Source organism: Mirounga angustirostris, unplaced genomic scaffold, assembly GCF_029215605.1.
Source record: "Mirounga angustirostris isolate CCGP_5_RB_7025 unplaced genomic scaffold, mMirAng1.0.hap1 SCAF_1, whole genome shotgun sequence".
NCBI lineage: Eukaryota > Metazoa > Chordata > Mammalia > Carnivora > Phocidae > Mirounga > Mirounga angustirostris.
Genome location: NW_026991709.1, coordinates 1459661 through 1740778, shown reverse-complemented (window position 1 = coordinate 1740778; position 281118 = coordinate 1459661). Strand labels below are relative to the sequence as shown.

General features: G+C 54.5%; 3 protein-coding genes across 16 annotated transcripts; all 3 read left to right on the top strand.

The window, feature by feature from the left end:
• The first annotated feature begins 6778 nt into the window (after positions 1-6778).
• On the top strand, positions 6779-42840 carry SLX9 (SLX9 ribosome biogenesis factor). Of its 2 annotated transcripts, none has more exons than XM_045902349.3 (6): positions 6779-6969; positions 9198-9306; positions 26087-26155; positions 33035-33185; positions 37467-37532; positions 38918-42840. In XM_045902349.3, exons 1-6 carry the CDS (start codon positions 6832-6834, stop codon positions 39039-39041), a joined length of 657 nt encoding a protein of 218 aa, XP_045758305.1. In that variant the 5' UTR covers positions 6779-6831; the 3' UTR covers positions 39042-42840. The 2 variants fall into 2 exon arrangements, with proteins under 2 accessions (XP_045758305.1, XP_045758306.1); XM_045902350.3 differs by lacking the exon at positions 6779-6969 and adding an exon at positions 7865-8288.
• Positions 42841-42980: 140 nt separating this feature from the next.
• On the top strand, positions 42981-74172 carry LOC123863134 (uncharacterized). The gene is made up of 2 exons (XM_045902348.3): positions 42981-70942; positions 71226-74172. Exons 1-2 carry the CDS (start codon positions 70230-70232, stop codon positions 71443-71445), a joined length of 933 nt encoding a protein of 310 aa, XP_045758304.1. The 5' UTR covers positions 42981-70229; the 3' UTR covers positions 71446-74172.
• A 55931-nt stretch (positions 74173-130103) lies between these two features.
• On the top strand, positions 130104-274984 carry ADARB1 (adenosine deaminase RNA specific B1). 13 transcript variants are annotated; one of them, XR_010407330.1, is made up of 14 exons: positions 132168-132324; positions 162945-163108; positions 188991-189145; positions 192006-192101; positions 225051-225125; positions 228497-229431; positions 232933-233047; positions 235025-235193; positions 235812-235960; positions 236943-237111; positions 248392-248573; positions 270325-270503; positions 271337-273120; positions 273296-274984. XR_010407330.1 is itself a non-coding variant. In XM_064577930.1 (13 exons), the coding sequence occupies exons 4-13, from the start codon at positions 192053-192055 to the stop codon at positions 271514-271516; spliced, it is 2202 nt and encodes a 733-aa protein (XP_064434000.1). In that variant the 5' UTR covers positions 131622-131809; positions 162945-163108; positions 188991-189145; positions 192006-192052; the 3' UTR covers positions 271517-274984. The 13 variants fall into 13 exon arrangements, 11 of the variants coding, with proteins under 11 accessions (XP_064434025.1, XP_064434000.1, XP_064434051.1 ...); XR_010407331.1 differs by having other exon boundaries at positions 271337-273510; positions 274771-274984; XM_064577930.1 differs by lacking the exon at positions 132168-132324 and adding an exon at positions 131622-131809 and having other exon boundaries at positions 271337-274984.
• The last annotated feature ends 6134 nt before the right edge of the window (positions 274985-281118 follow it).

Here is a 281118-nt window from a genome sequence, read left to right as displayed (position 1 = left end):
GGTAAGGAGCCGTCCCTTCTTTTGGCCTCCGGGTGACACCTTATACCCCAATGTGTCAGGAGGTAGAGGTGAGGGACAAAGACCTGGGCTGCTCCCTCGCCTCGTGGCGGAGGTGACATGCACACAGCCACTTCTGGCCTCGCTGGTCTGATCACTGGCCCGACATCTGTGGGGGTGAGGTTATGGGCCAATGGGGAACCCAGAACAGTGCCTGGCACAGGGAAAGTGCATGACCCACAGGCAGTGCGTATTTTCGGCTTTGCTGGTCACAGGCCAGCTGCAGAAGCTACAGAGCTCTGGGGCTCTGGCTGCAGGGGCCATCTGTGTGTAAATGTATGTAAACGTATGCAAATGAGCTGAGCTGTGCTCAAAACAAGGCAGAGCCCTGCTGTAGACCAGTGATTCTCTGGGGACAGAGGACGGTGGGTGGGAGAGAAGGAAGTATACCCAGGAACCTGGAAATCCCGGCCTAAGTGCTGGTCAGGGTGTGTGTGAGGAATGCAGGTCCACTGGCCCACGCCCAGCCCAGAGCCTGATCAGGGTAGGGCCTGAGCGGCTGGTCAACACACTCCAGGTGGTCTGACGGGCAGCAGGGGACGTAGCCCCAGAGCAGAGTCTTAACCCCAGGCCCCACTGGGCCTGCACCTAGAAGGCACTTGGCGCTGGGGAGGAAGGGGAGGACCTCAGAGCCCGGGACAGAACGGGAATCACCTGGAGCTGAAGTCGACCCTAGGGGCCTTTTCTCTCTCTTGGCCTCCTGCACCAGTTTCAAGACTCCTTCTCCCCTGCAGAGGAGAAAGAGGCATCTCATTTGGCTCCCCAGTCGTCCCCCCTCCACCCCAAGCCCCAGAGGTGGGTGTTCCTGTGCCTGTCCCACCTGGGTCCACATCACCCTTGCGGGCATCCAGCTGGGGCCAGGGGCCTCTTTTCCCAGTCTCCCATGAAATGCTCCAGCTCTGCCCACCTGCTTCCCGTCCCCTGCCTTGGTTCTGGGCCCTAGTCCAGAGCTGGCCTCTCAGCCCAGAGGGATCTATCCAGAAAGATCTCACCCTCCTTCACCTGGGAAGCCCTTGCAGGCTGGGGGGCAGTCTTCTCTGTCTTCTTCTTCCTGTTTTCTCTCTCAAGGGAAAAGCAGCACCTTTCCAGCACGGGGCCCCATGGTCAGTCTGGCTTCTGGGCCGCAGAGGAGTAGGGCAGGTGAGCAGTGGTGGGCCACGTGCCTGGGCCCTGGGAACCCTGGACTGCAGTCCCAGACACCTGCAAGGCCTTAGCCCAGTTCCTGAAAGGTGGGGGTGATGGGTCCACCTCTCAGGACGCTGAGATGAAAAACCTGAAGCTCTCAACAGAGCCTGGAAAGGTGGAGGTGGCAGGGGTCAGGGCCAAGTGCCCAGCCCACTAGGGCTGGTGAATAAGACACAGAGGAGCGGTAGGAGAGGAAAACCCCATTCTGATGGCAAAGCACCCAGGAGCTAGCTAAGCGGGGGTGAGGCTGAGGTTGAGCAGGGGGTTGGAACATTTGCCCTAATCTGGGTGTGACCCCGTCCACGCAGGGAATTGCCTGCTTAAGGTTACACGGGTAGGAGGCGGGGCTGGTCTGAGATCCAGGGCTGTGTGCTGGGTGGGCGCCAGGGAGACCTAACCCTTCTCACACCTGAGCAACATGAAAATTCCAAGTTTTTAAAAAGTCTGCAAGACCCAGACAGAGGGGGGAAAAGATGCTGGGAGGAACTGGCTGTTCACTGCAGACGCCTCTGAGCAAGGGGATCAAAGGGATTTTAGCTGTTTAAAGTAGTTTTCTGTATTTTCCAAATTGTTTATGATAGCCATGTATTAATTTTATAATCAGAAAAGGATGTTAACTATGAACTAAGTTAATCTGACAGTCAAATGTCAGAAGCGGCTCTCTAGCTAGCTCTGGGGAGGGAGGGCTGGAAGGAATGGCGGGAAACAAAGCTGGAAATTTGGAGCCTGGGGCTCTGGGACCGCCCCCGGAGGGCGACCTCGGGGCCCCACCCGGCACCCCTGCGGGGCAGAGCGCGCTGGCGAAATCTCGACTTCTCTGGGCCTCTTCCTCCCACCCCTACCCTTGCCACTTCCTCCAATCGCCCCCGGCATCACGCAGTGAGTTGGACACATTATTTTTACCCAGAAAGTTTCCAAATTCGGGAACCGCACAGCCCCAAATAGTTTGCATCTGAGCTTCCTGTCGCATTCCTGGGCGCAGACAGGCACGGACTGTCCACCCCGCGGTAGCTGCGCGCGCAGGCTGGGGACCTGTCGCGCTGTCCAGGAGCCACGAGGGAGGCATGCGTGCCCGATTCCCGGAAATTCGTCTGGTTATGGAGCTGTTCGGACGACAAACGGCCTTGCAGAAATTCAAACCGAGCGTTTTTAACTCCAGAAGTCACTGAAGCAAAGCCGAAGTTCACGGGGGTGGAGGCGACCACGACCCCAGCTCGCTGCTGTCGGTCCAGCGTGCCACGTCCCCATCCGCGGGGGGCCGGGGTCGCCTTGGTCGGGCGGTAGGACCGAGAGGCAGCTGCGCCCAGGTGCCAACGCGTCTACGCGGCGCTGCTCACCCCCATCCCCCTGCGGGCAGCCCCTCTCCAGCTGTGCCCTCTGGGTGGCGGTGAAGGTTCTGGGCGTGGCCTCGGCGCCCTCGCCCAGAAACCAGGCCAGGCAGAGGACGGCGGGACTTGGCGTCTGCCTTACTCTCCCAATTTGTAGCCAGTGGATCGAGCCCCCTGCGCGCCGAGTGGGGCAGGTCTCAGCTGCTCGCCCTGCACCGTGGATCTCCTTCCCAGAGTCGCTTGGTCCAGCACGCAAGAGAGGGTCCAGAAGGTGGAGAGGGGGGAGGGAAAACGGCCTCCCATCCCTTCGCCCTTGAGCACCTGGGCGGGGCAGGATGGGCTGGGGTCGCGCTGAGGATTCTTACCCTGCCAACCCCACACCGACCCTGAGCCAGGAACCAGGCCGCATTTGCTGCCTCCCTTTTCGGGGCCCCTGGAATCTACTGAGCGGGCTGCCTGCAGGCGCTCCTGGGCCTCTGTCTCCTCAAGGACCCCGCAGTGGCACCCCCATTGCAGGGATGGGGAAATAGGGCCAGAAATTCCTACTGATGAGGGAACAGAAGGCTAGCTGAGGACAAAGCAGAAGCTGGTACCCTACCCCCCCCCCACCAATGTGGTATGTGTGACATTCCTCAGGCACTCCTGCCTGCCCTAAAGGAAAAACAAATGGTTAACTGATAGAGATCACAATCCTGCAGGACAGGAGTCTCCCTCGGTTTACAAGAGTCCTAGTGATTTACAAGGAAGAAGCTTTCTCATCAATAACCTAACTTCCAAGGGACCCATAACTCAGTTTCCTGAAGCCCTAACATCACCCTCCCCTCCATAAAATGAAGGGAGGCTGAGGCAGAAGGAAATATAAATAAAACTGAATTTCTTTTGAACCTGAAGCCCATTGACAAGGACGTGTGATAGGAAGAATGTAACATTCCTCCAGGAAACTCCCAACTGTCTTCATGTTAGTGCCTCATTAGAGGGGAAAACAACCTTGGCTTGACGATAACCAGGCCTCCAGTACCCTGAGAGTCTTTAGCATATGACAGTCCTTCTGGACACCCCCTTTGTCCTCACCTCAACTCCTGAGTATGTAACAGGCCACTCCTCAAGACCACAGGGTAGCAGCTCTTCCTGCCCACAGATTCTGTCCCCGTGCTTTAATAAGCCACCATTTTGCACCAAAGATGCCTCAAGAATTCTTTCTTGGTCGTGGGCTCCACACTCCACCCCACGGAACCTCACCTATATTCCAAAACTGCATCACTGCCTGGCCCAAGTCAACCCCAAGCCTGGCCGGCCTCGGGCACGGGCCTTCCTTCTCAGAGCGAGGCCTGGGGGTACCCTGAGGCCCAGACTCAGGCCAGGAAGGGGTTGAAAGGAGCAGAGTGCGCAGGGAGAGGGGCGGAGGCGGGCTGAGAGGACACTTTCCCAGGGCTGAGGGAGGAGCGCTGGGGAGAATTTATCTGGAGCCCGGTTCGCCGGGCTGGGCGCTGCACCGGGGAAGCTGGTGCCCCCGCCCCGTGACGACCCCAGGAAGTAAGTCCTGGCACTGAGCACTTGGCGAGTGCAGGGTTGGAGCAGCGGCCCAGGGCCAGGCCGGGTTGGGAGTCCCGATCCCAGGACTGTGACTGGGCGCGGACGGCGTCGGGGCTGCAAGGCGCTGCCCTCCGGGGAGCGGTCGCTGGCCGCTCCCATGCGCAGCTTGGTGGGGTCTGCGCAACAGGGCTCTTCACTAGGAAGTCCCCCACTGAGGGCCCCGGGGACCGTGAAGAGCAGCGGCGGAGCCTGCACCTCCTGGAGGCCATCCTTCCGCGGCTGCGTGGGACCCCAGGCCTCGGCGCGCGGCGGTCTTGAGACGGCCTGTGCGCGGTCCGCGCGGCCAGAGACCGAAGGGGCTCCAGGCCCTCCCCGGGGAAGCGGATTCTCCCGCAGCCCCGCGGCCAGCCCAGCTCCGCCCGGAAACCCAGGAGCCCAGGGTGCGCGCACAGCGGGCCGCGAGCGCCCTCGGGCGACAAAACAATGAATCAGAGAAAAGCCAAGAATCCAGGTCCCGCAGGGAGGGGACGCACCGAGGCGTGGTTTAGCGTTGGGAAGGGCAGAGCGGATGGGGCGGAGCCTCCAGGGCCGGGGTCGCCTTTCCAGGCCTCTCCTCTGGGGACATCGGGTGCTGTAAGCAGAGAGGGACTCCCGGAGGGCCAAGGGTAGAGCTAGAGGGCAGGGAGACCAGTGAGGAGGCCAAGGCAGGAGCCCCCGGGTGGGGGTGGGGGTGGGGGTGGGGGAGTTTGGGGGTGGAGATACGGGGCTCTTGGGTTGAATACGACAGGGAGAGGGGGAGCCAGCGAAGATGACGCCTCGGTGTTTGGCTTGGGCAGCTGCATGGGTAACCGTGCCATTTTGGAAGGCAAATATGCTGCTGGGGCAGTGGGACAGATTGGGATCAGAACCAAGAATTCTGTTTTGAGATTTTCACTAAATTTTCAGGTGGAGCTGGAGAGATCCAGCTGCAGATGGAAATGTCAGGATAGCAGGGTAGGACATGGAAAGCGTGGGTAGGACGAGGTCACCCAGGCGGACCATGGGACAGATGGAGAGAGGAGAGGCCCCAGGACTTTCGAAAACTCCTAGCTGATCCATTTTGTTGGACATTGTTTTCCCTTTACTGAGAAAACTTGCACTGCACAGAAGAGGCAAAAAGCAGACCCTAAAACTGAAGCTGTGACAGGCCTTGAGCTGACCCGGTACTAAGTACAACCAGTGCTGCTCACAGACTTGCAGGAGGTTCTAGCCAGAGGAAGCTGGTCTCTCCTTTTGACCAACCTGGTCTGGCAGATGCTGGTCGGACATCCACGTTGGCAGCTCTTAAAGCGTGGGGATGTCAAGCCTGAGAGGGTCTTCTGGGGTTTCTTCCAGGGACATTTCTCTGTGGCTTCAGCCTAGATCTGTTCTGTGAAGTCACCCCTGTATGTTCTGGCCTGATGTCTCTGAGCTGCCTTCTTCATCTACAAATGGCCTCATTCCCTGTTGGGACATTCTGGAACTGGATAGGTCAGCTCCTGCACAGCCTGGCCAAAGATACCCTGAACAGACCTGCTATCAACCCAAGTAGGATGTGTTGACTAGCCATAGTCTTGCCTTTTCTAGAATATCACATCCTCAGTAAAGCCTTAAATATATAAGTGGACACAAATTCCAGCTGGTTATGTGGCCTTGAGTCAATCACAGATCCTGTCACCTTGGCCTTAAGCGGTTGATGTGGTCATCTGTCCGATCTCCCGCCGGGGAGCACCTCTGTGTCCCTCCTGAGAAGTGGCACCCAGCTCTGCCTGCAGCTGGCTCTTCCTCTCCAAAACTCATCTGTGTAGGTGGGCTTCCACCCGGCTCCTGGACGTGGTTGAGACGTGGGTGCTGGCACCCAGTGTGTGTGGGGGGACACAGTGTGGCTAGTGCCCTGGCTGAGTCTGGACTCCTGCGTGGCCCCAGCCACTGCCCGTTTCATGCTGTACATTGTTCTAGATCCGTCAGCTTTTTGTCCCCAGCAGCACAACGGGCTCCCTGAGGATGGGAATTACACCCACCCCCAGGTTGCTTTCCTGAACGCACCCGTCCGGACTGGATGCACAGAAAGCAAAGCGCGGATGTCCCAAGAGCAGGGCTTCCAGACTGCGACCCTGCACCGCTTTAAGGCTGAAATTCGCGAGTTAACACCAGTTTCCAGGAATCGTTCAGAGGACTAAATGAACAGTGTAAATGTTCGACCAAAGTTAACGAAAGCAAACGGACTAGGTGGATCAAGGGCTGTTGGGGTTGCCCTTAGTGTCAGGGTGTCCCACTGCAGACGGGACTCCACTTCTCAGCCCGCACAGGCCCGCACGCCCCAGCCCTCTGATTCCTGTTCTCCACCCCTCCCCCGGGGGCGTTTCTGAAAGGCACGAGGCCGTGTGGCTAACACACTGGAGTATTTCCAACATGCTTGGTCTCCGTGCAGGCCGTATCCATCCATCATTCCCCGGATCGCAGGAGGGCCGCCCGGACCACAGCGATTACCACCCCCTGCCGGGCCGAAGGCGGCGGGGCGGGGCCAGGGCGGGGCCGCGCGCCCTGGCCCCGCCCCCGTCCGGGCGCCTGCGCGGCGGGCGCGGGAGGAGGGCGGATCCCAGCCGCCCGGCTCCTGTTTCCGCCCGGGCCGCCAGCGCGCAGGAGCAGCTTCCGGCCGGCCGGGCGGCGCGCCCGGGCGGCTTCCGGCGGGCGGCGGGTTGGCGGGAGCATGGGGAAGGTGAGGGGCCTGCGGGCCCGCGTGCACCAGGCGGCGGTGAGGCCCGCGGGGCAGGCCCCGGCCGGCCCCGCGCCCCCGAGCCGGGAGGCGGCCCCTGCGCCTGCCGCGGCCCGCGGGGTCGGCGCGAAGGTGAGCGGCGGTGGGTGGGCGCCCCTGGGCGTGGGGGCCGCGCGGGGTCCGGGCGGCGGGCGGCGGAGCGGACAGAGGCCGGGGTCCGCAGCCGCCGCTCCGTGTGTGCGCGCGCGTTCGTCGGTCTGTCCCTCCCTCCGCGGGGCCGCGCTCCCCGGCTGCTCCCGGGGTCGGGGGGGGTGCGCCCGGGATCCCGGGATCGGCGCCTCGCCGTTTCGCGGGGGCCGACTTCCCCCGGTGCGGGCACAGCGCGTTCCAGCGCTGCGGGCGTGTACCTGTGCCCGTGGGCCGGGGGCCGGCGAGCAGCCGGGGGGAGCGCCGCGCTGCTGCTGGCGGAGCTGCTGTTGTATCGCGGGGTCTGGCACCGGGGCCCGGGCTCTCACAAGCCCTGCTCTTGGGACATCCGCGGTTTGCTTGAAGTGCCGTTTGCGTGTCATAAAATGCGCTCATTGGAGTGTGCGATTCAGCGGGCATTTTTAAGTATATTCACCGAGGAGTGCAGTCGACGCCACACCTTTCAGAAGTTTCCATCGCTCTAAAGAGGAGCCCTGGCCCCGAGGGGGTGGCCCCTCCTCCTGGCTCGTTAGTACCTCCGCCCCACAGAAGCTGGGGGGAGCGGGGAGACTGCTGTCCAGCCTTCCCTGCTCGACAGGTGGGGGCGCGGTGGGGGAAGGGAGCCCCATCGTCTGGCTCCGCTTGGACTAGAGCCCTGGCACGTGGTGGGGGATGGTGGGGGGATCGTTGGCCGCTGGGGCCCAGGAGTGGCGCTCCCGAGGGAGTTTCTGTAAAGGGGGGGTTGGAGAACAGGGCAGAGCGCCGAAGCCATAGGTTCTTGGGGTTCTTTAGCTCCAGCTAAATGGTGCTGGGGGGTGGTGTGCCGCACCCTCTCCTGCCCATCTGACCAGGGCTCCCGTGCAGCCCTGGCTGTCCATCCCTGTGCTGACCAGGCCAGGTGGGAGTCCCACGAGGGAAAAATCCTGCTGATCTCAGGACTGCAGCCAAATTAGAAGGAAAGAGCCCGCCGTGAACGAGCGTCGGCATCACAGTTAGATGCTGTGAGGGCAGAAAGTTGAATTATCGGACGGAGATGTGGAATAAGAATGTCCAGGACGTAGAAGAGAAGGAAGCAGAAGAAAACCTTGAGGAGAGTAGGCAGACTTGGAAGAGAAGAGCAGCAGACGGACCTCGTGGAGACGAAGATTACGGTTGCTGCGCTCTGACACGGAATATAGGCAGTCAGACAGACCGCTGGTTGCTCGTCATATGACACTGCAGACCTCGAAAGACACTCGCAGCAAAATGCGTCAATACCTGTTAGAGTAAGTTCCAGAAATTTGAAGTACTGAGATGTAAAGCACCCTGTGGACAGTGTCCGAGTGGCCATGAAAAGAAGTGAGGATTGGCTGTGTGCACACTGCCCTGGGCAACCTGGGTCTGCACGCTGCCCCTCCTCTCCTGTGGCTCCTCCTTGGCGGGAGGGCTCAGCTGGGTGGCCTTCCCTGCTTGGTCCTCCCAGCTGCCTCCCGTCCAGCACTGTCCCTTGTGAATTTTCTGATGTCTCTTGCTGACTGACTTTTCCTCCAATTCTGCGAGCTCCTGAGGAGCGTGGGCTTCTTGTTCAGGTGCTCTGGGCTGCAGGCACTCAGGCTAGTTTCTGCGCACCGCAGTCCTGTCTTGGTCTGTGACCCCCCTGTGGGTCGATGCTGCGGTCCCTCCGCGGTTGGGCCTAGAATGAGCCAGGTGGGTCTGGGAGGTGGGCTCTGGCTCAGCGCAGTGTGATTGGCACTGTGACTGGGAGGGTTCTGGAGTCTCACTGTCGGAAGCAGGCCTGGGGAGACACTGCTGAGGCGGAACAGTGGTCATGAGACGGCAGAGTGCTGTGGGAAGAAGAAGATGGTGCAGGTTCGGGAGGAAATCTTGTTCCTGTCCCAGTGTTTCTGGTTCATAATCACTACCTATCCTGAGTCTGGTCTAAGATGGTCCCCACAACAGGAGCAAAGCCTGTTTGGTGGTTTGAGGCAGGTGGGAGGGAGTGCTGCCTTAGGTTCCTGGGGCCCTGGGCTGAGCTCTGGGGGGCGAGGGTTACCCCCCCCCCCAGGCTCTCCGCGGAGGAGCTGGTCCGGCCTGGCTCATCCGGAGGGCCCGTCAGGGGCTCTCCCTGCTTCGTGACTGGCCTTGAGTTGTACTCTGCAGTAATGGAAAAATCTTATGTCTTCTTTCCTTTTTAGGAATGGGCTTTCATGAACACTGATGTTTTTGCTGGGACTAAGATAGACCCCAGCGCCTTGGTGCAGAAGCTGGACCCAGACACGAGGAGCGTTGCTTCTGTCAGGAGAGGTGAGAATGTGCGGCTAAGGTCCGGGTGTTTATAGCCCTGGCCCCAGGCCGGGTCTGACATACTCATGTGCGGGCCAGGGCAAGTTTCAGCTAACCTGTACGTGTTTCAGAGGTTTTTTTATCCAGTGGAAAAATTTTAAGGTGTACTAAAGTAGAAAGAATGGTGTAAAGGTACCCCATGTATCCGTCACCCTCTTTTAACACACTGGATTATTTTGAAGCAAAGTGTTTTACTCATAAATTCTTTTAATACATATGTGCGGAGTTCTTAAAACATAAATGTGCAATACCATTGTCACGCCTAAATCATTTAGTAGTCCTTATCATCAGATAAGCACACGGTGCTCATATCTTCGTGATCACCTGAAAATTTCTTTGTAGAAATCAGGGTGCACTTGGGGCCACCTGTTCCGTTGCAGCTCCTGCCCCCCTTTTTCCTTCATGTCTTACGATGTGGGGCAGGTCATTTTCCCCAGTGTACTTCCCCCACTTGGGACTCTGCTGGTTGTTTCTCTGACGGGCTGCTGCCGGTCACCAGCACTCGTGTGCGGTGGGCTCTGGCCTGGGCAGGGCACGCTGCCGCTGCCGTGCCCGCCGCCTGAGGGGAGGCCTCTGCTGCCCCGGGAGCCGTGCTCACAGGTGAGAGGTTGGGGCGATGGCGGCGTGTGGGCCTGTGCGGGGCCGGGCTGTCTGTGCCGGTCCGCAATCCTGCTCTGCTGAGACCTGCCCATCTTTTTACCTTGCTTGAATCCTGCTCTGCCTTTCGGGCTTGAAAGTTGTAAGTAGCGGCCTTCTCGTCGTCGTGCTGCTGTAAGCACTGATCTCTGTGGCCCCACGGTACCCCGTCCAGTTGACCTGTTCTGAACTGTTCTCTTGTTGGGTAATTATGTGGCTTCCAGGTTTTTAATATTGTTCCAGGTTGCATCTCCTGTTTGTAAGCCATCCTTAAGTGTTGTAAGTTGTAAGTACTTCACAGCTGTGATTTGTATCAAGCCCTTTGCTTGGGGTTATGTTGTTTACACTGCGCTTTGGGGTTTTTATTGTTTCATAGGGGAGATGTGCCCATTCCAGTCTCCTTGCACTTCTTAGTACATTGAAACCTGTAGGGGGACCCCCCCCCCCCCCCCCCCCCGGGTTCTTGGCCAGGAGCCTGCTAAGTAAACCAACAAAAGACAGTCAAGAGAAAAACAATGTATCTTCCGGGAGAAACCTCAGTGAGAGGTAACTCCAAGGAGCTGTTGGAACCGAGGCTTCTCTGGAATCTAACATAGAAGGCTAGTTCTGTAGGCTTCCAGGGGCACAGACAAGGTAAATCTGGGGGGAACTTACCGGAGGAAAGTTTGCTGGCGCAGGTGCATCCAGGTGCTGATTTCCCGTCGTCTTCAAGGCCGGAAGATGTCACAGGACAGGGACCCAGGCAGACATTTTCAGAATTTTCTGCTTTTAGTCAGATAAGGGAAGCTCTGGGAGGGCTGCCTTCCGCATCTGTTGATCCCATTTGCCTCCAGCTCCGAGGAATCCTCATGGTGGCCAGAGTGGCATGTTTGGGGGTAGCGTGTTCTCGTCCCTCATGGACCCTCCTGCGACTGTTTCTGCGGATGCACATTGCAGAGCAGATTGCAGCTCGGGCTGTGTCCTGCCCTGGTGTGAGTCCCTGTGCTCCCGCAGGGACCCAGGGGCCGGGGCAGGGCTGTGCCTGGAGGCCACGGGCACTCAGGCTTCTTTGTTGACCAGCAGACGGTTTTCCGCTTCTCTCAGCCTTGGATGAGAGCTTTCTGTGTTGTACAGGTCAGCTCTGCTAGGGTTTTTAAATTGCCACGTAAGTTACTCCTTCAGAGAGCTGTCAGAGGCTGTCTCTGACAGTGTCCCCCTTCTGCGTGCCACCCTGTGGCCTCTCCCCTACTCCTCCTGCCTCCCTGGGGGCTGTGGGGCTGTTTGCCTTCTGCCCATGGGACGGGCTCTGGCATACTGGTCTGGCCCCCACAGGCTGAGCCCTCCGCAGGGCGGGCATCTGCAGGGTTGGCGGGCCGCCAGGCAGGAGATGGGACTGCTTGGCGCGTGCTCTCACCTTCTCGTGTGCTCCTCACGGTTGTCCTGCGTGAGCATCCCGTCTGTGGCTAACAGCTGGAGCGGTGCGGCCCGAGGCAGCAGGGGTGCTCAGCCTGGAGCGACTGAGCCCATCCAAACCCGTTGCCACGGTGATGTGCGCTGGGCACTTGTCCCCTCCATCCAGGGGCGTGGTGGAGGTACTAGAGTGTGGCTTTTGTTCCTGTGGCAGCTGACAAACAGCTCTCAGTAGTAGCCCTGTCCGTGGACGTGCACACAGATTCCCATTTACCTGAGAGGATGAGCCCTGCAGGGGAGAGGTCAGCTGGGCTGTCCATGGGCGCCGGGGCCCCTAGTCCTGCGCCCGCCTTTGGCCTGCCTGTAGTGGGGCCTCTGTGAGGGGCTGGCTTCAGATGAGGACCCAGGGCAAAGAGCGGGAGAAGCCGCCTGTGCTTTGGTGTCCCCGGATAGTCTGGAGGGAGTGGAGGGGACAGAGCCTTCGTGTGCAGTTATAGGACCTGTGTTGGACCACTGGTGATACAGTGTTGGGTCTGCTGGAGTTTGGAGCATCTGTTTAACTTCGGCTGTCAGGTGAGCGTCACATCTGCTGGGTAGGTGTGCCATGTGGCCTGCCTGGGAGTTGTTTGGGACTCCTCTGGCTGTGGTGGCCAGGCAGCGCTCCCATGTCTGTGAGGGGCTGGCGTACTTTGTCCCCCTTCACGGATGGAGGTCAGCTGGCGGTGTAGGGGTTGGACCCTCCCTTTGCTGAGCTCAGTGGGAGTGACAGCGGGGCCTCCCTCTGCCACTGTTCCCTGCAGAGCACGGTCACAGTCGCCTCTCCCCCCACATCTCCCCTCCCCTCTCCTCCCCTCCCCGCGTCTCCTTCGCAGAGAGCCTCTGAGGCTGCACGCCTCCTTTAGGGTGGTCCCCAGCCAGCACCAGCATCACTGGGACCCCACCCAGACCTGCTGAACCTTGTTGCCACCACCGTCCAGTGGTCTCTGATGCTGCCACATCAGGATACGGGCCAGGAGTCTAGCGGGTCCTGTTTGGCAGCTACAGGAGTACAGAAGCCTCTCCCATCTTTTCTCGGGTCCTCTTGAAGATCCTAGACCCCAGCCCGGACCTCTGGGTTCTTAGCTCTGCATGACCACGTCCTTCCTGACCTGATCGGGTCCTAGCAGCCACTGCGGTCCTGTGGGAGCCCCTGGCGTGGCAGCACCTTGGTGCATCAGCCGGTCTGCCAGCAGATCTGGGGCCTCACACTCGTGTCTCTGCTCAGTGGGCAGAACTCAGTTACCTCTTGCCTTCGAATTGAGTCTGAGGCATGTTTTGGTGAAGGTGGGTTAGTAGATGGGAAGTGTTGGACCCGGTGCTTGATTTTCGTCAGCACCCAGCTGGGGCTGCAGAAGCCGTGGCCCCTCTCCTGGTGGCTTGACGTGTCCAGACAGCTCAGGTGTTGGGGCTTCAGCCTTCCTCCCACGCTGTGCCTCCCTCTCGGCCAGCAGCTCTTCCATCTTGGCCCGCATCATCTCCCGACGGGCCAGTGCCCTGGGTCCTACAGGAGACGTCGCACTTTGTGGCTTCCCAGGTTTGAGCGGGGGCTGGTGGCCTGGGGCAGGTCCTGTGGAAGGTGGCATCTGAGGACTCAGCTGCTGCTCAGTCACCCGCTGGGACATGAAGGCGAGGGTGCCTGTCGGCCTGGATTAGCGCGGACATGGCCGTCCCAGAGTCCTTGCCCTGGGCTGAGTCACAGACAGAACCACTGCCTTCCTCTGGCCGCTGTACCGCGCCACACAGCGGGTACGGTTGGGGGGGGCCCTGGCCCGTTGTACGTCCCTGCCACGTGCACGCATGTGGCTACCCTGCCCCAACACGCACACACGTGCTCCTCCCCGTGTCAGCTCGTGCTCACGCCCAAGGGGCCTGTTTTACCTTGTGGGTGCTTTGCTGCTGGCATCTTCCCTGAGTCTGCACAGAGCCTTTGAGAATCCTGCTGGCCGGTGAGCCCAGTCTGCCTCCTTGGGCCCACCTTCTGATTCCAGTGCGTGCGGGCCGCTGGACTCTGTGCGGTGGGTTGTGGGGCTCCTGTGATGCTGTAGCTTCACCTCCCACCCTGGGGGCACGCGGCTGTGGTGTAGGGACAAAGGTCGCCCCCAGTTCCCGCTGCAGACGCCCCCCCACCCCAGCAGCAGAACTCGGCTTTGCCGCGAAGGTCAGGGTCTGTGGGGGGACCTGCATGTGAAGTGGCTTTGAAGCTCCTCTGCATCGGTCTTGGGGGGCACACGGCCGGTCCAGGGTGAGTATGTGGCTTCTGTGTCCTTCCCCTGCAAGGGACACCGCTCTGCCAGTTCTGGGTGTCTAGTTCCGTGCTCGTCCGTGCCGGAAAGTTGCAGATAACAAGCCCCGTCTGTTGTCACGTAAACACGCAGGGCGTTGGGCCAGTACTCATTCCTGTGGCCTGGGCTGCGCAGTGCTGGCCGCCGGACTCAAGCCCAGAGAAGCAGGCACCTGAGGGCAGGCCTGGAAGAGGACAGGCCTGGTTAGGGAGGGAGTCCCTAGGGATGACCAAAGAGCATGGTCAACACACTGGATGGCCAGCACGCTGGGCAGTGTGGAGGCTGCCAGGAGGTGCTCTGGGGGCTGATGAGGCTGTGGCCGAGAGGGTAGGGAGGTGGCGGTGGTGAGCGGCCCAGGCCAGCCTCCAGGCCGCAGGGACTCCAGGAGCAGAGCGTGGGGGCCTGCCCTCCTCGGCCTGGCTCCGGGGCTGGACTCTGACCTTCGCCTTCAGTCTGGAGCAGCTGCAGGTGCGCAGTGTGTTCAGCAGAGGGCGGCAAAGCTGCGTCTCCCGGGAGGCCAAGCCTGGCTTTGGAGAGGCCGGCCCCGCCTTAGGGAGAGGAGCTCGGCAGCACGGATTCTGAGGGCTTTCTGGCGGTTGTCTTCAGGGATTTTGTAAAGCTCCCCCTTCAGAGACATTTCACAGCTTTTCCTCCAGCTGTGAGGTAGGGGTGAGACACAACGCACCCAGAAGGTTTTCAGCACTTATCCGCAAGCCACCCCGAGTGTGAAATGAGCAAGGAGAGGGGATTACTGCTCTCTGGGCCAGGCCAGGGGCCTTGCCGGTAGCTGCCTGGGACTGCGTTGGCTGAGGGAGTGTTTGAGGCCCCCCGTGGCCTTCTGGCCCTCTTGAAGGCTGTTGCAGGGAACTCCCGGAGGTCTGCAGTGGCTGGTGGTGTTTATCAGGCTGGGGAGCCAGAGAGCCTTCCTGCCTCCTCGCTGCGGTGCCTAGTGCCCGCCCGCTGGAGGTGGCCGCGTCTCCTGTGACTGCAGCCTCTGCTGCTGCCTGGGCATTTATTTGGTTCCTTGCTGGGGGGTAGGCCGTGGGCAGGAGCGCCTCTGCCCAGCCCCAGGGAGGGGCACCCAGTGCCTCCAGAGGCAGCCTGGCTCGCAGGGCCCGAAGGTCTGTGCTCCTGACCAGGCGGAGGGTTGGAAGGCGGGGGCTTCTGCTCTGGGCCTGCTGGCAGCCGTAGGGCCGCTGAGCTGGAATGCTGATGGCATCTGGCCTCGCGGTCGCGCGGTGCCAGGGCAGGAAGGGGCCCACTGCCTGGCTGCTCGCGCCTTGGTCTGCCTCCAGCCCGTTCTTTTTAACAACAGGAAGCAGGGAAGGGCAAGGTCAAGGAGGCAGCCTGGAACAGCCCTGCTTGGATGGTTTGGAGAGGGTGTGGGCGTGAGGCTGTGGGGTATGGGGCCTGCATCCCGCTCCCTCTGTCATCAGGGCTTTGGGAGGAGGAATGTGGGAGTACTTGGTCCCATGCTTGAATTCCCCTTCCTCCCCACTTTGGAACAAGCCATGGCCACTTCATTTCCAGGACCTTCTTCCAGCCTCTAGACGGCTCTTTGTGGGAGGTGAAGCATGGGAGGACCTGGCTGATGCCCACGGGCGCTGCAGCCTGGCCGCGGGAGGACTTGGCATATGTAGTCTGTACTGAGAGGGATGAGGTGTGGAGCGGGAGCACCCCGGAGTGGCCGCAGCTTGCCCTCTGCCCACTGAGCTCTTATGCTGGGGGCCTGCCTGTGGTAGGCTGACCAGCCAGAGCCTCTGTGCCCATCCCGGCAGCCCTGAGTGCGGTGTGGGGGCTGAAATCCATGCTGGAGGAGGCCTGGTGGCTTTAGGAGGTGTCTTTGCTGGGCCAAAGAGGGTAGGGTGTGGTGTGGTGAAAGTCTGCTGAACACCCACGCCTGCAGGCCTGGGCTCAGGGTGTGCAGCAGGCAGGGCCTGGCCAGCCCCTAGGTGTACCCTGCAGGTGGCTGGGGCAGCCCTCCGGCCGGGACCTCCCTGCCCAGTTCCAAGCCCTCTCTCTCTCTCTCGGGTGCCCCTCTCTGAGAGCCCCAGCCCAAGCCCTGTACCTGCGCTGTTGCCCAGCCCTGGTGACCCAGATGCCAGCGGGGCTACACAGCCCATGTGGGGGGTGGGGGACAGATGGGACACGCCCAGCACAGCGGGGCTCCCAGAATCAGTGTGAGCCACAACAAGGTGTAGGCCCCATGCTCACCGGGTCCAGGGCCTCCACAGTGGTCACAGCCCCTTTGAGCAAGGGGCCCCTCCTTCCTCCCATCAGTGGTCCCTGGCTTGGCTCAGGGTAGACTTGGGAGTCCGTGTCTACCTGTGTCCACCCTCAGGAGAATGAAGGGGACCATCGGGGTGAGCCAGGCAGCCACCCCGTAGGACTAAGGTCCAAGATCCCGCCTGGCAGTGGGAAAGAGGACCAGAATTGGGACTGGGAGGACCGTACCCCACTCTGCAGCCAGGCCGCTGGGGTGCCACACTGCAGGGCCTCAGTGTGCCTGTTGGCTGAGGCCCCAGGTCTAGGTCTGGATCAGGCTCAAACCCTGGGGGTGCTCATGTTTGTGCTGCTAGATAGCTCTGGGCATCCGTCCCACCCCGACCTGTGCCCGAGCCGCCTCCTGCCGCAGTGGGCATTGGCTGGTGCGGGGATGTGCCTGTAGTCGGATGTTCTGTTCACTTCCTTGGGGACCTGGGAGGCCGAGCTCTTCTGCTCAGGAAGCAGTGAGATGCTGTCCTTTTAGCCTGGCGCTCTCGTGAGTGACATGCCATGGAGACGCTGGAGTGGGGCGGGCGGGCCGGGCTCCCAGGCCGGGCTCTGCTGTCCGTCTTCCTCTCGGCAGCCATCTGTAGTGCTGCTGCGTTTGTCCCAGGCCCTACGCGCTTCAGTGACCCCCTCTGCTGTGCTGGCGGGCAGTCGGGAGCCAGCCTGCTGGGTCATGTGCTGCCCACCGTTTTCTTGCTGGTGGCCTGAGGCTTTCTGTGATTGGCTCCCTCATCTGCAAGAAGGGCTGCTGGGGGGCTCTGTGAGGTCATCCTTGCAGAGCTCTGATGGCAGAGCGTGGCCCAAGCAGGTGACAGGGAGGCTCATGGCGACCCCCTCCTCTGTCCTGGAGCCTGTGACGGCGGCCCCCTTCCTGGCAGCATGGCAGGCTGAGTGTTCCCTGCGATTGAAGTAGCTTGTTGGATGTGACTGTCTTAGGAATGGTTGACACATGCATGGGGGAGAACGTGCAGCCATTCGGGGGGCCAGCGTCTCGCTGCAGCGGACCTTTCCATGCACAGGAGGTGGGGGGCGTGGAGAGCCGGCAGGGGGAGAAAGATCTGGGTTCCCTCTGGAATCTGGGGGGAGCAGGAGGGGCCAGGCTGTGGAAGAAGCCCCTTCGCTCTGTGCTGTTCCAGGTCTTGGCTCCATGAAGCTGAGCTGACGCATGAATGGGTGCCCCAAGTCCTCAACCCTGAACGACCAGGCTCAGCCCTGGCGGAGGCTCGGAAGTCAGGGACTGGCCTCCCTCTAAAACCGCTTTTGTGAAAGGTAACACTTGGCAATTGGAAAAGCATGTGCACAGTAGAGAAAAGACAAAGCCTCCTTCTCTACCCAGAGACTGCAGTCCCTGTGTCCCTGTGTGGGATTTTGCATTTGTGACCCGGCTGTGCCCACAGACTGACCTGGTCAGAGCGGATGCCACCTGCCCCGTTCCTGGAAGCGGCCGGCGGGCTCCTCGGCCCAGCGCGGCTCGCTGCCCTTCGTGCAGACGGGCCCCCAGCCCGTGGCGGGCTGGGTGGAGCCGCTGGCCCTGCCTGGGGGAATGTCCCTCTGGGCAGAGCCCTGGCTGCCTCCTGCAAGGCTCGCGGAGTGCCTCTGTCTGCTTCTGCACACCTGAGCGGGAGGCCTCCCTGGGCACGCAGAGAGGTGGAGGGACGGTGCGCCGCCTCAGCTCCCGGAGCTCCTCCGTCAGCGGAGTTGGGTCTGGTTGCGGGCAGGTCCTCGGGTGCTCCTCCGTCACCAGATACCACCTGAGAGCCTTCTCCCCTCTCCCGCCGCTCCAGAACCTTCCTTCCAAGGGGGGATGCTGTCTTTACAGCGCCATCCACCAGCAGCGGCCTCTGGACCCGAGGGGGCAGGTGGGGTTATAGGGCCGTTTGGGGGTCATTCCCTTTGCGAGGGGTGCTGCTCCTTGGGCACGACTGTGTCACATGCTGGAGAAGACGGGGTGGGGAGGTGCTGTCTGGGCACGCGGCTTGCTATTTCTAAACCTGGCGCTCTGGACTTGGCGGCAAGCAGCTATTTCAGGTTCTCGGCGCGTTTCTGCTGCTTGTGGAGCCTGGCAGCTGCACCCCGCCGAGGCCGTCTGCTGTCACTCATGTCCCCGGTGGCTGAGGGGGGCCGGAGGCCTGTGTGCGGTCTCTGCTCATGCAGGCCGTCCGGCCCTCTCGGCGCTTGGTGCCCGCGGGTCTGGCAGCCGTCCCCCTTTGGGCACCTGCACACTGGTGGGTTTTCCAAAGCCCACCTCAAGATGCTCAGGCAGAATCTGTGAGGTAGGGGCCCTCCTGGCCTCTTGTGGACGAAGGGTCCTCACATCCCTACCGCTCAGAGGGAGGCACTGTCCAGTGAAGGTGCTGTGACCGCTGAACCTGAGCATCACCTGCGCTTTCCTGTCTGCCTGTGACTTTCCCCTCCCTCTGCCGGCTTGCTGCTCACCACGGTCAGGGAGGGGTGTGTGTGGCCTGTCCGGCAAGGAGCCTTGAGCAGGGCCTAGCCTTACCCCCTGTGGGCTCATCCTGGGCGCTCCGTAGGTTGTGGAGAGGAGGTGAGGAGGGGACACCCCCAGAGCATGTTGAGTACATGCTGCTTGGGGGACCCTCGGGGCACCTCGCCCAGTGTCCCCTTTCTCCCTGGCAGATGTAGAGGCCCCTGGAGGGGGGAGGCTGAGCTTGGCTTGAGCGTCTCCGGGTGGAGGCGCCGCCTGCAGGCTTCCTTCCCTGAGAGAAAGGAGCCTGTAAGGATGAACTCTTTGCCTCCATCCTTGGAGTGCAGCCGTGCTGCTCGCTGTCCCTCTGGCGCCTTGTTACCTAGAGGGTTCCCCCACCTGGTCTCTCCTGGCAGTGGCCTGCAGAAGGCGATGGAGATGGGCCAGGTTGGCGGGGGTGGGACGAGGGGTTACAGGAGGAGCAGGCAGGGGTTACTCGTGTCGTGCTGGGGACGGGGGCCCAGGCGCCGGCAGGCCAGTCTGTCCCGAGGGGAGCACCGCAGGTTGGCCCGAGCCCCCCACGAGCCCCTCCCCTCTGCCCATGGGTGCTGCTCCTCGTTCCCTCCCATCAGTCTGTTGGGCCTGTAGGGCCACCTCTGAAAGAGGAGCAGCTCTGCGGCTGCAGAACCAGAACCACCGGTGGCCCTGTCAGCCTTCCGCTCCGAAAGCTGCACCAACAGCCACATCACCATGCGTCTTTATGTTAGAAGTTGGTCCCAAGGGTTTTGAGTCTGTCCTTTTGACATATGCAACAGTTTGGGGCGTCTGGGAGTTCATCATGGGAGAGGTTTTCATCAACAAAAAGGGTGCTTTAGCAGTAGAACTCGGTGGGTGTTTTTGAGAATATGTTGATGTGGCTTCTTTGGTTAATAATCTTGTTATTTTTTTTCCCAGACACGGTCTCTGACTAGGGAAGTTTGTCCCTGTTTTTTTTTATATCTTTGCTTTTATAAAAATTTCTAAATGGCTGTCTGCTTGCAGGGTGCAGCATAAATAATTAAATGGAAAAATGAAGGGAACAAAATCTAGCTGCACCGTCTGTAGGCGACCACCTGTCTCAGGCTTGCCGAGGTAGGGGGCTCGGGCCCTCCTTGTTCTAGCTGCATCTCCGGCCATCGGGCCTGTCCTCTCCGTCCTGGAGAGCCCACAGTGCTCGCCCCCCCGTGGCACACCACTGCCCTCTCGTTAGCGTGGCATACACGAGCGTGGAGACTCTGTGCAGGGACTCTGGTGCAGCTGTCCCCCCTGCAGGCTTCTCCGTTTCCACAGTCTGCATACCTGGCTGGTGCTGGCCCCGTGCTTCCGTGAGTGCTGGGTATGGTTGCCCGTCAGCACAGGGTGACCTCGCTCCTCTGCAAGGCTCTTGGGGTTTGTCATATGATGGGACCTACGCTGCAGGGCTTGTCGTGTCCGCCCATCTTTGTGGATGCTAGTAAACACCTCTGTACACAGAAATGTAGAGGTGGAATTGCTGAGTCAGATGTGCAGACATTTAAAAAATCCATAGATGGTTTTGGGAGCCAGATGGCCCCTTTGGCCCTGGGTTTGCATCACAAGTCCCCACCTGTGGCCCAGGGTATTAGTACATGCCTCTGACTGGGGACCGAACACGAGAAGCCCATAAAACAACGATGAAAGTCAGTAGACAGTGCCTAATTGCCTTCTCAAGATGCTGCCCTGTGGGAGCCCTTGCTGTGCGTGTGAGAGTCCGCCTCTGCCTCTGGTCTGAGCCGGCTGGTGCTGCCTAGGTCTCTGCTGATGTCGGGGGCGGCCAGTGCAGGCCGGCTCGTAAGACGTGCGCTTCCTTAGAAGTTCCATTAGCCATGTTTCTCTGGAGGCAGTCCGTTTTTGCGCCTTTCTTATTCCTTTATGATGTTTGCCTTTTCTATTGATTCAGAAGCGCTTTTTTGTTGCCTGCAGGCGTCCCCATCAGTGATGCCTTTTGAGTTTGTTCACATAACTTTTTTACTACAGTTCTCGTACATAGTCAAATTGCTGTTTTCTTTCTATTTTGCAACTCGTTTGTGTTTTTTGTAGTACTTTTACGGTTTTGTTTACATATTTTATGCATTGGGACCTTATTTTGATGCACAGAGGGATGGGAAGGACTCTCGCTTTATTCCTGCAAATCTCTGTCTTTGGTAGCATTTACTGAGGAGCTGAGGTGTGAGCGTCAGTGTCCCGGGATGCCTTTGTGCGAGGCTTTAATCACGTCAGCCTGCTCCTGAAGCCGCTCTGAAACCTGAGGCTACCTCCTTCTGTTACTTGTGCTTGGTTTTTGCACATCTTTGTTGATGAAAGGAGAGCAGGTTCTTGGTGTCATTTATGGAAAAGCTAATTACGTATTAATTCTTCCAGTTTCGTTAGGATGTACGTCCTGTGATGAGGCATTACTCATGTCCTGTCCTTTGCACGTCCTGCTCAGGCTGTAGACCGCATGGGAGGCGGGCCGCTGGGGTGCCAGTGCGGGGCCCTGGACCTCGCACTGTGCACCGGCATTCCGCTTACATGGCTGGGAAGACTGTTGAGTCTCTACCGCCGAAGGCCCAGAGCTTGCTGTCTTGCCGCAGGAAGCTGCGTCTTAGCGTCAGCTTTTCTGGTTGGAGCAGCCTATACCTGAGCTCGTGCCCATCCGTCCTCCCTGGGATGCCCAGAGCCTGTTGGCCTGCGGCTGAGGTCACTGCCCCGGGGCTGCGGAGGTGCCTCAGACCGGCTGGAGGGTGGGGCTCGGAAGTGGGTGGGTTGGTGGGGTGCAGGCACGGCGAGGGTGGGAGGCCACGTGGCCTCCTGTGCTCAGCGTGGTCACTGGGTTGACTGTTCTTAGGTTCTGGAGAATTTTTCTGATCCTGAAGGTGAGAATACGCTGCTCGCTGGGTCACGTGGACACCCCAGGTTGGCGTTCCTGGCACCTGCCCTGAGTTCTGGCTGGGCACTCGGGTTGGGATGACGCGCCCCGGAGTGCGCAGTTGCTGTCACTTTGTCACTTGTCGGAAATGCTGCTGGACACCTCTCGTTCCGCTCCCCCAGGCGGCAGGGCTGTGGTGTCGACTTGGGGGGTCCTGGAGGTGAGGGCACACCCAGGACAGTGTCCCTGGGAGGGACTAGGACCCAGGTTTGCATGCGGCACTCTTGAGCCTCCTGCCTGGGACCAGAGAGGCCAGTGTCATGGTGCCCGGCCCCGGTTTTCCGAGGCCGGCGTTTCTGCTGTCGTGGGTCACGTGGAGCTTGCTGCCCGGAGGCGGCGACTGGAGATTGGGTGTACTTCTTTGCTGTACATGCGAGAACTGGGACAGCCCGCGCTGACACCGCACGGGGGTCTGTCGGCCTCCGTGCGGGCGGTGTCGCTTGCGCTGAACTGCCTGGCTCTGGGTAGGTTCTGCTCTGGGCCTCCGTGCCTCCTTTGTGGTGTGGCACAGCCACGTGCGGGGCGTCAGGAGGAACAGGGCCTGTGGGACCAGCGGCCACAGGAGGGAAGCCCACAAGGTGGGGTGGGAGTAACTGAGAGCCAGAGCAGGATTCGGGGGGGCGCTCCTGGGTAGGATGTGAGCTGGTGCCGCCCGGTTGCTGGCCCCTGTGGCAGAGCCCCGTCGGCCGTGGTGGAGAAACCGCAGTCGGGCAGTGCTGCTGGGATTCCCGTCCACCTGGGAAGGTGTCCTCACTTGGGGTCCTGAGGGTGGCCTGCCCAGGGCTGAGGCTTGGTGCTACGGCTGGCCAGGCCACCTCCGTGCGCCCCCGAGCATCTCCTGACCCATCTCAGGCCGTGCTCCTGGCGCCAGTGCTGAGGGCGGGGCCCCCTTCACAGGACTTGGCTCAGGACAGCCCGGGCACTCTGGTGAGCAGACACGGGCGCAGCAAGGGGCCTGGGGGCGGAGGTCACGAGAGCGGGCGTCGGACGGGCGCTGTAGAGTGGAGTGGGGGCTCGGAGTGGGTGCAGCTGGAGGCGCTCGAGGGCTCTTGACCGCCTGCCCTCTCCTGCACGTGCGTGAAAATCTCCCATAGAAGGCTGCCATGGAGCCCTCCCCCTGCCGGGATCTGTGCTTCTCTTTCTTCCGAGGCTGCCTCCGCTCCGGGTCTGACGCTGTCCGGGGACAGCGAGGTGCGCCTGGGCAGCTGTCTTGCCTCGCTCAGCCTCAGGCTCTGGCTGCCCAGACCATCCCGGCACTCCCAGAGACCACCTTCTCTGAAGCCTGTGTTTACATGGCTTGTCTGTAGGGCCTGTCCACCTGGCCCACTGGCCACCACGCCCCTCTTGCCCTCTTGTCTGTCTCATTCGAGGCTGTAGCCTCAGTGCAGAGTGAGGGCTTTGCCTGGTCCTTGGGGGTTTGGGCTTTTGGAACCCTCCAGATGTGCTGGGGACCCCCGTCAGGGACACTGAGGTGAGCAGGGCTTATGGTGCCCGGGGTGGGCCGCGTGTTTGCCGCCTGCGGCCTGTGGGGCCCACGCTTCCAGGCAGCTTCTGGGGGACCTCACTCTCCGGGTGCTCGTCTGTCTCACAGGGACGGCATGTTTGGTTCCTGTTTCCCCAGTGCCGTGGGGACAGGCTACTGGGCAGAGGCCCCCAGGGGTGGGGTCTCCCTGAACTTTGTGAGCCGCCTTCACGTCCTCCTGTCGGATGCTTCCCTGGGAGGGCACCCTCCTGCATTCACCTGCTGGACATGTGGGTCAGCTGTGTTCCTGTCACTGGCCTCCATTTCCCAGACTGTCACCTCAGTCAGATGCCCCCTGACCCCATAGCGGGCACTGTCATCACCCAGCTGTGGCTTGACATGGCACCAGGACACGTGGACATTCACCCCCACCCCAACCCCCAGAGGCCTCTCGCGCCTGCACGAGGCTGCAGAGATGCCCTCCCCGCCTGTATCAGGCTGGCACCTGGCGGCCGGATAGCATGGTGGGTGTGGTGCCAGGCGCAGGGGGGCGGGAGCTGGAGCAGCTGGAGGAGCAGGGTTACCCTGGGGGCCCGCACCCTGCAGCCCCTTCTGTCCACCCTCTCACACCCGCCCCCGTTCTGAGCAGCTGAGGGTGACTGGAAAGACACAAGGTCTCCGCTCTCTGGGCGGGTGGGGGGGGGCAGTGAGAGGTCAGGGCCGCGAGGAGGAGAGTAGGTCAGCTCCAGCACATCTGGAAGTTTCAACGCGAGGCCACAGCGTGCAGGGTCTTACTTTTGGATAAGGGATTAATCCTCCTGGGAGTCCCGGATTACAGGGTTTTATGCACGTTCCTGAGCTGAAGAGTTTAACAGGCGCACCCCCTTTCTCTTGATGGAACTTGTTTCCGCTCTGTTGTGTAGACATCATGGATCTCCCGTAGGAGCTGGGAAAATCGGCGTGAAGAAAAGACACGTCGGGAGATGCGAGTGTCTCGTAGCCTGTGCTCGGGTGGGCTATGCCCTGGGCTTAGGCCACTTGATCTCTGGGGAAACCGGTTAAGGCCAAGGAATTGGAGCCAGCCTGGAGACCGCTCTGTTTGTAGAGCAAACTGGAGGCAGAGACACTGTCCGCAGCGTCCAGCGTCTCCTGGCCCAGCGCCCTCCCAGCCTGTGTTCCCACATGCCACAGCCCTGACGTGGGGCAGATAGCAGTCGGTCCACTCCGTCTTTGTGCTCCCCGAGCCTGGCAGCGACGCTATGCTCCCTGCCCCCAGGTCAGGCCGGGCTCCTGTGCACAGAGCCCAGGGGACACCTGCATGTTTCACCCATGGTAGCTCCCCAGCTGGAAGAACTCCGAAGGGGTGACGACGATCTCCCAGGGTTTGTATCGTAAATTTATAGATCATGCCCAAAGTTACCCTGCTCGCTGTCCCACGTGTTTACCCTCGAATGCAGAGGCTCTGAGAGGCTCAGTGACTCGTGAGGGGTCCCTCCTTTTGTGGTTGTCCCACTGCCCAGGGTGTAGTTCAGGCCCCGTGCCAGCATCCTGCTCTTGGAGAAGGAAGGGCCTGGAGAAGGGGAGGCCCAGTGCCATCTGATGCACCAGCAGGCCCTGCCTGAGCATCCTTGGGGCTGTAGATGGCTTCTGCTGACACAGGCTGACCGGCTTTGTCCAGCTGGGAGTCAGCATCTGGTCAGTGACGTCAGGCTTAGTCCTCCCACTCTGTGTGCCTCCTGGGGGCAGGGGCTCCTCTGTCTCGCTCCCATCCCGTCCGCCCGCTGAGGAGAGAAGCCCCGTGTCCTGCGGCCAGGGCCGTGTGTGATTTTTGTGCCTACGTGGTTCAGGCTTTACTTCAAGTCTCGTGTCTCCGTTTCCCCTCCAGCAGTGTGGTCCCAAGGCAGCTCCTTTCCGGTCCCGGTCCCTAGCAGTTCCCATGACTTGGGGGGGTTACGGCCCCCTCTGTTGGGCTAGTTCGTAGGGTCACTGACAGAAAGGTGCCTAGTGCTCCTAAAGGTTAGCAGGTTTCTTCAGGTCATTCGTGAATGAGTGTTAACGGGTGCCCTTTCCTTGGTGGGCGATGGGTGATGCCATGTTGGTGTCTGGTAACCGCAGTCCACGTGGGGGCTGGGCAGGCAGGGCCACACTGGCCTGCTGTCTGGCTGATGGCAGAAGCACAGGGCTTTGCCTTATTCCCGAGAAGATGGATGTGGGGGCCCACTCGGGTGGCCGGCACGAACACCACACCTGTCCTGTATCCCTCACGGTCTGGAGGCCAGGCCTCTGAGGTCAGGATGCTGGCAGGCTTGGTTCCTCCTGAGGCCTCTCTCGTGGGTGTGTAGACGGCTGTCGTCCTCGTATCATCATCCCCGTGAACGTCTGTGTTGTGATTTCTTCTTATGAGGACACCAGTCCCGTTGGATCAGGGCCACCGTTGTGCCCTCATTAAAGACCATGTCTTCAAATACAGTTGCATTCTGAGGGCCTGGTGATTAGGACTTGAGCATGTGCATTTGGGGGACACAGTTTAGTCCGTAAAATGGGGGTGAGGGCAGGCTTATGAGGGAGGGGAGGCCACTCACCCACTGAGCTGGGGGGAGCAGGGAGGGTGGTGGGAGGGTTAGCTGGTGGCCTGCGTTCTGATGACGGAGATGTTCTAGAGACAGAGGAGAGGGCATGTGTTGCACTCTTTGCCCTGACCTTGGGTTAGGGTTAGGCTGGGAACGTTGGAGACACGTTCCGATGCTGGCAGGCGAGGGTGGACAGCGGCCCCTCACGGAAGGCACCATGTGAAGACAAGTAGGTTTTTCTTAGTGCCTTGGTGGAATCAGTGACAAGATCTGGGACCATCTCTTGCTTCGACTGGACTCACCTGAGACCCTCGGCTTTGGGCTGCGCCTGTGCAGAGAAATTGCCAACAGGTGGGGACCGTGAGCCTCAGCTCCAGGGCTCCAGGGCTCCAGGTCCCCAGGTCCCAGGCTTGGGGCATGGGCCTTCCCCCTTGGTGCCACCAGGCTTCTCCCAGTCAGAGAGCGTGCGCTTCCTCCTGGTGAGTTATGTGGCATCTCTGGGCTGCCTGGTCACCCTGCAGCCTGTTCTGGAGGTCGTCCTGGGGTCAGGTGTCCCGGGGCATCCCCGTAGGAAGTGCTCAGGGACCGCTCCTGATGCTGGGCCACCATGCACCTGGCAGCAGCCTGGCCTGGGGCACAGTTCCCGGCTCCTCCCTGTGGGCACGGAGCGCCCCACTCACCCCCATGTGTTCTCTTCCTCAGGTGCGGAGGCCAAGGCTGTTTTGCCCAAGAAGGAGAAACTGAAGCTGCGGCGTGAGAGGTGGCTGCAGAGTAAGTTCGGCCCCCGTGCACCCCCCCCCCCAACACCCGCAGTGGCCTGGGGCAGCGCCCTGACCCTGTCTTCCCCGAGCGCCACGGCTCTGGGCGCCTCGTGTGCAGGGCTGGCTCATCAGCACATAGGCAACCGTGCTGTTGTGAGGGATTTACAGCAGAACGTGCCCCGGGCGCTCTGGGTGCGGCGGGGCCCCTGCTCCTTCCTTCTCAGGGCCTGTCTGAGGGGCGCTTCATCCCGGGCCTCCAGCAGACGCCTCCCCGCGCCCGGTGCCTCGCTCCCTAGAGTTAGTGTTCATGATGCTGAATATGCACTGATGGTTTTCTAAGGATTGTCCTGTGAGGCTTGCTTTGCAATTTTTTTCTTATTCTCATTTTAGTGTGATTCTGCTCACTTTTATTTATTATAATCTTCTGGTTCTCTTGACTTTTTAAAATTAATTTGTGTTATGTGGTATGTTCTGTCATGGTTAAAATTCTTTATTTCCTTTAAGGTTTTAAAGAAAATGTATGTTTTTAATTTCCTAGAGAAATTTGTCAACTTCTTCCACAGTTATTTTATGTTTTGTTCCTCTGTGGGTGTTTCTTACAGAAGTGACTCATTCGTGCATTTTCTTTCACACAGTCCCTGCGTGGGGTTGTGCGGAACGTTCTCTGTAAGCTGGACTTGGGGAAGCAGACAGACTGGCCTCTGGGGCCTTGCGCTTCTCTGCGCTGCTGTGTGCCGAGATACTTAAAACTCGCTCCTCGCTCCGTGCTGGTTGGTCTTTCGTCGTCTCTCCTTGAGCCTGGCGTGGCCACTCCTATTTTCCCATAAAGGCATCTACTCTGATGAGATCTCCACCCTCATTGGCAAAGGGCTCCTGGCCTCTCATCATCGATACCCTGTTTGTTGTCCTTTATTTGCATCCCTTTCTTGAACTTCTCTTTATTTTCTTTTCCATTCCAAGAATTAAGCCTTGTATTTGTCAATTCTACTTTCTTATGCCCTAAATTATTAGTTTCTGGTTTTTTTAATACCCTATTCTTGCTTTCTTTAGGTTTGAGTTACCTGGCTCATAGTTTTTACAGTTTTGTTTAGGAATGGAGGGCCCCGCTCGGGCTTACCTAATATCTTATCATGGAAAGTGTCCCATGGAAAAGCAGGGAGGACCTGACCGTGAACACCTAGATTTGATGTGGACACTGTTGTTTACCACATCTGTTCCTCTGTCCATTCCTGTCCGTCTGTCCACCACCCTGTGTTCCATCCACCCATTGCCGAGTGAGTGGCAGACGTCAGGACGCTTTCTCCCAAACGATTCTGCTGCAGTTCGGCATCTGCAGATGGTTCTCCTTCGTTTTGAGGTAAGGCCGGCCTACGATGTACCAGTCTGGGTGCCGTTGCACACAGGGGCGACCAGAGTCCCTGGGAGGGACGGAGTAGCCCCAGCACCGAGGCGCGGCCACTGTTTCCTCCCCTCAGAGTCACAGTTTAGATTTTACTGCTCTAGACGTCTTATGAGTGGAATCGTGTAGGATGTGTTCTGTTTGTGTCTGGATTTCTTTGCTTCGCAGGAAGTCTGAAAGTCTGCCCTGTGTGTGTCGCTGTGGCCCGGGCCCTTCTCTCGCTGAGAAGGGTTTATGTGGACAGACCGACTGCTACCCCCTTTCCTATTGATGGACACCTGGTCTTTTTTCTCTTTCTAGCTACTATGAGAAAGGCTGCTACAAACATTCTCTTCAGGTCTTTTTGTGGAGAATGTCGTCATTTTGGAGGAATGGTTGGGAGTGGAGCGCTGGGTCATAGGGCAGGTTCATGTTTAGTTTTATAAGCAGCTGCCAGACGTTTCCCTAGAGTGGTCCTGTGTTCACACTACCACCAGCCACGGCTCCCCGCAGGGCAGGGCGTCAGCAGGTCCCCGTGGCGTCGGCTCTCAACCACCGCCGAGCACGGTGTGTGTGCCCCAGTTGGGTGTGGTTTCGCGGGGGCCCTGCCTTTCCGTTAACCTCGCTCCAAGAATGGTTCTGACGTCCCGGAGGCCAGCCCTGTGTCACGTGCGTGCTTGCACATTTTCTTCCAGACCGTGACTTGCCTGTTCATTTTCTGAACAATGTGTTTTTGACGAGCAGAAGTTTGATTTTGAGGCATCCGATTTATCTTTTTTTATATGGTTATTTTGTACACGTTTATGTCTTGTCTAGGAAAACTTTGCCCCATCTCAAGTCCTCAAGGTGCTGTTCTGCTTTTCTAAGAGCTGTGTGGTTAAGTCAGTTAGGTTTCTGGTCCGTCTTGGTTGGTCTTTGTCGGTGGTGTGTGGTCCTGGCTGAGGCTCTTTCCCCCTCAGGGTGGATGTTCGCTTACTCCGGCACTGTTTGTCCTAAAGACTTTTCTCCCCTCGTTTGCTTGTTGCGGTGTCTTGGCGAAACATCGCACGGCCTCCTGAGTGTGGTTCTGTTTGGGGGCGTCTTCTGTTGGCTGCTGTAACTGTCCTCACACGTGCCGGCAGCTCCGGAGGAGGCTGTGGTACACAGCGGGCGCCCTCCCCTCCTCGGTTCTTCTGTGGGAAGGCCACATCCGTGGCGCTTCCGTGTAGGTTTTACCAGAGGCCCGCTCCCACCAACGGAACCTTGGCAGGCTTACGACTGCGGTTGCCTTGAGTGTGTAGATCAGTTTGGGGAAAATTGCCGTGTTAACAGTATTGAATCTTCAAGTCCATGAATACGGTATATTTCTCTATTTTATGTGGATTTTCTTTAATTTCTCTTGTCAGCATTGTATAGTTTTCAGAGTAGAGGTCTTCCATGGGTTTTTTGTTTTTGTTACGCCTATTGCTAATAGTTTCATAGTTTTTGGAGCTGTTATAAGTGAGATTCTCGAAAGCTTCATTTTTCTAGTAGTTTATAAAGGATGGATTTTTAAGAATACTGTATCCTTTGACAGCGCTAAAATCATGTATTCTGATAGTTACTCTGTAGATTCTTTAGAACTTTCTACATAAAAAATCACGCCACCTAAAATGGATACAGTTTCATCTTCCTCTCCAAGCTCATGTTTTCATGTCTTCTTGTCGTTGGGCAGGGCCTCGAGCCTCTGGTGGGCGGTGATGGAAGGGGTGCGAAGGGTTCCCAGCCCGGGGCCAGGGGTTGGGACCCAGCGGCACCAGTGCACATCACCAGGAGCCGTCACGTGCTCTCCGCTTCAGGCCCCGTTTCTGAGGAACTTCCCTTAGGCTTCTCATCAATGGGCAGATGTGGGCACGGAAGTAAGGACAGTGACGGGGGCACATGCCTTGCCCCCTCCTCCTGACTTCTGTCAGCGGGATGTGGACTGGCCTTCAGGGAACCCAGCCCTTAAGACCCTCCCACGGTCAGCATCCCAGGTAGCCGGTGAAGTTGTTGTTGGAGGCCCAATTAGCATGTGGAATGCTTTCTTGGTTACACCTCAAGCTAGTTTTAAATTAAGCCATTTAGAATGAAGGAGTGTCAGTCCCTGGGAAACTTCCAGAGCCAGGGGAGGGGGAGTGGTAGGGGCAGGAGGAGCCTCCCCGCCCCCAAAATGCTCAGAATCTGTTGCTCTAGAACACACAGTTGGTAGAAGGGACCTTTCACTGCCCCTCCCCTTGCTTACAAGTGGGCTGGCCATGAGATTCTCCCCGGGGAGAAACATCGGTGTGTGGTCTGTCTGGTCCTAGCACCCCAAGAAAGGTTTACCTGGAGAGGAGTCGATGAAGGGGGTGATTTCCAGCCCAGGTACAAGGATGTGGAGGGGAGGCCCCCTACCTCTATCTGGCCTGGAGGGTAGAAGGGAGACTTCATTGCCAGAAGACGGTGTAGCAGGGTCCTGGCCTCAGAGGACACTCCAGGTGGGCACCCCCTCCCCCTGAGCCCCTGTCTCTGGCTAGAAGGCTTTGGAGTGGCTCTGGGGCAGAAAGGGGAGAGTGGGTGGGGCCCGTGGTGACGGCGCAGTTGTCCTCTGCGGAGGGTGGCCAGCCTGGAGCCCCCGTGCTGAGCCCAGTGGCACAGAACTACACCACTTTAAATTCACTGTTCGCATGTCCCCCCAACTCTCCAGGCTGGAATGAAAGGCACCCAAATCTGAGGACATGTTAATGTTTCAGTCCCACGTAAAAAAAGTTATAAACCTATTTAGGTAAGACGGACAGAGCTGAAGACCCTGTTCACTAGCAAGCTGGTTGCTTGTGCAGGATTGAACTTGCAGACCTTTCCCCTTTCTCCTGGGGATGTGGAGCTTTAGAAACTCATGGTGTGCGTGTGTGCGTGCATGCACGCCTGCGTTTTGTGGCTTTTGATTGCTATTTGTTGTATTTGTGGTGTTTAATTCTTCGCTTTTAGGGCAGGCAGCAGGGACCCCCCTCTCCCCAGAAGGATGTTGGGAGCCTGCCCTCCACACCTGCCCGGGACGCTGCCCTGTTGGGATTTCTGTCACTTCCTTATTTGCTTCAGCGTCCAGTAGGCCCACTTCCTTGTTGCGTGTTCTCTTAAACATGTTCTGGTGGTTACTCTTACACGTTGAGTCTTTTTTTCAAAGTAGAACTTGGAATTAGCTTCACAGGTTCAGGTGAAAATCCTGTTGAAGTTTGAGGCTGTGTGAGCTTTGCGGGTTCTCAGGGTCACCAGCCCAGCACCGTCTGCCCTCCCTGAGTTGCTGTGGGGTCTTGTGATGTTTTGCTAGAGAACATGATGTTTCTGGTAGATAATCTCTTGTCACATTAAGGAATTGGCCTCCATTCATGGCTGTGTTGTCATTTTTACGGTGAGTGGATAGTGAATTCTGTGGTGTTCCGTTTGGCACTTCTTGTGGCCATGGTGGCCTTTGTGTTTAAACAGACCCCCAGTGGGGTGCCTGGCAGATGTCCCCACGTTGAACTGTCCTCACGTGCCTCGGTTACACTCCCGCTAGGTGGCATGTGTTACTAACTTAAAGCACTTCCAGCTTGGATTTGCGGACATTTGTGTGGCCGTGTTCCTGTGTCCCCCAGGAGCCTGGGCCTGTGCTTTGCTGTGCTTGGTCCCAGTGCCGGTCTGCTGGCCACTGAAGGGGCAGGGGTCTCAGAGCACCTGCCCTGGCCTTTGCCGCCCTCCCAGGATGCTCGGCTCTCAGGGAAGAGGCATCTGGTTTGAGGAGATGCTCAGTAAGTTGTTGATCCTCTTATTGGCAGGAGGGAGAGCACTGAATTGTCCCCTTCTAAGTCCTGATAATCCAGAGCCTTGAAGGCTTGCTCCACGCACAAGGAGCTGACGAGTGGAGCTGTCCTCGTCCCCTTGAGCTCCACTCTTTGGGGCAAGGGGAGCAACCTCACTCCCCAGGGGCCCTCTGGGACTCTCTTAGGGGCTGTGGTTGGGGGCATCATGGGTGTCCCTGACTTTGGGCCACACAGGGTGGGCTTTTCAGAGCTTGCCCTGGGCAGCCGAGGGGTTTGGGTGGGTGGCCCTGGCCTAGCCCTGCAGGCTTGTTGAGCGGCTCTTGCCTCTGGGAAGCCTTCCTCGGTGCTTCTCCCCGGTAGGTGAATAGTTGCAGTTTCTGGAAACTCCCCTCTTGAAAATGCCTGTTGGGGTCACCACGTATGACTCCCCTTTCACGTGTGCTTCCTGGGGCTTGGTGTGGGGTTCCCCTCCTGGCCTGTCCTGTGCCTGTGGTCACTGCCCTTCTGCGGGGTGATGGACGGCCACAGCATTCTGAGGGACCCAGCTCGCGGAGTCAGGGGTCCCGTACCTGCCACGTGCAGGCCGCTGGCTGGTGGCGCCTCTGGCTGTGGACCCACCGGGCGCTGTGTCAGGAAAGCGGCGTGTCGCAGCCTTTGAGGTGTGATTCCTCGTGTGGCTGGCCGTTCCAGTGGGGCAGGATGGGCTCAGGTCTGGTCGTCCCACAGCCGCTGTCCTGTCCCAGCTTTTCAGTGAGAGCCTGACAGAGCAAAGGAACAAAATCTGTGAGCGTGGAGTCTGCGCGTCTTTCACGTACAACGGGCCCTGGGCCCGCCCGCTGTCTCCCCGGGTAAGAGCTGAGCTGGCGTTGCCCACCAGCTACACTGGAAATACTGCATTTAAATACATATTTTATTAACAACTGTGAAATAAAAACATTTCTAAGTGAAAATCAGATCCACAGGCTTTGGGTCGCCTGGGAGGCTCCGTCATTTAAGTGTCTGCCTTTCAATTTTGGCTCAGGTCATGGTCTCAGAATCCTGGGATCGGGCCCTGTGTCGGGCTCCTTGCTCAGTGGGGAATCTGCCTGAGACTCTCTCTTCCTCTGCTGCGCCCCCACTCGCGCCCACGTGCTCTCACATGAATAAATAAATCTTAACAATTCCCAAGGCCGTGCCCCCCACGCAGGTCGTGCCCCCGTCCCTCATCCTCCAGCTCCCTGTGCTCCTCTCAGCCACGCTGGCCCCCGGCCTACCCCGGTGCCCCCTTCCCAGTGGCTGTGCTGCCCCTTCCGAGGCCTGGACCACTGTGCAGAGCTTTCTGGGAGCCCCATGATCAACTGCTGTATGTGGGGGCCCACTTTCTCCCTCCTGGTGCATCTCAGGTGGAACTTGGGGAGCACAGGAGAGCATGACCCTGCCGCTCAGTGACTCACCGTTTACATCGTTCTCCCCTTGCCCACTGACTGCGCAGCCCGCGCCCCCCACGTGCACAGGCCCCCGAGCCAGCGTCCCTTTTCAGAAAGAGAAAGCCTCAGCGCCTGCAGCTCAGTCTCGGCATCCCGCGATTAGGGTGCCGGCCTGCCTCCCGGGTTCCCAGGGCGAATGTAGGTGCCACCTGCCGGCCCTGCTCAGGAAGGAAGCTGGTTGCTTGTGTGCTCATCCCTTGCTCTCTGCTCCTCTCACTAACCCATTGTCCTCCCCCCCACGCCCACCCTCCCCTACCCACCCTCAGAAATTGAAACCATAAAGCTGGCCGAGCAGAAGCGCAAGGCAGAGCGGAGACGGAGGGCCACAGTGGTGGTGGGGGACCTGCAGCCCCTGAGAGACGCCCTCCCTGAGCTGCTGGAGCTGGAGGCTGGTGGTCGGCGGCCACGTGCCAGAGGGTGAGTGTCCGTCTGTGGCTGCCTTGGGAATGGGAGGCCAGGAAAGGGCCGGCTCTTCCAGAGTGGCAGCTGCTGACCTGTGTCTGGAGCCCCGAGAGGAACCAGCAGGGGAGGGGAGGGGGGCAGGCAAAGGCCGCAGAGGTCCCCGACCCCCTTGTTGATGCAGAAACCCTTGCTTCCGTGGTCCAAGCCTTGAGGTAGGCAGGTGGTGTGCTGACTCCCTCGCTGGGGCCTGTGCAGGCAAATGGCCTGTCCAGCATGTTGACGAGGGGCACCTGTTGGTCCTCTCCAGAGTGGGCCTCGGAGCAGCTTAGCCAGGGGGGCTGCGGTGTGGTGGGTCCTTCCAGCCGCCGGGCTTCACCCCCCAGGGACACGGCCTGCCACCGTACCTGCTGCCTTCAGCACCCTCTCCCAGAAGAACACGTTCTTGTAGCGCTTCCTGCCTCCCTGGGACATGCGTGCTCTAGAGAAGCCAGTCCCTCTGCTGACGCTCCCTGTGCCCCTTCATCAGCTTGGAGGTTGGGGGTGTCCAGCGACCTGCTCAGGGCCACTTGGCTGCAGAGCCAGAACATCCCAGGCCAGCTCTCCAGGTGGGAGCACCCAGAGCCTTTGGTCCGGACAAAGAATCAAGGAGTGGCCTTCACAGTTGAGATTGGTGATCCAGCCAGAGCCTGAGATGCAAATTCCCCCCCTGATCCTTGATAAAAAATGTGACCCCCGTCAAGTGTCCTTCCCCGCTTTCAGTTTTCTCATCTGAAAAATGTGCTCAGGGCTCCCTGAGGGGGGAATTGCTGCGTAAACACCCGGTTGGCAGTCTGAGGAGGAATGTGTGTGGCCTCGGGTGGCCTGGGCTGCTGAGCTGGGCTGTAGCTGAGGTTGCTTCCGGCCCTCTGGGTGCGGGAAGGTCCCCAGCTGGTCTCCTAGCTGGGCGGTCACCGTCACCTAGCTGGTCTCCTAGGGACGGGGGGTCACCGTCCCTCCTCAAGTGCGTCTGGCACTGGGGAGCTGATTGTTTGAATAAATGTTATTTTAGAACAGTTTTAGATTTACAGAAAGCGATGAGAGGATACTGAGAGTTCCCACGTCCTTCACATCCAGCTCCCCCTGTCAACGTGGGGCCCCCAGGGCCCGTAAGGAATCAGTATTGATATGTAAATAATAGTGATTGAATAAAGTCCCTGGGTTATTCAGATTTCCTCAGTTTCCCCTAACATCCCCCTTCTGTCCCAGGATCCCTTAGGTGTGGGCTGGGCGTGGCGACTCCCTTCCCCAGGGGACAGGGCAGGAAAGGGAAGGAGCCACGTGGGGTGGGGACACCGTGAGGACACCACGTGACACTGATCATGTCCCTTTACATCTTCTCTTGGCCATGACAGTTTCTCTGATGACCCTGACCATTGGGAGGAGGAGCAGTCAGGCATTTGGGGGGATGCCTCTCATTGGGAGGAGGACCAGTCAGGCGTTTGGGGGATGCCACTTGTTTGGAGGAGGACCGGTCAGGCGTTTGGGGGGATACCCCTTGTTGGTAGGAGGACCAGTCAGGCATTTGGGGGATGCCCCTCGTTGGGAGGAGGACCAGTCAGGTGTTTGGGGGATGCCCCTCATTGGGAGGAGGATCAGTCAGGCGTTTGGGGGATGCCCCTCATTGGGAGGAGGACCAGTCAGGCGTTTGGGGGGATGCCCCTCATTGGGATTAGCATGATGTGGTTTCTCATGAGTGGACTGGGGTCAGGGTTTGTCGGGGGGAAGACCACACAGGGAAGTGTCCCTCTCATCCCATCCGGCCCAGGTGCCTACCATCAACATGACTTGTCCCACTGCTCATGTTGGCCGTGGTCACCTGGCAGAGGTGTCTCTCCGGTGTCCCCACCCCATGTGGCTCCTTCCCTTTCCTGCCCTGTCCCTTGAGGAAGGGAGTCGCCATGCCCAGCCCACACCTAAGGAGTGGGGAGGTGCGCTCCGCTCCCCGAGGTCGGAGCGGCTGAGCAGGCACTGCGGGATTCTCCTTCGGAGGAGGAGATAAATACCGTTTCCGTATCAGCGCATGAGTGAATCATTTATGGATGTCCGTATGGACTCGTGGATATTTATTTTATACTGTGGGCTATGATCCAACAGGACTTCACTCTGTTGCTGGGACTGGTCCAGCTCTGGCCACTGGGAGCCCCTTCAGGTGGCTTCTGCGCTGGAGGGGGTCACACCAGGGGCTGACTCTTGAAAGCATGCAGACGGTACAGATGGCTCTGCTAATCAGTGTGTGTTGTCCCCCCCTCCTCTAGGCATGTCCTGGGGTTGGGGTGGGACAGGATGTGCTTAAATCGTGCTGGGGGGTTTAAGCCTTGTGGCCCTGGGCACCCGAACCTGAGTGCAAGGGTCTCCAGTCACCTACCGGGACACCCTGACCAAGGCCCTGGGCCCTTTTCCAAGCTCGTCCCACATCCGTGATGTGGCCTCACAGGGCGGTGGTCTCGGAGCCATGGGAACACGCCTTCCCGTACTGTGTCCCTGGCCGTCTGGGTGGGCACAACACCGCACGGTTGTACACAGTGATGCTGCTCGTCGGTGGAAGGTTAGAGTCTCTAGGAACTTGGCAGAAGAGCGTCAGGCGAAGGTCGCCTTGTCCTTCCTGCTGAGCTTTGTGCAGCTGAGCCACCAGGCCAGCCACCCCTTGCACCTCATGTGGTCCTGGTGACCTTGGCCACATCTCGAGGCTGCTGCCACAGATACTCGGAGAGCCCCTGGGCGGCAGCCAGGGTCGGGGTGCTTCCTGCCGGCTCAGCCCTCCCGGATCTTACAGGCCAGCAGGCGCTGGGAATAGTGGGCTGGGAATAGCACCGTGGAACCCACTGGGCCGCCCTGGGTGGACTTTAGGGCTTCGCCCACCGGGGCTCTGGATTTGGACAAGAGTCCGTATTGTTTGGGGTTTCTTACACCCACTTGGTTTCCTTGGCCCCTGGGGCTGGGACATGCCATGTGGGCTCACTCCCATCAGCAGGTGAGTGACAGGGCTGGGCCCCACCGCCTGCAGGAGAGCAACAAAGCTGGGAGTTACCGGGGTGCACCTGCGCACTCACTTTCTTGGACTGCAGGCCCGCTAATGCAAGTTTGCCAGGAAACTTGCCTGTTTGACGGGGAAACTGAGGCTTCAGGGTACAGTGGTTTTCCCAAGATTCATCCCCGGTCAGCCAGTGTCCAGAGCCACTCCCTCCAGGGCTTTTGGGGCTGGGGTCACGTCTGCGGTACTTAAGCAGCAAGCGGGCTGTGGGCTCTGAGCTGCACATCGTTCCTGGCTGGAGGTCTCAGCCCACCACTGACCCTGCTCTGCCTGCAGCCAGAACCAAGTGAGTCTCCGCCTTCCAGGGGCTCTCCACCTGAGAGACTTGAAGTCAAAGCCTCGGCCTGTCTAGACGGAGGTGACAGGACTGAGGGGTTGGCTATGCTCACCCAGACAGCCTGCCTTTGCCCACAGGACGGGAGCCTCCCCCTGGAAGCTGCTCACCAGGTCCTAGCCACGCCCTGAGGCTCCGTGCACGCCCTGGCCACCCACCGTGCTGGGGGGGTTTAAGCCACAAGAGACTGCACCTGGCCCCTGGGCACCGAGGGGACTCCCAGATGCGTCTACACGGGCACTGCTATCAGAGCTGGAAGGCCGTGGGTGGCCTCAGTGGATTTTACGTTTTTATTTTTATTTTTTTTATCTTTTATTTATTTTTTTTAAGAGAGGGGAAGAGAGAGGGAATCTCAAGCAGACTTCCTGCCGAGTGCGGAGTCTGACGTGGGGCTCGATCTCACGACCCTGAGATCATGACCTGAACTGAAATCAAGAGTCAGATGATGCTTAACTGACTGAGCCACCCAGGCGCCCCAATTTTACCTGTTTATAGATGGGGGTGCAGGGGTGTTGGGGTGTGGAGGTTGGATCAGATCCAGGGCTTAGGCTCCCTGACCTGCCGGCACAGTGTCCTGGGCATGCCAGTCAGTTCTGCGAGGGGCCTGCTCTGGGGTGAACATGGAGGGTCAGCAGTGAGAGGAGCAGAGCTGCGGGGGGAACCATCTCGGACGCACGAGACAGGTCTTTCATTCATATTTTAACAGAAACCATGAATAAAGGATGAGGTCTCCTGGTCCGGAGGCTAAATTTAGGTGTTGGCCTGGGCTCTGGTTTTCTCGCCCTTCCTGCTGCTGGCGTGTAGACGCGCGTGCCTCCGGGGGACAGCTCCCCAGGCTACTGTGGGGCCCCACAGGGGAGCCTGTGCTGACTTGCTTCTCTGTCCCTCGCAGGGTGAGCAGCAGGCCCCGGCCCACCGAGTTGAGCCGCATGAGCGCCGCGCAGAGGCTCGAGCTCCTGTGAGTAGGCCCTGCCACCAAAATGAGACTCCAGTGCGCCCACCTCCTTTCCTCCCACCTCACCCCAGTACCGTCCGGCCTCTGGCCGAGCGCCCCCCGCACTGGCCCACTCGGGCACCGCAGACAGCTTGGCCAGTGGCGCCTCTCGTGGGCATGAAGCAGCCGGTTGGTAGCCGGGCCGGGGAGCCCCTTTGCCCAGGCAGCGAGGGGAGCAGAAGCTGCCGGAACAAGACATGCCGGCTCTTAGGGGATCACTCTGGGAGCCCAGAGCCCGCTGCGCTCCCAGGCATCTTGGGTGTGGACCCCTGGCTTGGGCAGTCGGTCCAGGGGTTCAGTCTCCCTGTCAACAGCCAGGAAAGCCGGGCACCTCGCGGTTCGGCCCTGCCCTCTGTCACGCACACACAGGGCAGAGCACCGGCTTGGCTCCACTCCACCGCCCCTGGGCCAGGGCTGCTCCTGCTGCAGCACCTTCCCCAGCATGGTGCCACGGGTGCCACGGTGGCCCTGCCCGCACGTGTCCTGGAACCGCCGTCCCGAGCTTTCCTCCCTCAGGGGCGCCTCGCCAAGGCACCTGCAAACGTCCAGCTGGCCCCCGTGCTTCTGAGGCGCGGCATGAGTGCCGGCTCCCCCGGGGCTGGCTGGGCTTAGACACCCACGTGCAGAGAGTGGCAGCCACCGCTGTGGACTGGGGGCTCAGGTCCTCCCCCGGGAGGAAGCCCTGCAGCTCCCATCAGAGGCAGCCGCTGCCCCTCTGTGGCCGGGGCACCCCATTGCGGGCAGGGCCGGTCTCGGGCCCGTGGGGCGGCAGTGCTCGGCTTTGGCAGCGCTGGCGGGAGGGCGCCTCTTACATAAGCCCGCGTGTCTGCCTCCCCACGTGTGTCCGCTTCTTCCTGCTTTGAATAGCAGCTCCACATCAGAGTTGGGGATGGGGGGCCCAGAGCCCACTTCCTGGGGGAGGGCAGGGGTGCTAGTCCCCCAGACCCACGGGTGGGTCTGGTGGCTCCAGAGCCTGTGTGTGATCGTGAGGAGGCTGGCCCCAGGGCAGCCAGTCCCTTCCTGCCCAAAGTGCCTGTTAGCTCTCATAGCCCCCCTCATCCCCACTGGGCCTGACCCAGCAAGGCCACTCCTAAGCCCGCTCCCTGCCCTGCTGCCTTCCTCATCCCTCCCCCATACTGCCACTGCCCCCGCCCACTGCCCCCTGGTGACCCTTAGGCCCCAGGTGCTCTGCCCTGTGTAACCCCTGGCCTGCCCACTCCAGTGGCTAGCCCGCCCTGAGGTGCCCAGGGATGGGATGGCCGGGCTGGGGCGGTGCTGGTGCTCATCCCCACCCCTCCCTACACAGGGTTGTGGGGTTTGCTGACCTGTGCTGATCTCCTTTCTTTCAGGGAGGAAGAAAGGGCTCGGTTTCGGGAGCTGCTGGCCAGTCCAGCCTACAGGGCCAGCCCCTTGCTGGCCATCGGGCAGCAGCTGGCCCAGCAGATGCAGCTGGACGGCGGCAGCCAGCTCTGATCTCTGATGCAGCCTGGAGACGTGCCGTGAGCTCCAAGGATCCACCGCTTGCTGTCCTTGCCCTGAGCCTGGCAGGAGAGCCCACTGTGAGGCGTTGGGATGGGGGGGCAGTTCCTCTGTGCCCCCGCGGCCCCCTGGGCTTCCTTCCAGACTGCTCTTGGGTTTCTCTAGGCGGGCCACCACGCAGCAGGCTCTGGGGATGCCCAGCTCCTCTGCAACCCCAAGACGCGGTCATGGTGGGTTCTGTGGGCGCTTGCTGCCCTCCCGGTTCCCAGGGCTCCTGTCTGCCCTTCTTGGGTTGTGGTCCCTGTGCTTCTCCCCAACCCGCTCCCCACCGTGTGTCCCTTTGGCTCCGAGCCCAGGTTGCTCCCCACCTGCCCTTGTGATTGAGGTGAGCCGGGCTGCCGTAGTCTAGCAGTCCGGAGACTGGGAGCAGGCCTGGTCCCGTCCTGGAGTGACACAGCTGACCCGGGAGCAGGATGGTGTCTACTGTTAGAAACCTGGGGCTTGGGGGCCAGACTGCAGGAATAGACTTCAACCCTAAGGGCCTGGGCTTGCCTGGGGAGTGGGAGTTGGGAGTGTGTGCTGTGTGGGGACTCACCGCCCATGTCCTGCGGGGTCAGTGGTGGTGGATACGTGGCCCGGAGGCCTGGGCACCCACGGCAGCAGCTCTGGACCCAGTGAGCGCCCCGTCACTCTTGGGGCCGGGGCCAGGATACCGAGCACCCCTTCACAGGCTGTGGTGTGGGGGTGGGTACCAGTGTGTCCAGGCGCCAGGCACTCTAGGCTTTGTGGCTGAGCCGGCGTGAGCTCCAGGTATGTCCCTGACCTCTGGTGCCCTGGCTGGTGTGCTCGCGACTCATGGACACCTGGGCAGCGTCTACCAAGGCTATCCGGGCGTGGGTGGCTGAAGGGATCCGAGCCCATGCCCCGCCCCCATTGGGCATCCTGGGCCCCTTCTCTGCACAAGAGCACACGGTGTGGCCGCCTCCCAGGAATGGGACACAGAAAGGGACAGATGGGACCACCGAGGCTGCAGGTGGGAGCCTGAGTCCCCTGGGCCGGAGGTCAGCACGGCCGTCTCGCCAGGACTGCCAGCCCCTAAGTGACGGTGCACTCTTGTCCTCAGCACAGAAACCAGTTCTCGATAAGGGAGATGAGTTGTTTACAAAGTGGTATTTGTGACAAACTCATTTTTGCAATAAATAAGTGCTGGGAGAAACTGGGGTACAGGCTGCCCGGAAGGTGATGCAGGCCCCTTGATGTTCCTCCGTCATGTTTTTCCGAATGAGTTTGGTGACTGAGTGCAAGGCTGGTGCGTGTCATCTGGAGGGAAAATGTACTTCCCGGCCTCCAGCGACTCCAGTGTGACCCCGGCCGGCCAGCTGGGCTCCCCTTGTGTCCCGGCTGCCTGGGAGCACGTGTGCTGTGGGAGAGGGAGGGGCCGCACGGGGGAGGGGCGGGCTGCACTTGAGGCCTCAGATCTCCCCCCAGGAGGGTCACCAGAGAAGCCTCAGACGTGTGGGGACCTCCGCTCCAGAGCAGAGTGCCGGGCCCCAGTGACAGCTTACAGGAGAGGCCGTCCCCTGGGTGTCCCCTGGCTGCGGCCGGACGCCTGCCGCTGAGCGGGCGTGTGTATGGTTTCTGATGTGTGTGCCATGGGCGTGGCTGCCTTGGTGGCAGGTGTACGTGGTGAAGTGGAACAGTTCCTGGTGTTGGTGCCTCTTAAACCCTGTGCACTCCTGCTGTGCAGGGGTGCGTGGGTCTGTGTCTCTGGCACCTGCCTGCAGGGTCACCTCTGAAGGTCCCCTGCCCCAGCCGGAAATCTTCAAGACCCCTTTTTAAAAGCACTCCAGCAACCCACGTGGATCCTCCTTCCCCATGAAACACCCCTCTCCTCCTCTTCCCTACTGGAGCCCCTGGTTGGTACAAATGTTGTCGCATTCTTTTGGTGGACGTGTGCATCGGTTATCAGCTGCCGTGGTACCTGTGTGACAGACATCCCCCAAACGTGCAGCCACGTGTTCTCCCCACAAGTCTGGGCCAGGCCGGACTCTTGCCTGAGGCACCCACTGAATTTGTTTCTTGGGTAACAGATCAGCAGACGGGGTGACTTCAAACACTGGGAATGCATTCTGTCATGGAGTCTGGTCATGCTGGCAGGCCCACGCCGTCTCCGGAGGCCTCCAGACAGGGGCAGTCCTGTTTGCCAGCCCCTCTCGTGTCCCCTGGCTGGTGGCTGCATCACTCCTGTCCCTCCCCCTGCCTCCTGTGAGTCATTGGGTCAGGGCCCGCTCTCCTGCAGGACGACCTCCCCTTAATTAATTCCATTGCAAAGATCCTATTTCCAGGTACAGTTGCGTTCTGAGGTTCCACGTAGATGTGCATCTTGGGCGATGCCCTGGGTCTGGGGGGCGGTCGGGGCAGCGGGATCCTTGGAAGCCCCCAGGTGAACCGAAGATGCACATCCAGAGTCGGCTACCACTCGCCAAGTGGGGCGGGGAGGAGGTGAACTCGCCTACAGGGCAAAGCGCTGGGTGTTGGGAGGCTTCATGGGGTGGGACGTTGACACAGGCGAAGGACTGGAAGGCATGGGGCAGTCGTGGACAGCAGAGCACTGCACTGGGGCTTTGGGTGGTGGGCTGGGGTCCCCTCGTGGTGACGAGGGCCTCCTGGTGCCCCACCCCTTCCTGCGCTCCCCCAGACGGCGCCCCAGCCCTTCTTTCTGGCACGTCTGCCCTTGTCCTGCCCGGTGTTAACACGTTCTCCAGGCTGGCTTGCTTCCCCTAGGACGGAAACGATTGAGGGCAGGGTGTGCTTTGCGCTGCTGGGGGGTCAGCAGCCCCACGTGGCAGTGAATGAATGAATGAACCAGAGGCAGGAAACAGTGGGCTGCGTGGGCCCAGGTGACCAAGCCCAGGGCCCAGGTGGGGTGGCCTCGTGTCTGCACGCGGTGTCCAGTGGGGAGAGGGTTCCTGGGGGTGCGGACTCAGGCGCCTGGAGGGGAGGAAGGAGTCGGTATGAACTCACAGCCCTCGGGGTCTGTTCTGGTTCTGGGTGCACCTGCAGGCCGTAGGTGTTCGAGGCCGGCTGGCAGGGCTGGCCCATGTTTGGGTTATTCTCTCAGGTGTCTGGGTCGTTGGGCTGATGATGGCTGCACCCTGTCTATATGGAGCTTTGTCGACGGGGGCCTGGCCCTGGTGCCAGGCGGATGGTGACGCGTGAGCCTCATGCAGCCCCACAGCCTCAGCGTGCCGGCCTTCACGCGGACTCGGGCTCCCTTGCTGCTTCAGAGCCCTTGTTCTGGGCAGAGACGGACATCAGTGAGGGCAGCCTCAGCTGGGTGGTGAGTCAGGCACAGGCAGCCGTGCCTGTCGGTCCCGTGTTGCTTGGAAGTCCGGTGTCGTCCAGACTGCTCCTGGAATGCTCTTTGGGCAGTGGTCACACCGGCCCGTGACCGCTGCTTGGGCTGAGATGCTGGAGCCCAGCCCCCGCCTGGCCCCGGTGGGTCCTTGGCCACCACCCCATGACCCGGGCTCCAGGGTGCTGCTATCACTGCATGTCTCCAGGATATCGGGAGAGCCAGCCGGCTCCTGGAGATAGCAAGACGCCAGCCTTCCGGGCCTTTCTCTGATGTCCTGTTCCCGGGCCAGCTGGTCCCCTGCTTCGGGACCTGAGACCCTCGGCCTGTGTGGACGACTTCCTTATTTTGAGGTCAAACAGACTCAATAAATTGCATTTTCTTCTAAAGGTGTTAAAATAACACGGGTTACAGTGATAATTACAGACGTGTTCCTGATGTTGGCTTGTGTTTCTTAAGGCTTTGTTAAGATTGGGAAATGTTATTTTTCAGATTCTGGGGAAAAAATCAGTGATTACTCGTGTCTTTGAATTCACACGTCCTCTGGTGCCACAGAGGCTGCGGGGCCTCCTGCCAGGCTGAAGCCTTTTCCCTTCCTGTTCTCCTGGGCTCTGCTGGCAGAAGAGGGGGCCTGGGGGCTGGGCCTGCTGAGCCCTGGCTAGGACCTTCTCTGCAGCGGGGGAACCCAAGAGCCTGGAGAGGGGAGAGCCCCCCCACCCCCCGGGCTGGGGCTGGAGCTGGAGTATCTGGTGCCTTTCCTGCTGAGGCTGAGGTCCTCAGGAATGCAGAGCTTCCAGGTACCCCGGGACCCCCATGTATGCCCTGGCCTCTGCCCTCTGCAGGTTCAGGTTCAGGGCAGTGCCTGAAGCCACAGTACAGGGTTGGGGTGTTGTTCTCCCTGCTTTGGTGCCCAGGGTTCTTGCACAGTGGTAATTATTCCAGCCTCCAGTCTCCTGAGTTGGGAGCAGATTCTAATTACATCACGGTGTGTAATTAGAGAATCTATCCTGGTCAGCCCCCGGGCTCTGGGCGCCTGTGTGAACAGCCTTCCCTCTGCCTCCTGCAGACGCACGCCCCTGGGTCTGATGGACCTGGCCCTGGCTGGCCAACCCACGTCCCCCCACCCGACAGGCTAATGTGCCCCATCCTCTGGCCTGCCACCTGGCAGGGTGCACCCCCCCCCCCCCCCATTCCCAGGCAGCCTTTCTGCCCCAGTCTGTAGCTGGGCCTCACACCACACCCAGCACATCAGGAAAGCTCGTTCTGGTGGGGCAGGCAGGCACAGCTGTGTGCAGCCCGTAAACTCAGTGGGCGCCCTGGGCCCCACCAGGAGGTCTCTAGGGGAGGGGACAGTGGCAAGTGTGAGTTAGGAAGATGTCAGCTCCTGCCGGCTGAACTCCCGTCCCAAACAGACTGGTGGTGGAGGCCCTGGGTGGGTGGGTGAGAGGCACACGGGAGGTTGGCTTGGGGCTGACCCAGCATTACTGCAGAGCACCCTGGGGATGCCATCTGGTGGGAGGCCTGAGGAGAGGGGTGCACTGGTCATCTGCCAGTTCGCTGTAGTGCTTGTGACTGAAAACCCAAGTCGTGGGGGCTGATTATGTTGAAATGGGGTGGGTTGCCCCTCCCAGAATGAGAGCCTGGATGCAGGTTGCTGTCAGCAGCCCGGTCTCTCATTCCTTCTGTTGCTAAAGCAGCTGCTAGCACCCCAGCCATCACGTCCACATTCCAGGCGGGAAAAGGGGGAGGGCCAAGGGTGGGTGGTGGTTTCTGTTGCAGTAGGGCAGGGCAAGGCCTGGGCTTCCTCAGCAGAGTCGTCCACACCACTGTCCACCACAGCCCCCAGCGAGCCGGGTGGGTGTTGTATCTCAGCATCATGTGTGCAGTGAGAACTCTCACCAGGTCCTCGGTACTGCTGACCCTGTTGCCAGGGGGTCCAAGCTGTCCTCTGACCTGGGGCCACGGTGAGCACTTTTGTCGATAACTGGACGCACAGCAGTGCAGAGGAAGGGCCAGTGGGGGGGTGGTGGCAGCAGGGTGATCAGGAAGGTGCCCCTGGACGCCTGACTCCTCGTCCCTGGGCCCAGGTCAGACGTCCAAAGGCAGGACGAGAAGGTGCCCCCTGAGAAGGAGGTGGCCGGCGGTCCTGCGCTGGTCAGCCTGCACAGATCCCTCTGGCCCTTCAGATGGGGGGCGAGGGATGGAGGGAGGCACCCGGAGAACCAGCGGGAGGAGTACTGTGGGGTGCTCTGCAGGCAGGGAGGGGCCAGAGCTGCATCCAAGTAAATTCTGGGGCCCCAGCCTGGGTTTGGGGGCAGCCAGGACCTGGGCCTTTTAACGGGGCGTCGGTGGTTTGCGGTCACGCTGCCTCTGCTTGCGTCTTGCCTGACGAGAAGACCTGTCCTGGCAGTGCAGCGGGACCTTCCTGGTGCCTGAGGCTGGTGGGTTGCTAGAGACCCGGCGGCCCTCAAGTCCCAGGCCTCGGCTCCGGCTCTACCTGGGGTCGGGGGGGCGGCCGGACACGGCACAACTTGGCCACAGGGGCGGCCCCGCTGGGCTCAGGTGCTCGCGGACCAGGCCCCTGCCGACAGCGCCTGAGTTCGGGTAGGGGTTGTGCAGACGGATGCAGGGTCCAGGCCCCTGGTCTTCAGACACTCGCGTGTACCATGACGTCTCACACGGAGTAGCACAGTGTGGCTAAGTGCACGCACACGGGAATACACGGGTGTGGACGGACGTGGGTGTACACGCGTGGATAAATGCACATTCTGGGGAGGCCTGTAGAAATCCCTACCATGCTGCCCGGCTCCCACGCACCTGGGACGCTCGCCTTACCCGCCCCAAGGCTCCGGCTGCCATGGTGGGACAGGCCTGGACAACACAGGAGGACTGCTACTGGAGGGGGGAGCGGAGGGCCGGAGCTGTCGGCTGCAGCCCCACATCGTTGTCAGTGCCGCAGGGAGGGGCCGGCCCGCTGTCCCCCTCTCCCAGCGCCAAGGGACACCTTCTCTCGGAGCTGCCTGGAGCCTGAGGTGGCTGCCGTCCCTGACAGCACAGGCTCGGGTGGGGACCATCTCTTGGCACCAAGGGCGGGCTAGGGCCCCACGTTGTGGATAGGCCCAACCCTGGGAGCAGGTGGGGCCCCCTCTTCCAGAAGAGCGCAGGGCCTGGGGACACTTGGGGCTGCTTTGGGGACAGCTCAGCTGCAAGGCCTCTGGGTTTAGCGGTCAGCACTGCGGACTTAACCTGGGCTTGGCCAGAAGCCCTCAGAGGACCCTGTGACCCTGGTCCTGCTTGGTTGAGGGTCCTGACGAGTGCATGACCTTGGCTGGGGGTGAGGGGCAGTAACAGCGCTGACCCTTGGCCGTTCCCGCCCTAGGACGAGGTGCCCTAAACTCCTCGGTCAGTTATCCCCTGTGGGGGGGGGGGGGTGCGCGCTGGTGAGTCCAGATTTGGACAGGAGGCAGCACTGGGGCACATCTTTTGACCCAGGAGATGCTGCTGCTGGCTGGGGTCACACCCTGTGGGGGGGCCAGGCGGGGGTGGGGAATAGACAGGACACTGGCCTGGGAGACCTGGGGAAGTCCTCACCCTAGCCCCACGCGGGGCCCGGCCGACCTCTGGAACACCTGGTCCCACTTGGAAGGACATAACTGTCGTGGGGCACACGCGTGGGACTGTGAGCGTGTGTGTGTGTGCGCGGACGGTATACGAGCTTGCAGGTGCAAACTCAGACATGCTCCGTAGGCGTTTGCGTTACGCGCATGACTTCCTGTCAGAATGGGGCGAAAGCTCTCATTCCAATTCAGGAGCGCTCGTATCAAGAAGAGATGAATTTTACTGAATTCCTTCTTGGTTCCTGTTGAGAAAGTCATGTGTTTTGTTATTTTGTTATTATTTTTCCCGCTGGGGGGCGAATGGTGGGATTACTTTCCCTCATGCTGCTCGGCTTTGCATTCCTGGGGTCACGGGCTTGGCTCGGGTTGTGTTTTGGTTGCTGGGGTTTCCTGAGCGGGGGCTGCTGAGAGGGGCAGCTTGGGCATCGCCTTTGAAACCCGCGGGTCTCCAGGGAGCTTTCCACACGGTGTCTCTGAGCTGCCACCCTCTGGAGGGGGGAGGGGTGGCGGGGAGGAGGCAGATGTGCCTGCCTTTGCCCTGCGCGGAGCCCGTGGATCCCCGAGGCAGGAGCCCACCTGCCCGCCGGGCTCTCACCAGCCCCATGCCCAGCCCCCAGGTGGAAGTCAGGACACAGGCCTCGTGCTGAAGCCCTGGTGTGTGTGTGGGGTGGCCCAGTGCAGCCTCTAGTCCCGCCTTCCTCCTGGGGAGGGAGCCCTGAGGTTCTGCAGAGGCCACTGTGGGCCCAGCGGGACCCTGGCCTGGCCTGCCCCACGGATGTCCTGCTCCCAGCATTCCAGAAGGAGCAGGTCACTGTGTGGCGGTTAGCACCTCTCTCGGGTCTTGCCGTGGGTCTTCCCCTCACAGTCCCTACCTGGACAGGGCCCGCCCTCCTCCCTGGCCCCTGAAGCCTGCGGGGGTCTCCTTGTCATCTGTGACAAAAACCCGCCGCATAAGGAACGTCTCCATTAGTCAGTCACATTCTCCTTCCCAGCCAGCTGCGCGGGGCCTCCCAGCCTGTCTGCGCCGAATAACTAGAAGGCACGGCCAGCCCCCGTGCCACCCTCGACCCTTCCCTTGGTCTTGACTGTAAACGCGCTCAAAGTGAAGTGTCCGCTCAGGAGTGGGGGGCTTGATCTCAGGGGATGTGGAAGGTGAGAGTCATGGGGGACGGGCAGCCTCAGGAGGGGAGCCCGGAGGGGCCCACAGAGGACCGTGTGCCCACGGCCGCCTCCTGGGGAGGCCCAGGGACCCGGTGACCGATTTTCAGAAGCCTGGGTGCGTATTGACTGTGTTGGCTCTGCCAGGGGCGCTTGGGGCCAAGTGGCATCAGGGGTCCCCAATGTCAAGGCCGCTGGGGCGGGGAGACCCTGTCCTAACCCTGCCCCACCGTCCCCAGCTTGTGTTGGGCCTGCACTCCCTCCTCTGGATTTGGGCACAGCCGTGGACTTGATCTGGCCTCGGGTGTGAGGGACACGTACCACTTTGGGGGATGCTTCTGGAGTCCGCGCGTGGTGCACCGTGCTGGTGTGGTGACCGGCAGGGCTGCAGACCGTGGCCTGTCCGGCAGCCTGGGCTCCCACTGTGTGCACCACAGGGACCAGAGCTCCGGCCCACCCACAGCGGGGTGGAAGCCACTGGCTATTTGGGAATGTTCCTTCCTGTGACGGACGCACCTGCTTTCTGGTTCCCACCGAGAAGACCGAGGAGTGAACAGAGAGCGCTACTCTGGCTCCTGAGGTCAGGAGCTGGTGCCCTGCCCAAGCCAGGCCAGAAACACCGGGAAACGACGGGTGTCTGCAGCAATGAGCCGCACACCCTCCCGCGAACGCAGAGTTCTCTCTCGAGCGCAGTGGGGCCGGAAATCCACCTCTGAGGAAAGCCCCACTGAGGGTGGCGGGACAGCGAGAAACAACACTGATGCTCTGCACCTGACTTGAGTCCAAGAGGCGGCAACTGCCGAGTGCAGAAGACATTGCCCAGTGAGGCTTCTAGAAGGCGGCCAAAAATGCGCTCGGAGGAAAGCTTACCATCTTAAAGGGCCTTGATATAATCAAGGGAGAATTAAAATAGGGGCGCCTGGGCAGCTCCGTCCGTTGAGTGTCCAACTCCTGATCTCAGCTCAGGTCTCGATCTCAGGGTCATGAGTTCAGGCCCCGTGTTGGGCTCCATGCAGGGCGTGAAGAGTCCTTAAAAAAAAGAACTAAAATAAAATGTGAATTAAACGTTCAATTCCAGACTGTAGAAAAGAAAAATAAGATAAAACCCAAGGAAGCGGGAGGAACATGTGAACAAAGATAAGAGGAGTGGCTGGTTTGGCCAACAGCAGACATCGGAACAGAGACACCAAGTCCACGAACGTCCCCTGGGAGGAATCTGGGGGCATGAGCTTTGGGAGTTGGGTGGCCATCAGGAAGACTCCCCCCTGTGCTGTCAGGGCAGCCCTGGGCTGGTGCCCCTCGGCCTGGCCTGTGCCTCACCCAGCAAGCCCCGCCCCACCCCACCGACAGCGACAGGCCCCGTGGTCTGCCGTTGCCTCTGAGGATGGCACCGGGATCACAGGCCTGGCCTCCCTTCCCCCCTCCCTGTCCCCCTTTACCTCCCCGCCCCTGCCCTGCCCTCCCCTCCATCCCCTGTCCCCTCTGCCCTCTCCCCCCACTCCCTTCCCTGCAGACCGTGTACTAGCCAGGAGCTCTCTGCTCTGGTCTCTGAGATGCCCTTGGGGGCAGACAGTGGGGCCCTGGTTTCTTGCCTCCTGCCCTTCCTACCAAGGGGAAGGATTCTGGACTGAGCCACAGGGAGCTGGGCTCCCAGGATGGTGCAGGGGGTCAAAGACTCTGGCTGCCAAAGGGATCGTTTCTCATGGCCCAAGCGATCTCGTGGCAATCTGGGAAGAGAGCCAGAGCCCCTGGTGCTGGAGTGCTTGAGCTTAAGGAGCCCCAGTGGGGCCTGCGGGCCGGGAAGGTGCCCTGTGCACCCCTGTCCAGGGCCGACGGGGGGGTGGTTCCGAGGCCAGGGGCCGGTGCCCAAGAGCACCCAGCTCAGCCATGCCAGGGTGTGTCCTGGGGAGCGGCCTGGGGACCCCCAGCATGCCTCTCCTCCCACCCAACCCCAAGAACTGAGCTTGCTCTGCCAAGTCCCCTTCCTCAAGAGAAAGCGGGGCCCTGTGAAGTGTTGTTGGGGTGACGCTGGCTGAGGGATCCTGTCTGTGCACGTGGCCCCTCTCCCAGCTGGACGGGTGGCCTCAGAGCGCCTTCTCCTTCATTCTGTCCAGCTCAAGGCTGTGAGCAGAAAGACAAGCAGCCGCTGGAGATGAAGCAGAGCTGTTTGATGAAAATAACAAGATGGGGGCGCCTGGGTGGCTCAGTCGGTTAAGCGACTGCCTTCGGCTCAGGTCATGATCCTGGAGTCCCGGGATCGAGTCCCGCATCGGGCTCCCTGCTCGGCAGGGAGTCTGCTTCTCCCTCTGACCCTCCTCCCTCTCATGCTCTCTGTCTCTCATTCTCTCTCGCGCAAATAAATAAATAAGATCTTTAAAAAAAAAAAAAAAGAAAAGAACAAGATGGCCCTGCAGCCCAGGCGGCCGCACCGCAGGGCTGAGCCTTGTGGCGGCGTCTGGGTTTTGTCTGCAGTGTGCTCCCCCAGAGAAACGTGAGCATGGCCGCAGCCCAACCCAGCAGCACATTCCACAAGCACAGCTCCTGGGCCCCAAATTCCGAAGGCCGTCCCTACTGGAAAGGGGGACACGACTGGGGCGTCCTCCATGGCCGTGCTGTCCAGCCGTGGCTAGGCGTGTTCAGGACGATGGTAGGGCATGCCAGTCCCGGCCTCGGGCAGTGCACACGTCCGCGCACGGAGCCCTCCCAACCCCGCCAAGGAGTGTGGAGGAGGAAATTGAGGCAGGGCACCCTGGGTCTCCTCACCCATGGAGCAGAGCCTGAGGCCCAAGATGGCCCCGCTGCCGCCTCCACCTCCCGGGGTCACCCTTCCCACATGGCTTGGAGCTTCTCTGAGGACACAGGCCCCAGGCCCACGCAGTGGAGGCCGGCCTGGCCCTTCCCAGGGCCTGCTGTCCCTGCAGGCCGGACTCTCTCTCCTGTGCCCCAGCCCCCCTCCTGCCCGGCTAGCCCCACCCCATCTTTTCCTCCCTGATGTCCCTGGGACTCCGTCCTGCCCTCACTGGTCCCCCTGCCCCCATCCCCACCCCACCCCAACCGCCTCTGCACCTGTCCTGGGACTGGAGGAAGTTTTCCTGAATCCCAGCCCTGCCTGGAGTGTCCAGAACCCATGCAGGCTACGTGTACTCCTCCCCTCCGACCTTCCCATCCCCACACCTGTCTCATCCCTGACACCTGTCCCATGCCCCATACCTGTTCCATCGTTCACACCTGTCTCATCCCTGACATCTGTCCCATCCCCACACCTGCCCCATCCCCCACACCTGCCCCATCTCCCACACCTGATTCATTCCTGACACCTGTCCCATCCCGCACACCTGTCCCATCCCCACCTGTCCCATCCCCACATCTGTCCCATCCCCACACCTGTCTCATCCCCCACACCTGTCCCATCCCCCACACCTGTCTCATTCCTGACACCTGTCCTATTCCCCACACCTGCCCCATTCCCCACACCTGTCTCATCCCCGACACCTGTCCCATCCCCCACACCTCTCTCTTCTCTGACACTGTTCCGTCCCCCAAACCTAGTCCCACACACCTGTCCTAGCCCCAGTGAACATGTCAGGTGCCTACCCTCGGTAGCTACCATCCAGGTGACAAAACCCTAATTGTCCGTGTCCCTGAGCCTTGGGGCAGGCGATGGAGTGGCAGGTACAGTCGGAGTGGAACTGCAGCCCCAAGAGCTACCGGGGAATGAGCTGGCCCTGTCCTCTGAGAAGGCACGAGTTTGTGTGCTGTCAGGGAGGCCCATGCACTGGACTCCACCCACAGCAGTGCTTCGGAGGAGGACCCTGGGGCCGGGATGAGGTCTGATGACCTCATGTGTGATGACCTGGGGTCTGGGAGACCCCCAGGCACTGTCCACGGGAGCCTTGGCCAGCTGGGCGGCACTGGCCCCGGGGAGCGCTGGGGCCCTCCCTCAGGAGTCTTGTCGACCCCAGCACGGTGGTCCCCATCTTGGCCTGTGTCCCCAAAGCTGTGGGCTGCGGGGTGGGAGGGCTCAGGGCGTCTGGGAGGAAGAAGGGTTGGTGATGGGGTTCTGTTAAAGTATTCTGCATTCCTGCACGTAGGAAGCTAAATTCCACGGATTTTTGTTTATGAGACGTTATCAATGATTTACATTTTTGTTCAGCTTTTTATTTACTAGGTGTTCAGCCGATATTTCTAAACCGCACCACGGTGCCGTGACAAGGGCCTGCATGTGTGTGCCTCTGTGCACGCGTGTGTGTTCAGACATGCCCGTCATGTGTGCACACCCACGTCCTGGCTGTGTGCGCGAGTGTGCGCCTCGTGTGTGAATGCACGTGTTTTCCAAACACGTTGCACTGCATTGTGTCGGGTGTTCACGCCTGCGCGCGTGCCTGTGTGCGCCTTGTGCGTACATGTACACACACGCATGTGTTCAAGCACGTGGGTTGTGTGTGCACACGAGTGTGCGAAAGGCAGCTCTCTTGTTCTTGGGCTCCTGCGCTCGATGTGTCCATCTGCGTCAGGGGCGATGCCCTGCGGAGTTCAGCCGTGCGGCAGCTTGGCGCTGGGGAAGCCATCTGCTCCGAGAGATGGCTCCCCAAGTTCTTCCTTTTCCCCATTTAGGGCCAGGTCCCAGCCTGGGGACAGAGCTGAGTGGCCTCCCCCTCCTGCCTGCTGGTGGGTCCTGGGTGCCTCTGACTGGCAGCCCAAGGTCAAGTCTCCTTAATTAGATGGTTTCCAGGAGCCATGTAACAAACATGCCTTCCGGAAGCAACAGGAGTAGCCCATCTCCCAGGAGGGAAGGGAAACAAGAAGCTGCTGGTGGCCACACCGGGACACCTGGAGGCCACCCATGTGCGGGTGGGGTGGGGGTGCTGAGCTTGGCAGCTGCTGTGCAGGAGACCAGCCTGCACGCTCAGGACTGTCTGGGCACCAAGGGCCTCCCTGTGGCCAGGCCTAGGAGCAGCTGGGGCCAGAGGGAGGAAGGGCAGGGTCATGAGATGACCCCTGGAAATAGACAGGTGCCAAGCTCTGCTTCTGGGGCCTGGAGCCTGGCCGGGGTAGGGACGGGGCCACAGGGGTGCCCAGGGGCCTGCAGGCAGGCTCTGGTGGACTTGGGGCTCCACTTGCCCAGAGTCTCAGCCTGTCTCAGGCACCTGCTCCCCAAACCGGCTCATTAGAGAGGACTCTGCCTCCATCGTCCCTCCAAGCCTAGGCCCTGGTGGGTGGGTGGGGGATGAGGTGGTCTTGCCCCTCAGAAATGGGTCTGTGGCCCCTCCCTGGACCTGGCCTCATTGCGGGGAAGGGCTGGTGGTCCCCCAGAGGAAGCTGATGTCCTGCAGGCAGCAGGAGCATCCTGGCCTGAGCCCTGAAAGGACTCACGTGGGATATATTTTGAAAACCATGAGGTTTCTCCTCAGTACTCAGCTCCGCAGGAGAGGTGAGGGAGGTCCGTGTCCGTGCAGCCCCGGGGGAGAAGTGAGGGAGGTCCGTTTGGCCCCGCGAGAGAGGTGAGCTTAGGACCCTTGCCTGTCCTGCCTGGCATCAGGTGCAGCTCTTCTTCTCGCACCGCAGAGGCGTGAAGGATGAGCCAGGGGGGCCCTGGGTAGGCTCTGCAAACGGTGGGTGTTCTGCACGCACACAGTCCCCAGGGGGGCATTGCTGAGGGGACCTCCTGGCGCAGCAGGGAGGGAAGGGGGAGGGGCTGCCCTGTCTGGGGCGGGGGTGCTGGGCATCAGCCTGTCTCCTCGCTGCCCCGGCCTCTGGGCTGAGTCCCGCACTCGTGGGGAAGGAGGAGAGGGTCAAGGCCCACCAGCTGCACACAGGCTGCCCGGCCCAGCCCAGAGGTCCTGATCCCCTGGGGCTTGAGTGGGGACGGAAATCCAGATCTGAACTGCTCTTCCCAGGTGATTCTTCTGTGCAGCAGGGCCAAGGTGCGGCGGAGGGAAAGGCCCCCAAGCTGTGCGCCCGGCAGAGGCTGGACTGTGGGCCCCGTGGGCAGTGGGGTCCACCCACCCCCAGCGTCAGATCCGAGGTTCCTTGTCCCTGGAGCTCCTCAGCCTGGCGCCCTTTGTGCCGAGGGGCGGAGCTTGCTGTGTAGCTTGGTGCCCGCAGGAGAAACACCTTTTATCTTCAGTGCATTTTGAGCTTTTTGGCAAGCCCCTTAGGTGCCGCGGCAGGCAGCCCCTGCAACCCCCTCGGCCCTGAGCTGGAGCCTCCCTGCGGGCCTGGGAATCGGGGGGCCATCTGCTCCCCAAGGGACAAGGCGGGCAGGGCATGGGCTGTGAGCAGTCCGTGGCAGAGCCCGTGGTGGATGATGGGACGGGAACCAGACAAAACCCCACAGGAGAGACCCCGGGCCCCCGGGACGGTGCTGCCTGGCCCGGCAGTCTCCCCCCGCTCAGCAGTTGCCTCTGGGAGGCCGCAGGCAGGCGCCCACAGGACTCTCCAGCAACCCTAATTCCCTGCCCAGGGCAGGAGACGTCAGGAAGTGGGCCCCTCCCTCTTGCCACACTCTGTCCCCAAGCCCCCCGGACGCAGGGCCTACCCTGAGGTCTGCAGGCCCTGGGAGCTGGGAAGGGAGGGGCAACCGGCTCTAGCGGGCAGCAGGGGCCTGGCCTCTCGGTGGGCACCTCCTGGCAAGCTGGAAGGGTCCTGGCATGCAGAGAGAGGCATGGCCCCAGGTGCTGGCACGGCCCTACTCCTCCACAGCCCCCAGAGATGGGCCCCGTGACCCGGGGCGGGGACTAACCTTGTCCCGATCTTTCAAGGCTCCTGGGTAGCCTGCTTGTGCTCTCAGGATGTGGGGGCCACCAGCCCCTCCTGCTGCCCCTGGCCTGGTTCCCGTCAGCCGCGGCTCAGCCTCCCTGGGGGGTGGGGTGCTCTGTGTTTGTCATGATGAGAATCAGGCCCCCTGAGTGTTTTTGCTCAGGCGAGCGGTCTGTGACTGTAACACATAGCATCCCCGGGGGCGTCAACAGGAAGGTGCTCTCCCAGGGCCGGGGGCCGCACGTCCGGGGTCCAAGTGTGTGCAGGGCTGGATCCTCCCGAGGCCTGTCTCCCGGGCGCGTGGACGCCGTGCTCTCCCCGTGTCCTCACACAGTCGCCCTCGGTGCGTGTCTGTGTCCTGATCTCCTCCTCTCCTGGGGACACGGGTCAGATTGCATGGGGGCCACCTCAGTGACCTCATTCTACCTTAATCCCCTCTGTGTAGACTCGTCTCTGTAGTCACATTGTGGGGTGCTGGGGTCAGGGCTTCAGCATACACTTTGAGGGGCACAGCTCAGCCCAGGACAGGGCATTAGCATCCTTGGGTCTAGGGTGCCCTGGCTGCTCACCCGTCTGGCTGCTGGCATCTCTGGGCTCCAGGGGTACTCGGGGGGTCGCACCTGTGTGGAGGCCGAGCCTCTGATCTGAAGATGGCCAGGCTGTGGGGCCATCGACTGTGGGGCCTGTCCTGGGCCGGATCCACATGGACCCTGCAGGCCTGTCACTGGGTCCCTGCGCCCTCCTGTCTGTGAGGAGAACCGTGTCCTCTGTAGGGCCAGCTCCGTCTGGGAGCCCTGCCCGCCCTGTGGGCCTCACAGCTGCCACGTCCTTGGGGCCCTCAGCCCGGGGCGGGGCCACGGCGTCCTGTCCCCTTCCCCGGGCGGCCCACCTGTAGGCTGTTGCCTCCCACCTGCTGCCCATTGCTGCTGGGCAGGAATCTGCACCTCTGATCGCCCCTGACTGCGTTTCAGAGCTTGGCCTTCGCTGCCGCCGAGCCCCTCCTCTGCTGGGGGCGCGGGGTGCCATCCCGCCTGGAGCTGAGGCGCCTCGCCCAGGCACAGCCCCCGTGTGAGGGAGGGCCTCAAAGGGACCCCTGCCGTCAGGCGAGATCCTGCCTCCCTCTGAGCGGCTGCCCTGCAGCAGCCCCGCACGGGGTCAGCCGTGAAATGAAAAGGGGCTTCTTTGGGCAAAGCAGTCTGGGAGACGCAGCGTTAGGCAGGGTTGCAGATTGGCTTGCAGCAGGACTTACCAGAGCCTCTAATGGGCTGTGTGACCTCTGACGCTGCAGAGGGTCCCAAACCAGTCAGTGTTCCGATTTTCATGGAGAGTCTCATTCGGGGCTCACCTCTCACCTGCAGGAGGGCCTTTGCCCCCTGGGGAAGCGGCCAGCCCGCGCTCGGGCCGCGTCCTAGAGGCTCTCCCGGGTCACTCACTGGCTCTGATTTATCTTCCCACCGGTGAGGATGCTGTTCACTCTCCCTTTCACTCTGAAAACCTCAAATGCCTTTTTTCTTTTAAAAAGTCAGATTTCACCCAGTTTCCTTACTGGTCGGATCGTGGGCGTGTCCCGAGCTGGGCTGGTGGAGTCCGTGTGGGTGTAGACCACTGTGCGTGGGCCTCGCGTGCTGGGGTTCCGTGTGGGCCCTTTGCAGGCCGGTGGGCGGGGGGGTCTCCGGACGTTGGCCAGCGCCAGCTTCAGGGCTGGGCTGTGCTCAGGGCGCTGTGAGCGCCAGGCTGCTCGGTGGAGACCTCACCCTGCTGTGGGTACGGGAGCCGTGTCCCCGCGGGCAGGAGGTGGGCCAGGCTTGTCTCCCTTCGCCGGAAGCTGCAGATGGCAGGAGGTAAAAAGGCAGAATGGGACAGTCCGGGCACTCGGGGTCCCCGGCGACCTCACTTTCAAGACTCCCCTGCCCTGTGGGTGGCGGGGGAGGCCCAGGCTTTCCAGGGAGGGCAAGGGCCAGGACAGCGCCCGGGGGGGGGCCAGGTGCCCCGTGGCACCTGCAGCGGTTTCCAGGCACCCACGGGCCTGTGGGCCCCCACCTCTGCCACTCCGTGCGGTCCCGCCGGGCAGAGTCCAGACCCCGCTGCCCGCCCCCCCGAGGTCTCCACGGGGAGCGAGTAGGGCTAGTAGCGGTCTACACGGCCACCCAGCGTCCCTCCTCCTGGGCACGCGGACGGGCTGCATCTGCTGCCAGGGTGCGGCCGGGGGCCTGGCTTGGCTGCTGAGATGGGGAGCGAGTGTGTCACCCTGGGCAGAGCGCTGGGAGCCCCGGTGACAGTGAAGGGCCCCCAGCTTCTGTCTCCCGTTGCCCCGTGTGCGGCAGGCCTGCTCTGCCCCCGGTCCTGGGCGACGCCCCCGCCAGCCAGCAGGCAGGGGTGCGTGGAGAGGGGCCGCTGGCAGACCGGGGACTGCCCGTTAGCGGCCCGGCCCAGAGCCACCTGTGCTTTCCACCCGCAGGAGTCGGGCCACGTCTGCCTCGTGGTTCTGAGGGTTTGAGAGCACCCGGCCGGACTTGCACCTGCTGTCCTCGCTCCACACCTCTTGGCTAGTGGGTCCGTGGTGCCAAGTGTTTTCCAGGCCGGGATCATCTCTGGTTCCGCCGTGATGTTTGCAGACTCCACAGCACCGAGCAGGTCTGTGTTTTCCAGGTATTTCGCCCCCCCAGCGGCCCCAGCTGCTTCCTTGCGATGCCACAGAGAAAGCAGGAGCTGTGTCCGTCCTGCTCACCCATGCCGGTCCCGCAGACGTGGGGGGGCAGGCCCGCGTGTGGCTCCAGGCCAGTGTGGCATGGCCACCTCGACGCCACAGGCCCCGAACCCGGGAACGCGTGCCCATCCTTCTCCCGAGCTCTCCCTGAGCTCTGGTTTAGCCTCCTCAACGCTGCCCGCCACGTGGCTGCCCGCTGCATGGTCAGGTCGAGCTGGTGGCCGGCAGGCTGGACGGCCCGTTCGGGCCCAGCCCCTGCCTCCCTCTCCGTCCGGGTGTCCCCACGTGGGGACCACCTGTTCCCGCTGGCTGATGCCCCGGCCCCGAGACCCAGCTGCTCGGCCCTGCAGATGCTCCCCTCCTGAGATTCTTCTGAGTGTGTGGTTCTCCAGACGTAAAGCAATACTTAGGCTCCACTGGCATGAGGTGTCCGCAGACGGGCTAATGGTGACCTTACAGCTTTCTTCAGGAAAGACCTGGATATCAATTCCACGCGCAAATAAAGGGTTCATTCCCGTGATCTTCCCCAAAGAGACTTCCTGTCCTGATAACTTCACTCTGCCAAAAACCCCAGCAAAAACAAAACAAAGCCAAACGACCTTAGGAAAATAGACACTGAGGGACACCCTTCAGGACCGTAGGAAAATCCGCCCAGACTCTTAGCCGCCGTGGGTCCAACAGCAGCGCAGCTACACATCCCGTCCAGGCCAGACCCCAGCCCGGGCGCCGGTGGTGCCCCGTGCTTGCCAAGGTGGGGCAACTGAAGGGCTAGGAGCCCCCAGGGAAGATGAGGCACGGGGAAGGTGTCTTACTGCAGAAGTTGAAGAAGCCCCTCTCTTTCATATATAACAGTGTCATCCATTTAGAAAATACAAACATCGGGGTATTAGTTTGAAAAATGCCCCCCCCAGATGTGTTCACATCCTAATTTATGAAATCTGAATATCACCCTGCGTGGCAGAAGTTGTGATGTAAGCGAGGATTTTAGGGGGAGGAGGTGGTCCTGCTTGTCCGGCTGGGCCGCAGGGCACTCACAGGTGTCCTTGTAAGAGAGAGACAGGGACATCTGGGTGGCGCATGGAGGGGACGCGTGAGGGACAGCCCTCAGCCTGGTGCCCCCCCGTGCCTCACGTGGGGAGGGCGCGCCCCGTCAGGAACGCGGGGAGGGCATTCCAGGCTCACCTGCTGGATGGCAGGAGTTTCCACCTGAACCCCTCTCCCGGGAGCTCTTTGCTCAGGTGATCCCAGGTGGAAGGGGGGCACGAGCTCGGGAACAGGGAATCAGAGAGGAGCTTCTGCGGAGGAGGGGGGCTCAGCGCCTCACCTCCCGCCTGCGCCTGATTTCCTGCAATGGAGAAGAGCCGCGGATGAGCACTGTGGTCAGCAGATGGCCCCGGGCGGCAGCCAGTGCGGCTGCCGTGTGCTGGGGGACTGTGGCCCTGTCCCCCTTTCCTTCCAAGGTGCTGGAGGCCTCCGTTTCCAGTGTGGCCACCTCGAGGGTGAAGGGGAGCCTCCAGTGACCGTGCCCACTGAACGTCCTTGTCCAGGTGTGTTCAGGAGCTCCTGGGGTGGCCGCCCCCCTGCCTTCTCCCCGCAGACCCTCTGGCCGGAGAGCCCTGGGCTTAGCAGCGCATCAGCTCCCTCCTGGGTATTTACCTGGGCGAACTGGAAGCTTATGTTCACGGCCACTTTCCGTGGTCGCCAAAACCTGGAAAGAACTGCGATCCTTTGAAAGGTGAGCCGACAAGCCGACCTGCACACCCACAGCACGGAGTCAGATGGGGACGGACGGGAGTGAGCTGTTACTCGCAAGCACAGATGGGTCTACACTGCACTGTCAAACCTGACCCAACAGGCTAGATACCGTATGATCCCGGTTGTGGGACATTCCGGAAAAGGCAAAACTCCGGTGATGGTGAGTAGATGGAAATCGCTTCTGTTGGTCGGTGCTCTGGCTCAGCCTGGACTCCTGTGTGAGCCGAAGCCCAGAGCCGCCAAGTTCTCCGGACCCGGGCACGTCAGTGACTGCAGCCCGGGCCCGGGGTCTCCTCCCCACACGCCGTCCCCCCTTGTCCTGGCGCTCGTGCGGGAATGGCCCTGACGTCACCGTCACGCCCCATTGTGCTTGTAGAGAACGCCCATCATCCTGAGCTGGCCTGAGGAGTGGGGGGCAGCACGACCTCGGGGCCTTGGCCGGCCATTTTCATGGTGTCCCTGTTGTTTCTCAGCATTGGTGGCTCTGCCCGGGGTGACTCACCTGTGGAGGTGACGGTGGGGAGTGAGGGTGGTCGGAGACAGTGTCAGGGAGAGCAGGTGAGGGAGTGCCCAGGAGCTGGACGAGCCGCTGAGATTGTCCCGTGCACATGGCCCAACTGGAGGCCAGTCTGGGGCCGGTTCATGGCTTGCCCGAGTTCCCACGGGGTGCTGTCCTGCCCCTGCCCTACGGTATCTGCAGAAGGTGGCCCCAGACACGGCCAAGGGAAAGCAGGGGTCGAGTTGACCCGTCTCCTACAAGTGGGGGTCCAAGGAGGGCTGGCCTCGTGCAGGTCAGCCTCCGAGCTGAGCCAGATGCAGCCCGAGCGAGGGGCAGCCGATCTGGGCAGGTGCTGAGCTGGCGGGTCAGCCGTGTCTCAGCGATCTTGGCGAGCTGAGCACAGAAGCTGCACACGTGGGCACCCGGGAGATGTCGCTGCACAGGAACGAAAGCAGGAATCACACCCATCTGTTTGGCACGCGTTCCCTGGGTGTCTGTGAACCCTGGTGGGGCTCTGGACAGACACACAGACCGCAGCCTGGCCAGGCGTGTCCTGGGAGGGAGTCGCAGGGCTGTCCATTATTTCCAATGAACCGAAGTCCTCGTGGGTCCCCCTGGCCACACGCACGCTGGGGTTGGTTCAGTGCATCGAGAGCGGTGCGGCCCTACTCTTCAAGAGCCAGCAAGGGGATTTTTGAAAATGCAGGATTCTGCAGCGTCCTGCTGTCCCATTTCCCGGGAGTGGGAGCTGGGGCTCGGATCCCAGGCTGTCTCTGGCCAGCAGTGAGGGCCTGGCCGAGCTCCCTCCCCCCGCCTACCCCTGTTTCCTCCCAGGAAGGTGAGAGGCTCTGCATCCCCGGATCTGGTACCCTGGAGCCTCCTGCACCAGGCCCCTCCACAGGCACCGGGCATGGTCGCCAAGGGCAGGGCGATAGCAGGGGCACACCTCCCCAACCCCGAGGGCTGGCTTCTAGAATGTCCCGCAGAGACACACTCCCCGATCCCTCCGCACCACAAACACAACGCCCTTAGTGTTATGGCAGGTGTGAGCAGATCAGGCTTCGCAGGGAGGGGACTGCCAGCCGGCCAAGGCTGAGAACCGCTGAGGCCAGAGGCCAGGGCGCTCCTGGCACAGGGTGTCCGGGGTCAGGGCGGGGCCGGGCTGCTCCTGGAGAGCCGCGGCAGGGGAGAGTGGCGTGGCAGGTGCCCAGTGCCCTGGGCGGCCCTGCTGTGCTGTGTCTCCCCTGGGCATGCAGGTGGTGGACCCCGACGGCGGGCATGGTGCCTGTCCCCTGGGGCCGCGAGCACAGTCGGCGTGGGCTGGCCTGTCCTACCTCTTACAGAAATCCTCTTCCAGAACTTCTGAACATTGAGATTCAATTCACAGTTCTTGAAATTCGCCGTTTTAAATTGTAACTCGGCCCCACTTAGTCTGTGGATGCTCATGCCACGGTCTCCTCCATCTGGGTCCAGAAGGTTCTCACCACCCCGAACAGAAGCCCTGCCCCCACCCACGCTCACTGGTCCCGTCTTCCACGCGGCTCCTCCCTGTCTCCGTGCATCTCACCCGGTGGAGATCCCAGCGGAGATCCCAGCGGGGCCGCGTGCACAGTCGTGCGTCCGCCACGCGCCCCCCCCCTCCCCCCCCGGGCTCGCTGCCTCTGCACGGGATTCAAGGGACCCGCCGGGCTCTTTTCTCTTCCGCCTGGAGGACGGGCAGGCTGCTCGTGACGGATGTGCTAGATTGGGTTTATTTTTGTTATGTCTTTATTTACATTTGATTGTTTTGTTATTTATTTTGTTTGTGTGTCTTAATTTCACCTCATCTTTGAGGGACGGCCTCCGTGTGCACAGTCCTTGGCTGGCGGTCTTTGAGGACGGTCTCCGGGGCTCCTGGGGAGGGGGGCCTTCTCTCTCCTTGTGTTCCGCTCCTCACGCTTCGATCATGCTTTGATCACGGTTCGATCACGGTGCGTCCAGGTGCACCTGTGTCCCCGGTTTTCCTCCTTGGGGTTGGTGAGCTTCTACAACGTGTAAAGGAATGGTTGTCATCTCACTTGGTACGTTTGGGACCTTTCTGTGCTTTCCCTGTTGGTGGGACTCCAGCGTGTGTGCGCTTGGCTGTGGGTGCCTCGGTCTTCTGCTCCCTGACCTTCCCTGACCTTCCCCGCCCACAGCTGCCCTGGTGGCCTCTGCACAGTTCCTGTGCTTCCAGAATCTCCTCGTTCTTCTTCCATCTCTGCTGATCCTATTTGCTGACACACTGTTCTTAGGCTTCCTTTTAGTTCTTCAGACAGGGTTTCCTTGAAGTCCCGGTGTGGAGGGCGGGCTGGCGTCTGTGTTTCTTTGCATGTCTCTATCGTTTTAAAACTGGATAATTAAAATAATACAATGTGGCAGCGAGGAAATCAGACACCCCCCCCCCCCGCCCCGTCTCTGTGGTTTTGTTGTTTGTACAGTGATTTCATGAATGGATTCTGTGAAGTTTGTCTTTCTTTCTTCAGCTAGCCCAGTGGTCAGCCAAGGCTCGGAAGGAGATCTTCCTAAATTCTGGGAGCCAGTACGTGCCCCAGGCTTTGCTGCGGGGCCCTGTGTGTGCATGCGACCCCCAGCCAGGCGGTGGGGCCGCCCGCTCCGCCAGAGACCCACGTGCAGGGTCTCCCCAGGCCTGTCTGGAGCCTGTGCACAGCCCTGGTGTGTGCACGGCCTTCCAGGGGCTGAGGAATGTGTAGGAGCCTTCCCGATCTCCCCATGCACATCTCCCTCCCCAGCGTTTCCTTTTAAGCTCGTTGGTTGGTCTATTTTTGCCCCGGCTGCTATCCACTGCCTCAGGCAGCTGCATGTTAGACAACTGCCTCCGATTCTTCTTTCTTTAGATGAAGTCCCTTGGAGAAACGGCGGTTCCTACCAGGTGAGCCCCAGGTCGCGTCTCGTGAAGACAGCTCAGCAAGAGGGTCTGCCGGGAACCACCAGGCCCTTGTCTGGGAGTGGGCTTCGCGGGCCCAGCTCCGTTCTGCCCCCTCCCGTGGCTGCCAGGTGCTGGTTCTCAGGGTTACCATGGAGATGGGGGGGCAGGTGGAGATACCCCACGCTCACTGTTCCTACCAACACCCGGGTGCTATTCCCGAATACACGTTCCTCGTGGCAAGTCTGGGGGTCGTTTCCGGAGGTCTGAAAAAGTTGCTTCTGACCGGTTTTGCTGGTGCTCTCCTTGCTTTAACGGAGACGAGGCTGTTCAGATGGCCTGATTCTGCCATTTTATCGATGTCATTTTTCAGAATTTTAAAAACAGCCTCACCAAGTTGACATACAGTGCACCACACACATCCGAAGCGCGCGGCTTGACACGGTCTGACGTCTGCGTACCCCCAGCGAACCCACCCACTGTGCCCCGGCCCCCCCGCCGTGCCCACCCGTGAGCCCTCCCTCCTGCCCCTCTGCACGGACCGCCATCTCTAGGCAACGGCTGCCCTGCTTTCTGTCCCTGTAGATCAGCCGGCGTTTCTCCGGTCTTACATAAGTGGGATCATTCTGTCACACAGCATCATTATTTTGAGATTCATCTATGTCGCTGTGCGAACCGGTGTTTCGTTCCCGTTTACCGCTGAACACAGTTCCCTTGTAGGGACACGCGCGGCTGGCCTAGCCGTTGCCTGTCGACGCACATGTGCGTTGCCTCTCGTTGCTGGCTATTAAGAATGACCCTTCCTCGGACCCTGATGCACAGGTCTTTGTGTGCGTGTGTGCTTTCCTCTCTCCTGGACAGTCACATGCTGGACCAGATGGAGGGGCTATGAGTGACTTTATAAGAAACTGTCCAGTCATTTTTGAGGATGGTTGTACCCCTTTCCATCCCCACCAGCAGTGTATGAATTGCTGTACATCCTCACCAACACTTGCTATTATCAGGCCTTTTATTTCTGGCCTTTCTGTCGGTGGATAGGTTGTCTCATTGCGGTTTTAATTTCCCTAACGACTACTGGTGTTGAGCCTTGTTCTGTGTTCTCATTTACTCGCTGTAAATCGTCTTTGGTGAATTGTCTGTTCAGATCCTTTACCCATTTTCGAAGGGGCTGATTTCTTATTACTGAGTTTTGAGAGCTCTTTCTATATTCTGGCTATGACTCTTACCAGATGTGTAGATTGCAGATATTTTCTCCCCGTCTGTGGCTGGTCTTTTAATTCTCTTCACAGTGTCTTTTAAAAAGCAGGTATTTTAAATTTTGATGAAATCCGGTTTATGGATTTGTTCTTTCATGGATCGTACTTTGGGTTTTGACTCTAAGAAATCCTTGCCTGACCCAAAGTTGCAAAGGTTTTCTTCTCTGTCTTCATGTGGGAGTTTTAAGTCTAGGTTTTACGTGTGGATGTGTGACGTGGATCTCACTCCCCGGCGTTCCCTTGTGAGCTTGTTTGTGAGTCCGTGGTACAGGGTGTGTGGAGAGTGTCCATTTCCCCCATACAGGGCTAGCCAACTTCCGACACTATTTGTTAAAAAGACTCCTTTCTCCACTGGACTGACTTGCATTTTTGTCAAAACTCCACTGTCCGCATGTGCGTGGGTCTATCCTGGACGTTAGGTCAACTCCCCATCCTGCTCCTGATCTGAGGGGAAAGCGTTTGGTCTCACCCTTATGAACAGTGTCGGCCATGGGTTTTTGTAGGCGCCCTTGGTCAAGTGGAGGAGGTTCCCTTCTATTTTGGTTTGCCCTGTTCTTATCAGAATGGATGTTGGATTTTTCAGGTGTTGGTTGTGTATAGAGATAATTCTATTGTTTTACTTTGTTAGCCTGGTGAATTACATTGATTGAATTTTGAATGTAAACCAACCTCGGATTCTTGGGCTGAACCCACTTGGTTCTGGTGTATTACTTTTTAAAATTTATTGTTGGATTCAGTTTAACAAATGTTTAAAGAACTTTTTGTCTGTGTTCATGAAAGATGTTGTATTCTTTTTCTTGCGCTATCTTGGCTGATTCTCCGTCAGGATAATGCCGGCCTCACGGAATGGCTTGGGAATAATTCCTTCCTTCTCAATTTTATGGCACAGCTTATGTGGAATTGCTGTCCGTTCTTCCTTACCTGTGAGACAGAATTCCCCCACTGAAGCCGCCCGGGGCCGAGTTTTCTTTGTGGGAAGGTTTTTAACTACGGACTCAGTTTGCTTATCAGTCCTGTGCTGCGTATTTGGGGCAACTGTGCGTCTCCCTGCGGCTTCTCCCCTCAGGTGCTCGCCCTGCAAACCACGGCTGCCTCGGTCTCCATGGATGCTCACACCCTCCGCTCAGGATGTCCCTGGGGCCCCCGTGTGGCTGGGCACCTGGAAACTCCCTCCAGGCCTCCAGCTGGGCACTCAGCTGGCCCACTCGCTCTGTGTCCCTTTCCGTGGGCACCGTGGCTCGTCCGTCACCTCATGTCCAGCACCTTGAAAACCCCAGCTTCATATGTTTTGTCTGTAGTTTCGTTGTTTCTGGCGGGAAAAGTAAATCCAGGCCCTGTAGTCCATCTTGGCTGGAAGTGGAAGTCTGCCATATGGGTTTTTTGCTGGAAAGTAATACCTGTTTGTTGGAGCAAATCTAGAAGATGCCCCTTCCATTGTGTGTAAAAGAATGTCGTGGCATGGCATTTCCTTAAAGCAGATCTCAAAATGGAATTTCTGGGTCAAAGTGTGTGAACACTGCAGGCTCAGACATTCGGCCAAATCTCTGTCTGGGAGGTGGTCACGTTTACCATGTGAGCAGCAGACAACAGAGCTTCGCTCAGTGCCAGAGGGCGGGTGGTCTTTCCTGCTGTTTGTGCCTCGTCAGGCCCCATAGATGGCACTCCCAGGCGTTGTCTGGCTCTGCCCGCCGGCGCCCACAGCCCGTGGGCAACCCGCTAACTCGTCACCCCCTTCCTAGTCCAGGCTTCCACTGGAAACCACACCCCCTCCCTCGGACGCAGGTCCCTCCTGGCCGGCCCCTCCTGTGTCCCCAGCTGCAGGGCAGGACCTCGGCGGAGGCGACCGGGTGCTGAGAGGTGGTCCCGGGGCACACCCGCAGCCTGACCTGGGTCTGGTCAGGGAGGACCCGTCCCTGTCTCCCCCAGAGGGGATACTTTGTCCGCAGCTCCATCCCTGAGCCTGGGCGCCGACAGAGCACCCAAACCATGAGCCCTGGGCTACTCTGCAGGCTGCACCCTGCGTGGACATTGAGGACGGGGAGAGGCCCCGGGGACCCCAGACCCAAAGGGACCTGTGCCTATACGTCTGTGAAAGCTGGGCCCGCGGCTTCTACTCTGATTTCTGCACCCACGGCTCGTGGGACACTGGTGGATGGAGACGGCAGTGCGGGCCGGACGCTGTCGGCTGCCCCGGGATGTGGGAGATCCAGGGAGAAGTCTCAGCAACATGGCAACAACAGAACAGCTCTGTGTCGTGGGGTCTGCGCGGTGCCTCACGTGTCTGGCCCACGGGACACGACGCTCTGTCGGCTCTGTGTGGACGGCTTATTTTCAGGGCTGTACCCTTAGGTGCACAAGGCACTGGGCTCCGGCGGCCGAGATGGGGCCGACTGCGCCCAGGGCTCTGCGTTGTCCCTCGAGGACAGGCTCCCTGCGTGGCCAGGGCCTGGGAGAGCGTGGCGCACGCCGGCCCCCGTCCCTGAGTCACCTTGGCCGTCCCCTGCCCCTCCCAGTTGTGCCTCGCCGTGGGCAGCTCGGGTCCAGGCCAGGGGGCCCCTCCCTGCAGGCTGCAGCGGGACTGACAGCCACCCGCGGGGCGCAGCGCGCCCTTGTTCTCCGGCTGCGCAAACAGGCAGCTGAGGGGCAAGCGGGAGGGAGCCTCCAGACTCCCGAAATGCAGGACGCCAGCAGTGTGCGGGAGAACTCGCACCTGGGCACTCGGAGCACCTCTGGAGACCCGGCTCTGCCCATCGGTCCTTGCTCTCTCAGGCCATCCCCTCCTGCCGCCAGCACTGAGCGGCCGGGTCCTGTGCCCCGCTGTCCCCTGAGGGGGACTCTGAGCCCCTGTGCTAATGGGGGAGCCCGGTGATGAACAGAGAAACAAACCAAGGCACACAGACCTGCGGGAGTGAAGGAAACAGAAGCGGGGGCAGGGTATAGAGGGCTGGCAGGAGCTGAGAGCAGAGCGCTGGCTGGGGAGGAGCCCATCAGCGCTCTGGGAGGAGAATGTTCCGGACTGAGGGGCCCCAGCTGTGCGGGGGGGTTGTGGGTGTGGCCAGAGGCTGCACTGAGGGGCTGAGTGGGGGGGAGAGGGCCACGTGGGGTCCCTGGGCCAGGTTGTAGGTTTGGGCTGGCATCTGAGCGCCACAGAAGCCCCTGGAAAGTTCTAGAAGGAGGGGCAGGTCGGACCCTGCATAATAGTATATATGCATTAGCTATCCGTATTTCCAGTACGTGGAAAGGGAGGGAGAGGCTGAGGGCCCCTCAGCTCACCCTCAGTCACACGGAGCCTCGGTGGGGTCTGAAAGGCCCACAGATATGCTCGTTTTAGCCTTTCACGATTTTTCCCGACTTCTTGCAAAAGTGGTCTAAGATCCTCAGACCAGAGCTTCCCCTGGCCTTAAGGGTGGGCTCCGATTAGCACAGAGCCGTGTAGCCGGTGAGCCCCCCGTGGGCGGCAGAGGGAGGGGAAGACCCCCCGCCCCTGCCTGGCACCCCTGAGCTTCCTGGTTCTGACCGGTCTGGCTGTGGGCACCCCCGGCCAGGAGAGCCTCTGTTCTTGGCACCTGGAAGGAAAAACACAGGGCAGACAGGGGAGGGGGTCGCTGTCCTGTGTGTGGGGTCACAGCCCAGCCTGCCTTTCCCCATTAACCCCTGACCTCGATTTGCAGCCCTGGGGGAGGGTCCCCTGTGGACGCAGCCGGGCAGCCTGGGGTGGAACGCACACGCATGGAGGCCAGGTGTGGACAGGGGCCGGAATCGAGGTCCAGGGGGTGGCGGGGGCCGCGCTCTGTGTCTGGATCTGGGTGCCGGGTAAACAGTGTGTTCCGTTTGTGGAAACTCCCCAGGAGTCCACTTAGGGTTCCTGAGGCCGGAAGCAGGTTGGACCCCCTGCAAGGGGGCCCCGGCACAAGTGAACACGCCTTTTCTCTGCCTTTTGTGGGCGGGCTGCACGGACGCAACAAACCCCCAGCCCCCTCCGCGAGAGGCCGAGAGGCCTGGCGTCTGGGGAATCCCACGCAGACGTGGTGGCCGTCGCCATGAGCCCCAGCTCTGGCGGAGAAGCCCTGTGCCCCCCAGGCTGTGCAGGAGGCGGTGCGCGGCCGTGGACGCGCCGTGCTCGCAGGGTGCTGTGGACGGTACATGTGCTTGGTCAAATTAAGTATTTCTATCCATTTGCTTGATGGATGTTTGATCAGAGGAATTTAAACCTTAACTGTAAGCAGTGGGTCTGCTTTAAAGTGAATTATTCATCAGGAAACAGGCAAAACATCCCAAGAGATCAATACTTGGCTTCTGAGTTTTTATTTTTCTAAAAGGATCGCTAAATGCTGCAGGCGGGAGCAGCTCTGGTCCAGGCCAGGGGGCCCTCCCTGCAGGCCTGGGAGGGGCGTGGCACCACACAAGTGTTCTCGGGGAGCAGGAGTCCACAGCCAGCCAGGTTTTGGGGTGACTGCCCCTTGAACTGTGGGGCCCTGGGTAGAGGCGGTGTGTCCCCTTGGGCACGTTTCTGGTGACCCACGAGCGGACCTTTCACTGCCAGGCCCCGTCAGGGTCCGGGATGGCTGGGCCCTGCTGACACATCTCAGCAGTGGAGGGATGACTGGGGGGGGGGTGTAAGGAGAGCCCCCCACACCCCAGGTGCCGGTGGGACAGACGGCCAGGCCGGGTGACTCAGGGACACCCCAGGTTCCGGTGGGACGGAGGGCCAGGCCGGGTGACTCAGGGAGGGGAGCCCCCCACATCCCAGGTTCTGGTGGGACGGAGGGCCAGGCCGGGTGACTCAGGGAGGGGAGCCCCCCACACCCCAGGTTCCGGTGGGATGGAGGGCCAGGCCGGGTGACTCAGGGAGGGGAGCCCCCCACACCCCAGGTGCCGGCGGGACGGAGGGCCAGGCTGGGTGACTCAGGGAGGCCATGGGAGGGCCTGGGTGTGAGGCCCTGGGTGCAGCCCTGGTGGAGGTGGGCACCTTTGTGAAGATAGGATCCTGGGCTTAGCGGGAGCTCTGGGAGGATGCACAGTCAGTGGGGAGCCCCCCAGGCCTGCAGCCCACAAACCACCAGGCTCAGCAGGGGGATACCCCGCTCCCACTGCTCTGTTGGAGCTGCTGGGGTGGGGGCTGGAATTCCCTCCGATGTGTTATTAATAGTGTTGTTTCCCCCTTATTCCTGAGTTCATGGGTGTTTCTTTTAGAAGCTTGAGAAAGTGCAGATCGGTGAAAGGAAGACAGTAAAACTCACTGGTATTCCAACCACTCAGATAAAGTGACTGTCGGTATTTACTTTATTGCATGGCATTTCAGATATGTATGGGACTGTACTATTTCTGTCCCTTTGCACTCTTTTTTCACTCTGTGATGTGAGTATCTGCGTGAGCTACTCCCAGTCTCGCCATTTCAACTGGACTCTCTGTGCTTCCTTGGGCTCCGATGCCTTCCGGGTCACTTGGTCGTTTCTCGATTGTCACCCTGAACGACACAGTGATGGACACCTGTGGTGACCTCATGCTCTTACCTGCCCAACGTCTAACGGGGGACCCTCGCTCTCGTGGCTGGGTGGGGCTGACCCCGCTCCCGGCTCCGGCTTGGCCGCTCAGAGCCAGGCGTCCTCCCGCAGATGGACTGCACCAGGGGCGGTCCTGTGGCCTGAGCCGAGCCATCAGAACCATCCCAGGGAAAGGGGTGTCCTCCTCCGTTCCTGGGGCTCGCCAGCCACGGGTCACCTCCGGCCACCACATAAAGAAACAGAGCGTGGGCTTGAGAGGGACAGTGGCCTGGTGACTGGCCTGGACTCCTGGCTTAGCAGGGCCCACACCAGAGTCCCTTTCCGTGTGTGGCGCTTGTTTGCTTGTTTGCTTGTCTGATGTGCGGGACACACAGCCAGAGAAGGGCCCCGGTTTGGGATCAGGAACAGAGAAGGCGGTGGGAGCAAGCTGCTGCCCAGGGCAGCGCCCGAGGGTAGGGGCGGCGTGGCGCGGTGTGGGCAGAGTGTGTCAGGGGCTAACCCCAGCTGCAGGGTCGTCTTGCCCACTTGCCAGAGCCTTCCAGCTGTTGGCCCCAGTTCAGCACCTGTGGTTGCAGAGAGAGAAGGAGCCACAGCTGTCGGGGAGAAGCCCCTCCAGCCGGGATGGGAGATGCTCGTCCCCAGACTAAGGCCGGGGGGCAGAGCCCAAGCCCAGACAGACACTGGGTGGAGGCTGGCCTGCTCCCGAGCTCTTACTGTTGACGCAGGTATGGCGGTGAGAAACAAGCAGGCACTTCTTCACATGGGGGGAGGGTGGTGAAGGGCACCACGTGGGGTGAGCTGCGTGAGCGCGCTTCGCATGGGCGCCCTGTCTGAGGCTGAGCGGGCCGAGGAGGGGCGGCAGCATCCAGGAGGGGCGGACAGGGGCTAGGGGCCCACCAGCCGGGGCTGTGGACACTGAGGGACCACGCTAGGTGGTTTTCACAAAATAAAAAGTAAGGAAGGAAAAGCCAGGGGAGACCCACCCCCTCAGAAGCCAGCGGGCGTTGCACTCAGCCCAAGACCTGCCCGAGGGTCCCCGGGGCCCAGGTGAGCCCCTGGGGCATGTGTCCTGTCCTGTGCTGGCTGCTCAGACCGGCCTGTCCGCAAACTCTCGGCCCCCAGATGAGCGCTGGGGACTGGAGACAGCGGGAGCCCGGGGAGCAGGAGGCCCGGTCCTCCCTGCAAGTTGCATCTGGATGGGGGAGGCGGGAGCACCCCACCCCGAGGGTCTGCACCGTCCCAAGCGGGCACAGTGGTGCCAAAGTCAGCGGCCGGCCTGGGAAGGCAGAGTGGTCCTTATCTGCTTCCTCGAGGCTCGCTGCGCCTGGCTGGCTGGAAACGCTCAGCCCCGCCCGCCATCGTCGGTTCCCAGACATGCTCGGGGCCCCTGAGCTCCTGGCATCCGGCGTCCTGGCTGGGAAGCTGCCCGTCGCCGGCTCCCACGCGCCTGGCTCGCTGCTGCTGGGGCTCGGCTGTACGTGGGTCGCTGCTCTGTTTTTGTGGGCAGCACATCCAGGGGGCGGTTCCCGCCCTGCCCCGGGCTGTCGAGGTCACCCCACATCCCTCTGTCCTCCCCCGCCTCCCTCCACCACGCGAGGACCCCGCGGTTGCTTTGGGACCGACCTGGAAGTCCGGGAGAACCTCCATCTGTAAGTGCGTGGAAGTGCATGGGCATCTTTGGGACCGCCACCATCGGGGCTCCCTCACGTGTCCCCAGTACCGCGTCGGGACTGTGGACCTGGCAGAGGGCCCTGGCCGTCGGAAGAGAGCCCAGCGTGGTGGGCGGGGGAGGGGCATTAACAAGGACCCGGAGGCTACACCTGCTCCTGGGGGGAGATGCTCACCCCCCGGGGATCCCCTGGAGGCTTGTCAACGATGCAGGTGAGTCTTCATGTCAGGCAGCTGGCGGCGTGGAGCCGAGGGTCTCTGGGGGACGGGCCAGTTCTGCCGCGGTGGCCCGGATGCAGTGTTTCTCACCAGCTCCGGGTGATGCCTGCCACGCTGTCCGGAAGCCTCACTGTGAGTACGGAATCGGTGGAGGTCGGGAAGCTAGCCAGGTGCGGCCAGAAAGTCGGCAGGTCCAGAGCACACCAGAGACTTGGCTTCAGCCGGACGGCGCAGCTCAGCGAGGACAAGTGGATGGACTTAGGGACCTGAGGACGCGCCGAGCCCCCACACCTGACGCCCGTAGCTCAGCCCTGGCGCCTCTCCCAGAGGTGGGGCGAGGCCGCCCTCTTGGGTGCTGCAGTTGGCAGTCGCTGGGCCTTAGAAACCACCTGACAGAGACATCGATCGCTGGTTTCACCGCCAAAAACAAATCCGGAGTCGCCCCGTCCAAGGTCAGCAGCTCCCTGCCCCGGCCTGGACACAAGGACCAGAGGTACGCCTGCCCCGGCGCCCCGCTCCCAGGACCTGCCGCCCCCTCTGCCCTCACCCTGCCTGGCCACACTCCTGCCTGCCAAGCGCCCACAGTACCTCCCCCGGTTGGTCATCTTTGGGGCTCGCCTGCTCCAATGTGACCTCGTAGGGGCTCTTCCCAGGCCCCCCCATACAACGCAGATGCCACCCTACCTGTCGCTCTCAGCCGCTTCACCCTGCTCACGCTTTCCACCAGTGACCGTCTGCCCCGTGGTTGCCTGTCTCTGGCCGCTGTCGTCCGACAGGGGCTGGAGCTGTGCTGACCTGGTCACATGGCCAGGACCTGGGACGGTCGACCTGATGGACGCAGGAGTGATGGAGCACGTGGGGCCAGCACGCCGTGAAGCAGTATCCCAGAGCCTGCGGGAAGAGAGGCCGTGCGATGGGTCTCGCCGTCTGCCCCCACCGGGGAGAGGGGCGGGAGGACACGACGGCGAGGCGGGTAGCCACACTGGGAAAGCATGAGAGACGAGGCAGGCAGCATGAGTCCACCGCCAGAGATGCGTCCTTGACAGACCAGCCCACGTGCCAGGGTCCAAGAGGTCGCTGGAAGGCCCCGGGAGACCGGCTCACCCGCTCTTCACAGCGGGGAGGGACCCATCTCTCTCCTTCTGTTCTCCGGAGGGGGAGCACGGGGGACCCGGGCCACGGCCGGCAAGGCCCCATGCACATCCTCACGTGGCCCAGCAGCTCGTCCTGATTTCAGAACTTAAAACAAAGCCCAGTGATCAAAACGGTATGGAGCTGGTGTAAGGACAGATGTGCAGACCAATGGAATAGAACAGAGAGCCCCAAAATAAACCCTCAAACGTACAGTCAGTGACCCTCTACAGGGGGCCAGCATCACTCACTGGGAAGGACAGTCCCTTCGGCAGATGGTGCTGAGAAAACTGGACGTCGCGGGCAGAGGAGGGTGCTGGACCCTTGTCCGGCGCCGTATACAGAAAGTAACTCAGACCCAAACCAACAACTCCTAGAAGGAAACCGGGCAGAGCTTCCTGGCCCTGGATGTGGCACGGATTCCGTGGACGTGGCCCCAGACGCCCAGGCACCGGCAGGAAATGTTGCCGCCCCGCGTCTGTGCGGAGCCTCCTGGAGGCACGCTCCTCCCGCCCCCTGCGGTCTGTGCCCCCCTGTGCGCGGCAGGGCCGGGTGCCACGGGGCGTCCCGCCCATCCGTCTGCAGATGCTCAGGGGAAGCTCACGCGGCTAAACCCACCTCGTCAACATGAGGCCCTTTGGGCAGAAATGCCCCCTGACACGCGCAGCCCTGAGCGGCGTGAGCGGGGCGGACTGTTTCTCGGACACAGGGGTGGGCGTCACGGAGGGGGCCCGGCCTGTGATCCACCTCTGCAGGGAGAGGTGAGGCTGTGGTCCGCAAGCAGCCTGCGGGGCCGATGTGCAGAGTCCGCAACCCCCCTTCACCTTCCCTGCAGGACTGTGTGCGTGGGACAGGCCCTGGTCAGCCCCGCGGACACCAACGACTCCTCCACCCGTGATACGTTCAGGTGGGGTGAGGAGGGGGACGGGAGGGCCGGACCCCCTAGAGGTCTTGTCCTTGCATCCGGGGCTCCCAGCTCGCAGGGTCTGTCCCCGGAGAAGGCGGTCTGGCCGCGAGAGGCCACGCAGAGGCCAGCTCGGGGATATCACGAGTGAACGCTAGAAGTTCCAGCACCGTGTCCACCGGCCTCGGGTCACGGCTACACGCTCTCACCTGCGCCCCCCGCAGTGCCTTCGTGCAAACATGCGAAGGAGAAGCTTCGAGAGACTTCATGGCCGACCGCGCCCCAAATCCTGACTTTCTGCCCCTGTAGAAAAGCAGCGTTTGCAGCCAGAGAGCACATCCCAGTGCGGCTGGTGCGGTAGCTGTGCGTCCATCACTGCCCGGCGTTGCCCTGGAAGGGCCAGAACCGCATGCGCGGCCTCCATGGAGCCCCGGCCTTCACTCCGCACGGGCAACGGCAGAGCCGGGCCTCCCTGCTCCCCTGAGCCGGGGGCCACCTGCTCCCGGGGGCCATGCAGGTGGCCGGGGGGGAAGCTGCCCAAGAGAGCGGTTGTGGTAGGAAGGTTGCTGTTACTGTTTGCAGAAGGGATTTCCTGTTTTGTTGACTTTTGTCTAGATTTACCCCACTTTCTTTTTTTGTGGGTATATTTCCCTCTCACTTTCTGATATAGATACATCAAAATGGGGCCGTTTGGGGTCCAAAATGCCTCCTGCAACCCTTGCCAACGTCTCACCAAAATACCAGTGAAGACTCAAAAAAGCCAAGGTGCAGATGGGTAAGAGATTAATTTTTAAAACAAAGTGATTGAAGTACGAGGAATAAGTGAACACAATGTTTATTTTTCTCTCAAGTGAGGAAATACTCTCTAAGCATATCACAAAGGCAGAAACTATAAGGATTAAGAAATTAAGAATTAAAATTTCGGGGGCGCCTGGGTGGCTCAGTCGTTCAGTGTCTGCCTTCGGCTCAGGTCATGATCCTGGGGTCCTGGGATCGAGCCCCACGTTGGGCTCCCTGCTCCGCGGGAAGCCTGCTTCTCCCTCTCCCTCTGCCCCTCCCCCCTGCTCATGGTTTCTCTCTCCCTCTCTCTCAAATAAATAAATAAAATCTTTTAAAAAATAAGTAAAAACTTTAAAATAAAAAAAGAATTAAATTTTTTTGTGTAACAAAGAACGTTTCACGAACAAAACAGAATGGCCAATGATTTTAGGGAGGGCAGGCATTTCAGCTTATGTCATCATATGATGATGGAGGCAACACTTTGAACTATAAAGAGAGGATTCAGGTGCCTGAGAGAAAGTGTGGTCCCTTCGCGGGCGACCCCGTTGGACGTCTCTGCCCCAGCTTCCCCTGCACCTCTTTTGGGGCCTGCGCTCGGCTATCCCCAAGGCCTGGCTCCCACCTGGTCGGCAGCCTCCGTGGTGCCTTCCGGGAGCTGGGGGCCAATCACAGCTTTGTCGGTCCTGGGATGGCGGGATGGGGCAGGGGGCTGAGGATACCCGGGCCCGGCCGCCTTCTCTGTCTGTGTGACTTGCTGGCTCCCGGGGCCGGTCCTGGGACCACCTTCCAGATAAACGGCTTACAGGCAAATCCTTGACTCGGGATCTGGTTCTGAGAGAATCAAACCAAGCCCCAATTAAAAGTGGGGAAATGTCCACAAAAAGAGAAACACAAATAGCCAGCCGCTCTGTGGGAAAGGTTTGGGACTCTGAGACGCCCACCTTCTAAAGGCAGCAGGATCCCATGAGCCTATCGTTCCAGCGAGCGGTCTGGGCAGCGCACGGCCGCCATGAGACGCACGTGCATTCACCACAACGCGTCCACGTCCGTAATTTCCCAGGAGCTAACTGGGTAACTGTGCAGACAGATCCAGGTACGGACAGGACAGTCAAGGCAAATGCAAAGAAAAGCAGGGAAACCTGAATGCCCAATAACAATGCATTGAAATTATTGATGATCTCCACATGAAATAGCACGTAGCCGTTAACATATCCACGCAGAAGAATGTTCCCGATTTCCTAAGTGAGGAGCACGGGCGGAAAGCTGTGTGGCGTGGGGACCCATCTCGAGCCCGGCGGGTGAGTTCTGCACAGGAAGATGCCAGGGGGGTAGAGCAAGCGTGCGACTGTTGCTGGGAATAGTGGATGGTTTGTATTATTCTGTCTTTGCCTGCCTGTGATTCTCACTTTCCCGTAATGAGTACGCACAGGTTATGTGATCTGAGAAAACCTGGCACTTGCTTCTGCCAGAGAAGAGCTCCTTGTGGTCGCTGAGCGCCGGGCAGCGCTCGGTGGGGCCCCAGACGCGGGGCCTCGGCGCCGGCACTCTGACCACTGGGCCAGGAGCCCCCGCCCCGCGGACACGCGCCCCAGGCACGGGCTGCCTCCCCAGTGGTCACTGAGCCTTCGGGGAGGCTCGGCTCTCTGCTTCCTTACGGTGCGGGGCCCTGATTGGCCAGGCTGGGTCCCTTGGAGCAGAGGAGGCGGGTCCACCCAGGGGAACACGCAGGTGAGAGTGGGGAGGGGCCCCGTGGGAACTGTGGTGTTGGGACTTATAGGAGGGGCCTGGGTGCCCCACCCCAGGGGCAGGGCCTGCTCCGGGGCCTTGAGCAGTCACTGCTGTCCCTGGAGGACAGGCGACTGCCCAGAGGTACAGAGCTGAGCCCTGGCCCCTGCCTGCCTCTCCCACCCCAGGAGCCCCGGGAGAGGGAGGCTCCGGACCGCAGTGTCAGGACCCCTCAGCCAAGGACAGGCTGGTGTGGAGGGGGTCAGGGAAAAGGGGAGGACACTGGGGACACGGACTGGACAAACAGGTGGCCAGCTGGACTAGTGGGCAACCTGTGCCCAGGACACATGCAGCCTCTTGGGGCCCAAGCCCCGCCAGTGAGCGTCCTCCCTGGGGCTCTCCCCTGGGACTGCCCACCTGGGGCTATGGCCCTGGGGAGTCTGCAAGGTGGGCAGGTTGTAAATCCCCCCAGAGTAGCAACAGGAAGCCCTGTGAGTGTCCTGCCAAGCGGGTCACCTGCGGCATCCTTGCCCGTGACGGCACCACTCGCATTCCTCGGGGCGTGAGGCCCCTCCCTGCCACGCTAGGCCGCAGAGCAGGGCGGAGACGGTAGGAGGGAGAGCCCCCCTCTGCTCACCCGGCCTCCTCTCAGCAAGCACAGCCCCACCCCACCGCAGCCTGACGGCTGGCCCTTTGGTCTCCTTGTCTTTGCTGATGGCACGAGGTCACTCCTGACTCACTGGGCCCTCTCGGGAACAGAATGGCCAAGGGGGGCACCTGTCCCCGCCAAGTGGGACTCAGGGCCGGGCTGCCCAGACGGTGAGGTGGGGGCAGTGACAAGAACACCCCACTTAGCAGACATAAAGAGACACATTACAGAGCACAGCTGGCCCTGCACGATGCACCCACCGCATGACACGCCTTCCATGCTCTCATTCAGCAAGAACCGAGAGCATGGCTCCCAGGAGCATCGAGGATCCCGCCAGCCCCACCTGGGCATGCGGGACTCGTCTGCGGGCAGCCAGAGGCACCCCCTGCTTCCCTGCCCCCCCCCATGCCCAGGCAGGGGAGCCCTCTTAGCACACGCAAAGAGGACTTGGTTCCCTGCCCATCACTCCCACTGGAGGCAGAAGTGCTGAATAAAACATGAACAGTTTTTCCTCAGACACTTGAGCACACTGGCAGGTGAGGAATGAGCACTGGGAGACTGGTCCTGGCATGCGTGCAGGAACACGGACCCAGACCTGAGGCCCACATGGAGGAGGAGGACACAGCCCAGGGCCCCTAGAGGAGCTGCGGAGCCGGAGATCCTGTCCACACTGGGACCCCACCCTCCATATAAGGACGGGCCAGGACAGCGCCCCACGCCTGCCACCCGGGGCGCTGCCGGTCTCTAACGTCGGCTCTCGTGGAGGAGAACACCTCTCCCTTGAGATCTGTGGCTGCCCGCTGACCTGCATGACCCTCACTCCACATTCACATTCCCTGAGGGGTCCAAAGCCCAGAATTTCAGATGGAGTGCTTTCAGCCAGTGACTGTGGGAAAAACCCAAGCTCCACCTGACCTCAAGGGGTTCCTGTGGATGCACAGCCCAAGACCCATGAAATCATGGCAAATAATCACACGCTGAAAAGGCAACAAGGCGCCACGTGTGAGCCAGAAAATACACGGGCAGCAGAACATGGCTCCCAAATACTCCCATGACGGGATTTTCAGAGCAGAATATCCAGTAATTAAGTAAATAAAAAGGGGATGTAACTTTTGAATAAGGAGCGTGTGACTATAAAAACATGATCAAGCCAACTGAAAACAACTAAATAGAATTTCTAAAAGCGAAAAATATAACAAATGGAGATAAAAACTCATGGATTAAAGAATAAATACAATTTTTAAAATATAAGTTCAGTCGTCAGTGGATCGACTCCATGATAGATGTAGTTAGAAAGAGAGCCAGTGAAGTAGAAGGGTGGTCAGAAGAAATTCTCTCTGATTCAGCAGAAACTAAAGCATGGAAAACGTGAAGGGCACATGATGGAGAGCGAAGAAAGAGGCAAATGTGTGCAGTTGAATCTAAAAAAGGTAGATTAAGGTATCACAACTGTTTATCAGCCAAGGTCAACCTGAAACAGGACATGTGGGGCACGCAGCGCAGGAAGTCCCACTTGGACCTTGGTGCATCGAGTGGGCGAGTTACCGACTGAGGATCTGGTCGTGAGGGGACGTTGGCGGGGATAGAACATGCCTTCTGTTCAGAGACATCGAGAAGGGGGCGGAAAGCAAACAGGTAAAGGAGACAAGTGTCGAGTGTAAAACAAACATGCAGTGGGGATCAATGACTCTGAGGGTGATCGGTGGAATGGACAAGCCTCTGGAGGAGGAATGGACAGGAGGCAGAATGGGGTGTCACAAACAACTTTACGCCCATCTATTTGAAAATTTGGGTGAAGTGGACACAATTCTAGAAAAATAAGACTTAACAAAAGCAGGTCAATAAGAAATAAATAACCTGAATAATCCTATAAACATAAATTACATTGGATCAGTAGATAAAAACCTTTCAAAAGTTTTTACCAGCATTTCAGAAAGAATTAAGAAATAATTCTAATCTAAAAAAGATGATTTCAGAGTATACAAAAAGATTTTTTAAGAAGTCTGTATGATCTATCAAAGCTTCTGTTAAACTGAACTATAGCGGACACACGGTGTTCCGATGGCTTCAGGCATGCATAGTGACTCGGTGAGTCCGTACCTCATGCTGTACTCCCTAGCACCTAGCATGTCTTCATGGGGAGCTCCTGCATGCGTTCCCTATAAGATGTGGATCAGGGCAGACGTGCCTGCTGCCACCATCCTAGACAACGTTGTACCAGTCCAGGAAGGGTCACAGGAAAGATTGGAAAAGAAATCAACAGTGGCTCAAACACAGAGAATTTTCATCTTCTCACCTAAATGTAGGCATCCCGGGGCTGGACTGAGACCCCATCCTCCTCTTACCCTGCTGCAGAAGTCATCCTCAGGACTTGATTGCTAACTCAGAGTCTAAGAGGGCTGCCTGAGCGCCAGCCACCACATCTGTATTCCAGCCAACAGGAGGAAGGTATGTGTCTGCTCTCTGGACTTTACTTGAGAGGCACCCCGGCCACTTCCACTTCCGTTTCTCTGGCCAGAGTGTATGGTCAGACCTAGCTGTCACCTTGACTCTGGGTGGCCATGAGTCCAGAACAAATGGAGAGTGGGCCCAGGGACTCAGGTGGAGGGGAGAGCCTGGGCAGGGGGCACACAGGGGACCCCGGCCAAGACTAGAGGGTGTCCCCCTAGCAGAAGCCGTGCCTCCACCGTCCACAGCCTGCCCAGGCTCCAGAGCCCATGGGAGGCGGGGAGAGGAGGCCAGGGCGGCCATCGCTGGGACAGAGCTGGTGCAGGGTTCCAGGGGAACGCGGGATGCTGTGTGAACTTGCTCACCTCAGGGTCACCTACAGAGAAGGCACGTGGTGCAGCTGTTTGGCCGCCGGATCCGTGGGTTGCCAGGAGGGCTTTTAGTGATTTTGCAGAGCACGGTTGTGTTTTGTCAAGCTTCAGCAAGTGTATTTTTAGCTCGAGGACTCAGGGGCAAGCTGACTGTGCGTCCTCAGAGGCTGAGAGGTGCTGTCAGGGCCCAGGCACCGGCTGCAGGCCCCACCCCATCCATGCAGCATCCCACAGGGAGGCCGAAACCCAAGGTCTTGTTGTTGTTGGGCTGGTGTGTCTGTAGGGTTGGGGGAAGCAGTGGGCTTCCTCTGGGTCACTCACATGCGCTCGGGAGTGTTGTAAGCACGCCATGCTGGGGAGCTGGCTGCCTTCAGGCCGCGAGCACGTGCGGTGCGTGAGCAGGGACGAACAGAGTTGCAACGGGGCGGGGGTGGGGAGCTCGGGGACCCAGGGACGCAGCTCAGGTGGGGAGGGCTGGGCTTAGGGTCTGGCCCAGTGTCCTGGCTGGGCAGCAAGCCCTCTTCTGGGAGTAGGGGTGCTGGTTGCTGGGAGGGGCAGGGCGACGTGGGTTCTTCCAGCACGAACCCTTGCCCTGGGGGCTCGGAGGTGGAGGTAGAAGGGGCAGGTCTGCGAGCTGGCCTCTGTCACCTCTCCGTAGGATGCTCTGTCCCCACTTCCAGCAGGAAGGCCCCAGCCTTGCAGATCTCCCATTGAGGTCATTTCCAAGAAGGGAGTAGCTGGGAGGATGGGGCCAGCATGGCAAAGGGGTGGTGTGCTCTTGGCGGGGGTGGGGGAGCAGGCTCTCAGCAAGACCGCGCGCACGGGCTCGGAGTGTCTTCTGCGGGTCGGGTCTGCCAGGGCCCAGGGCCGTGAACATACAGCTCTGTGGAGGCTGGGCTGGGAACTGGGCAGTGTGGATGCACGGGCCCACTGGCGCTCTCCAGAGCAAGGCTGTCCTCTCCTGGGCCTTCTGGACGGGGCCGGGACACCAGCCTGAGAAGTAAGCAGGGTACGGACCTGAAGGCGCAAAGCCCAGAATGTTTCAGTAAGACCAGCTGTGCGGCCAGTCAGGTCACTTGGCCTGCACGCGAGTGTGACAGGCAGGAGAGCGGAGCATGCCCACCAGTGCAGGACCCCGCGCCTCTGGCTCAGCCCCATCCCCCCGTGGCCCAGCCCTCAGCCTCCCGGGGGGCCCAGGGGGGCCCCTTCCTTGCACTTGCGGGGGGAGGAGACCAGAGTCCACAGGGGTCCACAGCAGGCCGCCCAGGGAGCCAGGACCGTGGGTCTCAGCGGGCAGGTGCACCAGAATCTCCTCGTGCCCTTTCAACTCCAGGGTGTCCTGCTCCCAATGGGGCCTATTGGACAAGGGGTTGGGGCCCAGACAGGGTCTCTGTTGAAGGCCCCCCCCCGCCGCTGCCCCGGGGGGCTAGAGGTTAAGACTTACCCACATGGATGAGATTTCCTGATCTATAACTTTCCTGGAGTCCTTATCCATTAAGGACAGGTCAACACCCAGTGTCTTCCTGGGGAAGGGTCCCGGGGGCTAGCCATGGGGTGTGGGGTGGGTGGGCCTGACCTGGTGGCCCTGCACACCCACTGCCCCCTCTCTGCAGGCTGTGTGCCCTCCTAGGCCAGCCGGGTGTCCCCGTGGCCCTGAGCTGGGGTGTGCACGCTCAGAGTCTGGCTGAAGAGCGGAGCTCACTGGGGCTGGGGGGCCTCAGCCGCACAAACCCGGGACTCGCCTTCCCCAGGCAGGAAGTCCCCCACCGGGTGCCATAGACTGCGCTCCACACGAGGACCCTCCCTGCCCTCCCTGACCCCAGGTGGCCCGGGGGCCCTGCCTGCTGGCCTCCCTGCGGTCTTCACCGCCCTCCCCATGGGACCCCCCCTCACGCTGCCGTTCCTACAGGGACACCCCTCAGTGGTCTTAGGGCCCACTGAGGTGATCCAAGACCACTGCATCTCAGGAGCCTCACCTCAGTCCATTTGCCAAGACCCTGTTTCCACACGCTCAGGCTCCAGGCATGAGGACACGGACATGTCTTTTGGGGACCACCATTTGACCCGCGGTGGGGGTGTTGTTGGGCAGGTGTGTCTGTAGGGTTGGGGGAAGCAGTGGGCTTCCTCTGGTGACTGCCCCACTCAACAAGCCTGGAGCCCGGGGGCCGCAACCCCTCTTCAGGGAGCCCCTGTGGCCTCTCCGACCCCCTCCCCCACCTTCCATCAGATCCCGCCGCAGCTGGGGACCTTGTCTCTGACGCTTGACCTCAGAGAGCTCCATCCCCCGCCAAGCCCAGGGGCGAACAGAAGAGGCCTTCACCCTCACCGAGGGGCAGCGTGGGGCCTCCACACTCGGGGGCACCGACCTCCAAGTAGGCTGTGGGTAGGGTGGCCACTGACTTCCTGGGGTTGGGACTCACACTGAAAACAGCCCTGCCTGACCGCCAGGCCCGGGCACCCCAGCCCTGCCACGTGCCCCCAGCTGAGGCTGGGCTGGGTGTGGTCCCCGTGGGAGGATGCAGGTCTCAGAGCCAAGTGTGACCCCCGCGTCCGAGTGTGTGCCCAGAGGGGAGCCCGTCTCTGCCCCCCTGTGCCCTCGGTCCCCCGAGTATGACGCGTGGAATGAGTGCTGCGTGTGACCTCTCGAAACACGGAACTCAGGGGCCGGCTGCACAAAGCCCGCGTCCAGGGCGTCCTGGCAAAAGCTGACAAACACTGGGCTTCTGCGGGGTCGGCAGCTGTTGTCCATCTGAAATGGTTGAGGACAGAGCAGACTTGGAGGGAAAAATTCCGTGTACGATAAAGCACACTTTGCAGTTCAGTACAGGACACGCGGGGTCTTCCGTGCACGCCGGAGTGCAGGGGGGCGGCCGCCCGCGCAGAAACTTGCCAAGCTGCTTTGGAATTACAGACCGTGTTCCCCGAAAGTGTTGCGTGTGTCTCCACCTCATTTCCTGCTTCCTAGAACCGGTACAAATGTCTAGAGTTTGGGGACTTGAATTGCCCCCAGTATCTGCGTCCCGATGTTCAATGCGATCCTGAGTGTGGTCGGAGCAGCTCCCAGGGGAGCTGCCTCCGCCGTTTTGCCCCACCGCGCAGCGGGGCCTGGGTGCCAGGACCGGGACCGGGGGCTCACGCACCTTCCTGGCCTTCAGGCGGCGGGGAGCGGGGGGGGGGCGAGGGGGGAGGGAGGCCCCCGGGCGCCCGGACAGGAGCGTGCTCCTTCTGGGGTTGTAAGGAAAGGCGCTCCCGGTAGAGAATGTGGGAAATCCATGAAGATAGAAAAAGAAGTCGCACACTCTTACCAGACTTTGTTTTCCTTTTGGGGCCGTGCCTTCCTGGGAGTAAGCCCACAATATGTGCACGATTACTCAAACATATTCCCAATGTATTTAAGTTTCTGTCTCAGAGTCGGGTCCCACCTAGGTGGGGGCACCTGTGCGGCTCGGGCTGGAGCGAGCAGCCCCTGGGACCAGTGGCCCCGGGAGAGGAGAGGACAGGAAAAGAGCTGTTTCTCCGGATCCCTAGGGTGCAGGGCGCCTGACAGATGGGGGGCCTGAGTGTCCTCTGAACTCTGCAGGAAGCTCGTCAGAGCACCAGGACAGGAGCCCCCGACCCAGGCTCCCCCCATCTTGTGTTTACCAGCCACCTTGGGGCTCAGGGGTCAGGTGCTGGAGGTCAGGGTTGCTGGACATCGGGGGCTCCATCGTGTTGCTGGAGTTGGCGGAGGGGATAGGAAGAGAAGGCCATAATGGGGCAGGTGGGGCCCCTGTCTGGGGTCTTGGCCCCAGGCCTGCCCTGGACTCGGCGGCCACACTTCCCTGCAGGACGGACTCCTGGCAGGGGGGCCGAGACACATATGCACTTGCTTGTTGGAAGAACTCGGTGTCTGCAGGAAGGAGGGGAAGCAAGGGGAGGGAGACAGGAGGCAGACCCCTGGGCCCTCCCAGGGGTCCCCTCTGCGAGACAGCCTGGCTGGCCTGTCCCCAGTTCTCAGCTCCAGGCGTTGGGGGCTCCTCGGTCCCTCCTGGGGGCCCCTACCCCCGGCTCGCAGGGCACTCAGTTACCCCAGCCCCCAGCCTGGCCGGAGCTGGAGACGAGAAGCAGAAATCCTTCCTTTGTTAATCATTTTCCATTGAAACCTCGCTTTGGCCTGGAAAGTAGGCCAAGGCCTGGCGAGCGAGGGGGTGCCTGGACCCTCACACGGGCTGCGTGGAGCCGCCGCTGGGAGAGGCCGGCTGCCCGGCTGGAAGCCGTCTCTTCTCTGACTCACACAGATATTTATAGCGGAAGAACCATGCGCCAAGGCCCAGCTTTCCGTCGGGAGTCGGGGGTGCATGGATCCCGGGGCACGCCGCCTCGGCCCGTCTGTCCCCTTTGCCTGGTTGGGGTCTCGGCTTCTGCCGAACAAAGGACAAGCCTGCAGCTTTCCGCTGCACGTCCCAGGCTCCGCGCACTTGCCTGTGGCTGTCCCGAGAGGCGGCCAGCCCAGAAGGAGGCAGGTCAGCGTTACGTCACGGTGCTGCCTGCTCGGGGCGAGGACATGGGGTGACCCGGGTCTGCACCATGTCACCGTCCACGCCTCCTGTCTCCAGGCACTTGGAGCAGGAGCTGTAGCCCCTCTTCACCCGGGTCACCCGATGCCCTCCGCCCACCCCACCCCCACCTCCCCGGGCCTGGAGGGACGAGTCCAACCAGAGGCCATGCTGTCTGCGGGACAGCAGGCCTGGGCATCCCTGCAAGGGGCCCTGATACGGTGGGGACGAAAGGAAGCAGCCTGGCCTCCTGTTGGGACAGCCCCCCACTGCAAGGCCGCCCCCACCCTGCCCTGGCCCCCCCAGACCACCTTGCACCCTTGTCCTTTCTGTTCCAAACAACCTCCAGCATGGCCTCTCTCGGGGGGGGGGGGGCGGTGACAGATGATGCCCGAGACCCCCCCCTCAATGAAAGGCCTCACGCGTGTCTGGGAGCCCTGCCCCCACCCAAGTCCCCAAGGGGAGTTTAAAGACCAAAAACTAAGGTACAAAGAAAGGACGAAAATGGTCTACGGCCATACCACCCTGAACGGGCCTGATCTTGTCTGATCTCGGAAGCTAAGCAGGGTTGGGCCTAGTTAGTACTTGGATGGGAGAAAGGATGAAAATGTCCAGTTCTTGGGAAAATCCGCGTCTGGGCCCCGAGATCGAGCGAGACCCCGCCCCGCGGCAGCCTAGCACAGTGAGTGGGCGGTGGCCGAGAGAGGACGGAGGACACTTGCACCAGTGTGGGGGTCTGTCCCCATGGGCTCTGCCGATCTGCAGACTGAGGACATGAGCCTTCCTCAAACGTGGGGAGGGGTCCCTGTGCCTGTTTGTTCCCCCCCCCCCCCCCCGCCGTGTGTCAGCTGTCTCTCCGCCCCTGGGCTTGGCCCCTCTGGCTACATGCGTCTCTTTACACCTGTATTCCAGTCCCCGGGGGATATCTGAACTCCCCAAATTCCTGGTTCGTTTTTCTGGGGTGGCCAAGCCACCCTTTGCTGTTTTCACTGTGTCTCAGGCTGACAAGCCCATCTTTTCTCTCTAAGACCCTGTCCTACCAGGGGCAGCTCCCACCTCCTGCCGTCGGCACTCACTTTATAGACACCATGCCCCTTTGGGTACACATGTGGATTTCTGAGCCCAGCCCCCAGGTCCTAGAGGGGCCAGGGAAGAGGATGGGGTCCCTTGCACCCAGACTGGCCCCTCCTTCTTATCCAGGGGATATGGCTTTCGCAGAGCCCAGCCCTGGTGTGGGAGCGGGGATGTCAGATGCTTCAGGCCCCGTTGTTGGCTGGTCTTGCCACATGGGGGCCCCGAGCCCCCTTGGCACAGGCCAGGGGGCAGCAGCCTCCCAGAAGATCACTGTCTGCGTCTGAAGGTGGTGGTCAGGGCCAGCCCTGGCCCCTCTGCAGGGTGACGTCTCTGTAGCACCTGCTGGGCCAGGGAAGGGGTTGTGGGGGGGACCCCTCCCACCTCCTCGCCCCTGCCTTACCAGAGGGTAAAACTGGGGGCCTCCACCAAATGCCTCTGCATCCCGGAATGGGAGGAATTATGGGGGGGGTCAAGCTCCCTCTGGGCTGTGCATGTATTCTAGAAATTCTAATTTCTCTCACGGGACAGCACCCCTGCTCCCACGTGACTGTTTCTTGTGATTTCAGCAAGCCCGGGGAGGGGAGGGAGGGTGGACAGTTGGAGGCGGTGCTTGCAAGCCCATGAACCAAAGTCCACGCATCCACCGTGAGGCTTGCAGGCACCATCACTCTGGGCAGGACCACCTGAGTGTGAGGGCGTGGGGCGGCCACCGAGGCTCCTGGGCTGGGAGCCGGGTCAAGCCCAGGCCTGCCCCACGCCGAGCCAAGAGGGCCCCCCTGGCTGACACACTGCGGCCTGCGTCTGAGGACTGTCTTGGTGTGGAAGTGCATGTGAAGGGGAGAGGCAGGGTTTACCAGAGGTCATGGCCGCACAGGGCCGGTTCCCCCGCACGTCTGTTCGGGAGCACAGTGATTTATTTTCCTGTCTGAACCTTGCTTTGCAGTGGGATTTGCAGCCATGAAAGTTCTTGGCCAGGACATTTGTATCTTAGGAAATGTTGGGTTGCACTTTTATTTTTAGCTTTAGGAATGTGATGCTTGATATTATTTGGGTTTTTTAAGATGGGCCAACTTTAAGATGAGAACTATGTCCCTTAACCCCATGCCAATCCTGGAACACTCCTGTCTAAAAGAGAGGGTCGAAGTTGCACATGGAAAACACAGCCGTCCTGTGCTCTGTCCCTGCAGGGAAATTCCTACCAAGGGTCCCTGGTGTGCCTGGACCCCTGTGTCACTGTCCCAGGCTCGCAGGGTCCGGAAAACAAACAAGTCTCCAGGCTGGGGCAGGACCCGGGTTCCCAGGCCGGAGGACAGGGGCCTCTCTGTGGGTGGTGACCACCCCCTGACAGGGCAACGGGGGGGGTGGACCTAAGAAGCCGCCCCGTGGGTGCCGTCGGCTGAGCATGCAGCACACAGGCTCCTTTTGGCCCTCAAGTTTTCCTGGGGTGCGCAGCATGCTTCTCAGGGGACACTTCTCTCTTGTGGCCCGGTTGCGGCCCAGGAGAAGGCTGGTTTTGGCAGCCTCGGCCTCAGCGGGAGCCTTCCAGACCTGTGCCGGGGGTAACAGTGGCTGCTGAGCCATCGGGTCATGCCCAGACCCCAAGTTCAACAGCTGCCCTGTCCTCTGTCTGAGAGGCCCAGCTCCAGTCCTGCCAGCTTCACGGCCCCTGTCTCAGTGGTGGTCATTTCTGAGCACAGCGTGTGGGGGAGACATGGCCCTCGATGTGGAGACCCTGGTCCACACCTTGGTTCTGCACCAACAACTGTCCAGGCAAGTCACACCTTGCCCCCATCTCAGCTCCTGCTGAGGAGGGAACAGGCTGGCGAGGCTGAGCTGTCAGGAAATACAACGGACCCCCAACCTGGCGCCTCTCTCCTGCCCCCACAGGAGGGTACTGCTAAGTCTGCCTGGAAATGCTCTGGTCTCTCGGACCAGAGGTGGTTGGAGCTAGAAGGTGCCTTCTTTGACTCACAGCCTGCATCAGGGGCCCTAGGAGGCATGGGACCCTCACCCCGTCAGGCTTGTGTTGCCCCCTCAGGCCCCGGGCACCGCTCCCAGCCCAACCCCTGCTGCTTCCCCCTCCTGCTGGGTCCTCAGTGCTGCAAGGGTAAGAAGTACTCCCAGGAAAACCCATTCCCAGTCGCTAGGGTGTGTGGGGTCTCCCTGCCATTCCACGTCCTGGGGCCCTGAAGTTTAGGGCCAAATGGACAGCGGGCTCTGAGAGATGTGCCTGCAGATGGGGGAGCAGTCCTGCAGCACGACCTAGGCCAGTCCTGGCAGAGATCGGGGTGCAGCAGTCAGCCCCATGGTCCCAGGCAGGTGGCTTGGCTCAGCCTTTCTCCTCCACCGCGTCGGGGGTGACAAGTATTCTTGGTAGAGCTGGAAGGCCTGCACATCTCTTTCACATTCGGAATCGAGTCCCTGAGTCTCCGGTCATTTGCTTCTATAACAGCTTCACTTTTTCCCCGTTTCACAGGGATTTTTTTAAACTGGGAAGTTTAAAGGCCTCTCCAAGATTACGTGGAGTGTGTTGGTCACATCAGGCTCACTGGGGCCAGCCGACCCTTGGAGAAGCCCCAGGAGAGCAGCATGGCCCCGGTTGCCTGTCCCTGGCGGCAGAGGGACCCAGTGGGCTGGATGGGGAGGGGCTTCCCAGGCCCCAGTCCTGCAGAAACCATGGCCTCTCCATGGCCCGTTGTTCCCGTCCACCACCAGGACCATTGTCCCTGCCAGGACATCACAGTCCTCTCTGAGCCCCCGAGCTCAGCACACAGGAGGGCTCGTAAATGTTGATGAAACGGAGTACATGATTAGCTGAGCAAGTGAGCAGGTGAACCTTTGCAGCTCGGACGTGGGCCATGGGGTGCAGGGCACAGCTAGGCGGAATCTGAGGGCCATCCCTCAGCTGCCGCTTGGAGGGGCAGGAGCAGTGGGAGGCTTGCATGCCCCGGGCATGTGGGTTGGTTTTAAAGGTGCTGAACGTGCTTTTCTCTGTTTGCAGCAAGCCGTCAGGCTGTGCACGTCCTGGGGAGCCAGTGGGGCCCTCCAGGTCTCACGTGTGCTTTGATTGGTTTTTTTTGAAGATTTTATTTATTTATTTGAGAGAAAGAGCGAGAGAGAAAGAGAGAGAGAGCACACAAGCAGGGGAAGCAGCCGGCAGAGGGAGGAGACGCCCCGCTGAGCAGGGAGCCTGATTCAGGACTCGAACCCAGGACACTGGGATCGGGACCTGAGCTGAAGGCAGACGTTCAACCCACTGAGCCACCCAGGTGCCCCTCACGGGTGCTTTGAAAGCCAGCTGGTGCATTTGGGGGGGCGCAACTAGGTTTGGGGGTTTCCTCTCTTCTTTCTACTCTTCTTTCTATTTCTCTGGGGTTTCCACATTTTCTGGAACATTTTCATAATTCAGAAAACTAATTTTTAAATGTCTGGAGTGATTTTGAAAACCAAGCATCTGCGCCGCCAGCCTTGTGTTAGAAGGGTCTCCGGCGCTCTTGGAGAGGCTGGGATGCGCTCGGGCTGCCCGGCAACCTATCCCCACCCGCTGTGGGTCAAATGTCAGGCCACGTGCTCCCATCCAAGGCCGCCCCGCCCCCTGCCCCGCCCCCCGCTCCAGCCTCCAGCCAGGCTCGTCGTGGGCGTTTCCTGTCCCAGGGCCGCCCCGCCCCCTGCCCCGCCCCCCCGCTCCAGCCTCCAGCCAGGCTCGTCGTGGGCGTTTCCTGTCCCAGGGCCGCCCCGCCCCCTGCCCCGCCCCCCGCTCCAGCCTCCAGCCAGGCTCGTCGTGGGCGTTTCCTGTCCCAGGGCCGCCCCGCCCCTTGCCCCGCCCCCTGCTCCAGCCAGGCTTATGGTGGGCGTTTCCTGTCCCCAAACCGGAAGCGGCCATTTCTCCCGGAAGTCCCGGTGTCTCCAAGGGAGAAGTGGTCTTTGGAGACCACAGTTTGGGTGGCAGGTGCTCGTTGCCACCAGTTTGTCATTGTTCCCAAGCTTTGCCAGTGGACAGGTTTAGGAAACACACGTATTTTTAAGAGGAGGAAAGGCCCGGGGCCGTGCTTTTGACTCAGATTTGTTGCGGAAGGGTTTTTGCTTCGCCTCGTTGACCTCCAGGCGTCCTCCCTACGCCGGGGGTCGCGGCGCTCCCGCTGCCGGCGGCGCCTCCAGCCGCGGGGGCCGCGCAGCGCGGGTGTTCCGTGGTTCCTCGGAACCGTAGGGCGCTTCCCCCGGGGGCCGTACCGCCGAACGCCGCACTTCGGAGGCCCTGGAAGCAGTGGTTTTGGACCTGATGTCCGTCGGTTTGTTTCCAGTGGTTTTCTGTTGTTAGGTGCTGGTTCTGTTTTTTCCCTAATTTCTTTAAAATGCAGCGCGGACAGCCACGTGGTCCCCAGTCGAGCCCGCATGCCCCCGTACTCACGAAGCCTCGTCCGCCCGGGGTTCCTCGGGTCCCTGCGGTGCCCGCTGTGAGCAGGGCCGCTGCCCTTCGGGACGGCGCCCGTCCCCGGGGAAGCGGCCCTGAGCTGACACAGGTACGAGCGGGGCGAGAACAGAGTCCGGGGCAGGGAGGCAGCGGCTCATCTGAGCTGCAGGAGGCCGACCTGCACAGGGGACCCCAGGAGCCCACCTCGGGCCAGAGCCCCGCGGGCCCTGCGGCCTCGCCCTGGGGCGGCGTGTCTTGCTGCCGTGGAGGCTGCTTGGCGCACCCACGCCAGGTGACTCAGGAGACTTCCAGTAAGTAGCCTGTGGCTTGCTCCCTGGGGACAGAGAGCACTCCAGATCTCTCGTCCACTCCTTCCTTCCTTCCCCCTTCCTTCCTTCCCCCCTTCCTTCCTTCCTTCCCCCTTCCTTCCTTCTTCCTTCTTCCTTCCTCCTTCCTTCTTTCCCCCTTCCTTCCTTCCCCCTTCCTTCCTTCCCCCTTCCTCCCTTCCCCCTTCCTTCCTTCTTCCTTCTTCCTTCCTCCTTCCTTCTTTCCCCCTTCCTTCCTTCCCCCTTCCTTCCTTCCCCTTCCTTCCTTCCCCTTCCTTCCTTCTTCCTTCTTCCTTCCTCCTTCCTTCTTTCCCCCTTCCTTCCTTCCCCCTTCCTTCCTTCCTCCTTCCTCCTTCCTTCCCCCTCCTTCCTTCCTCCTTCCTTCCTTCCCCCTTCCTTCCTTCCCCCTTCCTTCCTTCTTCCTTCTTCCTTCCTCCTTCCTTCTTTCCCCCTTCCTTCCTTCCCCCTTCCTTCCTTCCTCCTTCCTTCTTCCTTCCTCCTTCCTTCCCCCTTCCTTCCTTCCTTCCTTCCTTCCTTCCTTCCTTCCTTCCTCCTTCCTTCCTTCCCCCTTCCTTCCTTCCCCCTTCCTTCCTTCCCCCTTCCTTCCTTCCTTCCCCCTTCCTTCCTTCCCCCTTCCTTCCTTCCTTCTTCCTTCCTTCCCCCTTCCTTCCTTCCCCCTTCCTTCCTTCTTCCTTCTTCCTTCCTCCTTCCTTCTTTCCCCCTTCCTTCCTTCCCCCTTCCTCCCTTCCTTCCTTCTTCCTTCCTTCCTTCCTTCCTTGCTTCCTTCCTTCCTCCTTCCTTCCTTCCTTCCTTCCTCCTTCCTTCCTTCCTTCCTTCCTTCTTCCCTCCTTCCTTCCTCCTTCCTTCCTTCCTTCCTCCTTCCTTCCTTCCTTCCTTCTTCCCTCCTTCCTTCCTCCGTCCTTCCTTCCTTCCTTCCTTCTTCCCTCCTTCCTTCCTTCCTTCTTCCTTCCTTCCCCCTTCCTTCCTTCCTCCCTCCTTCCTTCCTTCCCCCTTCCTTCCTTCTTCCTTCCTTCCTTCCTCCTTCCTTCCTTCCTTCCTCCTTCCTTCCTCCCTCCTTCCTTCCTTCCCCCTTCCTTCCTTCTTCCTTCCTTCCTTCCTTCCTTCCTCCTTCCTTCCTCCCTCCTTCCTTCCTTCCCCCTTCCTTCCTTCTTCCTTCCTTCCTTCCTTCCTCCTTCCTTCCTTCCTTCCTCCTTCCTTCCTTCCTTCCTTCCTTCCTTCCCCTATGACCTGTCCCTCCTCCCAACACTCTGTAAATGATGAGCTTCTGCGTTTCTCGTCTGCCCTTCTTAGCCCCACTGGGTCTCAAGTTGCAGCCCTCGCTTACTTGGGTCACTCGACAGCTACCTGTAGTGCATCTACTGGACGGGGCAGCCACCCAGGTGCCCCTAGGGCTATGGCAGTGAGGACCTCGCAGCTTACAGTCCAGGCCAGGGACCAGTCCAGCAAGCTTGCTGGTGGCTGGTGCAGTGAGGAACTCAGGCTCCGCCAGGGCAGCACGGGGTGGGTGGGTGAGGGCCACAGGCTCGGCCAAGGGGACACTGGACACTGCAGAGCGTGGGCCTCGCCGGTGCTTGGGAACCATCCTCCTGCTGAGTGGAGCATGGCCCTGAGCAGAGGCCTGGGGGTGGGAGGGACATCGAGCAGTCTAGGTGGGTGATGGCCGCCCAGGGAGCTGTGGAGCAGGTGGTGGGAGGACGCGGGTCCTGGGGCACTCTGAAGGTGGGGGCAGGAGATCTGCTGAGATTACACACGGGGGGGGGGGGGGGGAGGAATCCAGGGCTCCAAAGGTGTGTGGCCCTGAGCTGACAGGGACACGGGGGAGAAACCTTTTGGGGAGAGAGGCAGAGTGACCAGGGACAGGCTCAGCCCCCGACAAAGCCCCCGACACAGCCCCCCCCACAGCCCCCGACACAGCCCCCCAGACGGCCCCCGCCAGCCCCACATACCCTCAGGCGCCGCAGTGTGAAATGGGGCCCAGGTTCTCATGGACACTTCAGGTGTCAGAACTGGACAAGCTTGGGAAGCCATAGTTACTGGGAGAGGCCCCCAGATACCCTGCAGCCGTAGCAAGAGCAGCACTCTGAAAACAAGGAGAACTGGAGAATAGCAGAGGTCTTGAAATTTGGAAGGTAGTTTTCAACATAACTCTGTGGGAAGGCCGGAAGAGAAAAAGGAAGAAATTTCTGAAACGCACATAAAGTAGACAAAGACGGGGATATTTGACGGAAAAGTGGAGAAGTCCAGAGGCTGAATCCAGGTGCTCCAAAAACCACTTGACAGAGGTTCCAGGTGAGAAAACTAAAACCTGGGGAAGGAAATACTAACAGAAAGGGTACAAGAAGGTTTCCCAGGGTTGGAGACAGACAGAAGGACCCAGGTGCCCCACATGGGGTGAAGGACAGGACATCCACCCTGACACACCTGCTCTCGTTCTGGAGTACAAGCACGTAGAGAAGATTCTGGAAGTTTGGCAAGAGAAAGAACAAACTATCTACGAATGAACAGGTGCTGCTGCTGTTAGGGTTCTGCGGAAGGGCCTTGGGGTTTCTGATAAATCCCGATGGGAGCCCAGCGTTCTATACCCAGCCCAACAGTCCAGCATGACTGACAGTGAAGGAGAGCCGCGTTTGGACCTGCGAGAGCTCAGGACACACGCTTCCCATCTGACCTGGAGGAACTGGGACGCAAGAGGAAGACCGGGGGTCTGGGAAAAAGCAGCCGCACCGCAAGATTGCAGACAGAGAGCGGGGTTGATGGGCCTGGCGCAGGTCCGCTGGGCAACCTCCTGGGCGGGCAGGAGTCGGGGGCCCCTGAGAGCCTCGTCTCCCGGCACAGGTGGAATACTTTCAACAACAGAATAATTACGAAGCAGGATAGACTGGGGTGAAGACACATATTTCTGTCATCAGGAGAAAAGAAATGCGGTTAGAATCTCCAAGAAAACACAACTTGTCCCAGTGAGTCGGCGTCCAAGGATGAAGCAAGCGGGATGTGGCAAGAGTCAGAGCCCCCGAGGAAGTGAGAGAAGAGGGGACCCGGTGCTCTCAGAGCCTGGCGGCCAGCACAGGCTGGGGCCATGAGGGGCAGCCTGCGCCCGGGGGTCTGCTGTGCACCCACCGAGCGGGCCCTCTCTGCGCCAGCCGGAGGTGGGGTGCCAGGAGGACAGGCCTCACCTTCTGAAGGCCGACGGACTTCTGCTGGACTCCGGTATCTCCGTCACTGGCTTGTAAATCCTTCTCCTTGTTCACTAGGGAAGCTGGAGGCCACGTGACGTTTTTGGCCCAGGGAGCAAGCAGAGACGCTCTGAGCGGGGGTCGGGGTGGGGAGATGTAGACAGAGTCTAAATCAATGTGGCCCCGTGCTCTGCTCTCCCCCGGGCCACCACCGGCTGGGGCAGGGGTCCTCCTCCCGCAGAGTCCCCCCGGTGTCTGTGCGTCCGGCCCGAGCCTCCCTCCAGGCGCTGACCCCCACTTGCTGTAAAGACGGCGCTGGGGCGGGCGAGGGACAGGGGCTGCCCTTCGCCCGGGCCAGACTCGCGCCCGGCCTGGACGCATGGACACCCACTGACAGCTCCGGCCTCAGACACAAAGCAGAGGTCTCTAGTCCTCACCATAAAAGGAGCGTAAGTCCTGTACACTTGGGGGTGGAACCGTGAGGCTGTGGCCCGTGGGGAGCCGGCTGCAGGTGCAAGCGGGCTGAGGCGCCAACAGGCCCCACGCTCAGCCTGGAGCTAGAGTCCTCGCTCCCCGGAATCCTCCAGAAGCAGCAAGGAGGGGAAAGAGATGGCGTGCTGCATTTCCCCGAAGCTGGGGAGCGGGGAATGGCTGGGAGCAAGGGTGGTGTGCGGGAGGCAGAGAAGGTTGCTGAGGGTGGCAGCGAGGTCTTGGGGCGCTCCTGGAGGGTGGGTGCCGGGGAGAGGGGGCCGGCCTGGCTGAGGGTGAGCGCACGTGCAGGACCCGGTCTCTTACCAAGCTGTCGGGAAGAGGGAACGCACAGGAATAGGGGTCATGCCTCACAGCGGTCAGCATGGTAAGCTCCGGTGGCTTTAAAAATCGGCTATTTCTTTAAAACGTTGAAATTAGAAAGGCTTTTAAACTGTAACACAAAATCCAGCCACCAGGGACAGCTGATATATCTGGCCTCGTAAAAATGAACCGATTTCTGCACGGCAAGGCCAGCATAACCAAAGGTAAAGGATGGAGTGGGCCAGACACCCCGCAGACAAAGGCCCGAGTCCTCTGGAATAAGATGGGCCTAGAAATCAGGGAGCAGAAGACTTACCCCCAGAAACCGGGAGAAGGAAACACCAGGGAATCCACACGCACACCACACACACGTAGGCACGCACTCCACGCCCACCCGTTCCAAAATGTGAGGGGAGTGCACACTAGCCCTGCCTGACGCCCATCTGACGGCTGGACCGCCGGGGGTCCCGCTGCACAGGGGCTGACAGGTTGTCCCCCACGCACAGAGCCCTGGAGCCCAGGTGTCCACCTGCAGGAGCTTTTCCAGTAGGTCCACCAGCCCGTGTGTGCGCGAGGCTTCTGTCCGTCAGACCCCGAGGCTGGAGACCAGCTGCCACCCACCGAGGGCGGCCCTGCGAGGCCTGCCCGCCCCGGGCTGGTCACACTGTGGGTCCCCCACAGACCCAGAGCAGGGACGCTGTTCTGAGCAGTGAGGGCTCCGGGACAGACAGAGCGAGGGCGGGACCACAGTCATGAGGAGCCAAGAGACACCCGCCCGTGATGCCCCCAGAGAGGCATGGAGTCTGGCTGCGGGGATGGTCTGCAGGATGCACAGGCCAGACGCGGGCGAGAGGACAGGCCTCCAGCTGGACCTCCAGCCCTGTCTCGGGGTCCTCTGTTCTCCAAGCGAGGCGTCCTCCTCTTCAGAGAAACCCGGGTGTGCAGCCTCATTCTCTTTGGTCACCACCAGAGGCATGAAGGCCCACATCCCTCCTGGGAAGTGGGACAGGGCGCTCCTGGGGGGGAAATGCTCCTGGGGGGCACTCCTGGGGGGTTACATTCCTGGGGTCCTGGGGGGGGAATGCTCCTGGGGGGCACTCCTGGGGGGTTACATTCCTGGGGGGTTACTCCTGAGGGGAATGTTCCTGGAAGGATGCTGGGAAGGGGTGTTCCCCAGGGGGTGATGCTCCTGGAGGGGTCGGGGGCACTTCCAGGGAAGTCCTTCATGCCCCCCCCCCCCCACCAGAGGACCCATTGAATTGTTTGGGTCCCACTGACCGCTGTCTGGACTCCAGAGGGGACAAGCGATGCAGGGGGCCCTTCAGACTGGCCCGGGCAGCTCCCTCCGCCCAACATGTATGATGGGCGTAAGATTTTATTTGGGAAAAAAGAGTTTCTGCCGCTAAATATGGAAAGGGTAAACAGGCACCACGACCCAGTGGGTGCTCAGCTGTCTGCGTGAACTCAGTGCAAGTAGTCCCTTGATCTTTGTTTTTCGGGTGCAGCCGCAGAGGAGGCCTGTGGCTTTAAGCTCTGCGCCCCGCACAGAGGCCTCTCTGTTTCTAGACGGGAACGTGGTAATTAAGGGAGAAAACCACCCTTCGCTGCAGTCGCTGGTATTTTAGGGATCCGCAAATGTTTATTTTCAGCCTAAATTCACATTTTACAGTTTAACTGAATTACTTTCATTCATTTTTAAATTTACATGAGGCGACGCATTCCCTGCTCACCACTTTAAAAGCATCCTGAAGGATTTTGTTATTATTTTTTGCCCACAGATAAATCAAAAATGGCCAAGACCTAAAAGCTGACATTTTTCATTTGTCTGGTGTTCTCTGAGAGTCCTCCCTGGTGATTCTGGGAAGAAAAAGAGAAAATAGCAAAAATCTAAGTAATTGGAAAATCACTTGGTCATGGTGAGTCGGGAATCCCACCAACGTTCAGAGCGCTCTGTGGTGGCCAGGTCTGAGGTGGCTGCTTAGTCTCCTGGCGGGCTGTGTGTTGGGGGGAATGACATGACAGCCCCCCCACCCCCATCTCTTCCCTTCTCCCAAAAGTCCACTTTAGGACAGAATCGGGAGGAGAAACACGCTGGGCCCAGGACCCTGCCAAGATGCTGGGCTCGCTGGGGCTGTGGCTGGCCCCTGTCCCGAGCGGCCCCGAGGGACGGCTGCAGGAACATCTTGTCACCTAGAGATGAATGGTGGAGGCCTGGGGAGCCGGGTGGGCTGGCGGCGCCTGATGCCGACCTGGCCTGAGGCCAAGGGGTCCGTAGCCCCATGCCCGCCTCTACCATGCTGATCTGTTGCTCATCCTGCATTCTTTACATCCAATTTCATCTTGTCAAATATTGCATTAAAACATTACTTATCTGGATTCTTGCATGGTTTGGTGTCCCCTAACGTTTTAGGCCTTTGTCTTAAAAAAAAAAAGAGTCTGTGTGTGTTTGTATGTGTGTGTGCGTGCAGAGGGAGAGAGAGGAAATATACGAAAATGTCTAAAACGGGTGTACGTAGTGTGGAGTATACGGTTGTTCATTGTACTATTATTTCAACTTTTCTGTGAGTTTGACATTTTTCAAAGTAAAAAAATTTGGAAAAAAAAATATATCCAACAAAACTGAACCGTATTTTAACTTATGTGATTGTAATGTTCCCTGATTAAAAAAAAAAAAGAACATTTTGCATTCCTGACTGAAGAATATCCGTGACCCATGGGCTTCTGCATCCACAGCTCGGGGAAGGGCGTCCGTGGGAAGTCCTATCTCCCCGGGGTGAGGCCGCTGCTGCCTGGCCCCTGGGACCTGGGCCCGACCACCATGTTTTCTGCCCAGTGCTTTGGAGGTCCTCTGGATCTTCCAACAGGCAAGATGCTACCTCTGGGGCCTGGAACAGGTCTTTCTCGACTTCTTGAACATTCAGTTTCTCATCTGGTTCTGAAAAATGGGAACGTTATTACTGACTCTGCCTATATCACAGATATTTTGTAAAACCACCAAAATTATGCAATATATGTAATGTTTTTATAGACAGTGCTAAGCAAATGTACAGTCAAATTTTCTCATCATTATTTTCCCATAGCCGCCCATATATTTATCATTCCATGGTGTCAGTCATTAAAAAAAGGAGCTGTTTTTAAAAGAAGAGATTGAGGGGCACCTGGTGGGCTCAGTCGGTGGAGTGTGCGGCTCTTGGTCTCAGCATTGTGGATTCGAGCCCCACTTTGGGGGCAGAGAGTACTTAAAGGCAAAATCTTAAAATAAATAAATAAATAAATAAAACCAAAGAAGAGATAGAACCAGTAATGAGTGATAATATAAGGTGGGGTCCTGGCACATAAGAAATTAAGAGAAAATTAAGGAAATCTAAGAAATGCATAAACTTACATGAATAATAATGCAGTAATATTAGTTTGTTGTGACAAAGATATCACAGTGATGCCTAAGCAACAGGGGAAGTGGGTGAAGGGCACATGGACCCTCTCTGTGCCATCTCTGAAACTTCTTTATAAATCCAAAAGTACTCTAACATTTAAAGTTTATTTAAAAAAGAAGACTCAGGAGCCCATTTGAAGGGATTCCTCCAGGGACAATCCAAGCTTCAATCACGATCATGCCAGTGGTCTTAAACCCATCGAATGTGTGTAACTCCTCACGAGTGTGTAACCCATCATGACGTTAAATGAAGGAATTAGTTGTCTTCAGAGGGACAGGGAGCCAATTCATTATCTTGAAAACTGGTAAGTGAAGGGACAGTCGAAAGTATCCTGCCTTTTTTCTACGAGCTGTCACCCTGGGTAACCAGGTAATAGAAGACAGGAGTGTCTCTAACAGGACTACAACTAATACATGGATAATAGATAATAGAAAAAAACATTGTCACCACTTGGTAAACCCAGTGAATTCAGAGGTACATGTATTAAGAGTCAGAAGCTGCTGACATTCCAAAGAGAGACAGCCTGCCATGTTTCCTGGGGTCCTGGCAAAGGGATAGAATCTGTCTGTCCCGGTCCCTGATCCACCCACCACCCCTCAGGAGACAGGGGACAGAGGAACACGCTGGACTGCACCACAAGGGTGCACTCAGCCCCTCCAGAAGCCTCTGCAGGTCCATTGGCCCAGGAAGGACAAGACAGGGCTGGAGGGAGACCCTATAGATTCAGAGACCTGAGTGGCCCACCAGCTTTACAGAAGTTGGGCAAGACCCACCCATTGGGTGACAAAACTACAGAGAGTGCACATGAGTGATTCCTGTGAAGTCAGAGTCATGGATACTGGGGAGGAGGCCAGGAGGGGAGCCTGCATAGCATGTGGCAGGGCTGCTGGGGGTCGGCAACATTCTACTTCTTCATGGGCCGTCGCTTTATGACTCAGTCAGCTGTGCTTGTTTTGAGTGATCCTGATTTATGTTTTATGTTACCATAAAAAGATTTAAAAAATGAGAAAATCTAACAACAAAAAAAGCAAAGGTGTAGCAAATAACTTTTCAAATTAATCCTTTTAACCAGAATATTTCATTCGTGTAACCAAAAGCCCCACAGGAGCAATTTAATAGGTGGCCATTGGTAAGGTAAGGGAGGGCACAGGTCGTGGTGACGTTCACCCAAAGCCTCATTACCATCTGGACGTGTTTATGTGTTCAAAGGGCCCGTTCTCGCCTTAAAAGGCAAGCACTAGCTGGCTCGTGGCTTCTCACATTTCATCACTTTATAAGTATCTGGGAGGCACTTTGTTGGTGTGACTGCATCGCTGTGTGATGTGTGAAGTTGACTTAGCCTTTAATGTGAAATTACCTACAGACACTTCTCTCGGCCTGGTTGAGACTCAGGGCTGCGCTGTCGGGAGCACAGGACCGGCGGGCCTCCAGCAGGCTCTGTCCCCCAAGGCTCCCAGTCACCCCGAGGCCAGCTCCAGAGCACGACAGCAACGCTGCAGTTCTCCCAAACTGAGGTCAACTCTTGGGCTCAGAGAGTTGCTGTGACCCGGGCGGGGACAGTGGGAGGGGACACAGGCCCCGCCCGCGATGGCAGGTGGCACATGGACACAGGGCTGGAGAAGCAGGCAGGGCTCTGGGGTGAGCACAGCAATGCTGAAGGCAAAGATGTGGAGCTTTGGGTTTTGTGACTGTGTTTGTTTTTTATTTTATTTTCTTAAGTGACTTTAACACCCAGCCAAAGGAACGTGGAAAATACCATGACAGAGTCTGTGTATCCCAGGGGAGCACAGGAGGCCACAAGGCCAGCTGATTACCAAATGCCCATTCTGCTCCCAGCTGTGGCCTCCCTGGGAATGCGAGCCCTGACGGGCTGTGACGGAGCCCAAGGGAACCTACCCACGCCCGACACTGGAGCCGCCGGAAGGTCTCTACTGTTGTTTACGTAAAGATGACTTAGTTGTCACTCTAAATATAAATCAGTAAACTATTTAAAACCATTAAAAATAAAATGTGTGGTGCTTATTTGCATCTGAAGAAATTTCAATGTGAAGTTACAAAGATTTAATCAAGGAATATAATTCTTCTCTGGGAGATTTCAGACTATTACTGATATTCCAATGACGGCTGGTTTTTCCTCTGCCGTTTTGCCTTAATAGTTTTAAATATTGTTGTTGTGGTCTTCTTGTGAACCAAAGAGTCAAATGCAACAGTTTCCATTCATGGCCAGGTAACTCCTAATCAGACCATCCCTTTCACAGATGACAACTATAAACTCAGAATGATAGATGAAAGCACCACCACAAAAGTGCTGGGTAGTGACCCAAAGCAGGAGGATTTGGAGACGATGAGGGGGACACTAGGAAGAAGGAATGACACCGGGTGAATTTCCTATATTTTATAATCCTTAGTTCAGAGCAGGCTCTAGTTCACATTTAAATAAATAGATACTGTTATCAATCACTTTTTTATGTGCTCATGCAGTCAGAAGAACAGAGAAAAAAAAAGATTCAGAAAATGAAATGACTCTCGGGAGCCCATAGGTAATATTAAAAAGTTGAGTATACATTTAATTATAGTCTAAGGAAGAGAAGAGAGAAATAACAGCTGAAAATTTTCCAATTTTGGTGGAAAAGCTAGATTGATAGATTTAAGAAGCTCAGCAAACCCCAAGCAGAATAAATATAAAGAAAACCACACTAAGTACGTTATAGTCAAAGTGCTAAAAACCAAAGACCAATAGAAAATTTCATGAGAGCACTCCTAGGAACACAGCACACTTGTAACACTGATTCAAATAGTTGAATAAAATATGGAGTCTCCATAGGCAGAAAATCAGTAAGGACATAGCTGGACTCAACATCGCCATCAATCAACTGGGTACATTTGACATCTACAGACTACTTCACCCAACGGCAGCAGGATTCACATTCATGGAACACCCACATGAAACAGCCATTAAGACAGACCATGTTCCGGGCCATGAACACACCTCAACAAACTTAAAAGAATAGGAATCATACAATGTCTGCTCTCAGGCCACCAAGGAATTAAACCAGAAATCAATAATAGAAAGATAGCTGAAAAGCCCCCCAAAACATGGAAATTAAAAGAAAAAAACATACTTCTAAATAACATATGGGTCAAAGAAGAAATCTCAAGAGAAATTTAAAAATATTTGAAAGAAATGAAAATGAAAACACAGTTTATCGGAATTTGTGTGATGCAGTGAAAGCAGTGCTGAGGGGGAATTCACAGCATCAATGTATATATTAGAAAAGAAGAAAGATCTGAAATCAGTCATCTAAGCTTCTGTCTTGGGAAGCTAGAGAAGGAAAAGCAAATTAAATCTAAAGTAAGCAAATGAAAAGGAATAATAAAAATGAAAACAAATCAATGAAAGTAAAAACAGAAAATTAATAAAGTCAACAAAACCAAAAGATGATTCTTTGAAAATACCAATAAAACCAGTAAGCCTCTAAGGAAAAGGAGTATACAAATTACTAGTATCAGAAATGAGAGAGAGGACATCACCACGGGTCCCCTAGACATCCAAATGACAAAGGAGTGCTATGAACAATTCCGTGCTCACAAATATGATAACCTAGGTGGAAAGGATCAAGTCGTTGAAAGACCCAATCTGCCACAACTCACACAAGAAGAAATAGACAATCTGCAGAGGTATGTATCTAAGAAGGCATTGAATCAAGACTTAATAACCTTCCAAAACAGAAAGCGCCTGGCCTAGATGGGTTTAGTGGTGAATTCTACCAAACATTTAAGGAAGAAATTACACCAATTCTTTACAATCTCTCTCAGAAGACAGGAGCAGAGGGAATACTTCTTAATTCATTTGATGAGACCAGCATTACCCTAATGCTACAACCAGACAAAGACATTACAAAAAAAAGAAAACTGCAGACCAATATCTCTCAGGAACAAAGATGCAAAAATCCTCAACAAAATATTAGCCAGTTAAATCCAACAAGGTATAAAAAGAATTATCCATCACAATCAAGTGAGATTTATCTTTTGGAAGCAAGGCTGACCCAACATTCAGAAATCAATTAATCCATCAAATCAATATGCTAAAGAAGAAAAATCACATATCATCTCAATAGATGCAATAAAAGCATTTGACAAAATCCAGCACCTATTTATGATACACACTCTTGGCAAACAGAAATAGAAGGGGACTTCCTCAACTTGGTAAAGAATATCTACAGAAGACCGACAGCTAGCATCATACTTAATGGTGAGAAAGTTGAGGCTTTCTCACTAAAATCAGGTACGAGGCAAGGATATCCCCCTCTCATTTCCTTTTAATATCATACCAGAAGTCTTACCTAATGCAATAAGATAAGAAAAAGGGGGAAGGGCACAGAGATTGAGAAAGAAAAAGTAAAGCTATGTTGCAAATGACATGAGTGTCTATGTAGAAAATCCAAAAGAATTGATGAAAAAACCTCAACTCCCGGAACTAATAGGTGATTATAGGAAGGTTACAGGATACAAGAATAATATACAAATGTCAATTGTTTTCCTATATTCTATACAATAAATAAGTGGAATTTGGGAAATTAAGAACACAATACCATTTATATCAGCACCCCCCAAAATGAAATATTTAGGTATAAATCTAACAAAATATGTACAAGATCTATATGAGGAAAACTACAAAGCTCTGATAAAAGAAATCAACTACATAAATGCAGAGATAGTCCTTGTTTATGGATAAGAAGACTCAATGTTGTCAAGATGTCAATTCTCCCCAACTTGATCTGCAGATTCAGTGCAATCCCAATCAAAATGCCAAGAAGTTATTTTGTGGATATTGACAAACTGATTCTAAAGTTTATATGGAGAGGCCAAGACTGGGAACAGTCAATTCAGTATTGAAGGAGAACAAAGTTGGAGTACTCACACTACCTGACTTCAGTCAATGGGGGAGTGTTCAGCGCTAAGAGGAAACGAGCCATCACGCCATGAGAAGACACGGAGGGACCGTGAGTGCGGATCGCCGAGTGACAGAAGCCAGCCTGAGAGGGCTGCGTCCTGCGTGATTCCAGCGACAGGGCTCTCTGGCGAAGGCAGAACCATGGAGGCGGTGACGGGTCCGTGGTTGCAGGGGCGGGGGGAGGAGGGATGAACGGGCGCAGCACAGAGGAATTTTTTAGGGCCGTGAAACTACTCTATACGAAGCTATCATGGTGGATACATGTCATCCATTTTTCCAGATCCACGGGCTGTACCAAGAGCGAGCCCTGATGAGAAGTACGGACTCTGGGTGATGCCGTAACAAGAACAGAATGCTGATAGGTGTGCAGGGGCTGGATGTGCAGAAGTGTATCACACAATTCTCTGTACACGCACCTGCTGGAAACCTCCCACAACACGGTGTTCTCTTTAAAAAAGCAACTGAAGGTAAAGTGGAAAACAGTGAAAAGAGATTCAACACTTTCACAATTGGAGCCCCTGAGGAAGAAAATTACACTAATGGAACAGAACAAATATTTAAGCATATCATTCAAGAATACCCTTTATAATCAAGGGAAACAAATTTTTAGGTTAAAAAAGTCACATTGGACTTCAAGAAAAATGAACAGCCCATTGTCAACAGTAAGACACCCTGGAAATTGACTAGACTTCCACCAATTAAAATAAAAATATTTTCTTAGCAGCCTAGCAAGAACATAAAGTTGGTTATAAAGAGCGACACAGGTGGGGCCTTGGGCTCCTTCCCAGCGGGAGGTGGTGCCAGGAGGCAGCTGTGCCGTACCTGTGAGATCCCCAGGGACAATCCCCAGGGACAGGTCCCGGGAACTCAGTCTCACATCCAGCGAAGGTGTCGAAAGCAAAAGGCAAGCAACAAACTCTTCCACAGGCAGAACTCAGGGGACGCTGTTCCTGTGAGCTGGAGGGTCAACCTCCGCCCACTAAGAGGTGATTTAAAACATCAAAGTAACTAGCGGTGAGCCTTGGATCTATTTGACTATAGGACTAAGGTAGAACAAATTTGTAAGAAGGTAAGGTAATCGATTCCTGACTGCAGAGAAATCCTAACACTAACAGTGGTTTGGAGGGACAAGGAGCTGGTAGAGCTGACCCTTCAACAGCACGGATCCACCGATGAGCGGGTGTTTCTCCATAAATACGGTGTTGTAAATGTATTTTCTCTTCCTTATGATTTTCTCAATGACGTTTTCTTTCCCTGCATTACTTTACTGCAAGAATGCAGTATATAACACATACGACAGACAAAATAGGCGTCCATCGACTGCTCTGTTATCAGTAAAGCTTCGGTCAACAATGGGCTATTAACAGCTTTGTTTCGGGGAGTCAGAAGTTATATGTGGATTTTGGACTGTGCAGGGGACAGGGGGCAGCACTTCTAACCCCCGCATTGTTCAGGGTCACCTGTAGTTGGGAAGCAGGACAAATATGCTGATGTCCTCATCTTTGTGGCCAGGGGCTAGAATATATTATTTAAAATTGATAAAGCAGGGGATAGAGGTGGAAGTATATCTACCCGTGAGAAGTAAGCACAAGAAGGTGGTGGGGGACGGAGTGGGGGCGAGACCCAAGGAACCCCTGCTCGCGGTGGCACCCAGTGCATACTGCTCCAGGAGAGGGGCATAGGCTAATATAAAATGCAAAAATTAATTGCTTCAATTTAAAAAATAAGACAAATATACCCAAACTTGTTCTTAAAATGTTAGCCATCTATTTTATCCAAAATGTGATGAGTGAGAAATACTGCCGATATGTACATCGCCCCTTTCATGCTGCTCTTTTAAATTTTGCATCCAGGAGCTTCAGTGGTCAAGACCCGAGAGGCGGAAGCTGTCGCAAAAAAGCCACTTCCATTTTGTGACTGTATAATTATATTCTCAGAGGAGCTCAATAAAACAGAATTTTAGAGCTGCTTTTATGTCCTCTCTAAAGATTATGTTTCGTAGGCCAACATGAGGTTGGATGGTTACCGTTGAAGATTTTCCTGCAGAATACATTCGATCCTGTTTAAAATCCTAAGACTTGGCTGAGTGCTACGCTAAGACCACGCCACGGCTCTCGTGATCTGGTTGTGGGCTCCAGGCATTTCACCACGGAAAGAAAGCACACCCTACACTACACTCTCATGGTGGGATGGCTTTGTCCTTTGGGGAGAAATAATCTGCAAGGAAAATTCCATATTCCATAGCTGCAGTTTTGAGTTTTATTTTGGGTGCTCCTTATTAAAAATATGTTGAGTGGAAATTGTTATTAATTAATAAGGCGATTGCTATGCTTACAACTCAATTTATCTCCTCCGATCAGGATTTCCAAACCAAGGTCCCTCCATCTGGAAGCACTCTAGGTGTGAGGGCTGGTTTCTCCTCCTTCCTTTGCAACTCTCTTGGTGCCTGGCTGTTGGCGGCCCTGTGGCGGGCTGTCCACCTGCCTGCCTCCGCCCAGCCCCTTTTCAGGGAGCAGCTCCGCCATCTGTGCAAGACTCGGACGCCTTCTGCACAGAATGCCAGGAGCGGCCCATCTGGTGCACATTAGTCTAGGGACTTCTTGGTCGAGGTAACTTTCACATAGTTTTGGTCCAAACTGAAAATACAGTATTCGATTACAAAAGAATTTAGAAAAATAAGTGTGGTTAGAGCAAAGTTGTATGGAGATCAAAAGGAAAAAAAAAAAAACAAAAACCCAGAGAAAATACATTGGGAGAAAAACAGGAAGATTTGTTTAAAAAAAAATTAAAAGCCATTCAAAGATATGCAGCATTTGCCACAAAAGTTCTTTTTAGAAACAAAATCTTCAATTCGACATTTTTGTGGTATTCGCATTAATTTTGCTTGAAAAGAACCACATAGATAAATACTTTCAGTGGCTTGTGAGTCTCGAATCATTATGTTTCTCTGTATGCTCATAAAATACCTACGCCAACTGTACTTGCTCACTTAAAGGGGGAAAATGGGTCATGAATGCCAGGTTGTGGGTCCAGGAATCCCCTTGTTTCTTGCTCTCAGTGGCCTAGTTAAAGCTGCCCCTGCGTCCCTGGGAGGGACTCGCGAGTTGCGCCCACGCCACTGCCCGACCCAGACTGTTCTTAATCATGGTTCCTCTGGAGAGCGCTGTCGGTGGGTGCAGATGCTGCCCATGCTTCACAGACCCGCCTCGTCTTCTCCACCTTCCTGTGGCCGGTGGGCTCTGGCCAGGGTCCAGCCCCCAGCCCCAGCCCCAGCCCCCTGCTGGCTGGCCCAGAGGGTGCCTGCTCCCTGCTGGCTGAGCGGAGGAGGGGCCTTCTCCCCTGCCCCCCCCCACGCCCCATCAACTAGCACCCCTTGCAGCCTTCACACTTCTGTGTTTGTGCCAATCTCACGTGTGTGTGTTTGTTACAACACACCCAGTAAATCCCGAGATTTCCCTTCACTCCCTTTCCCGAAAATACCGCCGGGCGTCTCTGTGTTTTCTGTTCCCTTCGTGACATCAGCTTCTGTTCTGTAACTGGGAGTGAGTGCTTCAGCTATTCTCAGACCGAGGTTTGGTTCTGAGCGCTGTTTTCCCAGCAGCCGTGGGTTTATGCCGCCCCGCTGGAGCTCAGCGCACTACTTGCCATGTTCCGTACCCATCCCGGGATTGGGATCGAGCGGCGGGTGAATGCAGGGCTCCTGTTCTAACCTGCTGCTGCGCTTCCAGAACATTCCGTCCCCAGGGGTTCTGAGCACACAGCAGGTGCTCAGTGGGGCTGAGGAGCCAGCTCAGACTCCAGTCCCACGTGCTCCGAGGAGAGCCTTTAATTACCTGCAGGGAGCTTGCAGAGCTCCTTCCAGAAGGCTCTGCTCTACTCTTGCGAGGAGCTTTGAGCAGGTGATGGGCAGGAGCAAGGCCCTTCCAGACCAGGTTTTCCAGAGGACTGAGACCTAAGAAACGGAATGTAGGTTCTGCTCAAACCGTGGGGAAACATTTTTATCCCTTTTACCATATGAAGAATAGACGTTCCTTGCAGAAAAATACAAAATTCATAACAAAGAAGAAAAAGTCACTCCTAAGCCCATAGCACAGAAGAATGGCTCATATCTGTGTCTGTGCGAACGCACAAAACAGGCACATGGTTCTACGCAAGTATGAGTATGTAATATATCACCTACTGTATACAATTCTTCATGCAATAATTATATCCCTAGCAGTTTTCAAGTCCATAAATCCAGACCTACTGGATCATCTCAATAGCTGCGTCTGCTGACCTTGTTTGAATGAACACAGTTTATCAACTAAGCCTTGTACTGCTGACCACTTTGTTGCGGTTTTAGCTGTTAGAAGGATGTTATGAAAACACCACGTACCTCTGTTTGGCGGCTTATCTCTTATTATATCATCAGGATAAATTCCAGGAAGTTTTAAAGGTCTCCGGGAGTGTAATCAAAGGATTCCGCGGAAACAGTGACGAAAGGTCCAGTGTCCCCCAGGCTCCCTCCACGCAGGGACTGACACTGTTTCGGTATTTCTAACCAGATAGCTGAAGCGTGGTGTATCACGTACGGTTTGTTCATGTGTGGATCTCGTGCGTGCTCAGTGACCGTTTGCTGTCCCCCTTGCTACTTGCCCGCTGATCCTTCACCAGCTTCTTTTTTTAAGTGTGTCTTTTCCTAATTGATACATAAACGTCCTTCCAATGGCAGGATACTGACCCTTTGCTCACTGCATATGTTGTAAATATTTCTCCCAGTTTGTCCTGACTTTGTTGTTGTTTTGTTTCAATCTATCAGTTTTTCCTCCTGCTGTGATTTATGCCTTCACATTCAGCCCCCAGGGCCAGTGTTGAGGGCAGGCTCTCCTGCGCACATGCATCTGTCCATTTGCTTTTTACCCTCAGCTCTTTAAAACATCGGGCACCTGTCTCGGTGCCAGAGTGAGGTGAATTCCCCATCACGGGCGTGAGGGAGGGATCCTCGGCGTTGCGGGGACACGGCTGCCCCTCCAGTGGCTCCCGCTCGTGCCTGCGGGAGAGCGGGTGATGGGCAGGGAGCGCCAGGATCCTGCCTCACGTCCCCGCTGCACGACCCTGAGAAGGGCACTGCCTCTGGGTCCATGAATCTACTCCCCATGAGCCGCGACCTCATGGGTTGTTCTGAAGATCAAACAAGCAAATACATGTAAAGTACTTGTCTTAGCATCTGGCGCGTCGTAAGTTCTATAGAAATGTTAGTGTCGGAAGTCTGGTCTTTTCTTTATATAGAGACATGGTGGTTTCATTATACACAATCACAAATTAATATTTCATAGGCTCTCCTTCAGATGTCTCCCAAGTCATCAGATGCAGATGGGTTATCACAGACCCAACTGGAACCTGAGGGGACACCTGGAGGTGACATCAGTCAGCCGGTCCTCCCGGCGTGAGCCCCTGGCCAGGAGGAGGGGACGTTCTGAGCTGCCGGTGAGTGGGGCCCAGGGGGCCAGCTGCCTCTCGATGGGAAACGATGGGCAAAGATGGTGTTCCGAGGAAGGAGAAACCTAGAAGGAAAACTGGAGCCCTCCAGAGACTGTCCATTAAACAGAGAAATGTCCTTCCGACGCCAACTTGGCTCCATAGCCCGGATGGTAACAGATGAAAGCCTTAAGCAGCGAACCAAACCGGCTGGTGTCCAAGAACTTTAATGCAGCTGCCGCTCATTGACTGAGGTGGACACGGCGGCTCTGGGAGTTGCTAGGTGGAGGATTTGCTCGATAATGAGCTCCCCTCCCCTACGGAGCTGGTGGGACCAGTCCCCACACCGCCAGATTCCAAATAGACGTGCCCTCCCGTTGGGCAAGCCTGCTCCTGGCCGATGTAGACGGACTGGCGTCAGGTCCCAGGTAACACCGTCGTGCTGCTCGCAGAGGAAAGAAAGTTCTCGGGGCTGGGCAGGCGCCGCCATGGGCCACACAGCTCCCAGCACAGCACGCCCCTGCTGGCTGCCCTCACCGCCCCCGGGCTGGCCCCGACTCATCTGTGCGCACCTTCTCTCCTCTCGCAGCCTCTCCTCGTCCACGGTGACAAGCCAATCCCCAGGCGTGCTGTCTACACACCCGTATCTGTCAGGGCCCTCCAGACTACCGGACCCAGCCGATGCATGTATAGGGAGCAAGGTGCATGGCAGGGAATGGCTCATGGCACTGTGGAAGCTGACACACTCGAGGTGAGGACGAGTCAGCAGGCTGTGGATCCAGGACAGCTGATAGTTCAGTTCCAGGCAAGAAGGGGAAAGGCTGGCACTCCAGTTCAGAGGCCGTCAGGCAGGACAACCCTTCCTAACTTGGGCTGGGTCAGTCTTTTTGCTCTATCCAGGCCTTCACCCGATTGGATGAGGCCCACCATACTGGGAAGGCCATCTGCTTACTCAGTCTACTGTTATCAGTATTAATCTCATCCAGAAACACCCTCACAGAAACGCCCAGAGTGATGTTTGACCAAATGTCAGCACCCCGTGGCTTCGTCAAGTTGAAGCATAAAATTAACCATCACGGTCCCCAACTGCCCGAGAGACTTCCATCCAGAAGGCTCATCGGCACCACAAGACAGACGAATCCAGAATCAAGCCCACCAGCGGAAGGAGTGATCCCACGGCCCCTCCCTCGGGCGGGAGGTTGAGACCCGTTCCCCACGCCTCTCTCCTACACACCCAGTGTCCAATCCTTCAACACGTCTTGTTGGTTTACCTTGGAACACACCGGAATCTGGCCTCCCCTCGCTGTCTCCCCCGCCCCCGGCTCCTCGCCTCGTCTAGCATGGCGGCCATCGGCCCAGTGGCGAGCGGAGCCCTGGCAGCCACGCCCCTCGGCGCTGAGCACGGCTGCAGCCAATTTAACAAGAGGGCACACTTCCCGGGCCCCTGTACCGGGGTCCCGTGGGATGTGGGCGGCAGAGGGATGCCTGCTCCAGGCCTGGCCGAGGAGCTCCCCGCCCGCCGGTGGAGGCCACCCTCCAGCAGCCCGGGACCCCGAGTGTGCGGCCAGAGCTGCCTGAGCTGCAAGCAAAGATCAGATCACGGAGTCCTCCCTCAAACCCTCCAGCGCTTCCCCACCTCGGCTTAAACAGCGGAAGCCGACGTTGACGGCCACCATCCTCAAGGTGCCCATCACCTCTGACGGGACCTGTCCCCCCATCTCTCCACAGGCCCCTGCCCTGCCCCGCCCCCTGCTCCCCTTTCCTGCCCAGGATTGCTCTCCCCCGGGCGCTTGCAGGCTTTCAATGACCTCCCCCCACCTTCGCTCAAATACCACCTCCTCCCTGAAGCCTGCACCACCAGATTCACACGCCCGCCCCTCCTCGGCTCCCATCTCGCTTCCTGCTTCCCGCTCTGCGCAGTGCCCATCGCTTCCTGGACCGCACGCGTGCTGTGTTAGTGTGTGTCTGTCTCTCTCGGCGCATCCCTCACGGCCAGCTCAGCACGTGTTTGTTGAATGTCTTATTGGTGGAAGGAAGCAAGATGAAGAGCGAGTATAAACTGCTACGACTGTGCAGAAGGAGGAGGAAAATAACGCACAGTTGCAGTTTTACTCTCTGGGAGGGTCCTGGGGGAGGTGGGGCACCCATCACCTTATACTTTCTGATGATTGAACCAATTACAACCTTTTCAGAAATTTTAATTAATATTTTTAACTAAAAACATTAAGATGAGCCCACACTCCAGATATTTGCAGCAGACACTCCCTAAGAAAGGCCCCCACAGTCCCGGTTCCCTAGGGAGCTGAGGACGAGTCTAGAGGCTAAAGGGAGGACGAGCCTGTGGAGGGCTCAGGGGCCAGTGTGCCCCACGTGCAGGGCCTGGCCGGAAGGAAATGCTGCCCCTCCTGCCCCTTTAGGAGCGCAGAAGGGAGGGACCTCCCCAGCCTGGGGGAGAGCTGTTAGCAAGAAGCCATCTAAACCATGGAATACGACTCAGCCATCAAAAAACCCTGAAATCTTGCCATTTGCAACGACGTGGATGGAGCTAGAGAGTATTATGCTGAGTGAAATAAATCAATCAGAGAAAGACAAATATCATATGATCTCACTCATATGCGGGATTTAAGAAACAAAACAGAGGAGCGCCTGGGTGGCTCAGATGGTTAAGTGTCTGCCTTTGGCTCAGGTCATGATCCCAGGGTCCTGGGATCGAGTCCCGCATCAGGCTCTCTGCTCCTTGGGAGCCTGCTTCTCCCTCTGCCTCTCTCTCTCTGTCTCTCATGAATAAATAAATAAAATCTAAAACAAAACAAAACAAAACAGAGGAGCATAGGGGAAGGGAGGGGAAATAAAATAAGATGAAATCAGAGAGGGAGAGAAACCATAGACAAACCTGTTACCTCTAGGAAACAAACTGAGGGTTGCTGGAGGGGGATGGAGGGGATGGGGTAAGTGGGTGACGGGCATGAAGGAGGGCATGTGATGGAATGAGCACTGTTTCTACGAAACTGATGAATCACTGACCTCTCTACCTCTGAAACTAATAACACACTATACATTAATTGAATTTAAATAAAAATAAAATTTAAAATATACCCTATTAAAAAAAGAAGAAGAAGAAGAAGCCATTTAAACCAGGAAAAGCCAGCTTCTGAATCTTGCGAGCACGGAGCTCCTGCACGGAGGCAGAAGGGCAGGGAGCGGGCCCAGGGCCGAGCCAGGACGCAGCCGCATCCCGAAGATGATGGGCTCCGTGACGAGCACGCCGGCCATGCCCTGCCCTACGTCAGAGAATCACAGTCCACCAGGATCCACCAGGACACAGGGGAGCCAAGGACAGCCCGCAGACTAGGCTCTGGGAGCCGTCTGGGTCAGAGGAGGCAGCCCCACAGTAAAGAATGAGGAAATAGGGCAATTGGGACAAGAGAAGTCACTTCCAGCTGAGACGGATTTACCCTCCTGCTTGGAGCAACCAATAACCCCAAGAGATTAAAAGTACACCACACAATGGTTCTGAGGACACGGGGCACCAGACAAGGAAGGACAGCTCTCCCTGAGATGCGGGAGACAGATGAGGCGGTCCTGAGAGGCCCCCGCTGACGGCCGGGACGTGCACCTGCTGCAGAGCGGGCAGCGGACCCGAGGGCAGGCTGACCCGAGCCATCTCCGCAAACCTCTGTGATGAGAACGCGGGACGTCGTCAGACACGGAGCCCTTCGGAGCTGCGAGACCCACGTCCGCCTCCCGGATGCACCTGCCCAGGCAGAGCTGGCAGGGCAGAATTTGGTCCTGGGGTGTTCGAACTCAGGGTGGCCCTCGGGGCGGGATCCCACCCAAGGGCCGTGGCTGGAACCCGCCTTCCTAATTCCTGCCCCGCTGCCTGTCTGCTCCCTGGGGTCCTCTGCTCCCACGAGCAGAGACTGCTGCTCGCAGGGGAGGCCAAGGGACTTGGGGTGAGCGAGCCTCGGTCAGGCCTGATGGCCTCATGTCCCAGGACGGAAGTGGGCGGACGGGAGGGCGAGGAGGGTCAGCCGGGCAGGAGCGAAGCCGCGTTTCTCCCTTCTTCATCCGCACCCTGTGGGCCAGGTCAGCCCTCAGGTTGGGCAGGAACGCGCACCTGTCAGGACTGTCCCAGCGCGTCCTTCTAAACAACGTGGGTGTCCTGAGCCCCTGGGAGGCGCAGCATAGAGACTGGCCAGCGACGGCCGCATGGGCGGCTCTGGAAGGGGGCTGCCGCAGAGCTGAGACACCCCCGAAGAAGAATGCCGGAGCGGGCAGCGTTGCCAGGCGGCCCTGACCCCCCGGGACAAGCTGCGAGGGCCGAAGAAGCCGCTGCCCCGGAGCAGGGCCGTGTCTGGCCCCGCGGCCCCCACGCCACAGCGGTTTAGGAGCGGCCCTTTCTTAGCCCGGTGCCGTCAACCTACGGGCTCTGTCGGTTTTACGAACAAGAGCGGCTGTGATGGGGAGAGTATTTTTAGGCTCTCGAGTGGCTTGAGCAGGATCAGCATAACCAGTCACGAAAGCCCACACTGCACTCGGCAGTGCGAGCATTACGCTCCCACGCGCTTCGCGGCCTGTGAAGGAAAGCCCCGTCCAACCCAGACCTGAGTCATCCGCTTCTATCTCTGGCCTCCTTAGACAGCCAGGATCTCAAATTAGCCACGAGAAAAACACAACAGAAAACCATTTCTTTATTATGAAGAGGAAGACGAGACCCTGAAGCTGATACGCAGGGCAGGGACTGCTCCGTTTGCCGACGTTTATCTCTCTTCCGGCACCTTTCCGTTTCTTCTGTCCGTGGGAGGCCAGAGCTGCCTGCAGCAGAATGGAAGGAAACGCAGGACAAATGGGCAGTCTTGGCAGAGTGGGGCCACCAGCTGCTCCCAAAATCCTGAAATGAAAATGGTTTTCCCATAAAACTGACTTATCGGAGAGGCAAATTAGAGATATTTTTAGGAAATATTAATGCACCAAGCACTCATTTGCAGACTGCTACTTACTTCTTCCCCTCTCCCACCCAAAGCCACTGGAGTGGCTCCTTCCTCGCAAAATTCTTTTTTAGAATAACGACTTGGTTTGTTCTTTTATAGGAAGGATGCATGCACATTGTAAAGAGTCAAACAATTCCAAAAGTTACAAAAGAGAAAGCAATAACAAACCAAAAAACTCACTGCCAATTCCAGGGCCAGAAATAGGGCCTCATTCACGTTGAGTGGGGCAGGCCACGTGCAGACCACCAAAAGACCGACCACTTGGTTCACTGGGTGAATGGGCAGGGGCAAGGGGAGGAAGGATTTTCCTTGAATTTAGCAGAAGAGGAGGTTGAGTGAAATTGAGGACTGCTGAACTTCACGTAAGTTAATCTTTATCATAAGAATTAATTTCTAGGCGGGGCGCCTGGGTGGCTCAGTTGTTAAGCGTCTGCCTTCAGCTCAGGTCATGATCCCAGGGTCTTGGGATCGAGCCCCACATCAGGCACCCTACTCGGTGGGAAGCCTGCTTCTCCCTCTCCCACTCCCCCTGCTTGTGTTCCCTCTCTCGCTGTATCTCTCTCTGTCAAAAAATGGGTGAAATCTTTAAAAAAAAAAAATCTTTTTTATCAAGGGAGCACCTGGGTGGCTCAGTCAGTTGAGTGTCTGCCTTCGGCTCAGGTCATGATCCCAGGGTCCTGGGATTGAGCCCTGCATCGGCTCCCTGCTCAGTGGGGAGTCTGCTTCTGCCTCTCCCTCTGCCTGCCACTCCCCCTGCTTGTGCATGCTCTCCCTGTGTCAAATAAATCTATAAAAAAAAAAAAAAGAATTTATAACAAGGGCGCCTGGGTGGCTCAGTCAGTGAAGCGTCTGCCTTTGGCTCAGGTCATGATCCCAGGGTGCTGGGATCGAACCCAGCATCGGGCTTCCTGCTCCACGGGAACCCTGCTTCTCCCTCTCCCACTCCCCCTGCTTGTGTTCCCTCTCTCGCTGTGTCTCTGTCAAATAAATAAATAAAATCTTTAAAAAAAAAGAATTAATTTCTGGGCAATCCCTGAAAGAGAGCCATCATACCCTTAAAAAAAAAAGGCTCTGGGTTGGGACCAGCCCTCCTTACTGCACAACATTGGGTCTGGTGCATGAATAGATAACCAGACCTGGAATAGAAGAGGACCCGGAAGCAGGATGAAGGACATTGGGAAGTAGGCGATGATAAAATCCCTGGGGCAAAACTGGACTTCTAAGTGGGGCAGCCCTTAGAATTGCACCCCTCTCAGCACACTCAGGGGTGGATTTCCATGGGAGGTGGGCCTGCTGGGAGACAGGAAGCCACACGAGTACTGGAAGATGATGAGGGGAGGTCCTCTCTACCTGGACAGGGGGAAGCCTCCTACGATGGTGTAAGGAAAAGACCAGCAAATAAGGGTATAAAAAACAAAATGTTTGCACAGCAAAAAACCACTGTAAACAAAGCCAAAGACAATTGAAGGAGAAAACCTGTGCATCATACAATACGGACAAGGGAACAATATTGTGGACACATGAAGAACACTTAGGAATTGACAAAGGGCCAAAAACCAGGTAGAACCTGGGCAAAGGACATATAGACAATTCACGAAAAAAGATGTTCAAGTGAGTCTTAAACATCCAAGAACCGTTCGTTCACTCGTGACTGGGAGATGCAAATGTAGACAGTGCTGAGATGCTATTTCTCTTCTATCAGATCGGCAAAACTCACAGGTGTGACAAGTAGTGTGAGTTCGTGGGTGTGGTCCTGCCGGCTTCCGTACTCTGCTGGTGGGAATGAAACCTGGTGCACCTTCCAGAGGAGATTGGCAACACCTAGCAACTATATACACACTTACATTTGCACCCAGCATCCCACCTCCAGGAATCTACCCCAAAGATGCCTCCAACAAAACGAAAATACCAGCGCACAAGGCAGATCTGGAGTGATTCTGGGACATAGTGATCTGTGAACAAAGCCAAACACAAAAGACTATCTACAGAAGAGTATCTCCCAGTGAGAAGGCAGAAGGAGGGCACAGAGGGGGAGTATGGGTGTTGGGGGCAGGGGAACACTGGGAGGGCAGTGCCAGATAGATGAGGGGGGGGGCAGGCTTTCTGTCAAGGCTAATTAGAGCACACAGGATTCAGCAGTCTGGTGGATGGGAGGGAGGTGAGATGGGAAGCAGCCTCCAGGACCCTGCAGTCTAGCCATAGCTGCCTTCCTCTCCTCCCCTCCTCAGCCCTCTTCTGCCATTGGTGGGCCCTACCACACTTGTGCCTCTTCCAGGAAGCCCTTGATTACCCCTAGAGCAGAAGGCACTCCCTGGGCTGTCTCTAGGCAACCCAAGTCCTACTTTGGCACACCATACACTTCCCTCTCACCTTTGCTTCCAAGTTCCCCAAAGAGAAGTGTGCTCTGGCCACAGTGCCTTTGCACTTGCTATTCCCCAGGCCTCTCAGGGACCTGGTGAATGCCTTTAGTTCTTTAAGACTCAGCTCAAATGTCACCTCACTCAAGAAGTCATCTCTGATCCAATCAAGCACAAGTACCAATGTGGTCACCTGTGTGCCCTTGGCACAGATTTGTCACCCTAGGCTGGTCAGTTAGGTGGGGGAGATGGCTAGTTCAGACTGCTATGTTCCAACCATGGCACCATCTCCTCCCAGGCACATGACCCAGGGTGAGTTATGGAGGCTCTCTGGGCTTCAGTTTCATCTGTAGGACACCTGGCCCATAGCAAGTGCTCTGTCATTGTGAGAGGCTGGGTCCTGGATAGTCGGAGGGTTCTAGATCTTTGAGCACAATGCCAGACTGTGGTGGCCTGTGTCTGGTGTGTGGGATGTAGGTGGATGATTTTATTCATCTGTGTCCCCAGTGAAGTGATTTACATGGTGTTCCTCATATGGTGGCCCTCAATAAATATTCACCAAAATGAATTTAATAGATTTCTACTTTTGTCATCAGAGAGGGTAAGTGCTGTAAAAATAAGAAAAAGGGCCCCTTTACATGATACACAGGGCCTACCATTAGGTGGGATGATGAATCTCAATTATAAACACTCAAGCACAGCTTTGTGGGCGTGTGAGCTGAGCAGTCATGCAGCGCCCTGCTCAGGAGGGTCCGCGCTCAAGCGAGCTCTCCTGGGAGGACACTATTTGCAGTTTTAATGCTCTGTGGTTGCTGTTTTGAAATGTTAATAATTTCATTGTTAAATAAACAATATGGGAAGGGGTGGATAAGGGCACCTTATGGTGGGTGGGGTGGGGCCCCTGGTGCCTGGGTGGGAGGGTCTATATTTGCCCTGTAAGTATTCCCATGCCTGAGGGAGCACGACACTAAATGGCAAATCAAAACACCAAGATCAGGGGAGAGACAGAAATAGAGAGAGAGGAGACAAGGAGAGGGAGAGAGAGAGAAGCACAGACAGACACAGACTTCAAAGGAAAGGAAAGAACTTTGAACAAGGTGACCCACATTTTCATTTTTCACAGGGCCCTGAAAATTCCATAGCTGGCCCGGCTCTCAAATATTTTACAAATATGAGATGTCCCCCCAGGGTTTGCTCTTTACTGAAAATAGAGAAGGCAGCAAAACCCTCAAAGGAAAATCATGATTGCACTTCCTCTTGTGATTCCCTGGGACCTCTGAAGCATCTTATGTCCCCACCCCATTAACTCAGTCATGTGGGCCCAGTGAGCACCATTTGCAACACTGTATCACAGGTCCTGGCCAGCGCACTTAGGCAAGAAAAAGAAATAGGAGCCACACAGATCGGAGAGGAGGAAGCAAGTCTGTGTCTATTCATAGACAACATGGTTGTAGATGTAGATATAGAAAATCCTAAAGAACCTATAAAAAGTACTGGAATCAGTAAGTGAACACAGCAAGGCTAAAGGATACAGAGTCATAATAGAAAATCATTTTTGGGGGCTCCTGGGTGGCTTAGTCGTTAAGCGTCTGCCTTCGGCTCAGGTCATGATCCTGGGGTCCTGGGATCGAGCCCCACATCGGGCTCCCTGCTGAGCAGGAAGCCTGCTTCTCCCTCCCTCACTCCCCCTGCTTGTGTTCCCTCTCTCGCTGTTTCTCTCTCTGTCAAATAAATAAAAAAATAAAATCTTAAAAAAAAAATAAGACAATCATTTTTGTCTCTATATGCTAGTAAGAAACAACAGGAAATTAAATTTAAAAGTATGATTTACAGTCATAGCAAAACCCAGGAAACTGTTGGGAACGAATTTAACAAAAAGATATGCAGGTCCTCTACAATGAAAACTCCAAAATGCTGCTGAGCAAAAGGAAAGCAACTAAATAAATGGAGATACATACCATGCCCATGGATGGGAGATGCAGCATCATTCAGCTGTCCATTCTCCTCGAAATGGCCTACTGATCAATACTGCCCTCATCAGAATCCCAGCAGGCTTTTGCGTAGAAATTGAGGAGCTTATTCTAAAAGTGTAATGGAAATGCGAAGGGCTCTGCATAGCCCCACCACTTCTGACAAAGAGCCTGGGGGCTGGACAGCCTCTCCGCCTGCCAAAAAGGTACAGGAATCAAGGCAACATGGCGGCCGTGAGGACATCAAAGAGATCGATGAACAGAATGGAGTCCAGAAACAGACCCGCCACAGGCCAGAAATCCCAAGACTGGCTTCCTCTTGGGTTGACCTGACCGGGACTCTCTGGGGGGTGGTTGCTGTAATGTGACCGGGGTTCTGGTTCCCAGCGAGTGTAGATCTGTCCCAAGCCCTCCTGCTGTGCAGGATGCACGTGGTCTGTCAGTGCAGTGGGTTAGTTAATACGACAGGGTCTGATGGGGCTGGGGGCAGGACGCCCCCAGACCTTACTGATTAACAGACCAGAGATGGTAAACTTACTGCAGGCTCTTTTGGGTCATAGAGTAATTGCTGTTTTAACAAATGTGTTAACAAGTTTCTGTTACTTTCTAGAAACGTTTTTAATCATTAAGCTCAACTCCTCCTGCCAATCAGCTGGTTGTGAGGGAGGTTGGTGCACTGCAGCGGGTGCGCTAAGCTGGTCCATCATGCCAGCCTGGTGACGGCTGGGGGCTTCCTGAAATAGCAAGAGTGCGCAGCGCCCACACACATCCTGAGGACAGTGCAGTGAGAGAGGGTAGGTCCCCCAGCGCTCCCCCTCCCCCCAGGGGGCAGGCCTGGGTCCCATTACAGAACGGGGCGGGGGCACGTTTGACATCCTCACCCAAGCCCACCTATTGGCATATGTGTTAAATCCCGAGCGTTAAAAACCAAAGTAAGATGAAAGTAGAGCTCGGGAAAGCTGTCTGTGGAGCACGCAGCTAGCTCTTCCTTGGGGGATCGGGACGAGGGCTCGCGGAGCACCCCTACAGACTAAATGCCCTTACTTAGTGGGCGACCAAGATATTATAAGACAGTCAAGGGAAAAATGTGTTTTTCCATTTTGGGAAATAGTCAAAGCTTTTATATCCTACCAAAAATAGAAGTGAAATTCTAGAAAGCAAAAATAGGTGGGCTTATACATATATGCAATTCAAAGGAATCCACGAAGACTACAGATGCTCTCTCATCTTTCTGGAATGTGTGCCTGAGCTGCCACAAGGCCGTGGACCAGCCAGGACAGCAGGCAGTGGGGACCTGTTCCGGGCCCCTCTCCAGACCCCGTTCTTCCCCTGCTGGACCCGCTCCACGTGGAGCTGCAGGGGTCCTGCACCACTCACGGGGGTGCACTCCTCGCCTCTGCCCCCAACGGTGACAGTGACAAATATGAAACCCTGTCCTGTAACTTTTAGTCACTCGACCCTTCTCCCTGAAAAGACACTTGTGAACGGCTGACTGGTGACTGGGTCACAAGTCCCCGTTGGGGGGGGGGCATTAGACAGGTGGAGACACTTGCGCTTTAGGACCCTGGGTTGTGTTAGAACAGCGAGTGCCACGCCCCACGCTGGGAGGAGGGTCTCTGGATGTACCTCACTGCAGGCAGAAGCAGTGGCTTGCATCTGAATGGGCGCTTTGTACGGTATTTTATATGCTGAACTTATATTTTGTTTTTACATACTTTGCTCTAACATGATTTAGCCTGTATACTTGGATGATACATGACTTACAATTTTTTTGCGGAGGACATCGAGGCCCAGAGACCCAGCAGCTCTCCCGGGTCTGTCCTCACACTGGCCTCTGTGCTCTGGACAGGAGGCGAGGCCCGAGCCCCTCCTCCTCCAGGCGTGGTCCAGGTTGTGAGACTAAGCTGCCGACAGGCAGGCAGGCCAGCTGGAGGCTGGGAGGCTGAGCGTGTACACAGATTCTCCTGTTCCTTCCACTGCTTGTCCTTGAGTGAGACCGTGCGTGAGGGCAGAGCAGAGAGGGTTACTAGGAGGGCTACCCGCTGGGAACCCCAGGAAGCGCCAGGCACATACACCACAGAGGTATGGGGAGCGGGGTGTTGCAGGGCTACGGGGTGGTGGTTCGGGCACCATCTCTCCAGAAAATTCTGCCGTGAAAATAAGCCAGGTCCCAGCGCTCCCTATCTGGGCACGGGGCCTTGCCAACTGTGTCTCTGGGTCTCTGATGGAGAGAAGGTGGAGTGCAGGGGCTTTGGCCAAGCAGCCCAAGACAGCAAACAACATTCGCTCAGTGATGCCCATCCCTCTCACTTCCTGCTGAGCACGGGCTCCCGGAGGCCTCCCACAGGGTCTGATACAGTGGGCCTGGGGGTCCAGGGTGCGCACCTGTGGGGAAGAGTCAGGTGATGGTGACAGAGCCGCTCTGCAGGCCACAGGAGCAGGAAAACGCTGCGACTCATGCACTTGCAGCAGGCAAGAGGACATATTCGGAGCTTCTCCTCCCACCCTCAGTCTGCTAACCAAACTCCATTGAATAATGGGTGCAAACAGAGGAAATAAGGAGATTGAGATTGGTTTAATTAAATCACAAGGACAGAGCCAAGCAGATCCTCCCAGAAGCGAGCACAATAGATGGAGAAGGCAGCTGGGCAGGAGGGAGCTTCTGGAATTTAGGAGAGAGCCTGGGGCAGCCGCCATGCCATGACAAGGGTTCCTAGGGGGGATGGAACAGAGGAAGTGCTGCAGGAAGTTGCACTGCGTGTAAGAATATAAATACCCTCTCTGCTTTGGCATTCTCTGATCAACTGGCATAAAGATTTGAATTACTTTTCAATTCTTTTTGTGTGTCAGACTGGTATTTCTTCTGAAGGCAACATCATGCCAAGGCAGGCAGCCAGCCCAAGTGCCCCTCCCTCCCTCCGCCAGTCTTCTCCGGTCCAGTGGAGATTGGGTTTAGCAAGACCAGAGTTTGACTCTTGCCCAAATAAGAAGAAATAGAAAATCTTAATAGTCCTATGCCTGGTAAAAAAAAAAAAAAAATTGAATCTATAATTAAAAAGTGTCTTACAAAGCAAGCTCCAGACTTAGAAGGCTTCTGAATTCAACAAGATTTAAGGAAGAATTAACACCAGTCTCATATTATACTCTTCCAGAGAATAGCAAAGAAGGGGAATACTTCCCCACTCATTTTATGAAGTTCAATATAACCTTGATCCTAAAGCCTGAAAAGGACACTGTAAGAAAGAAAAATTATAGCCGATCTCTCTCATAAACATAAACACCGAGGTCCTGACAATATCTTAGTGAACCAAATCTAGTTCTACACAAAAAGGATATTGCGAACTAGTTAGGCTTATTTGGGAAAAGCAAGGTTAGTTTAACACTTGAACTTTGATCAATTTGTTAGCGCAATCAGTTAGTTAGGTTCTAACAGGATACCTGGAGGCCAGCCACGAGGGGTCATGATCAGCTATGGGGAAGGCCAGATGCCTATAGGGGCAGCAGTCCTCAAGAAGCCGGATCAAACCGGAGAGGCCCAATGGTGGGTGCCATGACGGGAAACCCCTGACCAAATAAGGAAGAAAAGGTCCAATCCCTGCTCCCAAGAAGTCGCCACCCTAAGTAATGAATGTTCCTCCCCCTGGCTAACAACTATCCATAAAGGACAGAAACCCAACCCCAGGGCATGCAGCTCTCTCTCTCTTGAGCTCGCCCACTCTCACATCTCAAGAGTGTACTTTCGCTTTAAGAAACTTTCTGCTTGTGTCGCTTGTCCGCTCTGTTGGGTGTCTGTCTTTGAATTGTTTCTCGTGATGAGACCAAGAACCTTTGGTGACATCTTTGGGATGGGCTGGGTTGAGGCTTCAGGGCCTGGGGTGTCCCCAGTTCACCAGGCAACAAACCCAGTTCATCATATTAATAGAACCAAACAGAAAAATCATGCTATCATCTCAATAGGCACAAAAGGAAACATTTGATTAGACTCAACATGCATCCATGAAAAGAAAGTCTTAGCAAAATAGGGATAGAAGGGAATTTTCTTAATCTGATAGAGGGCATCTACATAAAAAATGTGCCTGGGGCACCTGGGTGGCTCAGTCAGTTGAGCGTCTGCCTTTGGCTCCGGTCATGATCCCAGAGTCTGGGGATCGAGCCCCGCGTCGGGCTCCCTGCTCAGCAGAGAGCCTGCTTCTCCCTCTCCCTCTGCCACTCCCCCTGCTCGTGTTCCCTCTCTCACTGTGTCTCTCTCTGTCAAATAAATAAAATAAAATCTTTTTAAAGATGTCCCTATAACAAACATCACATGGAATGTGGAATTCTTTCCCTCTGAGGTCAGGAATAAGATAAGGATGTTCACTGCTGACACTTGCAGTCAGCACCAGCAAGAGAAGCAAGCCAGAGAAAAGCAATACAGGATAAAATGACTGAGAGGAATAAATAAAAAAGTTGATATTCAAGGACAAAATGACTATGTATATAGAAAACCCAATAGAACCTACAAAAAATATTAAAATTATTAAGTACATCTAGAAAGATTCCTGGATAAAAGGTCAATATATAAAAACCAACTCTATTCTAAATAATATTCCATTGTATATATGGACCACATCTTCTTTATCCATTCATCTGTTGAAGGGCATCTTGGCTCTTTCCACAGTTTGGCTAAATAAACCAATGATAATAAAATTAAAAGAGAGAGCATTTTATTTTTTTTTTTATTTTTAAAAAGACTTTATTTATTTATTTGAGAGAGAGAGCCAGGTAACAAGAAAAGACACAGCACTTAACAAAATAGTGAGTCCAGTGTGAAAGCAAAAGTAGCTCCTGAAAGCAGTGGGGAAATGGGCAGAGTCTTTGCGATAAACAGCCCTGGGCAAACTGCATGCCAAATACAAGCGATGACGACAGCAAGTGAATCTGGACCCTACCTCACACCATACAGACACAGCAGTTCCAGATGGATTGTTGCTCTAAATCTGAAAATCAGAACAATCAGCCCTGGGGAGGGTGATAGGCGCTTATCTTCACGACTATGGGCTGGTCCAGATTTTCTAAACGGGCCACAAAAAGCACTAACCATAGGGAAATGTTGATACATTGGATCACAGTGAAATTAAGAACTGTTCATTAAAAGACACCGTTAGGATTTGGGAAAGGCCAGCTGCTGAGCGGGAGAAGATACCTGCACACAAGCGACTAGAGAGTTCGTGTTCACAATATACAAAGAACTTCTACAAATAAATGGTAAAAACTCGAGCAGCGACCTCATGGGAAGGGACACACAGGTGGGCAATGAGCGCGGGTATGGATACCCAACCACATCGGTCATCGGTGAAAGCCACGGGGAGCTGCCATCACACCCTCCAGAAGGGCCCAAGTGAAGACGATCGTTAACGCCCCGAGACTGTAAAGACGAGGAGCAACTGGAATGCTCCCAGACCGCTGGGGGGACCGAAAGTGGGTCGACACTTTGGAGAATTGGCTGTGGTAGGACATACGTGTGCCCTTGACTTGGTTTACACCCGACAGGAATGGTGCGTGTGTATCCTGAAAGACACGCCGGACAACATTCCCTGAAGCACTGTTCATGCAGCAAAACATAGGGAACAGCCGGAGTCCCCGTCAGCGGTAGGACGAATGAATATGTTGTGATATGTTAATACTCTGGACCCTCTGCTGCAAGAAAAATGCATGAATTGGTGCGGCTGAGACAGCGGATCTCACAGACCTGGTACCAGTGAAAGAAGCAAGACCTGAGAGCATAGCGCTGCAGGATTCCGTGCATGTGGATAAACACAGGCATGACTAATCCACGGTGCAGGCGGTCAGGGCAGAGGTCTCCCTGCAGAGCCTGGAGGGAGCCGAGATGGGGAAGAGGGTTCTGGGTGGTGGGCAATGTTCTACCCTCTGCCCCGGGTGGATGTTTCACGCGTGTCCACTGTGGGGTAATGCATCGAGCGGCATGCTTCTGATGTGGGTACTTCTCTGCACATGTTATGCCTCAACAGAGATGTTGAGCAATATGCATAAGAGGGTCCCTTTCCAGGGCACCACTCAGAGCTCCTGCATTCTGGAGTAACTCGTGACAGGCGGCTGGAGCCCTGAGAATTCTAGCTGAACACTGTAAATTCTAGCTGCACTGTATGGTAGCCGAAGCCCTCCCCTCCCCCCCAGAAGGCTTTAAATAACCACGCGAGCCATCTCCTTTGTCATTAACCAGACTCTGATGAGGTGCCTGTTCAGCCTCCAGCCCTCTCTGGAAGGGCGCCTGGAGCCTGGGAGGAGGGGCCTGGACCCCCACCTTCCACACCCTCCTCGCTCCCTTGCCCAGCCTCAGTTCCTAACTGCCTTTCAGTGTCTCCAGAAAGACCGCTCACATAATAATTAAGAGATAACTCAGCAAAAACAAAAAAAGGAAAGCTGCTTTTACTGGTTCTAGTTCAGTATTTTAGGGTAGTGCGTTACCAGCTGCCATACTGGTTTTGAATCTGATTTATAAAAAAAATCTGCCACCATTCAAAAGAAGTTGGTGAAGCCGCTCATTTTGGTTGGTTTTATACTTTTTTTATATTCAACTTATCCCACAAAGAATTTTGAGGTGTTTGGCAATATGAATTCCTAATAGTGATGGTCCTTTATAGTTTACAAAGTAGTTTACCTTATGTAACCCTCTAAATCGTGTGTGGTGTTGCTACCCCCCATCGCACCACTGAATCTCCCTCGCTAACTGTTCTGCACACGCTGTCCTGTGGGACCCTCACGGAACCCCTCCCTCTGTGGAGGGCATGCAACGTCTGCCACGATTCTGACTTTATAAGCACCTCGGGGACAGGTCTCCCGGGAAACATGTAGGAGCCTCTTTAGGGTGTATGCCTAGGAGAGGGACTGTGGATTCGTAGGGGAGGTACATCTTTTTGCATGAGAATTCCAAGCTGCTTTCCCAAGTGGTTTATCTTTCTGTTCCCCCGTGCACACTGTTTAGTTCTTGTGCCCAGACTATCGCTCGATCCGTCTTGATACCTGGTAAGGGACTTCTCCCTGCTGATTCCCCTGTCTTGACCATCTTTCTTCTCCCTTTAAAATTTACACTGAAGGGGCGCCTGGGTGGCTCCGTCGGTTAAGCATCTGACTCTTGATTTCAGCTCAGGTCATGGTCTCAGGGTCCTGAGATTGAGCCTGCTTAAGATTCTCTCTCTCCCTCTCCCTATCCCATCCCCCGTCCCCTCTCAAAAAAAGTCATTAAAATTTACATTTTAAATACACCTAATATGCCAAAAAATAAATTAAATAAAATATACTTAATATGTAACTTGATTTACCAAAGGGTTATATGTAAAATACATGTAAGTTATAAAGCATCATCCATGCCCCCTCGTGCATCACCACACACCCCAGACTGAGACCATTTCCAGTAACGTCCATCTACATGCTCTTCCTAGAAGCTGTTCCTGGTGGCCTTCCTGCTGGAGGCGGTCGACTTCTGAAACTTTGTGCTCATCACTCTCTTTCTGGTAAACGTGTCATGTGTACATGCATGTGTACATGTGTATGCACACATACGCGTGTGTGCATACATGCATGCGCACACATAATAACATATGTGTGCACGCGGTATGGTAGGTAAACACAGGAACGTTGTGTGTGTGCCTGCCAACCCCTCTCGGGCTCAGTTCTCCTTGTTTTCAGGCTCCCTAGAACAGCATGTGTTTCAGCGAACATTTTATCTGCAAGATTCACCCATGTTGGTCGTTGCCGGGTTGACTCATCCAACACTGTGTCGCATGCCATCCTGGCCGTGTGCACACTATGTGGATTTACCCTGATGGATTTCATCTTTCCCAGTGAATGGACAGTGGGCTGCTGTGGGCATGGCCTAGACGCACCTGCTGTCGCCTGTCTCCGACCATGTGTGCAGGGATTTTTCCTGCACACGTACTCAGGAGTGAGATCGCTGGCTCCTGGGGACACAAACATTCATTCTGATGAGACGGGTGTTTTCCAGAGTGGTTGTGAATTATACTCCCGCTGCAGTGTTTAAGAATCCTGGTGATCCGCATCCTCTCCAACACTGATGTTGTCAGTCTTTCAGACTGTTGCCAGTGTGGTGGGTGTAACTTAGCATTACTGTGAGCAGGGTCTGCACCTTCCCTGCTAGTGATGAAGCTGAGCATCTCTTCGTGTGCTTATTGCCCACATAGGCTTCCTCTCTGTTCATGCCTTTTGTCCATTTTTACTAAGTCATCTGCATTCTTCTGTTGGGTTTGTAGTTCTTTATATGTCCTGGATGCAAATCCTCTGTTGATTATACACTTTGCAGATGTCCTCTCCCTACTGGGTGCATTGTTTTTACTTTATTACCTCTTTTAATGAGGATTCTTAATTTCAGTAGAGTCAGATTTATCAGTCTTACCTTTTATGACTGGCACCTTTCGTACCTTAAGACATTCTCCCCTCCCCAAGATCATAAAGATATTTACCTCTGTTTTAAAAGTTTCTTTTTTTTCTCCTTAATTTATGTGGAGCTGAGTTTTGGGTAGAGTGTGGGAGTATACCTAAATCCACTTTTTCCCTAAATGGACAAAAAATGCCCCAGCATCATGTAGTGAAGTCATTTCTTTCCCCACTGATCTATGGTAGCTCTTCTGTCGAAGGTAAAAATGTAAGTGGGTCTGCTCTGGGACTCTGTTCTGCCTCGTCGCTCACTTTGTCCGTCCTCGGGCCGGTCACGAGTGGTCTTCACAGTTGCTGGAGCAAATCCCCTCCCTTCGTCTTCTTCTTTAGGAGCATCCTGGTGATTCTAGCTCGTCTGCCTTCCTGTGATCTATTTTAGAATCAGTCCGGTTGCATGAAAATCCCTGTTGGAGTGTTTATGGAATCTGATTGACTCTATACGTAATTTGTGGGTGAGGTGACACATTTATGATGCTGGGGTCCTCTTATCTATTAAAATGCTGTGTCTCTACATTTGCTTGCTCTTTCAGTAACTTTTTAGAAATATTTTTTCCTCCTTAAAGATCACACACTTCTCCTGTTAGATTTAATTTTTAACTCATTCTTCCATATGCATTTGTAAACGGGATCATTTTTCTAAACTACCTGTTGTTTGTTGCTCGTGCAACAGAAATTGGTGTGTGTGTGTGTTGGCTTTGTACTCAGTAATCTTGCTAGATTTTATTAAATTGAATAATCCAGCTGCAGATTATTTTTTGTTTTCTGCGTGTGTCATCATGTCACCTATGATTGTCTACACCGCCCCCCTGCCCCCTGCTGCGTGGTGCTCTGTCCTCGGGCTCTCACAATGCCGAACAACAGTGGAAAGGGCCAGTGTCCTTGGTTTGTTCCTGATTTTAGGAGACTGTGTCTCACATTTCACCGTATGTTTCATGCCTGTTTTAGGAGCCTGTAGGCACCCTTTATCAGGTTAAGGAAATGCCCTGTTATTCGCAGTTTCTGAGAGTTTGTGTTTCCAACCATGGGGGCTGCTGGGTGTTACTGAAAGCCTCCCTGCGTCTGCTGAGATGGTCCTACAGGTGTTCAGCTTTGACCTCCGGAGGGGGGATTTCCATGATAGATTTTTAAGTGTTAAGCCAACGTCATATTCCTGGGTAAGCCCGGCTCAGTCTTAATGCCCTCGTTCTCATCTTACCTATTCTTGGACTTTGGCTTGCTGTGTGTTTGTCCTGGGTCCATGGCTATTTATTTAGTTTATGGATGAGGTCGGTTCATCGTCTCTTCGGGGCCGTTCTTCTTAGGTTCCAGAGTCAAAATGACGTCAGCTTCCTCATAGGAGACAGGGAGTGTCCTTTCTTTCTAGCCAGTTCTGTCCCCAGCACCCCACCGAAGTTTTCAAAGTCAGCACAACCTCTGTGTCTTTCTCGCTGTGTTTGGAGTCATCGCAGTACCTACTTAGCTTTCCTTCTGGAGAGGCTCCCTGTGGGGCTCCTGGCCCTCTCCTCTGCATCCACCACTTGGACCTCTGAGGCCTCGCAAACTGCACAAAAGGCCCTTGTGGCTTCTTCCCAGCTCTGCCTTATCTCAGTGCATGGCGCCGCCCTCCTCCAGCACGGGCTAGCCAGATCCTTCCTGCTCCGCATCCCTTCACCCGATCCATCACCAAGTCTTACCCAGTCTGCTTCCAGAAACATCTGAACTCTCCACCTGTGCTGCTCCCATCTGACGGAAGCGATTGGCATCCCTCCTGGGTGGGCAGGAGCCTCAGGCACAGCCCTGGGAGCCTCAAGAGCCACCACGGCCACCCCAGTGGCACCCTGGTTTTGGATTGTGTTTCCTTCCCTCCCCAAGACAGTTTATGCACTTTGATGGGGCCGGTCGAACTCCCAGTGTCCGGGTGGAGCTTGGCTTCAACCAGGAGTCGGCACACTTTTTCTGTAAATGGCCTGATAGTGAATATTTTAGGCTTTATGGGCCACATACATCTCTGTCTCATCCTCTTTCTTTCCCCCAATCCATCATAAAGGTGCAATGCAGGGGGCCCTGAGTGGCTCAGTCGGTTAAGCGTCTGCCTTCAGCTCAGGTCATGATCCCAGGGCCCTGGGATCAAGCCCCGCATCGGGCTCACTGCTCAGCGGAGAGCCTGCTTCTCCCTCTCCCTCTGCCTGCCACTCTAACTATCTGTGCTCTCTCTCTATCTCTCTGTCAAATAAATAAATAAAATCTTTAAAAAAAAAAAGGTGCAATTCATCCTGAGCATGTAGACTGTACAAAAACAGACCACAGGCCTTAGTGTGCTCACTGCTGGTCACCATGCCTCAGGGTCAACCACCCAGGCACCTTCCATCTTTTTTTTTTTTAATTTTATTATGTTAGTCACCATACAGTACATCATTAGTTTTTGATGTAGTGATCCACGATTCATTGTTTGCATGTAACACCCAGTGCTCCATGCAGAACGTGCCCTCCTTAATACCCATCACCGGGTTAACCCATTCCCCTCCCCTCTCCCCTCTAAAACCCCGTTTGTTTCTCAGAGTCCATAGTCTCTCATGGTTCATCTCTCCCTCCGATTTCCCCCCCTTCATTTTTCCCTTCCTTCTCCTAATGTCCTCCATGCTATTCCCTATGTTCCACAAATAAGTGAAACCATATGATAATTGACTTTCTCTGATTTATTTATTTCACTTAGCATAATCTCCTCCAGTCCCATCCATGTTGATGTAGAAGTTGGGTATTCATCCTTTCTGATGGCTGAGTAATATTCCATTGTATATATGGACCACATCTTTATCCATTCATCTGTTGAAGGGCATCTCGGCTCTTTCCACAGTTTGGCTATTGCGGACATTGCTGCTATGAACACTGGGGTGCATATGGCCCTTCTTTTCACTACATCTGTGTCTTTGCTCCTTCCATCCTGATGGTGTTTGAGGGAAGAAGATCCAAGTGGCCTAGCCCGATCAGGATGCTGCCCTTGATTGACAGGCTGATGAAGTCCTGTCTTCTTTGAATTCCTATCAAATGGAAATGCTCTTCCCTCTGCCTCGGGGCACCCTCACCACCAGCCCATTCATCCATAAGGCTCAGCTCAAAGCCAGGGCTTCTAGAAGCTTGTTCCGTGTCTTGGAGCAGGGCCGGATGCAGCTCCAGGGACGCACACAGCTCTCCATTAGGGTTTTCACCACGGGGGCCTGTGTGGTGTCTTCACCACGGGGGCCTGTGTGGTGGGGCGACTTTCGTGGATGAACAGGCTCAGAGAGGGCAGTTGCTCAGCTAATGTGTGGTGAAGCGGAGTCTGGATCCTGTCCCACCCAATGCCTGTGCTCTTCACCCTGGCCTGTCTCCCAGCCATCCTGCACGCCACCTTTTCCCTGTCTCACCGCCCTGCTCCCAGCTCCGAAGCAAATTCATAGTCTTACTCATCCGTGCTCACTGGTGCACCTGATGCACAGTGCAAGGCCCCCGAGGCCCCCCAGCCTGTTCTCAGTGCCCTGTCTCTGCCTGCCTGCTGCGTAACTCTCACCGTGGGCCCGCTCCCCCGTGCCTGGCAAGGGATGAAGGCCATTCTAACCACTCTGGGCTTCCACCCTGCAGGTCTAGGCACAGACTTGGGCTTGTCTCCATGCCAGCCCCAGCTTCCAAGTGAAGTCACACTGAGTCAGAACTCCACCTCTGGTCCTGGAGCTGGGGAGTGGGAGGAGTGCATGTGTTCCAACCACTGTACAAACAAGGCTTCTCTGGGTCCATCCCATGACAGGGCTGGGTTCACTGGCAGTTGGGGGGGGGCCCAGAGAAGGAGGTGCATTGTGAGCTGGGCAGACTCCATGCACGGTGCTTGCTCCCGTGAAGAGCTGATTGAAGGCTTCGCACCATCTGGTTTTTGTCATTCCAGTGTCATGCTTTTTATAAACATGGGACAAAAAAAAAATTTTGTCTCAAATAAACGTATCACAGTATACTGGCTATCTCTTATTAGCAGTTTTATCTTCCTGACTTTTTTAGAAACCAAGTAATCAATAGCCTACTTTTAGACTCCAATCTAAAAGTACCCATGGGTGTCTTCTCTGGAGCACCGTGGGCAGGATTAAATAAAACAAGGAAACACACATTTTCTCAGACACATTTATCACTACACACGGTCACAGTGGAACTGACTTCAAAAGAACACGAAGAAGGTTGTCCTTGGAGTTGAATGATTGAGACCCACACTCAAGGCCCACGGGTCATCAGCCTGCATCAACCGTGACTAAGACCAGGGCGTAGCCTCCCCAGGACATTTCGGGAATGGGATCGCCACGGGGAAGCAGTGCTGGGACCACATGGTCACCGTGTGTGAGCAGAAGGTGTGGTGGGCCCGAGGCCTGGAAAGGAGGGGCAGAAAGCCAGGCCAGGCCAGCTGGGCCGCCCAGAGCCGCCAGCACGCCTCTGCGAGCAGGTCATGTGCTTCAGCCCTCTGGCTGCCACTCTGCTGGGGACCTGGACACAGGAGTGTTTCTCTGCCTGTCGGCTGGGAACACTTCCTTTGGCTGAAAGTCTTTCTGGAAGCCCAGGATGTGAATGAAGGCAAGCAGCTCCAGTGTGGTCAGGCCGGGCACCTCCTTTCTCCTTCCCACGGTTCCCGAGTGGGCTCTCCAGGTCACACCCCATCTCTAGAGTCTGCTGGAGGCCAGGGTCCTGTAGTTCTGTCCTGGAGGAGCCTGGGGCGTCCAGAGTGATTTCTAATTCTGCTTGTGGGATCCAGCTACATGGCCATGTCAGCGAGAGGGAAAAGTGGCTAAGGTGGCCTTCTGTGTTGTATAGACCATGCCCCCAACAGCTGACAGGTTCATGCACTTCCAGAAAACCTAACACTTGGTCACTGAGGCAGATGGGTGGGGGCGGGGGCAGCTGGAATCCCCAGGCAAGCATTTGAGCATCAGGTTTGTTTTCCAGGACACCAAAGTGATATTTTATTTTCACAATTTGCATGAGTGAGGTAAACAACAACCGAGCGTCTGGGGGGGCAGGGTGGGGCCACACTGAAGAGCTGCCGGTGGTAGCCCCTGCGTGGTTCAGCTGCCAGCACCTCCGGGGAGGCTGAGGGGCCATCTGCAGCGCCCTGGCATCTGACACTGACGGTAAGCAGGGGGCCGAAGGGCTTTCCTCTGCGGCCCGTAGGACCCCTCATCAAGGCACTGGACCTCAGCGGTGCTGCGTGGCTGTGGCAACGCCCCACGTCTTGGCTCCAGTGGCTGGAAATGGCTTTCCCCACCTCAGCACAGAGAGGCATGTTCTGCATGCCATGGTTCCAAGTCGGGAGGAATGCCCCACGCCTGGCTCCGCCAGCGATTCCGGGCTCCTCGCGGGGTCTGTGTCCACAGCAGCGTGAACGTGAAGGTCTCAGTCCGGCTGCACCAAACAAAGGCTCGCTTGTGGGAGACAGCCGCGGAGATGTACCCTCCAGTGAGTCACACGTCCCTTCACCTTGCCCTGCACAAGCCCCCCTCACACCCACCCAGCACTTGGCCCTCTGACTTTGGCCAGTGGGACTTTAGGCTGGAAATGCCCCATGCACTGAGCTTTGCCTTCCCTCTTGCTGCAGGTGGGAGTCACACACCATGAGCGGCGGCCCTGGCCAGCCTGCCGACCGCAGGTGACACACAGCCTGGGCCCTCCCGTGGTCCCTGCCCACACCCCATGGAGCAGACTTGAGCTGTGTGAGCTGCTGGCCACAGGACCGTGAGTAATTAAGCCGCTTGGCTTTGGGGCGGTCTGTTTCACAGAAAGAGATCTCAAGTCCTCATGCATGCATGTGTTTATTAAGGTGGAATCCCTAGAGGGCATCCGGGAGTCTTGATTTTTCCTCGGTTGTCCGCAGGGCTCCTCTGGACACTGCACCCGGCACGTCGCGCTCAGGCTGGGTGATGGGCTTGCCTGTCAGCGGGCTGGCCCCCGAGAGAGGTGCTTCCTTTCCAGGGGAGCAGCCGGAAGCAGATACCTGGCCTGCGGCAGCGCTTCCGTGTGGTTAGTTCATGCTGCGGGGCGCTGCGCTGCTGCCCGGGGGTGCTGGGTGGGAGGGCGGCGCGGCTGGAGCGCTCCCGGCCCGCCAGGCTCCGGCCTGGGCTCCTCAGCGGGGCGCGCCTTCTGCCGCCGCTCGACAGCGGAGGAGGCGGGCGAAGTCCTGGGGGCGCCTGAGCTCGGCACGCGCGGAGCAGCAGCTGAGCTCGCTCGGGGGCTCCGCGGTGCCCGCTGCGCTCGGCCTGCTCGGGGGGCTCCGCGGTGCCCGCTGCGCTCGGCCTGCTCGGGGGGCTCCGCGGTGCCCGCTGCGCTCGGCCTGCTCGGCGGGCTCCGCGGTGCCCGCTGCGCTCGGCCTGCTCGGGGGGCTCCGCGGTGCCCGCTGCGCTCGGCCTGCTCGGCGGGCTCCGCGGTGCCCGCTGCGCTCGGCCTGCTCGGGGGGCTCCGCGGTGCCCGCTGCGCTCGGCCTGCTCGGGGGGCTCCGCGGTGCCCGCTGCGCTCGGCCTGCTCGGCGGGCTCCGCGGTGCCCGCTGCGCTCGGCCTGCTCGGGGGGCTCCGCGGTGCCCGCTGCGCTCGGCCTGCTCGGCGGGCTCCGCGGTGCCCGCTGCGCTCGGCCTGCTCGGGGGGCTCCGCGGTGCCCGCTGCGCTCGGCCTGCTCGGCGGGCTCCGCGGTGCCCGCTGCGCTCGGCCTGCTCGGGGGGCTCCGCGGTGCCCGCTGCGCTCGGCCTGCTCGGGGGGCTCCGCGGTGCCCGCTGCGCTCGGCCTGCTCGGCGGGCTCCGCGGTGCCCGCTGCGCTCGGCCTGCTCGGGGGGCTCCGCGGTGCCCGCTGCGCTCGGCCTGCTCGGCGGGCTCCGCGGTGCCCGCTGCGCTCGGCCTGCTCGGGGGGCTCCGCGGTGCCCGCTGCGCTCGGCCTGCTCGGCGGGCTCCGCGGTGCCCGCTGCGCTCGGCCTGCTCGGGGGGCTCCGCGGTGCCCGCTGCGCTCGGCCTGCTCGGGGGGCTCCGCGGTGCCCGCTGCGCTCGGCCTGCTCGGGGGGCTCCGCGGTGCCCGCTGCGCTCGGCCTGCTCGGGGGGCTCCGCGGTGCCCGCTGCGCTCGGCCTGCTCGGGGGGCTCCGCGGTGCCCGCTGCGCTCGGCCTGCTCGGGGGGCTCCGCGGTGCCCGCTGCGCTCGGCCTGCTCGGCGGGCTCGGGAGCCGCGCGCCTGCCAGGCCCGGCCCTCTCTGCACTCACGGCTCGGGCCTCAGCACCCGCGTTCACGCACCGCGCATCCTTCCTGATTAAGCCCTGGCTGGTCTTCCGTCCCGAGGAGAACGCAGCCCGGAGTCGGCTCGTCGGGTCTCCGGAAACGCGGCGCTTCTACGCGGGCTCCGTCGTGTGTGCAGCCGAGGAGAAGTCGGCCAGCACGGAGAGCAGTAGGTTTACCGCGCGCGCCGCAAAAAGCTCTCACCCGCCTTGCTGTACCCACACCCACCAAGCACCCGGCCGCCACCCTAACTTGGACAAGCTGCACCTGCTCCCGACCCCCGCGGGAGCTCGGCGCAGGGCGGCAGGCGGCCCCTCCGGAGCCGGGGCACCCCCGGGCCCCGGGCCCCCGCCCGCTCTGAGCACGCGCCGCACCGCGCCCCGGGCCCCGCGGACGCGCACGTCCTGCGCCGCGGCGCCCCCTCCCCCCGGCGTGCGCGCGGCCGGCGGCGGGGGCGGCGGGGAGGCGGAGCCTGAGGCGCCGAGGGCGGAGGGCGGAGGCCGAGGCGGCGGCGGCGGCGGCGGCGGCGGCGGAGGCGGCCGGGTCGGGCGGTGCTCGGGGCCGCGCTCGGGGCCGCGCCAGGCCACGGCCAGCGCGCCGCAGCCCCGGCGGCCGAGTGGAGCGCGGGCGGCCTCGCGGCCCGAGCCTGGGCGCGGCGTGCGGAGCGGGGGGCCCGCGGCTGAGGTGAGGCGAGGCGAGGCGAGGCGAGGCGAGGCGAGGCCAGGGCGGGGGCTCGGACCCGGGGCCGGGCACCGCCGCCGGGGCCGCGTTTATGCAAGCGCCGCCGAGCAGGTGGTGAGGCCGGGCCGGGCGTGCGCCGCAAGCGGGACCCCGTGCTGCCCGGCCCGGGCGGGGGTCCCGAGGGGCTGCCGGGCGGAGGTGTCCGGGGGGCTGCGCGGCGGGGTGCGGGCCGGCCGGGGAGGGGAGGCTGCGTCCGGGACGGCCCCGCGTCTCCTGCCCGGGGCGCCGCGTCTGCGCGGGATGCTCTGCGCCGCGGGAGAGGGAGGCTGCGCCCCGGGGTGAAGCTGCGCTCAGTGGGGGAGTGGACTGCGCCCCCGGGTGAAGCTGCGCCTGGTGGTGGGGGGGTGGACTGCGCCCCGGGATGAAACTGCGCTCGGTGGGGGGGGGTGGACTGCGCCCCGGGGTGAAGCTGAGCCCGGTGGGGGGGCTGCGCTCCGGGATGAAGCTGCGCGGGGTGGAGGGGGTGGACTGCGCCCCGGGGTGAAGCTGAGCCTGGTGGGGGCACTGCGCCCCGGGGTGAAGCTGCGCTCAGTGGGGGAATGGACTGCGCCCCGCGATGAATCTGCGCCCGGTGGGGGGGTGGACTGCGCCCCCGGGTGAAGCTGCGCCTGGTGGTGGGGGGGTGGACTGCGCCCCGGGATGAAACTGCGCTCGGTGGGGGAGTGGACTGCACCCCGCGATGAAGCTGCGCCCGGTGGGGGGGGGGGTGGACTGCGCCCCGGGGTGAAGCTGAGCCCGGTGGGGGGGCTGCGCTCCGGGATGAAGCTGCGCGGGGTGGAGGGGGTGGACTGCGCCCCGGGGTGAAGCTGAGCCTGGTGGGGGCACTGCGCCCCCGGGTGAAGCTGCGCCTGGTGGTGGGGGGGTGGACTGCGCCCCGGGGTGAAGCTGCGCCGGTGGTGGTGGGGGGACTGCTCCCCGGGATGAAGATGCAACTGTTGTGGAGGGGGGGTTGCTGCGCCCTGGGATGAAGGGGAGGCCGGCCCCTGGAATGAAGCTGCACTGGTGTGTGTGTTGGGGGGGGGAGGTAGAGTGCTCCTGGGATGAAGGGGAGTCTGCACTCCTGGGAGGAGAGGCTGCGCCCCGGGGAGAGTAGGCTGCGTCCCGGGATGAAGGGGAGACTGCGCCCCCGGGACGGGAGGCTGCGCCCCGGGAAAAGGCTGCACCCCAGTGGAGGGGACACTGCGCCTGGGTTGAGGCCGAGCCCCGGGATAAAGGGGACTCCCGCTGCACCCCGGAATGGAGATGAGCCCCTGGGGACGGGAGACTGCACCAGGGCAGCCCCTTCTCCTCCCCGGGAGTGCCGCGTCTGCTCGGCGCTCTCGGCCCCAGGGAGGGATGGCTGCGCCCGGGACGGCCCCGCGTCCCCTTCTGGAGGGCACGGCGTCCGCGCGGGAAGCTCTGCGCTGCGGGGAGGGGAAAGTGCACCCTTGCGATGAGGCTGCGCCCCCGAGGAGCGGAGGCTGCGCCCCCCAGGATAAGGCTGCACCCCGGACGGCCCCGAGTCCCCTCCCGAGGGCGCCGTGTCCGCGTGGGATGCTCTGCGCCTCGGGCGGCCCGGGGCGGGGAGGTTCCCGCGGCGGGTGGCGGGTGTCTGGAGCGATCCGGAACAATCTGGGGCGATTGGGGGCCCGAGGTGAATTCTGACGTGTTCACATCTGCAGTAGGAAAATTACCGAGTTGTGGATGGGTCCGAGGGAAGGTGTCACATTGAGCTGTGGACGCTAAAAGTGTTGGGAGTCCGGCTTTACAGACCCGAGAAACGTGCTCTGGTCCCGGTATTTGTCAGAGTCCGGCACCCTTGTGTGTGTTTCGCAGTTAATATTTTTAGCCACCAGGTTTTGCTAGTTACTTCTGATAAGGACATTTTGTTTCCTTAATAAAGAAACCATAATGGTTAGCATTCCACTCTTCAAGTAGAACGAAAAGTGGCTTGATATCAAACTTGCTTCTTTACTTAGTGCCCTAATTAAGATGATAGATCAGTAAGCTTCGGGAATAGAAATACTGATTTAATCCTCGTTGTTTCCTCTTAAATTTACCTGTATATTTTTATTCCTTTGAAGATGCCACCAGAGCTGCATTTTCTAGAACAGTGGGTTGTCTTGTTGTCTTGTTTCTGGGAAATGTCTTTTAATGACCGTCTTTTCTTTGGGGCAGAGACTACCCTCTGCCTGCCCATGGTCTCCCGGAGGAGGAAGGGAGAAGGCAGGCTGGGTGGGACTGCTCCACCTTGGATAGGAGAATTAGCTGTCCTCGCCTGCACAGCTCCTCCAGTGGGCAGATCCTCTCCCAGTGCACACCCACAACAGGGGCTTGATAAATATTTGATGAGACCTGCTGAGCTGGGTGCGGAGACCCTGCCAGAGGGCAGAGGTCGAGGCAGGGGACTCACAAGGGCTTTGAAAGGAATGCATCATCTGTGAGTAATGCCCTGTTAGATGTCTGAGGGTTCCTGAGACTGAATATATTCAACTACATCTTCAAAATTGGAAGCTATAGTTGTAAGGGGGGAAAGGAGGCCTTTCTGCAGGGGGCAGTGGTGAAAAGAAAATTGGTCCAGCTCTGAGAAATTGATGACACATGTGGTCTCGAGGTGCAGTGTGCTCATAAAGTCAGTACTGGGAGGTGAGGAGAGGAGAATTAGCTAATAACGTCATCGGCAAACGACTTGGTTCATAGGCAAATGCACTCCTTTGTGAATTGACCCGCTGTGAAAGCATTTCAGTTTCTTTCAGACTTTTGGAATTTGAAAATTCTTTAAACTTGTATTTGTCCGGTGAATGGGTAAAGCAGACTTAATTCAGTTGACAGATACATCTGTGGCTTGCTGTGTGCTGGGCCCTCCCTGTTACAGGGCTGGGGGTACAGCGCTGAGCAAGAGAGAGTTCAAAAAAGTTCAAATGCTGGCAGTTGTAGTAATCGCTTTATGGCTTTACGTTGTAAAAATTAAGACACGTGACTTCAGTTGTAAAACCTTAAGATGTATAGCATAAACATTTTTATGTATAGATGTAAAAATGTAACAGTGCGTTCAGAAGGTACAAAGAGTTAAAGCTCATTCCACTCCAATTCCTCTCCCCTCTGTGGCCAGCTGATTTTGTATCTCCAAGCAGTGGTCAAAATGCAGTTGCAGTTGTTCGTATGTTTTGATACAGTTTTTAATATTTGCTGTAACAAACAGGGCTGCTGTGAATAGTTTTTATACATGGGTGCAGGTGAAACCGACCGTGTTTTACTAGTCCCCACAATCCCTTAGTCCTAAACTTAGGAACAAGGACTGTTATTTAAATAGCAGATGGTTGGAAAGTGTACTTTGGAGATTAATAGGTGAAATTATGTACTTACCAGCCTTTAAAAATTTTGTTTAAGAAAAATTGTCAATCTTAGTGTGAAACTGAAAAGCTTAGAGAGTTCCAATTTTATTTAAAAACTTGATTTTTTTTGTGTCAGTTTTCTAAAATGTGAATTTCCAAATTTATAATTTGGTGTGATGGAAATGGTGGTGGTAAAAAAAAACAACCCTGTAAAAATATATTCATAATATATGTGGTAGAAAAGGTAAACAGTGAGAATTTCGTTTAAAAATTGTACATTGGGGGCGTCTGGCCAGCTCGGTCAGTGGAGCCGTGACTCTTGATTTTGGAGTCATGAGTTTGAGCTCATGTTGGGTATAGGTCTTACTTAAAAAAAATAATAAAAATAAAATAAAAATTGTACATTGAAGCAATTAAAATGTCCTTATTCCTTGAGGGACTTTTCGTGTTTCATTTGGCGTGTGGCCAGGGAAGACGCAGTGGCCGAGAGAGGTCTTCACATGGCCTTACTGCAGAGCTGGACGGCTGTGGGGCCCAGACCATTAGTGCCGAATTATGACGTTGTAAACGGTGCTCTGATTCGCACTGCTTGCTGCTGTCCTCCACTCTCGTGTGCAAGGTGCTCTGGGAGTGTACAGAGAAAAAGGACTTTGGGTTTCAGTTTGGCATCTTTGTGATGGATTGAAATGAAGATGGGGTGGGGAGGGTGTGGTGGCCTGGAGGTACCTGGAATTTTTACTGGAAGTGCAGGGAAGTTCTGCCTGCCTTTAGGTCGGTTTGTTTCTCCAGGGGGATCCCGGCAGGTGTTCATCCCGTGCCAGGTACCGTTCTAGGTGCTGGAGACATGGGTGTGAGCACAGTAAGAGTGGTTCCTGCACTCCTGTGATTCACATTATGGAGGAGGAGGGGGATGGTAAACCCCAGCTGAAGTGTTAAGTGCCAGGAAGTGCAAATAAAATAAAATTGAGGGTGGCTGAAGTGTTAAGTGCCAGGAAGTGCAAATAAAATAAAATCGAGGATGGCTGGGAGGTGGCTCAGAGGATGGAGGGAGCTGGGTGCTGCCAGGCAGGCAGGGGGAGCCCTAGAGGAGCTTCCTTGTCCTGTGCTTGGAAGCGTGGGGAGGCCAGTGAGAGGGAGGGAGGCTGGAGGGCTGAGGCTGCCCTAAGGAATTTGGATTGTCATCACAGTGTGAGGGGGAGCCTTCAGAAGGCGGGTTCCTCTCTCCCATCCTTCCTAGTTGACCTTAGCGTTAGCGGGACAAGCCAGGCTTCTGGAGCACCTTCCATCTATTGACTTAACTCCCGGCATAGTCCAAAAGGTGGGCCCTGTTATGTGTCTTCCCATGTTCCAGTGAGGGCACACGTAAGGGGCTAGGCCAGGACTGCCCTGAGCCCCTGGACCGCAGGGGTCTTCCTACCGTCCCTGCTGCAGGGGCACGTGGCAAGATCAGCATGGGCTTGGGGCCGGGGCACAGGGGGTGACATCAGATCTGGCAGGCTGTCTGTCAGGCTCTGTGCTATTAGCGGGAAAATGTTGCCGGTTACACTGGGATGTGGTACCTTCGTACCACTTGGGCCTCACTTCTGCTCGTTCAAAGTGCTCTTGGACTTGGAGCATCGACTTTTAAAACCATACCATTGTGCCTTCAAAAAAAAGGAAAACAGAAGTGAAATAAAATACAGTAATTGTAAAATTTCTTTCCATTTAAAATTTGATTCTTCCCAGTCAGCCTTTGAGCATCGATGTGCTCCAAGCTGCCCCTCTGTTGCTCCCTGTCCGGCTTTCCTGAAGTCCTCATCCCTGCTGTCTGGGGCTGGCTTCCCAGCAGCTGATGCCTGCTCTGTCCATGTGGGTGCTTGCTTGATCTTATTGGCGGGTGCCAAGGAAAGGTTTCCGGTCCTTTGCTGACTGACCTGTTGATGGGCTATGTTGTCCTGTCTCCTGTCATCTTCAGACACCATCCATGCGGGGCACCTCCGATTTCGGAGTATTCAGATGTGGGAAAACGCACGTCTGAGAACCGGTGAACTGGGGCATGTTTTGTAGGCAAGCCTGCCGGGATTGCAACATCCCAGAACGATCCCAGGGCTGCTGGCCTGAGCAGCTGGCTGGCGCTGGCCATGAGATGGCAGAGTTGGGGAAGAGTGAGTGTGTGGGGCAGAGAGCGGGTGCTGGGGACTGGCCGTGTGGGGCCCCAGCAGGTATGCCCACAGACTGGGCCAGGAGCGTGCTGCCACGTAGATCCCTGTGTCACCGCATTTCAGATGTGTGATCTTGAGCAAGCTGTTTAATCTTCCTCTGCTTCAGTGTTCTGATCCACAAATTAGGAAGAGCAGTGGCAACCTTTACCCTACGGTTGTTGGGTCAATAAACTGAGCCAACGTAAAGTGCCTAAAATAGTACCTCTAACAGTACTAAAGGGGGTTTACTTTTCTTGTTATTTTTATGATTAGTCATCCAAGTGGAGATGTTTGGATACAAGTGGAAATTCAAGGTTGGGCTCAAGAAGAGGTTGGGGCCAGATATGTAAATTTGGGAGTCATTTGGCCGTTGCTGGTGTTTGAAACCAGCAGGCTGCGCGGTGGGTATAGACAGGGTGGAGTCTGGGGTCTTCTGATAAAGGGTCCACGGGAGGAGGAGGGTCTGGCAATACCCACTGTAAAGGGGTCTGTTGGAGGAGGAAACCAGAAGGGTCTGGTGGCCCGGGATCTAGGGCTGAGGGAGTGGGCCTTGCAGTGGCCGAGGGCGCTGTAGGGGAGTGTCACATACGGAGGATGCTCCAGAGTGTGGGCCAGCAGCTGGAGGGGTCATGGGCTCCGGGGAGCCAGGTGATTTTATTTTTTAAATGGAAATGATGATGGTGTGTTTGTGGGTTAACAAGAGCGATCCAGTGGAGGAGGACAGCTTTATACTATGTTGGGAAAAGGGTAATTGCAGGAGCCATGTCCTTGAGAAGGTGAGAGGCAGGGCTGGAGGAGCAGGACCTCTGTGCGTGGGAACCTTGACTTCACGAGTATTTCTAAAAGACATGCTGCCCTTTTGAAAGGAAGATATAAAATAAAATAGAATTTTGTGCTCAGTCCCAGAAACTTGGGGATTGTGCTCTAGGACTTAGGATCCAGTTTCTTATTAGCTCCTGGTGTTAGACATGCCTTGGGGCATCCTTATAGAAAGATACATGTGGAAATGGCATTTTACTTTATCAAAATAATTCTCTTATCTCTGAAAGTGTCATTAACTTAACTAGACGTTGGCACCTTTCCTCACCGAAGTTGGTACTGTTCTTGAGGACTAGCAAGACTGGCCTCCTGCTTTGTGCTTCCTTTGTCTTAAGCTGTCCAGAAGGATGGCAGCTTTGCATCTAGGATGGCCCCCCCAGCCCTGGGGGGATGGGTGTTGCCTCCAGCCCAGTGACGCTGGATTGCCACCCGGGTAGCAGCGCTTGCTGAAGGCTCCTGTTCGGGCGGTACGACCTCTTTTTGCATGCTGGTTTGTGTTGTCTGCGGTAGGTTCGGAGTCTTGAAGTATCCGTCTCCTCAGGAGTTCCACCAATGGGCTGAAGTGTGAAGTAGCCTTCACCGACTCCCTGCGTGTGCCCGTGGTCTGTGCCAGGGGAAAACTGGTCTCCACTGCTCTGGGCGCTCTTTCCCGCGGTGACAGGTTCTGTGTGAGTCATCATGGAAGGACGCACTCTGAAGGAGAAGGCCTCTGCCTCCTTGGGCCAACATTCCAGCGGGGAGGCTAAGCCAGCCGCAAGGGCAGACGCTCTGCTGCAAAGCTCCTTTGTCTGGAGGGGACTGAGGAGACAAGGGCTGAGGGAGATGGCGTCAGAGGGCGGCTCCTCCCCAAGGCCTGCTGGGCAGGTCAGGCCTCTCTCAACAGGGATGCTGCACTGATGTTCAGGGGAGACGGGCTCTTCCTGCCCAGAGGGGGGACAAGGACATTCCCAGTGGAAGGGACACCTGCCGAACCCTGCTTGTTGGAGCAGCTGGGGGTCCGTCGTGGATGGAGGGTGCAGCAGAGGTGAGCTGTGCATGCAGAGTTTGAGGCTGGGGGTGATGGGGTGCCAGGCTGAGCGGGGATGGAGTCTAGGGGGTGAGGAAACAGGAGGTGTTAGGAAGGGCCCTTAGAACTCTTTGAGTTGTGATGATGCTCAGAAGGACCTGAGATGAAGATCCTTCAGTTACGGGCATCACTTTACATCAGGTTCTCTTTGAATCTGCAAATCACTTGTCCCTTGGTGTGTCACGTGCAGAATGTGAGCATACGTGCGTGTGATCTGGAACGTGTATACCATATTTTTTGTGAGACACAGACAGGTGCAGCAGGGGCGCCTGGGTAGCTCAGTCGGCTGGGCATCCGACTCTTGGTTTCAGCTTGAGGCATGGTCTCAGGGTCGTCATGGTCTCGGGGTCATCATGGTCTCGGGGTCATCATGGTCTCGGGGTCGTCATGGTCTCGGGGTCGTCATGGTCTCGGGGTCGTGGGATCCAGCCCTGCCTTGGGCTCTGTGCTCAGCAGGGAGTCTGCTTGAGATTCTCTCTCCCTCTGCCCCTCTCCCTCTGCCCCGAAACCAACTTTGTGTGGCAGAACTGGCAGGAACTAGGAGTCCTTGTACTTCGGTCAGTTATTCCTCCCGGGCGTACACCCATTTTTCAGATGGGGATCGGATGTTAAGAGGTTCGGTTCAGTACGTTCTGGGAAAGCTGGGTAACATTTGGCTAACATTCAGGAAGCTCCTACTGTGTGTCAGGCCTGGCGGAGGCAGTTTAATCTGGCCTGCTGCTCGTGCAGCTCTGAGGAGCTCTTCCTTATGTGGCGCCATCATCAGCCTCAGACTGCTCCAGACACTCCTGCCTGCCTCGCTCAGTAGCCTCCCCCCCGGGTCTCCTTCCGCCTGTTCCTGACCCGCAGCCGGGTCACAGCCTTCGGTGGGGAGGATGGATCCATCCGTCTCCTGCCCAGAGCCCTGCCGCTTCCCCCATCTCTGAGCCCTCCCAGGGGCCTGCCATCCCCCCCGCCCCCCTCCAGCCCTGGGGCCTTGTCCCCAGCCATCTCTGGGCTTCACCCCACTGCACCCTCACGTCCTCACCCACCGTGTGTCCTGCTATCCCTTCTGTTACTCTCCATACCCACTCCCCCCCTGCCTCCCATCAGGCTGCCTCCGAGTGAGCGAGCGGAAGCCTCAGGGAGGAAGGGCTCTTGCTCTGCCTCCATCCTTGGGGCTCAGAGTGGCATGTGGCCGAGAGTGGGTGGTCATCAGGGTCTGTGCAACAGTGACTAACGTTTTCTTACTTCCTGTGCAGGTGGTAAACGGCAGAGCCCCCCAGCACCCCTCCCCTGCTCCCGCCATACTTGGTGAATCAGTCGTCTATTTATGCCCCGTATGTCTGTGTTATCTCCAGATTTTTGTGCTTTTCTTTGTAGAGGAGAAACATTTACAAAACATTCAGAGTTGTTGTAAAACCCTGAAGTACAGTATCGCAATTTGGTCTGTTGAAAACAGCGAGTCCTCAGCCTACCAGAGGGGCTGTGTTCTGCTGCCACCATTTGAACCCTTAGGGCAACGCACAGCTAGACACGTTCTCTTACGGGCTAACAGTTAGAGACATAACGGTTATCACGACATTGGGACAAAAATGAGAACGTGAGGAATTCTGGGAGGTTTCGGAAAAGAGCCAGTAAAATGGAACATACCAGGTTCAACGGTGGAGGCCTGCAAGGATCGGAAGGATCGAAAGCCTGGAGGAAGGCGGCCGGTGAGGTGCTCGGTGGAGGAGGAAGAGAGGAAGCAAGAGAGTGTGCTGGAACTTAGGAAGCTGGGTGTCCAGTCCCAGCCCTGCCTCTGAACTTGGGGGCCCTTCCCTTCAGTATCCTGCCGCAGGTTCCCTGAGGATAAAACGAGGCCGGCCAGGTGGCTGATTTCCAAGCTTTGTTCCACTTCCGGAACACTGTTGTATGCAGGAGTCTAAGTGTTTCAAGGGTCATTCAGTCAGCTGTTGCACAAATATTTGTCCTCGAACCTGTGTGCAGTCCTGTGTCGAAAGTAGGCAGTGCCTTGTCCCCTCTTGGCCGCTAGGACCCACCAGAGGCTCGCACCTGGCACAGAGTGTCCTGTCACCTCGGCCCTGCTGAAGGAGGGCGAGGTGCGGGAAGGGAGGATCTGGGGGTGCAGTCATGGGTTCTGGCTCCAGGGGACTCCTGACAGGCCCTTCTCCATGTTCTTCGTCTTAGGGGACTAGTGTATGTTGGTTGTCGGGAATTAAATTGAGCAAGGATTGTTTTTCCAGGTGTGAAAGTCTAAAGCTTATCATAGCTAACTAAAGATAATTCCGTAGCAGGTGTGATATTTAATTAGCCCTCTCTTGTAACGCTATAGAGTTAGAAACCAAGGTGGTAAGTTTGGGAGGTGCACTGTAGTCTGTGACTTGGTGTGCGGGCAGCACGCATAGATCAGCTTCTCTTTCTGTTTTGGCTGCTGATGGGATGCACCGGTTCTCTGACTCTCCGTGACTTGGTTTTCTTGAGAAGAGGCATTCACTCAGCGGACGTAAGGTAGCTTCTCATCATCTGTGCGAGGCTGAGTCAGTCGTGATACCAGGTTCCCCTCTGCCCACGCTCCCGTCCTAACCCCACGCCTGCGGCTCCTTCGTCTCCTTGTCTTCTCTTTCGGCGAATGGGTTCTGCCAGGCGCCTACTTTCACAGGTTCCTCTCTGTGGAGGCAAGGCTTTGTGCAGCCGCTTCTCACCCAAGCTCCCGCTGCGCCAGGCAAGGCTTCTGCCTCAGGGAGGGGGTGTCCCCACGGAGAGAAGGGGAGCCGTGCGTGCTGTGCGAGGCGCTCGCCGCTGAAGAACCGTGGACGGCACGGACCCTTGGCACAGGTGCTTCCCGGGCTGTGGTTTCAGGGGCCCTGTGCTCGGGCCGCAGCTGACAGCGCCGTGGTTAGAGGGGTCGCGTCTGCCGCGTCCTGGCGACCAGTGAGATCCGTCAGTGGACGTGCAGGCTCATTAGTCTTGATTGTTTTCAGAACAGGAATCTGCCCCAAATAACAGTCAGACAGAGGGACCCCTCTTGACCGGTCACGTGCGCCGGGTCTGACGGCGTGTCGCTGTCATATCCCCGCGCTCTTGGCGGGCCGCTTCAGACGGTTACCGTTTTTGTTGTTGTTAATACGGCAAAACTTTATTTTCATTCAAAGTCACCTAAGCGTTTAAAGGACCTCATGTAATAATGTCCCGGGGAGGGAGTGGCAGGCGCAGTGAACTGAGGACTTACTTGTTGCTTCAGGTAGAAGCTGGTTTGGGAGTTGCTGGGAAGTCTTAATCCAGGACGATGTGGAATTCATAGGAGTGAATCATGGGACTCGAGAGCCGCGATAATTCGGGGTCATAGAGTTCAACCTAGGTTTGACCATCACTGAAACCCTGTGGAAGATCAGCCCTGTCGGGTTTGGGCTGCTTTCTGGAAGTGGTGAGAGGGGGAGCCCAGTCTCAGGACTGCTGGCTCCGTGTCCAGCCACGGATGTGGCGCAGATCACCGCGTGTAGATCATGGTTACATTTACCTCTCCGCACTGCTACCCTCGGGTTCTTCCTCTCTCTGTTCTTTGTGTCACGTAGTAGAGGGCTTTCACCCACGAGCACACGAATGAGTGACATAGTTGATCATTTTACTATGAAGCTTCCTCTCCTTTAATTTTCTTCCTTTGACGAAACGGTGAGGGATTGATGTTTCCATAGAAAAAGCGGGTATCGCCCAAACCGGCAGGATGTGATGTGGGGGTGGGGGGCGGTGGTGGGGGGCAGAGAGCCCGTGTGGGGTGCTCCTTGTCCCGCCCAGCCCCCTAAAACTCCCCATGTGGAGCAGTCCTCCGTTGGCTCGGCAGGGTAGGCGAGGAGTGCTTGAGGAAATCAGGTGGTTCTCTCGAAAGCCCTTGCTGTAGGAAAGGGAGCTTTCTTCTGCGAGTGAGCCCAGGCGTCGAGGTGGGATGTCCGCTGTGGACGGAGCGCCGCTGTGAGGGGCGGAGCCAGGAGAGGGCAGGCTGCGCGCGATGGCGTGCGAGGACCACCAGTGTTTCCCGGTCGCACGGGTTGTGGGAGGGGGCGCTGCCGGGGGCACGTGTGATCCAGGAAGATGCACGTGGAGCCCAGAGCTGGGAGGGGTGCCGTAAGGAGGTTTTGTTTTGTGTTCGGTGGCTGTCGTGAGGTGTGCCCTCTGCAAGCGGACCGTGCAGTGATTTCCACAGATGTCTGGGCCGTGCAGCCTGCTACGCCTGCGTCAGCCCCAGAACGTTCTGGTGTTTGTGTTAATTCTCATCCCACCCGCAGGCCCTGGCAGCCACTGACCTCCTGTGTCTACAGATCTGCCTCTTCCGGACGTTTCACTAACGTGGAATCACGCGGTGTGGCGTCTCCTGTGTCAGGCTTCCCTCGCTCCACAAGGGCTTTGGGGCTCCCCGTGTTGGGGAATGGCTCCGTGGTTCGTTCGGTTAGTTGCCGACGAGTCCTCCACCGCACCGTGCGGCCCACCTGTCTTGTCCCTTCACTGGGCTGGGCGTTTGGAGTGTTTGTGAACAGCGCTGCTCTGCACATGGGCAAACCAGCTCTGTGTGTGCATGCTCGTGTGGGTGTGGGCTCTGCAGCGGGGTTTCGGATAAAAGCACTTCATTGTTGTTGATCAAGGTGGTGAAAACCGCTTGTTAGACTCGAGGTGGTTTGCTCTTTAGGTCTCTGTGAGGTGCGTTGAGCTTCTTGAATCGTGTGAACCCTTTACTTCCAGGATGAAGTGTCCTGGGCATGATGCTGCATTGGCTGCCAGGGTGTGATGACAGCCCCGGGTGTGGTGTCCCCGATAGGGCCCCGCCGATGAGCTCTTTCCCAGCATTTGATCTCTTCTGTCTCGTCCGAGGAGGCGATCAGAGCTGCACAGTTGGGCATGTTCAAACCGCCGTTCAGCCTACAGAGCTCCGTGTGCCGAGTGCTTTGACCCCGCAGTTGCCCTTCTAGGGGTCTAGCTTGAGGGGACACCCCCAGCTGTAGGGATGTTATCCATGCATGTGTGTTGACCGTCCACAGAGTGCTGTGTGGAGGACAGTCTCTGTGAACTGACTCAGGGTGATCTCCAGAACGTGCAGAAGGCGAGGGGGGCACAGCGCCAGAGAGTGTCTAGTGTGCCACCCTCCACCACACGTTCGTGCCCAAGGCACGCGGGCAGGACGAGCCAGAGCCGAAGGTGGTGCTGCGAGGGTGGAGGGTGGGTAGGAAGGAAGGGGAGTAGACTCAGCTGCAGGTGTGGGGGCGCGGGACGTGTCAGTACAACCTGACTCGTGGAACCGCAGGCCCCAGAATGAAATAAGTTAACTTCAGCCAGGATGTGGGGGACCGAACGTGGACTACAAACAGAAACAAGGCCCACGTAGGACAGACAGTGATGGAGCCACAGAAGAGGAGGTGGGAAGAAAGTGTTAGCCTGGTTTTGGAAAGCCATGGTTCGTCTAGATTCTGTGGGGCTGGAGTCCAGCGGTGCCTTGGTTTCTCACAGGGGTCAGGTCAGCAGTGGGAGCTCACAGGACAGAGCAGACAGTGAATCTGTGCTCAGTACCCGGAGCCAGGAGGAAGGCTGAAGGGCCCGGTGCTGCTGGGCTGGGACCGGGTCACCATGTAAACCCATGGTGTCTAACACGTGCACTCAGGGGTGGGCAGGTACGGAGACACGGAGATACATGTGAATGCACGTGTCCTGGCTCTTTCCCCCGGCAAGGCCCAGCAACACGAGTGTGCCCGAGCACCCTTCTCCAGTAGAAAGACACAGGGCTCCTTGAAGGAGGGCGGCTGGCGGTGCGGAAAGAAGGACGTGCTCCGAAAGGGCGGGGCGTGTCCAGGGGGCGCGGGGGCCGACCCGGAGGAGACAGAGGGCCACAGCTGAGTCCGGCTGAGCAGGGAAATTCGTCATGATAGTATCCGTTTATAATCCCCAGACGAGAATGACGACCCGCCACTCCATACTGATATGAACAAATGGTTGAATAAATAGGTCAATACTCGGGGGGCGGAGGGGCAGCTCTTCTCGGCAGAACAGTCCGACTTAATCAGTGTGGAAAGGAGGAGGCCGTCGAGCATCAGCGTGAGGCAGGCGGCACAGCGACGGTTTGGGTGGGGCTCGGGCACGGGGGCTAAGCCTCACGGGTGAAAGTTTGAGGAGTAACAGGATATTGGCCTAGACTCGAAGTATCTCTTCCCCAACTTATTTATTTACTAAAAAAGGAAAAATGGTAACTTTAGAGTGGAGAAAGCCAGCAGACACACCTTCCCCGGGTGACCCAAGTTACCATGTCCTGTGATAAGACCGGTCACCTCCACCTCCACCTCCACCCCAGATCGCACGCGGGCACATCACGTCTCTGGCATTCCTGCCCCAGATGCACAGTCACGGCGCTGTCTCTGGGGGACAGTAGACAGACCCAGCACGACACCTGACCTGCACTCCCTGAGCACCCAGGTGCCCAAGGACAAGCTTCTGGAGGGGACACGATGGTGAAACGCAGCACGGCTTTTGGATGGGGTCCTGGCGCGGGGGGGTCTTAGTAGGAAAACTGGTGAATGCAGATACAGCCTGTGTATTGTGCTCGAGTTGATTTCCTAATACTGTAATTTATCAGCGATTCTGTAGGATGAAGAGAGGCTGGGTGAAGGATATAGGGGAGCTCTCTACTGTTTTCAACTTTCCTGTAAGTCTGTCATTTCAAAATAGGAAGCTGAAGAAGAAAGCCCGTGATGGAACGTGACAGGACACCGTAGAGCTCAGGGTGAGGACGGGGTCCTCCCATCTGTCCCCGTTGCCATCGACGATTCAGAGTTGTGTTGGGTGAGAAGTCCTCTCCTGCCTTCCTACTGGGAACTCTGGTGCCCTCGCTCCCCGTGTGAAGCATTCCGGAGCTATGGGGTGGGGGCCTTGGGATGATGGGGATGCCAGAGGCCCTTACTGGGGACCTGTCACGTGGCTACAGGTGTCCTCCTAGGTTGTCCTTAGTCTTTTGATTTTATTATTTTTTTTTCCCCAAAGACAGATTTTAAATGTTTATATATTAAACTTTCCTGGACTTTTCCTTTATGACTTGGGTTTTGAGTCCCGTCTGAGAACATTTTCCTGCCTCAGGAGTCTTTCCTCTTTCATTTCTTCTGGCAGTTTTATAGTCTGTTTTCCACACTTAGCTTATTAATCTGTGTGAAATTTGCTTTTATACAGTTTGAAGTGAGATCTGATCTTTCTCCCGGAGGCCAGCTGGCTGCCCACCGATCGCTGAGCAGTCTGCCCTGTGCACAGGGACGAGAGCCGCCGCCGTTGCCCCGCGGAGCGGTTTCCTGGTCGCGGGTTCCTGCCGTACAGGAAGGCTCTCGGGCTCGCGGGCTGCTTCCGTGCACAGTTTGTCATTGCGTCTCGTGTTTTCTAGATAGAGGGTCAAATTGTGCAAATAATACTGTTTCCTGCTAACCTTCGTCCTTTCCCTGCGTTCGCTGGCTGGGTGTCTGGTTCCACCCCACACGCACTGTTCACACGGCGGCCGTGGTCCAAGGCACTCCTCTTGCTCGGGCGTCAGCGCCAGGCGTGGTGCTGACCAAAGGCGTTTCGTACAGACCCTTTATCCAGTGAAGCAAGTTGCTGAGAGGCTTTTAAAATAAACTGTATCATGACTAGCAGTAGAATTTTGTATGCTTTTTCTGCATCTGTTGAGATGGTTGTATGGTTTTTCCTCTCCACTCTGTTAATACAGTAAATTTCATTAAAAGATTTCCTGATGTTCAACATTTTTTCCTTCTTTACTTCCAACACATTGAAAATTAAATTTGCTATTTATCTTAATACTTTTCCTTTTTCAAAATAAGCCCTTCCCCTCTCCCCTTACCCCCCCCCCCATTGTTTTACTTCTGTGGAGCATAGTTTATATACTGTAAGGCGAATAGCGCCATGCTGGTAAATTTTTAACGGCCGGTGTTTTTGGAGGGAGGGGGGTGGAAAGAGCCCTGATGTGTAGCATTTGCCAATTTCCGTGGCATAAATATTTTCACCATTGTTTGTTTCAAGCTACCAATGAGCTGTCAGCTGGTTCACAGAATTTTGGAAAGTCCTCTCTCCTAAGCCGGTAGGAGCTGGTGTGGAGCCTGGTGACCATCTCTGACGCCCACCCTGAGGCTCCTCATGCCCGTCCAGGTCAGCACTCCTGCCTCCCTCCGGTAGCTGCTGGTCTGACCTTGGTCACCGTCCTTTCCTTACTCCTTCTTGTTTCCTGTTCTCTGCATTTACAGCTCTGTGTTTTCCCCTCAGAACTAGCTAGTAAAACGTAGGGCTCATAGGGACTTCTGTTGGAAAACTGAGCATCTGACCCATCATTATTACTACTGTGGCACTAACCTTATTGGAAAGACGAGGTAGGTTCCCCGATAATAAATGTCCTCCAATCTGAGGGGTTGCTAGCATCTTGTATTCATGTAGCTCTTCATCTTCCCTTGTATAAATTGAACCTCTTTTCAGTTATCCGTGCAATCATTTGACAAGTATTTCTTGAGCACCTACTATGTGTCAGCCACGTGGGATGCCAGAGGTAAGGCAGCAGAGGTTCTGATAGACCTTTAAGCTGCATGTTTTTCCAGTTTGCCTGGCCTTGCCAGTCGTCTTCTTACTCAGACATCTGCTTGTCTTTGCCCCTGGTATTACTTAAATCAACCTTCAGTTAATCCAGTTTCTTCCACTGCTTAATTTCAAAATTCCCTGCTTCAATATTAGTTGATGTTTAGTTTTATTACTTGTATAATTATTTCTGCTTTTAATAAATTATCATGATGAATAGACAAAGGAATTGGATCTGGTGGTTTTACGTTAGGAAAGGTTAATTTTTTCAAGGGTTGTGATGGTAGAGTGCTTGGAAGAATGAGTGAAGTGACGCTCTGTGGTTGGTGGACTGTCGTCTGAGGAGGAGCCGTGGGTGAGCTCATCATCATCATCATCATCATCTTCTGCAGCCCTCTGGATGCCAGCAGGCTGATTCCCTACCAGCGTGGTCTCTGTCTGGCCCCCAAAGGCATCAGGGTATATGTGGGGCTGTGCTCCTGATAGCTTGGCAGCTCCGAGGGATGGGAGCCTGGCTCCCAAGGACCATACGGCATTGTTGTGCATTTGCTACCCACTCTGAGATCAGGTGGGGTAGAGGAGATCAGGATGCAAGTCCCCATTCTCTAGTAGGCCTCAGCCCAGGGAGACTGATGGGTTTGCCTGGGGGAAAAAGATCTAGAGACCTCCCCGCCCCTCCCGGTGAGCTTAGCTGTTATGGCGGGTAGGGAGGCTGGATGCAGGCCAGTGGACCTCAGAAATCCATTCACCCATTTTAATAAGAGAAAATAGTTCTGTTTTACTTATTCAGACAATTTAAAAGCCCTTAAAGATCAACTTTCCTCATTCCTTGGGGAGGTATTGAGACATAGAGTGTGAAAAGCACAGTCTGGGTGGGTGTTGGCTCCTGGCCCCCCTGAGCATCCTGTCTGCAGAGAATAACCTTTGACCTGCAGGGCCCATCGGTGTAGAAGGTGTCGCCTGGCCCAGCTGAGATCCAGAGCCAAAAACATATTCCCTTTCCTTGCCCTGGTCTTGCACGACAACCCTCCTTACCAGCCGGGGATGTCTGTCGAGGATGGAAGCAACCTCCGAAGCCCATCCTTTGTTTATCAGCCGACTTTGGCCTCTTGGAAGTAACCAACTGAGCTGGCCCACCACCCCCCACACTCTTTCTACCATATTGCAGCCGGCTGCCAAGAGGGATCAAAGAAGAGCATTTTCGTGGAAGTAAATATTATCTTTTTTTCCAGTATAGTTGCACCTTGGAATCTAATCTTTGAAAATAATAATTATGGGGACTAAGTCTTAGTATGATGTTGAACCCTTATAGATAACCTTTAATTCTTGGAATCAGAATTCAAGAGCCCTCATCAAAAGTAATTTTTCCATTGTTGTGCACATGTTGGATTTTAAAAAATGGGTACATCTTATTTATCTGTACTTAAATTTATAAGCCAGACTGATACATTGACAATAATGTCATGGAAAAGCAAAATATCTTTCTATAAGTATTAAATTAATCATCAAATTGGGGGTTGTACGAAAACACAGCAGGTGAGATGGAGGAAATCAATGAAGCTCTGAATAGCTTAAATCTAACTTTACCTGAATAATTACTTAAAAAATTGTTTTAATAAATAGAGCTTCTCAAGTCTATACAATATGAGTAATAATTCATCATCATACATTTTTGTATGTTTTACTTCTCTTTCTTGAAGGTAGATCTTAGGTCCTAGAGATGTCAAAACTAGCATCATGTTTAGTTTTCTGTTCTTTCTTTTCTTTTTTTTTTTTTTAAGATTTTATTTGAGAGAGAGAGAGAGAGAGCATGTGCACAAGCAGGGGGAGCAGCAGAGGGAGAAGCAGGCTCCCTGCTGAGCCGGGAGCCCGATGTGGGGCTCGATCCCAGGACCCCGAGATCATGACCTGAGCTGAAGGCAGATGCTTAACCGACTGAGCCACCCAGGAGCCCCATCATGTTTAGTTTTCTAAAGCCAAGGAAGTCTTTATCTTGTTTTCAGAGCCAACCGGGTAATCTGTTACTAGGCCATTGAAATCTTTTGATGAGTCTCCTATCTTCCTTGCTAGTCCACCCCCGCCCCCAATATTTACACAGTAAACAATGAAAACCAGGAAGCCCCAGCTCTGAGATAAGCAGAGGCTCCGGAGGAAGGAAGCAGCAGCGGCTCCTGCCATGCCCTGGGGGCCACACAGCCACCTTCACGGGCTCAGGCCACAGACGAACCGGGGTGACCGTGGCCAGGGGCGTTGGGGTGCTGAGCAACTGGCATGCTGTGCCAGGTGGCTCCAGGTCCCAGGAAGGTCCCGGGCAGCTGCGGGCCGGGTGCACCAGCTGTGGCTGCCTGCTTACGCCCCCCTTGGCGGGTCTCCCTGGCCATCAGCAGAGAGAAGCGGGCATTCTGTGGGCGCTTGGCCCTCAGAGCCACACCGCTGCTGTTCTGACCCGGGGTGTCTTCTTGCCGCTGTTTGCATTTTATTCTGTGGTTCTGGACCTAGTCCGGTGTGGCGAGGGTCCAGGTGGTTGTGATCTGTCGCTGTGTGTCCACAGTAGTGTCTGAGAAGACCTCCTGTCTCCTGGCCTGGCCTCAGCCTCCTGCACTGTGTCTTCTCTTGGGAAGAGGCCTGGAGGAGGCCAGGCAGCAGCCTCTGGGGGATACGGCGGATGGGTCTGCTGCAGCCCCAGGAATCTCTGGCAGGGTATCGAGGTCCTAGAGGTGGACGCTGCTGGTCAAGGCCTTTTGGGTTTGGTTTTTTTTTAAGATTTTTATTTATTTATTTGACAGAGAGACACAGCGAGAGAGGGAACACAAGCAGGGGAAGTGGGAGAGGGAGAAGCAGGCTTCCCACCGAGCAGGGTGCCCGATGTGGGGCTCGATCCCAGGACCCCGGGATCATGACCTGAGCCAAAGGCAGACGCTTAACAACTGAGCCACGCAGGCACCCCCCTCTGGGTTTTTATCTTTTTTATTTATTTATTTTTTTTGAGTAGGCTCCATGGCCAGCATGGACCCCAGCGTGGGGCTTGAACTCACGACCCTGAGATCAAGACCTGAGCTGAGGGGCGCCTGGGTGGCTCAGTCGTTAAGCGTCTGCCTTCAGCTCAGGTCATGATCCCAGGGTCCTGGGATCGAGCCCCGCATCGGGCTCCCTACTCGGCAAGAAGCCTGCTTCTCCCTCTCCCATTCCCCCTGCTTTTGCTCTCTCTCTCTCTCACTGTGTCTCTGTCAAATAAATAAATAAAATCTTAAAAAAAAAAAAAAAAAAAAGACCTGAGCTGAGATCAAGAGTCAGACGCTGCACAGACTGAGCCACCCAGGTGCCCCAGCCTTCTGGATTGTTAAATGACAGGCCAGAACTTAATTATTCTTGTCTTCCTGGCTGTAACTCTGGGCATGAATCTCTTATCTGCCCTGAGAAGTACCTTTGGTTTTGGCTTCCCGTCCCTGCACAGCGGTCACACCCTGGGTGCAGAGAAAACATTTGATAAAATCAAGTTAGATAACTTGCTTTATTTATGGCACTTCGTTTTTGCTGGTGATCTGTTGGTCCTCACCACTCATGACTCATCTCGTTTGTTGTGTGGCTGTGCGAGATTGTAGCCTGTTGGATTCTCAGAACTTTAAGAGGTGGTTTCTCGATTTTGACGTACAATGTGCTCTTTCATAAGATGGGTTTCTGGTGATGTTGTGTTTGTAAATGGAGGCTCTTTTGAGAAATAAAATATACTGAATTAGTCAGAAACATTTTTTATAACTCCCCGAGTAGCCGGATTTGAAGTGCAGCGTTCAGCGTGTACTCTGAGCCTCGTTAAGGACCCACGAGATCAGCTTCTGTCAGGCGGCTTGTCCTGACGTCTGCTGTGGGCAGAGCGCAGGGGCTGTGAGCCCCTTTTGGACCCAGTGTTAGTTTGTTGCCTGAAGTTACCTTTACGTTGGGAATCCTGAAGTAAAGTTCTGGAAAGTTTGGATTAATTCCCCAGGATGGTTTTGAGTTGTGGGTTTGGTGAGAAGTGTGTTTCTCATGTTTAGCTGCTGGTGTGGTCACCGGGCGGGACGCCGTCTCCGCACGGGGAAGCAGCATCCGAGGGCTTGTGTCCGGCTGGGTCTCAGCTCCACACCTGTGTCCACATGAACCCCGGGGCCTTCAGGACCTCGTCCCGGGGGGGCTCTCCGTTCACACAGCTCTTCTCACCTCCTGCCAGCCAGCGTTTTCTGAGTGCCCGTGGCATGGGGGGCTCTGTGACAGGCACCGAGTGAACCAGGCAGCGAGGTGTCTGCTCGTGCGGACCTGTGTGTCTCAAGCTGTCCCGCGCACAAAGGTGATCCGAGAACAGACTGAGCTGGGGCCTTGGTGTGGGGGATGGCAGGCCATTGGCCTTCATGCTGGGGCCTCCCAGCTTGGATGCCTGTCCCCACTCTCATGACCTTCTTCACTGTTCTGTTTGGCTTTTGGCCTCTCTGTCCCTCTGAAATGGCTTGTCCGAGTCGTTAGTGACCTTTGTCAAGGTCAGTGGCCACTGTCCTGTCCTGCTTAGGCCCTCAGCAGCATCTGACAGAGCTGCCTGAGCTGCCCGATTCCCCAGCCCCTGCCTGCCCTCGGCCCAAGGGCCACGCTCCCCGCCTGCCCTGGGTGCCGATGCCTCCCTAGCCTGTGGGTCTTGTGCCGCCCTCCAGAAGTGGTACGGCGCATCTCCCGTCATCCCCATCCCTCCCACAGGGGCGGGGGTCATTCTCCTTCCTTTTTCCCCGCCTTGCTCACTGTCCACCTCCTCACGGTCTGTTCCTGTCTCCCTTCATTGGCTCTCCTGGGTCCAGACTCGCTCCCGTGCAGTCCACCCTCATGGGGTCACTGCAGTCCCCCTTCCAGGGGCACATCCCAGCAGCTGACCCCGGCTTGACCCCTTCCAGTGACTTCCCCTCACCATGGGGAAAGTAAGTTCCCTTAGGAAAAAGTTCACAGGCCTTCTCCCTTGCTGCTGTCCCTCCATTTTCCCTGACCCGGATCTGCACAAGTAGAGTCTCCTGCCCCAGGTCCCGTGTGTCTGCTCTGCCCCTGTGGGGACAGTCATCCCCCAGGTGTTTATAAGGCTGCTGCCCGCCTGCCGTCCTGCCCTCAGCTCACATGTTGTCTCCCTGGCGAGGCTGTCTCCCTCTGCGCGCCCCCCCCCCCCGCCCATGCTGATCTTGTCCACGTCACCCGGCTTGATGAGCCCTTGAAGTGGCCCTGTTCGCTGCTTGGCATGTGTGTGGTCGCTCCCTCTGCCCTGCATCGTGAGCTCATGGTCACTGCTGTGGGTCCAGGTCTCTAGTAGGTCTGGTCACAGTCCCTGTGCCCAGGCAGAGTCCTTGGCCTGCGTTTGGGTCAGGTTGGTGTGGCAGCATGGAGGAGGGAACCTGGCTGCTGTGGCTTTCAGCTCCTGGGCCCCTCGTACCAAGAAGTGCGCAGCCTGGTCTGTGCTTTCTGGGCCCTTGTGTCCCTCTCGTCTGCTCTTTCATCCTCGTGCTTAGCGGTGACTTCTGACTGCAGCCTGATGTCCCAGCAGGAAGGAGGGGAAGCAGGAAGGGGCGGTGTCTCAATCAGGAAGGCATTTCAGGAAACCCCCAGTCTCCGTCTCGTTGTCCGCAAGAGTGCTGCACGCCCCTCTGCTCACTAGGGTCCCGGGCGGCGTCTGCGCGTACCAAACTCAGGCTCTGTGAGGAGGGGTAAGAGGGACAGTGGGCAGTGCCCCACAGCCCTGTCTGCAGGAGTCCTAGTACCTGACCGTCAGAGGCTTCGGTGCTGCGGGGTTCTGTACTCAGCCCCATTTCTTACCTCTCTAGTTCTGGACCAGTTGGGAGAGTCCCCCACACCAGAGACAGGTGAGCGGGGAGTCGATGTTGGAGAATGGGGCTGTCTGTGGCCGAGTGGCCTTGTTAGTCTTTTACATCAAACTGGACGGACTGACCTACCTGGTGATGAGAATGGCTGGGGACGGGTGCGGGATTCTCCGGGCAGGGACGGGCCCCTTCTGTGCAGTGAGTGGCCTGAGTGCATGGCTGCTGTGGGTGGGCCCAGCCTAGCTGTGTGGCCTGCGCCGGTAACTATGCCCCCCTCCGCGGGGGGGGGCCCTGGGTTCTCTGCAAGAGCGTGGGCCCCCTGACCCCCACATGGTTTTTGCTGCTGTGTCTGTGGAAGGAGTCTGGGGGAAGGGCCATCTCGACCGGGCCACCACCCAGCCGTGCACCCCGGGGATGGCGGCCGCAGCCCTGTCCTCACAGCCCCTGGGAGGCAGGGAAGGGGCAGGGGCTCCTGCTTCTGTCTTCACCCACTTCTTTGCAGCCTCCTGGCATGGTGTCTGAGGTCGACTCCTGCACAGAACCCCCAAGGGCACATCCGGAACAGCTCATGGGAGCCGAGGGAGCCTGGGAAGCCTGTCCGGGGCTTGGGAGGGACCTTCCCCACATGTTAAGTGTGCCCACACAGCTGCCTCTTCAAGTTCAGCTGCTCCCCGCCTGGCCCATGTTTTCGGCAGGGATTGGATGTGGGCATGGATTTGCCTCCTCAGCGGCGGCTGCAGGTCAGGAAGAACAGGGGGTGGGCTCCTCCGGTTCCTTACAGACTCTTTTCCACTGGGAGGTGGTCCCAGTGCCGTCGCTTGGTTAATTGGGAATCAGAGCGAAGCTCTGCTGGAAGACTTAAGGTGAGCTTGTGAGCTTTGCTGGGAGTCTGGTAGGCAGACGTGGGCAGACAGGGGCCAGTGGGCCAGTGGCCGGTCACTGAGTCTTACTCTGAGCCAGGGTGGCCCGGGGGCAGGGGTGTGAGGTCAGAGCTGTGGTCTGGAAGGCTCTCCACAGTGCTGGCAGAACAGGTGTGGGAGGGGTGTCGAGGTCCCGTCCCGGCTGGACGTGAAGGGTTGGGGCAGGCAGAGACCTAAGGCGCCTGCCGCGGCGCAGAACGGGGGGCCGCTTTGGGACAGAGCTTGTGGGGAAGGAGGTGGTGGGAGGGCGCGGCGGCCGCTGGGGTCTGGACGCGCTGCCTTGGACAGGCAGGCAGTTGGGTGGAGCCGCCTGGCCCTGCTTTTCCATCTCCAGTTCCCTGCGGGCCCCGGGCCCCAGGCCTGCCAGGTAGCACATCGCACCGCCCTCTCCACCTGCTGCCCCACAGGTGTTCCCGAACATCTGGAACCAACCGCCTTATTTTCCTCCATTTCCCACCCTTTCCTCCTCACAGTGAACGTCGCCGGAAACCGGGCTGTTTCTCCTGGTGGTCACCTCGAGTCCCCAGCACGCCTTGGGCCTGCTGTCCCATTAATCCTCCATCCAGAATGCGCGCTTCTCCGTGTCCCCCACACCCCCCCAGCCCAGTGGCCCACAGGCCACCACCATCTCTCCTCTGCCCCCAACAGAAGCCTCCTGTCTGGGCCCTCAATTACCCCTCATGCTCCCAGCACCCTTCCTGCAGCTGCCAGAGCTCACTCCCTTCCCTGCTTCCCTGCCTGCGCAGACAGTCCCCTCGTGACTGACCCTCGGGGCTGCAGTAAAACTGTAACTCACTCCTTACCCCCAGCACCTGGCTTGGCCCAGCTGCCACCTGCCTCCACCCTCCCCCGACCGCGCTGCCCTGGGTGCTCCGGCCCACGGCCCCTTCCCCGCTGACCACAGCCCCTTCCCTGCCCCGAGAGCAGCCCCCCCCCGACTGTGGCCCCTCCTCCCCCCAACCACGCTGTCCCGGGTGCCCTGGCCCACAGCCCCCTCCCCCTGACCCCGGCCCCCTCCCCCCAACCGTGCTGCCCGGTCTGCCCCAGGCCGACAGCCCCCCCCCCCACTCCCCTGGGTGCCCCGGGCCCACAGCCCCCTCCCCCTGACCGCGGCCCCCTACCCCCAACCACGCTGCCCCGTGTGCCCACGGCCCCCTCCCGCCCGACCACACTCCCCTGGGTGCCCCAGGCCCATGGCCCCTCCCCCCTCTCCCTGACCTGCCTGTCTGTGGAGGTTCCTCTCATTTTCAGTTGAGAGGCAGCTGAGGGAAGTCCTTATTTGCCTGGTCTTTGGAACCAGACTGTTGGGTTTCAGCCATCCCAATCCCACCTCTCACTGTGTGACCTTGACATGTTATTTGACCTTCTGGGCCTTGGTTTCCCAGTCTGCAAACTGGGGATACTGATACCTCCCTCATGACTGTGAGGATGGAATGATTGTGTGAACCATTTGCAACAGTGTCTGTGGATAGCAGGAGCTGGGTGAGCACTGGACTGGGCACCTGGCCGAGCTCCCCAACAAGGGTAGGTGTGCAGGAAGTCAGGAGCTGGGCACCTTATCCTTGAGCCTCAGAGACACAGCCAGGTTATTCTTGGTGTTTTAGGCCAGACTGGGTATCTTCCCTGTGGGGCAGAAAGGATTGATCCCCAATATAGGGACATTTACCCCCCACAAAACGTACCTGAGTTGTTTCACCAGCAGGCAGGTAGAGCTGGAAATAGAGATAAAATCTGATAGATGCCTGGGATTGGAATGAAACCTTGGATCATCTGATAGGAATTTCCATGTCTTCTGTTAGGGGTTGTTAATTCAACATTACTGTGAGAGAGAAGGGGTAGGACTGGTGACCAAGAAAGTGTAATTTCCTATGGGAGCGCAACCTTTCCATTATTCTTTATGTCAAAGAAAGCTGTAATTGGCCATCCTTTAATGCATAGAGTAAAACCTGTTAAATTAGGATTTTTCTTTAGATTGCTCCTTAAGCCTTTAAAAAAATAATTTGCCATTTGTGTTCAATGCAAGTCAGTACTGTATTACTTTATATAAATCGAAGCTTAATCACTAAACACAGTGTGCACTCCAGAACATGCAGTGTTTGTTCACACATGCTGTTCTTGCTCTGGGTGTTTCTGGAATGCTCTCTGAGGCTGGCATGTCTTTAGTTCTGAAGGCCCCGCAGCCTGCTCAATAATGGAGTGTCCGTGTGGGACCGTGGAGCAGAGGGGGTGTGTGTGTGTTGATGGTTGGATTAGATTAACTTCCAGAAACGACTTTAGGCTTTGCCCCAGGTACTGTCTAAAAACATTGATAGGAAAGAGTTCAAATGTGGGGTTATAAAGATAAAAACATTAAAAAGTGTGACTATAACTCAGGTGAATGTAGTGTAACTCCAAACCTTGTGTTCAAGATTTAAAAGATATGTATTAAAAGTCACCTTTAAACTGTAGAAATTATTCAACATATACAGAAATAAAGCAGCATTTGAAGATGTGAGGTTATATACTGCTCTTAGGAATTAGGTTAACAGTGGTACTGAGGAGTTCTTGCCTGCGTGGGATGTGGAGGGCAGCAGAGTGCACACGCTGGACGTGGGGATGGTCTGCTGTCATCGTGCTGGCCCCCGTCACTTACTGTCCCCAATTAGATGCAGCCACCAGCTCCCAAGAGAGCTGCTAGCTTCCTAAGAGCTGTGGCCGGCGCCAGGCCTGGCCATTACCCATCACCCACAATACGGAGAAACACTTGGCATACTACCCAGTCATTTTTTGACTTTATGAATTTAATGAATCAAAGTAAAGGCAACATATCTTTTAATTCGCAAGGCAGAGCTGCAGGTACCCAAAGTTCCTGAGCCCCATCTTGAACTCAGTAGGATGTCATCAGCTCCTTTAAGTCTGCTGTGGAATCACAGGAGGTGTGACCTTTGTGTGTCCACACCCTGCAAACCAGTCATGGTGGGATTCTCTCTTTTCTGGATCCATTTCTGCGAGCGAAGTCAAGGAGCGGAGGCCGGTGAGCCCTGGCGCTCTGTGTCCACGCTGGGCAGTGCTGGCCGTGCTGGACCGCCGCCCTCCCCGAGCACCAGCCGCAGGGCGAGCGGGATGAGCAGGGCAAGCAGGGCGAGCGGGCTGGGCTCTGGGCGCGGGGCGCGGGCTGCAGCCTTGAGCTCAATGCCCGGCAGGGGCTGGCCTGCCGACGAGTTGCCGCCCCGGGCCGGGGCCGGGGCCGGGGCCGGGGCCGGGGCGGGGGCGGGGGCCGGGGCCGGGGCCGGGGCCGGGGTGGGCGCGGTGTCCGTGGGCTCCATGCGGGTGTGCGCGGACAGGAGCAGGGTCACCAGCAGCAGGAGGAGCGCGGGCGCGGGCTGGGTCGCCATTCTCGAGCGCTGGGGCCGCGTCTCCTTGCCGGTGCTGGTCGTAGTGGCTGCCGCCCGGCAGATCCACTCCGCGCAGTCCTCTCAGGGTCCTGCCCCGTGAGGTCTGGCCCGCTGCTGGCGGTTAACGGTCGGCTCCCGGGATCCCGCCCCGCGCGCCATCGCGCCCGCGCGCCGCCGAAGGTGCGGAGCGCGCACCGCGCGGGTGCCTGGTGCGCCGGGGCCGCCTCCGCGCGGTGCCTCCTCCGCGCAGCACCCGGTGCGCCGGGCCCCAGGCGGTGCCTCGCCCGGCCGCAGAGCCGCTAAGCAGGGGCTCCGGGCACGCCCCTGGCATGTTACCACCATTCTCCAAATCCCTGGGTTCAGGGGTGTCCGGGGACTTCGGAAACCTTACCTCCTGCAGTACGCACACGGAGCTTTTGTGTTAAAAACCTTGAGATTATGGTATCTTTTTCTTAAATATGCCTGTGATGTAGCTAAAACATTTTTTTGTTAATGCTTCTCCAAAGTTTTACTCATGTACAACATTTACTTCCTGGACTGCAGTTTGAAAGGATAACTTACTTCTCAAGTAAACCAGGGACTCTTTTGATTTTGGAAGTTATGAACTCAGCCATCTTCAGAGATGTAAAATTTTCTCCCCAAGCAGAACTCTTGTGAAAATTTCCAAATTCTATATACTTAATATATAGACATTTGAATTTTTAAATTTTATTTATTTATTTTATTTATCTTTTTAAATAACTCTCCACCCAATGTGGGGCTCGAGCTCATGACCCCAAGATCAAGAGTCACATGCTCGACCAACTGGGCCAGCAGGCGCCCCCAGACCTCTGAGTGTTTGAATGCCCTTGTAAGCCAGAGTCTTTGCTGACTGTTGTACAGGAGGAACCACTGGAAACGCTGTGGGGAGGGTCCTCGCAGCCCGTGTAGGCTTTGCTAGACCTGGCTTATTTATTTCTAAGCACAGACTGAGCATGCATTTTGCTTATTTCTATTCTAAAGAATTGTTAGTATATCTTCCTTACTGGGATTTGGCCTCTACATGCAGTCAACGCAAGGGTTTAAAATAATTTTACGTATTTTTAAATTATAAAAGTATGCATATCTTTGGAAATAAGTGTGTAAGCACTTTAAAATGAAAGGTTTAGGCTTCCTCCCCCATCCCAGTCACTGCAGTAGCCCCTTCCATAAGACCACTTGGTCAGTAGCCAGGGGAAGTCCATTTCCTTAGGACAAATTTGGTGCTGTATCAGAAGTAGGAAGATGGATTCAGGGTGGTTAAAAGCTAGGTTAAACTAGCTTCTTCCATAAGTATATTTTTCAAATGTGTAACTAACTGCATGCTTCATAAAAGAGCATATAAAAAATAAAAAGCAAGGGCCCCTTTCTAGGGCCCAGCAGGACGTGCCCAAGGTGGGCCTGGAGCACCAGGTCGAGCCAGAAAGGAGGTGCTCAAAAGCAAAGCAAACCCCCACCCTGATGGGCATCAGAGGGACACAGAAGCCACCTGAAGGGGCTCCTGGTGGCCAGAGCTGGACCAGTCCCAGCAACAGAGTGAAGTCCTGTTGGATCATAGCCCACAGTATAAAATAAATATCCACGAGTCCATACGGACATCCATAAATGATTCACTCACGCGCTGATACGGAAACGGTATTTATCTCCTCCTCCGAAGGAGAATCCCGCAGTGCCTGCTCAGCCGCTCCGTCCTCGGGGAGCGGAGCGCACCTCCCACTCCTTAGGTGTGGGCTAGGCGTGGCGACTCCCTTCCCCGGGGGACAGGGCAGGAAAGGGAAGGAGCCACGTGGGGTGGGGACACCGGAGAGACACACCTCTGCCAGGTGACCACGGCCAACATGAGCAGTGGGACAAGTCATGTTGACGGTAGGCACCTGGGCCGGATGGGTTGAGAGGGACACTTCCCTGTGTGGTCTTCCCCCCGACAAACCCTGACCCCAGTCCACTCATGAGAAACCACATCATGCTAATCCCAACGAGGGGCATCCCCCCAAACGCCTGACTGGTCCTCCTCCCAATGAGGGGCATCCCCCAAACACCTGACTGATCCTCCTCCCAATGAGGGGCATTCCCCAAATGCCTGACTGGTCTTCCTCCCAACAAAGGGCATCCCCCCCAAACACCTGACTGGTCCTCCTCCCAACGAGGGACATCCCCCCCAAATGCCTGACTGGTCCTCCTCCCAACGAGGGGCATCCCCCAAATGCCTGACTGGTCCTCCTCCCAACGAGGGGCATCCCCCAAAGGCCTGACTGGTCCTCCTCCCAATGAAGGGCAGCCCCCCCAAATGCCTGACTGGTCCTCCTCCCAACGAGGGGCATCCCCCAAACGCCTGACTCGTCCTCCCAACAAAGGGCATCCCCCCAAACGCCTGACTGATCCTCCTCCCAACGGTCAGGGTCATCAGAGAAACTGTCTTGGCCAAGAGGAGATGTAAAGGGACATGATCAGTGTCACGCAGTGTCCTGGACGGGATCCTGGGACAGAAGGGGGACGTTAGGGGAAACTGAGGAAATCTGAACGCTTAGTTAATAACATGTTAATATCGGTTTGCTAATTGTAACAAATGTACCATACTGATGTGAAATGCTTATAAAGGGGAAACTCAGTGTGAGTATGTGGGAAACCTTTTTACTGTCATCTCACTTTTTTTTTTTAAATCTAAAATGGTTTTAAAAAATAAAGTCTATTTTTAAAAAATGTGTTTTAAAAAGCTAATAATTCCTTAGAAGCTCCTTTTGTGTTCTCATCCTCTGCCCTAAGTATCATTGACTTTTTTAAATTTTTTTTTAATTTTTGTTTTTTTTTAAAGATTTTATTTATTTATTTGAGAGAGAGAATGAGACAGAGAGAGAGAGCATGGGAGGGGGGAGGATCAGAGGGAGAAGCAGACTCCCTGCTGAGCAGGGAGTCCGATGCGGGACTCGATCCCGGGACTCCCAGGATCATGACCTGAGCCGAAGGTAGTCGCTTAACCAACTGAGCCACCCAGGCGCCCAGTATCATTGACTTTTGTGTTAATTGTTTCCTTGGTTTTCTTTGTAGGTTTATCACTTTTGTTATTCTCAACAGCATATCCTTTGGTTTTGCCAGCATGTACTCCACTCAGCAGGAAAGGGTCATATTGCCAGGGAGGCCCCTGGGCGAGGCTGGGGTCATAGTGATGTGCATGTCCAGGGACTTCACTTGCAGAGGTCCCTCCTGGCCAGAGTCTTCACACGTTTTACATCTCTCAGGAGTGAGATCTTTTAACTTGAGTCACCAGGACTGCTGCCTCCTTGTCCACCCGCTTCTCTCTTGCACATCCCCTGTCCCAGGAGACCTTGGACGGCCTCAGGCTTCTTTGTGAGCTGGCTGAGAGGAAGTCACATTGGGTTGCATTTAGTTTGGGTTTAACAGGATACATATATGTGGGTGTGGTCACAGTCTTCTGGGAAGACTTAGGTGCTGCCTGGGTGTGGTAAGCTTGGGTTCTGTAGTCGTCCCATGCAGTGGGGGGCATAAAGGAGCAGGGCCAGAGGAGAGGGGCCGTTGCCCACTGCATCTGTTTACCTTGGGATCTCTGGGGGAGAGTTAGACTCCAGAAAGAAGAGGGAAGATAGGGCAGGGGCCGGCCCCGACTGCTGCTGGGAGACGGGAGTAGGGGTGGGAGGATGGGCCAGGAATGGAGGTGTTCTCAGGGAGGGGGTTCTCAAAGAGCTTTGAGATGAAACTCCTGTCCAGCTGGCTAGCAGCCAGCTCCAGCAAAGTTGAGATGGTCTGTTTGGCCCAGGTGGACAGACACAGTGTTGCAGGGGACACTAAAAGGGTCTTGAAGCAGAGGAAGTATCAGGAGTGGCAAGTGGGGGTTTTGGGAGCAGGGCCCCTGCCTTGCAGTGGTGGGCAGCCCATGGGGTTGGAAGTGCCACCTGCTGTCCTGGTGAGCTCCCAACAGCCAGCCTGGGGGTCCTGGCTCAGCACGCTGCTCCATACCCGTCCTGCAAGTCTTCTTGAGGTGACGGCTGGCCGCAAGGGGCCGTGGTGTTTATGACGTTAATGCAAAGTTGGCATTTTTCCTTGGGGGAAATATTCCTGGATGAAGTCCGAACCTGCTGAGTGCTGGGTTGGATAACAGGGTTAGCGTGGAAACCAAGAGAGGTGAAAACCAAGAGAGGTGATGCGGGGTGCTGGGTTCACTTCTGAAGTGATTTTCTGTTATGTGTTAGATGCATCTTTGATCCTTTGGTTTTTTGATATTTGACTTTGTCACTGTGGTTTTTTAGAGAAGATCTGGTTTCTTTTGGGCTTTTAAGTATGATAGAAGAGATAGATGGCGTGATTTCCCCATTTTCTTCAGATGCCCCCTTGAAGTCTCAGTGGTTCTCCGGTCACAATTAACTGAACGTATTTTGAATGAGACAACCCCTAAGAGTTAGGCGTCAGGAAATGTGGGGTTGTTCTGAACACGCACATAAAAGCATGCTAACAGTGTGTTGTTCCTGTGCTTGCTCATAGACTGACTTCGCACGAGTATGCACACGTGGGCTGTAAGCATGTTTCAAGAACTGGGCTTCGAGCAAGCATAGGGCGCCCTGGGAAGGCGCGGGACCTGAAATCCCGGCTCGCCTGTCTGCCGAGTGCCAAGAAACCCACCACGTCCAGGCCTTTGAACTTGTGGGGTGAGTTTTCTCTCTACGGCAAGCCCGTATCTAGGAATTCTGGCTGAGATCAGCCTCTTTGATGTTTGGTCTGGTTTGCTCGTGATCCTGTGTCTTTGTTCTGTGAAACAACTGTGGACAAAGATCAACAATCTGGCATGGAAATTCTTTTGTGAGAAAAGAGCTACCTTGCTGTCATTTCATGTTGATGACGTTGTTCTTAGATTCTCAAGTGTTATCAATAGGATTTCAAGCTTTCAGAGCTGTTTGCTTTTGTTTCTTTTCCACGGTGGCACGGACTCCTTTGTCTTTATTGCAGTTGTTTCCTGTGACGGAGATCTTACTACATTCCTTGGTTTTCAGTAGGTCCCTTTCTTCATTTGCCTAGGATGCCTGCTGCTTTTAAAGCCCTTTTATGATATTTAACCAGGCTCTCTGTGTGCAGTGTGGGTTGTGGTCATGTTCATTGTTGCAGCCTCGACTAATAGAAATAGAGTCTGTCAGTAACTAATCATTCTACATGCGTTCATTACTGTTGCTCCCAAACCATCCTAACCGTGTGGGCCAGAGACCAGTGTGCGTAGATGTGCATACCATGATACCTGGATTGAGTTTCCCAGATGTGAGTCTCCACGGTAAAGCCAGGGAGAGCCGGGGGAAGCCACAGGCCTTGGGTGTGTTTGCTGTCCCCCTTTTCTCTTAGTCTCCTAAAAGTGAGTTAGGAATTAGTCAAAACAACAAATTAATAAAAAATGAATTTTCCCAGCAACGTAAGAAAAGTTTAGCGTGCTTTACTTATACAAAGCCTGTTTAGTGCTGTCTGAAGTCGGTTAGGGTCCTTCTGGCAGAAGGTACTCCAAGCCAGGGAGGAGCAGGATGGAAGGCATCCCTTGCAAGTGAGAGGACGTGGCTGAAGATGCAGTAGATACGATACATGATTGTTGGAATACTGAAGTAATGAAATAGGAGTTGGATATGTATTTCCTATTTATTTCAAGTTTTAATAAAAAAGTAACATTTAGAAATCCAAAAATCTCTTTTTCAGGACCCACAAGTGTCAGTCATTCAGTTTGTTTTAGATGGAAGTTCTGTTTTTCTCTATGCAAATGTTTTATCCAAGGTTAAAAATGAGCCAGAAGGGTGAAGAAGATGTATTTGAAGATGAAGCCGACAGAGTAAATTCGGGGGCTAATCTGTCCTCTTCACAGCAGGTGCATGGGCCCCAGGGGAGGGAGATGCAGAAGTTGCACAAAACACAGATGTGCAGTTTCATTAAAGATTATAAGGGGGATCCTAATGTTCTTACCAGCCAGGTTGAGGACAGGACAAGAGAAAACATAGGCATAAGATTTGGAATAGAATAGGTAAAATGATGTTTGCAGGATCCTCAGGGAGCCCCTTTTATGGTGGTATGCTGGCCCATACAGTAGCCACCGTGGGGGAGGGCACAGCCTCAGAATCCAAAAAACCCACATCATAAAAATTCGCCAAGGCAGAAATAAACATGTAACATACAAACATCCTTGTAACTTAGTATTCACAGAGGATACTGTAGAGGAGGTGGCCCGTTCGGAGTAGCGACAAAAATGATCCCATAGTCAGGAATGAATGTGGTAAGAAAGGTTCAAAACCTAAGTGAAGACCATTCTAAAAACTCTTGAGACGACACAGAAGTAGCCTCGAGCAGATGGAAGGGCATGCCCTATTCGTGGTTAGGGTGTCACAGCATCATTACGATGGCACTTCTCCGCGGGGCTAATGTGCAGAGTTCATGTGATTCCAATAAAAATATGAATGCAACAAGAGTTATTAGTTTCCCTCGGGCTGGACATATCGATTCTAAAACGGACACAGAAAAACAAGCACGTATGGAGACCTAGAAACTCAGAAGAGAAGGGGCTGAGAAAAGGTGCATAGCCTACCAGACATTAAAATGCACCGGAGAGCCTCTCCGTGTGAGATCGCGTGGTCATGACGTGACCAGTGCCGTAGGGGGCTCAGAAAGAAGCCCAAATCCGGACGGACGTGTCGTCTGTGATTAGGGTGGTATCTCAGATTGCCGGGTCATGAGGGACTTCTGAAGAAGTGATCTGGGGACAGTTGAGCACCATTGTGTGAAAGACATTGGATTTCTGCCTTACACCATGTGCAAGAATAAGCTCCAAATGGATCAGAGAGCTAAATGTGGAAGGTGAAACTATTCAAGTGTGAGACAGAAACACACTGAATATAACCTAAGTGTTGGGCAAGGCTTGTCAAAGTAGAGCTCAAAACTCAGGTTCAACAGAAGAAAAGATGGTCGAAATGGACTCCGTTAAAAAAATCCCGCCAACCGTGGAAACCTGCCTGAGTGAAACAAAACAACAAAATGTGAGTAAAGTTGGAAGACAGAAGGATCAACTTTTTCAAAGAGAAAAATCTTTGCAACATATATCATAAATATTTAAAAACCGTGGAGAAGAAAAAGCCCAAAATCCTGTAGGAAAATAGGGGAAGGCAGGTGTGCGTCACCCTGCTCACACTCACACGCAGCGACGGCGCCCCAGCGTCACGGGGTGCTGGCTTTGCTTGTCACCTCGGCGGAAGTAAGCTGTCAGCAGTGTCCATACGTCACCGGCGTGGTGAGGCAGACGAAGCAGTTCCGCAGAGCCTGGAAGCTTCGGGTGGTTCGTTTCTGAGCTTGCTCTCGGGCGGTATACTTTGAAATGGGCTTGAGAGCAATGCGGCAAGTCTGTCTCTAGGCTGTGGCTACTAAGCACATCGAGTCGGTGGGTTTTCGGGAACCTGCCGGACGCCCTTTGAGCTCCGTCTCTGGGTCCTGTGGTTACTCTGGGCTGTTTTCCTTTCCTCCAAGCCCACGCCTCATCCCCACACTTAGGGATTGTTCGGTGTGCGGGTATCTGCTTGGCTGCCATTTTCTTGGGGTGTGTCTGTGTGCAGACCCAGTTTGGCTGGAAGGGGTCTGAGACAGAGGGGAGTGCCCAGGGAGGGGGCGGCGCCTCGTCTGCGGGCTGTGTGGCTGTGGACCCCTGTGCCTGCAGAGCCGGGTGACTCGGTGGAGCCCACCCTTCGGTGGCCGGACGAGCTCTGTGCTCACGGCGCTGAGAATGTTGGCGTCATGAGGCTCGAGTCTGTGTTGGGGATCTGAGCTGAAGAAGTCAGAGGGAGAAGAGGAAAGACATGCAGAGGAGGGCTTGGAGACCAGCAGAGCTTCCCGAAGCGCAGAACCTCTGCTCTGGGCTGTGCTGGGCACCTTCTGTTCCTGAACCACAGGCCTGGCCCTCCCACCACCGTGTCACAACAAACACCCTCTGTTGACAGGAGACTGCATTCTCTGCCCCTGGGATTTTGTTAAAGGCTGAATTGTTGTTTTGATTGAAGACCTAATTGTGTAGTTCCCAGTGTGGGTCTAAGACCACACGGTCTTTCCTCTGCTCGGTGCCTTCAGGGGTGATGACGCAGACCGAGCGTCAGTTCTGCTTCTGGTCCTCGTGTACCCGGCGGGGCAGGAGCGGTGGGTCCCAGGCCAAGGCCCTTCTGGGCCAGGACGTGCTCACTCACTCCATGGTGGGGGGACAGGAGGCCCATGGCAGCCCCGCTGGCTGCTAGGGGGGCTCCCGAGGCTCTGGTTCTCAACTGGGGTGGGGAACAGCTTCGCCTCAGGCAGGTCTCAGCCATGGGGCAGCAGCCACCCTGCGTAATGAGACTGCGCCAGGTGCAGGCGCGGTCAGGGAGAGGGCGACGGGGCCGCCCCGTGGTGTGGAGCTTGATGCTCCACTGGCCCCTTCCACATAGCCCGCTCTGGGGTTGCTCACTCTGACTACCAGGATCCCCTGCCATCCCCTTCCCTGATTGCCACGAGCCCCCTTCTCTGCTGACCACGTCCTGTTTTGGAGGATGTATTTGTGCATGGGAGAAAGGCATTTCTTTCTGTATTACATCTGAACTAATTTAGGTGCATTAGGGGCCTGGCTGGAGAGAACGTGCCTCTCCATCCTCCACTGTGGCTCTTGTGTACAAGAAAGCATTTCAGAGAAGAGTCTACACCTGAGCTCTTGCTCTGCCCGTTTCATACTAGCCTCTTGCCACGGGCGGCCCCCCGTGATGGCTGTGGTACCCTGAGCCTCGCCTCAGTCTGGTGGTGTGTGGGGCCCACCTTCTCGCCCCCTCGAGCCTGTCTTGGGCGTGTTCTTCTGTTACAAATTGCATGCTTGTCACAGAACATTCAGACAAAAGAGACAAGAAAAAGTGATGAGAGCAGCCGTCTCCTCACGGGGATGGCCTCCGTGACTACGCTGGGGGGTGTCTTCCCGCGTGTACGCACGTGCACTCATGCACAAAGGCACCACTGGGTACGGGGGTCACCCTGGGCGCTTGCTTGTTCTCTGCAGCCCCAGGGAGCGAGCCCTGCCGACCCCTCGCGAAGAGGTGGGGAACCGAGGCCACAGACGAAGCTGCTGCCCAAGATGCGCAGCTGTCGTGGCGCTGGCGCCTGGTCAGTCCCCGGGGCTCTGGAGTTCCCGTGGGAGCCACTAGTCTGCCCAGCTGCCTCCCGTGAGCGTGGGCAGGGCTGTGCGCGCGCGTGGCGTGCATGCTGCCGCCCTCACCTGTGAGCGGCTTCCCGTCTGGGGAGCTGTTTCAGGGGCCCCCCTCTGGACGCGGTGTTGTCACGGTGCGGGCCATCGCGCCGTCCACGGCGCTCTCCCTCCGCTCCTGGCCGTGGGCGCCCTCCGGGCACGTCCCTGACAGTCCGTGAAGGGTGAGCGCGTGACCACAGTGTTTTCAACCCCGTCGTGCACCTTTTGAGTGTTTCCAGGTTTGCTATTGTTTCCGCTGCACGTGATAGAAAAGCCAACACAAACTAGTTTTAAGTAAAAATACTGTGTTTACTCCTGAAACTTTGCTTTGGATTTCCACAGTAGATCATTGCAGGGATGAGCTTGTCAATATGTGGTTTTCAGCTCTACTGTGAGGAGTTTTTCTCTCTTTTCTGTTCTGTCTTTATTAGGGTATTTGGGGAAAGCAGAGCGTAGCTGGGGAGGCCTGTCACCTAGTCCTGTCTCAGCTGAAAGTCAGATGTGAGCATATACTTTTACCCCACAGGCCTTCCTCCAAGAAGCTCACACTTCTTTTATTTTTAACTTTAGCTTTCTGTTCTGTTAGCTTGTACAGGGAGAAGAGGAGCTCAAATTAGTTTGCTTTGTATTTATTTTTACTTGACCTTTTCATTTCTAAATTTTGAGAAGAAAATGTGAGATTCTTTTCCCTGCATAATTTTCTTCTGAAGGTGGTGAAGTTAACCGCAGGGTAGGATGTCTAGCATTTTCCATTCATGAAACGCACTTTCAAATGTTAATCTGTTTACTCTATGAAATAATTATTAATTTCTTTTTCAACTAATTTGCAAAATGGTGCAGGTGTACCCCAAGTAATGGTTGTGTTTCCAGCCAGTCCGGCGGGTTTTCAAGACCGAGGGGGTGGGGGGGTGTATGTGGGGGGGTCGTTTTTTCCGAGAACCAGGTGAGGCAGGGGTGCAGAGAATTTGTTCACTATTTGGTTTTTATTCATTTTTTTCTTCAAGAATTGAACTAAATACTTGTCACTGACGGGAACCTCTTTGAATTCCTAGGAGATTAAACTCTTCGCCGGTAGCAGCTTGAGGACTAATCCTGGTACACCTAAGCCCACGCGCGTCCCTGTAGAAGTTCTGAGAGTCAGGAGGTTGCCAGCCCTGATTGTGCCTTTAGTATTTCTAGATACAGTTGTTGTCAGGATTCGTTTTATTTTGAGTAAGTAAAGCATACAATTTAATAACAGAAGGCCACGCCCAGGAAAGGCTCAAGGGGGAGAAGGTGGGCCCCACACACCACTCCCCGGGACCTGTGCTTATTTATTCTGAATAAGCCATTGTTTTAAAAAGGTAATAAAGAAACATATTAAATCTCATATAAAGTGTTTCAAAACAGATTCCTCTCAGGCTTCCTAAAAGCGAGCTGTGCGTCCGCCTTTATTCCCCAGCGGGTGCTCATGTGTGTGCCGCTGAGATCTGTTTCCGCATCTGGCACCTGGGACACCCTCTGCTTCCCACGCTTCCCGCCCAGCGGCGGTGGCTCGGACCGCGCTCGGTGGTGTAACTACCGCCGAGGAGCATCGCACGGAGCTCAGATGTGCCCTCACCGTCAGTGAGTTGTCCCAGAGCACGCTTCTACGGAGCTTCCACCCAGGACAAACCGCGGGGTGCGGCCGGCGCCCAGACCCTCCCGCCGGCCTGGAGTCTGAGTGACAGGTGTGTCACCCGAGCACCTGACCTGCAGCTCTGGGCCGTAGGCCTGCCTGCCTGCTTGTTGGTTTTAACTTTTTTGTATAAATACAAAGAAAGCATTTTTGAGAGGCTCGGTCTGGTGTGGGGGTTTTTAGTGTTGTGTAAAATAATCCACTGTTTGCCCACATCGTCTGTTCACTCATCCTTCTGATGGTGGATATTTATCATCTGGGGCCGTTATGAGTAAAGCCATGGTGACCATTCTGATACACGTGTTTTGATAGAGAAGCGCCAGTCTTCCTGGGCTTGGGCCCTAGGTGGGCGTACTCGAACATCTGTAGGTGTTCCACTCTCTCCACACGCCCCCCCGCCCCCACCCCGGGGCATTGGCGGTCTTCATCATTTCTGCCTTTTTAATCTTTACTATTCTCAAAGGTGCTCTGTGGTATTTCCCTGAGGTTTTAATTTTCATTCCCCTGATGGCTGATGACGTCGAGCACTTCTTTCATGTGTTTAGTGATCATTTGGACTTTCTTTTCTCCCTCCCTCCCTCCCTTCCTTCTTTTTTTTTTTTTTAAGATTTTATTTATTTGAGAGAGAATGAGCAGGAGGGGCAGAAGGAGAATCTCAAGCAGACTCCTCACTGAGCACTGAGCCCGACACAAGCTCGATGCCACGACCCTGAGATCATGGCCTGAGCCGAAACCAAGAATCGGATGCCTAACTGACAGAGCGGTGTCCCTGGACTTTCTTTTGATTGCCAGTTAAAGTGCGCAGCTCACACTTCTGTCCCCGGGGAAGGAAATGGGGGTGGGGGTCAGGGCTCTCTGCCACGCTCTTGTCACACCTACATCTTTTCTTAAAAACAAGCAAACCTTTGTTCCCCTTGTAACTTAAAGAAATTGGCTTATCGTTTGAGTTCTGTCTCAGGTATCTTTTCTGGAGTTGCCAGTTTTGGTTTTACGAAAGGCATGAATACTTGATAGCCTTACTATATGCGTGGCCAGTTCCCTGGAGATACACGGAAGCTTCTGGCAGAGCCTTGCCTTCTCTGTGCTTCTGGGGCTCTGTCTCGTGCTCTCCTCTTACTCCCTGGGCCGTCTGGGCGCGGGCCAGGACCAGCTCGCAAGCCCTGATCTCAAGTTTATCTCCAAGCACAGCTGCTCTGGGAGATACTCCTTCTGTTCTAAATGCAGCTGGGTGGAAATAAGAGGTGAGGGGACCTGGGTCCCTGAATACCTCTTGGTTGGTCCACCTGGGGTGAAGTGGGGAGTTGGGTAGCCGGCGGTACTCTGTAGACCCTCACTTTCCCCTCTGGTCTGGGGACACAGGCTTGTGTTAAAGTAGGTGGCCAGGAGGTTTACTGCTCAGATGGGGACACTTTTGAGAGCCAAGGGCCTGCAGTTAGGAATTTCCACAGATGGCATGGTGAACTGGATGTCCTGGGCCCATGGGGTGATGATCCCAGAATTGCCATCCCAAAGGCCCAGAGGATCACCAGGAGGTTGAAAGATGAACCGTGAGTTGTAAGGGGTCCTGTGTGTCCCCGTGCCACAGCCCAGGGGGGACGCTCTGGGTCCTGTGTGTCCCCATGCCACAGTCCAGGGGGGACGCTCGGGGGTCCCGTGTGTCCCCGTGCCACAGCCCGGGGGGGACGCTCGGGGGTCCCGTGTGTCCCCGTGCCACAGCCCGGGGGGGGATGCTCTGGGGTCCTGTGTGTCCCCATGCCACAGTCCAGAGGGGACCCTTGGGGTCCTATGTGTCCCCATGCCATAGCCCAGGGGGGACACTTGGGGGTCCTATGTGTCCCCATGCCACAGCCCAGGGGGGACGCTCGGGGTCCTGTGTGTCCCCATGCCACAGTCCAGGGGGGACACTCTGGGGTCCCGTGTGTCCCCATGCCACAGTCCGGGGGGGATGCCCGGGGTCCCGTGTGTCCCCATGCCACAATCGGGGGGACGCTCGGGGGTCCCATGTGTTCCTGTGCCACAGCCCGGGGGGGACGCTCGGGGTCCTGTGTGTCCCCATGCCACAGTCTGGGGGGACGCTCGGGGGTCCCGTGTGTCCCGTGCCACAGCCCAGGGGGGACGCTCGGGGTCCTGTGTGTCCCCATGCCACAGTCTGGAGGGACGCTCGGGGGTCCCATGTGTCCCTGTGCCACAGCCCAGGGGGGACACTAGGGGGTCCCGTGTGTCCCCGTGCCACAGCCCAGGGGGGACGCTCGGGGGTCCCGTGTGTCCCCGTGCCACAGCCCAGGGGGGACGCTCGGGGGTCCCGTGTGTCCCCGTGCCACAGCCCAGGGGGGACACTTGGGGTCCTGTGTGTCCCCATGCCACAGTCCGGGGGATGCTCGGGGGTCCCATGTGTCCCTGTGCCACAGCCCAGGGGGGACGCCCAGGGTCCTGTGTGTCCCCGTGCCACAGCCCAGGGGGGACACTAGGGGGCCCTATGTGTCCCCATGCCATAGCCCGGGGGGACGCTCGGGGGTCCCGTGTGTCCCCGTGCCACAGCCCAGGGGGGATGCTCGGGGGTCCCGTGTGTCCCCGTGCCACAGTCCAGAGGGGACCCTTGGGGTCCTGTGTGTCCCCATGCCACAGCCCAGGGGGGACGCTCGGGGGTCCCGTGTGTCCCCATGCCACAGCCTGGGGGGGACGCTCTGGGGTCCTGTGTGTCCCCATGCCACAGTCCAGCGGGGACGCTCGGGGGTCCCGTGTGTCCCCGTGCCACAGCCCAGGGGGGATGCTCGGGGTCCTGTGTGTCCCCATGCCACAGTCTTGGGGGGACGCTCGGGGGCCCTGTGTGTCCCCATGCCACAGTCCAGGGCGGACGCTCGGGGTCCTGTGTGTCCCCATGCCACAGTCTGGGGGGGACGCTCGGGGGTCCCATGTGTCCCCGTGCCACAGCCCAGGGGGGACGCTCGGGGTCCTGTGTGTCCCCGTGCCACAGTCCGGGGGGGACGCTTGGGGGTCCCGTGTGTCCCCGTGCCACAGTCCAGGGCGGACGCTCGGGGTCCTGTGTGTCCCCATGCCACAGTCCGGGGGGGACGCTCGGGGGTCCCGTGTGTCCCCGTGCCACAGCCCGGGGGGACGCTTGGGGTCCTGTGTGTCCCCATGCCACAGTCCGGGGGGGACGCTCGGGGGTCCCGTGTGTCCCTGTGCCACAGTTCAGGGGGGACACTTGGGGTCCTGTGTGTCCCCCTGCCACAGTCCAGGGGGGAGGCCCGGGGGTCCCGTGTATTTTCTGGACCACAGCCAGATGGAGCCTTTAGGGTCATGGGAAGATCTGGAGTTGGAGACAGAATGTCTAAGTATTTCTCGCATCATCTTTTAATGTTTGGTTTTATTTGTTCATGAAAAAAGGAATCTACTTGCCTTGCTTGAATCCCTTCCCTAGGGCTCGTTGGGGGAATAAAAATGTGATAATAGAACTTAAAAATATTTTGTAAAATGTTAATTATTCATTTTGTCTTCAACTCCTGTCTATTTTTAATGGGTCTTGAAGTGCCTCTAGAACTTGGTCTCTTACAACTGGTGTCCTTAATTTTGCCGAGGAAGGTGCCTGGGACAGCGGAATGCATCCCCTGGGTGCTGGGGGGGTGGGGGTGGCCTGCAGGGTCGCCTCCGTGGCTCCCGCCCACCTGGCGCTTGCCCGACTTACTGAGAGGTCTTCCCCGTTCGTCACTGTGTGAATGAGCTCCTCGCGCCGACACGGTCGCAGCTCCGTCAGCTCTTCCCTGCCAAGTGCAAAGGTCAGCGTAGCTCAGCCCCTTTATAAATTTTTCAGAGATTTCACATTGGAAGTCCACAACTGGCTTTTACTTTTACAAGCAATCCACTGTTATGATTGGTCATGTATACATGTCACAGATGAGAAGGGGAATGTTTAGTTAGTTAAAAGTACTTTTAAACAGCTGCCAAAGGACTAGAATTCTTTTATAAATTGAGGAAAACCACGTGATCTAACACGGTTGTGGCATGAAGTTTCTTTTCAATGACTGTTAGGATTAGTAGACACACCCCGCGTACCAGTCAGGTCACCACCTGCAGAACGGGCGCTTGCTCGCCCGTGGCTCGGGCCCGGGGCTGCAGGGAGGCCGTCCCGTTCCTCCTTACAAGGCCTGCGGCCGTTCGGCCCGAGCACACAGACCAGCGTGGGCAGTAGCGGGAGGAAGTGGAGTTTGTCAGGGGTGTCAGGGGGACGCGGGGCCCTCCCTGTGGCCGTGCGGGCCCAGGGCGCGTGTCAGGGTGGAGCCGGGATCGGTCACAGCGGCGCGAGGGTGTGTGCCCTTGCGTGGGCAGAGGGCCAGTCTGGCCAGCGGGGGATCCCGTGTGTCTCCCACCGTCACTGGGAGAGCTTTGCGTCTGCAGGGGCTTCACGGAGGAGGTGGGGCTGCCCTGAAACAGACATGAAAACTGTTGACCATCACTTAATTTTTGTTGATTGGGAGCATGACTGGGCAGCTCGGGCTGGTCATTTTATTCAGTCCTTGGCTGTGCCGTGTGCGGTGGGCACTGCTGCTAACCCTGGTTTCCGGGAGGGAAAGTGCGCGGCGCCCAGGGCTGGGGAGCTGGGTTCTCGAGCAGACGGGCTCCCCACTCTGCTCCTCACTCCGGGCACGTAGGTCCTGCTGTTGTGTATGGAGGCCGGGGCTCGCCGGGGAATGGGGCCGGAGCTCTCACTCGGGACAGTGGCCGGGAAGCAGGGTGGTCTTTGCGAGACACACTTCTGTCTGCTGCACAGCCTCGAGCCCGCTCGCGGACATGCTTGGTGAGGGCCCAGGGGGAGTCCAAGTGGCCCGTCATCTGGTGATGGACGGTATTGGGAACTTAGTTCTGTGCCCTCCTCCCAGAAATGCAAAAATGCATGTTTTTGGATGTTTGATTGCACCTGTTCGTGGTCGGGAGGAGGTGACCCCCTTTAGTCCTGCTGTCTGGCTGTTGGTCACAGAGTGGTTCTTGGAGGCCCGTGGTCACGTAGGAAGCTTTGCGGCACGCTGGTGTCCCCGTTGGGCACAGGGGCGCCAGGGTAGTGGACAGCTTCTGTGATGGCTCTGGGTGACCCACCTCCTCCAGGCAGAGCGAGCCCTGGGGCCCATGCACAGTTCACAGGGGTCGGACGCTCCCCCCGTGCCGTGGCGCTCTCACGGTTGTGACTTCCTGTGGGCACACGTCTTTGACTTCAACCTGAGTCTACCCCTTTTTCTGCATCCTTGGGTTTTGAACTTCACGTGTTCACTGTGTAAGTTTAAGAGTGGAGATTCTGTTTTTACTTGTATCAGTTAAACCCTCCTGTTCTTGCAGGAGCCGCAGGCTCTTTCTGCTCGCGTCTGTAACATGTCCGAGGGGTGGCTCTCGGCTCTCAAACCCCGCTGTGCAGTCTGCAGAGCGTCACGTAGCCCACGGCGTCGTGGCGGCGAGCCTGAGAGCCCTGGCCTTGCTCCGGGGGTCCAGCGTCTCACCCAGGATCTGGGGCAAGGATGACCACCAAATTAAATGTCAGGGACAAGGACTTGTGCTGTAGGGTGCTTTATTATATTCTTTTCTGCAGAACCAAAAGCTGAAGAGCTACATATTTGCTAATTAAGTGACGGCCTGGATTGCCTCTCTCTGTCAGGAACTGTGTGCCGCGTTTTTACCGTGGAGACAGAGCCTTTGCCTGAGGGTGGGCCCTGGGGGAGAGACAGTGCTTTCTGGGACGTGGGGTCAGATGGCCTTGGTTGGCCGTGTGTCCCCATGTCCCCGTGTCCTCAGGGCGAACTTCCCTGGGGCTACCTAGTTCCATCTAATAAACAGGACCAGACTGGGAAGCAGCCTTGGACGAGGGGAGGGCTCCAGGCTGGACCCGAGCCTGCGCTCTCTGGTGGCATCTTTGAAGAACACTTCTTGCGTTTCCGAGTTTCTTTTAAGAGATTTTACATTTTATTTGAAAGCAAAACATGCTCATTGTGAACCGTGCATACTTTGCCGAGATGCAGAACAGGAAGAAAGAGGCTCTGTGAGCCCCACTGCCCCACAGCAGATATTGGTAACGTTTCGTACGTGAGTCTGCATCTGTTTTCCCGGGCAAATACGTAATTTATCCCCGGAGTGCAGCTGATAGACGGCGTCCCTCTGTGTGTTTCTACAGGCCTCTTCAGGTCACTGGAATGGGACGTGGCACAGATGGACATAGACTAACAGCTGGCACGCGGACAAATGGTTTATATTCTCCCTTTCGCTGCATAAACAGAGCTTGTCCGGCACGTGTTCTGTCTGGGCTGTGAGGACACCATGCGACCTAGCAGCGCTGCTGTGTTTCTTGGCTTTCTTCCTCTAGGGACAGAGGTAGAGGACCCGGTCTGTCGGAGCGCCGTCCGTCCCTCGTTCTTCTCCGAAGCAGCCTCTGCCCGCTGCCCCTCCCAGCTCCCACGGGGGTGGCCTTCCAGCACGCTGGCTCGTCCTCGCCACCCTGGGTTCAGCGCTAGGCCAGCTGTTCGGGCACGTGAAGGTGCTGTGCGTAGGCTACATGGGAAAAACCCGGCAGTGCTTGCCCGCGGTGCATGTTAACACTGGCTTCTGCCGTGTGTATGGGATTTGTGGTGCATATGGGATTCCTGTTGTGTGTGTATATGGGATTTCTCTATTATATATGCGGGATTCCTGTTATATACATAGGACTTCTGATATATGTGGGTTTACATCACTCTGTAATGCACCTTTTTCATTACACCATGGACGTGTTAGTACAACGGTATCTCCCTCTTCATAGGACATGCATTTTATCTATTTTCTTTCAGAGTAAAAAATAGTTTTTAAAAAAATTCCGATTTTAGGTGCACCAGGGTGGCTTAGTTGGTTGAGTGTCCGACTCCTGATTTCAGCTCAGGTCGTGATGTGAGGGTTGTGGGATTGAGCCCTCCATTGGGCTCCATGCTGGGCATGGAGCCTGCTTGAGATTCTTGCTCTCCTTCTCCGCTCCTCTCTCTCTCAAAAAAAAAATCCTGATTTTATGTAACTAATGTAATGCTCATAACTGCTTCACTTAATACAGTGAGTACATATTATTTTGTCCTATAGACGCACTGCAGTGTTTTCATAAGTCCCTGACTGATGAGGGTGCCCTTTTAATTGAACTGTTTTTTCTTTTTTTTTTTTAAGATTTTATTTATTTATTTGACAGAGACACAGCGAGAGAGGGAACACAGGCAGGGGGAGTGGGAGAGGGAGAAGCAGACTCCCTGCCGAGCAGGGAGCCCGATGCGGGGCTCGATCCCAGGACCCTGGGATCATGACCTGAACCGAAGGCAGACGCTTAACGACTGAGCCACCCAGGCGCCCTTTCAATTAACTGTTTTTAAAAAATCTTGAAATAATACCAGCATATTCTGTTAGAACATATTCCCACCCATTAATGCATGTCAATTCAGTTAAAGATTACTTCTTTCCATCCCCTCTTCCCAAGGGTGAACAGTTTATGGTCTGTGTCTCTTCGCTCTTCTGGCCCCACTTGTGTTTGTTAGCTCTCGCAGGGCGCCGGGCACAGGGCCTCCCCAGGCCTTGGTGTTCGTGAATTACAGTTTTGGATTTGTAGTCTTTCTCATCTATGGTTAGGCTTTCTGTGTTTCTTCTGTGGCTTTAATCTAAACATGGTAACATAAGGAAGACAATGTTTGTAGGATTGTAACAGTATGTATTTCACCGCAGAGCCAAGCACTCTGACTGGAGAAGCAGAAAATGTAATCTGTACCCCAGGACTCTTGCCCAGGAAAAGAGCATGTTTGACTGGAACCTCTGGTTTCTTTTCACAGTTCTGAGCTGCATCAGGTGCCATGGCCTCGCATGTCCCATCCTGTTTGTTTCTTGGATTCTGCTTTGGTTTTGCTGGAGTGCGTCCTTAATCCGTTTCTTTATGGAGTGTGTGGCTGAGAGACTTGTTGGGTTCTTGCATGCAGTTACTGTGTTCCCACACTTGATGGATCCTTTGTCAGGTCCAGAATTCCAGGTTCTTATAATCTTCCCTTCAAACTCAGAAAGCATTTCCTGTTATTTTCCGCAGTCTGGTGTTGTTGAAGAGAAGTCAGGTGTCAGCTTGATTCTCGTTCTTCACAGGTCACTGTCTTCTACTCTCCCCTGTACCTCCAGTGCTGATGATTTGATGTAGAATTGCCCTGTGCTCTGATCTGCTTCTCTTCCAAGACCAAGTGGCCATGTTTGGATTCCCCCCTTTTGGAAAGCCCCAGACCGTCTTTGGAGGGGAATTCTCAGGCTCAGCCTAGAAGTGCGAGGACTGCCCCGTGGCTCCTCACTCTTGGGAGACCCCTCCCCAGTTGTCTTGCACTGTACTTCCTGCTACTCCTTCAGGTCAACCTGATTTCATCTGCTTGATGCCTTAACCACTTACTTGAGTTCCCTTGTCTGCTGCTGAACTCGCTTCGTAATGTTTCAGTCCTATCATGGTTCATTGCCAAGAAGTACCTTTTCTGCCATTTTGATGGAGTTTGGGAAGAGAGGAAAGAAGACATGTACTTTCTCACCATTTTCAATAAAAAGCCTTTTAATTTTTTTTTTTTACGAGGGAGTGGGGGGAAGGGCAGAGGGAGAGAATCCCAAGCAGACTCCACTCTCAGCACAGAGCCCGACGAGGGGCTCCATCTCACGACCCCAAGACCATTACCTGAGCTGAAATCAAGAGTCGGATGCTTAACTGACTGAGCCACACAGGCACCGCAAAAACCTTTTTAGGTCACCCTTAATGGCAAGATTCCATACCTTGAATATCTTTAACAGTGGTGGTCCTTTCTAGTGGAAAAATTGCTCAACATTATCAAAGAATTGGGAAGAGATTAAATGAGTCAGCTCCAGTAAATTTGTCAGCAGCATGTATAAATTCTTTATGAGATATGTTATGCTTTTTACCTGTCATTTTATGTGATGTAAGAGAGCAGTCCTTACACTTCAACATAGCTGGGTAACTGTGTCACGCTTACCTTGTAGTGTGTGGCAAGTCAGAGTTCACACCCTGAGTCAGAAGGTTGCCAGTAAATGAACTGTCACTGCCTTATCGAAATCGGAGGGGGGTAACGAGGTTGGAGATGACTCATGATACTGGTAAGTTTAGTTATTGAACAATCATGATTAAAAACCTGATGAAATTTTCATCACTGTGTGCACAAATAGCCCATGTTAAACCGATGTGAAATGATCAAGCAAAATTAACATCATAGTGATAGAAACAAGAGTGGTCGTAGTTGAAGTGCTTGATAAATTAGAGCTGTCATGGGCAGCGACTGCCCTCTGGGCTGTGGGCCAGTGGCCCTCTGTGCAGGAGCCACACGCCTCGGAACTGGATTAGAGCCCTGTGAGCGCTAGTAACTCTTCTGGCTTAGGTTACGGATTCCACGGTTAGTGCCCCTAACACCTCACTTTTTAGGTTACCACTGACGAGCCATAGTTGTATTGAAAAAAGAAGAGACGGGAAGTGTTGTTGGTTAAGTGCCCAAGAGAGGACAGGGTTTGGGTCAGTTCAGGGTCCTCCAAGAAGGGTGACTTTGTCTGCCAGAGGTCCTTCTGAGCACCCGATTAAAGCTGTGGACGTTGTTGTTAGAAAGATGCGCGTGGGCTTAGAAACACACCATTTTGAACACAGTTTTGCCTTTCTCATGGATGTGAAGCCTCGAGGAGTCCCTGCTCTAGATACACGTGTGAAGCAGCTTTTCTCTACCCCGGGGACTCACCCAGGCAGTGGCCCCGTACATGAGGGTCTAGCAAAGGCTGCACGGCTGGGGGTGCACCTCTCCGCTGAGCCCTTCATCTCTGCTCACAGTAACTGCAGGAGGGCACACGCAAGCCTTCAAGGACACCATCCCCAGCTGTGGCTGTCGCTCCTCCCAAGGGAAGGAATGTGTAGGGACATCTGCATACTTGGGCTATTTTCATGATTGGCAAAAAAAAAAAGTGTTTTCATTTTATCAGCTTCTTTCTTTATTTTTTTCTGTTTTCAGTTTTTTCACAGTTAGATCGTCTTTTTTGAGGAAAGTGTCAGGTTCGTTGTACTAAGGGAAATTTAGGAAAATACCAATTTGGATTATTGAAGACTCTAAATTAAAGCACTCTTTAAAAAGAAAAAAAACCTTTTACTTAAATTCCAGAAAGTTAACATGAAAGCACTCCTGAACAGAAATGTCATGTTCCACATGCCACATGCTTTTATCTTCATTCTTTTTTGTTACTTATTTTCTCTCCAAGATCACTTCCCTTCTTCTGAAAGGTATCCTTTAGGATTTCTTCCAAACAAGGGTCAGCTGGTGGCCAGCCATCTCAGGTGCGATTTGCTGGGGAAACATCTTTATTTGTTCTCATTGTGAAAAGATGTTAGGTGGGTCTGTAGTTTCAGGCTCAGCTTTTCTCTGCGTCCAGCTGAAAGCTTCCGCCCTCCTCCCCGGCTGTCTGGGGAGCTGGCCCTGCCGGCCTGCCACTCCTCGCGGGTCTGGGCTACAGGTCTGTTGGCTTCCTCTGCGTGGGGTCGGTTGGGCATCTTGGATCTGCCCCTTCCTCTGTCCCTCTTCTCCCCAGGCTGCCGTCTGGTCACTTCCTCAGCTTTCTCTCCTGGTTTACTCAATTTCTCCTTTGTCTAGTAGGATGGTAAAACCCACGGTCGAGTTTTTAATTTTAGTAATTTTAGTCTTTAATAATTTCTTATTTGTAGAAGGTTTATTCTTTTCCAAGTCTGATTGGTTATTCTTTGTTTTCCTTCTTCCCATCTATTTTTGTTTTTAGAGAGCGCACGTGCGAGCATGAGTGGGGCAGGGCAGAGGGAGAGGGAGAGAGACTCTCAAGCAGACTCCCTGCTGAGCACGGAGCCCGATGACACGGGGCTTGATCCCATGACCCTGAGATCATGACCTGAGTCAAAATCAAGAGTCAGCCGTTTAACCGACTACGCCACCCAGGCACCCCAACCGCTGTTCTATTTTTATTAACCAGTAATTTTATATATGGTGTGCTTGACAGGTCTGTCACATACAAATGTCTGTTTCTTTTGTCTCTTGTTTATGCTGCTTATCCTTCAGTGCTTGCTTCCTTGTGGGATTATCTTTTTTACTGAGAGCTGCTCATTTTCCTTGGAAAACAACTTGTATGAATTCTTTGAGGCCTCAGATGATGGTGCATTTTTCCAGAGAGGATTTTCTTTTGCTTCTGCCAAGTGTCTGTGTACCACTAGTTCAGGAAAACTTTTTCCTCAAGTCCTTTTGGCTACATCTTGGGGCATCTGGGTGGTGTGATTTGGGGCTTGGGAGATTGGCTTATGGCAACACCTTACCAGGGACCTTTTGTTTCTTGCTTTGTTCACCAAAGAGAATAGTAGTCGGCATCTTCTGGTTAAAAGCTTACATTTATTATGCCTTAAGTAAGAGAGCAAGAAGATCAATTTGAGAGATTTCTATAAAAAATACTAAAAGTTTTTTTATTTAAACAGTTCATCTCCTTGCAATGGATAATATTATACTAACTTTTAGTGTTTGATAAATAACCTCACTGAGTACTTTTAAAATTATAATGTTACTTAAATACAGACATCACATTTGTTTGACTTGGAGTTAAGAACTTCTGGAAATGTGTTAGTTTGATATGAATCTGATGAAAGGAGTTGAGAACATCGCAGGTTTATTTAACATATAGGTGCATGACGATCGAAGAGGCTGGTGGCTGTGTTTGTTAGTTACAGGGTCCTTCAGGAAGCTTAGGGCTTAATGGATCTTTCTAGACCCTGAAGTCTATTGGGGTCTTGGAACTGCTCACCTGCCCGGGGCTGCCGGTGCAGCCCTCTGCGCCCTGCCTGAGAAAGTCTCTCAAAATAATCTTTCCTTTCACTCTCCTTTTCTTTTCTTTCTTTCTTTCTTTTTTTTTTTTTTAAGATTTTATGTATTTATTTGACAGAGAGAGACAGCGAGAGAGGGAACACAAGCAGGGGGAGTGGGAGAGGGAGAAGCAGGCTTCCCAAGGAGCAGGGAGCCCGACGCGGGGCTCGATCCCAGGACCCCGGGATCATGACCTGAGCCGAAGGCAGACGCTTAATGACTGAGCCCCCCAGGTGCCCCATCCCTCTCCTTTTCTTACTTGGCTTCGTCTTTTAGCCTGTGGAGAGATTTTTGTTTGTCTTGATTTGTTCTAGGTGTGATCCAGTCTGATTTTCTTATGGGAGAAGGTGGGTTGACCAGTGCCTCTGTGGCCTCGTGTCCCCTGCATCTTGTGTGTATGCTGCGGGCACGGGGCCGAGCTGCGGGCTGGTGGCCCTCGAGCTCTGCCGGGGTTTGGGGCCTGAAATGCTTTTCTGTTGGTCTTATTTGTTTGCTAGCAATGACTGGGCGAAATTAGTCCTCATTTTTATGAAAAACCACTCCGTAAAACAAGGGGGGGAGGTCATAATAAAAACAGCGTGGCTGATCATCTCTTTTAGTGTAGATGTTTGGCACAAGTAACCGTTAATCATGGGAGACAAGACCTCAAGTCCCGCCTGTAAGGGATGCTGACTTCTAATAATACACTGTATGTAACTAAAGAATTAGACAAAAAAAAAAAAAGAGGTGTCAACGCCTGGGAGGCAGACCTCCACTTTCCGCTGCCTGAAAACCCAAGCCCCCTGCGGTAGGGAGGCCAAGGACCCCTGCCCGGAGGCGCTGCTGCTCACCTGCGTGCTCCCCATAGCAGAGGCGCCTCTGCTGGCCTGTTGGCCTTTCTGGGTTGTTTGGGCGTGTGTGGCCAAAGGGTGGACCGTCGTCCTGAAGGGAGCAGGTGCCGAGGACAGGGAGGGCTCGGCTCCTCCCACATCCTTTGTACCTGCCTTCACCGTCCGCCGTCCTGGGGGTTGAGGCAGGCTGCTCCGTGCCCTGAACTGAGACGTGCCTCTTCTGGGCTGGAACGATGCACGTGCCACCTGCTGGACCCAGGGTCCCACGCCCCGCTTGACCTGAGTGCTCCCCCTCCTCGCTTGGTCTGTCTCTCTGTCTCCACCCCCCAGTGCCTTCTCTCTGTGGCGACGCAGAGCCCATGCCCAGTGCTGGGAGCATTGGGTCCCTCTGGGAATGATTGTACAGCAGTAAAGTGTAGCTGGATGGGGAGAACTCCCTGGCCTACTTAATGAGTTGTTGAATGTGTGCAGCAAGCTTTAATTTCCCATAAAACATGAGATTATTCAGAGTTTAAAGAAATAATGTTTTCCCTCAGGTCACAAAAATATTTTCAATAATGTTTACTAATTCACTTCAAAAAATAAGATGAGGGGTTTTAAAGTATAGAACAAAGTAGTCTTTTTTAAAGCCAGCTTTTTTGAGGTATAACTGACATGTCAAAACACGGCACATATTTTAACATGTGCAACTTGGTATGTTTTGAGACACCGGTGAGATCGTTGCCACAGTGAAGACGGTGAACGTGCCCATCGCCTTTGACAGTCCCCTGTCCCCACCTCCTCTCCCACCCCCGACAACCACTCCTCTCCTTGCTGTCGTGATAGATCCCTTTGCATTTTCTTTCTTTTTTTTTTTTTTAAGATTTTTATTTATTTATTTGACAGAGAGAGAGAGAGAGAGCACAAGTAGGCAGAGCGGCAGGCAGAGGGAGAGGGAGAAGCAGGCTCCCCACTGAGCAGGGAGCCGGACGTGGGGCTCGATCCCAGGACCCCAGGATCATGACCTGAGCTGAAGGCAGCCGCTTAACCGACTGAGCCACCCAGGCGCCCCAATCCCTTTGCATTTTCTAGAGTTTTATATAAACAGGGTCAGACAGTAGGCACTTTTTTTGTGTGGCTTGTTTCACTCACCATTATTACGTAGAGATTCATCTGCGCTGTATCTATCATGGTTTATTCTAAAGTAATCTTTCTAACGAGGCAAAATATGTTATTCTTACTTGCTAAAAAAATGGAATATATTGAATTTAGTAAGTAGAAGAGTGACAAAGTCCATTTTGGTTGTTCTGTTAAGACCAAAATGCTGGGGAAATAGAATGAAGAGCGCAGAAGCTTCGTGGTCTAAGTGGGGGTCCCAGTGTTGAGTCGAGGCTTCCAGACTGGGGCGGATCCCACGCTCTGCCCCGGGGATAGAGCGCGTTTCCTCCAACTGAGCTGGACCCTGCTCAGGAGCAGGGAAGAGGTTGTGGTTCTCCAGTGTCACAGAACAGAATGTGCTCTGCAAACCACTTCCTAAATGGAATTTAAATAATATAAAAAAATTTTAAATTAAACCAGGACCTCTGGACTAGAGCGCTATTTCCTCTTGCATTTCTCTTCCTTCCTAGAAGCAGCAAATGAAAGGGGGGCCTGTGCCCTCCTCCCAGCCTCTTTAGTAAGTGCTAAGTTCTTGACGGTGCGCTCATGCCCAGTGCACCGCTCTGCGGATTTAGTCTCCTACGGCAGGGTTCTTGCATCTTCAGCATCTGTTATTACTTTATCACGTAAAGATCTTACCTCTCCCTGGAGTAGTTCCTAACATAGGATTCACTTTATCCTTCTGAAACGTCAGGTAGCCAGGGACGGTTTGGTCATTGTAGATGTTGAAATATCAATGACTATAATTAATATACTTTGAAGGTTTTTATAGTTGAGGACAATTGAAAAACACCTATCTTCTAAAATTTCCTCTTTTCTTTCAATTTTCTCATGTTGTTTATTGAAAATTCCATCCACCCCTTTGACAGAGTCAGGACCCTTGGAGTCACCTGCTGGTGGCGCTTGCCCCGTTGTCATCCCTCTGTCCCTGGCTGTCCTCCCGGCCTCCAGGCTCAGCCCTCCAGCCACGGTCCACAGGGCGAGCAGAGCTATCCTTCTGAAGACAGATCGGACCGCTCTTACCAAAGAGTTCAGTGCCTTCTGCCGAGGGGCCTCCCACCCTCCTCCTTACCAGAGGCATCTTGACAGGCCTTCTGTGGGCTCCTCTCAGCTGAGGAGCGCTGCCGTGTCCTTCTGGATCCACGGGGCTCATGACTCGGGCCCCGCTTGTGGCCCTGCTCTCCGTTCCCCCCGGCTCCCGGTCCTTCTCTTGGGGGTACCAATTCTTAGGACTGACTAAGCACTTAAAGTGGAAGATGCTATCGAAAATTAGGAAGAATGCTTCTTTGTCTTAGCATCCTTCCGTGGACTGCTTATTTACTTCACTTGTCTTGAGCATATCAAGCCTTTGTATCTTGAAATGATTGGTGTCTCTAAACATAGGAGAATCTACTCAGTTGAACATCTCTGTTTGACTGTATACTCATGTTACGTATCTACAAGGCGGAAAATGAGAGTACTTATCTTTTGGTAGAGCGAAGCCCTAATTTCCATGGTCTAATTAAATTATGATGGTAAATATCCCTTTAAAAGGAAATGCGGTGGTTTTATTTAATCAGTACGGTTGTTACCGGCACAGCAAACCCACCGAGTGCTGAGTGATGCGTGTATTTTAATAGGACTAGTCCTGTTCCTGCTATTGGCACTGGGCATGTAAGTCCGCTATGAGCCCCATTTCCTGGGCATCGCCATGGTGTTTGAGTTGTGTCAGCAGGTAGTTGGATACACGCCTGCTGTAGAGACCCTCCAGCTCAGCTAATTCGGGGTCACCCTGTTTTCAGGGAAGCCCAGGAGCAGTCACTGGGAGAAGGCTCCAGAAAGCTGGTGGTGTGGGCTGAGCTGGGCCACTGCCCTTGAGCGTGGCCGGAGCTGGAGGCCCCAGAGCCACTGCGGTGGGGGTCCCACACTGCCTGCACGCCCCGTCCAGGTTCTCGGGCCACCCCAGGCCCCGCCTGTTTCTGGGGGTGGCTCCTGGCAGATTGAGAAGGGGGCTGATTGGAACTCAGCCCTGCTTTGCTAACTCGTTCCTGGCCTGGAAAGCTCCTCCGTCCTGGGTTTCTCTCTTTGTTTCTGCGGGAAGCGTGAGAGCTCTGGGCTGCCTTGCCTGGTGCTGCCCCAGGCTTTAGGGGTTGGCACCGCTGGTGCAGAAGCTCCCGCCTTTCCTGCTGCAGACGGCTGGCTGGTGGTGGCGTCGGTCAGTCCCTTGCTGCATGTCGGCAACGGCGTAGCCACTGCTTGGCTCCACCGTGCTGGACCGTCCTCTGTAAAAACGGTGGCCACTGTTGGCTGTTTCTGGGTCCCGTTGCCTGGGTGTTTCCCAGTGCGTGTTTGTTGTGAGTTGTATCGTTCCTGCAGAAGAGTGCGTGTGTGGGAGGACGATTTTCCTTACACGTTCCTCACCGTCATCCAGGAGCATAGACAGAACAGACACTAAGTCAGAGCCTCCCCGTCTGGCCGCGGAAGTGCGCGTCCCGACAGTCAGACTCCGTGTCACCTGTGGCTGGACCCCACATCAGCGGCGTCACGGCTCTACTCCGCGGCTCTCTGGGTTTGTTAGTGTGGCAGGTTACGTCGGTTGATCTCCATACATGATTCATTTTTACATTCCCGGAGTAGATCCAACTGGGTCATATGTCTTTTAAAAAGATTGTTGGATTGAGTTTGCTGATGTTTTCTTTAGGATTTTTACATCTGCATCAATGGGTCAGTTTGGCTGATAGTTTGTATATGATTTTTGTTTCCTGATTCTTGTTCTTTGTAGTTTAGTCAGATTTTCTATTTCTTCCTGAGTCAGTTTCAATAAATTGTATTTTTCTTAGAATTTGCTCATTGTACCTAAGTTTACAAAATTTTTGAAATGAAGTTCCTAATACCTTCTTATTATATTTTTATGTTGTGAGAATTTGGAGTGATAATTCTGTTCTGGTATCTCTTGTTGCCTAACACACCCCCCTCCCCCCAAATAAGGCACAACTTAGTGGCCTGGAACAACCAGTTTGGTTTTGCGGGTGATCTTGTGGGGCAGGGATTGGAGCAGGGTGTAAAGGGGATGGTTTGTCTGTGCTCTGTGGGACTGGGACCTCTGCAGGGTCCCTCGGGTGACTGCAGGTGGCCGTGTGTCTGCAGCGTTGGTCCCAGCGGTCAGCTGGGGTTCATAGTTCTTGTCAGCATCTTGCACATCTTGTCTGAGGAGGCTTCCTGAGAGACATGGTGGGCACCTGCCTGGGGCTGACCCGGGCTCTGTCTCTCTGCGTGGACTCATAGCTGGATGGTCTCAGCCATGGAATCGGCGTCCTGCAGAGTCTTTTGAGCCGGCAGCCCCCGAAGGCGTGGACCCCACGCAGCGACTCTTCTGCTTCCACCTGACCCATCATGGTGGTCCCAGAGCCTGCTGAGACTCTCAGGGACGCCCTGAAGGGCCCACATCACTCGATGGCAGGGGTGTCACATAAAGGTGGGCACCCAGCTCTCCACTGCCCTGTTTCCAGTGCAGGCTGATGTGGGCCTTTTCTCTCTTCTCTGTTTGTTGGGATTAGCCTGAACAGTGTCTGTCTTTGTGTGCCCGCTAGTATGTGTGATTAACGCAGGTTTAATTTCTTCCTTTTTCCCCTCCCATTTTCTTGGGCTTATTTTGTTCTCCTTGTACTGACTTACTGAGGTGGGCATTCATTGATTCCCCCCACCCCGTTTTCTGAAAGCGTGAGCCTGAGCTGCACGTTTACCACGGGGGCGCTGCCTTACCTGCGTGAGCACACTTCCCTATGTAATCTCTCTTGCCTTTAAGTATTTTCTAGTTTCTACTGTGATTATTTCCTTTTATCTGTGGACAACTTAGAGGAATGCTGCCCAACGTCCAAACATAGAGACTTTTCTGTTGCCCTCTGGCTGTTAGTCCCAGGGTGCGTGGCACTGCGGGTGGCCGTGGGCTCTGCCCGACCAGCCCTGGGGTGCATCCGCTCGGGGCGGAGGCTTCCGTATGTCCGTGGCGTCAGCTGCTGTCCTCTTCTGCCCCCGTGACCACAGCCTTCTCCGTCTTTGCCCACTCCCCGTCGCACTCCTGCTGAGACTTCACTGTCACTGGGCCAAGCTCTCTGTGTCTGCGACTCCATTCGGCCCTCACACTGCACACGTGGCGCCCATCCTCCGCGTGGCTGTGCAGGACCTGGAGGCCGCACACTCCTGGAGGCACTCGGCCCTGCGGCTAGAGCCAGGCAGCCTCCCAGGGCCCCCTCTTGCCGTCTGCACCCACAGCCCTACGGCCCCCTGGGTGTGCGGCAGCTCCCATCACCCCATTCTGGTTCTTCCTGTTTAGACTGCAGAACCCAGCCCCCCGCGACTCCGGCTCCCCTGGGGCAGCCATGTCCCGGGCATGGTCCCTCCAGCAGACATCCGGGCTCGGACTTCCGCCCTCTCTCTGGGCCAGCGGGTCGCAGTGTGGGCACTAGAACCCGGTTCTGTGAATCGTGGCCGTGTTCTTCCTGCTGTCGCCCTTTCTCTATGCCGTCTGTGGACCTCGGTTGGTACAGTGACATTTGATCTCTTTCACACGTCGTCCTTCCTCCTTGGATTGCAGGAGGCTCCGGTCCTGTTCTTTGTTATTTGTTAAGGGGGCTCGCTGTGTCTCCTGCACGCTCTCCAACCAGGGCAGGAACTGCCGGCAAGATTACTGATGGGGGGGTGGCGTTGAGGAATGGGGGGGCCACGGCAGTGCCACTTCCTTTATTCTCCTCAGCTGGGTGTGGAGACAGGACTGGTGGGGCACTAATGGGGTCAGTGACGGTGTGCACGGACCTGTGTGCGGGGCCCCGAAGCCTCTGTGCTGGACTCGACGGCTGTGTGACCTGTAATCCCAGGCTAATAGGTCATTGTCATCAGTCCCAGTTAGACCAGGTGACAGCCACATAGGACATGGGGACCATATCTTAGACCTGTCCTCGCAGGCCTGCTGACACACGTTACATATGAATTAAAGTGAGTCACAGCTGAGATGTGGAGGGGCTTAGAGACTGGTCACTTCTAACCCCTGAGGACCTGCAGCTGGGGCAGGTGGCCCCAAGGAGGTTCGTAGTGACTGGACCGAGTCTGCACAGTTAGGGGCCCCTCCAAGTTCAGCGATGCACCTGTCTATACTCGCTGCCAGTCTTCTGGGCGCCCACTTGGGGACCCGCTCATTCTTCCCTGTAGATGCTAGCAGGCAGCTCTGCACTGGAGAAGCCCCACTCTAGACTTTCCCTTCATGTGGATATTGGTTTGTTTTTCTAAAAGAAAATGTTAACATTGCATATTCAGGTTTTGTCAGTATATAAGCATGTTGAAATACTCTCTTTAATGAGTTGTGAGTAGAAAACATTTTTATGCTGAGAGGAAGTGGCATGGAGATGTTTCACATGCCCTGCCTGCAGACATGCATGGCCTGCATCTTCTAAGCCCGGGCAGAAGGGGCAGGGGAGGCCTGCATCCGTGCATTTCTGAGGTCTGTCTGTACGCATGCATGGGCACATGCCACACGCGTGCATGTGGCATTTTATCTTACCGAAGATGGTAGGTGCACATGGGGTTTCACCGGACGCCTCACTCCTCAGCATGTGGGTTGGTGCGTGTTTGCATTCGTATGTTGGTGAGCAGAGGTCCGATGGTGCGTGTGCACCTGCCTCTTGTGACCGTGGGGGTGAAGGTGTGACTCGTTGTTGTGTATCTGCTTTAGAAAAGCATAAGAGTACATTAAAAATGATTTAAGCTTGTATTTAGAAAGAGGACTTTTAATTAACAGCATTTATTATTAGAATTCACATCTGAAGTGTTGAAAAGGCCAAGTAATTGGATCTTTCTGTTACACAGAGTGAAGTCTCTCCAGCTGGGCGTGGCGAGCTTATGGAGTGACTGAAGGAGATGTGCTGAGCGCGCCCATGCTCTCCGGGTCACGCAGCCCTGCCTGCACCCAGGGAACCTCTGCCCAGGGTCCGAGCAAACACAGACACTAAACAAATCTAAAGGTAAGGTAAAAACCTGCTAACACTTGACTGATTAAAAATACCTTTTGGCTGATGTAAACTGATTAGTTAAGGCTGTTTGCCTTTTCAAGTGTGTTTTATTAGTAAGTTCCAGCACAGATTGTTACTGTTAATTCTCCCAGTCCCAGGGGGCCCAGACTACGCGCAGGCCCCGCCGCGGCTCCAGGTCGGTGTGGTACTGCCCCCCCGCGGCCGTGTGGCCCAGAGCCGCCCGGCTTCCCGTCTCCTCCACGCGCCGGGCGTGGAGCTGGACTTGCTGTAAAGCTTTCTACTGTACGTTAGTTCTTTTGAGGTGATTAAAAGAAAATTTACTTAGTATTTAACTGGTGACTATTGCATGAGTCAGCATCTGCTTTTGAGAGAAGTCGAGGCAAACTGGAGTCCCTGTAAAGTTCGTACTGTGCAAGGTTAATTTATGGCCTGTGGAGTGACTAATTCAAGGAAGTCCTGCTGTGGGGAAGAAGCGTGAGGACGGTCGGCAGAGGGCTGCTTGATGCGCCTGCGCCCGTTCACCCGTTCTGCAGAGGCTGACAAGTGCCCGGGGTCTTGGGCAACCACAGAAGGAGCAGGGGCGGAGCTCACGGTGGGGAGAGGGGTGCCCACCATCTCTGGGGAGTGCAGGCGCGCCCACATCTGCCCGCCGTTTCCCAGTCTGTACGTGTCAGGAACCTAAGGAGATCAGCTCCCAGGGAGACCCTTAAAGGAGGGTTTGCTCGATTTTTAACCGCTGCCCCCCCGCCCCCCCGCTTCTAGTGCAGGAGCCCTGAGAGTATGGAAAGGGTGAAATGAAGGTCACCTAGCTTTGCCGTGCGGTGGGGTGGGGTTTCCTTCAGCCCCGGCTCTTCTTTTTTTTTTTTTTTAAAGATTTTATTTATTTATTTGAGAGAGAGAATGAGATAGAGAGCATGAGAGGGGGGAGGGTCAGAGGGAGAAGCAGACTCCCTGCCGAGCAGGGAGCCGGATGCGGGACTCGATCCCGGGACTCCAGGATCACGACCTGAGCCGAAGGCAGTCGCTTAACCAACTGAGCCACCCAGGCGCCCCTGCCCCGGCTCTTCTGTTAGCTGGATTAGTGGTATGAAACCAGTGTCTCTGTAACTCGAGTGTATTCAAAGGTAGTGAGTGGCGCAGAGCCGGCCGAGTGTGCAAGAAACACTGTCCGTTCGCGTCACTGGTGCCATGCGGTCTGTGACTACCTGCATCTCGTGCCGTGGCCGTGAGCCCCTGTGTTCGCTTGCCTTGTATGTGAAATGGCAAGTATTTTTATCCCACGCAAGCGTGCACTGGGGAAGTGAATTATTTATAATCCTTTGTAGAAATAAATTCTCCTTAAAGGCATACAAACAATAATGAGGTCCGAAGCACATGCCTGGAGAGCAGAATTAAAGGCCTAGCCATTACCGACAGACGCAGCAACAGCGAGAACGACCTCTCCTTCCACGGGTTCTCCCACAGTAGATGTTCTAGCTGCAGAGTAGAAACTTTGTATTTCTTTCATAAAATGGAAGCTAATTTTGGCAACAAATAGTCTGATGTGTGATTACGTTCCTTTTTCAGGTGGGTTGGAAAAGAAAAGCGCGAAAGCTAAAGCTTTTGGCTGAGACGAGTCTTTGCTGGGGAGCACACCCCCCTCCCCGGCCCCGACGCCGCGCTCTGCCCTGTCGGTTCTCTAGAGCCCCTCTGGGCCCTGGCGGCAGCCCTGCAGCATCCTGCTTCACGTTTAGTTCACACATGCTCACTGCTGTTGCCTTCCTTAAAGAGATGAAGTTGTTTCTTGTGTCTTTAGATTTTATTCATTTATTTATTTGACACAGAGAGAGAGAGGGAGAGAGAGAGAGAGAGAGACAGAGCACAAGCAGGGTGATCGGCAGGGAGAGGGAGAAGCAGGCTTCCCGCAGAGCAGGGAGCCCGATGCGGGGCTCGATCCCAGGACCCCGGGGTCATGACCTGAGCCGAAGGCGGACGCTTAACGACTGAGCCACCCAGGCGTCCTGTATCTTGTGTCTTTAACACGTGAGAATGTCTGCTGTGGTTGGGCAGCTGGGGGTTGCTCCTGAGTGGTCCTCTCCACAACATGCAGTTGGCCTTGGGAGTGTCTCTTCTGCTCCTTATCATTGATTTCTTCTGTCCTTTAAGGGCTTACCTGATTAGGACTGTTCCACCCGGGACTCAAAGTCAGCTGATTGGGGACCTTATTTTGTCTTGGAAAATCCCTTCACCTTTGCTTTATGTTGCATTGTATTCATCAGATTCATAGCTCCACCCTCTGTCAAGGGGGGGATTATACGGGGTGTAGACACCAGAGGGTGGGGTGCCAGTTCCACACAGGCTGGGAAAAGAATTTGCTACACGGGTACCTGATGGGGCGGATACCTGACCAAGTAGCGTCCCTGACGGGGGCGCGTCCCTGACAGGGACGCTTAATTGACAGAGGCCTGGCTTTGTTTCCAGAGTCTATAATACATGAAGATTCCCACAAGTCAATAAGGACAAGACAGTGCGGTGGAATTAGGTGCAAAACACTTGCACAGTTTTTTCACAGAAGATGCAATCTGCGTGGCTAATAAACGTGTCAAATGTGCTCATTCATTTGGTAAGCGTGGGCAGCCTCCCAGAGGCCAGAGCCCATCAGCCTAGATGGACACGTGAAGGTGAGGATTAAGTTGGCATCTTTGTCCTCAAGGCCCGCCTGGTGCCTGCGGGCAGCATGCCAGAGAGCTGAGCCCAGGCCTGTAGGTGGCAGCTTGTGTACCCGAAAGGCTGGGCAGAGGCCTCCCCTGCAGGTGGCCAGGTGGAGTCTGAGTCTGAGTCTGAAGCAAAGAATGGCTTTTGCCTCTTTCAGGAATTGGAAACCAAGCAAGCAGAAACAGAATATGCAACAGCGACTGTATGTGGGCACAGAGACTGAAATATCTGCCATCTGGCTCTTCACAGAAAGGTTTGCAGACTTGCTGGAAGGGGTGAGCTTGCTGCATGGGGGCCCTGCCCGGGCTTCCTTGTCTGGGCTCCACTTCTGCCGGCACTCATCGGCCCCAGGAAGACTGCATCGTGGCCGTGTCTTCAGACACGGTGCCTCGGCCAGAATGTGTGTGAGCCAGAGAGCGGGCCACCTGTCCTCAGTGCCTCGCCATGCCCCGGCTCCAACGCTTAGCTCACAGAGACGCTCCTGACGGTGTGCCTGGGTCCTGGGACCCTTGCGCCATAAAAAGGCAAAGAAGTGCAGGTGACCTACAGGAAGCAGTGACTTAGGGGAAAAGACCAAATGGGACCAACTAGGAAAAGTGGCTCCGAGGAGGCAAAATGCTGGGACGCAGAAGTTAGCGAAACCCGACTCACAGTGGGGCCGTAGGGCAGTGGCTGAGACCAGAAGGGCTGTTTTGTTAGATTGGAAGAGGCATGGCGCGCTGAGCATGACGTGAGACTGCTCGATAGACGAAGACACCAGTGATGGTGCAGGTGACAGCGGGGGCAGGATTTGGGGGCCTTGGGTGACGCCCCCACTCCACTGCCATCCCCTCACATTCCGCAGGGGTCCTGGGAGCAGCGTGCTCCCCTCCAAGATGCCTCGACGTTCAAGACCAGCAGCCGTAGTGGACTAGGTGGGGGCAGGATGGGGTTGGGGGACATCTGTCCACACACAGCAGGCCATGCATGACAGTCTTGCCACTGTCCATCCCGCAGCTGCCCCTGATACGGGCTGGTGCCCAGCAGGGCAGTAAGACCGGCCCGTCCCAGCAGCTGGTGGACGGGGTGGGCGAGGCAGAACCGCCAGGAGGCACAGGGCCCATGGGACTCTCAGGGGCTCTGCAGTGCCTCCTGCTGGTCCCTGCCCTGGCGCCTGCTCCCACTTGTGAGCAGGTTCTCCAGGCTCCGGGTGTTCTGCATAAGGCGGGCACCTCTCTCTCCTCAGCCCAAGCTGCAGCACAGAGAATGCCAGTCAAAGCTACAGGCAACCCAGTCTCAGGGGAAGGGATGTAGGAAGGTGCGACTAGATGGGGTCAGTGTTTGCAGCAACGAGTCCCAGAGCTCTGGGGTCTGTTGATCTAGGAGTTGTAGTTTATGGAACCCACAGCAGTGTTAGAGACCGATCTGCATCGCACCCTGGACTCACTTCGTTTAGCCAACAAACGTGCAGGCAGATGCTGACCGAGGCCCTTGGGATGACGGTGGGACAGGATAGACGGCCCCCGTGGAGCTGACACCTGGTGGGAGCAGATGGTGTTGGGGAGGGACACCTGAGAGAGGGGTGACAGCCCCCCAGGGGGGTGGCATCTGAGTGCGGAGCCAGCGGGGGGCCAGCGCACCACAGTGAGGCGCGGCCCTCCCCTGGCTTCTTTTCTCCAGACCCCTCGGGCAGCAGTAGGCCGGCAGGCGCAGGCGAGGCCAGCCACCCTCTGGGGCTGCAGGAGCTGCTCGATGGGGTGGAGCAGGGAGTCGTGATTCTGGACTGTTTTCCATCTGAAAAATGGAAAAATCTGAGTAAAACTTGGTTTAAACAGTATCAAGTTCGAAAAATTTCTAAAAAGTGCTTGTATTCCCAGTTTTTATGTGCTGTGGATTTAAGTTTCCAAATGGACCAAAAAAATACATCATTAACTGCAAAAGTATGGCTCGAAAAGATGGAAGTTCAATTGCCTGCACATTATTGGGTGGAAAACCATAGACCCCTGTAGTGGTTCAAAGTTAGTTGGCAATTTTCTTCTCACTGTTGTGTGCTCTGGGCGTGACTGATAGGAAATTGTGGATCCAGGTACTTAACAGTGATATATATGTAAAAGAGCCTGGCGGAGATTCATTTGTAGATGCAGGAAGGTCTGGTACTCTCCCGTGATTTCCTTCTGTTTTCTGCGAAGGCTTTCCCAGTGCGGGCCTTGTAGAAGAACCAGCACCCTGTGGGCGGCTGCCGCTCTGTGGAGGGAAGGCGAGTTGAGGGGCTCTGGGCCCCGTGCCAGCCCCGCTCCCATGTGGAGGTTCTGGTAGGTGCCGGGCGCCCCCAGTGCAGCCCTGCGCAGAAACCCGGGCTCCGCAGGCCTCCCTCCTGGTTCTGGGATCTGGGGGCTGGAGCTCGGGTGTGCCCTGGCAGGGGAGGACGGAGGGCGGCTTCCCTTCTGGGCGCCTCAGGAGGGGGGCAGGGGTCTCGCGCTCACTGCAGAGCTGCTTCGGAGGGCCTGGGATGGGGGATGGAACCGACTCTGGAAAGGTACAGTGTTGTTTCCCCAGGGCAGTGGGCACGGGGTGGGGCGCTGCTGAGCAGGGGTGCGGTGGGGGCGACTCCAGCAGCCCCGTGGTGTGGGTGTGCTGAGGGTCTGTGACTCTGGGGGTGTGTGTGGGGGGGGGAGTAGAGGGGTGGGAGAGGGTAGGAGTGTGGAGGGGCAGGGCCGGGCCTGGGTGGATGGATGCCTGTCCAGCAGGGGCGAGGCAAGACCTGTGTTTTATTTCAGTTTTTATCCAAGTGGTGCCTTCATAGGCAGGTCACCTAATTTAGGCTTTTGCTGAAAATCAGTCATCTGTGGCCTTCACCTTTCTCTGAGGCAGTGCTGATGTTTTTAAAAAGTTGTGTATATTTGTATTTCTGGGTTGGCCGGTGTTAGGACCTGCTCCCTGTGACAGAGACGCAGCGCAAGGGACTCCCCAGGCAGGGCTGGAATGAGGTCCTAGCTGTCTAGGCCCAACTCTGCTCTGTGCGTGGCCTGTCACACGTGAGTTCACCCGCTGGGGGGGCCTGGGACAGAGACGCTGCGACAAAGGGTGTGTGTATGCCGTTTCTCGAGGAGGTTCCCAGAAGCTTCCACGTGACACTTCTGTGTTCATCCCGGTGGACACAACCAGTCAGGGGGGCTGGGAATGTCTTTCTTGGTGGCTGGCCATGTGGGTGCTCTGCCTCACGGAGGACGGGAGGAGTGGGTGTTGGGGTGAAGATGGCAGTCCCTGCCGTACTTTAGTTTCTAAGTAATAACTATGCTGGTTTGTGATTTATGTATTTTAGACGTTATCTGTTGATGTTCAGTTCAGATAGCAGCAGCTTGAGTTCACTTCACACTTTTTTGGCCTTTCCTTCTTGTGTTGTTTAGGAGTGCTTTTGGCTGAAAGTCCCAGAACACGTGACCCACAGTGTCTTCAACTAGTGGGGATTTATTCATTTATTTCATAGTAAGGAATGCAAAGGTAGGTTTTTGCTAGAGTTGGTTGAGAGCACAACCATGTCAGAGGTCTGGGTCCGTGTCTCAGCGGTTCTCCTAACCTTTCCCTCATGGTTGTGGTGTGGTTGCTGCGGTTCCAGCCATCACATCTGTATTCAAGCAGGAATAACTGGAAAGGGTCAGGCATGTCTGTCCTGTTCATCAGGGCATTCCAGAAGCCTCCATCATACTTTCATTTGTATCTCATTGTCTAGGACTGTCACATGGCCAGCTCTCGTCACAAGGGACGCTTGAGAACACGGGGGTCTGACTTGTGTCGCACCCCAGTAAAGGCGAGGAGCATGAGGCCAGGCAGCCTGGACTGGCAGCCAAGCTCTTCTGCTGGTTACCTTACTCTTTCCCCTGGAGCTCGGGCGGTCTCCCGGCGGCCCGCCGTGTCAGGCTGCGTGCAGACAACTGCCCTGCTCGTCACCTCCTTCTCACTCTGCTGCTCAGCTTCTGGCAGGTCTGGTTCTCTCCCTCTTTCCTTCTTGCACATAATCAATGCAGGAGACTTCATTTTCTGTTCTGTAACCATGGGTCAGTGGTGTTTCTATCATTACAGTGAGTGAATGTTCGTTACAGAGCCAAGTAAAACGTGTATGATCATACTTCCTTCTCGCCGTCCCCCGTGCCCTCCCTGCACACAGGAAAGTGTTAGAATGACTCCTCTCTTAGCTCGCTCCACTCATGGTGGGACGCTGTGCCACACTTACTTTGTAGTGGGATTGTGCCTTTTCTGTCCCGTGTTTCCTTCTCCCGATGCTCACGTTGGCTGGGCCGGTGGAGCAGAGCGGGGAGGGGCGTGGCCCTCCCCGGGCACCGCGCTCGGCCTCCCCGCCCAGTCTCCGTTCTGTGCAGCGGGGGTGGCCACGGTGGCCGCGGGCGCCGACAGGCTAGTCTGGGCGTGGCTGCCGGCCGTGGAGCTTCGTGTTGTTTCCGTGTTGGGAGAGGAACGACGTGCTCGCTTTACTCTCAGTCTTGTCCGGCTCGTTCATTCTGTTTGTTGGAATACATTCATTCCTTCTTCCTGAAATCTGTGTATTTCCTCTTTTATCTCAATAGAGACCGTGATTTTTGTGTTCTTAAGCTGGATTTATTGAGGGATGATTTACATGCAAAAAACCCACCTCTTTTAAGCGTTGAGTTTGATATGTTCTGGCAAGTGTGTATGGTGAGTACACCCCCCACTGCAGTCAAGACGTGGAGCCCCCTGTTCCTCCCTCCTGCCCACCCGGGGGTCTTGTTCCTTCATGGCCCCAGTGCGGCTGGTGTGATGGTGGCATCCCGGGACATTGTTTCCGTGTGACAGGATGCAGAGCGCGCTCCGCGTCCCACGGTCTCCGGGGCCCCTTGCACAGGCAACTCAACACCAGGTGGTGCTGTGGGATCGCTCCAGGACCCCGAGCCGCTACTGAGAGAAAACTTCATTTTCTTGTCAGGAATCCAGGTTCCCATGCATTTCCTCTGTGAACCCAGACGCCGGGTTCCTTCAGAGAAGTGTCTGTTTACTGGCTTTGTTTGAACCATTTTAAAGAACCTATGAGGTAGGGGTATGGAACATTTATAACTGATTTGGTTCAGTGAGTGATATGATTTGTAAATTAAATTTTATCAATTTATAAATTTAACAGTAATTAATTGAGTCTGTGGAGGGGCCTTCACTGTGTTGTGGAATTGGAAGATACAATTTTATACATCTGTTCCAGTGTTTTAAAAATTATTACTTGGCCTATAGCATTTATTGTAACATAATTTTATGATTCTATTATTTTAGAATAGTTCAGATAAAATGCAAAAAATAAATATCCTATACCACCAAGTTCTGAATGTGTGGTGTTAAAATCCAACAGAGTAAATTTTGAAGGTCTGATTGGCTTTCTCTGGTGACCCCTAACCCGGCCGCCTGCAGCGTAGCGGGCAGAAAGGAGCCCCGGGGAGCCGCACAGATGAGAGACGGTCATGGGCAGGAGGGAGCGGGACGAGGACGTGATCCCGGGAAAACTCGGGTTAGTTGGACAAGGTCACTCTCCTTCAGGGGACCGTGGGCTCTGCCAGACAGAGGACCTCGCTCGTGCCGACCAGGTGACTCCTGACGGACGCTGAGCTCCCCTTTCTGGGAGAGGCCGTACGTGTAATTAGGTTAAGTCTCGGTTTGGTGACCTGGAGCTCATGCTAAGCGAATTCATTTTGGGGCCTGTTGTCTTGTTTTCAATAGTGCTGACAGATTGCCAATTTTAATAAGATAATAAGCTAACCAAAGTTTGTGTGTGTGTGTGTTTGATCTTTAGTGAAGATTTGCCATTGTGCACTGAAGGAGTAATGTCAATATTTAAGTTTTAAAATCTCCTTTCTGTGAACCCTTGTCTTGCATCTGCTCGACCTTTACTGGCCAAGTTCAGCCACATTCCCACTCTGGTGTCCTGTCCTTCTGGACCTGCTTGCTCTTCTCTGGCTGTGCAGCAGTGGGGGGCAGGATCCTGGGGGGCTGGCCTGGCCAGGCAACTGCTAGCATCTGTGATGTCATCCAGGGACGAAAAGTCCTGGCTCACATTCTGCCCACAAGGCACAGAATTCTGGAATTCTAGACCAAAGGGACGCTTCAGTGCGTAGAGTTGCCTCTGGGCAGGGGTTGGGGGAGACTGCTGCGGAACTCCCCCTTAGTGTTGGCCCAGGGCGGCACCCCGCTCTTCAGGCTCAGGGTGACGGGCCCCCATCCTGCCCACCATGGGCCTCTGGCAGATTGGAGGTGGGAGTGAGTCCTCAAGGGCCATGTGCCCCTGGGTTTGTACAGACAGGACGTGAGGCCTGTGGGCCCGCCTGCACCAGGACCCTGTACTTGGTAGTGGAGGTGCTGACGATACATCTCAGGGTCTTGTAAGACCCCCACCCCCACCTGTTGTAGTTGAACAGCATCTTGATGGAAACTCAACTTCGAGGTCACACTGTCCTTTTGTAGAAGTTGGAAATACTCCATCACTGTTCTCCAGCCTGACTTTATCTCCTTAGTAATTAAATTGTGTTGGTCTAGATTCCCTTAGAATTCTTCCATATCTCAATAGAGACCATGATTTTTGTGTTCTTAAGCTGGATTTATTGAGGGATGATTTACATACAAAAAACCCCACCTCTTTTAAGTGTTCAGTTTGATATGTTCTAGCAAGTGTGTATGGTGAGTACACCCCCCACTGCATTCAAGATGTGGAGCCCCCTGTTCCTCCCTCCTGCCCACCCGGGGGTCTTGTTCCTTCATGGCCCCAGCACGGCTGGTCTGGTGGTGGCATCCCGGGACATTGTTTCTGTGTGACAGGATGCAGAGTGCGCTCCGCGTCCCGCTATTCATGGATTTCAGTAGTATTGCCAAGAAAAACTTGAGTTTTCTTTGCTTTTTATCACCTTTTCCATGCACGTGGGTGTCTGTCCCAGTGGCTGATTTGGATTTTTATTTCTGGGATTTTTTCTTCCACCATAACGAGTATTTTCTTGGTTTGGGTGTTCCAGTCTTTGGACCCACAGATTGTGTGCCTTTGGCTCTGCACTCCGTGGGTCCAGGCTGTCATGTCTCTAATCCCCTTATAACTGTTTTCTTCTTCTCCATTTACTCTTGTTTGAGTTTTCAGTCAGACCGAACACTTGTGTCCATATTGTACATCCCTTGTCTGTCAACGTTTATGTTGCTTCTTTCATCTACACATATCCAAGTTAAAAACAGCCCGACATCATTTATAAATACATGGAGTTGGCCAGAGGTTTTCTATTCCAGATTGAGTAAAGTCACTTTACCAGTTTTACTTTACATTTCAAAAGGTTTGTGTTTTGTTAATATTTGGTAATAATAAGCATTATTTTAAAGGGTCCTTCAAAAACTCATGTTTAAAGAAATATCTATTTAAACCATGGCCATCAATTGCATACCCCAGTTTAGCTTCAAATTTATGTTTAGACTTGATCATAGCATTTCTTTCAGACTTTTCTTCGGTATATAGCAAGAGTTCGGAGCTCTCCCTGGTAGCCCTGGGCCTACTGGATTTGAGTTCCCTGTTGCCAGCATCCATCCACGGGCCACCCGGGCCACCCACGGGCCACCATCTGTGGCTGCTTCCTTAGCTTTAGGTTGCTTTAGGCTTTTGGAGCTAATTTTAGGGCCTTCAATTTAAGTGCCTTTTTTTTTTTTTTTCCCCTGCCAAGTCCAACATCTGCTATACTTGAGTAATGTAGATTTTGATTTTAATTTAAAATTCCTTGATAGAGTTACCTTAAAAGAAAATGGAAAAAGCTTAATTGAATTTATTATCTTAATTGAGTGGAGGAATTTTGCAAGTAGACATAAACTACACTTATCCCCATCTGTTGATGAACCCATCTTCATATAGGAAATAGAGATGTGTTAATTTAGGGAAATATGTGTATGTTCTTTTGACTTAAAATTGTGAGGAATCGTGGGGCGCCTGGGTGGCTCAGTCGTTAAGCGTCTGCCTTCGGCTCAGGTCATGATCCCAGGGTCCTGGGATCGAGCCCCACATCGGGCTCCCTCCTCGGCGGGAAGCCTGCTTCTCCCTCTCCCACTCCCCCTGCTTGTGTTCCCTGTCTCGCTGTGTCTCTCTCTGTGAAATAAATAAATAAAATCTTTAAAAAAAAATTGTGAGGAATCGTAACATATAAAACAGTAAAATTGAGCGGTCATGTTTTTGCTTTAACTGGGCAGCACTGTAGAGGAGTGAAGAGCTTGGGCCCCAAGTTCCAAGTGTCCTGGATTCTGAACTGCGTTCTGCCGCTTTACCCAGCGTGTGACCTTGGATCAGCTGCTCTGCCCCTGTGGCGGGAGGGCTCCTTTTCATAAAGCGGTGGTGCTGATGATATGATAGCAGCTAGGTGGGCCCCGTGTCCTGCACCCTGTCTTCACTTGACTCCCCCCAGAGAGCCTGGGGCGTGTGCCGTCACTGAGGAATCTGAGGCACCACGAGGCTAAGAACTTGCCCAAGGTTCCCTGGCTAGTGGGCCTTTGACCAGAGAGACCTGCTTTGGGCTTTGTGCTGGTTCCCACTGTGCTGTAATCATGGCCACACTGTACAGCTGTATGGGTTGTACACTGCACAACTCCTCTCCCAAAGACTTGAGTGACATCCTTGATGGTTGTAAAACAAATGGTGGCCATTTCCAGGCTGCATCTTGTGCAGTCATTTCAGAGGCTGACATTTGGTGAGCTGTAAGTGAGCTGGTCTGCGTGTGGTGTCTGGCAGGTGACAGTTGATTGGTGAACTCATCCTCCACACTCTGCCTTGGTCGCTGCTCCCTCACAAGCTTCCGTCCCATCAGCTGCCAGCAGCGCTGCCCTTCCTGGCTCAGTGCTGGCTTCTCCTGGGCTCTGTCTGTACTCCTGACTTGGCGTCTCTCCCACGTGCACCTCTGTCGGCCTCGGACCCTGGGTCTGCCCAGCATCTCCTCCTGGGCATCCGCAGTGCCTCTGACTTCAGACGGCAAACCGGACCCCTGGTTCTGACCCCAGCCGCAGTCTTCCTATCTCTCCAGGCTCTCAGGCCACAAGCCGTGGCCATCCAGTGTCTTCTGTCCCCCTCTGGGCCACCTTTCTGCTGTCCCTTCGCACGCATCCAGGTTGGTTGTTTCCTGCCTCTGCCGTCACGTGCCCTGAGCCATCGGTGTGTCTGCCCCGGCCCTCGCCCCACATCTGTTCTTCACCGGCGGCTGGAGGCCAGGACTAGGCTAAAACTCCTGGGCAGAAGGACTGCCAGGTCCTTGCACTGGCCCAGGGTCCTCTGCCAGCCCGGCCTCCTGGCCGTTCCTGGGCCGTGCCGGGCGCTACCACAGAGTCTTTGCCTGTGTTTCTCAGACACTCTGTTCCAGGTGCCTCATCCTGGTTCCTCGGTGCCTTCCTGTGTGTGCTTCACTGTCGTCTTCCTCAAGACCCGAAAGCACGCCCCCTGCTGCCCTCCTGCCCCCAGTCACCTTCTGGGGTAACACCCACCCTCCTCTGACATACGAGGCCGTTCGATGGCCTGTCTCTCTTGCCCTCTGTAGAGCAGAATTCCTTCTGTTCCCTGGTGTATCCCCAACACCAGCTCAATCCTGGCGGTCACTTAGCAGGTGCTCACTCTTAGTTGAATGAATGAATGAATGAATGAATGAATATTTGCTGTTTTTCTTATTAACAGATCATTCTGAGGCACTTTAATATTAAGAGTGCTGCAATTTCCCATGTGTTGATTCTACATAATAATTAATAATGGACTCAATGGAATAAACTTTTTTTTCCCTCTAAGAGAAAAATAGCTTTTAAGAGTTTTTTTCATAAATTAATATTCTAGGAACATTAAATTTTGGAGTCTTTACTCTGAGGACATAGATAAAAATAAAATTAATGAGGTACCAGGAATGTCAGATCCTAAATGGTGTATGGCTATTTATGACATTTCTCCTAGAATTCAGTAGCTATTAACTTGCAAAGATATGGCAGCTGAAGTCAGAGATGGATGTACTTTTAGAGTTGGAGAAAAGATCTTCAAAGTAGTTCTTTAAATTATAAACTGTCAGTTTAATCATTGCAGAGACCATTATCTGGTGCACTAAATCAGTGCCGTTCTGCTGTGAATTTCTTGATTCTCATGAATGCAGGCATTCTATTTTTATGCTTTTCTTTTTCTTTTTAATTTTATTATGTTAATCACCATACATTACATGATTAGTTTTTGATGTAGTGTTCCACGATTCATTGTTTGTGCATAACACCCAGTGCTCCATGCAGTACGTGCCCTCTTTAATACCCATCACCAGGCTAACCCATCCCCCACCCCCCTCCCCTCTAGAACCCTGTTCCTCAGAGTCCATAGTCCCTTATGGTTCATCTCCTCCTCCGATTTCCCGATTTTTATGCTTTTCTTAAATGATCCTAAAGGTAGAAAGAATTGGGAAGAAGGAAGAAACAAGTGAGAGGTGCAGAGCTGGGACCTCATGTCGACTCTGGGAGCATCCCGAGGCGGCCTGTCCTCAGGCGGCGGTTCAAGCCCCCCGCCGCTGGGCTACCGTGTGCCTCGTCATGCTCATGGATTCTCAGCTTCTCGGACTTTCAAGAAAGCAGAAGATATAGCGCTTATCATGTCAGGAAGACCTGCTGTGCCCTGGGTTGTGTCCTGTGATGAGGGAATGGTGATGAGTGTGTGAGGTGGTGGGAGAGTGTAGGTAACTGCCGTTTTATCCAGCGTTTTATATGAGCGCAGAGCAGGTATCAGATAAGGCCGCACTACGCGGCGGTCGGGAAATGAGCTGGCCTTTTGTTTTATAGCCTATACATGCCCTTTAGTCAAAAGGAGATTAAGTAGACTTGGTATTGTCCGACCAAGCCAGTCTTGAGAACGGTCCTGCTGTCTCACTTGTCCCCATGGGATGGTAGTTTATGACATCATGGGGAGGGAGGCCAGTGCCATTGAGACAAAACTTGACTCCTCACATTTCCCTAGAGGAGGGGCCGAGCCACGCAGGGCCACGCAGGGCCACACGGGGAGCACGGGTCTTGGTCTGGAGGCAGAAAGGAGCAATGGGAAGGCCTTGGTAGGCCTGAGCCTTCTTCGGGTTTCCACAGCAAGGGCAAGGCAGGGCAGGGAAGCAGCTTAGGATTGGCAGTTTGAGTAACGATGGCAGGCTCTGGGCTATCCTTGGTTTCTGGCTGCCCTGGAATGATTTAGAGCAAGGGCAACACTGGGCTTGGTGTGAGAGTTACAAGAGCGAGTGAGGGGGTTGTTTGCATAAGAAGGGTACACTCCTGGCTGAGCCCTGGGAGGGCAGTCTCTCCCCGGGGTCTCTAAGTCCCCCATATGCCAGAGCAGCAAGAAAAACAAAGTATAGTTAATATGATTTTCCCAGTAATGAATGTGTGCCAAATAAACAAATACAGCCTCTCAGAAAGCAGTTAGAACGTGGTGCACCTAACCCAGGACAGGAGGACACTAGGACACACAGACAGTTCTGTGTGCAGAATTGGACCCAGCAGAGGGTTTCCTGGCAGACTCACCGTTGTGTTTTTCACCATGTTAACTATAATTTCCAAGTTAATTTTTGATGATTGCATATCTCTTGGATTGTGGTTTTGGTGTATTTCCACTCGGCTAGGTTCCCGAGAAGCTACACATGGATTGGGTTTTTGTGGTGGTGTCGTGGATCCTTGACATGCACCTGCCCAGTGTCCTTCTGGCCCCGCGCTCGCTGGGAGCCTTCGGATCGGTGCAGGCAGCCCTTCACGCTAGCCCTCGACTTCCTGGCTTTATGGTTTCGGATCTCTCTGATTGGTACTGTAGGAACTTCAGATATCGGAGTATAGGCAAGTTTTTCTTTTTATGAATATAGTTTTTATAAATTGTGGTGTGTTGTGGTATAAAATGTTTTGTCTCTTTTAGGTCAGGGTTATGATGGAGATGGGGAAATTAAGATTTTCTCATTTCCAGGGCACAGAGAGGAAGCCTGTGCGGCTTTGTTCTGGCCCCGAGCTGGCCTCACCAGGGCTGTGCGTTGGGCAGGTTGGGGCCCACCACTGAGCTCAGCTTCTGGAGAGACCAAACTCAAATGAAAACCGTAATGCAGAGAGAGAAAACGTTAAAAATGTGAGTGTCTCTAATAGCTGGGGAGATGCTCCTTGTTTTTACCTGACTTCCTTGAGCATTATTTCCCCAGATATTCTCATCATAAGGAATCTAGTATCCAGACAGCTTTTTATCATTCACCTTTAAAAAAAAAAAAATCTGTGTTTGATTTGCTCTGGACTGCTCAAGATTCTGGCAGTATTAAGCTCTTTCTCCTGGATAAGAGAGTTCCACAGGTTCTGGCTCTATTCTCAAATTGTTGCTTCCTCGGTTCGGTCCCCATCAGGAGACCCCCGGGCCAGTCCCCATGGCCGTGGAGTCCCGCCTGCGCCGGTGTGTCCTCAGAGGGGCGGGAGGCTGTGACGTTCTCACTGCTCTTCTCAGACGAGTCCATTCATGTGCTCTGGGGTTTGAGCTTCTGGCTCATCCTCAGCGTCTCTGGTCTGGTTAATCATGGTGCGTGGCCATTTTCAGGGTTAGGTACCTAACTTGTCTCGATGTGTGGCAAGGGAATAATTAATAAAGAAACCCATGGAAATACCCAAACAGATTTTAAATACAATAAGTAACTTTATATTATAAAATAAGGTCCAAAGAAATTCTCTTGTTTCTTGTTTAAAATAATTGAAGAATGTTTATGTCTTCCTTCAGGGTTTCCTCTGTGGTTTCTTGGTTCTCATTCCCCTGGGTTGCTCTTGAATTCCTCTGTTGGGGGTATACTGTGCGTCTGAACTCAGCAGAGGTTCCAAGCCCCAGCCCGAGTGGCAGCCGGCAGGAGTGCGGGCCAGGGCCATGGTGCTGGCAGAGGTTTTCTCCAAGGCCGCTTGTCGCCTGAAGCTGTGAAGCATGTGATGTCTGACTGGAGAGAGGGGGGTTGTTTGATGTTGTCCAAGTGCTGCTTTTTCCAAAATAGGCCGTCTTGGATATGTTAGGCCAGGCTTTGTGGGCCCGAGAAATGCACAGGGGGCAGTGAGGGGCGTCTCCCGCCTGGCGGCCACAGCACCCCACCAGCCATGCACTGGTCCTGCGCGCTCGCCGTGGGAACCGACAGCACGTGACCACGGATGGTGCCCAGACCTGATGTCCCGGGTCCCCTCCCCAGATTTCAGGCTGCCCTTTCTTTGTGCTGCTCCCAGCTTCCTTCCAGTGTCTCCACTCTGCGGCTGCACCTTCCCCTTCCTCCCTGAGTGCTGACCACCTGGAGGCCGGCCTGCCACCGTGCAGTGTCACCCAAACCCAGCTCAGAAGCCGAGGTGGCTTTGGGAACGAAGGAGGTCTCTGCTTCCCAGAAGAATCTGCCCCACGTGCGGGGGAAACCGTTTGCCAGAAGCTTCTCTCCTGGCCCCCACCCCAAGGCCGTGACCACCTCCATGAGTTTGTAAGCAACAGAGACAAATGGCCACAAAGTCTGAAACACTTATTATCTGGTCCTGGGCCAAAAGATTAAAAATAAAATACATAATTAAGTTTAAAATATATGAAATTTGAATTCATTTCTGTCAAAAATGCAAATTTTACTAAACAACAAAGCAAAACACTAATTTTTTCATGTTTTCAGAAAATGTCTTTTCAAAATTGTCTATTAAAAGTAAGTTACATGATATAAATTACAGTTACTACCAAATGTTTTAGTCAAAATTATTTAAAGAAAGCTGAATTTTTAATTTAATACTTTGAAAATTTAGTTAAATCATATGAATAATTTTGTAAAGAGCGGAACTCGTGGTGATGCTGGTTGCCGGCATAGCTCATGAGTTACACCGAGTGCGTCTGGGCACGCCCACACACAAACGTAGGGGACACAGGGACTGCTTCGTGTGGGAGACGCTCCCCGGGCGCCCTGTGTGCCATGGCTGGGTCCCGGGTTAGCGTGTGTGCCTTTGGAGGCACATGTGGGCCGACAGGTGCTGGGCGCTGCTGGAAAGGGACTTTGCTCTAAGATGATTGCTTCACATCGAGAGAAGAGTTGGGTGACTTAATTGTCTTTTCTTTCACCCAGTGCTCTTCCACCGACGTCCTTCCCCCATCCTGGTTCCTCCCGGGACAGCCCCTGATCGGCAGGGCTTTTGTTCCAAGGACACAGAGCCGGGATCTGGGACAGTGTCCCCCCTGGGGCCTGATCCGTGTGTGTTGAGGTTGAGGGCTGCGGGTTGTGCTGTGTCAGCCCTAAATGCTGGGTCCCGGACACAGTCCCCTGGGCTCGGGGGACACTGTGAAGGCTCAGTGTCTGCCCGCCTGGGGTGCTGAGCACGCAGCGGCGGGGGGGCGAGCAGCACGTGGGCCGTCTGGCGTGCTAGGAGGGAGGAGGCGCGGCCCCTGACGGGGGGCAGGTGGTGCGCTCCGCGTCTCGGGGCTCCTCTGGGCGCCCGCACGGTTCACGGGCACTTCGTGCGGTCCCGGTGGCGGCTCGCCTGCTGAGCCTCTGCGTTGTGCGCTGGGGTAGCCCCCGGCTTTCCGCAGCGTTTTTTTGTACGCTGTGCCCTTTTCCTGATACTTCACCTCCTTGTTGTGGAAGCCCTGTCAAAATGTTTTAAAGGTGACAGAGCCTTTTTAAGGCAGGACTTGGTATGTTTCTGTGGGGATTCCCGTTCCCCTGGGAGGAGTCACAGCGCGTTTTTTGTTCCGTCCCGTGGGCTTGTGTCCGGGAGTGCGCGGAGGGTTAACTGTCACACATCACTGCTGGGTGGTGTGCTCTGAAGGCATCGTGGTGTTGGCAAAGCCCTGATGCTGCGATTTGAGCAAAATGAGCCCAGGACAGAGGACGGGCTGCCTCCCCGAGTCGGCTGGGGGCCGGGATGCTCGGGGGCCCGGAAGGGGATGGGGCTGGCCGGGGCTGGCCTCGCTTGTCCGTATGGCCTCGCTCATTGCCGGGACTTTGACCACGGGGACCTTCTTCAGCATCGCGGCGCGTCGGAATAAAAGGAGGCGCAGGAAACGCTCTGAAAGGAAAGGTAACTCGTTTCGCTTTTACTCTCAAGTGTGAAGTGCGGGACCTCACATGCGATGCGACGCGGAGACGCTTTTCTGGGGCAGACGGCTTTAGGGGCTGGTCTGGTTGATGCTGCGTCCCAGCAACCCTTCTGAAGGGCCTCTGCTTTGTATGTTGGCATCTTATAGATTTTGGGGCTAGTTTAAACAGATAGGTCTTAAAAGACGTATACAGAAGTCATTTTAGCTTCAGTGTTTCAAGTGTATTTTTGGGAAGGTATTTATGAAGCCTTAGAAGTTTGTAGCTTCGGGTATCAAAGATCTTTCCTCCTGAGACAGATGCCTTGTGATGACTTCTCCTTTGCTCCATTCTTCATTCATAACTTTTCTAACCTTAAAACTACTTTTCAAGCTGTAGAAAGTAAGACTGTGGCAGCCATTGTTAAGATTGCTTTTAAAAACATGGAGAACAACTTCTTTGCATTCAATACCAGGTAATTTCAGCCTCTAATTCAACTTGATGTTTTAATACATTAAAATCTATGTTTTTTTCTTAACACCAGACTTAAAAGTTGTCTGTGACTGTAAAAATCACAAACCACCGGCTTTGGGGTGTGTTGTTGCCGTCCTCGTATGGGGTCAGGTACCTAAAAGAATGTGTCTTCGGTGCGAAGGTGCTTCTGGCGAGGGGACTCGCCTGCTGTCCAGGGAGCCTCTCTCTCTCTGGGCGTCTCCTTCCTGCCCACCCACTGGTAGGACCAGGACCCAGTTGTCACTACCCCAGCATCCTTGGGGTATTCTGTGGCCAGAGTCCATCAACCCATCAGGGAATGAGGTGAGCCAGTTCTCAGTGTGGCTTCCCCGAGAAAAGAAGAAGAAACCAATTTTGGAATATCAGTCTTAGGATGACAGCATCTTGCTGAGTCTACAAAGATGCTTATGACCCTCAGAGCTCTGTGTCTGGGAGCAGCGAGGGCATCGTGATGTGTCGACTTCAGGGGCACTGTGCCTCTGTGTGCATCTGGGACAAACAGCACCATCCCCAGGGGATGCGCGTCTTCAGTGCCGCTGTGACAGACCCTCGCCTCAGGCTACGGTGTTGTTCCCTAGTTCAGCATCAAGAAGCAGGATGTCCTTAAGACAAGCAGTGGAAAAGTAAGACAAAGGCAAAAGCAGAAACTAAGAAATTTTGATCAAATACCCTAAATTTAGGATTGCCACTATTTTTTCCATGGCCCCTCATCACTAAACATTTAAGTTGGGGAAAATATTGAAACCTACAAGAATAATTTTTTTCTGGGAACTTGCTGTGATTCAAATGGTTTGTATTAGTCCCATTGTATGGGGACGAATGTCAAAATGTCTTCTTCATGCATTCTAGAATCTTTTTCTTCTGTAGGAAAACCATTCTCAAATAGGCTGCATTTTTGGGCCAGCATCTTGAGAGATTGAGAGCATCACAAGATGTAGCACTTGAGCCCCTGTATCAAATGACTTGTGGTCACTGGGCACTCCAGGGTGTGTAAATTCACTGTTTTATTAAGCAGCATATATCACGTATTAGTATCCCTTCTGCCTTTAAAGATTATCAGTCTCAGGGCACCTGGGCGGCTCAGACTCTTAGTTTCAGCTCAGCTCAGGTCATGATCTCCAGGTTGCGAGACCGAGCCTGGCTTCAGGCTTCGTGCCTGGCGAGGAATCTGAATCTGCTGGAGATTCTCTCTCTCTCTCCCTCTCCCTCTGCCCTTCCTCCTGCTCGCATGTGCTCTCTCTCTCTCTCTTTCTCTCTCAAAATAAATGAGTAAATCTTTAAAAAAATAAAAATAAAAATTATCAGTATTAAGGCTGGCCATTCCATTTATACCAAATAAGCAAAGTTTTACAAGCTGTGCAGCGTAGTCTCTTAGTATTACATAATTTTAAGATACTCAAATCATGTGTGTTGAATTTTTCCTAAGACTGGTATATGTGAGCTCCTTCAATATTTTTTTTTTTAGAGAGATGGGAGGGTGGGGCAGAGAGAGAATCTCAAGCAGGCTCCACCCCAGCTTTTTCAAATTGAATTATTTTTCTGAGAACAATAGCAGGTTACTTGTTGGCTTCAGAAACGATATGATTTCAGTGGTTTTTCATGGCTTCTCAATGATCCACATAGTTACTACCCTCCTATAGGGCAGGTCATTGGCTACTGACTGTATGAGGCTCAGATGGATTAGATGAGTCATCAGAAAATTATGGTTTAAAGGGAATAATGTGCAATTTAAATATTGACCAGGACCTCCATAAAGCAGATGCTGCTGGGACAGTTAGGCCCCCACAGCAGCCTTCCCTGGGCCCTGGCCAGTCCAGGTGACGGCATCTGTTGCCTTCTTTCCACTCCCGGCACAGCTGCTGAGTAAAGAAATGTTAGGTGGGGGTGGGGGTGGGGGAACGCACAGAACTCCTTGACCCCCATCGTGTGAATAAGCCTCTGCATTCCAGATTAAAGGCTTTCTCGATGAGTACTTGTCTCCAGTGTGAGAGCACTTGACCTGGGCGCAGCCATTCTGCATGCCATCTGACAGCCAGTGTCCCAGTGTCACATGGGCGGCAGCTCTACCCTGTGCTGCGATCGGAGGCTGGGCGCCCCCACATTTCTAGGATGGAAAAGAGAGTGGGGACCTTTTGTAGAAATGGAGACCCAGAGGGGCGCCTGGGTGGCTCAGTCGGTTGAGCGGCTGCCTTCGGCTCAGGTCATGATCCTGGAGTCCCGGGATCGAGTCCCGCATCGGGCTCCCTGCTCGGCGAGGAGCCTGCTTCTCCCTCTGGCCCTCTCCACTCTCATGTACTCTCTCTCTCTCATTCTCTCTCTCGCAAATAAATAAAATCTTAAAAAAAAAAATTAAAAAAAAAAAATCCTTATGGGGTAGGGGCTCCTGGGTGGCTCAGTCGGTTAAGCGACTGCCTTCGGCTCAGGTCGTGATCCTGGAGTCCCGGGATCGAGTCCCGCATCGGGCTCCCTGCTCGGCAGGGAGTCTGCTTCTCCCTCTGACCCTCCCCCCTCTCATGTGCTCTCTCTCTCAGTCTCTCTCTCTCAAATAAATAAATAAAATCTTTAAAAAGGAAGAAGAAGAAGAAACGGAGACCCAGCCCCACAGAGGCGTGCTTCCTCTGGTACTGCTGGAGAACAGGGCACGGAAGACTCCCTGCCGTCAAGTCTTCACGGAGTGAGGAGACGCAGCGGGTTGTGGGGTGAGCAGGCAGCGCCTGAGGGAGCATGCCAGGCTTCTTCCCTCGTTTCCGCCCTGGTTTCCCCTGCTGAGAGAGTGCCTCTTTGTAAGGTGCAAAGCACTCTGACAGCTTGAGATATAGGGTGGGATGGCATTTATTCATCCATCTACCCATCTATTCATCCAGCCAGCCAGCCACCCACCCACCCATCAACCCATCTATTTATCCATCCACCCATCCATCATCCATCCATATACCCATCTGTTCATCCATCCACCCCTCCACCAATCTACTCATATACTCATTCATTCATCCATCTACCCATCTATTCATTCATATCCACTCATCCTCCCATCTGTTCAATCACCTACCCATCCATTCATCCATCTACCCATCTATCAACCCATCTACTTATCCATCCACCCATTCATCATTTATCTACCCATCCATCGCCCATCCATCTACTCATCCATCATCCATCCACCAATCCATTCATCCATCTACCCACCTATCAACACATCTACTTACCATCTACCCATTCATCTTTTATCTACCCACCCATCATCCCATCTATTCATCCATCCACCCATCCATCCATCTACCCATCTACCCATTCATTCATCCATCTACCATCCATCATCCATCCATCTACCCATCTATTCATTTATCCATCCATTCATCATCTATCCATCCATCATCCATCCACCTATCCATTCATTCATCCATCTGTCTACTTATCCATCCATCCTTCCACCCATTTATCCCTACCCATTCATTCATCCATCCATCTACTCATCCGTCCATCCTTCCACCCATTTATCCATCCATCATCCATCCATCTACCCATCTGCCATCCATCAACCCATTTATTCATCCATCTATTGATCCACTTATCTACTTATCCATTCCCCTCATCTATCCATGCATCCATCTATCCATCCAACTTTCCTTCCTTCTGTCCATCCACCCACCCACCCATCTATCCATCCATCCAGCCAGTACCCATTAGCGCCTTTTGTGTGCTGGCACCAGGGATTTGGGCATGCACAGGGCAGGTGTAGGTGCTAGGATGGCAGTGGCAGAAGGACAGCCCCAGCTTTAAGGCTTAGGATTTGCTCTGGAATGGGCTACCATGGCGAGGGTGGGTTTGTAATGATGCATTGCTGCTCTGCTATGTGTATCAGGGAGGAAGAGATGGATATTCCCCAATCTCTGGCAAGAATGGAAGTCACCATGTCTACCAGGAGAAGGGCACAAGTAAGGACACTTGCTGAACCCCGCCCTCCACCAGTGAATAACAGCAGTAATGGATAGGAGACCCAGGTTTTCTAGAACCTGTTGTGACAGGTGTTTGGGTGCATTTCATGGCATTCGTGCTGAGGGGCTTCATAGCACAAGAGGGGACCCCGCTCACATGCAGGAGCTCCTTTAGCTAGAGGAGGCGTTTCAGAGATAGAGCCACTCGAGGTTGACAGTTGAAATTGTAAAGCAAACCCTAGGGTAAGATTTGTGAGGTTGTTCTTAAAATACTATGGAAATTGGATCAGATCTCAACAGTGCCTATTCTTAGTGTCATTATTACTGTTCATATTGAAAATACAGTTCACCTTATTGTCTTCCTTTGATTTCAGAAAATAAAGTATATTTTCCAAATAAACGGCATTTTAGTTAGGCTGTGTTAAATAGAGCAAACAGAGACTGTATTGCAAGTGCATTGTTATTACTGTGTGTCCATTTTGAAGGACAAAGTCTGGTTGTAAAAGCAATGCTTTATGAAGGTTTTTCTTCTGCTGTGGTTGGTTCTGAGCTGGTAACGTTACTTTGTTGTTCTGGAATCAGGCTTCAACAATGTGTGTGCATCCGTAGAGGTTGCTATTGCTCAGGCCTGCCCTGCTGAGGAGCGGGAGAGGCCGTAAAGGAGAGGGAGAGCACGGAGGTCCGTGTGCATGAGCATGCACACACACACACACACACACGCAGGTGAGGGGTGGGGCCGGAGGCCACGGACCACGTGACAGGCCAGCCCAGTGCTCTGACACAGCTGGCCCTGGAGGTCACTCAAGGACTCAGGCTTCTTTCCTTCTTTGACAAAAGGTTCTGGAGTGACCCCGGGGGTCGCCCCCACCCCGGTCTAGCAGAGGAAGGTGGGCGGGAATACAGGGAAGCACGCAGGAGGCCGTGTGGCCGGGCCTGGAAACATGGTGCACGCCATGAAGAAGACAGCACCTCCCCAGGGAGATAAACCTCTGTCTTCACCACTACTTCATGCGGCTCGCCCTGGGCTGGTAGCCTGTGAGCCACATGCTGATGAAGCCTGCCTGGCCGGGATTATGCACTGTGCCCCAATGTGGGGCATCTTATTTACACCCCACGTCTTCTTCTGGGGGGGTCGTTGTTCTCCCAGCCACTGGCTCCATTCTGGGGGTTCTTGCTTGTCCTCTAGAGCCCCACCTGAGGTGGGCTAGGGCAGTGTAGGAGAGAGCCGGCGACCATGTGAATGGTTTGCTGGGGGCCTCATAGACCACAAAATTTAATCTTGGGAAACTTGTTTCTATATATTTGCTAGGTACAAAATAGACATGTTTAGAATAGTGTGTGTAATGGTGATAATTGAATGGAATGAGTGCCTTGGATATATAATCAGGGTTTAGAATCCTTTGGTCCCCTTGTACGTGACATTGTTTTATGGAGGCTCCTGGTGAGCTGGGGGGCCTGCCCAAGGTCACTGTGCAGCCCTCCCCCACTGTGCCCCCAGTACCCAGAGTGGTCACTCCTTCCCCAGTGGTCCCACAGCCCGTCGGCTTGTCCTCTGCCTAGCAGGTTTTAGTTCTGCCCATAGTTTGGCTAGTTGCACTTGTCTCTATGAGCTCTGACATTATGCTGAAGTCCTCAGGGCGTCTGGTATTTGCCATAACACCAGCGGGAAGGGTATGGTTCTGTCACTGTCGACAGCGGATGGGGGCTGCAGAGACAGAGCCCGCTGGGTTCAGACGGGGGTCTGCTACTTCCCAGCCCACTTTCAGGGCCTGTAGAGCAAGGGGTGTGTGTGTGTGTGTGTGTGTGTGTGTGTGTAGGAGAGTGGCTTAGAATAAAAATCCCACTTTTCTCATTATGGAAGCAATGTTTATTGTAAGAATTAGGAAATACAGACGCAAAGTAAACCTTATAGAAAAGCCAAGGTGATAATTCTTGTAACTAAGTCTTTGAATATAAGCAGTCTTAATAGTTTCATCCAGTTGTTAGAACTGGGCTCAGAGTCTGAAGGTTCATGGAAGCTGAGTCTTTGTGTTGTATTGTTATGACGGGAGCCCAGTGAAGCCGACTTGTGGCTTGGGCCCTCCCAGCATCCCCTGGGGAAGTGAGCACATTCTCGGAGACCCCCTCCCCACTCCAGTGCTCATTGCTCAGAATCCTTTGCCTGAGCACTTTTTACAGCCTCTAGCTCCCTCCTACCTAGTCCCTGATGAATCTTGGTATCGTTCTGCTCTCTGGACACCGACGTGGAGAAGGCCAGTCAGGGCAGGTGCTCCCGCAGGAGGCATGGCCTTGGCTTTCATGGGGGCCACCGGTTTCTGTTCACCGTACGGGGACCCCTTCCCTGTACCTCAGCCAACCTGTGACTTTCATGCTCCCTGACAGTTTGACAACTGCATCTTTCTGTACTTACAAGAAACGAGGTGAAACTAAAAAGCTTATCAAAGCCCATCTACGTTTATTCTAAGTTTTGTTCCTGTTTGTGTACCTATTTTTAAATTAGGTATTTGTCCTTATATTATTGACATAGTAGGCTATTGAAAGATTGCCGGGGTACCTGGGTGGCTCAGTCGGTTGAGTGTTTGCCTTCGGCTCAGGTCATGATCCCAGGGTCCTGGGATAAAGCCCCACATCGGGCTCCCTGCTCGGCGGGAAGCCTGCTTCTCCCTCTCCTCCCTGCTCAGTTCTCTCTCTTATCATCCCTCTCTCTCAAATAAATAAATAAAATAAAATAAAAAAAGAATGATTGCCTGAGGAGACACGGTTCTTATTTTCAGGTAGATTGGCACAGGAAGCTCCCTAGGTCCTCAGGTCAGGGTCATCTAGAAGGTGCTGCCTTCTGACATAGGGGACTCCGAGTCCCTGGATGTGCAGGGAGATGCACAGCCATGTATCCAGGGGACTGGGTAAGAGCCGATGGAAGAAGTCAGCTTTTCCTGGAGATGCTCTCCCACTGGAGCCGGCCGTCACATCCACCGCCTGTGGGGAGTGTTGCAGGGGCTGGGGGAGGACCAGGGCTCAGGCTGTTTGAGCCCCAAAGCTAGTTGCCTTGGTGTTTTGTGTTTGCGGGCACAACAGTCTACCCACTCACTTCCTCCGACGTGGTGCTGGGCTCTGTGCCTTTGTGGTTGCCCCCGGGTGGTGCGGGCTTGCTGACCGCGAGCTGTAGACAGCCCCAGCCGCTCTGCTCTGTGTGGCTAGCCCAGTGCTCAGCCTAGTGAATTGGTTACGTGGAAGCGGAGAGTCTAGAGTTCATCTGTCTAGAACTCTGGTGTACCGGAAATCTTCCTGGATAGGACTTCAACTCATAATGTTATGGGCTTTTATCATATGTGAGATCGGGGTTTGTTGGCTGCCTGATTGCTTGGTTGGGGTCGATGTTCGCCTGGCTGGTCTCATCCCTCTGGTGTTGTAGTCACCATGGTGTCAGGCTCAGAGTTCAGAGATTGCTCCTGGAAGGTTAAGTTGAGGTTAAGGAGGTTAGGCTGAGGCATGACTTTGAAAATACATTTCTTGGTGGATTACTTTAATTCCCCAGAGAGTATCGAAAACCGAGGTTTCTCCTATCTGCCGTGGGACTTGTCACGGGGACAGAATTAACCCCCTGCATTTGTCTGCTGTTGTCACAATATGTAGTGTTTCAGTGTCTGTCTCATGTCGTGTGGAGCGAGCCTGGGGACCTGAGTCATCAAAAGCAGCCTCAGGTGATGGCACGTGGAGGAGCGTGAGCGTGAGGCCCTCGCTGTGTGGCCCTGCTGGGCGCCGCCGCCGTCCGGATGACAGTATTGCCCACGGGGGCCCCAGGCTGGGCGCCGCCGCCCCGGCCACGGGCTGTGAGCGCTACTGACCAGACAGAACCTTGCCTGAGGCCACATAGCTGAGCTTGAAACAGGCTCACTGGGACCGTCGCCCCACCTAGGAGACATCCTGCAGGCCACGAGCAAGTGGGTTCTGGTGGGGTGTGGCCCCCCGCAAGGCATTTGTAGCCCATCGAGAGCCATGTAATGGCTGCTGGGAAGACATTTCTTCATCATGAACTGTACTCAGAAGATAACCTCTCACATCCGTAGTAACCAAATCACAGCTGCTTTGCTTACAGCTATTTCTGACTTCAGGACTCAAGGGGTAAGTGAGTACATTTTTAAGTTCAGACGTGTTTCAGAGAAAGCTGCTAATAGAGGTACAGAAGTGGTCAAGATGTGATCAGTTAGCTGGGGACGCTCCGGATGGGACACCCCCGTCCTCCACAGCAAAGCAGCACCTTGCTGAGCGCTGCCCAACCGAGTGTCGCAGGCACGGACGATTAGCTCTGAGGCCTGGTGGGAAAGGCAGGGTGGTCTGGCCAGAGAGGCGTGCTCAGGGGGCTGGGCGGCTGGACCTCACTCTGCGGGAGGTGCCAGCCTCATTGTGGAGGTGGGCAGCCACGACACTGGCCAGGGCCCCCCAGGACCGTGGCACCCCCAGCTCCAGCTGGCGTGAGCCTGGAGCGTGCCACCGCGGAGGGGAAGAGCCCTGTCTGGGAGGAGAAGTCACACGTGCGGGGGCACTCTCTGGGCCATGTCAGGGAAGCCCGAGATAGTGGGTATTTATTGGTGAGTGGAAGTGAATAAATAGAAGCATGTTGGAAGTTTGGGACTCTAATCTTGGCCGTGGCTGTGTCCACGCTTACCGTCTGGTTGGGGCCTGCTGGCCTGGTTCCTGTGCAGGGCGCCCGGGTGTGGGAACTCCTCGGGCAGCCGTCTCCCAATGCTGCTGTGCTGAATCGGGCCCGGCTCAGCGGCTCGGGGCTTTGTGTCCTCTAATAAGGTCTGGTTGTTAACAGTAGCTCGTCTGTTTTTGCACAAGTTGACATCTAGTTGGCACATTTCAGTAAAAATCATAAATTAGGAAAAATTGATAAAATTCTGTGTCTTTCCTTCTGGCAAAGACCAACACATGCCCTAATTAGAGCCGCAAACACTGAAGGGAAAGGAACCTGAAATCAGCCAGCACATCGTGCTCCCGTCTCGTAGGTGGGTGGAGGTCTTGGGTGTGCGTGGTTCTCAGAGCGTAGTACGGCTTGTTTTGGGTGAACAGCTGTGGCAGCAGGTAAAGACTCTGGGATGGGGCAGGAGCTGAGGCGGGGCACCTCCTGAGCAGCTGGGGGCTTGGCCAGGTCGTCTGAGCGGAGGCGAGCCCCGTGTCTAGCACAAGTGCAGGGCTTTGGAGAAGGAGCTGGAGCTGGAAGAGCTCGGGCTCACCTGTCGGGCCCGTCCTCGCAGGCATGGGCAGGTACTGGGCGACCAGAGGCAAGGAGGTCCATATGCCTGCTGGGGGTGGGGGAGACCGGTCACAAGCAGGGGGCAGGCTGCAGATCATAGGCTTCGGTGAGTGGAGGGAGGCGGAGGGTCACGCCCTGCCTAGGACAGTGGCAGGACCTCTTCCAGGAGGTGGGCTGTGAGGAGGGGCAGGCTGCAGTGACCTGGGGGGAGAGCATGGCAGGCCCGGTGACCCGAGAGAACAGGGACCCATGCAGAAAAGCAGTTGGCAGGGCGCTGAGGAAGCCCCTGGGTCAGGCATAGTGAAGGAGGGGCCAGGGAGGTCCTCTGTGTGGGGAGAGGTGGCCTCCGGGCTCCTGGGGGCTGTGGGGAAGCCTGTGGGTGTGGTTCCGAGTGCGGAGCTCACGTGCTGGAGGACTTCCTGGTCCCCTGGATAAGACGCCGGCTCCTTTGTGGGGGCGACATCGGATGGCTACGTCACGGCAGGATACGCAGGGGCCCTGGCCCCAGGGGCGTGGTGTGCATGGCAGCACAGAGGCGGGGAGGCTGGTGGGTTTGAGCTCCTGCTGCATGCATGCGGGGCAGGTAGGACTGGCGAGGTGACAAATCCGCACACACTTACGTTGGTACGATCACTACCAGACCTGCAGCCCATCTGGAAGATGCCAGGGGCCCCACGCAGGTCCCCTGAGAGCCAGGCCTCGTGGGGCCACCCCTGCCCTGCCTCCTCCCCAGTGCTGTCCCTGCTGGGGTGCCCTCTGCAAGCTGTGCTTCCAGGTACCCATGTCTTCAGCCTGCGGCTCCATCGTGAGGGGGGATCCAGACCCACAACCCGACAGTGTGGCCAGCTCCCTTCGCTTGTCTGATGGCAAAGCATAAATTGTCTGTGGTGTTTGCTCCTCCTGGTTTGTCCACCAGGTGACCCATACACGTACACTGAACCCTCTAACTCTGTGCGTCTGCTTGCTGCCAACATTTTCCTCTTCTGATTCCGTAGATCGCCCTTCTCATCAGTATTTCCCAGGTAACATAATGAATGTCACTGTGCATTGCTCTGCTTTTTTAAAAAATGAGGACTTCATGTTTTAGAGCAGTGTTCAGCCCACAGCAGAGCTGAGGGGAAGTACAGAGGGCACCCCCTCAACCTCCCCTGGTCCCTCTGCCCCCAGAGTGGTGCGTGTGTTATATTGGGTAAGGCTGCTCTCACACGTCGTTACCACCCAGACGGCTCTATGTTCATAGCTTTGCACAAACGTGTGAATGCATGGATCCACCATTCCAGGGTCGTACGGCTTGTTTTCACGGCCCCAAACCCGTGGTCTACTCGTTCATCCCTCCTCCCCCCACCCCTGCAACCACGGACCCGTCACCGCCTCCATGGTTCTGCCTTCGCCAGAGAGCCCTGTCGCTGGAATCACGCAGGACGCAGCCCTCTCAGGCTGGCTTCTGTCACTCGGCGATCCGCACTCACGGTCCCTCCGTGTCTTCTCATGGCGTGATGGCTCGTTTCCTCTTAGCGCTGAACACTCCCCCATTGACTGGATGGACAGTTCCCGTATCCATCCACCCGCTGAAGAGCAGTTATGCACGAAGGGTCCCAAGGGTTGGCAGTTACGCATAAAGCTGCCGCAAACATTATGTGCAGGGTTTTGTGTGGACGTGTGCGCTCATCTCCTTTGGGGAAACATCAGGGAGCGTGATTGCTGGGTTGTATGGGAAGAGCACGTTCCGTTTTGTGAGAGACCACCGAATTGCCTTCCAGGGTGGCTGCCCCGTCTGCTTCCCCAGCAGCCGTGAATGAGCGCTCCAGTCGCTCCATGTCCTCCCCAGTGCTCGCCGGTGTCCGTGTTCTAGATTGTGGTCGTTCTCGTAGGTGTGCAGCCGAGTTCATCTCCCCGAGGACCTGGGACGTGGAGCCGCTTTACTTGTTGGCCATCTGTATGTCTCTCTGTTCAGGTCTTTTGTCCATTTTTAAAAGATTGTTTGTGTTTTAGTGTTGAGTTTTGAGAGTTCTTTATATATCATAGATAACGGTTCTTTATCAGATGTGTCTTTTGCAAATGTTTCCTCCCAGTCTGTGGCTTGTCTTCTCACTCTCCAGACATGGTCTTTCACAGAACAGAAGTTTTACATTTTACAAAGTCCAGCTTATCAGTTTTCTTTCTTGGATTGTACCTTTGGTGCTGTATCTAAAAGTCATCCTCCTATGCAGGGTCCCCTAGGATTTCTCCTGTGGTGTCTTCTAGAAGTTTTACAGTTTTGCATTCAACGTTTAGTCTGTGATCCATTGTGAGTTAATTGTGAAGAGTGTAAGGTCTGTGTTAGATTCACTTTTTGTGTGTGGACGTCCTGTTGTTCCAGCCCTATTTGTTGAAGAGACGATCTTTGCTCCATGGATCACCTCGCTCCTTTGACAAGGATCCGTTAACTGTGTTTGTGTGGCTCTATTTCTGGGCTCTCTGTTCTCTTCCATTGATCTATTCGTTTCTTCTCTAAGGATATTTTGTTTATATAATAATGAAAGTAAAATACAAATCGTGAGGTTTATTCTCTAAAGGTACTGGATTAAGTTGTTGAATTTCAGATTATTTTCCTTCAAATGATACAAGAATTTTTTATTTCAGTTACTTTTGTTAAATAATCAAATCATCATTTGGTATTTTTTCTATGGCTATAAAATTAACGTAGACTTCAGCAAGTTGCTTGATTTATAGTAAAGTATCAACACAACCTCCATTTTAACACCTCTCTTTTTAAAAATTTGCAGGGTATGGCTGTTAAAAATAAAACCCGTAGCAGCCACAAATAATATGTGAAACTTCTCTTAAAACCATTCTGTTTTGAGAATAAAATGGATAAAATCCAGTAATAATTGCTAGTAATTTTAATCAAGTTTACTGCTTGCACTTTTTAATCTATACCTTTTTAGTTTACTCTTAATGATAGAATTTTCAGCAGCACGATAGAAAATATTCAAGTTCTGACACATCTTGAATATAAGTAAGTCATGTTCTTTACATTTCATTCCAGAATATCTTTTTTCACTAAGGGAGGGGGAAGGCGTGAAAGGGTAGGAAGGTGCGCAGCTTCCCTGTCCATGGTGGAGAGAAAGGGGTACGGCCCATGTTACGTTGTTGTGCAACAAAGCATCTACAAACGTACGAACAATAACCACCGTCCACTTAAAAACGAAAACACTGCCAGTTGAATTGTGTCATTTGAAATCAGTTCTTGCATGCGGTCCCTCAGTGTCCAGTCCGGTTTCTTAGGAAGCACACGTCCCTGACTCGGACTTCTGAGTGTGCTTGCTATCACTCCGAGTTCACAACCATCACATTGATGGTCAGTCCGTGAACCACACACCCTGTTTTGGGTGTTGGCGCTCCATCGCGTCCAATCTGGGAGAGCTGGCCCTGTTCAAACTGTTCGCGTCTCCACACAAACTTCCCAACCCACTTGCCTAGCTCTACTAAGCAAAGGGAAGTTGGGATTGTAACTGGAACTGAGTTAAACTTAAATACAAGTCTTTTGATGCTAACTTGAATGGTCTTTTCACTCTTCAGTGCCCCCAAGCTTGGCTTACTTCCTACTGCATTAGGGAAATTATTTGAATATTGCTGTCAAAGAAAGCTTTTCTTTAATTGGCCATTCCTGGAATTCTGTTCGATATGGGATTTTTTTTATGGGGTTTTAATTCTTACTTGTTTATAGTTCAGACCATAAGAAGTGCTTTTCAGAATGAAAGAAAAATGGGTATGTGAAATGCTCTGGAGCGCTTCTGTTTGTTGTTTTGCTTTGTTTTATAACATTTGGTACCAGAGTTGGCATTTGTAGAAGCGGAAAATGTTGGCTTCTGCTCTGCAAGAGACTTCTGGCTTCTGTTCTTAATATGCATGTACCCACATGCCGCTGTGCACAGCCTGATTATTTTCTGCTGTGAGACATTTCCCATGTCCTTTTTTAGAATTTTCATATGTACGAGCAGGTAAACGCAGTGAGCTCTGCAAGTCAGGTGAACTCCATGGAGCCGGGCACCTCCTGTGGCTCAGACTCACCATCATCATCATTGCACGTGTGTTCTTCCTTGTCCCAGACCTCCAGAGAAGCCAGCCTCCTCAGCCTACCAGTTGTTGGCTAATTATCGAGGGTGCCTTCTGTCTGCTTTAGTTTAACTTTTTATCTTGGGATCATGTCAATTCACATGCAGCTAATAACACGAGAACCCACGCTCGCTTTACACAGTGCACTGTTACAATGAGGATGTTGACCTCTGTACAGTCCAGATCCAGAACATTCTAGCGCCACAAGGATCCCTCCTATTGCCCTTTCATAGCCATACCCACATCTTCCCCCAGCCCTGGTGACCACTAACCTGTTCTCCATTTCTACAGTTTTCTCATTTCCACACTGTTACGTATCAGTGGACTATGGGGTTGGGTTTTTTCACTCATTCTAATTCTCTGGAAATCCATCCAGGTTGTTGTGTATATCAATAGTTTGTCCCTTTTTATTGCCACATGGTATTCCTTGGCATGGATGGGACCACATTTTAGTTAATCACTCACCTGTTGAAGGGCATCTGGATTTTTCCCAGTTTTGGGTTATTGTGAATAAAGTTGCTATAAACACTGATGTGTTTATAATTTTAAGTAATCTCTACCCCCAAAATGGGGCTTGAACACACAACCCCAAGATCAAGAGTCACATGCTCCATTGAACCAGCCAGGCACCCCCATGTACCCATTTTTTATGTGAACATGTCTTCATTTCTCTGGGATAAATGCACATGTTTAGTGTTTAAGAAACCACAAGACTGCTCTCTGGGGTGGCTGCACCTGTTACATTCCTGCCAGCGTTTGGGGTGGCCACTGTTTTTTATTGTAGCCGTTCTCACAGGTGTGTGGTGCTATCCCGTGTGGTTTCGAGGTGCATCTCCCTAAGGGCTGATGACATTGAACACCTTCTCACGTGCTCGTTTGCCATCTACAGATATGTCTTCTTTGGTGAAATAACCATATTTTTTGCCCATTTTCTAATTGGATTGTTTTATTGTTTAGTTTTGAGAATTTCTTGTGTCTTCTATTTGTCGGATATGTGGCTTCCAAAGATTTTCTCCCTGTCTGTAGCTCGTCTTTTCATCTTCTCAGTAGGGTCTCAAGCAGAAGTGTTTAGTTTTGATGAGGTCCATTTATCAGTTTTTCCTTTCATAGATGGTGCTTTTGATCTGCAGAAGAGTCTGCAAACTCTTTGCCTATAGATCCTGAGGGTTTTCTCCTATGAATTTCCTAAAGGTGTTATAGTTTTGCGCTTTACCTTGAAGCTCCAGGTCCATTTCAGGTGGATTTCTGTGTAGGGTGTAGACTCGGGTGTCGCACTGCTCCAGCATACTTTGTTGACAGGTCTGTCTGTCCTTCTGCGCTGACCGGCTTTGGCATCATTGTCCGTGATCGGCCAGGTGTGTTGGCGAGAGCCTCTCTAGGTCCTTCCTTCTGCTCAGCTGTGACCTGCTTGTCTGTCCCTCGCTAATTCCACACCATCCCGATGACTAAAGCTGTATAGTAAGTACTTTATGATGGCTGCTTGGAAATCTTCCCCCAGTGACTCTAACATCTCTGGGTGGCATCTCCTGTTTGATGTTTTCATTCAGTTTGGGATCTTCGTGGCTCTCGGTATGATGAATGATTTTTTACTGAAACCTGAACATACTGTGTTACAGGACCCTGAATGTTACTTAAACCTCGTGTCCTAGCTGACTGTCCCTGGCACCTCCTGCTCTCCCTGGTAGGGGTCCAGGTTCCCACCAGGCCACTGCCAATAGCTCGCAGGCTTGCTCCTCTTCCGTGGTCTCCTGGCAGCCCCGGGGGTGCTGAGATGGGCACCTCGGCACCTCAGACAGGCCCCCCGAGTGTCCCCCTGACTCTGCCTTGCAGCTGGGAGGGTGGCGTCTGGCTGGAGTGGGGCCTCTCTCCTCCATCCGTTGCCCCATGTAGCTGGCAGCTCCCTCTCTTGGACCTTTGGCCGAAAGAGCAGTCCTTGTTTTGTTTGTTTTTGTCTGTGCCATTCTCACTGTTGTTCCCAGGCTGCTTCAGCTCCCAGGCTAGGGTAATAATGCAAAAGCAGACGCAGGGCACTCCCTGCCGTGCGCTCCTTGGTCCCCGGGCTGGTCTGCCTTCTTCCCTCCACGCTTCAGAGCCCTTCTGATGTTTGCTTTATGGGTCATAGTTCGGGCTTCTCTGAAGTGCTTTGTGATGGCCTGTCTCACACCAGCTCTGTGCTTTCCTCTCCGCCACCGGAGTCCTGGCCTCAGGGTGCGCCCCAGCTGGCCTGCCCTCCAGCCTCCGATTAGCACCTGTGTACCCGTCGTCCTGCCGAGGGACTCCTCAGAGCACCCATGTGACTCCGAGGGCATGTGCTACTTCTGCACTCGCGACCACATCTTCCCTCCCACTCTGGACCTCAGGAAGTTACTTTTTGTTTAAATTTATTTGACAGAGACAGAGAGAGAGCACAAGTAGGCAGAGCGGCGGGCAGAGGGAGAGGGACAGGGCGGAGCAGGGAGCCCGAGGTGGGGCTCGATCCTAGGACCCTGGGACCATGACCTGAGCCAAAGGCAGACGCTTAACCGACTGAGCCACCCAGGCGCCCCTATTTATTTATTTTTAAAGATTTTATTTATTTGACAGAGAGAGACCCAGCGAGAGAGGGAATACAAGCAGGGGGAGTGGGAGAGGGAGAAGCAGGCTTCCCGCGGAGCAGGGAGCCCGATGCGGGGCTCGATCCCAGGACCCCGGGACCATGACCTGAGCCAAAGGCAGACGCTTAACGACTGAGCCACCCAGGCGCCCCAGGAAGTTCCTTTTTTATTAAAACTTGCCATAATGGGAATATTAAAGCACATGCAAATACAGAATTGCAAATGAACCCCCACATGCCCACCAGCCGGCATGAGCATACCAACCTCGACCCCTGTTTCGCCCAGACAGCATCTGCTTTCTCCCCCACCATACTGTGTTAGTTTATAAGAATAAACCCCAGATGTTATCATTTCATCTTTAAACACTTCAGTATGTCACTAAAATTTAAGTGCTATTTCCACACCTAAAATGACTAATAATTCCTTAATCAGCTATTCAGGTGATATTTATTTTTTAAAAAATATTTATTTGAGAGAGAGAGAGAGAGTGGGTGCAAGTGCAGTGGGAAGGGGCAGAGGAAGAGAGAGAATCTCTGGCAGACTCCCGACTGAGTGCAGAGCCTGACATGGGGCTCCATCTCATGACCCTGAGACCATGACCTGAGCCAAAACCAAGAGTCAGACACTTAATGACTGAGCCACCCAGGGGCCCCTGAATAAAGGATTCTAAGTAGAAACTCATTTAACTTTTTTTTTTTTTTTTCTGTGGGACTCGATCCCAGGACTCCGGGATCATGACCCGAGCCGGAGGCAGTTGCTTAACCAACTGAGCCACCCAGGTGCCCCGAAACTCATTTAACTTTTAGCAACAAATTTGCCACGTATACATTGAGATTCAACATTGTTAATAAATGATTGTCATGAAAACTATATGCATTTTAGATAGATGAGAGAGATTTATAACATATGCATGATTTAGCACGTTTTAGTTACTGTTTTCCTAAAAACACTGGATTTGCCTTTCAGTGACATATAAATTCTGTTTGTATACGAAGCAAATGTGGCTACGACATTTGCAGTCTTCTTTTCCTTGCTTTCAGTGTGATGGGTCCTTTATTACAGATTATGCATTAGTACACAGTCCTGCAGAGTATAGCTACAGTATTCAGGACAAGGAGACCATTAAACTTGTTAATAATTAGATCATTGGAGTAACTGTTCTTTGAGGATTTCCTGTGGTTTCTCCTGTCAACAAAATAAGAAGTTATACATTGCTAAGGAATTAGATCTGATTTGAATAGTCGTATGTTCTTTAGTTGCATCCATACGAGATGCTGTTCGGGATGAAGAAGAGCAGCAAGGTGAAACCCTGGGGTGTTTTTGCTCTGCATCTTCAGTTTATAACCCAGACCAGAGTCCCGAGAGCAGTGATCCAGCGGCAGGTGGGCTGGCATGTGTGTGGCTCCATCATCTTCCGTGATGACCTGGTGCGCCTTCGTCCCGTCCTGTGGGAGAGCTGTCTCTGAGACATCCTTGTCCTCACTGTCCTCTGGGGCCCAGCCCTGCTGCGGGGCCGCCCTCCTCGGAGTGGCACTTGATCGCGGGGTGGCCCCTTTCTACCTGTGCCATCCTTCCTGACAGCGCAGCCCTGGTCGGCCGTCCTGTGGTGTCCTGGGCCGTGCAGATGCTCTGTCCCCGACAGCAGACCTTACCACCCTTGCTTCGTGACTTTCTTCTTGAGTTTGTAGTAATGTTGTACTCGTTCCCTCGGGGCAGGCTGACCTCATCTGCTCATGTGACGGACACGCTGAACATTCTTTTCTTGCTGTCTTTCAGACAGAAACCATCTCCGCCAGTCAAGAAGCCCTCAGAAGTCCTTTGCCATGGACACAGAAGATGAAGAAAACATGAGTAAGACCTGGCCTCTCATGTAGCACCAAGTAGCTAACCCTCCATTAAAACCTTAGTGTTCTTGTCAGTCTTTCTAATGAGACTAATTTGGGGAAAGTGATTTTTTTCCTACAGTATTTCCTACATCATTAACAAGGCATGTTTTAAATTTCTGATGTATTCTCTACAGTGATGTTGGTACTTGCTGTGGGCATTTTCCTAAAGCCGTGTGTCTGGACCGTCTGTCACTCTGGGGCCACCGTGCGTGTACCTGCAGGTGCACACTCACCTCCAGACGCGTTTCCCACAGAGCTGCATGGTTTCATGCGATGTCACAGCCTGGTCTTCTACTGGTGGCCAGATTTTCATCTGTGCAAATCTAAAATACCCTTTGAGATTGATTTAAGTACTTGGTCATTTGGGATGACACTACCTAAATTTTTCCCTGTAAATACGATGGGTTCTCCCTGTGCTTTGAGGGAAGGAGGCTCCCATGAGGCTGCTGATTTTGTTTGCAAGACGTCAGCGAGCCTTTGGGCTGCTGTGGACCCGAGCTCCCTGCTGGGCCTGTTCCGTGTCCCACACGGTTCTTTCTGGGGTGCAGGCTGGTGAGCCTCAGGGGCACACAGCTTCCCTCCCACAGCGGTGTTCTTTGTGAAAAGAAGTTCCCTGAACACCTGTCTTCTATTTTATCTTTAACCCCAGATAGCCATGCATTTGAGTAAGATTTAAAGGCTCCCATCGAAGTTGGGAGCTTTTAGTAGGGAAATTACAGCAAAGCACCATCTTTCTGATATACGTGTATGTGTACATCTCACTTGTCTGTGTTCGGTGGTTCTCAAGGAAGAACATGCAGGTGTAAATGATGAGTGACAGCCTCTTGAGAGTGGTCACGTGACTAGAACAGAGCTCAGTGCACCTCCCTGTGACTTCCTCCAAAACCGAGCAGCGGAGGCCTTGCCCTTGAACTAGTCTGCTGCCGAGCACCCAGTAGCTCACCTGGCAGAGCCCAGCTGCCCCACGGGCCCCGCTGCGGGGGACGCAGTGGGCTGGGCCTTTGTCACACGAACCGCGCGGGAGGTGTTCTCTTGGCGGTCGGGGGCGTGAGAAGGCATGAGCGGTTGCTGTTTCAGCAGCGAGACCACAGCTCCGTGAGCTGTCTTCCTGTAGGCTGCCGTCCCCATCAGAGCCTCCTCGGGGGTCCGTCCCGCTGGCATGGCCACTTTTCCCCGTGCGCTGCCCCCCGTGGGGACTGCGTGAGCACCTGTGTGCCAAGCCTCCTTTTTTGGGGACTGGGGCTGTCGTCCACGGCGGCAGTCACTGGGTTGGGGTGGAAACTGCGGTGTGTAGACCGTGTGGTAACTTGCCAAGATAAAGGAATCTTCTGAGTGATGGTGCGGGAGGGATGAATGCGGTTCCGGAGCTGGAAGTGGCGGGAAGTCCTAGATGTCCTGCCATTTCAGAGGCAGCGGAAGATCTTATCACGGCCGCGTTCACGTTTGTGGAATAAAGCAGCACGTGTGTGTCTAAGAGCTGTGACAGTGGGGCCTCTTTCCCTAATTCTAATACTGATTTCCTCTGCGTAGTAGCACGTCTAATTAGACGGAAGCTGAGCAGGATCTGAGCGCTCCTGGAGCAGAGATAACAACCCGGGATTTGTGTAAAGTGTACTGTAGGACGCGTGTTTCTCTTACAGTCTCAAGCTTATCTGTCACCAGCCCCGGTCATTTTTATTTCCTAAGGGCCGGCCTTTGTGTCAGAGGGTGTGTGTGCCCGTGACGTGGCCCGACCCCCATGCCCGTGACCCCCCACGGGCAGCAGCATCAGGATGTAAGTGCTCACGTGGCGTGTGCGACTCTTGCTCACGTGTTAATCTAAATCTGTCTCGCTCTGCCCTTTTTAACCTCTCTTTCTTCTGAGCACCGAAAGGAGTAACCTATTGAGCTTTTGCTGGAGGATGTTATAAATGAAAATTTAGTGTCCATTCCATCAGCTTTGTCAACTGGGAGAAGTGGTGTGTGTGTTGGGAGCCCCGGGGAGTATTTGCCGTCGGCAGAGAGCCGTCTCTCGTCCCCTCATCTCTGCCTTGGCACGGAGGCCGTTTCCCAGGGGTTAGTCTTTACACCTCAGCCCTGGAAGCTCGAGGACTTGAACTTCGGGGATTGGTAGCCGTCAGCACAGACTTTCTGTCCCAGTTGCCTCCCGTGTCCACAGAGCTGTTTGCTCAGGATCACGAGAGTCTACACGTAGATGACTAGCAGAAGGACCCTAGGGCCCCCACGTCTGGGGCCACTTACACCTGCAGAAGCTGCTGTGGTTACTTACCGTAGCTCTCTGATGGCTCGTGGCAGGTCCCACAGACAGTGCCTCAGAGCCCCGCGCTTAGCACTCCTGCGCTTCATGCGGCAGGCGGCCTGTGAAAATCAACCAGGAAAGCAAGGCGTTTTTTTCTCTTTTTTTAAAAAGCTTGATAAACTTACAGGGAAGAATGAATACTTTTTTATTCCCCTTCTTGAAACCAAAATCATACTTATTTTGCCATGAACTTTTAGAGTTTTAAAATTATCCTTATTAATTGTAAATAGAACTACCTTTAAAAGGTGGGATAACCAAATTATTCTGTAAATCCATCAAATATTTGTTTTAAAAAAAGATAAAAATCGCTGGCTTTACTTACAAAGTTAGGAAGCTGTAGGCTGTTTGCAGCTTTAATTTTATGTCTTTTTTTTTTTACATATTTTTCCCTATCACGGAATTTTGTAAGGGTTAGGAGGTAAATCAGTCCCCGTGTAGCATGGAACCAGGGTAAGCATGTACTAGAAGTGAAGCTGCATCCTTCAGAAATCTCCACTAGTCTGGAGCACTTCCCAGCATTTACGAGGCGTTCTCTGAGATCGATTCATGCACTAGGTCAAGTAACCGCACACATTGATCTGAAAGCTGATTAGCTTGTGAATGCCTGTTTTAAACCCTGTTTCCTCTTCTGGACGAGGCTGCTGTCCAGAGCCCGGGAGCCCGAGAGCAGGGACATCGGAGAGGAGGGGCAATGTGTCAGCACTGACAGGAGAATTTTCAGGAGCAGTTCAGCATCCCACATTTTGATAAGCTTGGATAGAGCATCTCTAGATGCCTCAGAATGTTCTTGTAGGAAGGAAGCAGAAATAAGTTAGATTAAGCTTTTAATGCACGAGCGGTTGGTGACGCTAACTAGGAGTGGCGTCTGGGGGTTGGTTCCTGGGTGGAGTGGTAGCTTTCTGCACACACAACGAGGAACAGAGGGTGTAAGCACACATCACTTAACCAGTTACAAAGAGATAAAGGGATCTATAAATTTTGCATTTACAAGATCCTGCAACGAAGGCGTTGTAAGTTACTCTTTCTGGGCACCACAGGTTCGAGCAGCACAGATGTTAAGGAAAGCTGCAGCCTGGACAGCGTGCCCCCCAAGGACGGCAGCGCCCCCGGGCCTGGCGAGGGCGCCCCCCTCTCCAACGGGGGTGGCGGTGGCGCCAGCCGGAAGCGGCCCCTGGAGGAGGGCAGCAACGGCCACGCCAAGTTCCGCCTGAAGAAGAGGCGGCGGCCGCCCGGGCCCGCGCTGCCCAAGAACGCCCTGATGCAGCTGAACGAGATCAAGCCTGGCCTGCAGTATGCGCTGCTCTCGCAGACCGGGCCGGTGCACGCGCCCCTGTTCGTCATGTCCGTTGAAGTAAACGGGCAGGTGTTTGAGGGCTCTGGCCCCACCAAGAAGAAGGCCAAGCTGCACGCTGCCGAGAAGGCCCTGCGGTCTTTCGTGCAGTTCCCCAACGCCTCCGAGGCGCACCTGGCCATGGGGAGGACCCTGTCCGCCAACACGGACTTCACGTCCGACCAGGCCGACTTCCCCGACACGCTCTTCAACGGCTTCGAGACCCCAGACAGGTCGGAAATACCCTTCTACCTGGGCTCCAACGGGGACGACTCCTTCAGCTCCAGCGGGGACCTCAGCTTGGCGGCGTCCCCGGCGCCCGCGAGCCTGGCACAGCCTCCTCTCCCCGGCCCTCCGCCGTTCCCACCACCGAGCGGGAAGAACCCCGTGATGATCCTGAATGAGCTGCGGCCGGGGCTCAAGTACGACTTCCTGTCCGAGAGCGGGGAGAGCCACGCCAAGAGCTTCGTCATGTCTGTGGTGGTGGACGGCCAGTTCTTCGAGGGCTCAGGCAGGAACAAAAAGCTCGCCAAGGCCCGGGCTGCGCAGTCCGCACTGGCAGCCATTTTTAATTTGCACCTGGATCAAACACCGTCTCGCCAGCCCATCCCCAGCGAGGGCCTTCAGTTACATTTGCCGCAGGTGAGGAAACGTGCCGCTGCCGGAAACGGTGGCCGTGTCTTGACAGTGCTTTCAGACAGGGCTTCGTTCTCCTGGTCGCTGTTGATGTCCCATCTGAACGTCCCTGGTAAGTCTGGCTCCGGGCGGTCCTGCCCTGCCGGGCGGGTCATGCTGGGCGGCCTGTCCAGGGCCGTCACGTGCGGGCGGGACACATGAAGCCCCGTCCACCAGAGCAGTGCTTTCAGTGGCCTCCAGGCCGAGCCCTGCCCTGTGCCCCACAGCAACCCGTGGCTCCCTTCCCACATAATCCACCCTTGTGGGGACCCACGTCCCGCTGCAGCCTGTGACAGGAGCAGCTCAGCGGCGTTTCCCGCAAAGTCTCGCCAGGGAATCCCAAGCACAGAAGGGAGGCCGGCTGGCCAGTAGCTGAACCCCTAGTGCGGGTACGGGTGGGTGACTTGCAGCTCCAGCAGGGCTGAGGGCTGAGGGGCCAGCCGGGCCGAGGACACCCCACAACAGGCGTGAGCCTCTCGGAGGGGCAGAGGGGCGAGGGGCGGAAGGGGACCTTCAGCGGCACTCAAGGTGCCCTGGAATCTGTACCTGGAATGTCCTTGGTGGGGTCCACGTGGGTCTCCCTGCTGCTCGGCTGGAGGTAGGCGGCCGCTCTTGTTTGGTCTTGGACGGCCCTCCCACATAAGACCAGGGTGAGGATGGGGGATTTCAGGGTGGGCTCATGGCTTATGTCAACGGGGAGATAGTGTGTAGCTGGCATCTCTTTATGTATTGCTTCTCTTCTTGGAAATCCAGGTTTTTAGTGTAAAAATTATCCTTTTAGAGAGAAAATCTGACCACCCTTCTTTATTCCTTTTTGTCAAAATATTACTGATGTTGAAGATAAATCATGTACTGGTTTGATCAGGAAAAATGAAGGGACTAGGTCGCTAGATGGGACAGCTTGTATTTCTCCTAGAAGAATCCAAGTGTCACAGCTTATCTGGTGCCTTTGAACACGAGTAGGGTAACCTCTCCGTGCTGTTGCCTGAGGTGACCAGTACTCCTAGGTTTTAGAAGAAGAAACTTTATTTTATTTTGCCTAAAGCAACCAAATACAGCATCAATATAAAGTAGCGTATTTGAAAATCCTACTGGTAGTTAATGAACCAAATAATCACATCCCATATTAACCTCTTACGCACATTTTTCAGACGAATAGTAGTCCGTTTATCATTTCACACGTCAGTGGTGCTGGTTCCCTGGGACTTTTATTTCCAGGTTTCCTGTTTGCTTCAGTATCTTCCTGCTTGAGTTCACACTGGTGTCTGGTGCCCCTGCCTGCCCTTGACCTCAGCAGAGTCGTGTGTGAGACGATTGGAATCCCATCAAATGTGGGAACCCCCGGTGCCTGGGCTTTGCAGGGTGGAGGGGTCACACCATGGCGGGGAGGCATGCGGGGGTCCCGGCCTGGGCCTGTACTTCCGTGGCAGCTGAGACCAGAGCCCTGCTGGGGGCCACGTGGGCCTCACTGGGAGGGGCTTCCGGGAATCTGGTCTAAAGGAGAGGGGTAGACGGGCAGGGGTCATCTCAGCCCTGCCCCAGGCCGCTTGCCCGAGTTCTGCGAGCGCCCGGTGCTGGTGTGGAGCTGCGTGTCCCGTGTCTGCTCCCTGTGCCCCCACTGTGGTGTCTCTGGAGCCCCGCGGGAGCTCAGGGTATGACCACACTTTCCTTGGAGGACCTGGGGTGGCCTGCGCAGAATCAGCCCTGGCAGCTTGATTTCTGGAATCTTTGCATTGGAAGTTTCCAGTGTGCCTTCTGGAGTGGTGAGCATCCTCACCGTTGGCCTGGAGTAGCCCTTGAGTCCCTGGTCTTGGAACTTCTTGCCTTCATCGTGTTCATAGGGCGTTCCAGGGTTTAAACCCGGACGTCGTGGCCACGTGACGTGTGCAGAGCCCTCTGTCAGTGGTGGATTCTGTGAGAGCTGCAGAATCGGGCCGTCAGCTCCTGGGCACTGTTGCAGGGAAGGGGTGCTGCCTGGGGCTGTGGGGGCATGGGTATGACTCTCGTTGCATCTGCGCCCAACATGTAGAGAGAGAGTTGCTTCTTTACCCGGAGGAAGGAGGCTGTACTCTCTGTGAGGGGTCGGAGGGACTGTCTCGGTGCCGAAAATGCCTGCCTCTGACCAGTGAGGGTCCACGTAAGGGCCTGACCTCCATCTGAGTGTCTCTGAGCTCTGGGGTTTGGAGATAGGCCCAACCTTCCATGAAACGGAAGTTTTTCTTTTCTGTGGCTTATCCTTAATCTCTCTTAGGATTTTTTCTCTTACGTAAATTGGAACACGTGGTCCTTCATCTTTGATCCCCTCCCCACCGTGTCGCCTGCACCTGCACGTGTGGCACCGATGCTCTGTTCTGGGTGCAGGGGGCCTGCCACCCCACGTCTTCTGTCCACGCTCCCCGCCCCCCGCTGGAGCGCAGTCTTCTGGGGCTCCTTGGTACTTACTGGGGCAACGGCAGGAGGAAGAAATCCTGGTGACATTTGTTCAAAATAAGTCATCATTTAGGATGAGGGACGTTTCTGTCCATTTGGGGAGTGTTTTATTACGGGCCAAACTGGGGACACTCGATGTAGCTGTTTGATCGTCAGGCGTGAGATTGGGAGGACACAGCTCTTCACACACACCCCCTGTCAGGCATCATTTCCCAGAAACACTAGAATCCAAGGTAAATTATAAGCTGTGAAAACAAGATTGGACAGATGCCTTTGCTCCTGGGAAGGGCTCCCCCCAGTGCAGGCTGTCTGGTCTGGCCATGTGCCAGCCACACTTAAGCCCGTCCCCAGAGAGCGTGGCCGTCAGTGCCGTCTGGCGTGGGCTAGGTCTACGGCAGGTGCCCTCGCAGGCTCTCGTGGGCGTTGCTTCCCGGGCCGTGGCTGAGCGCAGCCGTGTGGCTCTTCACCAGGTCGTTCTCCCCCTGCCCCTTCTCTTGCCCTGATGTTGTGGGGCACACTCGAGGGCGTGTTCCCCGGCCCGGCCAGTCCCTGAGTGGACGGCCACCCCTCCTGTGGTCAGAAAAGGAGCGCTTTCACTTCTTCAAAAGCCCTGTTGCTCCAGGGCTCCTTGGAGGCTGGGTGAGCCAGGTGCAGAGCTGGGTGCAGAGTCGTGGAGGGTGTGAGGCAGGTGGCCCAGAGAAACCGCTCTGGCTGGTCTCTGCCTCAGCGTCCTCATCCAGGGGCAGGGCTGGGCTATTGGGAGGACCAGAGGGGTGGCGTGGGCTCTGGACTGTCCCTCTCCGTGAGACACTCGAAGGACTCCAGCCAGAGCCTCCAGTGCTCCTGGGGCCTCTGTTTCCAAGGAATGTTTTGGAGGGGAAAAAGCATGCACACACACGCGCGCGCCCGTTTGCCAGTTTAGCCTGTGTGGTTTTCCAGAAGAGAAGCCATCTGTAAGGCCACTGTCAAGGGACGGCCTTGTTGGTGTGCACGGGGCGGGTGCAGGCCGCACCCCTGACTCCCTGCTGTGGTCCTCAGGTGTTAGCCGATGCCGTGGCCCGCCTGGTGCTGGATAAGTTTGGCGATCTGACGGACAACTTCTCCTCTCCTCACGCACGCAGGAAAGTTCTTGCCGGCATCGTCATGACAACAGGTAAAACGCTGGTGTTGCATGTCAGCCTGCCTTGCTTCCTGCCTAACAGAGAGGGGACGTGCTCTCAGGCTGGGACCACCTCTATGACACTGAGGGGGCCGTTTTCCTAATCCTTCAGAATCCCTGTCATGTGCAAATGTAGGAACTGCACTCACATTTTCCCCTACATGTTCGTTTCTTTAACCTAGGTTTTCTTATTTGGAGAAAGCATACTGTATTAATATCTGATTCCTGTAATCACATGTGAGTGGTTTTGATCGACTCTGGAAAAATCCAGCAAAATGGCACCTCCCCCTTCCTGCTTCATTTGCAAATGGGACGCATTTGGCTTAACCAGTGGGGACGCTACCAGCTAGTTTCTGTGGGACTTTTATGTGGGAGACAGGCAGCTCTAGCAAGAGCAGAAAATGCACAGGTAAAAAGCACACTTCAGGATGGCAGAAGGAGCCCTTTAAATTTACACAGAAATTCCCACCAACGCGAGGAACCCCCCTGAGTCCTTTCCCGCACCCCAGGGGTGAGGATGCTGAGCAGCATCTGCCCGTGGACCACTCCCAGGAACAGGAGACCACAGCGGTGGCCCAGGCCTGGATCCCTGCTCCTGTGGGGCCTTCTGCCCTGGGACAAGCACTCGGCCCCCCGCTGGCTGTCTGAGCCTGGACCTCCACGTGCAGAAAGCCCCCTAGGGCCGGAGAGCGAGCGAGCGAGCTGGGAACGCTTTATGTGTCTACACCTGCCAGCCAGGGAGAAAACCCCCGTCCTCCATGTGGGCGAACGCACTGTCCTTTTCTCGCGAGGCAGCTCTCTGTCCCATCGTGGGCAGGACATGATTTCATGCTCCTCCGCGTTGGCCCACCCCTTGACGGCCGAGGAAACCTGAGTGCTGTTTTAATTACGGCTTTTTCTTGCGCGATGTCTTTACTTCGGCGCAGCAGAGGGTACGCCTGTGGTAGGAGGAAGTGCTCTGGACGTCACCCGGGGTTCGGGGTGATTCTGGTGGTGATGCCTGTGTTCTCCCCGCCCCTCTCTTTGCTGCTTTTTTCACATGACGGAAGGCGAACGCTTCAGCCCCTGGAGTGACGCGTCCCCTGGGTGAGGCTCTGTGCCTCCAGCCGCGGCAGGCGTGAGCGGCTGCCGGGTCCGCCCAGGCCGGCCAGAGGGGGCACACCAGCTCCCGGGGCGTGTTGCACCCTGCTGTGCATCTCACTTGCGACCTTTAGCTCGGGGCCACGGTGTACCCCAGCAGGTACAGCCCCTGGCACGGGGCCCCGACGTCGGATGGCCGGGTTCGGCTGGTTGAATGACCTTGGGCAGGCCGTTTGACCCCTGAGGCTCGTCATCTGCTACATGGAGACTGGTATACGTGCCCCTCAGAGCACGTCGTGGGAACGAAGTGGAAACCCTTACCTAACAGGCCTGGCGCTGCGCCTGCCGCTCGGGGCGCACACGGTCCGTGGAGCTGCCGGCGAGTGAGGTTTGCTCTCGGGCCGTGTGCACGTCTTGCCCCGGGTCTGGAGTACGTGGTCTGTCAGCACATGTCCGCCAGACTGGCGGTGCGTCCAGTGCCGTTACCAACACACCGTGGGTCACCTCCTCTCTGCCCCTCTTGTCCCTCGGGTGGCGGTACGCCCTTCCTCGTAGCCTCGCTGGTGCTTTGATAGACCATTTAGTCTGCCTCTGCCTGGTGCTCCCTCCCCGTGTCTGCTGGGAAACGTTCAAGAAAAGACTTGGTTGCATCCAGAGGAAATACCTTCCTTAGGTTTGAATCTGTAGACGAAAGAGCGAGGGAGTTTCACTTCCCAGGAACATTGCTCCGTGAGTCCTCAGGGGGAGGCCATTTGCAGAGGCTGAGTCTGCCCAGGTACAAATTGGGGGCAGGGGTGCATATCACACCCCAAAAGTGAAGTCACTGAGAACTCACGGCAGACCCCGGGAGCACAGCGAGCCACGAGGAGTAATTTCTCGTTTGTTTTCCAGGCACAGATGTGAAAGACGCCAAGGTGATCAGTATTTCCACGGGGACAAAGTGCATCAATGGCGAGTACATGAGTGACCGTGGCCTTGCATTAAATGACTGCCATGCAGAAATTATAGCTCGGAGATCCTTGCTTAGATTTCTTTATACACAACTTGAGCTTTACTTAAAGTAAGTTTAGTAAGTAAATAACTAAAGGAAGCAGTTTCTAAATAACATTCCCTCCTGTCAGAATGTATTGCAAAACCTTCATTGTTTCTGTAATCTCTGAAAAATTCTTAAAATAGTAACTTTATTGGCAATGATGAGGTTGGGTCCTGTTTTCCCATGATGCTCAAGCTACAAAATCCAGTCGGGTGAATACTACACACGCATGCACACGTGTGGTGGCTCATGTGGCCGTCGATCTGAGGTCTGTGCTCAGGCCCGTGTGCTTCTGGTCTGCGTGGCATGAACCTGAGCAGAACCGAGCCGCCTGGGGACCGGGCCATTCATTCTAGTCACCTGTCTGAGCTGATTTTCTTTACCAAGCCATTTCTTACGTGTCGCCTGTCTGTGTCGAAGTCCTAAACGAGAAGAAGGGAAGGTCACTCACGTTCCGATGACTTGTTCTTTATTGAGTGAACTCAGTCATTAACTGTGTTAATTATCATCAACACGTCAACATCCCAGTTCAAGCTCATCTGTACTTTGTTGAAAGTAGTGGCCTCTGAAAGTCATTGTAAATTACGACAAAGTTTTGACTGTATACAGCTTGAAAGATCATTTTTGCAACCCTTTTCCTTCTAGTAACAAAGACGATCAAAAACGGTCCATCTTTCAGAAGTCTGAGCGGGGAGGGTTTAAGCTGAAGGAGAGTGTTCAGTTCCATCTGTACATCAGCACGTCTCCCTGTGGGGACGCCAGGATCTTCTCACCGCACGAGCCGATCCTGGAAGGTATGGGACTCAGCCGGCAGTGTCTCAAGCAGACTCGGGGTTACGTAGTGACAGACCGAAGAGTAAACCTACGTGAATATCCTTTTCTTCTTTTTCTTGAAAATTTCAGCTTTGAAAGTGGATCTGATAGGAATATATAGAAGCATGAGGTTTTTCTTTTCAATGAATAATTTGATGAGGAGACCTGACTGAACGAGACGTGTTGACTCTGATGCACTAAGGAATTAGAGTAGAAGTAAGGGTATTAACTCAGATACAGTCTGTATCTCTGCATCTGGGCTTTGGACGGGCCATGATTTGATGTGTGTGTACCTGCGGGAGTGGCGGGCATTTCAGAAGCAGGCACGCACTAGTGAGAAGGGGGCCCTGGCGCACCATCACGTGAGGCCCATGCTTCTGCTATACAGTGATTCGTGTGCTCGTCTCTTCTCCTAAGCTGAAGCAACTCAAATACAGCATCTGAGTGCATTATTTTCCTTGATTCCAGAGGCAACATATATGCACTGTGGAAAATTGCTACATATTTTTTTAAAATATAAGAAAAAATTTTAATCGCCCATGTTCATGTAACCCAGAGATACTCACTTTAGATGTTTGTGCGTGCATGCTTCCTCTGCATTTATTTCAGCATCCCTGTAATTTAATTTTTGGGACATTTAAAAATGCAGGGAAAATATATAACCCTCACATATCCATCATCTAGAATTAGCAAATGTTAGCATTTTGTCCCGTTTGCTTCAGCTCATTTTTAATGATAGAAATCATTCTGGTTAAAATGGAAGTCCTCTTTCCCCAGCCCCTAGAGGAGACCACTTTCCTGAATTTGGTTTGTATTACATCCTCTCCTGCCCAGTTTTCTCTACCATGTTGTACGTCTGTCTTAGAGAGAGAGAGAATAAGCATGTGCACAGGGCCGTGAGCTGACGTTAGATGTCTAGGGGGTTGCTGCCCGCGGGACCCTCATCCAGCCTCCCTTTCCTAGAACCAGCGGACAGACATCCAAACCGCAAAGCCAGAGGACAGCTGCGGACGAAAATAGAGTCTGGCGAAGGCACAATTCCCGTGCGATCCAATGCAAGCCTCCAGACGTGGGACGGGGTGCTGCAGGGCGAGAGGCTGCTCACCATGTCCTGCAGCGACAAGATGGCGCGGTAAGGCCTCCCGCCCGCGGGCTCCCTGCAGGCGCACGGTTCGTCCGCGTTTCCAGCTCCAGTGTTCCCCGCATTCTCTGCAGGACTGAGACTCTGTGCGGTGCCTTTGGGGGCCACCTTGCAGGGGTTGAGCTGGGGCCTCCACACAGGAGGCTCTGGGCCGCTCACACTGCTTTGCTTCTGTGTTTGCACGTGTGGGCTTCTAGTGAGTCCGTGTGCTAGACGGTGACGTTTTAAAACAGTTTGCCCCCAGAAAAAAGGAAGAGTGTCCTTATTCCTAGGGGATGCCACCTTACGGGTCCTGCTCGTGGCCCAGGTACCAGTTTGGGTTATTGTGAGAGCAGAGTGTCCCTAGCGTCCCGTGCCGGGTGGTGGCTGCCGGCGAGCCTGGGGTTGGAGCCTGGAACACACACACCCGTTTGCCTTCACGTGACAGGTGTTTTCAGAAACAGATGTGTCCAGGCCAGACTTTTAAAAAAGCCTCATTTCTTCGGATGCTAGCGTTAGTTGCATTAGCTCTTTGTTTTTATTTTTTAACAAATGTCTACTTGAAAAGAAAAGTAACATAGGTAGATGGCAAAAAGTTCAACGGGACAGAGCATGGAAAACAAAGATCTCCTCCGTCTTCAGAGCCACCCACGTGAATGCGTTCCAAGCTGCCCTTCCAGAGTGGTCACAGCCGTGTGAATGTATGCGCATGACCCTGTTCGGTTGTCTGTAAGCCTTTTGTGTTGAGTTTCTTGAATGGACCTTGTCAGGGAACCTCAAGTACACAGAATTTGATTCCTCACGCATGGCCCATCCCCCCCCAATATATGTTTTAGATAACAGATATGTTTGGTATGTTTTAGATAACAGATGTGTTTTTGGTATGTTTTAGATATCCCCAAGCACAGGTACTCACTATGCCCACCTTGACTCATTTGCTTATTATGTGTCCTTCTGTCCACTCTCCATTCACTTTTATGTCAGTGTGTGTGTAGCCTTGAAAAATACACAGTGGTGTCATTTTGGGGTATTTATGCGTATGTTGTTAATTTATGGAGATGGAATTGTGTTTTAAATGCTATTCTGTATCTCATAGTTTCATTCAACCCAGTGTTTAGGAACTGTCCCTGATGCTGTAATAAATAGCGGATTGCTTACTTCTCAGTTCTGCAAAGACCCTGTCATAGTCATGGACTGCGCCATGTCCGTTCCCTCACGGTCGAGACTTGGGTCTGCCCTAACTCTCCTCTATGGTTCAGCTTGAGTTTCCATGAGCGTAGCTCATTCTAGACCTTCGCCATCCAGGATCTCCGCTGTACACATGTAGAACTTCACAGATGATATCAGACGCGCCCCAGAACGCTCACATGGTTTGCACTTACACCAACAGTGCGTGATGCTAGTTTCTGCCTCATTTGAAGACTGGCGTCTGCTGGGGGTGTGGGGCAGCCATTCCGTCGTTCATCTTTCTCATCAGAGGTGCCTGTTGACACCCTCTGCCCATTTGTCTTTGGGATCTCATGGTTTTTTTATCTTCATCTGCAGATGTTCCTCATATAGTTTGCACTGCAGTCCTTGATGGTTTCAGAAGTTCTGTGTCTTCTCCAGTCCAAACCCATGTCTTTACTTGGTCCGTGCCAGACCTTCGTTTTGTTATTACCTGATCCATTAATTTTTCACCCTGTGGTTTGCACTTTCAGAATCTTATTTAAGAAATTCCTTCTCAAATTAAGGATGTAAAAATATTCTCCCATACTTTTTTTCTAAGATTTTTATCATTTTACTTTCAAATTTAGACCTCTAACACATTTGTATTTGTAAGTAATAATTTGGCTTTATTATTTTAATACAGTGAATCAGTTTTCCAGGTACCATCTACTAAATAATTGACGTTTTCCTCGTTGATCTGTGAAGGCATCTCTATTACATACTGAACTCTCTTACAAAGATGGGTCTGTTTCGAGCCTCTCAAATCACCGTTAGCTCATAATCAGATGTAATTGTATGGATCACACAGTTTTTACACTTCTGACATTTCAGCATGTTTAAAGGTAGCTTTTTATGTACCTCTATTCTTCTGTACATATTTTAGAATCAGCTCAAGTGTCACCAGATGTCTTGCTCACATTTTATATGGACTTGTGAAATTATGGATGGAAATGGAAAAAATTAACATAAAGTTAAATCAGTCCATCCATGAATATTGGCTCCTTAAAAAGTTGAACATATAATTACCATATGATCCAGCAATTCCACTTCTGGGTATTTGCCCCAAAGAACTGAAAGAGATACTTGTTCACCCACACTCACTCATGGTCACTTTTAGCTCACAAGAGCTAAAAAACATGGTGAGGTGTCTGTTAAGATCTTTCACCCATTTTTTAATAGGGTAGCTTATTTTGTTTTCTTTTTGGGTTTTAAGAGTTTTTTTGGTATGTTTTAGATAACAGTCCTTTATCGGATATATCTTCTGCAAAATTTTCTCCCAGTCTGTGGCTTTTCTTCTCATTCTGTGGATATTGTTTTTAGCCAAGCAAAAGTTTTAAGTTTTAATACAGTCCAACCTGTCAATATTTCTTTCATGGATTGTGCCTTTGGTGTTGCTTGGAAAATGTCATCACCAAACCTAGGGTCATCTAGATTTTCTCCTGTGTTGTTTTCTAGGAGCTTTATGGTTTTGCATTCTACATTTGGGTCTGTGATCCACTGTGAGTTAGTTTTTGTGAAGGGTGTAAGGTCTGTGTCTAGAGTCATTTTTTTTGCGTGTGGACATCCTGTTGTTCCAGCCCCACCTGTTGAAGAGACTCTGGTTGCTCCCTTGTGTTGCCTTTGTTTCTTTAGCAAAGATCTGTTAACTTCATCTTTGTGGGTCTATTTTTGGGCTCTCTTTTCTGTTGCCTTGATCTGTTTGTCTGTTGTTTTACCAGTACTACACTGTCTTGATTACCATTTGGATTTTGAATCCAGTTCTGTTGTATGTGTGTGTAGGAGGGATTGGTCCCTCACACATCTAACAAGGAATCTTCGGCACCAGCTGGGTGTCCTACAACTCGCCTGTGCTTCTGACCAACCAGCTATAAACTGGAGGTCTCAAAGACCTCCTCCTTGGGTTCAATTAATTTGCTAGAGCAGCTCATAGATCTCAGAGAAACCTTTTACTCACTAAATCGCCAGCATATTAGAAAAGGATGTAACTCAGTAACAGCTAGATGAAGAGATGCAGAGGGCGGGTCATGGGGGGAGGGTCAAGGAGCTTACAAGCCCTCTCCAGGTGCATTGCTCTCCTCACATCCACATGTCCGCCAACCCGGAAGCTTCAAACCCTGTCCTTTGGGGTTTTTATGGAAACTTCATTACATAGGCACAATTCATTAAATCATTGGCCACTGGTGATTTTTAAAAATTTTTTTAAATATTTTTAAAATTTCTTAAGTAATCTCTACACCCAACGTTGGGTTCGAACTCACGACCCCAAGATCAAGAGTCTCATCCTGTACCAACTGAACCAGCCAGGCGCCCCAAATCATTGGCCATGGGTGATTAACTCAATCTCAAGGCCCTTTCCCCTCCTTGGAGATCAGGAGAGGGGGATGGGTCTGGAAGTTCCACCCCTCTAAACCAACCCTCATCCTTAGATGCTTTCTAAAAGTCACCTCGTTAATGTAGCAAAAGACACCTTTGAGGCCCTCATCGCTCAGGAAATTCCAAGGGTTCTAGGAGCCATGAGCCAGGAACCATGGATGAAGACCAAACATATATAAGGGCAAAATATAGTTCTTATAAATCACAATATCACAATTACTGTAGCTTTATAGTCAGTTGTGAAGCCACAGAGTGTCAGTCCTTCCGCATTGTTTTCCTCCAGTGTTGTCTTGGTTATTCGGGGTCTTTTGCCTCCATTTGAACTTTAGAATCCGTTTGTCAGTACCTGCAAAATACCTTGCTGGGATTTTGACTAAGACTCATTGAATCTAGATGAAGGTGGGAAGAGCTGATATCCTGACAATATTGAGTGGTCCTATCCATGAACATGGAATATCTCTCCTATTTATTTCTTTGATTCTTTTTTCAGAGTTTGGTAGTTTCCTCGTATAGATTTTGTATGTATTTTGTTAGAGTTATACCTAAGTATTTAATTTTTGGAGTCATTAATGTAAATGGCATCATGTTTTATAATTTTAAATTCCACTTGCTCCATATTAGCCACACTGACTTTTGACCAAGGTGCAATGGTAATTCAATGGGAAAAAGTCTTTTTAACAAGTGGTGCTGGGACAATTGGACATCTCTATGTAAAAACAAACAAATGAACTTCATATTTTGCACCATATGCAAAAGTTAACTCGAGATGGATCATAGACTGAAATGTGTAAAGGTTATAGAAGAAAGCAAGGGAAGATGCTTGCAGTTGTGGTAGGCACCTTCTTAGATAATACACCAGAGGCACTCAACTCCATCAGATTAAAATTACTTCTCTTTTGAACACACCATTAAAAGAATGAGAAATAAAGTCACCGACTGGCAGAAAATATTCACAAATCAGGTATCTGATAAAGGGCCTGTACGCAATATTAAAATTTAGACCCTCAAAACTCAACACAGGGGAAAAGCAATTTTAAAATGGGCAAAGTATCTGAATGGACACTTCATCAAAAAAGATGTCAAAGAAGCACATGACGAGACGCTCAACACTGTCCTCACTGGGAAATGCACGTGAAGCACAAAAGCACACCCATCAGAATGCTGAGCATATGAGGTGTGGACAGTGATGCAGGGAAACAATGCCCTTGGCCGCCGAGGGTGGGCATGCAGATGGCACAACCACTTGTGAAGAGCTCGGCAGTGTCTTAAAAAGTTAAAGATGTGCCTAGCCCGTGTCCAGACTCACACCCAAGTGTGCCTAGCAGCTGTCTTTGTAGAAGTCAGAAAGTGGAAACAAACCAAATGGCCGACTGTAGGGAAGTAGATGAATACGTGGTGGTGTGTCCACACAGTGGGATACTCCTTGGGGAAAAAAAGAATGAACAGTGGTACCCAGTGCACCATGGGTAAATCCCAAAATGATGATGCAAAGCAAGAGAGCCAGACAAACAGGAGTGCTTGCTGGGTGGTGCCATTTACAGAAATCCTAGAGGGCGCCTGGGTGGCTCAGTTGGTTAAGCGACTGCCTTCGGCTCAGGTCATGATCCTGGAGTCCCGGGATCGAGTCCCGCATCGGGCTCCCTGCTCGGCGGGGAGTCTGCTTCTCCCTCTGACCCTCTTCACTCTCGTGCTCTCTGTCTCTCATTCTCTCTCTCAAATAAATAAATAAAATCTTTAAAAAAAAAAAATCCTAGAGAATGCACACTAAGCTCCAGCGACAGAAAGCAGGCCAGTGGTTGCCCAGGGAGGGGCCAGAGGAGGAGGGGCAGCCGAGCGGGCATAGGACAAGGTCTGAGAGGACTTTGGGGGTGATGGTCTCAAGGGCACACACACAAGTCACCTCTTAGGGCACCTGGGAGGCTCAGTCTTGGTTAAGTGTTCAACTTGATCTCAGCGCAGGTCTTGACCTCAGGGTCGTGAGTTCAAGCCCTGCGCTGGGCTCTGTGCTGGGCATGGAGCCTGCTTGAAAACAAGCAAACACAGCTCTTACCACTGTGTGTGTCTTAATACACGCCGTGTGGTGCGTGTCAGCCGCACCTCAGTAATTTCCAGAAGAAGAAATTACAGCGGAAATTAGAAAATGATCACTAAGTAAATCACAAAAAGCCCTAGAGCTACAGAGTTGCAAAGAGAACAAATCCAAATAAATATTTAGAAAGAAGGAAGCAGTAAAGAGCAGAAATTATTTTGAAAGACAATAAACAGTAGGTAGTAACAAACCCCCGTGTAAGTTCTTTCGAAAGGACGATGACGTGAACAGAGCTGGCGGAACTGACAAGAACAGAGAGCCTGGCCCAGCTGTGCTGGGGATGGAGTGGGGGACAGTTCAGGACACAGCCAATGCTAAAACATGCTGTAGGGAGTTGTGTGCGGGGTTGCAGGCGACTTCATCACCAGGATGACGCGGAGTCACACAAACCTTTTAGAGAAGCGTCCATTCCTGACGTTGGCGTGGGTGGAGGACGTTAACCGAATCTGGAGCCGTTACGTATACTCCACCCACCACGCCCACGCCAGGGGGGACATCAGCGAAGAAAGGGATTTCCCCGTGGAGAAGGGGAACTGCTGTCCTGGACGGCTTGTCTGTGAGTGCTCTGCATGTTTGCAGAGCCAGGAATCCCATTTTAGGGATCAGAAAACTAGGGAAAGACCCCGGCTCACTTTATGGGATCATCACCACTTCATCCCCAAACCAGCAGGGCTGGTAAAGAGAAGCACAGTGACAGGCTGTCGTCCGTCAGGAAAACACACACATACACACCAAATCCAGTAGTGTACTTTTAACTGTCAGTTTCTTACAAAGCTGTAACTTTAATGCAGTTTTAATTAAATGTCATCATTTTTTCACAGACCTTGAAAGTCAGATCCCAGCACTCAGATGACAGGTGTAAGACTGCTGGTGACGGGCGGTCAGGGTCGCCTGTGTTTAGAGGAAATGCAAACGATACAGAAGTTTATTTCTGTCTCAGAGAGAGTCGGGTCCAACAGTAGGTGGGTCGTCCAGATTCAGTCTTCCTGCCGCATCCAGGAGGCGCCTTCTGTCCTCAAGGTCCTGCAGTGCCCACCAAATCCCCTGCAGCTGGTCTGAGCTTCCGAAGCAGGAGGGAGGGCAGGCAGGAGGGCCAGCCCAGCATGCCTCCCGGGCCACACCTCCAGGTCCACCGGCCTGGTCACATTAGACAGCTGCGTTTCATCATCCAGAACCTGGTCGAGGGCCACGTCTTGCTGCGCAGGAAGCTGGGGCTCGCAGGATGGAGGGAAGGGGCGTGGGCCTGCCGCCGCAATCTCTGCTGCATGTGGGATCTGTGGTCTGCAAACAGACCTGGACCTATGGAGTGTGTTTATGCACAAAGAAAAGCAGGCCCTTGACTCGGCACCCAGAAGCGCATTCCAGCTAGATGAAGGAGCTGAACGTGAAGAGTGGCTGCTGATAAGTTTTGTGGCCTCTGCTGAAGCAGGTTTCATAATCAAGGCATAGAAAGCCCAAATTAGAAAGAAAAACATGAATAAATTTGACTAAATTAGAAATTTAAATAAAACCCCTTTAGGTATAGTGGAAAGAAAAAACCACAAAGGGAAAATGGGATTCTGACTTCTGGTGAGAACTCAGCTGATAAAGTTCCTACAACTCAGTAATACAGAGGCACTGGCTGGGGGTCTCTGCTGGGGAGAAGTGAACGTTCTGGGTCTTGTTGAGATGGGGGTTACACACGGGAGCGTCAGGCTCCCCCCACACACTTCTCCAGGACTCCGCGATGCCTCCTGGAGCTCTCGCAGACCCCGCAGAGTACTGGCTCGGCCTCACGGGGCTGCTTCCTCCAGACGCCAGTTGTAGGACCTGGGCGCCAGGGTACCCACATTCTGTCTGACTTGGCCACGCGTCAGGGGTTTCCAGGACCCCCTCCTTGGGTTCAGTAATTTGCTAACAGAGCTCGCAGAACGCAGGGAAGACAATTTACTTAGTACTTACCAGTTTATTAGAAAGAATACAGCTGGGGAACAGCCAGGTGAAAGAGACACACAGGAGAAAGCTTTGGGGCTGAGGCGCATCCCTGCTGTCCCGCCCACCTCCCCTCAGCACCTGGCTGTGAGCCCCTCCGCTGGGGGCCCTTGTGCGGATTTCCATTCCTGGGCGTAAGTCCCTGGTCCCTGGCGACCAGCTCCACCCCCTGCCCTCCCTGGGAGTGGGGGTGGGGGGCTGGGCTGAATGGTCTGGCCCCCCAGTCCCCCAGACCAGCCCCCGTCCTCCTGGAGTCCCTCAGTAGCATAGGCTTAGTTATGCTTGGGGGGCTTGTTACTGTCACACCAGCATGTGGCGGGGGGCCAGGAAGGTCGTCCAGAAACGCTGTGGTGGCCAGGGTGCTGCCAGCTGGCTGCCGTGCTGACCCTGCCCTGAGCGAGTGAGAGTGTCCTGGGCGGCCCCTCTCGAAGGCGAGGCCGCCCGTGTCCCTCACAGAGGGGCACAACCGTGTTCCACAGACGTCCCCGTCGGACGGGAGAGCACAGGATAGGGGCGATGGGCAGGCTGGGCATGGGGAGGGAGGAGCAGTCCTGCAGCTGGGGGCCAGCAGGTGCCATCTGTCTGACTGGCAGGGGCCAGTGAGGAGAGTGAGCCACGGGGCGCCGCACAGCGCGTCCTGTGGAGAAGGAGCAGGGGTCTGGAGGGAGGGAGGGAGGAAGCAGGGACCTCCTACCTGAGTCCGGTGTGGGGTGGGGGGGTGAGGGTGAGGCCTGCGCCCTCCACTCTTCCTCCACTTTTCCTGTGTGGCAGACGCAGAGGCAGGCCAGAGGGGGAGCAGGGCAGTGGAGGGGAGGGGCCCCCATGTGCTTCCCTGGAGGCTGTGGGTGGGCATGGGGAAGCTGCACCAGGGGACCCAGCTGGGCAACCCTGCTCTGAGCCCTGGCCTCCCAGAAATCACCTGGGGTGGGGAGAGAGAGGCCGTTGCCCCTGGGTCCCTGCGTGGTTCTCACTAGTACCACCCAGCACCCTGCCGCGGACCCCTGTGCCCTCATGAGGGGGGTTGAGCCGGGCACCAGGGTGGAGGTGGGTGTGCACGCCTGGCCCACGTCTTTGCAGAGGTTTGCCTGGGGACGTTGGGTGCCGGGAGCCCGGCTGCATCCACCCTCCCAGCCCTCCCTGTGCTCTGAAAGGTGCACTGGCAGGAGCCCGTCTGCAGAAGTGGCTGGCGACCCACGCGTTCCCACCCAGGGCCTCCACAGAGCAGTCGTGGCTGCTAGAATTCTTTCACGAAGCATGTGTTCAGGATTAATGACGGCACAAATATAGGGCTCTGCAAGATCACTGTTTTCGAGTTTGCCCTGGGAGGCTGAATTCCCCTTAGAGATGAACCCCTATCCAGGCTGGAATTTACATAAGAAGGGGTGCCCTGTGGTTTTTGTAAGCATGCAGCCAGTTCATGCTTTTTCTTGTAAGATAGGAAAATCTGTGATTGAACTTTTCAGAGGGTGGGAGGAACATGCAGGACTGGGGACTCATCCTTTCAGCAAGTATTTATTGATCTGAGGCTGTGTCAGTGAGGAAAACAGAAGCCCCTCCCCCATGGAGCTTGCGTGCTGGGAGGTGGGAGTGGAGACGGAAGTCAGCACAGGAGGGCACACAGGTGGTGGGTGGGAGGCCCCACGGAGAGGGACTTCCTGCAGAGACGGAGAGGTGGGGGCACTGTGGCCAGGAGGCTGCTGGGGACGGTTTCCAGGCTAGAGGGCCTGGGAGGAGTGGCCAGAAGCCCCCTTGCCCCTGGTGGCCCAAGCATGGGAGGGGGGTGGTGAGGGAGGGACAGCAAGGCCAGATGGGCCTTGGAGGGGCCTTTGGAATGATGGTGATTTCTAGGGAGAAGATTGGGAGTGTTGGAAGATTTTGTGCACAGGAGTGTCCTGGCCTGGCCTGTGTTCACAGGGTCCCATGGCGGCTCTTCTGGGATGAGCCACTGGGGGTGGGGGCCGTGGTCACCGTGGGACACAGCAACAAAGCAGGTGGGGACCTGTGACTTGAGACCTGTGGTCCAGCAGGGGCAATGGCCGAATGGTACCTCCTCGGTCCGCTCTGACAGGAGGTCCCCAGCTCTGCGAGCCACCCGCCCATGACTCTGCGGGTTTGGCTCCAGCATAGAGCATGGAGCTGGATAGGTCAGGAGTTTGGGCAGTGGACCCTGTGCACCATTGGTTGCCAGCATTGACCCCACTGGGCACTGCCCTCTGTTTCCACGAGGGCCGAGGGACCTGCTGGACTTGGGCCCGACGTACAAACGTGTGCAGCCAAAGATGGCATGGGTGGCCTCGCGGTGAGGGCAGTGCAGAGGGGGCAGGGCGGGGCTCTGCACCCCACCCCAGCCCCACCCCCACAGTCTGTCCAGACCCTGCGGCCCCTGGACCCAAGCCCCTGGACCCAAGGGTCTTTCTCACATGGGCCTCCCGTCCTGTCCCTGCTCACTTCTGACCTGTGTTGCAGCCAAGGCCGCCCCCCAACAGCCTCCGCCTGTATGTAGCTCCTTGCTCACAGGCAGAGGAACGTGCAGGTGAGTTGTCGCCTAAAAATATTTCCATTAAATCAGATGGTGCTATTGCCTTGCTCAAAGTCCTTCAGGGGCTCCCCACTGGCCTCAGGCTGCCTTCCCCTGGCCTTCCTCCCGGCTGCCACTGCGCCCCCCTCCTGGGTCTGTCTGGGCCCCTCCCTCCACCTCACAGGCCCCTCCTGGGGCTGAGCGTCAGGGTCACCCTCGGGAGCCTTCCTGAAGTTGGCACCCACTTTTCCTTTTCTTGGAATCCTGCTTTCCCTCCAGTTGATTTCACCTCTGTTTGTGTTCTCGATCATGTGTTTGCCTTGTTACTGCTTGCTCTTTGTCCAGACAGCCCCCTGGCCCCAGGAGCACATGGGCCATGCCTTCCCTAGCCCTGTGGCCTTGGCACCATGGGCTCCTGCCATCTGTGAACTCAGGAAGGGGGCAGGGGCGCGTGGTGAGAGGGTAGGTGCGCTGGAGCAGAAAGCCTGGGTTGCCGGTGACGGAGACAGTGCTGTGACTAGTGACCCAGGGCAGCTGCGAGCTCGCCCTCCCCTCCTGGCCGAGCCTCCCTCCACGTATCAAACCAAGCTCGGCTCAGATTGTCGGCAAGGAGCAAGTTTGAGGTTTTCAAGGTCTCCTTTGCAGTTTTTTTTTTTTAAAGATTTTATTTGACAGAGACACAGTGAGAGGGGGAGGGTCAGAGGGAGACGCAGACCCCCTGCCGAGCAGGGAACCGATGCGGGGCTCAATCCCAGGACCCCGGGATCATGACTTGAGCCGAAGGCAGACGCTTAACGACTGAGCCCCCCAGGCACCTCTGCAGTTATTTTTACTGGAAGTAATAAAAATGTACTTGCTCTTTTGATTTCTCTCCCAAGAAACGTGGCTCATGGACGCTTTCCGGCACTAAGCCTCAGTAATGTGTCACAGGAGATAGTTCCCCAGTTTCGAAGAATCGTTCATAGCGTTCCCTCTGTGTCAGTTCTGTTTAAGTGCTGCCTTTTGCTAGTTGTTGACATTTGTTCACCATCAAGTACGTCTGTGGGCCAGGCAGCTGTGCGATGCGCTGGGTGGGCGCCCTCTGGCACGACACCCCGTCTTCCACTCAAGAGTGTGTTCCCTCTGCCTGCAGGTGGAACGTGGTGGGCGTGCAGGGGTCCCTGCTCAGCATCTTCGTGGAGCCGATCTACTTCTCGAGCATCATCCTGGGCAGCCTCTACCACGGCGACCACCTCTCCAGGGCCATGTACCAGCGGATCTCCAACATAGAAGACCTGCCCCCGCTGTACACGCTCAACAAGCCTCTGCTCAGCGGCAAGTACCCCTGCAGCGTGACTGTGTCTGTGTTCACGTGACCTCATGACCTCGCTGGGCCTCATCGGGGCCTCGCACTCGGTGCTCAGATAACCCTGCTGGGCCATATCCGGGTCGCCCACTCGGTGCTCAGATAACCCTACTGGGCCATATCCGGGTCTCCCACTTGGTGCTCAGATAACCCCGCTGGGCCACGTCGGGGCCTCGCATTCGGTGCTCAGATAACCCTGCTGGGCTGCGTTGGGGCCTCGCATTCGGTGCTCAGATAACCCTGCTGGGCCATATCCGGGTCTCCTACTCGGTGCTCAGATAACCCTGCTGGGCCATATCCGGGTCTCCCACTCGGTGCTCAGATAACCCTGCTGGGCCACGTCGGGGCCTCGCATTCGGTGCTCAGATAACCCTGCTGGGCCATATCCGGGTCTCCCACTCGGTGCTCAGATAACCCTGCTGGGCCACGTCGGGGCCTCGCATTCGGTGCTCAGATAACCCTGCTGGGCCATATCTGGGTCTCCCACTCGGTGCTCAGATAACCCTGCTGGGCCATATCCGGGTCTCCCACTCAGTGCTCAGATAACCCTGCTGGGCCGCGTTGGGGCCTCGCACTCAGTGCTCAGATAACCCTGCTGGGCCATATCCGGGTCTCCCACTCGGTGCTCAGATAACCCTGCTGGGCCATATCCGGGTCCCCCACTCGGTGCTCAGATAACCCTACTGGGCCACGTCGGGGCCTCGCATTTGGTGCTCAGATAACCCTGCTGGGCCACGTCGGGGCCTCACACTCGGTGCTCAGATAACCCTGCTGGGCCATATCCGGGTCTCCCACTCAGTGCTCAGATAACCCTGCTGGGCTGCGTCGGGACCTCGCATTTGGTGCTCAGATAACCCTGCTGGGCCGTGTTGGGGCCTCGCACTCGGTGCTCAGATAACCCTGCTGGGTCGTATCAGAGTCTCACACGTGGGAACGCCGTAGGGAAGCCACTGTCTGTCAGAGCAGAGGGCGAGAGGCCATGTTGTAGGGCCTCTGGGCCGCTCAGGTGGGTCCTCATACAGTTCATCTCTTTACTGATCAAAAACCTTGCCTTTTATAGATGAGTTACTGCCCAGACTTGGCACCCGCCTGTTTTTCTTTCCCTTGTATGTTTATCTTCAAGTCCTGTGTCAGTGGGAGAGACTCGCAGATGCCACGGAAAGTCTGCGGGCGTCAGCTGTGCAGGATGGAGCGGGGCTGGTCATCTGTGCTGGGCTGCCGCCTCAGAGGGAGGTTGGGGATGGAGTTGTGCGCACCCAGGATGGGTCGGCGATGGGGTGGTGCCTCGCACCGGCCCTGAGTGCCTGTGGTCACTGGTTCGTTTGCTGTGTCCCCTTTAGCATCTCAGAGGGAGCAAGGACTCTTGAATGCAAGGTCCTAACTTCTCAGTTCACCCCTCTTTAAAGAACACAGTGAAGGTATTTTTATCCTTTTGAAAATATCGTTTTACTCGCTTTTTTAAAGCTCAGAACTAAAACCATAATCCAGACTAAAGCGTGTGTTTTTGGCGTGTGTGTGCGCACTGCCTTGTCTGGGTGCTTGGCTACTAGCCCGCCTTTACCTGGAGAAGAGCAGCGTGGCATTTTAGGTGAAGGCATGTCTGTTAGAGCACAGAAAGTGTGCAAAACGGAGAAAACCAGTGGTTGTTCCTGATCACATTTTACAGCTCCCTAAATGTAAGCGTTATTTTTTACGAAAAAATACCTTCTCTGCTAAAACTTGATAGTGAGTGATTGCCGCTGAGCGTCCACAGGCATGGCGCCTCCACTGGGAGAGAGGAGATAGCGTAAGTATCCTGTCGTGTTAGAACACGAGCTTCCCATGATGCAGAAAACAGCGCTCCCTGCGTGGCCCCCGTGGTCTGTTTCATTCCGGCTGCAAGCCGTCTCGTGCCTGGTGCAGGAGAGGCCCTCCAATGTCGCTGGACCAGCGCCGTGCTGGCTCGTGTTGCGTCCAGGGCTAACGTGTGCAAAGACAGGTCATGTCGCTGGGGGAATGTTGTACGATACTGAAAGGGAAGCTCACTTATACAAGTCAGGTGCGTTTTTTTTTTAAATTGTTATGTTAATCCCCATACATTACATCATTAGTTTTAGATGTAGTGTTCCATGATTCATTGTTTGTGCATAACACCCAGTGCTCCATGCAGAACGTGCCCTCCTCAATACTCACCACCAGGCTAACCCATCCTCCCACCCCCCTCCCCTCTAGAACCCTCAGTTTGTTTTTCAGAGTCCATCGTCTCTCATGGTTCGTCTACCCCTCCAATTCCCCCCACCTTCATTCTTCCCCTCCTGCTATCTTCTTCTTTTTTTTTTTTTTCTCTTAACATATATTGCATTATTTGTTTCAGAGGTACAGATCTGAGATTCAACAGTCTTGCACAATTCACAGCGCTTACCAGAGCACATACCCTCCCCAGTGTCTATCACCCAGTCACCCTATCCCTCCCATCCCACCCCCCACTCCAGCAACCCTCAGTTTGTTTCCTGTGATTAAGAATTCCTCATATCAGTGAGGTCATATGATACATGTCTTTCTCTGTTTGACTTATTTCGCTCAGCATAATACCCTCCAGTTCCATCCACGTCATTGCAAATGGCAAGATCTCATTCCTTTTGATGGCTGCATAATATTCCATTGTATATATAGACCACATCTTCTTATCCATTCATCTGTTGATGGACATCTTGACTCTTTCCACAGTTTGGCTATTGTGGACATTGCTGCTATAAACATTGGGGTGCACGTGCCCCTTCGGATCCCTACATTTGTATCTTTGGGGTAAATACCCAGTAGTGAAATTGCTGGATCATATGGTAGCTCTATTTTCAACTTTTTGAGGAACCTCCATACTGTTTTCCAAAGTGGCTGCACCAGCTTGCATTCCCACCAACAGTGTAAGAGGGTTCCCCTTTCTCCGCGTCCCCGCCAACATCTGTCATTTCCTGACTTGTTAATTTTAGCCATTCTGACTGGTGTGAGGTGGTATCTCATTGAGGTTTTGATTTGGATTTCCCTGATGCTGAGCGATATTGAGCACTTTTTCATGTGTCTGTTGGCCATTTGGATGTCTTCTTTGGAAAAATGTCTGTTCATGTCTTCTGCCCATTTCTTGATTGGATTCTTTGTTCTTTGGGTGTTGAGTTTGATGAGTTCTTTATAGATTTTGGATACTAGCCCTTTATCTGATATGTCATTTGCAAATATCTTCTCCCATTCTGTCGGTTGTCTTTTGGTTTTGTTGACTGTTTCCTTTGCTTTGCAAAAGCTTTTTATCTTGATGTAGTCCCAAGAGTTCATTTTTGCCCTTGCTTCCCTTGCCTTTGGCGATGTTTCTAGGAAGAAGTTGCTGCAGCTGAGGTTGAAGAGGTTGCTGCCTGTATTCTCCTTTAGGATTTTGATGGACTCCTGTCTCACATTGAGGTCTTTCAACCATTTGGAGTCTATTTTTGTGTGTGGTGTAAGGAAATGGTCCCGTTTCATTCTTTTGCATGTGGCTATCCAATTTTCCCAACACCATTTGTTGAAGAGACTGTCTTTTTTCCATTGGACATTCTTTCCTGCTTTGTCAAAGATGAGTTGACCATAGAGTTGAGGGTCCATTTCTGGGCTCTCTATTCTGTTCCATTGATCTATCTGTCTGTTTTTGTGCCAGTACCATACTGTCTTGATGATGACAGCTTTGTAATAGAGCTGGAAGTCCGGAATTGTGATGCCGCCAGCTTTGCTTTTCTTTTTCAACATTCCTCTGGCTATGCGGGGTCTTTTCTGGTTCCATACAAATTTTACGATTATTTGTTCCATTTCTTTGAAAAAAGTGGATGGTATTTTGATGGGGATTGCATTGAATGTGTAGATTGCTCTAGGTAGCATTGACATCTTCACAATATTTGTTCTTCCAATCCATGAGCATGGAACGTTTTTCCATTTCTTTGTGTCTTCCTCAATTTCTTTCATGAGTATTTTATAGTTTTCTGAGTACAGATCCTTTGCCTCTTTGGTTAGATTTATTCCTAGGTATCTTATGGTTTTGGATGCAATTGTAAATGGGATCAACTCCTTAATTTCTCTTTCTTCTGTCTTGTTGTTGGTGTATAGGAATGCCACTGACTTCTGTGCATTGATTTTATATAGTCAGGTGCGTTTTTGCCGTAGGGTGTGTAGATGAGTGCGCATACACCTATGAAAAGATAGCGAAAACAGCGTTTGCGAGGTAGAGACCCTGAAGTCGTCCTCTGTGTATTTGTTACGAAGACCGAGTCCGTAGCAAAGTAAAAGAGTCTACTCTTCATGCCCCTCTCCCCAGCATCACTTCCACTGTCATGCGATTTTGGTGGATGCGTGCTCGTGGGTGCCGAGGGCCTGCCGAGGAGCCGGGTGGTCTCGTGGCTGTGCTGTGGCTTTGACAGCCCGGTTTCCCGGTCTTCCCCGTGACGGGGCTGGGCCGGTGCCCTGCATGATCCTTCTGGACAAGTGTGCGGGAATTCTGTGAAATACAGGGGCAGCACCGGGGTTTCGGGACGCAGAGTAGTTCTCGAATGCTGAGCCACTGGATAGCATCACTCTGCCAGCAAAGTCTGTCTCAAAATGCAAACTACTCGAGATATTTTACTTCGGATGATGCTTTATTTTAGAAGCCGCGGTGGTGTTTTTCCTTGAAGAGAGCTCAAGTCCTTGCAGCAAGCAGCCTTGGAGAAGATGTCTTCGGTCTGTGGCGGTCAGCTGGGGTGGTGCAGCGCATGCTGGGAGAGCCACAGGCACCAGCAGGCAGGAGGCATGGATGCTGCTGGGCCACATTGCAGTCTAAGGCAGAGGATATGGCGGGTATTGTCACGGACAGAGGGACGCAAGCAGGGGGAGTCTAGAGCAGAGGGTGCTGACGTCTTATGTTTGGGAGGTCACACTCCTGTAAAACGGGCCCCACAGCAAAGCCCTTCAAACTTTCTTGGGAGGGAAGTCTTCCATTTAACGAGGGACCTGGACCGTGGAACAACCGGGATGTTGGAGGTTGTCTCCTTCAGGTCACGTGCATATGTGGTGCGCGTGTATTTTCTTACAGTTCATGGTGTTGGTCCTGCCCTTTCACCTCCCATTTTATCACAGGTGATTCCTGCGTTCAGGGAGAATGATGGCGTGGCAGCCCACAGGTGTGCGGCATCCCCAGGGAGGAACAGGGTAGCCAGCTGGACCGTGCAGGGAACAGCCCATTAAGCAAAGACCAGAGCGGACCCAGGTGGACTTCAGCAGCAGGTGCCGTGCTGGGCTGGCTTCTTTTGTGCCAAGGACAGATGAGAAGGATATCATTTTCCTTCCAGCATAGAAAGTAGATTTTTACGAGAAGAAAGAACTTATCAGTGGTGAGCTGCCTCCGTGGGGCCAAGAGCACATGCTTGACGCCCTTCCCTGGTGTTTCGGACGTGGAAGCCTCTTGAACTCTTGTATCTTCTTTCCCGATTAGTTTCCGATCTGACACCTGCAAGCTTCAGAACAGTTCTGGCTTCTGATTCACATCTGTCTGACTCTGAGTCTGAGCTTCTGTGCTGGCCGGGCTGCCATCCAGGTGCATGCCGAGACCTCAGGGAGAAAGGCCACGGTCTGAACCTTCCCAGGGCTCCGGGGTCATGGCCGGCCGGGCTGCCAGCGTGGACACAGAGCATGACTGCCAGGGCAGCGCCGAGGGAGTGAATGGGTTCTTGTGAGTCCAGTCAGTGTGGGGCCCCTGGGAAGGCAGTGGCTGAGCGTGTGGCCGAAAGAAAGCAGGGGTGCTGCTGGCCTGCCAGGCGAGACCCGCGCACCTTCCGCCCGTGGAAAGCCACGTACCTGCTCATCGTGGTTGGGGGAGCTGACGTCTGCCTCTCGGCCTTAAGCACACGAGAGAGGGCAGGTGTGAGGAGTGGGCGAGGAGGGCCCGAGGCCTGGAACGGCCTTGGGAAGAGCTTCCTGATGGGAAGGTGCAGGAAGTGCTCACGCTGGTATGACGGCAGCTTCTGGTGGGAGGCCACCCGGGCGACATGGAAGTGCCTTCTAAACTCTTTAATTCCGTGGACGCGGTTTGCTTGTTGTTTTTCAGAAATTCTCTCTGTGGGGGTCTTTAGTGGAGAAGTAGCTACTTACTGACATCGTTGAATATTTTTCAGAAATAAGTTGTTATACTTGATGGAGTGTTGTTCTCAGTCCATGTCCTGGGCATATACACACTCCCTCCGTCACTCCTCACAGTGGGGCGAGCTGCAGCCCCTGCACCACCCCACCCTGAGCACACGCAGAACAGTCATCTGCCCTGCTGGCTGGGCGTGTGTCCCCACCTTGCTTGGCCTCCTCCTTCCTGCATCCAAAGTCAAGTCAGAGACCCTTTTCCTGTCACCCCCGTGGCCTGTTGGTGGGGTGGAAACTATAGAACTCAATACATCCAGCCCTGTATTGCCTCAGGAATGTGGAGTCTGGGTGAGAATCCCGCCTGCGTCCCTGGGTCTGCGTGATGGGTGCTCCCCTAGGCCAGGCCGCCAACATCACACTCGTCACTCTGGACTAGAGTGCTCAGGCTCTTCCCCAAAGTCAGTGTTGTAAAACCCCAAGGTTGAGTTCCAAGAAGGAAGTCTTTTGGCCAGAGGCGCTGGCATGAAGGGACCTGGCTGGGGTTAGTGGCCACACAGGAGGACGAGGTGGGGCCCAGGCCAGGAAGAGCCCACGCCTTGCTGCCCTGCTGGCTTCATTCACTTCCCTGTCAGCTCAAGAGTCGTCGTCTTTAACAAAAATCAGAATGGCAGTCTCACAGGTGCTCTGCTCCCAGTGTAAATGGCAGCCTTTTGGACCCTCGTGGTATGCGACATAGCCTCAGGCCCAAGTGTCATCACTGCTGGTGGCCACACACTTGGTTTCTGTACGGACTTCTACCCAGGTCTTGCATTATTTGCAGAACAGAGGCCACCGCCATCGAGATTGTAAACTACACATTTTTCTGGTCAGCTAACAAATGGCTGACAGTTTCTGTAACAGGAACCCCTAGTGACCCTAAATATCTGTTACTAACCATTATATACATAATTCACTTTTGATTACCCATTAACATAGGAGAAACCATAGACAGTAGATTTAGGAAGGGAACTAAGCAGTGCCAGCGCCAGCTGATGTTCTCAGTTGTTCACTGTGACCGTCATCAGGCCAGCTCACAGTTTGTAGTTTCGCTCCAGAAGTCCGGATCCAGCACACTTAATTTACAGCAGCTGAGGGACTCTTATTGCCAGCCAAGCTGCACCCGATTCTGTTGGTTTCTGCACCACGGCCTGTGATTGACTCATTACCCTAGTTCTCGCTTTGTGGCCCCAGAAAGATAAGCTCCTCATTGGTGCCCATCCCCATGGTGGCATTGGCTCCAGGGACTCATAGACATACATACACTCTTGTGACCATTTGGGGGCTTTCTGCCCCAGAAAAAGCATATGGTTTGCATTGAAACTTCAGGCTAGCTATTTCTTTTTGCCTTATTTTCTCCATTCTTGCTAAAGATGGCACTTTATTTAGCTTAAAATGTAAAAACGATTGTACTTTAAGGTCTTATTTTCTCAGTTAACTCTTTCTAGTTCTAATATGCAAAATGTTGTAATTCTAAGGTTTAAGTATTCAAAAATAATCCTCTATTTTGACCTTATTGTAAAGAAGTAATAGGATTGCAAAGGAAGATAACACAAGCATTATCCATTTATTCATGAAAGAGTCAATTCCATTATGGTCAGAGATTTCCCACCAATTGTTCATAAGCAGGTCCCCACCTCCACTCCAGACCCCCAAGAAACCCTCCCTGATTCTGTCTACTTGAAGGGCCATGCCCTTGAATGAGCTCAGTGACCTGAAGGAACCTGCATGCCAGGCAGGTGTCAGAAATAGAACAGGTGTGCTACTAACACTACCAAAGACCCAAATACCCTGATGGAACTCCAGAGCATAAGGTACGAGTTCCTAATAGCAGAGAACAGTAAAATGAGAAAAAGGTGGTATCAGGACTATGTTTAACTCCTAATAGTACCTTGGTGTCCCATGGCCTTGTGACGTCTAGGGAGAGGCCAGCTCTTTCCTCTGAGGGAGTCTCACCCATGGTGGGGCTACTCTCTAAGTGGTTAGGGTCCCCTGACCATCCTGACAGCCAAGCAAGGACTGGGCTGGACCTCCAGACTCTTGGTCTAGAAGGCGATGTAGGTCCTGGCTGGACATGGCTTTCCCTCTAGGCTCTCTGTGGAATCATATACACAGCCAGGAAACAGGTAGAAGAAACTATGCCAGCTACCCAAATTAATCAACCAAGATTTTTATTTACAAACATGAATGAACAACCATTATCATTTGAGGAAAATAAATAGCACAGAAGTGAATAATCTATATGATAAAATAGAACAACTAAGAGAAAATAAACCTAATTCAGGGAACAGAAGAGAATACAAGTAACAAACCTTACCAGTATACATAGAGTATTTTATCAATGTAGAAAGCAAATATCAGTTTGAAGGTCTAGAAAGCATTCATTCAACAAACACCAGTTAAGTATGTAATAGGCACTGTTCTGGATGTTGGGATGAATAGTGAGCAGAACAAAACTCTCCCTTGTAGAGTGTAATTCTTGGGAGAGGAAGGTATATCAAATATATCTCTGATAACTCAGAGCAGAAAAGTATAAAATGTGAAGAGTTAGGAGATGTAGAAAGTTAATCCGATGTCTATCTGTCTATCTGGTAGCATTTCAGAAATAGAAAACAGAGAGGAAGAGATGATAGAAGAAAATTTGGGGGTACTGAAGAAAACCATGAGTACTGCAATGGAAAGAATGCACTGGGTAGTGAGCAGAATTTTTTAAAAAAATCCATTCCTAGCACATCCTTATGAATTTCAGAACAGCAAAGGTGTAAAGAGAAGATGCTAAAAGCTTCTAAATTAACTACAATAAGTATCAGATTTATGTAGCACTTATCAGGGACACTGGAAGACAGAGCTGAAGAGAAAATGGTTTTTGTAGAATTTCTTATTTAACCAAATATTAAGCATTAGGACAAAGTGATAATTTTCAGATGTTCAAGGATTCAGAGGGTTTCTTTCCAATATATATATTTTTTTGAGGAAAAAAAGTGAGAATACTGTAGCAAAATGAAAAAAACATCTAAGAAAGAGAAAAATATGGAATCCAAGAAAAATACTTTGTAAATCCAAGAATACAATGAAAAAGATAACTTACCAGCAAGACTAAAATGTAACAATTCCAAGTTTAAACAGAGAATCATATCAGAGAGTTCTAAAAAGAATGGTTTTCAGAAAAAAGTGAATGCATTTTAACAATAGCCTGAGAAACTAAATGGTCTTTATGATAATGTGAAAGTAAATGTTTCTTTGTGAACAATTAAAAAAAAAAAGAGGAAAATGGAAACTCCAGGAAACACAAAAAGCTATTTGGGAAAGGAAGGGTAAACTAATGTACTGTGGTAGCTAATATTATGTGTCAAATTGAGTGGCCACAGGCACCCAAATTAGACATTATTTCCATCTGTGAGGGTTTTGCAGAACGAGATTAGCATTTGAATCAGTAGACTCAGTAAAACAAATTGCCCTCCCCAGGGTGGGTGGGCATCTTTTAACCTATTGAGGAACAAAGAGCAGAGAACAAAAAGTGGAGGAACAAGGAATTTACCTTTTTTCCTGCCTCACTGATTAAACTGGGACACCCTATCCCACCTTCTACAGTTGGACTAGGATTTACCCCATCTGCCCTGGTTGTCAGGCCTTTGGACTCAGACTGAACAGCACTGCCAACTTTTAACATAATACTAGCATGGTTTTGAGGAACTGGTGTGAGATAGGACAGAGAATCCACTTGAAGTCATGCTAGCAATGGTCTCCTTTAAGTAGTTAATAACAGGATTAACACTGTCCTCTCGGTCTGTCACACTACTCAGCTCTGCAGTGCATCACATGGCCACTGCCAAAGGTAATTAAATCCAGACTCATTAACTGTACAGGTTACTTTCTCTTACTGCAGACCCTAAAACTTAAAGTTAGCTATGAAGAGTTGAAATTAAAACCAAAAGTCCCCAGGAGCTTGGAGGTTAGACTCTCTTCAGCAATTCTTTGATCAGAGAAGAACCGAGTACTTAAACTGGATTCCTAGACTACACACATCAAAAATGGTGGGATAGGGCCACAGTTTCACTTGGCAGAATCATGCATGGCCCTGAATGAATGAATCAAAAACAATGAGCTAAGCATGCCCAGAATTGAGAAGGAAAACTACAGTAGAACTAAATAAGAAGCTAACTACAGGAAGAAGGAAGAAAATCAAAGAGACAGAAAGCAAGAGGGAGGGACGGAACAAGGAATAAGATTATAGGCCATCAATAAAACTAAAATGTGTTGATTTGAAAAAACAATAAAAGAAATCTACCATCAGATAAAAATATGATGTCAGATAAAACAAAACGGTAGGAATTGGTGTATCTACAGATAACGGAGGCATGCATCAGAATTTTAAGAGAATTCTTTATTCAGCTCTAATACTGATAAATTTGAAAATCTCAACAACAACAACAAAAGGACAAGCAAGATGTAAATTGCCAAAATTCACCCCAACAGAAGTACAAAAATCTGGCAAAGGAAATTTCCAGCAAAGACATTGAAAATACTATCAACAAATTACCTTCCAACAAGTTTGCAGATTTTAATCAGTCTGCCAAAGAACATAATTCCACCTCTTATATAAACGTTCCAGGTCATAGGAAAGAGCAGTTGACCTAATTCCAAAACTGGACAGAGAGGCACAAATAAAAAGAAAACCACAGACAGCATCACCTATGACTAAAAATGCAAAACTCCTAAATGAAGTACTAGAAAATCAAGTTTAACGATATACCCAGAAATCTAAGTATAGCTTAGTTTTATAGCTATTAGTATAGCTCATCTGTGAATAGATTATAAGAGAGGATCAAGGATCAATGCAGAAGTCAGCATACAGAACGTGTGCACGCATCATCTCAAGCGTGCTGACGTGTGTGTTTGCCAGAAGGATAGGGATTAAAATGGTGAGTCTCATCTGAGAAGGAAGAATTCTTTGGTGGGGGGAGGGATTTAAGAATCTTTAGAGAGTCTTCAAGAGTTACCGGTGAAGGGTTTTTGTTTTTGTTTTTTTTTAGAGACACCAGCCAGGGCCACCCACCCACAAAACCTACCCAGTCAGGATCTCAGAGGTGGGACGCAAGTGTGCTTGTTGCTTAAAGCTTCGTAGACAGGAAGCTTCTATCTGCTGGAGAACCCCTAGAATTATTATAGTGTCTATTTCTGCGTGTCATCGTGCTGTAATTTCTCTGAGCTTTCTGAAATTTTTGGAATTTCCCAAATGAGCAAGTGTTATTTTTTAATGAGAACAATATTTTTTCTTTTTAAATTACCTTGCAGTGTTTTTCCAAAGCTTCACTGAGGTATAATTGGCATAAACTGTATATTTAAAAGATACCATTTGATAAGTTTTGAACTCTGTTTACATGCGTGCAGCTGTCACCACAGAGAGGATAATGAGCCTACCCACCACCCTCCCCGTTTCCTGGTGCCCTTGGTAATCCTGCCTTTCCCGCATCCCACCCTCAGGCAACCACCGACATGCACTCTGGTGGTGTAGGTTAGTTTGCGTTTTCTAGGATTTTACAAAAATCATAAGATATGTACTTTTTTGTCTAGCTTATTTCATTCAGCGTAACTATTTTGAGATTCGTCTGTGTTTGTTGAGTTTATCAGTAGGTCATTCCTTTTCATGGCTAAGTAGTAATGGGTTGTGTGCATAAACCACAACTTGTGTGTCCATCCAACTGTTGATGGCATTTGGGTTGTTTCCAGTCTTTTACTGCTACAAAGGAAGCTGCTGAGAACATTCATGTACAAGCCTTTGTATGGACAGTCCCTTCTATTTCTCTTAGGTAAATACCTAGGAGTATAAAGGGTGGGTCTTAAGACAGGCGCAGGTTGTATTTTTCAGAACACTGTCACTCACACCTTTCCAAACTGGTTTGCCCCTTTGCACTCCCACTGGTGGTGTATGAGGTTCCCCTTCCTCCTCATCCTTGTCAGCACCAAGTACGGAGCCATGCTAAGCTTTCTGACAGGTGTGTAGGGTGTTTCCTTGTGGTTTTAATTTGCATTTCCCCAATGACTAAGGAAGTTGAGCATCTTTTCATGTGCTATTTTGCTATCTGTATGTCTTCTTCAATACTTTTCTCATTTCTTAGTAAGTTGTTTAATTTCTTACTGAGTTTGAGAGTTACTTATATATTCTGGTTATAAGATCTTTATCAGATATATGATTTGAAAATGTTTTTCTTTCCATTCTCTTAACCATGTCTTTCAGAGACCAAATAATTCTAGTTTTGATAAAATCATATTTACCAACTTTTCTTTGTTAAGTCACGGTTTTGATGTTATATCTAAAAAATGTTTGCCTAAGTCAGTGTCACAAAGATTTTCTCCTGTGTTGTATTCTTAGAAAATTTATAGTTCCAGTGTTTAAATTTTGGACTATATTCCATTTTGAGCTAATTTTTGTATAGGATGTGTGGTATGAATTGAAGTTCTTTTTTTTTTTTTTTAACATATAACTTATCCAGTTGACCCAGCACCATCTATGGAAAAATTCATCCTTTCTCCACTGAATTCTTCTGCACCTTTATTAAAAATCAGTTTGCACGTACACGTGGAGGTGTGTTTGTGGGTACCAGTGTCTTCCATTGATCTGTTTGTCAGTCTTTTTTTTTTTTTTAATCAGAGAGAGAGAGAGAGAGCACAAGCAGGGGGAGCGGCAGGTAGAGGGAGAAGCAGGCTCCCCGCTGAGCAAGGAGCCCGATGTGGGAGTTGATCTCAGGACCTTAGGATCATGACCTGAGCCGAAGGCAGCCAGGATCCCCTACTGTCTTTTTTTAAAATTTTATTCTATTTTATCTCAATTCAATTAATTAAGATATAGTATATTATTAGTTTCAGAGGTAGAGGTCAGTGATTCATCAGTTGCATATAACACCCAGTGCTCATTACATCACGTGCCCTCCTTCATGCCCGTCACCCACTTACCCCATCCCCCCACCCCCCTCCAGCAACCCTCAGTTTGTTTCCTAGAGGTAACAGGTTTGTCTTATGGTTTGTCTCCCTCTCTGATTTCATCTTATTTTATTTTCCCCTTCCTTCCCCTATGATCCTCTGTTTTGTTTCTTAAATTCCACATATGTGTGAAATATATGGTATTTGTCTTTCTCTGACTGACTTATTTCACTTAGCATAATACCTTCTAGTTCATCCACGTCCTTGCAAATGGCAAAATTTATTTATTTTTGATGGCGGAGTAGTATTCCATTGTGTATATGAACCACATCTTCTTTATCCATTCATCTGTCGATGGACATCTGGGGTCTTTGCACAGTTTGGCTATTGTGGACATTGCTGCTATGAACATCAGGGTGCACATACCCCTTCGGATCCCTACATGTGTGTCTCTGGGGTAAATACCCAGGAGTGCAGTTGCTGGGTCGCATGGCGGCTCTGTCTTCAGCTTTCTGAGGACCCCCCATGCTGTTTGTCTGTCTTAATGCCAGTATCACACTGTTTGTCTGTCTTAATGCCAGTATCACACTGTCATGATTACTAGTCTTACAAGTTTTGAAATCAGGTGGAATTGGTAGTTGTTTTGGCTACATAGGTCCTTTTCGCATTTCACAGCAATTTTAAAGATTTTATTTGAGAGAGAGAGCGAGCATGAGTGAGGTGAGGAGCAGAGGGAGAGGGACAAGCAGACTTTGCTTGATGCTGAGCATGGAGCCCGACCATGGGGCTTGATACCCTGAGACCATGACCTGAGCTGAAATCAAGCGTCGAATGCTAACTGACTGAGCCACCCCGGCGCCCCCATAGCAATTTTATAATCAGTGTGTCAACTTCTACATAAAACTCTGTTTGGATGTTGATTAAGGTTGCATTGAATATGTCGATCAATTTGGGGGAGAACTGACATCTTAAGGACTTTGAATCTTCCGGGGGATGAGCACAGACGCCTGTCCACTTCTTTACACTCTCATTTTTCTCAGCCGTGCTCTGCACTTTACAGTGAGCATATCTTACACATCTTTTGTCAGGTTTATCTTTAAGTGTTTTGTATTTTTGATGCTGCTTTAAATGTTATATTTCTGTTTCAGTCTCCAGTTGTTCATTGCTGATATAGAGAGATATTAGTTTTAATAGCTGTTTTATAAATTTCATTGAATTTTCTTTATAGATGGTCAAGTTGTTTATGTTTTAGTTCTTCCTTATAGTCCAGATGCCTTTGATTTCTTCCTTCCCCCGCAGCACCCAGATGGGCCCTCCAGTAGAATGTGGAGCACAAGGGCACGAGGGCTGAGCACACCCATCCTGTCTCGTGTGCAGTCGTGGGGAGAGCGGTCAGTCTTTCACCAGTAAGTGTGGCTAGCTGTGGGGTTTCACAGATGCCTCTCTCATTTTAAGGGACCTTCTATTTCTAGTTTGCTAAGGAGTCTTTAATCAGGAATGAATGTTGGATTTTATCAGGCATTTTTTTCTACTCTCAATAGAGCTGATCATTTGGTTCTTTTTTTAGTCTGTTAATATGGATGGAATATGGTGACATTGATTGAGTTCTTTAAATATTAAACCAACCCGTGTTCTTGGGACAAACCTTGTATAGTCATTATGTATTATTCTTTCTAAATGTTGTTGGATTTGATAAAGCTGAAATTTTGCTTAGAATGTTTGTCCCTGTGATACACTGGCCTGTAGTGATATTGGTCTGTAGTTGTCTGAGTATCTTTGTCAGGTTTTGGCATCAAGGGTATGGCCTCATAAAGTGAGTGGAGAACCATTTCCTTCTCTTCAGTTTTCTGGAAGAATTGGTTTAGATTTGATAGCATTTTTTTCTTAAACATTGGTAGAACTCACCAGTGAAGACATCTGGGCCTGAGGTTTTCTCTGTGAGAAAGTATCTACATGTTCATGATCTACAACAGAATAGATATAGGCTATTTGTGTTACCTGGTTTTTTTTCTTGAGTGAACTTCGGTAATTCATGTCTCTCAGGAACATTTGTCTGTTTCACCTAAGTTGTCAAATTCATTGGCTTGAAAGTGTTCGTGACACTCCTTTATTATCCTTGTAACACCGAGTGTCTCTAGCGATGCTGTGCCTTTCATTCCTGATACTGATGCTCTGTGTCTTCTCTTTCCTCACCCGCCTACCTAGAGGTCTGTCAGTTTTATGGATTTTTCTCTAGAGAACCAACTTTTGGTTTTATGGGTTTTTGGGTTTGTTTATGTTTTCCCCCAGTTTTCTGGCTTTTTTAAAAAAATAATTTCTGCTCTGATCTTATTATTTTTGTCTGCTTACTTTGTTTCAGTTGCTCTTCTTTTTTTAGTTTTTAGGGTACCAGCTGGTGCCATTGTTTTGAGACCTTTCTTTATTGCTTTCACAGCATTTCACAAATTTTGACATGTTGTGTTATCACTTTCACTCCTTTCAAAATACTTTGTCCCATGTGCTATTTAAAAGTCTGCTATTCAGTTTCAAAATATTAGGGGATTTTGCAGAGATGATTCTGTTGTTGATTTTTAATTTAGTTTCATTTTCTAACTTGAATCCTTTAAATTTATGTTTGTTTTACAGACCAGGATGTGTTGTTTCTCAGCAGTCCATGAAAACTTGAAAAGATACATTCTTTTATGCTACTTGTTGGGTAGAATGGTCTATGAGTTAGTTGATTGTGTTGTGCATGTCTTTTATGTCTTTACTGATCTTCTGCTTGGTCTGTCAGTTATTGAGAGAAGAGTATTGAAAATCTCTTGACTGTAATTGTGCTTTTGTCTATTTCTCCTTCCAATTTTTTTTAGTTTTTACTTCATGTATTTTGTAGTTTTGTAATTAGGATTGTGGGTTTCTTTTAATAACTTGGTCTCCTTTGTCATTATAAAATGATCTTCTTTATCTCTTGTTACTATTCTTCAGTCTGAAATCTGTTTTGTCTGACATTAGTGGATCCTCTCCTCCTTTCTTTTGATTAATGCTAGCGTAGTGTATCTTTTTCCATCCTTTTATTTTAAATTGTTTTACATTATTTTATATTTAAAGTATGTTTCTTGTAGTCAGCATATTTGGACCTCCTTTTTCCGCCCCCCCCCCCAACTGACAATCTCTGCCTTTTCATTAGGGTGCTTAGGACATTTACATTTATTGTGATATTGATATGGTGAGGTTTAAATCTGTCATCTTGGTCCTTATTTTTTATCTGTTCTATATTATCTTTGTTCCCCCTTTCTCTTTTTCTTTCTTTGCGTTAATTATGTCTTATAATTCTATTTTAATTCCTTCTTGACTTTTAGCTATAACTTTGTTTTATTAATTTAGTGGTTGTCTTAGGGTTTTATAGTATACATGCTTAACTTATCACAGTCTGCCCTCAAGCAATATTATACCACTTACGTATAGTACAAGAATCTTCCATTTCTCCTCTCCTGGCCTTTGTGATATATTGTGGTACATTTAACATTTGCATGCGGTAAAAATCCCATACTATACTATTACTTTTGTTTCAACAGTCAATTAGCTTTCTTTTAAATTAAGCTTTTTATTGTAATTCCAGTACAGTTGATAGTGTTATATTGACAGCCAATTAGCTTTTAAAGAGATTTGCCACTTTGGGGCCCCTGGGTGGCTCAGGCGTTAGGCGTCTGCCTTCGGCTCAGGTCATGATCCCAGGTCCTGGGATCGAGCCCTGCGTTGGGCTCCCTGCTCTGCGGGAAGCCTGCTTCTCCCTCCCCCTCTCCTTCTATGTGTGCTCTCCCTCTCTAGCTCTCACTCTCTCTCAAATAAATAAATAAAATCTTCAGAAAAAAAAAAAAGAGATTTGCCACTTCTGATCTCCTTATTCCTGTAAGTAGATCCTCATTTCTGTCTGTTATCGTGTCCTTCTGCCTGAAGGACTTCCTTTTACATTCTTTGCGGTGTAAGTCTTCTGGTGATGAATTCTTTCAGCTTCGGTATGTCTGGAAAAGCCTTTAGTTTGCATTCCTTTTTAAAATATATATATTTATGGGCAAATACATTTTTGCTGAGATGGCAATGTTTTCTTTTCTTCTCCTTTTAGCACTTTGAAGATGTTGCTCCCTGTCGTACTGTGTGCACTCTTTGCAGTAAGAAATCTGCCGTCTCATCTTTGTTCCTCCATATGTGGTTCTTTTCCTCTGGCCGGGCTCGACATTTTCTCTTTATATTGGCATGGAGCAGTTTGTCATGACATGCTTTGGTGTAGTTTTCTGCACATTTCTCATGCTTGGGCTTCATTGAGATTCTTAGATCTGTCCATTTATTGATCTCATGAAAGTCTGTTGAGTTTTTATTCATGTTTTCTGTACCCCCTTCTCTCTCCCCTCCTCAGGAACCCAGTCACGTGTGTCAGGGTGATTGATTTGTCTGACAACTCACTGATTTGCTGGGTTTTCTTTTTTTTTTTTTCCAGTCTGTTTCTTGTGTGTCTCATTTGAATCGTTTCTGTTATTGTTTCTTTAAGTTCACTGATCTTTTTTCTATTCTAGACCTTTCTGTGTCATGGTTGATGCCATCAAGTGTGTATCTAAACTCTTCACATCTCTGTGTGAGCATGGGGCATGTTCTCTGACCCTTTCAGGTGGTTCTTGCCCAGTCTTAAGCAGTGTGTGTGCTCTGATCAGCCCTCCGCTGATGCTCAGGGGACCCTCTGCAGCTCTCTTGCCTCTGCGCACCATCCTATGGACTCTGGCCACGTTAGTTTCCCGAGCTCTCAGTTCAGGGAGTCTGCAGGCTGTGCCTGGGCTCCTTCTCTCCACATTGCTGCCTGGACGCCCCCAGGACGGCCGCCTGGGGTACTCGTGGGACTCACCTCCTATGTCTCCTGTCTCTCAGAAACCACTGCCCTTCCTTGCTTGATATCCAGGGACTTGAAGGCTAGTGTCTGTTGTATTTTGTCTGGTTTACTACTATTTGAGTAAGGAGGGTACATCCAGCAGCTGTTACTCCATCTCACCTGGAAACGAAGTCTGAACTTATTTTTAAATCACAGAATGCCCGTTCTTAAACACTTGTCCCTCTGTGTTACCCTCCAAAATAGATGCTTTTGCAATCTAGACGTGATTGTGCACCTGGTCATCCAAGCCAGCTGGTTGTTCAGGATTGGTTTTGGTTGGAAGTTGGAATGACAGCCCCATGTCTTGGTCTGGGCTCCCTAGACCGCAGAGACTGAGGAGAGAATTTAAGGTGCTTTATTTGGCAAGCGTGAACTGAGAGCAGCAGAATAGATGAGAAGGAAAGTCTGACAGGAAAGGTGGCTTTGACTGCAGGAGAAACTACCGCATGTCTGTGTCCACAGAGGACTGGTCCCCCCTGCAAGCCCTGACTGGGGGCCTGCGGGCTGTGTGACACACCAGAACTCTGGTGTCTGCCGTCCGTCACTCTGCCTGCTGGGGGGTGGGGGGCCGAGGGGCTTGTGTATGGAGAGCCACAGCCACGTGATGGAGGGGGTGTGACCAGGGTGTTGGGTTGAGCCCTGCTGCCGATCCGTCCCGGGAGGAGCGGCCACACACATCTCGTTGCCTGTTTCAGCAAGATCAGCATTAAATGGAGATTTAAAACCTTTAAAAAATATGTGATGGCCCTCTCTTCCTGATCCTTTTTGTGTTGGGAAATGGAGCTGTAGGTGGGCCATGTGTCACTCCTGATGCCCTCAAGCCCCTGTTCCCCTTCACCTGGTCAGCTCTGGCCTCTCTGGTGGACTTACCTAGATCTTCTTGTTGCTCTTTGCTTATTTACAGGACAGTTTTATCAAAATTTAACCAAAAGCCGTGAGTGATATCCCACCCAGACCCTTTAAAATTGTGTTTTATCTCGACAAATGGAAGAAGAAACACATGCCATACCTATCAGGGGCTACGTAAGCAGCGCGGGCCACAGGATGGCAGCCGTGGCCCAAGCAGCCGTGGTTCGTGAGCACGTTCCTCACTGTGCCAAACTTCAGGGACCGTCCCAGCCAATGGGATTTCTTTTTAGGAAGGCAATTTTGTTGAATTGGTTAACATTTGCATGATAAGTTAAGCATGTATACTATAAAACCCTAAGACAACCACTAAATTAATAAAACAAAGTTATAGCTAAAAGTCAAGAAGGAATTAAAATAGAATTATAAGACATAATTAACGCAAAGAAAGAAAAAGAGAAAGGGGGAATCAAACTGTAGTTTGATTTTCCTGTGTTTTTTTTTTTTTAATTTTATTTATTTTTGAGAGAGAGAGAGAATGAGAGAGCGTGAGAGGGGGGAGGGTCAGAGGGAGAAGCAGACTCCCCGCCGGGCAGGGAGCCCGATGCAGGACTCGATCCCGGGACCCTGGGATCATGACCTGAACCGAAGGCAGATGCTTAAGGACTAAGCCACCCAGGGGCCCCTGATTTTCCTGTGTTTTAAGTGGCTTCTTGAACTATGTGGTGAGTTAGCTAATTGGTTAATTATTCCCTGCTTATCACCAGTGCTTCTGCGTGACATTGTGTATCCATCCCCAGCTGTTGCATGCCTAGTGTGTATCCAGAAATATGTCCATGAGTCACCAAAACATGTGGTCAGGAATGCTCACACACACACTCTTCAGAACAGCCAAGTGCTAGAAAACACGACAAAGTGAGCAACCCTCTAGTTGCACGTGCCCCAGCAGGGTCCCGTGTGGCAAGAAGTTTGGGCAGGCCACAGCTCTGTGCGTGGTGCGTGTGACTCTCACACACGTGACCTCGAGTGAAGGGTGAAGGCGCAGGGGAGTCCGTTGTGTAAATGGCCCCACGGATGTAAGGCTCAAAGCGGGCAACCCTGGTCAGCGTGCTGGGGTTGGTGCCGTGATGACCCACGTGGGGCAGGGGTGGCCATGGAGGTGGGCGGGCTCCCAAACCGGGAACTCTGGTTGGTGACCAGCTGCTGGGACGCTGGTGATGGGTGTGCTCACTTTGCAAAAGACACAGCGAGAGAGGGAGCCCTGAGGCTGTGCCCTCATGCTTGGTGACGTGTCAGTGAAAAGGTCTGTGTGAAGTAGAGTAATTCACTGCTCGTGTGTCGGAATGAAAGAGTGATCAGCAGAATCCTGACTTCTTCCCCAGAGTGAGGGGTCTTGCTGGGGGCCGGCAGGTACCGAGGATGGCCCCCGGGGCATCGCAGGGACTGCAGAGGAGCTCCCGGAGAGTGCAGGGGGCACGAACCAGCACCAGTGAGGGCCTGGCCCTGCAGTGAGGAGCAGAGACGCCTGCAGCCTGCAGGCATCGGGTGGACACAGTGGGAAGGCAGATGAACAGTGAGTCTGGAGCCTGAAGCAGAGGGCCGGGGCTCCCGCCGTCCTGAGTGCGGCCACAAGCGGGTGCTTGGCCTCTGGCCCTGAGTGCCCTCTGCGGGATGGGAGCTCTGTCTTAGGGACTTAACAAAGGAAAACACCTCTTGTCCCTTTAAAGAAATATCCCAGACATGGGTGACATATAAATATGAATTTTCACCCTACTTTGAGGTAGGTGGCTGCTTTGCCTGAAGAACTGGGGTCTCCTCCATGATGAAGCTTCCTATTAGATCTTCCACACTCTGAACCGGCCTGCTGGCCCACCTGTCGGTCTTGGCTTTCTGTTCAAGGCGGGGTCACAGTCACCCAGAGCAGAAGCGGAGCAAGGGCCCGGGGTGGGAGCCCCGCGGAGCTCGGTCAGCGCCCCTGGCCATCAGGGAGTGGCAGGCTGCCTGTGCAGAGCTGGGGTTGGGGGGGGCTCCTCCTCTGGGGACCGAGCACCAGCCAGCTCCCGTTGTGGGTGTGTTCTGAAGACACACCCCGAGTCAGGGTGGCCCGTGTGCCCCACCCCTGAGGTGTGGATGATTGTGCTCAGGGCATGGATGGGGGGAGGTGAGCACTCAGCTCCCAGTTATCTGAGTGTCCTTTAAAAATCTCTTAGCCCCACCAAGTGAGACTTGGTTAGTTAAGACAAAACCATCTCAATGTGGTAAGAAAACGTATCCATGGGGCTCCTGGGTGGCTCAGTCGTTGGGCATCTGCCTTCGGCTCAGGTCATGGTCCCAGGGTCCTGGGATCGAGCCCCGCATCGGCCTCCATGCTCGGCGGGAAACCTGCTTCTCCCTCTGCCACTAACCCTGCTTGTGTTCCCTCTCTTGCTGTGTCTCTCTCTGTCAAAAAAATAAATAAAATCTTAAAAAAAAAAAAAGAAAACATATCTGTGCTTGTTAAGTCAGGCTTCTTGTATCTTGGGCATAGTGCGTGCAGGCTGGGGTAGCCTGACCATGCCTGCCCCTGGCGTGTGGGGCGTGCAGGGCATGAGCGCCCGGCCGAGGTGTGATGCGCGAGGGCGGTCCTCCGTGGCACGACCCTATGGGACCTGAATTAACCCCAGAAGTGGCTCACACACCCAGACCTCCAGCTCTGGTAACCCCAACAGAGCTCAGAGGTGCTGTGGTGTCTCACAGGCTCCAGGTTTCTGTGGACCCCTGCCCGCCTCCCGGGCACAGTCACGGCTGTTTCTGGGCATCACGAGGTGGCACTGGACAGGTGTGACCACACCTGGGCCATGCACACCCCTCAGGCACATCCTCAGCTGCGCCGAGTACCGTGCTGGGCTCCGCATCACCTCTCCCGTGTCTCTCCGTTCCAGGCATCAGCAACGCGGAAGCACGGCAGCCGGGGAAGGCACCCAACTTCAGCGTCAACTGGACGGTGGGTGACGTGGCCATCGAGGTCATCAACGCCACGACAGGGAAGGACGAGCTGGGCCGTGCGTCCCGCCTGTGTAAGCACGCCTTGTACTGTCGCTGGATGCGTGTGCACGGCAAGGTACCGGCCCCACCTCCCCACAGCCCGTCCCACTAAAGCCCCGCACCGTCCACACGGTCACGCCCCAACCTTTCTGTTTCTCCTGGCTGTTTCCATCTTGAAGTGTGGCCCCGACCTTCCCACGTGAAGCAGCCTCAGGCCGCTCCTCCCGCCCTGCCCCGGCTTCCCGCTGGGAACCCCTCCGCGCCTTCCCACCCAGAGGAAGGAGAGCCGGGGCTCACGCAGCCCTCAGAAGGCTCGAGGCCCATTTTCTGCGGTAGTGGCAGGGTCCTTTCCCTGCATAAGTTCTCCTCTGGTCAATTGGCATTTTCCTAGTTTTCCTTTATCGGTCGTGGCAGGTGGCAGTTTGGACAGCTGCTGAGTTCAGGGCCCTGGGCCCATGGCAGGACGAGCCCCTGGGCTGGTGGTCTTGCACCGTATTTATTCTCAAGATCTGCACCAAATGAGTCAGGCAGCCACGGGAGGCAGTGCCTCTGAGTCCTTCCAGGTGATAAAGTGTCCATAACGTCAGAGGTGCTGTGTTTTTAAATAGCTGAAAATATTCACATTGAAATTGGAATCAACTGCTTGTGGGTTCAGAAGCACCTCTTTAGAGTCTGGGGTCTGAAACTGCCTGTTTGGCCTGGAGCCTGCGTGGGGAGAGCACGCAGACCGTCATGGGGCTCACGCCTCGCCCCTGCATCGCAGCCCCCCAGAGGAAGGCGCCTTCTGGCTGGTGGCTTTCCCCCCAGAAGCCAGCACAGGATGAGACACCAAATTTTGAATGTCTTACTGAGTTTTGTTTTCTGCTGTGACTGCTTCGACACTTGTCCTTGTGTTTTGACTTTTTACAGGTTCCCTCCAACTTACTACGCTCCAAGATCACTAAGCCCAATGTGTACCATGAATCCAAACTGGTAGCAAAGGAGTACCAGGCCGCCAAGGCGTGTCTGTTCAAAGCGTTCATCAAGGCAGGGCTGGGCGCCTGGGTGGAGAAGCCCACGGAGCAGGATCAGTTCTCTCTCACACCCTGACCGGGGGCGTGGCGCGGAGGCTGCCCACGTCCGGCGCGGTCTCCGGAGCCTCACGTCTCAGCTGGGGGCGGGCGTGCACTTTGGGGAGGGCAGGGAGGGCAGGGAGGGCGTGGGGTCCAGCATCACCACTCGATGTCCCTCTGCAGCAGTGTTACCCCTTGGAATTACCCAGTGACTGCTTTCTATCTCTGTTTACGTTTAGAAATTGAGTTCTACTGAGTAGGGCTTCCTTAAGTTTAGGGAAATAGAAATTACTTTGTCTGAAATTTTTGAATAAATAATTTATTCAGCGTTAGGAACGTGGTTTATAAAGTAATTATATCAAGTCACTCTTAGGCCACGTTATTTTAATGCAGAAGAGCACTTATCTGTAGAGAAGGTGAGAAAGTAGAGGTAGGAAGAAGCCTGAAGTCACAGCCGTGCTGCCGGCGGGTCCCCCGGATGGGCCGCGCGATTGGCTTCCCTCAGCAGGTCCGCACAGCCCGGGAGAAGACCCCGCGGGAGGGGCCCGGCCCTGCGCTCGCACAAGTCCCCCAACTCCCTGGCGCAGTGACGGCGTGCGTCCATGAGGGCACGGCCCAGATCCCTGCAGCCTTCAGCCCCCCTAGAAGCTTCTGCACTCCTCCTAGAATCACATGGAAAACGCGTGTTGGTTCACCTCTCAGTAATCAGAGATAAAACATGGGCAGTGATCCTGGCCATTCATTTGAGGTCTTCAACAGTATTTAACTTTTAGGGACTAGGAGGAATCCGTAGGGGCTACTGCCCAAGAATCAGCCTACAACTCCCTGTCTTCCTTGCTCTGAATCTCATGGATGTGGATAACTCTCCAGACATCTTCACGGGAAGGAAATAGAATTAATTAAGTAGATAGACTCGTTCTTAGAAAATGCCACTAAGGCATAGTTTTAAATTATTCTTTCCAGCTTTATCAAAGACATGTTTGAAAGTCAGTATTCAGGCTGGAAGCTGGTGAGGCAGTGTGCCACGGCCTCGTGCCCACCAGGGTCTGGACGTTGATTGTCACGGCAGGGAAGGGGTGCTGCTGGTGCCCGGGGCGGCCCAGGGCCGCTGCTCCACACCCCATGGCCCCCGGGGTGGTCCCGGGCTGAGCCAGCAGACGGTCAGGAGTGCGGGCAAGGGTCCCGGGGGGCACCTGGACCTGAGCTCAGAGATTTGCACCGATTGCCTTGTTGCTTCCACTCAGGATCAGACAGGAGCCCGAGGGGCCGTCTTCATGGAAGGGGGGGTCTTGTGGCGGCTGTAGGCAGTCGGGAGACCCCGCCCCACCTTGACGGACTCTGAAAACGCAGAACAGGAGCAGAGCCGCGGCTGTCACCTGGCCCAGACCCCACATGCAGGAGCAGGAGACTCAGACCAGAAGCGCTGTGTCCCCCGCTCCCCCGCTCCGGCAGCGGTTCCTTGGGGGGCGGGGGCGGGGCTGGCGGGCTGCAGGGACCCCGGCAGAGCTCAGGCAGGCCCCCGTCATGTGGAGGGGTGTGGTTTGGCTCAACGGGCTGCCGCCTTCTTTCCGCCTGAAGCAGGAAGGGTGTCAGCTGGTGTCGCCACCTCCCCAAGCAGGTGCTCCCACACACAGAACATCTGTGAGCCCCTGTGTTTTTATTCTCTTGATAAATGGTATTTTTTCTAATGGGGATTGGGAGATGGACTTAGTTTTTAAAAAAAATATGTGGATTTTAATTAAAAGTTGAGTGGGAATGTATTGCATATACACACACTACCCAGTATGTCTGACTTCCTCCCTCTGTCGGCTAACAGTTGAGGTGACCACCGCCTCCCACCCCAAGTGAGGACAGCTGTCCTGTGTGCCGGTCCCCAGCGGACCCTGAGCTGTGTGGGCGCAGGACGGCCCGCGAGTGTCCAGACCCTGCAGGCGGGTCAGGAGGGAGCCCCGTCCACCTGTGGGCCCGCACAGCTCCCAGGACGGACCACTGGAGCAGAACAGAGGCAGAAACGTGACCTCCAGGAGACGGGTCAGGAGACTCAGCACTTGAAACGGTCCCTTCTGAGGCTTTGTGCACTGCACCCCATTTCCCCCCAGGCGTTACTTTGCATACAGTGCCCTTAATCAGGATTCTAGAGACTTAGAAAATTTGACACAATCAAGAACTTGATTTTTTGAGAAAAATCTTCAATTTTGAGGACATTTTGACCATTGGGGGTTGGGAGGGTTCCCTTCTGTTTTGCTCACTAAACCTATTCCACAAAGACACCGGCTGGCGGGCATCTCTCCCGCCAGTGGAAGGCCCGAGTCACAGGGATGCCTCAGCCGGGGTCAGGGGCTGTCCCTGCAGCAGTATGAGCCCAGTGACGGGCGTCCCCTCTTCCCAGGCCAGGGATGCCACAGGGCGCAATTCTGATTCTGAATCAGAGTTTGATTGACTCATTTAATCAGAAACAGTTATTTTAAAATGTGCAACATCTCACCAGCCATTCATTTCTCTGGAAGTATTTTTATTCACATGATTTCCCTCATACCCAGAAGACAGAATCACTGCTTTCTTTGGAAAGACAGTGTTTCCTGTAATTTCACATAGTGACGCCGGGGGAGGGGGGGGGGGCAGCTCTCAGGCTCCACAAGGGGGATAGACCTGAGGGTGGGGTCAGTGAATGCTGTAGGGGAGGGCTGCACGCCCGCCCCTTTTTCTCAAAACACAAAACCAAATCAGACCGGTCCTTTTTATTTCTGAAACATTCTACACCAAAATATAGGGTCTACCCCGACCGTAAATTTGATCTAGCAAGAGAAATAGAATCAGCTGGCTTTCCCGTCTCTGTAATCTATGAAATTAGAGAATCTCTCAAAAGATGCCCTGTTCTCAACCCCCAACCATGTAAGTGGAAAGGGCAGAGTATTTGTGACCGCGCACGCACGCACGTCCAGTGTTGTCTGCCCTTGTCTCCTGGCGTGTCCTGTGACCCTCTCTCCAGCCACGTGGCCAGTCACGTCCTCAGGGCCGGCAAGGATAGGGTCTGGCTCGAGCCTGACACGTAGCTGTCCTCTGGAGCTGCTGTGTGCACTTGTTCCCTGTTTGCAGGGCTGAGCCCCCAGCCCCCAAAACACTTAGCTTGGCCACGCCATGGGCTGATGGTACATCAGGAGCCGACGCCCGTCCTTCTGGACGTGACCACGAATGTTTAAAGGCAGTTTGTGGAATGTTTGTAGAATGAGCCCGGAAGCAGTTTGCTTCTCCAGATACTGGGTTATATGCTTTTATTTTATTTTATTTTAGAATTTGGACACTTCATATGAATGTAATTCAGCCAAGAACCCTATCGCTCAGATCCACTCCCCAGTGTCCTCTGTATGTTTGTTGATGTATATACCACACGTTACAATCTGCATGAGCTACCCCTCGCACCGAGACCAGCCGGAACCAAGCATGAGACGCTGTCCTATAGACAAAGGATTGGAGATGTTCTCAATAAAAGACACAGTGTTCCACCGCTGCAGTGTGGCTGGGTTTTCTCTCCTTTCTAGTTCTCCCCTTGGTCCCCTCGAAGGTCTGGGGTCCGTTTCAATGAGCAAAATTTGGAGGGGTGCGTAAGCACCAGCTGAGAGCTGCCCGCTGGTCTTGTCCCGTGTGCTGCCCCAGCGCTCGGCACATTCACCCAACTCAGGACAGTTCCTCTGAGCCCCTGGGATCTGTGGGTCCCTCGCCGTCTTCCTGAGCACACGCCGCGCCCACTCCCACGTGGAAGTTGTGTAGAGGGCAGTGACGCAGCGGCCCTGCTCGAGATCCCGCATGGAAGAAGGGACGATGATGTAGCCCCCATTGGCCTGCTGGGCTGGGTGAGGGCGGCATGAGCAGGAAGACACGGGAAGGACCTGGACGCCAACGGGCCACTGGCCAGGTGGACTGGGGTATCAGGTGCAGGGAGACAGCGCAGCCACTAGTTAGTTATAAGGTGGGCTTTATGGTTTAGGGCTGACGTTTCTGAAGGATGCTCATAATAAACCAAGTGGAAAACTGGCTGCAGAGACCAATTACCAGAGACTGGTAATTAATGGATTAGGTAGCAGCTAATTAATGAATGCTCAAAACTCACCCTTTGCTAATCACTGCACTGCTTTACCACTGTTTGGGCATTTAGCGGTAAAGAAACGTGGACGTTTTCTGTACAAGCGCACTGGGACAGCCTGGAAGGGGCTGAGTCTGGTCTCCTGTGAATGAGGATTCGGGGCGATTTTAATTTAATTTTGCTTTTTTAAAGCTTACCCATTTGTCTGATGTTTCTACAATTAAATGAAAAATAAAGAGGAAAATGTTTTTAAAAGTAAAAATCCCCATACAAATAAAAAGCACTGTTAACAAATAATTTGCTCTCTTTTGCATCAGTTTTGATTCTGTTCTGTTCCCACAATAAAAGCAACATTAAAGTGAAAATACGTGAGGCGCCTGGGTGGCTCGTGGCTTCTGCTCAGGTCATGATCTCAGGGTCGTGGGATCGAGCCCCACGTCGGGCTCCGGGCTCAGTAGGGAGTCTGCTTGAGATTCTCTGCCTCCCTCTCCCTCTGCCCCTCCCCCCTCAAATAAATAAATCTTTAAAATAAAATGAAAATATGTAACATAAGGGGACACGTTAAGCTTCTGAGAAAGGGCGGGGACAGCATGCCCCCTGCCAGCTCATCCCCGGGGATGCCGCCTGTTGGATGTGCCTCGAGGTGCTCACTTGAGGGTGACGAGGCCGGGCACGTGTCCCCGTGTCCCCGGGTGCCCCGGGTGCTGGGGGCAGATCCGTGAGCACGACAGGGGCCGCCGCGCTCCCGGAGCCTCCCCCGGGGAGGGCGCTGGACGCCCCCGCCAGCAGGGAAGGGGTGAGGGAAGGAGGTGGTCAGAGGGCAGCCCGGGCGGCCTCGCTGTGAAGACAAGCACTGATTTATTTTATTTATTTTATTTAATGGGCACTGATGTTAGTTACGCGATCAAGCGTTGGAGTAATTAAAGTGAATGCGCTGTTCAGGAGGAGCCGAGCAGACAACCCCCGGGAGCGCGCGGGCTGGGAGCGCAGGCACCAAACGCGGGAGGCCCGGGCCGGGAGCCAGGCTGCGCGCCCGCGGGGTGCGTCGGTGAACTCGGCCCGGGCCGCGGGGGCGCAGGCAGTTGGCGCCCGCTCCGCGCCGATCGCCAAGCGCCCCGCTGCTTCTGCTGCCCCGTGAGCCCGCGGCCGCCCCGCGGGCACCTGCTGGCACCCCGCCGCGGCGCCCCACGGGGACCGCTGGCCCGGGACCGGGTGCGGGAAGCGCGGGTCACGCCAGGGCGCGGCTGCCCGAGTCCGGCAGCGTCTGAAGGCGATCCCGCGCCGGGCTCCGAAGGCGCCTCTGCGGCTTCCCGGCGCCGACGCCCCCCGCGCGGGCGTGGGCACGGGGGTTGGGCGGAACCCCCCGGGCATCGCGTGCGGCCGGTCGGGACTGCCTGGCTGCTGCGCGCGCGACAGGGCGTGCTCCAACGCGCCGGGGTCGGGGCGAGCGGGGCGGGGGCCGGGGCGAGCGGGGCGGGGGCCGGGGCGAGCGGGGCCGGGGCCGGGGCGAGCGGGGCCGGGGTCGGGGCGAGCGGGGCGGGGGTCGGGGCCGGGGCCGGGGCCGGGGGTCGGGGCGAGCGGGGCGGGGGTCGGGGCGAGCGGGGCGGGGGCCGGGGCGAGCGGGGCCGGGGCCGGGGCGAGCGGGGCCGGGGCCGGGGCGAGCGGGGCGGGGGCCGGGGCGAGCGGGGCCGGGGCCGGGGCGAGCGGGGCCGGGGCCGGGGCGAGCGGGGCCGGGGTCGGGGCGAGCGGGGCGGGGGTCGGGGCCGGGGCCGGGGCCGGGGGTCGGGGCGAGCGGGGCGGGGGTCGGGGCGAGCGGGGCGGGGGCCGGGGCGAGCGGGGCCGGGGCGAGCGGGGCGGGGGTCGGGGCGAGCGGGGCCGGGGTCGGGGCGAGGTCCTCCGCCAGTGCGGGTGCGGCCCGTGCTTGCCCGCCCTCCCTGCCCCCGCCCCGGGACTGGGGAACTGGTCTCCTCCTGCAGGTGCGGCGGGTGACGGGGCCTGGGCCCTCCCCCTGGGCCCCCTCGGCAGCCCGGGCCACGCTGAGGTCCCAGCCTCCCACCACACTCCGCCCGACAGGTAGCAAACCCCTCGCGGAAATGAGACACTTGAAAAGCACAGCTACGAAAATCAAAGTGGGTAGTATTGAGTTAGAGACTAATTCTAATAGTTTAGAGCAGACAGTCCCCGATTTTAAAATGAACTTAATGCAAATTATAAAAAGGATAAGAGAACAAGAGAACCAAGCAGAATTAGAAACCGTGAGCACGGTAGATGAGCTAAATAATGAGTTTCCAGGGGGAGGCCAGCTGGGAAAAAGCAAGGGACAAAGACATCCTGAGACATTTGGGTGCTGAGGGCAAGGGCTGACGCCTCGCTGATGGGGCGACCGAGCCGCGCACCAGACGCTCGCACAGCCAAGCTGTGGCAGGTGACGTGGGGCTGGGACTTCCTTTTCTTAAGATTTTATTTATTAATTTGACAGAGAGAAAGAGCACGACCAGGGGGAGCGGCAGAGGGAGAAGCAGGGTCCCCGTTGAGCAGGGAGCCCGACGTGGGGCTTGATCCCAGAACCCCGGGATCGTGACCTGAGCCGAAGGCAGACGCCTCACCGACTGAGCCACCCAGGCGCCCCTGGCTGGGACTTTCTTAAAAGGAAAACAAGAAACAAAACTCCATAAATAGAGAAGAAAAGGTCTAGACAAAACGATGTTGGCCAAGGTAGATAATTGTTGGAACCAGCATACGGGAGCTCAGGTCCTCGTCTCTCTACTCTCCTCTGTTGGAGGTTTTTCCTAAGGCATTTTAAGTCTGAGCGTAGACTTTTAAAAATACAATTTTCATGGTATTCTAAGTGCTCATGGATTTTTTTTTTTATATCAACACAGGTATGTACACAGAAAAAAATATAATGCTGTAAAATGTAAATTTTCCAAGTTTAAAAAAATATAAGGAACTATCAGGAAGGATTTTTGTTTTTTTAAGTAATCTCTGTGTCCAACGTGGGGCTCAAACTCATGACCCCGAGATCGAGTCACAGGCTCCACCGAGGGCCAGACGCCCCAAGAAGGTTTATAAAGCGCAACCACTTACTTCCTTAGAACCTCTGAAACGCGTATTCATGGGGGAGGTGCCTTACCGTCAGCTGAATCTCAGCTCACAGCTCATCCCGCTTGGCCTCTCTTCCTAACACTTATCATTTGTTCATTGGCCCCCCGTGAAATGGGGACACTGTGCAGCCAGGGGCACGGGTTTCTTCGTGGCTGTGCCTGCCACCTGCACAAGCCTTCCGTGATGCAGACCCTGGAACGCACATGCATCAGTGCGAACGCGCGGCCTTGTAACCTCCCCACGCAGACCCACACTGAAGGCAGTTTCAGTGAGATGCTGAAATGGAGAGACAGAATTTCGAGACCCTCACAAGAGGTTTATGAAGGAAAAGTGATCAGCACGTTGGTCAGTTTGTGATGATAAGCTTGGCTGCAAGAGAGCGCAAAGTCTGGGTAATCGCAACGTGACAAAGGCTGGAGTGATGGGGACCCCACAGGACATGAGACTATATTGAGGTTCTGTCTTTTTGGGGCAGACTCCAAACATCCACTGTTCTTATAATGAACACGTGTCAAAGACTGTATTTAACTCTAGCTAATAAGGGAAATAATAAGATGTTAAAATACATTCCATTGAGAATTCAACTCACTCTACTGGCTCAAATGCATTTGGCCTTTTATCTGCTTGTCTCGGGCAGAAAAGAGTAAGAGCTCCTGAACACCGAGCGTCTCTGAGTATGGAGGGACTTCTCAATATCCGGGGACTCGGGAGCCTCGAGTTCCCTCCCTCCCCCTCCACGTTCTGCCTACGTGCTTATCTAATTTTACGTGTCAGATAAGCTACTTGCCCCTCTACGCATTACTAATTTTTTACAGATGAGTTGGATACTCCTCAAAAATACTGCAAACACACATTGCAACGCACCAGCTCCCAGACTGGTTAACTTTTAGCCATACACATGTTTCTTTTTCATTAAACATAAAGGAAACGTAGATCATGATGCTTAATAGAATTAATGAAGGAGGGACTTTTTAAAAATGATTTTTATACTTAATTCTTATTTAATCTTTAGCTCCTGAGGGTAATAGTCAATATACACATATACACAAGTATATTATCATTCTCCTCACTCAGTAAATATCCTGAGCATTTACCTACATATTTCATTAAATTTGTAAGTTTCTTACAAAAGAAAGCAGCATATAGACTCATTTTCTTTTAATAGCATATTATAAAGTGGGTCAATTATATTAAATATACATGTTTTCAATGTTTACTGCCTCCAGTAATTTATTTCATAGGGTGTGTTCTACCATTTTATTTCTCAGTGTTTTTCTTTTGGAATATCCCTGGGAAAGTATATTAATACTCTTATTTCAACTGAAAAAGTGGGTCAGACCTTTCTTGACAGAAAATAAGTCTAATTTGACAAGATCTGACAATGCTTTGACAAGAAGAATGAGATCACATGGAGGACACTGGCCATAAATAGAATGAACTAAATCTGCAGCTCCAAGTTTTGATGAAAATACATTTAAGATAATGGAATGATAAAAGACTTTTACCTTAAAATGTTGAGTTGGCATGAAAGCAATGAAATCAACACTTCAATGTCCCCAGTCCCCCTTGGCATGTCTAAGATGAAAGAAACAAAGTACTACAAGGTGACAGAGAAACATGGATGATGACAGTCCCTTGATATGTGAAGGGAAAGACTGTAAATGTCCCAGGATTGACAATGACAAGATAACAACTACTTTTATAGGTCAGGTGGTTTATACCCTTTGCTTTCAAAACACTGTAACAAAAGCCTAGTTGAATTGACAGTTGATAAATTATTATATAATTTCTATAAATTTTTTTTCCCGACAACCTTCTGATTTTGGAAATGTTATGTAGGAGTAGAAGGTGGAATGTGGAAGATAAAACATGGAGAGTAGTTGGTGGATGATGGAGGGTGGAGGGGAATAGTGGAAGGTGGAGATGGAGGTGGAAGGTGAAGGTGGAAGGTGGAAGGTTAAGGTAGAAGGTGAAGGTGGAAGGTGGGAGGTGGAAGGGGAAGGTGGAGGGGGAAGGTGAAGGTGGAAGGTGGTAGGTGGAAGGTGGCAGGTGGAAGGTAGAGGTGGAGGTGGAAGGTAGAAGGTGGAAAGTGAAGGTGGAAGGTAGAAGGTGAAGGTGGAAAGTGGAAGGTGGAGGTGGAAGGTGGAAGGTGGAGGTGGAAGGTGGAAAGTGAAGGTGGAAGGTAGAAGGTGAAGGTGGAAGGTGGAAGTGGAAGGTGGAGGTGGAAGGTAAAGGTGGAAGGTGAAGGTGGAAGGTGGATGGTGGAAAGTGAAGGTGGAGGTGGAAGGTAGAAGGTGGAAAGTGAAGGTGGAAGGTAGAAGGTGAAGGTGGAAGGTGGAAGGTGGAGGTGGAAGGTGGAAGGTGGAGGTGGAAGATAAAGGTGGAAGGTGGATGGTGGAAAGTGAAGGTGGAGGTGGAAGGTAGAAGGTGAAGGTGGAAGGTGGAGGTGGAGG

Bases quoted from the DNA above. Each gene is read 5' to 3' on its own strand.
- ADARB1 (XM_064577955.1), top strand. From the start codon at position 192,053: ATGTGGGCACAGAGACTGAAATATCTGCCATCTGGCTCTTCACAGAAA. The intron at 235,961-236,942 runs GTATGGGACTCA...TCCCTTTCCTAG, and splicing joins GCACGAGCCGATCCTGGAAG to AACCAGCGGACAGACATCCA. The intron at 237,112-248,391 runs GTAAGGCCTCCC...CTCTGCCTGCAG, and splicing joins TGCAGCGACAAGATGGCGCG to GTGGAACGTGGTGGGCGTGC.
- SLX9 (XM_045902349.3), top strand. From the start codon at position 6,832: ATGGGGAAGGTGAGGGGCCTGCGGGCCCGCGTGCACCAGGCGGCGGTG. The intron at 9,307-26,086 runs GTGAGAATGTGC...TCTCTTCCTCAG, and splicing joins CGTTGCTTCTGTCAGGAGAG to GTGCGGAGGCCAAGGCTGTT. The intron at 26,156-33,034 runs GTAAGTTCGGCC...ACCCACCCTCAG, and splicing joins GCGTGAGAGGTGGCTGCAGA to AAATTGAAACCATAAAGCTG.
- LOC123863134 (XM_045902348.3), top strand. From the start codon at position 70,230: ATGGGCATCTTTGGGACCGCCACCATCGGGGCTCCCTCACGTGTCCCC. The intron at 70,943-71,225 runs GTACGCCTGCCC...GTCGTCCGACAG, and splicing joins CCTGGACACAAGGACCAGAG to GGGCTGGAGCTGTGCTGACC.